This window comes from Balaenoptera borealis, assembly GCF_965194805.1.
Source record: "Balaenoptera borealis genome assembly, chromosome: 2".
Lineage (NCBI taxonomy): Eukaryota > Metazoa > Chordata > Mammalia > Artiodactyla > Balaenopteridae > Balaenoptera > Balaenoptera borealis.
Genome location: NC_138867.1, coordinates 178368032 through 178637960, shown reverse-complemented (window position 1 = coordinate 178637960; position 269929 = coordinate 178368032). Strand labels below are relative to the sequence as shown.

At 47.1% G+C, this 269929-nt stretch overlaps 7 protein-coding genes and 3 long non-coding RNA genes across 26 annotated transcripts; 4 read left to right on the top strand and 6 right to left on the bottom strand.

The window, feature by feature from the left end:
• Window positions 1-6996: 6996 nt before the first annotated feature.
• On the bottom strand, window positions 6997-47287 carry LOC309623395. 3 transcript variants are annotated; one of them, XR_014241350.1, is made up of 5 exons: window positions 47179-47287; window positions 44248-44864; window positions 42635-42718; window positions 10341-18188; window positions 6997-8009 (listed from the first exon to the last, which is right to left on the bottom strand). It is a non-coding gene; the product is annotated as an uncharacterized lncRNA (long non-coding RNA). The 3 variants fall into 3 exon arrangements; XR_014241351.1 differs by having other exon boundaries at window positions 44248-44917; window positions 47179-47244; XR_014241352.1 differs by lacking the exon at window positions 47179-47287 and having other exon boundaries at window positions 44248-44475; window positions 44769-44838.
• A 416-nt stretch (window positions 47288-47703) lies between these two features.
• LOC309623396 lies at window positions 47704-59210 on the top strand. The gene is made up of 2 exons (XR_014241353.1): window positions 47704-47795; window positions 50042-59210. It is a non-coding gene; the product is annotated as an uncharacterized lncRNA (long non-coding RNA).
• A 1784-nt stretch (window positions 59211-60994) lies between these two features.
• On the bottom strand, window positions 60995-92006 carry LOC309623391 (uncharacterized protein). Of its 4 annotated transcripts, none has more exons than XM_082380295.1 (7): window positions 91693-92006; window positions 85202-85310; window positions 72987-73075; window positions 72326-72452; window positions 71435-71518; window positions 70138-70220; window positions 60995-69644 (listed from the first exon to the last, which is right to left on the bottom strand). In XM_082380295.1, the coding sequence occupies exons 3-7, from the start codon at window positions 73032-73034 to the stop codon at window positions 69027-69029; spliced, it is 960 nt and encodes a 319-aa protein (XP_082236421.1). In that variant the 5' UTR covers window positions 73035-73075; window positions 85202-85310; window positions 91693-92006; the 3' UTR covers window positions 60995-69026. The 4 variants fall into 4 exon arrangements, with proteins under 4 accessions (XP_082236421.1, XP_082236422.1, XP_082236423.1 ...); XM_082380296.1 differs by lacking the exon at window positions 91693-92006 and adding an exon at window positions 87870-91685; XM_082380297.1 differs by lacking the exon at window positions 91693-92006 and adding an exon at window positions 85854-87839.
• A 12861-nt stretch (window positions 92007-104867) lies between these two features.
• On the bottom strand, window positions 104868-109292 carry FBXL12 (F-box and leucine rich repeat protein 12). Of its 2 annotated transcripts, XM_082380293.1 has the most exons (3): window positions 108904-109052; window positions 108721-108793; window positions 104868-106270 (listed from the first exon to the last, which is right to left on the bottom strand). In XM_082380293.1, exons 1-3 carry the CDS (start codon window positions 108987-108989, stop codon window positions 105449-105451), a joined length of 981 nt encoding a protein of 326 aa, XP_082236419.1. In that variant the 5' UTR covers window positions 108990-109052; the 3' UTR covers window positions 104868-105448. The 2 variants fall into 2 exon arrangements, with proteins under 2 accessions (XP_082236419.1, XP_082236420.1); XM_082380294.1 differs by lacking the exon at window positions 108721-108793 and having other exon boundaries at window positions 108904-109292.
• Window positions 109293-111109: 1817 nt separating this feature from the next.
• Window positions 111110-114318, bottom strand: LOC309623394. Of its 2 annotated transcripts, XR_014241349.1 has the most exons (3): window positions 113617-114318; window positions 112495-112539; window positions 111110-111464 (listed from the first exon to the last, which is right to left on the bottom strand). It is a non-coding gene; the product is annotated as an uncharacterized lncRNA (long non-coding RNA). The 2 variants fall into 2 exon arrangements; XR_014241348.1 differs by having other exon boundaries at window positions 112495-114318.
• Window positions 114319-114456: 138 nt separating this feature from the next.
• UBL5 (ubiquitin like 5) lies at window positions 114457-116047 on the top strand. 2 transcript variants are annotated; one of them, XM_082380300.1, is made up of 5 exons: window positions 114457-114568; window positions 114897-114963; window positions 115177-115260; window positions 115422-115459; window positions 115898-116047. In XM_082380300.1, the coding sequence occupies exons 2-5, from the start codon at window positions 114908-114910 to the stop codon at window positions 115939-115941; spliced, it is 222 nt and encodes a 73-aa protein (XP_082236426.1). In that variant the 5' UTR covers window positions 114457-114568; window positions 114897-114907; the 3' UTR covers window positions 115942-116047. The 2 variants fall into 2 exon arrangements, with proteins under 2 accessions (XP_082236426.1, XP_082236427.1); XM_082380301.1 differs by having other exon boundaries at window positions 114482-114649.
• A 5992-nt stretch (window positions 116048-122039) lies between these two features.
• On the top strand, window positions 122040-133839 carry PIN1 (peptidylprolyl cis/trans isomerase, NIMA-interacting 1). The gene is made up of 4 exons (XM_082380299.1): window positions 122040-122191; window positions 124202-124414; window positions 132188-132298; window positions 133223-133839. The coding sequence occupies exons 1-4, from the start codon at window positions 122134-122136 to the stop codon at window positions 133330-133332; spliced, it is 492 nt and encodes a 163-aa protein (XP_082236425.1). The 5' UTR covers window positions 122040-122133; the 3' UTR covers window positions 133333-133839.
• Window positions 133840-137667: 3828 nt separating this feature from the next.
• Window positions 137668-203039, bottom strand: OLFM2 (olfactomedin 2). 3 transcript variants are annotated; one of them, XM_082380291.1, is made up of 6 exons: window positions 202830-203039; window positions 142966-143115; window positions 141046-141192; window positions 140583-140802; window positions 140149-140255; window positions 137668-138844 (listed from the first exon to the last, which is right to left on the bottom strand). In XM_082380291.1, the coding sequence occupies exons 1-6, from the start codon at window positions 202908-202910 to the stop codon at window positions 138167-138169; spliced, it is 1383 nt and encodes a 460-aa protein (XP_082236417.1). In that variant the 5' UTR covers window positions 202911-203039; the 3' UTR covers window positions 137668-138166. The 3 variants fall into 3 exon arrangements, with proteins under 3 accessions (XP_082236417.1, XP_082236416.1, XP_082236418.1); XM_082380290.1 differs by lacking the exon at window positions 202830-203039 and adding an exon at window positions 187972-188249; XM_082380292.1 differs by lacking the exon at window positions 202830-203039 and having other exon boundaries at window positions 141046-141199; window positions 142966-143085.
• A 15124-nt stretch (window positions 203040-218163) lies between these two features.
• COL5A3 (collagen type V alpha 3 chain) lies at window positions 218164-255814 on the bottom strand. 7 transcript variants are annotated; one of them, XM_082379995.1, is made up of 68 exons: window positions 255603-255814; window positions 251576-251734; window positions 251297-251486; window positions 251059-251215; window positions 250261-250365; window positions 249781-249933; window positions 247848-247961; window positions 247597-247743; window positions 246297-246344; window positions 246183-246224; window positions 245801-245863; window positions 245135-245209; window positions 244952-245035; window positions 244754-244810; window positions 244602-244655; window positions 244398-244451; window positions 243413-243466; window positions 243048-243101; window positions 242809-242862; window positions 242403-242447; window positions 242242-242295; window positions 242015-242059; window positions 241811-241864; window positions 241623-241667; window positions 240614-240667; window positions 240463-240507; window positions 240263-240316; window positions 238616-238660; window positions 238455-238508; window positions 238218-238325; window positions 237738-237791; window positions 235426-235479; window positions 234456-234500; window positions 234233-234286; window positions 234065-234109; window positions 233617-233670; window positions 233470-233523; window positions 233326-233379; window positions 233088-233195; window positions 232825-232914; window positions 232538-232591; window positions 231567-231674; window positions 231346-231453; window positions 231203-231256; window positions 230702-230755; window positions 229948-230055; window positions 229818-229871; window positions 229581-229634; window positions 229417-229470; window positions 229242-229295; window positions 228604-228711; window positions 227874-227927; window positions 227637-227690; window positions 227192-227245; window positions 226981-227034; window positions 226667-226774; window positions 226433-226486; window positions 225887-225940; window positions 225583-225690; window positions 225240-225293; window positions 225124-225159; window positions 224619-224672; window positions 223823-224030; window positions 223630-223742; window positions 221793-221861; window positions 219241-219480; window positions 219038-219150; window positions 218164-218555 (listed from the first exon to the last, which is right to left on the bottom strand). In XM_082379995.1, the coding sequence occupies exons 1-68, from the start codon at window positions 255688-255690 to the stop codon at window positions 218456-218458; spliced, it is 5304 nt and encodes a 1767-aa protein (XP_082236121.1). In that variant the 5' UTR covers window positions 255691-255814; the 3' UTR covers window positions 218164-218455. The 7 variants fall into 7 exon arrangements, with proteins under 7 accessions (XP_082236121.1, XP_082236118.1, XP_082236120.1 ...); XM_082379992.1 differs by lacking the exon at window positions 255603-255814 and adding an exon at window positions 251896-251962; XM_082379994.1 differs by having other exon boundaries at window positions 246183-246344; window positions 251576-251737.
• Window positions 255815-256922: 1108 nt separating this feature from the next.
• On the top strand, window positions 256923-266636 carry RDH8 (retinol dehydrogenase 8). The gene is made up of 6 exons (XM_082378894.1): window positions 256923-257560; window positions 259837-259998; window positions 260638-260817; window positions 261821-261914; window positions 262126-262309; window positions 262419-266636. The coding sequence occupies exons 1-6, from the start codon at window positions 257458-257460 to the stop codon at window positions 262632-262634; spliced, it is 939 nt and encodes a 312-aa protein (XP_082235020.1). The 5' UTR covers window positions 256923-257457; the 3' UTR covers window positions 262635-266636.
• The last annotated feature ends 3293 nt before the right edge of the window (window positions 266637-269929 follow it).

The window sequence follows — 269929 nt, the reverse complement described above, 5'->3', positions numbered from 1 at the left end:
GCAAATCAAAACTACAATGAGGTATCACCTCACACCAGTTAAAATGGGCATCATCAGAAAATCTACAAACAACAAATGCTGGAGAGGATGTGGAGAAAAGGGAACCCTCTTGCACTGTTGGTGGGAATGTAAATTGATACAGCCACTATGGAGAACAGTATGGAGGTTCCTTAAAAAACTAAAAATAGAATTGCCATATGACCCAGCAATCCCACTACTGGGCATATACCCAGAGAAAACCATAATTCAAAAAGACACATGCACCCCAATGTTCATTGCAGCACTATTTACAATAGCCAGGTCATGGAAGCAACCTAAATGCCCATCGACAGACGAATGGATAAAGAAGATGTGGTACATATATACAATGGAATATTACTCAGCCATAAAAAGGAACGAAATTGGGTCATTTGTAGAGATGTGGATGGATCTAGAGACTGTCATACAGAGTGAAGTAAGTCAGAAAGAGAAAAACAAATATCGTATATTAATGCATATATGTGGAACCTAGAAAAATGGTACAGATGAGCCTGTTTGCAGGGCAGAAATAGAGACACAGATGTAGAGAACAAACGTATGGACACCAAGGGAGGAAAGTGGCAGGGCGGGTGGTGGTGGTGGGATGAATTGGGAGATTGGGATTGACATGTATACACTAATATGCATAAAATAGATAACTAATAAGAACCTGCTGTATAAAAAATAAATTAAATTAAATTTAAAAAAATTTTTTTAATCTACAAACAATAAACGCTGGAGAAGGTGTGGAGAAAGGGAAACTTCCCACACTGTTGATGGGAATGTAAATTGGTACAGCCACTATGTAGAAAAGTATGGGGGTTCCTTAAAAAACTAAAAATAGAACTACCATATGATCCAGCAATCCCATTCCTGGGCATATATCCAGAGAAAACCATAATTCGAAAAGATACATGCACCCCAATGTTCATTGCAGCACTATTTACAATAGCCAGGACATGAAAGCAACCTAAATGTCCATTGACAGATGAATGGATAAAGAAGATGTGGTACATATATACAGTGAAATATTACTCAGCCATAAAGAAGAATGAAATAATGTCATTTGCAGCAACATGGATGAACCTAGAGACTGTCATACTGAGTGAAGTAAGTCAGACAGAGAAAGACAAATATCATATCATATGATATCGCTTATATGTGGAATCTAAAAAAATGGTACAAGTGAACTTATTTACAAAACAGAAATAGAGTCACAGATGTAGAAAACAAACTATGGTTACCAAGGGGGAAGTGGGGAAGAGATAAATTGGGAGATTGGAATTGACATATACACACTACTATATATAAAATAGCTAACTAATAAGGACCTACTATATAGCACAGGGAAGTCTACTCAATACTCTGTAATGACCTATATGGGAAAAGAATCTAAAAAAGAGTGGATATATGTATAGGAATAACTGATTCACTTTGCTGTAGAGCAGAAACGAACACAACATTGTAAATCAACTATACTCCAATAAAAATTAATTTAAAAATAAAATAAACTCAATCACAGTCTTTAATAAATAAAATACAGAAGAGCAGCCTAAATGGTCATCTCCACAATAGTATTCGAATGACAAAGGCAGAAAGTTCCAATTTTTATCCAAGAACCAAACCTACCATCTCGATAACCTCAGAAATGAGAAGCCTGAAGCCTGAAACCATATACATCAAGTCTATGTTGTCTGGCATTAGGATCTGCTTTCTTGTGGAGAGATTTTGCATGTCCTAGGCAGCATCATATGTCTTTTGTTTACCAATTTTTTTTGTTGTTAACCCTGAAGTAACATAGGGTCACAGCTAAAAACCAGCTATCTATTTCCTAGTAGAGATTCTACTTAATGCCACATTCCTCAAACTAGGAAACCTTGTACTGCACAGGCCCAGAGACCTCTTTTCCTGATGACTGCATAGGATGTTTACATTTTTTTCCCACTGAGATACAATTAGTGTACAATGAAATGTACACGTAAGCATTCTGGGAATGACTTCTGAAAATTGCATATACTTGCGTAATCACCAGAGGAAGCAAGGTATAGAACATAAGTATCTTCCCCCAAAGCCCTCCTGCCTGTTCTAGTCCACCCCCTCACCTTCATCCCCAGACAAGCACTTTCCGATATCTAACAGTTACTAGAGACAGTATTCGGTACACAGATATTAGGCATTTACTCATTGTTTTCATATGTATGTCCTGTTTTTCCTCTATTGTTTGGAGAAACATTCTGGGAGAAAGATTTTAAGTCCCCTCGTGGAACTGTGTACTATCCCTTCATCCTTTTATTTCTCTCAAACATTCCTTTATATATTTTACAAAAATATTTAGTGGAGACACATCTCAACTTTTCCTATTTTGAAGAACTGGAATCTTTTATCTGATTAACTCTATCTTTAGAAATGCTTCAAAGTCTACATTGTCTTGGGAATTCCCTGGCCATCCAGTGGTTAGGACTGAGAGCTTTCACTGCTGAGGGCCCAGGTTCAATCCCTGGTTGGGGAACTAAGATCCCACAAGCCACACAGTGTGGTCAAAAATTCAAAAAACAGAAAAAAGGAGTCTACATCATCTGGCATTAGGATCTACTTTCTTTTGGAGAGTTTTTGCACATTATGGGCTTTTTTTGTGTCTTTTGGTTACCAATGACATAGTACCTTGCATAGAGCCTTGTTCACTGAGGGAACCCAGGGACTTGTGACTAACACACAACTGAGATTCTTCTCAAGATTGGTAAAGGAGACCTAGATATAGCAAAATCACTGGCTCTTAGGTTGCTTGATGTAATACACAGTCCACCATGGGATATAATAAATACCCATCTAGAGGCGAATGCAGAAAACAAAAACATACAGTGCTCTAGTGCTCTAGACGCTCTTACACTACATCTTTACACACAACTGACAGAATTTCTATATGTCAAAAGCTCCCATTTTGTACTTTTTCCAAATATCTCTATGAATAACATACCTGCCAAGATAAGGTAGGATTTAAAAGTGAACGAGGATACATAGAGACCTAGTGTAGTATCCAGCAATTTCCTGAGTTTCACCCAGAATTGAAAGAACTTGGTAGTTCTATCCACATTCATTTTCACAGCAGCATTATTCACAGTAGCCAAAAGATGGAAGCCCCCGAAGTGTCCATTAATGGATGACTGGATAAACAAAATGTGGTATATATATCCAATGGAGTATTATTTAGCCTTAAAAAGAAATATTCTGTCACATGCAACACCATGGATGAAACTTGAAGGTATTCTACTATGTGAAATAAGCAAAATACAAAAAGCCAAATACAGCCATCCATCAGTATCCACAGGGGACTACTTCCAGGACCTGCTGGGGACAACAAAATCTAGGAATGTTCAAGTCCCAGAGTCAGGCATCTGAATCCGTGGTTCTGCAACCACAGATTCAACCAACCGTGGATCATGTAATACCATACTATTTATTGAGGAAACATCCAAGTATAAGTGGACCTGCGCATTTCAAACCCATGCTGTTCAAGGGACAATTGTAGTATATGGTTTCACATACATAAGGTAACCAGAGGAGTCTATTTCATAGAGTCCAAGATAGAAAGTACAGTGGTGGTTACCAGGACTAGAGCAAGGGGCAACAGGAAGTTATTGATTAATAAGTACCAAGTATCAATTTGGGATGATGAAAAACATCTGGAGATGGATGGTGGCAATGGCTGCATAACAATAAGAGTGTGCTTAATGCCACTGAACTGCACACTTATAATAGTTTAGTAAATTTTACATGATGTGTATTTTAGGGCAGTAGAAGATTGTGAGTGCAGGATTAGTAGTAGAAATATTTAATGGATCCTCCAAAAACCACAGATCTGGGGGAAAAGAAATTTAAAACCAGTTTGATTGGCAGTGCCTCTCTTAGAGACCCAGCTGTGTAAGATACCTACCCAAAGAGAAAATATTTGCAAACGAAACAACTGACAAAGGATTAATCTCCAAAATATACAAGCAACTCATACAGCTCAATATCAAAAAAAACAAACAATCCAATCCAAAAATGGACAAAAGACCTAAATAGACATTTCTCCAAAGAAGATATACAGATTGCAAACAAACACATGAAAGGATGCTCAACATCACTAATCATTAGAGAAATGCAAATCAAAACTACAATGAGGTATCACCTCACAGCGGTCAGAATGGCCATCATCAAAGAATCTACAAACAACAAATGCTGGAGAGGGTGTGGAGAAAAGGGAACCCTCTTGCACTGTTGGTGGGAATGTAAATTGATACAGCCACTATGGAGAACAGTATGGAGGCTCCTTAAAAAAACTAAAAATAGAACTACCATATGACCCAGCAATCCCACTACTGGGCATATACCCTGAGAAAACCATAATTCAAAAAGAGTCATGTACCACAATGTTCATTGCAGCTCTGTTTACGATAGCCAGGATATGGAAGCAAACTAAGCGTCCATCGACAGATGAATGGATAAAAAAGATGTGGTACATATATACAATGGAATATTACTCAGTCATAAAAAGAAACGAAACTGAGTTACTTGTAGTGAGGTGGATGGACCTAGATTCTGTCATACAGAGTGAAGTAAGTCAGGAAGAGAAAAACAAATACCGTATGCTAGCAAATATATATGTAATCTAAAAAAAATGAAATGGTTCTGAAGAACCTAGGGGCAGGACAGGAATAAAGACGCAGACGTAGAGAGTGGACTTAAGGACATGGGGAGGGGGAAGGGTAAGCTGGGACGAAGTGAGATAGTAGCACTGACATATATACACTACCAAATGTAAGATAGATAGCTAGTGGGAAGCAGCTGCATAGCACAGGGAGATCAGCTTGGTGCTTTGTGACCTCCTAGAGGGGTGGGATAGGCAGGGTAGGTGGGAGACACAAGAGGGAGGAGATATGGGGATATATGTATATGAATAGTTGATTCACTTTGTTATACAGCAGCAACTAACACAACAACGTAAAGCAATTATACTCCAATAAAGATGTTAAAAAATAATAATAAAATAAAAGGTGTGAAGAGTGAAAAAAAAAAAGAAAAAGATACCTGCCCATAAAAGAACGACCTTAAAGTGCTGGAGGTTCCTTTATAATATTAAACTTATGTATCTGAGTTGTTTATTTAAAATGGACACTTTAAATCAATTTGCAAATCAAAAGTCAGATTTTTTTTAAAAGGCTAGGTTTGTTTTTAACTACTATATTCAGACCCTAAATGGAGAAATGCAGAGTGTAAAAAAGTGAATATAAAAAAAAAACTGTTTAGCTGGCATTTCAAAGACTAAAACACTGAACAAAACACCTACCACAAAACAGTATTTTTAAATGTCCACATGCAGGGTCACTCCTGCAGGCGGTCAGCACAGGGAGGTCAGTAGCCTCACAAGTACAGCTGCCTCAGCCATTCAGAAACAGGAACGCCCTGTTCCCAGGCAGGCACCAGAGGGTGGGCCAAATGCAGTGGGTCATGCAGGGAGAGCATCGGACACACATCACTGAGAGCCGGTGGTTGGGGAAGGAAGGTGGGTTTTGACACAAATCAGCCACCAAGAAGTCTTCAAGGAAGAAGCCCACACAATAGAGTGTTCTGTATTCCCAGCTGAGGGGAGCCCAGTACCTCCTGGAGCTGCCCTTGTAGATATTTGGGCTCCAATCTGCCTGGCTGCTGAGGCACCACATGGCCTTCCAGGCCAGCGCAGGGGCCTGGTGCCCCCAGAGTCACCATGGGCTGAACGGTGTACCTGTCTAAACATGTTCCGTGACCAAGAACTCTGGGCTTTGCTCTAGAGACAAGACGTGATAGATTCAGGCGGAAGGATATCCCCAACCTGTCCCTTAACTTTTCCATTAACATTGAGATAAGAATGATGAAATTGATTCCACTGACGAAAAGTGATTCGTAGTGGTGAAAGGCGCTGTGTTCCAACGGGTCACAAGTGAACTGGTTCAGAAGCTCAGGGTGCAGCTCTCTCCTCCCCTCATGGAGCACGAACACAAGCTGACCCTGTTCCGCCCTTCACTCTGATGAATAATCTTCCCCACTCCTCGCCTCAAAGCTCCTGTACTAAAGAGATGCCTTTCTGCTGTTATGTGGAAAGACATACTGCTCAGGGGCAATAACGTCTTATATAATGTCCCCATCACCAGGGACCCACAAGCCACCCTTTATGTGACAAGTGACAGGGCAGTCAGAGGGAGAGAAGGAGACAGGAAGACAGCTGCCTGTGAGAGCGGCAGGTCAGGGTAAAGAGTGAAGAAAGGACCAGAGCTGCATTGACTGCAGGGTCCCAGAAAGGCCAGGGGACAAAGCCAATCGGAAACCCAACGGATGCACCACTGGGGGCTGAGGGAGACAGCCAGCTCCAAAGTCGTCTGGGATAGAAAAGGCCAACGTGAAACCTTCATGACCCAGGAAAGCTGGGGACCAGTCACAGCCGTTTCCATCGTCATTACTGTTATGTCCACAGCGGGGCAATCATGCAGTCTCCACAGCTGTACCCCTATGGAGGAGGCCAATTTACCTCACAAAGGTGCATTCATTTCACTGTTTCTGATGATACTGAGCACTTCCCTACAGGGGTATCCAAGTCCCTGTCAGATGTAACCTCTTCCAATAAGGTGGGGCTCTGCCACTTCTCAAGGGGGAGTTGGTTCTTTTTCCCACCTGGGCCTGTTTAGTGGCTCTTCTAACTATGGACTGATTTCTGGGTCTCTGGGTCAGTGTGCTGCTGAGGAGTTGACAATGGGCATTGTTGTATTCACAAGTCCCAGTACACTTTGTACGAGGGAAAAGGTATTAAGACTTCAGTGAAAGACATTAATTTAAAACGTTTCAGGGTAAAAACTAATACAAAATTAGTGGAGCATATAAATTTCAATCATCGACAGTAAAATTATTTACATGAAAATACACTAACAATGCAGAGAAAGATGAAAAATGAGATAAATATGGAAAAAATAAGATGTTAGACACAAACCCAAATTTATTAGTAATTACATTATATTATAGAGTAAATACACCAAGGGGGAAAAAAAGGATTTTAAGATTGCATTTCAAATACCTGGGCATCTTAAAACTCCATATAATATCTATATCAAAAGAGACATTTAAAAAGTAATGCTACAATGGTGTGGTGAATTGGGCGATTGGGATTGACATGTATACACTGATGTGTGTAAAACTGATGACTAATAGGAACCTGCAGTATAAAAAAACAAACAAACAAAAAAAAACAACTAATACTAAACTTTCTTTGGGTTATTTGTATGGAAATATGTTAATATAAATGTTTCAGACATTACATGAAATTTCTAAAAATCTTATATGTTCTGGTATAATGTTATAAGTCATAATTCTAGTTATTACTTTAAAATGTATATCTCAGAAATAACTAAATTTCCTTGTCAATTGCATTATTATGAACTTTCATCAAATCTTTGACCGTGGTCATTTAAAAAAAAAAGTAATGCTACAGTAAGATTAAGAAATTAAGGAAAAGGAAACTGATATAATTACTGATACACTTACTGTTGAGGCTCATTACGAAGTAGGACAGCAGGGATCCCTGTTCCCTCTTCTTGCCCCAAACATGGGCAAATGTCTGGGGAAGAGCTTTCATTACTGGATTCCAGATGCTTTTCTGTCTTTCCACCCAGCCTGGCCACTACTGTTCTGCCTCTTCCAGGAAGTCACGTCTCCATCACCAAAACAGTTGGATCTACAACTTGATTATTCCCTTCCTCCAAGGAAAGTTAGCCTGTTTGTACTGGTTCCCTTTGTCCCTGAGTCTCTCAGGGGTGACACAGAGGGCCCACGTGGAGTCTGCACATACATTGGGTTGTCTTACAGGAGAGGAATGCTGAGGTTGTGGAATTTATTTCAGTTTCTCTGAAGCAGGAACCAAGCCTGCTTGTTGTCTCAATGGGAGAGATGATCTCGTCTTTCCAAGCTCCTCACTGCATTTCTCAATTCTGAGGAAAAAAAGGGGTCAGGGACTTGTATTCACATGTACAACATGATGAGCAGAAGCAAGAGTGATGCACGGAGGAGGGTCTTCAATAAGCTGCTCCTGGTTGACATGTCAACTTGGCTTATGGAGAATGTTCACATGAAAATGACATCTGGTCAGCCACTGAAGAACAAGAGCTGGGATGAAGTCTGCTTCATGGATCTCAGTGAGCACTTGTTGATGACACTATCACTAGGAGTCGAAGCAGCAGAATGAGGCCAACCCGCATATAAACCTCTAACCTGACCCATGAGGTCTCAGACTCAGGCAACTGCATCAAATTCTGCTGGACCCATAGGTCTTATTTCAGAAAATCAGACTGCCATCCAGGGCTAATGTAATGCATCCATTACACTGCATTCAGGGCAGTTAAGACTAATCTGCTGATAATTCAGTGTCACTGGCAGTAATTAAAGAGGTCAACAGATAGGTCACAATATGCATACACAAAAAAGAACCACAACATGACACATTACTTCACACATACAAACATGTAAATGAAGGTTCACAGGTAATGCCAGTCCAGGCTTTGTTTTAAGCTTGATTTGGATTATCATTACAATGGTTTGATTAGCCTCAAGAAAGTGTCATCAAGAAAGTGTCATGCACCCTGATGGCCATACATGATGTAACCCAAGGCTGCTCGAACATAAGAACTGTGTAACTTTTTATCAGAGGCTGAAATGAGGTTTTTATTAGACAGAGTCCTAGGAAGGCAAGATGGGCAACATATTCGGGTTAACAAGTTCTGGCTAGCTGACACCTTGCATGATGTGGGGTGTGGGAAGCTTAAAACTGGGGAGGGTGCAGAGGTTAGGCATACCTGCTGGTAAATGCATCAGACTGGTAATGCAGTAGCTGGGTTCACTGGTGGCACATAAATGAGGGACTGGTTAGTTCTGGTGGCAATAATGGTGCGGTTGGTACACCTGTACCGAGGACGTTACTGACAGCTGGTAGACTTGAGCCAATAAAAAGTCCAGACAGATCCTGTTCAATTTCTGTAATTCCCAGTGGTGACAAAGATGGGGGAGTAACAGGACATCTGAACCTCCATAAACCCATCTTTAAGAGGAGTAATAGGTGTACTGGTCATTTGTCTGTCTCTGCACCCGAAGCCCACCTTCAGGAACTGCCAGTCACGGCATCAAGCAGCACATATTAACAGGAGCAGCCAGAGTCACATGAGTTTTTCACTTTTCAAGCACTTGGATGGGATGACAAACCCAGAGGGAGACCATGTCACCAACAGCAGAGGTTGCTTGACCCAGACACATGATATGATTGTTACCCATGGGTTTGGAGCTGGATATAGGGGTGAAACAGAACATTCATTGCTTTTACCCTCTTCCTGCAATGCCTGAGGTTGAATGCCTTCCACAGGTGTCAGGGTGTTGTTTTCCTGCAAAGGTCAGGAAATTGGGGTGTCTCACATCAGTAGATGAAATCTCACTTTTTCTCCATTCATCCCATGCTTAATCCTGACCCTGAAAGGATCAGGACTGTGAGAGGACAAGGCCATCTTTACAAAGATGTACTATATTCTCCACTTCGGCCATTGGGACTTGATGAGCACCATACACAGTCAAGCAGTCCCTGTCTTCACAACGTCTTAACCAGGTCCACCCAACAAGGAGAAACCAGGGGTCCAAAGAGGATTAACTGTGAATCCTGCAGGCCCACTTTTGGCCAGGCTGTGGCCTGTAAGATGTAGCAACTAGACTGGCCTGGCTTGACGATGAGGAGAAAGAAAGACGTACCACTGCCCAGGAAAGGTCAGGGCCAGATGACAAACGTTCAAAATAGATCTTTGGGACCAACCGGAACACTATCCTTTTACAGAAACCCTAAGATTTCAGACTCAGGGTAGTATTTCCCATATTTCCTACATTTCATTTCTCTTAATTGTGAATCACCCCATGTCCAATGGATGAATAACATTCCTTTTTCTTTTTTCTCTTTTTCTTTTGGCCACACTGCATGGGTTGCAGGATCTCAGTTCCCTGACCAGGGATCACATCTGGGCCCCGGCAGTGAAAGCTCTGAGTCCTAACCACCGAACTGCCAGGAAATTCCTGATGAGTAACATTCTAATGGAAAAAAAAAAGATGACTCTACAATATTTCTTACATCCATAATGTTCTTCTCCACAGTGTGATCTCAAGTCAACATCAAAGTATTCAGGAGAAGTACAGTTTTCCACAAATCTTACCTTAGTAGCGTTCCTCTGCATTGCAAGATCTCCCATATTTAAGGAATATATATTTCCCTGAGGAAACAGTAAAGTGCTTACCATGTTTCACAGTAGTATGGCTTCACTGTGAGCCCTAACAGGCTGGGTTGTGAGATGGATGACTTTCCCACATTCCTCATGCTTGAAGACCATCTCTCCAGTGTGCTCTTTTCACGTCAAGTGAATAAGGACTACTGAGGGCTTTCCTACATGCCTGACATTGATAGGACAAGGTGATTTCTTTCAAGACAAAAGGAATAGAGAGAATTAAAGGCTTTCCTACATATTATTCATTTATAGGATTTTTCTAGAGGGTAAGTTTTTCATGTATCTAAAAGGAATTGGAATAACTGAAGGATTTCTCATGTTGTTTACATCCTTAGGTTTTCTCCATTGTGAGTTTGTACATGTCTAGAAAGGCCTGCATTCCAAATGAAGGCTTTCCCACATTCCTCCTATTTGTAGGGTTTTATTCCAGTGTGAACGTGAATGTGAATTTTAAGGTCGGAGGAACTTCTAAAGGATTTTCCACATTCTTCACATGGGAAGGGCTTCTCTCCACTATGAGATTTTGCATGTTTCCTAAGTGGACTAGAACTAATGAAGGCCGTCTCACATTCCCTGTGTTTATACGGTGTTGCTGCAGTGTGAAGAAGAATGTATTTTTTAAAGTATGGGAATATCTATAGGACATTCCACATTCCTTACATATAAAGGGCTCCTCTCCAGTATGAGACTTTATATGCAAAGTAAGTTGAGAAGCTCTAATGAAGGCTTTCCCACATTCCTTACACATAAAGGGCCTCTCTCCAGTATGAGATTTTATATGCCTCATAAGCCAATAAGCACTAACAAAGTCTTTCCCATGTTCTTTACATTTATAGGGTTTCTCTCCAGTGTGGGTTCCCATGTGAATTTTAATGGATGTATGAATATTTACAGACTTTCCCACACTGCTTTCACCCATAACCTTTTTTTGCGGTGTGATTTCGTACACGTATACCACAGCTTGTGGAGTGAACAGAAGCTCTCGCATGTTCCTTCTGTTCACAGGGTTTTTCCCCATTCTGAGTTACCACTTGTGCCTGAAGGGAAAGCTGATTCACACAGGCTTCCTCACCATCACTACATTCCAAGGCTTTCTCTCCAATGCTGGTTTTCCTGTCCACAATATCTGGAGTCAGGATGATGGATTTTCCACACTGATTAAACACAGAATACTTCTCAACAGTAGAGGTTTTCTTCTGTGGAGTAAGGAAGCTTTTTCCATACTCATTATGCTCGTTAAGTGTTGCCTCCATTTTGAGTTCTCCAGTGTTCACTGAAGTCTTTCCTATGTTGCTCACAGTCATAGAGTTCCCATCCATTGTGGATTCTTGCCTGTGGATGGATAGATGAATGATGATGCAAAGATTGTTCAGACTCATTAATTGATCCTACTCATGTCAAACTTGAAACATCATTACAACGATGATGATGACTTTTACCATTTCTATTACATTCATACACCTCTGACCTGTTGGTTTCTTTCAAGCTAAATGATGGAATCCTTATGCCAGAATGATGTTCCATCTACTCCAACCTTCAAATAATCCTATACAGCTTCATGGACTGTTGTAAAATCTCAATGCCTAGTTATATATGTGGAAAGCAGGACTTCCAGGAACTCTGAAGGACTAAGTTTCAAGGTAGGTTCAGGATGTCCCCAAATTCATCATATTCAGAATACAGTAAGTCCCCTACATATAAATGAGTTCTGCTCCGAGAGCACATTCATAAGTCCAACAAAGTTAGCCTAGGTACCCAACTAACACAATCGGTTGTATAGTACTGTACTGTAATAGGCTTATAATACTTTTTACATAAATAATACATAAAAAACAAACACAAAAAATAAAACATTTTTAATCTTACAGTACAGTACCTTGAAAAGTACAGTAGTACAGTACAACAGCTGGCATACAGGGGCTGGCATCAAGTGAACAGGCAAGAAGAATTACTGACTGGAGGAGGGAGGGGAGGTGGGAGATGGTAGAGTTGAAGAATCATCAGCAATAGGAGATGGAGGGCAAGCTGCAATTTCACTCATGCCTGATGCTGATGGCACAGGTTCTGGTTCCTTGCTGGATTCAATTCTATCTATCCTCTTGAAAAAGTGATCCAGTGATGTCTGGGTAAATAGCTCTTTTTCCCTCATCATAGATGACATAGTAGCACTGGACTGCATTCTGCACAGCTGCAGCAGCCTTCGTGTACCATTCTACATTCGGGTCCTGTGCCTCAAAATCTAACAGTGCCTCCACAAATAAGAAAATCCCCTTGCCATTTCCTGCATGGTGAATCTCTTCAGTCCTTCAGTTACTTCTTCTTCCTCTTGTCTCTCTTCAACCTTTCTCTGGGCCTCCAATTCCATCATTAGTCTTCATTAGTAAACTCCTCATGTTGCATAGCAAGGAGTTCAATAAAGTTGTCCTCTTGCACATCTAGCTCCAGATTCTTCCTGAGGGTCACTAAGTTGCTGAAGACCTCTTTGGGCTACTCATCACCTTCTCAAATCCATGAAAATCATGAACAAACTTCAGGCAAAGGTTCTTCCAAACCCCATTCATGGTGATGGCCATAACCTCATTCCAAGCAAAGTCAATGATTTTTATGGCCTTGTAGATGTTACAGTCCTTCCAAAATTATCACACGATTGTTCCTGATTGTCACTTGCCTTTACTGCCTGACAAAAAGTGTGATATAAATAACATTTCTTGAAAGTCACTTTAACTCCCTGGTCCATAGGTTGGATGAGCGATGTAGTATTCAGTGGCAGATGCACTACTGTGACGTTGGGATGAAAGCCGTCCATGAATCAGGGGTGGCACAGAGCACTGTCAAGCAGCAAAAGAATGTTAAATGGGGCATCCTTCTCCAAGCAGTATTTCTCTACCTCCGGGATAAAGTGGTGGAGAAACCAGTCCTGGAAAATGGCCTGTGTAACACAAGCTTTGGGGTTACTCTTCCACACAACAGAAAGAAAGCCCTTGGCTATGTTTTTAAGGGCTCTTGGGTTCTCTGAATGATAAACTAAGAGAGGCTTCAGCTTCATATCCCTGGAAGCACTGCCACCAAACAAGAGTTAGCTTACCTTTTTGGGTTTTTTAATACATTTATTTATTTATTTATTTATTTATTTATTTTTGGCTGCATTGGGTCTTCATTGCTGCGCACGAGCTTTCTCTAGTTGCAGCGAGTGGGGGCTACTCTTCATTGCGGTGTGCGGGCATATCATCGCAGTGGCTTCTCTTGTTGCGGAGCACAGGCCCTAGGCGTGTGGGCTCAGTAGTTGTGGCTCACGGGGTTAGTTGCTCTGCGGCATGTGGGATCTTCCCGGACCAGGGATCGAACCCATGTCCCCTGCATTGGCAGGTGGCTTCTTAACCACTGCACCACCAGGGAAGTCCTAGCCTACCTTTTGCTGCTTTCTAGCCTGGCATCAACTTTTCCTCCTTACTGATGTAACTTCAGTCTGGCATCCTCTTCCAGTACCGTCCTGTCTCATCCACATTAAAAACCTGCTCAGGGGACTTCCCTGGTGCGAAGAATCATGGCCCTCTGATTCTTCACCATGTTACTTCTTCAAGTCTTCATAAAGGCTTTTAGCTTTCTCTTGAATCAGCATTAAGCTGAGCAGGACTCAACGCTGATGCTGATCCTGCATCCACACCCTGAGAAGTTTCTCCATCTCCTCCATCACTTTTCCACATTTCTTCGATATTATTGTTGACATCATTGGCACAGCAGACTTCACATGATCCATGATCTTGTCCTTGTTCTTTAGAATCATGCCAATGGTTGAATGATTCATGTTGTAAGAACGAGTGACATCTACCATCTTTTCACCTCGCTCCGCTCTCTCAGTTATTTTCACTTTTATGTTTCCATTGTTAACACTTGGCACTTCTTAGAAGTACCAGCTATATCACCACTGCTTTTATGCTTCCTTCCAGACATCCTGGGCTTGAAATAAAGATACTGTACTACTGTACTCTATACAGTACTGTACAGTACACAAAAGCACAACCACTTATAGAGGATGCACGCATATGACAATATATGCCAGACACGTGAACTAACTTACGTGATTGGACATGCGAACGCACTTTCGCATCTTTGAAAGTTCACAACTTGAAGGTTCATATGTAGGGGACTTACTGTATTCAGAATATCTCGCCAGAGACATGGCTCTCCCCTGGGAGAATGCCACTTATCACAAACATCTATCACCTGTGCTCATGCCATAACTAATAAAATTCCCATTCTTTTCTAAATGTGGAAAAATGATATGATGTTTCAAACTTACCAGTGTTACTGTTACCATCCCAACAGATGTTTTCCCCCCCAGAATATCCTGCTGAATTGTTGAGTCTTTGATTTTAAGTTGCATTTCCCATAAAAAAAAAGAATAACAAATATAAGAGTTTCCAGAAACAAAGAGTACGTTGAAGAAGTTAAAAATAATATCGTTTTTATTTACTTCCAAATTAAAGATACTAAAAAAAAACACATAACAGATTTGAGGAGTTTGGGTTTGCCAAATGTTTAAGAATGCTAGGCATGCAGAGTCAAAATACAGTAGCGAATTTAAAAGATATGATGGGGAAAAAAGACTAAATATTATCAGTAAAGGAAAGGAGGAATGTTTGGAAAAATAGCATACATAAAAATGATAAACTTAAAAAAAGAAACAGAACAAGCCATTTTGTGAACTCAGAGGAAATTTTGAGTAAATGTGAAGTAAGTACGTATGACAATTTGAATATATCCTAAAACATCAGAGACCAATGACCTCAGCCTGCTGAGAGAAAGCACATCTTGAAATGTTTCTTTTTTTTTTTTTTACCATCTTTATTGGAGTATAATTGCTTTACAATGGTGTGTTAGTTTCTGCTTTATAACAAAGTGAATCAGTTATACATATACATATGTCCCCATATCTCTTCCCTCTTGCATCTCCCTCCCTCCCACCCTCCCTATCCCACCCCTCTAGGTGGTCACAAAGCACCGAGCTGATCTCCCTGTGCTATGCGGCTGCTTCCCACTAGCTATCTATTTTATGTTTGGTAGTGTATATATGTCCATGCCACTCTCTCACTTTGTCACAGCTTCCCCTTCCCCTTCCCCATATCCTCAAGTCCATTCTCTAGTAAGTATGCATCTTTATTCCCGTCTTGCCCCTAGGTTCTTCATGACCATTCTTTTTTTTTTTTTTTTAGATTCCATATCTGTGTGTTAGCATACGGTATTTGTTTTTCTCTTTCTGACTTACTTCACTATGTATGACAGACTCTAACTCCATCCACCTCACTACAAATAACTCAGTTTCGTTCCTTTTTATGGCTGAGATATTCCATTGTATATATGTGCCACATCTTCTTTATCCATTCATCCAATGATGGACACTTAGGTTGCTTCCATGTCCTGGCTATTGTAAATAGAGCTGCAATGAACATTTTGGTACATGACTCTTTTTGAATTATGGTTTTCTCAGGGTATACGCCCAGTAGTGGGATTGCTGGGTCATATGGTAGTTCTATTTTTAGTTTTTTAAGGAAAGTCAATACTGTTCTCCATAGTGGCTGTATCAATTTACATTCCCACCAACAGTGCAAGAGGGTTCCCTTTTCTCCACACCCTCTCCAGCATTTATTGTTTGTAGATTCTTTGATGATGGCCATTCTGACTGGTGTGAGATGATATCTCATTGTAGTTTTGATTTGCATTTCTCTAATGATTAATGATGTTGAGCATTCTTTCATGTGTCTGTTAGCAATCTGTATATCTTCTATGGAGAAATGTCTATTTAGGTCTTCTGCCCATTTTTGGATTGGGTTGTTTGTTTTTTTTTAATATTAGGCTGCATGAGCTGCTTGTAAATTTTGGAGATTAATCCTTTGTCAGTTGCTTCATTTGCAAATATTTTCTCCCATTCTGAGGGTTGTCTTTTCGTAACACTTCATGTTTCCTTATTATAATTCCAAAGACACAGAAATTTTCATTGACCAGGGAATCACTCACCTTGGAGGACTCCTATTCTCTCCACTGTCCTCAAATCTTCTTGTTCCAACCAAGAGATCAGAGAGAGTTTGAACAATTGATACCCTGCTCATGAGCAAAGATATATTAATGGAAAAAGATCCTGCAAAATATGAGAAACTGTCCAATGAATCAGGTCCTATATTTCCAAAAAAGTGGTAAAATTATTTCAGAAGAGATAAAAATGAAAATTCACCTCTTTCTGTTCTCCAAAAAGATAGTTTCTCTCTGGCCCCTGAAGCCCATGTTCAGATTGCTATAGACAATTACAAAGCTTAAGACTTTTTTGAAATGGGAAATGAAGTAAGCGCAAAAAGAGATGTTTGGCTCAATAACAAAAAAACAAACAACCCAATCCAAAAATGGGCAGAAGACCTAAATAGACATTTCTCCAAAGAAGATATACAGATTGCCAACAGACACATGAAAGAATGCTCAACATCATTAATCATTAGAGAAATGCAAATCAAAACTACAATGAGATATCATCTCACACCGGTCAGAATGGCCATCATCAAAAAATCTAGAAACAATAAATGCTGGAGAGGATGTGGAGAAAAGGGAACCCTCTTGCACTGTTGGTGGGAATGTAAATTGATACAGCCACTATGGAGAACAGTATGGAGGTTCCTTAAAAGACTAAAAATAGAACTACCATACGACCCAGCAATCCCACTACTGGGCATATACCCTGAGAAAACCATAATTCAAAAAGAGTCATGTACCAAAATGTTCATTGCAGCTCTATTTACAATAGCCAGGACATGGAAGCAACCTAAGTGTCCATCATTGGATGAATGGATAAAGAAGATGTGGCACATATATACAATGGAATATTACTCAGCCATAAAAAGAAATGAAATGGAGGTATTTGTAGTGAGGTGGATGGAGTTAGAGTCTGTCATACAGAGTGAAGTAAGTCAGAAAGAGAAAAACAAATACAGTATGCTAACACATATATATGGAATCTAAGGGGAAAAGAAAAGGTCATGAAGAACCTAGTGGCAAGACGGGAATAAAGACACAGACCTACTAGAGAATGGACTTGAGGATATGGGGAGGGGGAGGGGTAAGATGTGACAGGGTGAGAGAGTGGCATGGACATATATACACTACCAAATGTAAAATAGATAGCTAGTGGGAAGCAGCCGCATAGCACAGGGAGATCAGCTCGGTGCTTTGTGACCACCTAGAGGGGTGGGATAGGGAGGGTGGGAGGGAGGGAGATGCAAGAGGGAAGAGATATGGGAACATATGTATATGTATAACTGATTCACTTTGTTATAAAGCAGAAACTAACACACCATTGTAAAGCAATTATACTCCAATAAAGATGTTTAAAAAAAAAAAAAAAGAGATGTTCGTTCACATGGGGAAATCAATACACCAGCGACTGTCAACATCTCCTATCCAAGAGAATCAAGTCCAGTGTTTATTACAACATAGATGACTGGGCCCCAAGGCCAGAGTTTGATTCAATAAGTGGAGAAAGAGAAGGCACATTTCTAAGACTGATGGTGATGCTGCTAGTCCTAGAACCACATTTTTACACAAGCCACCCAAATTGAAAACCATTCATGTAGAGACCAGTGTCTGTTACTTTCCACTGTATTCAGATTTAACATCACCCACCATGCAACACAGAAGGTGCATCATATACATCTGTTCCCTAAGAGGCTACAAGAATGGTGGCAGCTGTACCTGCTGTGGTCAGGTTCCTGTAGTTCTCCAGCATCACATCTCTGTAAGCTTTCTCTGAAAGGGGTCCAGTACAGTCCACTCTTCCTGGGTGAAGTCCACAGCTACATCAGCGAAGGTCACTGAATCCTAAACCATCACACACATACTAGCTTTAGTAAGGTAAGACCTCCACCAATGTTCAGTGGGGAATGGAGACCGGTGACCCATGGCAACAGAGGGATTCAAGGTCTCTCATCACCTCCCCCAGGACACACTGGTCATAGGTTCTCTTCTATCTACACTCACTCATGATTGATATCCTTCAGCTACAGTTCTAAAGGAACATGTAACACATGAACTTATCTCAATAGAATGAGCCTAAAAGCAGTTTATTTCCTTCTTGCAGCACAGACCTAAGCCAATTGGAGACACTTCTAAATGCTGATGAATGAATACATTCTTTGAGAAATGCAGTCATCTTCCTTACTATGTAAGAACACCAAGCAAAATTAAAAATATGCAGTCACCATCATGAGAGGCAATATTAGGAGGTAATTACTGAAATACTGAGATTATTCAGGGTAATCTGTCACCAGTAGGAGCCTCCAGTTTCAGAGGGAATTCATCAGGGATTCAGTCTTGCAATGACTTTATTTCTTTAAGAAGCTCTGGACACAGGTCTACCAAAACAAAATGTGTCCATCTGGTGGACTGCATCCACCAGACTGCAGTAGGTCATTTTGTAGAAGAATAGACTTTCTTCTTACCCACACTGTCTCCTTAACTGAGAACAATTTCTCAAACACTCAGCCATCATCCTTTCTGCCTCTATCTTTTCCTCAGAAATGCAGAAACGATCCTTAGAAAGAACACCTAGAAGAAAAGAAAGGAGGCATGAGCACCCAGAGATAATCATAATTCTCTCAGCCACTGCCTGGAAGTCATTCCACTCTAGCTCGAAATTCCCGAATATCCCTGCACACTCAAGAAATCTCACATAAATACACACTACTGTTGTGAAAAGCCAGAGTAGCCCTGTCTCACCTGCAGCCAGAAAAGGGGGTGGTGAGCCAAGCTGCACATCAGGAAGCAAGTAATGGGTTCATTTCACATGAAGGGAAGGAAAAGGATGCCATTACAGCCTGTTTCTCCATATGCCAGCCCCTGCTTATGCGGGCTCCGGGAAGCATGCCCCAATCACCGCCTCAGGGGTTCCCGCTCCCCAGCCACTAGTGGGTTGCCCGCTCACAGAGGTGAGGCTGAAACCACAGCTGAGCCCCAGGGACTGTGCGACTTGGGAAGCAGGGATGAAATCTCTCCCCTTGGCAGCATGAGCTGCAGATTTACACCTCCACCACCGGCTTTGTAAATTCAGTGTCTGCAGGACATCCGAGTGTACAAGTGCTCCTGCAGCTGGGACAGGACTGGCCTTAGAAGCTGTGGGCTTTGTGGACACGTGCACGCAGGGGCTGGGCCAAGCCAGGGTCTGAGCTGTCTCCATAGCTCCCACAGTAGGTCCAGGTGCATGACTATTGCAGTCCTGGGACCTGACTTCAGTGGATCTGTGCTGGTGGCCTTGTGAAAACAATGCCTGAGGGACACCAGGGCTAACTGCCAGCATTCCCAAGGTTGACACGGGGCTGAGGGCAGTGCCAACAACAGTGTACTTTGTGAGCCCGCACAACAGATGACAGGTGACACAACAGAGCACACTCACCAGAGAACACCTCTGGCAGAGGTATATTCAGTGGCTTCTCTCCCAGTGGGAGGGCTCCAATCCCATCTACCTCACACCGCAGATCAGAAATGTAACTCAGAAATGGATCTAGGGGTTTCTATTCAACAACTAGGGAATAGGCCCCTGACATGGCAGTGACAACCACAGAGCAAAGAGGAGGCCCCACTCAATATCCAGTGCAGGCTCTGGTCACCACAACACCAGTTACTCCTCCTATCAAAGGGATAATGGCCAGCATACACTGAGGAAAGAGGCAGCAGGCATCCACACTGAAAACAGCTCTCACACCAAAAAAATATTAAACCCACACAGGCTATACAGGGATGCCACCACATAAAAATAGCCCTCCAAGACCACAGTAAATAATTGTTTCTCCTAAACTCATAGATCAAGAAAAATATAAGTGAAATGAAGCAGAGGAACCACTCTCAATTAAAAGATCAAGAGAATTCCCCTGAAAGAACAAACAATGCAACAGACCTCTTCAGTCTAACAGACACTGAGTTCAAAAAGGAGATAAAATATTGAAGGAATTGAGGACTATTGATAGAAATGCAGATTATTGTAAAAAGGAACTAGAAACTATAAGCAGGAGCCAAGAAAAATTAGAAAATTCATTCACCAAGACGAAAGCTGAGCTAAAGACAATGAATAAGCAGAATGAATAATGCAGAAGAATGAATAAGTGATCTGGAAGATAAAATAATGGAAATCTCCCAATCAGAACAGCCAGCAGAAAGCCAAATGAAAACACTATAAGAGAACTATGGCATAATATAAAGCATGCCAATCTATGCACAATAGGGATCCCACAAGGAGAAGAAAGAAGAAAAGGGGATTGAAAATGTATTTGAAGAAATTATGGCTGAAAAGTTCCCAAACCTAAAGGAAATAGATATCTATGCACAGGAAGAACAAAGAGTCCCAAACAAGATAAACCCAAACAGACCCACACCAAGACATATTATAATAAAAAATGGCAAAAGTTAAAGAGAGGATTGTAAAGGCAGCAAAAGAAAAACAAAGAGTTAATTACAAGAGAATCCCCATAAGGATATCAGCTGATTTCTCTACAGAAACGTTGCAGGCCAGAAGGGAGTGGAAAGATATATTCAAAGTCCAGAAAGGGAAAAATCTGCAACCTAGGATACTCTACCCAGCAAGATTATCACTTAGAATAGGAGGAGAGATAAAGAATTCCCCAGACAAGCAAAAACTAAACAAGTACAGCAATACTAAATCTATCCTAAAGGAAATATTTAAAGGTCTTCTCTAAATGGAAAAGAAGTAAGAATCTATAGGAAAGAGAAAATCAAAATTGGAAAGTAAATCACTTAAATAAGCCAGTACACAGATTAAAAAAAAAAATCAAAAACTTTATGTGAAAGCGATGATACCCACAATGAACAGCAAAGGATAAACATGAAGATGTAAAAGAGGGCATCAAAATCATAAAATGTAGGGGAGGAGAATAAGAAAATGTAGATTTTTTTTTCTAGAATGTTGGAGCCTATATGATTACCTGTCTAAGGCAAGTAGATATAGGAAAGTGTTAACATACTTGAAAAGCAGGGTAACCATGAATCAAAAATATACAATAGATTCACACACACAAAAAAATAACATAAGCATAATACAAAAGAAAATCATCAAACCACAAAAGGAAAAGAAAAAGAAAAAGGAACAAAGAAGAAATATAAAATCAATAAGAAAACAATGTTTAAAATGGCAATAAATACATACCTATCAATAATTACATTTAATGTCAATGGACTAAATGCTCCAATCAAAAGACACAGAGTGGCAGATTGGATTAAAAAAAAAAAAAACAAGAGCCTACAATATGCTGCCTACAAGAGACCCACTTTAGGGCAAAGTATACACATAGATTGAAAGTGAGGGGATGGAAAAAGATATTTCATGCAAACAGAAATGACAAGAAAGTGAGGGTCACAATACTCATATCAGACAAAATACACTTTAAAACAAAGGCTATAAAGAAAGATAAAGAACACTATCCAATGATAAAAGGATTGACACAAGGAGAGGATATTACACTCGTCAATGAATATGGGAGCACTCAAATACATAAACAAATACTAACAGACATAAAGGGAGAAATTGATGGGAGTATAATAATAATAGGAGAGTTTAACACCCCACTCGCATCAATGGACAGATCTTCAAGACGGAAAATCAGTAAGACAACAGAGATCCTAAATGATACGAAAGAACAGTTAGACTTAAATGATATTTTCAGGACATTACGTCCAAAAAAGACAGAATACACATTCTTTTCAAGTGTACATGGAACATTCTCTAGGATTGACCACATACTAGGGCAGAAAACAAGCCTCAACAAATTTAAGAGTATAGAAATTATTTCAAGAATCTTTTTTGACCACAGTGACACGAACCTAGAAATCAACCACAGAAGAAGAAGCAAGAAGAAATCAATTATATGGAGACTAAACAACATGCTACTAAAAAACCAATGGGTCAATGATGAAATCAAAGAAGAAATTTAAAAATACCTTGAGGCAAATGACAATGAAAACACCATACAATATCTATGGGATGCAGCAAAAGCAGTTCTTAGAGGTAAGTTCACAGTGATACAGACCTTCTTTAAGAAACAAGAAAAATCTCAAATAAACAACCTAAGCCACCACCTAAAAGAATTAGAAAAAGAAGAAAAAACAAAACCTAAAGTTAGCAGAAGGAAGGAGATAATAAAGATCAGAGAAGAAATAAATAAAATACAGATTAAAAAACAATAGAAAAAAATTAATAAAACTAAGAGCTGGTTCTTTGAAAAGGTAAACAAAATTGACAAACCTCTGGCCAAGCTCACCAAGAAGAAAAGAGAGAAGACACAAATAAACAAAATAAAAATGAAAGAGAAATCACAACTGATATCACAGAAATACAAAAAAAAAAAGAATACTATGAACAATTATATGCCAACAGATTTGACAACCTAGAAGAAATGGACAACTTTCTAGAAACATACAGCCCACCAAAACTGAATCAAGAAGAAATACATAACTTGAAGAGACCAATCACTAGAAGTGAAGTAGAATCTGTAATTTAAAAACAAACAAACAAACAAACAAAACTCTCTACAAACAAAAGTCCAGGGCCAGATGGCTTCACAAGAGAATTCTACTAAACACAGAAGAATTTATACTGATCCTTCTCAAACTCTTCCAAAAGACTGAAGACAAAGGAACACTCCCAAAGACATTCTATGAAGCCACCATCACCCTGATACCAAAACCAGACAAAGACAATACCCAAAAAGAAAATTACAGGCCAATATCTTTTATACTGATGCAAAAATTCTCAACAAAATATTAGCAAACTGAATCCAACAACACATAAAAAAGACCATATACCTTGACCAAGTCAGATTCATCCCAGGGTCACAAGGATGGTTTAACATACACAAATCAATCAACGTGATACACCACATCAACAAAAGACAGAAACCACATGATCATCTCAATAGATGAAGAAAAAACATTCAATAAAATTCAACATCCATTCATGACAAAAACTCTTACTAAAGTGGGTATAGAGGGAACATATCTCAACATAATAAAAGCTTTTTATGACAAACCCACAGCCAATATAATAAAAGCTGAAAGCCTTCCCAGTAAAATGTGAAACAAGACAAGGATACCCACTCTCACCACTTCTCTTCAACATGGTATTGGAAGTCCTAGCCACAGCAATCAGACAGGAGAAAGAGATAAAAGGTATGCAAATTGGTAGGGAAGAGGTAAAATTGTCATTTATATGCAGATGACATGATACTATATATAGAAAACCCTAAAGACTCCACACAAAAACTACTAGAATTGATAAATGAATTCAGCAAGGTAGCAGGATACAAGATTAACATACAGAAATCAGTAGCATTTCTTTATGTTAACAATGAAATATCAGAAAGGGAATGTAAGCAAACAATCCCTTTTAAAATCACATCCAAAAAAAATACTTAGGAATAAACCTCACCAAGGAGGTGAAAGACTTACATGCTGAGAACTAAAAAAACATTAATAAAGCATATAGAAGATGCTTCAAAGAAATGGAAAGATATCCCATGCTCTTGGATTGGAAGAATTAATATTGTTTAAATGGCCATACTACCCAAAGCAATACAGATTTAATGTAATCCCTATCAAATTGCCCATGACATTTTTCACAGAACTAGATCAAATAATCCTAAAATTTATATGGAACCATAAAAGACCCAGAATTGCCAAAGCAAACCTGAGAAAAAAGAACAAAGCAGAAAGCATAACCCTCCCAGACTTCAGACAAAACTAAAAGCTACAGTAATCAAAACAGCATGGTATTGGCACAAAAACAGACAAACGGATCAATGGAGCAGAATAAAGAGCCAAGAAATAAACCTACACACCTTTGACAAAGGAGGCAAGAATATACAATGAGGAAAAGATAGTCTACTCAGCAAGTGGTGTTGGAAAGGTTGGACAGAAGCGTGTAAAATCAATGAAGTTAGAACACACCCTCACACCATACACAAAAATAACCTCAAAATGGCTTAAAGACTTAAATATAAGACATGACACCATAAAACTCCTAGAAGAGAACACAGGCAAAACATTTTCTGACATAAATATTACCAATGTTTTCTTAGGTCAGTTTCCCAAAGCAATAGAAATAAAAGCAAAAATAAACAAACAGGACCTAATCAAACTTATAAGCTTTTGCACAGCAAAGGAAACTATAAACAAAATGAAAAGACAACCTATGGACTGGGAGAAATTATTTGCAAATGATGCAACCAACAAGTGCTTAATTTCCAAAATATGCAAACAGCTCATACAACTCAATAACAAAAAACAAACAACCCAATCGAAAAATGGGCAGAAGACCTAAATAGACATTTCTCCAAAGTAGACATACAGATGGCCAACAGGCACATGAAAAGATGCTCATCATCACTAATTATTAGAGAAATGCAAATCAAAACAACATGAGGTACCACTTCACACCTGTCAGAATGGCCATCATTATAAAGTCTACAAATAATAAATGTTGGAGAGGGCGTGGAGAAAAGGGAACCCTCTTACACTGTTGGTGGGAATGTAATTTGGTGCAGCCATTATGGAAAATAGTATGGAGGTTCCTCAAAAACTAAAAATAGAGTTGCCATATGATCCAGCAATCCCACTCCTGGGTATATATCCAGACAAACTATAATTCAAAAAGATACATGCACCGCTTTGTTTGTAGCAGCACTATTTACAATAGCCAAGACATGGAAACAACCTAAATGTCCATTGACAGATGAATGGATAAAGAAGATATGGTATATACATACAATGGAATATTACTCAGCCATAAAAATAATGTCATTTGCAGCAAAGTAAGTCAGAAAGAGAAAGACACATACTATATGATATCACTTATCTGTGGAATCTAAAATACAACACAAAGGAACATATCTACAAAAAAAAAAAACAGAGAGAACAGACTTGTGGTTGCCAAGGGGGGAAGGGGGGTGGGGGAGGGAAGGATTGAGAGTTTGGGATTACCAGATGCAAACTAGTAGGATGTATGAACAACAAGGTCCTACGCACAGGGAATTATATTCAATATCCTGTGATAAACCATAACGGAAAAGTATATGGAGAAAGTGTGTGTGTGTGTGTGTGTGTGTATATATATATATATATATATATATATATATACACACACACACACACACACATACATATGTAACTGAGTCACTTTGCTGTACAGGAGAAATTAACATTGTAGATCAACTATACTTCAATAAATTTTTTTAAAAACTGAAGTGGATAGGATATTCTTTTTGAAAACAAGTGTCTTGAAGTTAAAACTAAAATTTGTTACACTTAAAAGGAAATCTTAACCAGAGCCAAGCAACTGTCATCACTACTATTAAATATTTGTTGATTCCACTGTTCCTCTTCCCTGTTATTAGATACTGGATACTACATAATTTTCATGTTTTAGGTGTGATGGATTCTCCACCAAGAAACTTAGAGGTATCCATTATTTCTGATAATGAACCATAATAAAATGGATAAATTTTTTTAAAAAACTAAAATTTGTTCCTTATGTTTCTCCATAATAAATTTTAGATATATTTTTTTTAAAGTTGATCAGAAACTACAAAATGGCACAAGATCTATGGAAGGGAGTTTGTAATAGCCAACAAAAGTAAATGTATACTTGCCTTTGACCTAGAAAAACACCCTAGAAACTTATTTACTGCAGGTTATTAACAGATACTAAAACAATTGCTAGGGGGAAAAAGATTCTGAGTATCAAAATATCACCCCACATATGATGCTTTTATTCTTATGGAAAAGTCTATTTTTAAAATAGAGAGCTCTGGTGATTACTATCTTAAGCAAGTAATCAAACTTAGCACACTAACCAAGGGATGTCATAAGTTTATATCTTCCCAATGAAATGCAACTTGATGTACACAACATCACCTTCAAAATATTTTGAAATGACCTTTTGAAGCTTATACACCAGGTGGTGGCACACTTTGGTCACAGGCATGTTTTTGTAAATAGTTTCTTGGGATCACAGCTATGCCCATTTGTTTCCTTAGGTCTTTGGCTGTTCTCCCACTACAAAGGCAGAGCTGAGTGATTCCATACCTTACAGCCCACAAAGCATCAAGAACTTACTATCTGGACCTGTTCATACCAAAAGCTTGCCAACTTCTCCTCTGAACCCATTTACTAACTGACAGGAAATACAAGACATGAAGGAAAGCTTAAACATACTGTGAAAATAGAAGCAGGAATATCAAAATGTGTGACTTTCTAAAAGAATGCATGTGACTCTTCAAAGAGTCAATATAATGAATATAATAGACAAACAACAGCAAGTGATCTAAGTTAAAACAGACTAAAAGGCATAAACAATTATCATATATAAACCCTGATTGGGTTGTAGATCCCAAAACTACCCAAAACATATTTTGGAACAACGTGGAGAAGTTAACCTTTTAGAGTAGATATTAGAAGACATTGTTATTTTTACTTTCCTTGTATGAAATAATGATATTATGATTTTACTAGGATAATACCCATATCTTTAGGAGAAGCATTACCAAGTTCTTAAAAGTCAAGTAGCATGTATACAATTTATTTTCAACTTACGCTCAAACACCTCACTATACAATGTATTCATAAATCTATGAGAGAACAAATCTGCACAATGCTAAAAATAAGTGAATCTACTACAACAAACATTCATTGTACTGGATGTTAACATTTTCTTGAGGTTTACGATTTTACCAAAAAAAAAAAAAAAGTGGGTAAAAAACACACTTAGTCCGAACTACACTCCTACTAGGACGAGAAGAAGACAACAACAGAAGTAGACAGCTAGCCCAAGATACTGGGCCTGACTCGTATGATCATTTATAATGTTTTCTTGACTTCTTGAACCACTGCATATGAATCAAATGTTTTTCTATCATGGGCATGATCCTATGCTAGTTTTAAAAATCAATCCAGTTGTTGGGTTTGTGACCAATTATCTGTGTCTAGTACTTCTGGATTACCTTGGTGGATTTCTCCACTCCAAGGCTCTAATTGGTTGGCCCTTAGGAAATATATTCTAAAAGAAAGAAATTATAGTCCTGTTCAAGCCACTATTGGTATACTAGGTGGGATCCTCTCACCTAGCCAATTAATAATACCTGCTCTGACCCTGGCCATAAAAATGAATTTTCCTCTAAAGTTACTCAAGCTCAGTTAGAGCAACAAGCAAAATTTCAGCCAAGGAATAAAACCTCCCACAATTATGGTATGGATTTATGTGGTTAACACCAGGCTATGGTCATTTAAGTTTTAAGACCCACCTTTATCTTGGGAACAATTAAATGATACTAAGGATAACCAGCCTAGTAACAGTAGGAAGTTGGGCTGGGAGCCTTATGGACAGTACCAATACATAATTTCCCTGAAAGATAAGGATTGGTACAGAACAGACTACGTCAGATGACCTGGGAATATACTGGGCCACACCTAATGGAAGTTCTTGGCTTAATTCTTACTTATGACTTTAATAATACTGCTAGCTATGTTATTTGTATTTTGCCTGTTTAACAAGATTATTGTTTCTTGTATTTCCAAATGTGTGACTGAGCCTCCAACAAAAATAATGATGACTAGGCAACTTGAAGCAGTTGATCAAGTATATAATTCTGTATGGGATCAATGATTGTAATAGTGTAACTCTAGATATGGGAAGATGCAATAAGAGGGATTTTTTTTTCTTGGAACAGACTAGTAAGATAGGTGGTCCAGAGACCTTTGGCTATTGTTAATAAGACCTAGTCCAGTAATAGCACATTGAGTGGCCTATCAGCAAAATCTTTGCCAAACTTAGGAATGAGCCTTCCTAGCACCGTGGGACAAAATGGTCATGAAATGCCTCCCAAAGCATGGTCGAATTTATGACCATGAGGGGGCCCTGTCAACTACAAATTGGCACTTGCCACCTACCTCTACAAGGATTAAATCATGAACTGCTGCAGCTGCTGACTTTCAACACCCCCTGAAAGGCATTCAGGGTGGAGAGCAGAAATGAGGCACTCTGTGCTCTGGGAAAAACTGGCAGAACAGGTCTTTAGATAGTTAGATATTTTCAGGAACCGATTTTATGAGCCCAGTTCTTGTATCTCCTCATATCTAGAAAAGCACTAAAATCTTTCATGGTGACTCTGCTCCTCGTGACTACCAGTAACCTTCACAAGACTAGCAGAAACCTTCTGCAAAATATTTGTGCTTGAAAAAAAAAAATATGTGCTTGATTGCATGTACTCCCCCTATACCAAAATCACATATATACTAACCTTCCCCCCCTACCTCTCTGGAGCAGTTTCTCAGAGCTATCTGAGATGCTGTCTCTCGGGCCCCAAATAAAACTTAACTCACAACTCTCACATTGTGCATTTTTTTTAAGTTAGCACATGTACAATGCTAAAAATAAGTGAATCTACTACGAAGAACATTCATTGTACTGGATGTTCACATTTTCTTGAGGTTTAAGGTTTTACCAAAAAAAAAAAAAAAGTGGGGAAAAAACACGCTTAGTCCGAACACCCTGTTTATGGTCCCTCATTCTGGAACTAGTATCATAAAGCCTCCACCACATCTCCTGGAGGCCCGTTTTCACTCTGTGGGCATGTACAGCCCCAGGAAGCTCAGATGACGAGAAGACTAAGTACTCTTGCTTTTTATTAGAAGAAAGATCTGTGATCTACATCCGTTTACATTTATATACAGAAATATGCACACCCTTGACACCTGAGAAAGTATTTTATCTACCTCTATGTAATATTCAAAAATAAAGAACACGGGAAGACAAACCCAAATTCTCAGATGAAACATTCTTTTTTCATACAAAAAGAACCGGCCCTTTAAACCAACTTTCCCTAATACTCAGAGCAACACGGCAGGATCGCCAGGTTCGTGACACCCGGAGGAGGTGGGAGCTGAAGCTGACTGTTGACCGGAACAGCGGAAATTCTTTTCTTCGGGGAGGAAAGTCACAAAAAACAGAGTGGAGGCTTTCGAATAGGGAAGCACAGTGAATGACAACACGCCGCAGAAGCGCCCTTACCGCACGTCCCACCGGCTAAACGCGGTGGCTCAGGTTCCGAAGGACGCAAGCGGAGGGACCAGGTCTTTCTAAGGCAGCGCCGTGGTGGCCTAGTCCAAACCTGTCCTTTATCGCCCTCCTCGCATCCCAGAGCTCTCCCTTGACGCGAGCCTCACAAAGGACACGCTGAATCACACGACGACTAGAGCGACTTGCTCCACCAGAAACTGGGCCACGAGGCAGAAGACCGCCACCGACCAGCGACGCTACTTCCGCTTCCTGCCTCGGCCGTAGGGGGCGGGGCCCCGGGACTCTGGCTGCCAATCAAGTTCAACCATTGCTGGCAGGGAATTGTAGTTGGTGCTGGAGGTCTTGAAGTTGGCTCAGCCTGGGTTCTGGAAGCAGAAACAGGCCCAACGAGCCAAACTTAGGCTAGAACTAGGCCTGTGGGCGGGGCTGTGAGGAGAGGGCGGTCCCATACCCGGAAGTGGTGTTGGTGCAGGAGGAGGCCCAGTGCTGGCTTAGGAATCAGAAAGGAGAGGTTGGGGGTGGATACTCACCCACCAGGTCACTCCTCAAAAGCTTATCTACCTGCCTGTCCTCAACATCCTGGAGCCTTTAGAATGAGTCTCCCATATTAATAAGCCTGCCAATCCATGAGATAGGCTATCTATGAAACTGAGCGGGAGGGCCCGCGGCATGGAGGTCTCTTTTTTTTGTCCCCCATTTCTTGTAGGCAAGACTCCAGACTCTATGATCTTCCCAAGAGCAGATTCAAACAGTTGCCAATCAAGGGAGGAGCAGCCAAGAAACCACCTGAGGCAAGATTAAAGGGACCAGAGAAGCTCATCAAGATTGGGAGACTACCTGAGTCCCTGCACACATCCTAATCTTGTCAGCAACCCGACCCTTGGGAAGTATTGTTATAAAACTCGTTATCAAATCCTCCTGGGAGGGGACACATAGTTTTTCGAGGCAGGAGCCACTGTGTCCCCCTTTGCCTGGCAAAGCAATAAAACTATCCTTTTCTATTGATACTTCACCCAAAACGCCTATCTCTGAGATTTGATTCGGTAGCTCTGTACAGAGAAGCTGAGCTTTCAGCATTATCTCCATTCAATCAATCCTTTATTTAACCTTTATTTCCCCTTATTTTTTTAAATTTATATTGGACACCGTGCTAAACTCTAATCATTGATTTCTTTGTGTATTCAAAGTAGTGACATTTTTCTGTTACCTATGTGTTTTTCTTCCTTGAGTATTTATTCTGTTTTTTATTTTTCCCATGGCAGATACTCCAAGATGAAGAAAATAGCAGGAGAAGTATAGGAGAGGCTGAACCCTGCACAAATAAAAGATAAAGACCGTGCTTGTAGGCAGCATTAAGTTAACTTCTCCCATATTTCTCATTCTCAAGGTCAAGGAGACCTTCCCAACTGTACATGTGCAGAAAGTCTCCTTGGAGGTCAAAAAGCGAGTGATGTCAACCTATCCATAGGCCTCTTCACTGGAATCCATCTCAGCTAAGAGATGCCCTCGCACACATGGGAGGGCCCTAAGATAAACCAAATACGGGCTCAGAACCAGGCAAAGCAAGATGATTGGCCAAAGGAAACTCAGAAGAAATGCTCCATATACGTGATTCAAACCACCATGAGGGCACGACTCTCTGAGTCCGCCCATGTGTCTATCCACACGTACTCTTTTTCCTCCTAATAAACACTTTACTTCTTTCACTACTCTTTGTCTCTTCGTGGAAATTTATTTCTACAAAGCTGATGGGCTAGGGCCTTATCACTGGCCATTGGTCTAGCGGCTCGGATTCAGTGCTCTCACTGCCACAGCCTGACCTCAATCTCTGGCCAGGGAACCAAAACTCCTGCTTCAAGCCGCTGCAGGCAGAGGCCATCTGAGATCAGGTAGTGAGGAGTTTTATAGTAATGGTTCAAAGAGGAGGGCGTGATCAGCTCGTGGACATTCTTCTGATTGGCTGGTGGTGAGGCAATTAATGCCGAAAGCTCTGCTTCTCTGTACACTGGTGCCGAATCGAACCTCAGAGACAGAGTTTTGGGTGAAGTAGAAAAGGATAGCTTTACTGCTTTGCCAGGCAAAGGGGGACACAGCGGGCTCCTGCCTTGAAAAACTATGTGTCCCAACCCAGGAGGATTTGATGAGGAGTTTTACAGCAATAGTTCAAGGGTGGGGTTGCGGACAAGATTAGGGTGTGGGCAGGTAGTCTCCTAATCTTGATGAGCTTCTCTGGTCCCTTTAATCTTGCCTCAAATGGTTTCTTGGCTGCTCCTCCCTTGATTAGCAACTGTTTGAATCTGCCCTTTGGAACTCAGGGAAGGTCACAGAGACTGGAGTCTTGCTTACAAGAAACAGGGGACAAAAAGGCTTTCATGCCCAAGAGCCCCACAGGGTCCTTCTCAGTTTCATAATTGGGAGTCAGCATCACCAACCTTCTGGTTCCAACTGGTCTGGGGTCTCTGTGCTTGTGGGCAGCATACAGTTAACTTCTCCCACCTGGTGGAGGTTTCAGTATCTGCAAAACAGCTCCAAGATATTGTTATGTATATCCCTTGGGGGGGGGGGACCAGGACCCTGCCCCAAGGCTGCATTATTGTTTCTTGACTGCCCCTCCCTTGTCTCCACATCCCCTCCTTTCCCTGATTAGCAAATGTTTGAACCTGCCCTTTGGAACTCAGGAAAGGTCATGGAGGCTGAATGAAGCCTATTTCCCGCAAACAAGAAACGGGGGACACAGAAAGCCTTTTGTGCCCAGGAGCCCCACGGTTTCAAATTCAGTGAGAGACAAATGATAGGTAAGAAGTGGATTTATTTAGAGAGATACACATTCCATAGGCAGAATGCAGCCTGTCTCCAAAGGCGAGCGCGGTCCCGAAATATGGGATGGTTAGTTTTTATGGGCTGAGTAATTTCATAGGCTAACGAATGGGAGGATTATTCCAACTATTTTGGGGAAGGGGTGGGATTTCCAGAAATTGGGCCACCGCCCATTTTTTGGCCTTTTATGGCTGGCCTCAGATCTGTCATGGCACCTGTGGGTGTGTTATTTAGCATGCTAATGCATTACAATGAACGTATAATGAGGCTCTAGTTCCACTGGAAATCGAATCTTCCACCATCTTGAGCCTAGTCGGTTCTAACCAGTTTATGTCATATCCACAACAACTATGTCATTCTTTTAAAGATTGTGCCTTGCCCCTTTCCCTCCTGTTTCAATAATAGAATCCATAATATCAAAGAAAGAAAAGCAAAAATGTCCTGAGTCCAATTTATACCTTAGGTGAGTGAGTCCAAAGGTGTGGTGAATTGGGTGAAGTCTTCTCCAGGGCAGGCAGTAAAGTCATCTCCAATAGCAAGATTTGGGGCTGGGGTAATGTCATCTGAAGCAATGTCATCACCCCAATGAGCTTCTGGGCCAGGGCAATGTCATCTAGGAAGTGGGACTGGGGTATCCTTTCTCAGATGATATCCACTCATGTTGATGTGGGTCGCAGCATTGACCTACATATGTTTGATTGAAACAGTGACATATGTGGAGGATTTGGACCTCTAGATTGTAAATCAATGAAAGAACCCAGACTAGTAGTAGTAAGAGCAACAGACAACAGAATGGTGTGCAGCTGTGCTTAACATGTTTTCGGTTTTGTTTTTCAGTAGAAGTTTAGCCTCAAATTGGTCCCCTATCAGATGAGCAGCTGCCTGGCCTGTGGGACAATATATCTTCGATGTCCCAGGAGAGTATGCATCCTCCATCTGGCCTCCAACTCTTATGGAATTAAAAATTTATAAAGATAGGTGTGAAATGAAATTCATATTTTATAGCAAGACAAGAAAATAAAGTTTTTTAAACTGTCCTATTTTTATTTTTATAAATTTATTTATTTTTGGCTGTGTTGAGTCTTCATCGCTGTGCACGGGCTTTCTCTCGTTGCAGTGAGCGGGGCTACTCTTCGTTGTGGTGCGCAGGCTTTTCATTGCGGTGGCTTCTCTTGTTACGGAGCACAGGCTCTAGGTGCAAGGGCTTCAGTAGTTGTGGTATGCGGGCTCAGTAGTTGTGGCTCATGGGCTCTAGAGCACAGGCACAGTAGTTGTGGCACACGGGCTTAGTTGTTCTGTGGCAAGTGGGATCTTCCTGGACCAGGGCTCGAACCCGTGTCCCCTGCATTGGCAGGTGGATTCTCAACCACTGTGCCACCAGGGAAGCCCAAGAAAAAATTTTTTTAAATTATTTATTTATTTATTTGGCTGTGTCGGGTCTTAGTTGCAGCATGCAAGCTCTTCGTTGTGGCGTGCAGGCTCCAGAGCACATGGGCTCAGTAGTTGTGGCACGTGGGCTTAGTCACCCCACGGCATGTGGGATCTTAGTTCCCTGACCAGGGATTGAACCCGCGTCCCCTGCATTGAAAGGCGGATTCTTAACCACTGGACCACCAGGGAAGTCCAAAGAAAAATTTAAACATAAAAATTCTTCTCTGCCCTTTGGCCTCCTCTCTCCTCCCACTGTGCATTGTGTATCTGCATTACGCATCAACAAGACCTCCCCCATCAGCAGGAATACCTGCTCAACCATAAAGAGCAACATTCTCCTAGCAGCAACAACTCCTTAAAAGATAACATAACTTCTTGATCTTTTTAAGGGTCACATGACCCACCATGATGATTCTTAGATCTGGATTATGTAAATTGTCAGTAATACGTCATTTGATGTACAGCTCTCTGTCTCAGTAAATTTATATAACTGTGCCTTGACTTCTAACAGGCAGAACAGTTATCAGACCTTTCTGAGATGCTCTTCCTAGGTTATAATCCTCAAATTTGGTTGAATAAAAATTTCCGTTTCTTTCTTAGATCAAGTGATTAATTTTTCATCGACGTAGGTTATGGCTCAGGACAAGATAGAGATCCACTTAGTGGTTCATTGGTCAGATTGGAATTTTTTTAATTAATTAATTAATTTATTTTTGGCTGCATTGGGTCTTCAGTGCTGCATGCGGGCTTTCTCTAGTTGCAGTGAGCAGGGGCTACTCTTCGTTGCGGTGCATGGGCTTCTCACTGCAGTGTCTTCTCTTGTTGCGGAGCATGGGCTCTAGGCACGTGGGCTTCAGTAGTTGTGGCTTGCGGGCTTTAGAGTGTTGGCTCAGCAGTTGTGGTGCATGGGCTTAACTGCTCCGCGGCATGTGGGATCTTCCCGGACCAGGGCTCGAACCCGTGTCCCCTGCATTGGCAGGCAGATTCTTAATCACTGTGCCACCAGGGAAATCCCCAGATTGGAATTTTAAAGAAATTGTTTGAGGAGATCATTATGTCTTCCAGTTAAACTGGCTGTCTGGGATCAGAGCCATGAAACTTTTATTGAATGCATTCTCCAGGAGCCTAGTGTTGTGTATTTTGAGAAGTGAAATGTGTCCCTTTGTTACTATGAGTAACATCTATAACTCCAAAGGGAAAATGGAGTGTCTTGACAAGGCCTTATGTTGTGGCCTCAGTATATGTAGAGATACGTGTGATTTTGACTGACAATCTGGGTATCTGTGAAGCAAGAGATTCCCAGAGTTCTTGATCCTGAATGGACAATTTTTAGGGAATATCCCATAATGTGAAGATGAAACATTTGTTGGCCAGAACATCCAGAGCCAAGATACCTGCATGAAGTTTGGCCAAGTGTATTTTTTGTTGTTGTTGTTTTTTTGGGGGGTCCTGTTTTTCATTAGGACATCCTGGTTAAGAGATGGAAAGCAGGAACATTCCACTGTGTTCCATCACATATGGTTAGGAGTGCAATTTAATAGTCCATGAACTCTGCTATTTACTCAGTTAATCCCAAGGGTTCCCAAGGTAGCCAAGGGATGGATTCTTTCCCCTTTCTTTTCCTTTCCTTTTCTTTCTTTCTTCCTTCCTTCCTCCCTTCCTTTTTTCTTTCCTTCTTTCTTTCTTTTTCAAGAACATGCAAAACTGGGTTATTAAATGGAGTGAAGATAATCACCTCTTTATTAACTAGGTTTGTATAATACGTTTTAAACCTTGAAGGCCCTGTTTTAACTCACAATGGGACATATTATTTTAAGTAGGGTTTTGGTGGAGGCGTCCCATCTTATCAAAACAATTCATGTCAAAGACTTAACTTAAACTTATTATTGTGTCAGGGCATCTATGTCCAAAATAGGATATTTTAGGGCAATAGGTACTATGACTATGGGAAATTTAGGCAAGGCTACAATTAAAGTGAGGCACACCTATTTTTCCTCTACTACTATTAGTTACTTTTTATAATTGTAGATGAGTATAATGTTTAAATTTAATGGGATCCCCAGGTATGCCTGTAATTTAACTGAGTGCCAGCACTAAGTCTATAAAGATTTGTCAATTAGTACATTTTACCAAATGTTAAAGTAAATTCAGAAGCTATGTTGTAGAGGTACAAAAGCCCATCAGTGCACTTTTAATCTTTTCGTTATATACATTTTTTAGTATATAAAGTTTACTACAAATCTCTTGTATGTCTTAATTACATGTAACTTATTATTATATATAAGTTATTTTGAATCTCCAGTTTGGTCAAATCATGGATCTCTAATTTCCAACTTATGCACAATTTATATAATTTATTATGCATCTATACTAAATTATACATATATACATTATATAAACAAACATATATAGAATTTATGTAGTTAATCTTTACTTTCTTCCCCAGTATCTAGGGGTTTATTTTTCTTTGTTGCTTTTAAATCAGTAAGTAATATGAGACTACCACTATGTTTGCTAGACCTGACATTTTCTCCATACCTAAAGATTTCAAATAATGGAGTGTAACTGATAAAAATATTGAGTCACTATGTTGCACATCTGAAATGAATATAATATTGTAAATAAACTATAATTTTTTTAATTTCAAGTTTTAGTTTTCGGAGGGAGGGGTGCCTGTAGCCACCTAAATCTGCAGCTTTTTCACTTTTTTTTCTTTTTTTTTTTTTAATAAATTTATTTATTTATTTATTTATTTTTGGCTGTGTTGGGTCTTCGTTTCTGTGCGAGGGCTTTCTCTAGCTGCGGCGAGCGGGGGCCACCCCCCATCGCGGTGCGCGGGCCTCCCACTGCCGCGGCCTCTCTTCTTGCGGAGCACAGGCTCCAGACGCGCAGGCTCAGTAGTTGTGGCTCACGGGCCCAGCTGCTCCGCGGCATGTGGGATCCTCCCAGACCAGGGCTTGAACCCGTGTCCCCTGCATTGGCAGGCAGACTCCCAACCACTGCGCCACCAGGGAAGCCCCTTCACATTTTTTTCTTTTTTGTCTCCTGGCTGATCCTGAGACAACTGTTTGTTGATTGATTGATTGTATTTATCTGATAAGCTGCTGGTGGTCCTAACTGACCCCTGCTGTGAGTGGTGGCTCACCTTTCCAGGGTGTCTCTATCAACCTCAGAGGGGCTGGGGGTTATCTCCAAGAGAACAATGGTGGCAGAACCCTGATTTTGTGATAATTTGGTTTTCAGGAGGATTTTCTTAGCATGTTGACAGACAGCAGCACTCAAGAGTGCCCAAGTATACTGACCAGGCAATTTACAACTTCACAAATGAGCTAAGAGCCCCCTTCATGTGTCTTGGGGGTAGCAAGAACAAAATGTGCCTTCCCCTCTTCCTTTTCCATTAAACATTGAGCCAACGTCTCTATGGATACCATCTCTTCTATCCCACTATGTCGCGGTGAATTTTGACAATAGCAAAGCAAGCAACACAGAGATTTGCCTTTAAAGCATCATTTAAACTTTTCAGGAGCCATGGTTTTCCAAGTGGGACCCTACACCTAGCTACCGACAACTGAGAAGTGTAGTTCTTCCTGTATCATTTACATTCATAGGAGTTTATGCCGAAGTCTCACGTGGATATTAAGGCCTTAACACTAAGTAAAAGTTTTACCACATTCCTTACATATATATGGTTTTCCCCCAGTGTGAGTTATCATGTGCTTCTTAAAGCATGTGAAACATTTTAAGGCTGTATCTCATTCTTACCTTCACATGGCTTTTACAGTAATTTCAGGTATATAAAATTAACGTTAGAAAAACAACAAAAAGGTTTGCCTACATGCCTTATGACCAGAAAGTTTTTCTCTCAAGTGTGAGTTCTTATACATCCTGTAAGGTGTGAACAATTACTGCTCTCCCATGTACCTTCTATGAATTCGAATTCTGCCCCATGTAAGTTCCCAAATATCACGTAAGGATGAAAACTGAGTAAAGCTTTTTCACATTCTTTACTTTCATGAGGTCTTTATCCAGATGAGTTTATTTTTTAAAATTTTTTTTTAAATTAATTTTTTATTTATTTTGGCTGCATTGGGTCTTCGTTGCTGCACACAGGCTTTCTCTAGTTGTGGCGAGCGGGGGCTACTCTTTGTTGTGGTGCATGGGCTTCTCATTGCAGTGGCTTCTCTTGTTGCGGAGCACGGGCTCTAGGTGCGTGGGCTTCAGTAGTTGTGGCACGCGGGCTCAGTAGTCGTGGCTCGTGGGCTCTAGAGCGCAGTCTCAGTAGTTGTGGTCTACGGGCTTAGTTGCTCCGCGGCATGTGGGATCTTCCCAGGCCAGGGCTCTAACCTGTGTCCCCTGCATTGGCAGGTGGATTCTTAACCACTGCGCCACCAGGGAAGCCCCCTCCAGATGAGTTTAGATGTGAATACTAAGGTCTGAGGAACATTTACAGGTTTTTTCACATGTCTTAGTTCTTAGATGTTTAGCAAGTGCTTAAGACTGAGTGAAGGTTTTCCAACATTCCCTACATTCATATGGTTTCTCTCCGGTGTGAGTTTGCATGTGCATATTCAGGCGTGTGGAGTGTCTAAAGGCTTTCCCACATTCTTTACATTTGTACGGCTTTTCTCCCGTGTGCGTTCGCATGTGCATAACAAGATTTGTGGACCGAGCAAAGGCTTTCCCATATTCTTTACATGCACAGGCCTTCTCTCCAGTGTGTGTTCTTAAGTGTGTAGTAAGGCCTGACGACGGAGTGAAGGTTTTCCCACACTGCTTGCATTCATATGGCTTCTCTCCAGTGTGTGTCCTTATATGTTAAGCATTGAGGAATTATTGAAGGCTTTCCTACATTCCTTACACACATAGGGGTTTTTGTCAGTGTGCGTTCGCATATGTAAGACAAGACCTGAGGAACAAGTAAAAGTTTTCCCACACCCTTTACATAAATATGGCTTCTCTCCACTGTGAATTCTTACATGTTTTTTAAGGTAGGAGGAATGAATAAAAGCTTTTCCGCACTCCTTACATTCAAAGGGTTTTTCTCCAGTGTGAATACGTATGTGTAAAATAAGTCCTGTGGATCGAGTAAAGGCTTTCCCACATTCCATACATACATAGGGCTTTTTGCCAGTGTGAATTCCTATATGATCTGGAAGGTATGAGGGATCAGTGAAAGCTTTCCCATGTTCTTTATACACATAGGGCTTTTCTCCAGCGTGATATCTCCTATGTAACTTAAGCGATGACTGATTCACAAAAGTTCTCCAACAGTCTTTGTGTTCACACGACTTCCCTTGTGTCTGAGTTTTTTTGAGATTTGAAAGCTGCCTCGAGACTTTTTCATGTTGAATACACTCAGAAGTTTTCTCCCCAGCACTGATTTCCTTGAGCAAAGTATGAATAAAGTTCTTTTTGAAGGCTTTTCGACTCTGATTACCCTTAGAAGTTTTCTGTCTAACGTGAGTTCTCGTGTGTGTCATAAGAAATGAGTGTTCACCAAACACTTTTCCACACAGGTTAGAGCCATATTATTCCTCTCCAGGATTGCTTCTCTCCTGTTGATTAAGGTATAAATAATAACTAAGGACTTTTTCACATTAATTATAATAATAGAATTTCTCCCCCCTCACAATGATTATGCATTGGAAACATTATCATAGTTAATTTTCCCCCATTTCCATTAAGTGTGCAGAGTTCCTCCTCTGTTTCTGAGTTATTTTAAGTTGAATAAGCTATGAGGCCAGGACCCTGAATTACATTCTCTATTTTCACAGAGCATCTTAGAGAGTTTTTCTGATAATTATTTAGGGTACATTGTGTTTCAAAAACTGGATATCAGAGTTACATATAATATGGATGTTTACATGTGAGACCTCTAAGGAGAAGTAGGTTTGAAGTAAGTTTAGAGTACTTCTCAAATTCTTGATATTCAGAGAATCTCTTCATAGACTCTGCTTTCTCTAGGTAAATGACATTTACCTCATATAATTCTCATGGATTTTGTGCTTCTGGCCCTGATATGGAGGAGAAAAATTGTTTCTTGGAGATCTTACCAATTATATTCCATTTGATGCTTTTTCCACAGAAATATCTTGAAGAGGTGTGGGACCTTTGGTTTTAAGTTGCAAATCCAATTCCGAAATAAAGTGGAAAAATTCAAGTTTGAGGAAAAATTGTGGGATAAAGTTATTTCAAAGCATAAGGAACAAAGAATGACATCACAAAATGCGTTAGATTCTGGTGGCTCCTTCCCATGGTAAGAAAACTAACAAGCTTACAAAAACTACCAGAACCAACTCTTGCAGAATTCAGAATCTAGCAAAAAATATACAACCACCAAGCAAATGGTAAAAAGAAAGAAGCAGCTGTATTTCCCTGAGAGAGTGCTGTGGCATTTTAACCTCCCACCTACCATCCACACTCTCCAGATCAGCTGCAGCCATGGAGATGGCAGGATGCACCTCTTGAACAAGCTGCTAGTGCCAAAAGGAGCAACATGGACCTTGTTCTCAAAGAACTGCCATTGTGTGTTTCAATCTGTCTGGCAGCTTCCTTGAGTATCGGTGCATGAGCTTGCCTTTATTTCACCCAACTCAGAGAGTTCCCAGGAGTGAGGCAGCTTCTGCTGAAAGTGTCTACCGGTGAAGTATTGGCTGCAGCAGCTTGAGGAAAGGGAAAATGGTTGGGACAAATAGTAGACAGACTGAAAAGCCTTGGGAGGAACAAGTTGGGAATGTTATATGCGGGTGAATAGGGGCATATAAAAACTCGAACGTTTACCAGAGAGTTAAGAAGTCTGCAAGCATGCGCAGGGCCGGATGCAAGGTCAGAAAGGCCAGAGAGGACCGAAAGCCTTCACCTCTGGCTGACCCTCAAGATGCATTCAAGCAGGAAGGGAAGGCTAAGGAAGAGTTGTAAACAGCCTGGCAAGGCACTAAAAGAGAATTGTTAATTTTCTTTTCATGGCTTCAGGCATTTAAGGAATTTCTGTCATTCTAAGGTGACCACTAGGCTAGTAGAACACAGATTTCAAGGGCTGCACTAGAAAGAATGTAGAACAAAAATAATTAAGGGACTTCCCTGATGGCACACTGGTTAAGAGTCCGCCTGCCAATGCAGGGGACATGGGTTTGAGCCCTGGTCCGGGAAGATCTCCCATGCCGCGGAGCAACTAAGCCCATGTGCCACAACTACTGAGCCTGTGCTCTAGAGCCCGTGAGCCACAACTACTGAAGCCTGCGCACCTAGAGCCTGTGCTCTGCAACAAGAGAAGCCACCACAGTGAGAAGACCGCATACCACAACAAAGAGTAGCCCCCGCTCACTGCAACTAGAGAAACCCCGCATGCAGCAACGAAGACCCAATGCAGCCAAAAATAAATAAATTAAATAAATAAATTTTTAAAAAAAGATATCATTTTATACCTGCTAAAATGGTTAGTATTAAAAAAAAGGAAATAAGAAGTGTTGGCAAGGATATGAAATAACTGGAACTCTTCTACATTGCTGGTGAGACTGTAATATGGTACAGCCTCTGTATAAAATAGTTTGGTAATCCTTAACAAGTTAAACATAAAATGACCATATGCCCCTGCGATTCTATGTTTAGGTATGTACCCAAAAGAGTTAAAAACAGGTATTCAAATATATGTACAGAAATGTTAACAGGAGTATTCACAATTGCTAAACGTGGGGGAAAAATGTCCATCAGCATACAACTGGATAAACAAAATGTAAATCGACATGAAATTGACTATTATTCACCCATAAAAAGGAATGAAGTACTGATACATACTACAACATGGATGAACATAGATGAAAACACTGTGCAACTGAAAGAAGCCTATCACATTTTGTATGATTCCAGTTATATGATATATAGAGAATAGGTAAAATCATAAAGAAAGCAGATTAGTGGTTGCAGGGATTGGGGGTAGGAGATGAATGTAAAATGACTGCTTAACGGATACTGGGTGTCCTTTTGAAATGTACTCAATAACAATAATTTACATTCACTAAAATGGTTAATTTATATGCATTTTACCTCAAAAAAAAAAGCATATGGCACATGTGTCTTTCTTAATATGAATGAAACATAATAAAAATGATGAAACAAAAGGGAAGATGGACCACAAAGTTTGGTTGTGTTAGGAGTTTGACAACGATAAGGGTATGGTTTAAAAATTGTGGATAATTTACCAAGTTATAACACTCTGGAAAAGAAAGGCTGATGGTAAACAAAAAGACGATAGAATCAGGAAAACAATATAAGAAGGTATGGTGAGGGAATTCCTGGGCAGTCCAGTGGTTAGGACTCTGCACTTCCACTGCAGGGGGCATGGGTTCGATCCCTGGTTGGGGAACTAAAAACTCACATGCCGTGTGGTGCAGCCAATAAATAAATAAATAAGAAGGTATGGTGAAAACAGCTACCTGTAAATAATGAAATTTTCAAATGAGATGGACAGATCTTTCTGAGGTTGAGAAGATCAATGGAATTTAAAGGTAAACAGGAGTTGAAGGTTCCTGAAGAAACTCAGAAGCCAAATGGCCTTAGTCTTCTCAGAAAAGAGAGTACACCTTTAAGTTTGCAGAGTGACATTTCCAAAGGCACCGCCCCTTTCCCAGACTCTCACTGCTCTTCATAAAACCCTATCTGGGGCTTCCCTGGTTAAGAACCCTGGGGCAGTGGTTAAGAATCATTCTGCCAATGCAGGGGACACGGGTTTGAGCCCTGGTCCAGGAAGATCCAACATGCCACGGAGCAACTAAGCCCGTGAGCCACAACTACTGAGCCTGTGCTCTAGAGCCCATGCTCCACAACAAGAGAAGCCACCGCAATGAGAAGCCCACGCACCGCAATGAAGACCCAACACAGCCAAAAATAAAAACAAATAAATAAACAAATTTATTTTTTTTAAAAACCCTATCTGCCATGAACTCACCCTGCAGAACTCCTCTTGCTCCTGTCCTCAGCTCTTCTGCTCCTTCCAAAGGAGAGTTGAGATGCGGTTTGCATGATTTGTACCCTGCTTAAAGGAAAAACACATAAAGAGGACCTTGCAAGACATGAAAAACATGTCCTTGAGTCGGGAACCAACACTTTAGCCTTCGGGGTTTCTGAAGACAGTGAAGTTTAACTTAAAAACAGCAAAATAGGGCTTCCCTGGTGGCGCAGTGGTTGAGAGTCTGCCTGCCGATGCGGGGGACGCGGGTTCGAGCCCTGGTCTGGGAGGATCCCACATGCTGCGGAGCGGCTGGGCCCGTGAGCCATAATTGCTGAGCCTGCGCGTCTGGAGCCTGTGCTCTGCAACGGGAGAGGCCGCTATAGTGAGAGGCCCGCGCACCGCGATGAAGAGTGGCCCCCACTTGCCACAGCTAGAGAAAGCCCTCGCACAGAAACGAGGACCCAGCACAGCCATAAGTAAATAAATAAATAAATTAAAAAAAAAAAAACAGCAAAATAATCATGCAAAATCTCAAACAAGTAAAACTTCTTTAAAGGATCAAAAATCCAAACACATTCTCTCTCTGTGCCCTCAAGTGACTGGAGATCTCTAAGACCTAAAAACTATGTTCAACCTCATACACATTTAAAGTCTTAAGATTTTTTAGTCCCTAAAGGAAATAAAGATCATTTTCATGGTGGAATCCTCTAGACAGTAAGGCTCATGAGGCCAGGGACCAGGTTTGTCTTGTTTACCACGGTATTCCCATTTGACAGCAAATGTACTTGAGAAACACTCATTTCCTAAAGAGCTCAGTGAAGAAATGATGCCAGCCTCACCTATCGTAATGAGATTCTGGTAGTTCTCCCACATCACATCTCTGTAGAGATCTCTCTGCGTTTGAGCCAACAAAGTCCACTCTTCCTGGGTAAAGTTCACGACCACATCCTCGGAGGTCACTAAGTGCTAAACTATCAAACACATGCTGGCTTCAGCTAAAAACCATCTTCTTTGATGTTCTCAGAGAGATGCATGAGGGATTGAGGAGGGTAGACCAGAAGCCTACGGTACTCCTGGGCCCAGACCTCTTCTTTCTAGCTATATACACTGTCTGATCACATCCAGTCACGTGGATTTACCAGCATCACTGACACGTGATTAAACTTTTCTTAAAAACAGCTTTACTGTGGGCTCTTCTTGCTTTATTCCTCTATTTATAAGTTGTAGTTAGCACTGAACACAATGCACCACTGTAAAATCTAATAACAAATGAATTATTTCCACAGTGACACACAAATTCTGTGAGATTAGATCTTAGATACTTTCACATACTTTCCTTAAGATCTGTCATAACACTCAGCAAAACAATAAGCCAACAAACATGACTGAGGATCAGAAAGAATTAATAAATATTGAGATAAAAGAATCATATCCCCTGTAAGCCCTGTATATTCTGAGATGGCATGGTCCGGGAGAAATTCACTTGGGACTCATTCCCTAAGCAGGGCCATTAATTGCTTTAAAAAGCTTGGGGACATTACAAGGAGACATGGCTACCTGATGGAAACAAGCATGACAACATTTTGAAGAAAGGTCCTCTTTTCACTTGCCTGAGAAGAATCCATCAGTAACCGAGCCACCATCCGTGTCTCCTTGGTTTTTCTCTCGTAAAGACAGGAAGGGTCCCCAGAAAGATGACCTCAGAGAGAAGAAGCATGGCGTATACTCTGAAGCCAATCCAATCCCAACAATCGCAGGCCTATAAACTCTTCCACACCATGCACAGAATACACCACAAACACACTAACTCCATGGTATGACAAAGCACCATGAGTTACCTGGAGCAAGAAAATGGTTTTCTGAATCTTGCTACCTATGAAGACAGGTTTAAAAATCCATCTTAGAGTTATACAAATCAAAGTACAAAGAGGCAGAGTTGTGTGACAGACACAATAAAGTTCATGAACATTTTATCCACCCCAAAAGCACACACACCTTCTTGCATCCCAAATCCCAGAAACGTGAACTGTGGCCATTCCAATCCCTTTTGTATGGCCCAGTGCATGATCTCTCAGCCCACTGCAACTACATGAAGTAAACGATTTGAAAAGAAGCATCAACAAAGACTCACCACATCTCTGAGTCAGATCAAGGGCTGCCATCCTGTGAATCTGATAGTGAGAGTTTCCAAAACATTCCATTTCTTGCTCAGATCACTCCAGAGAAGCTTTTGAGTAAATTAAGAGGTTGAGTTCAATTTCTCTTTGAACACTAGAAAGTCTGGGTAAATGGTTTGCAACATCAATCATTAAGCAACTGACATTTTTCCTCAATCATCAAACATCTCTCTGCAGACGAAACATGTGACAGCCACTAAAAACCATCTAATACAATACCACACAAATATTAACAGTAAGAATTGCCATTTACTGAGCACCTATTAGTAGTTCTACATACATAAACTCCTTTAGTCGTCAACAACCACCCCCCCAGATTCGGTATTAAACTGTCATTTAATAACCAAGAAAGTTGAGGTTCACACAGGATTAGGAACTGGCCCCAAATCACCAGTTAGGAAATGAGAGCCCAGAGTAGATACGGGTTAGTGTGTCAAGAGCCTGATCTCCTGTGGTTGTTGTTATTCCTAACACGACCAGAATTCAGTCCAGACCCTCTACTAGGCATAATAGAGAGGAGAAGTACAAAAGAGTTTATGAAATCAGAAGTCTCCCTGAGTACCCCCTGCTAGAGCTTGGTTAGGCTTGGAACCTTTGTCTCCCTCTGTCTCTTATCCCTTCATTCAGTTAACAAATATTTATTAAGGGCCTTCCTTATGCCAAGCCAGGTACTAGGCAACGAGGAGGGGACACTTCTTCAGGACCTCACAGTTCAGTCGGGCAATGAAAATAATTATGTTGGTGATGAGCAGTATAGTTAAAGAAAGAATCCATCCCATTAAAGTATAAGGAGTACCACATATACACAAATATATTCGAGATACATAGACAAGACTGGTTAAGTGTAAGATAAACGCAGAATAGGGCAATAACCACTTCAGAGGACTGTGGTAATTGATACTTCATTTACTTAAAAAGTAAGTGTTCCAATACTGACCCAAAGACATCCAAACTTGAATATCATGATTTTAGAAAAAAATCAAAATACATTTTTAATGCTGGCCACTCCAACAGGGTCTGAATCATGTCATTGTTTTTCTTTTATGTTGAAATTGAAGTCTTTCCATATTATCTCACAGTTAACTCCAAAGACTATTATATAAATATATTTTTCATCTTTTCACCTTTTCATAATACTGATCAGTTCTACTTTTTTTCCAGTAAGTACTGGTTTTATTTTTATTCATCCTTTCAGTACATTTTGTTCTACTTCTGCATATCTCATTCAACTTTAGGAGGTAGAACACTTAGTTCCATTTCTTGAACTTTTTTTAATTGAATTACAGCATACATATAACTAAGGGAGGCAATCATGAATAAAAATCTCAATGAACTATCAAGAAATGACCAGCCCCAGGTAACCACCATTCAGATCAAGAAACAGAATGTCCCAATATCCAGCATCTCAGACATATTCCTTGTCTCTCTTTTCCAAATCACTAATTCCATGCTTCTAAATCCAAACCCCTATCCTGACATTTAACATTCTAGGCTATTCTGCCTATTTTTGAATTTTAAAGAAACACTATTAAACAGCATGCATTATTTCGTGTCTGGATTCCTTGATTCAACATTACGTTTGTGAGGTTCATCCAAGTTGTTGCATCTATCTACCTGTGATTTGGCCCTTCTCTTTGCTGAAGAGTATGCCACACAAAATATATTCCACACTTCATCCATTCTGTTAATCCCCTTTGGGTTATTTCCAATTTAGGGATATTTCAAATGATGCTACGAATAGTGCTTATGTTCAACTGGTGGACATGTGCCTGCATTACTGTCGTGTTATCAACAGATCATATTTAGTTGGTATCTTTAAAAATGTGTGTCCATTAGCCCTGTATACACATCTCAACCAACAACTGGCACTGTCACTCTTTTTAGTTTTACTTTTGACTAGTCAGTGTAATACTATCATATTGTGGTTTTAATTTGCATTTTCCTGGTTGCTAATCATATCAAGCACCTTTTCATGTATTTGTCGTCTCTTCGTATTTTTTTTATTGTTTATTTTTTAAATTTTATTTCTTTGTTTTGTATATTTTATTTATTAAAGATCCTATCGAAACCTCTTGATCATTATCCTATTGAGTTTTCACTTGGGGTATTAATCTGTAGGAGTTATACGAGGCATCTATGAGGCAATAAACCAAGTATCAAAGGTCAAATATCATGCCTGCAAATTATTTCAATCTCCTTACTCTCAGAGTTTACCGTAAACATTTAACTATGCACATGAAGACAGATGTAGAGACACTAGATATGTAAAACATGAACAAATAGTTCACAAGGTAACACCTGAATAATTTATCAAACTCCCAACAACGGATGATCACAGCCAGAGCATTTCTGTCCAGTGCTCACCGGAATGCGCTGCAATCGCCAGGTCGGTGAGTAGAAGAGGGCGCTGGGGCAGTTTTCCAAAACGTAAATGCTTTTCCTTCACGAGAAACGACACAAAGGTTGCTCTGGCAGTTTTTGAACAGAGGAGCACAGCGGATGGAGAAAAGGCCCCGCCTGCACCGGGGAGCCAGAGCCACCACCGACACCCGCCCGGGCGGAGCGGCCAGAGGCTCTTGGAGGGACCGAGGCGGGAAGCCTTGGGCGCGGGGTACTGGCAGGAGGAGGTGCCGCTACTTCTAGCCGGCCGGCTAGGCTTGAGAGGCCGGGGCTGAGCGCCGAAACCAGATGCCAACAGAGGAGAAAACCAACCTCAGACACAGCGAGGAACGCGAAATGAGCCATAAACCGGAAGCAGTTTCGCTTCCGGAACCGCACCGCGTGCAGCACGAGGGGCGGAGCCTCGGGCGCTCCAGGATCCTGAAGAGTTGCGGCGGAGATAGGGGAGGATGGGGGCGACGGCTGCTTCTTCTAGACGCTAGGGAATGCAGCTGGACCGGGATCCAAAGCAGGCTCTCCTTGTCGACCAGGCCTGGAGGACAATGCCTGGCCGGAGGACCGAGCGGAGCGCAGAAGGCCGGGTTAGAAGCGGGACAGACGCGGAGGGCGGGGTTTGTCTACTGCCTGTCCCCGGAGGGTGGGACCCCGGGCGGAGTCAGATCCAAGGCTTGGTGCACAGGCGCAGCAGGGTCATCAAATGCTTTCCTACAGGCCTTTTTTTTTTTTTTTTTTTTTTTTTTTTTCCCCCCCTTCAGGAATTCTTGTTTCTTTAGCCCAATGCAAACGATGTACATATATTTCCAAAGATAAGCCTGCTGGTCCATAAAATGGTCTATCCTCCTAATTAATTCAGTCCTCTTTTAGTTTTATTTGTTTGAGATGTAATGCTCATAGCACACAGTCTATTTGAAGTATACCATTCACTGGCTTTTTTTTTTAAGTTTTAAATTTGTTTTTATTATTGAAGTATAGTTGATTTACAATGTTGTGTTAGTTTCAGGTGTAGCAAAGTGATTCAGATACACACACACACACATATTCTTTTTCAGATTCTTTTTCTGTATAGGTTATTACAAAATATTGAGTATAGTTCCCTGTGATATACAGTAGGTCCTTGTTGTTTATCTATTTAATATATAGTAGTGTGTATATGTTACTCCCAAATTCCTAATTTATCCCTCCCCCCTCACCCCCCCCCCCGCCACCTTTCCCCTTTGATAACCATAAGTTTGTTACAAAGTCTGTGAGTCTGTTTCTGTTTTGTAAATAAATTCATTTGTGTCATTTTTTTAGATTCCACATATAAGTGATATCATATAGTATTTGTCTTTCTCTGGCTTACTTGACTTAATATGATAATCTCTAGGTCCATCCATGTTGCTGCAAATGACATTATTTCATTCTTTTTTATGGCTGAGTAATATTCCATTGTATATATGTACCACATCTTCTTTATCCATTCATCTGTTGATGGACATTTTGGTTGCTTCCATGTCTCGGCTGTTGTAAATAGTGCTGCAGTGAACTTTGGGTTGCACGTATCTTTTCAAGTTATGGGCTTCTCTGGATATATGCAGAGGATTGGGATTGCAGGATCGTATGGTAGCTCTATTTTTAGCGTTTTAAGGAACCTCTGTACTGTTCTCCATAGTGGCTTTACCAATTTACATTTTCTCATTGGCTTTTAGTATATTCACAGTTGTGCATCTATCATCACAATTAATTTTAGTACATTTTCATAATCACAAAAAAAATCCAGTGCCCTCTTGGCCATAATCTCCTACTCCACTCCTGAGCCTGAGGCAACAGCTAATCTACTTTTTGCCCCTGTGGATTTGCCTATTCTCCACATTTCATATAAATGGAATATTATGATACTGTTGTCTTTGTGTGTGGCTTCTCTGAGTTACATGTTTTCAAGGTCCATCCATGTTGTAGCATGTACCTGTACTTCATTTCTTTTTCTTATTGAATAATATTCTATTGTATGGATGTATCATAATTTATCCATTCATCAGTTGATGGATATTGGGTTGTTTCCACTTTTTTGACTATTATAAATAATATGGAATACCTTTTAAGCAGTGATCAGAGGAAAAGTCATCCTAAACACTTTTATCCTTAAAAGTGAGATAATAATTTTTTTAAACGAGATAATAAAAAACAAATTCCAAACTCAAAAAAAACCCCCAAAAACCTAGAAATAGAATATCAATGCAAACCAATATGGATAAATTTTATAGGAGCTTACACTACAAAAGAGCATCAAGCCCAGATGAATTGGATTTTGGCTTGGGGGATGGGGTTTTGGTAATAACTTTATTGAGACATAATTCACATACCATACAATTCACCCATTTAAAGTGTACATTCAGTGGTTCTTATATTCACAAAGTTCTGAAACCATTACCACAATCAATTTTAGAACAGTTTCATCACCCCCAATACCCCATCCCATCCCCAACCGTAAGCATCCACTAATCTATTGTCTCTATAGATTTGCCTATTCTGACAATTTCATATAAGTTTTTAAAAAATACCATATGACTTTTTGTGACTGATTTCTTTCACGTAGCATAAACTTTTCAAGGTTCATCTATGCTGTAACATTTATCAATATTTTATTTTTTTAAGTGATGAATAATATTCCTGTTAGTTGATGGACATTTGGTTTGTTTCCACTCTTTGGCCATTGTGAGTAATGCTACAAAATATTGTTTTACAAGTTTTTGTGTGGACATGTTTTCATTTCTTTTGGGTATATGCTTAGGAGTGGAATTGCTGGGTCATATTGTAATAGTATGTTTACCCTATTTGTCACCTGCAGTGTATGGGGGTTCCAGATTCTCCTCATCCATGCCAACACGTGGATTGTCTTTTTTAAAAAGTATTATTATAGCCATCCTAGTTGCTATGAAGTGATATTTCATTGTAGTTTTGATTTTTTTTTTTTTTTTGAGGCTACAGCAGGACTGGTTTATTCTGCCTTGGGAGAGCAATCTTGAGAGCGGCAGGTGCCACCCTGTCCCTAGTGGAGGAAGGGCCCATCATTGTAGTTATTATTTTAATTTCACCAATGACTTGTGGGTATTGAGCAGTTTTGTATGTGTTTGTCAGCAATTTTTATGTATTATTTGGAGAAATGTCTATTCAGATCCTTTGATTGTGTTAGTTTTTTATTATTGGATTCTAAGAGTTCTTTATATATTTTAGATGCCAGTCCCTTACTAGATATATAATTTCCAAACGTTTTCTCCCATTCAGTAGGTTGTCTTTTCACTTCTTTGTGATATCCTCCGAAGTACAGCAAATTTTAATTTTGATGAAGTCCAACTTGTCTATTTTTTTTTTGGTTGCTTATGCTTTTGCTGTCAAATTTAAGAAACATTGTCAAATCCAAGATCACTAAAGATTTACCCACTGTTTTCTTCTAAGAGTTTTATATTTTTAGCTCTTACATTTATTCTTTTTGTTTGTTTTAGCTCTTGCATTTAGTTCTTTGACCCACTTTAAATTAGTTTTTGTATGTGGTGTGAGGTAGTCATCCAGCTTCATTCTTTTGCATGTAGATATCCAGTTGTCCCAGCACCATTTGTTGAAAAAACTATTTGTTCCCTTATTGAATTGTTTTGGCACCCTTGTCAAGCATCAGTAGACTGTAAATGAGAGCCCAGATATTTTGATAGGGAAATTATACCAAATCTTCAAAGTTCAGATACATATTCTCATACTCCGTAAGTTCTTTAAGAGCAATGAGAGTAAAGAAAAACTTCCTAATTCTTTTTATGAAGCAAGACAACATTCATATAAAACCTGATAGAATACAAAAATAGAAAATTAAAGAGCCATGTCACTTACGAATCTTGATTCAAATGAGCTATGTTAAATATTAGCAAATAGAATACAAAACCACATTAAGAAAATAATAAACCTTGACCAAGTGGAATTTACTCTAGGAATTCAAGGTTTGTTCAGTTATTAGGAAATCTATTAAATAACATACCATATCAATACATCTAAGAAGATAAATCATATGATTATCTTCATAGATGCTGATGAAACCTTTGACAAAATTCAACAGCTGTTACTGATATAGGTACTCAAGAAAATAGAAATTGATGAATACTTTCTTAAGATGACTATATGTATAGCTATGTGTGTGTCTGTGTCTGTACTGGTGACATTAGCTAATGCAGTTAGATAAGAGAAATTAATTGCAAACTTAAGAATTGGAAGGGAAGTAAAACTATCTCTTTTTGCACATGATATGATATTATACATGTAAAGCTTTAGAGAATCAATGATAAAATTGATGTAGACAATGAAAGAGTTCAGTATCTTAGCAGGATATGGAATTGCCATATTGAAATCAAAAGCCTCCATCTACTAAACCAATAAGCAGTAAGGTGATAGAGAAAAACTCAATTACAATAGCAAAAAAAAGAAACTTTGGATTAAACTCAACAAGAAATGTATAAAACCCACATGGGGGACTTTAAAACACTCTTGAAAGATACAAAATAGACTTAAACAAAAGGAAAAACATCCTTTGTTCTTCAATAAAATTCATTAATATCATAAAGATATCAATTTTCCCCAGGTTAATTCAGAAATGTAACATAATCCTAATAAAAATTCCAACAAGCTTTTTTTTTTAATAGTGTTAGGCAAATTGATGCTAAAGTGTATATGGAAGAACAAACATCTGATGATACCCAAGGAAGCACTGAAAAACAAGCAATGATGCCCTACTGATGTTAAAACATAGCACAAAGCCACTGTAGTTAAACCTGTGGTACTGGCACATGAATAGGAATCAAATGGGAATATCTCAAAACAGGCCCAAGAACATACAGAATTTTAGTTCATAAAGGTGGTATTTCAGATCACTGGGGCAAAAATAGAGTTTTTAATGAAAAGTGCTAAAACAACTAACTGGTTAGCCATCTGGGAAAAGATAAAATTACATATGTACCTCACACCACCCACAAAAATAAACTCCAAATGGATTAGGGATCTAAATGTGTGTGTCTTGGGGGAGGTGGGGAGCCATACATGTAAGTAGGGTATTCAAGTGATTTCTGGACTGATTAAGGAAAAAGATATGACCATGAGGTGGCAGTAGAACAAACTTCGACAGGTTTGCCTATGGGAAAAGGCCCTCATGGTATGAGGAAATACCAAAGCTATAGCATGGGGGCTGCTACTCCGAAGGGGAGTATGCAAACTCCTATTCCAGGAGGAGAAGGCAATTGCAGAGGGGGGTTTATGTATCTAGGTGATGGTGCTCAGAAGCCTGGTGGGGAGTCTCTGGGTCAGAAAGCTCTGAAGGGCAGCAACACTTGGGGTCTTTATAGCCCCAGAATTTACCTTCTCTGTGGCTAGCAGATTTTAGACATCATTTTGGGGATATGCAAAGCAGGCATGCTCTAAATGGCTGAAAATCTCCTTGTTTGGGCTATGTTTAAAACAATTGAATTTATATATGTATAACTGAATCACTTTGTTGTATACCTGAAACTAACACAATATTGTTAATCAATTATACTCCAATATTTAAAAAAACTTATATAAGGAAAGAGTAAAAATAAAAACTCAAAAAAGTTGAATTTGTAAATTTTTGAGTTTGACATTGGTGGGCTACTGTGAATAATGCTGCTGTGAATATTGCCATGCAAATATTTGAGTCCCTGCCTTCAGTTCTTTTGGATTGATACCCAGAAGAGGAATATGGTAATTCTCTGTTTAATAATTTGAGGAACTTCCAGACTGATTTCCACAGCAGTTGCATCATTTCACATTCCCACCCACGTTCCCTGCATTGGCAGGCGGATTCTTAACGACTGCGCCACTGGGGAAGTCCTGCTGCCTGTGCTTTTAATGTTGTATCCAAGAAATCATTGCCAAACCAACGTCATGAAGCTTTTCCCTTATGTTTTCTTCTAAGAGTTCTGTAGTTTTAGCTTTTTTTTTTTTTTTTTGGCCAAGCCGTGGGGCATACAGGATCTTACTTCCCCAACCAGGGATCAGACCCGTGCCCCCTGCAGTGGGAGCATGGTGTTTTAATCACTGGACCTCCAGGGAAGTCCCTGAACATAAATTTCGTGGAGGATCCACTTTCACATATAGCTGGCTAATCCTAAGCCTGTTTACTCTGCCTTGCCCATTCCGTCCCATGAAAACCACAGTAAAGGTGCTTGCCCACAGTTCTCCTCCCTTCCTCTGCCTTGTGACTAACCCCAGTGCTTACACTGAGTGGCCCTCCATGAAGTGCTGTCTTTTCCCTGAGGAACTGCAAATGTAACAAAAGTATAAAACTCTTTCTGGTTTCTCTCTCAGTCTGCATGTGGCTTCATGATACTTCACCCAAGGTAATATGAGTAAAACAAATGGGACAGTGAGGAGGACTGTTTGCCCCAAATGAGAAAGAGATGCCACTAGACTGCTCTTGGCTTACTAACTGGATTCACTAGATGGCAGGCTGAGGCGCCCTGGCAGACACCATTGCCTGCTGGTGTGATGGCACTTTGACCTCTGCTACTATGTGCTGTTTGACCTTGGTATCCAGATAAGGCTGGCCTCATAACATGAATTTGGAAGCATTCCCTCTTCAATTTTTTCGAAGAGTTTGAAAAGAACTGGTGTTAATTCTTCTTTAAATGTTTGGTAGAATTCACCTGTGAAGCTATCGGGTCCTTGGCTTTTCTTTGTTGAGAGATTCTCAATTACCGACTCAATCTGCTTATTCATAATTGGTCTATTCAGAATTTCTTTCTTCATGATTCAGTCTTGATAGGTTGTATGTTTGTTTCGTTTTTTTTGGCCACACCGCACAGCTTGTGTGGGATCTTAGTTCCCCGACCAGGGAGGGATTAAACCCAGGCCCTCAGCAGTGAGAGTGTGGAGTCTTAGCCACTGGATCGCCAGGCAATTCCCTACGTTGTATGTTTCTAAGAGTTTAACATTTTCTTCTAGGTTGTCCAGTTTGTTGGCATATAATTGTTCATATTAATCTCTTCCAATCCTTTTTATTTCTGTGACATCAATTGTAATGTCTCCTCTTTCATGTATAATTTTATTTATTTGAATCGTGTCTCTTTTTCTTGGTAAGTCTAGCTAAAGGTTTGTCAATATTATCTTTTAAAAAAAACAACTCTTGGAATTCCCTGGTGGTCCAGTGGTTAAGACTCTGCGCTCTCACTGCTGAGGGCCCAGGTTCAATCCCTCCCTGGTCGGGAAACTAAGATCCCATGCAAGCCCTGCGGTACGGCCAAAAAAAAAAAAAAAAACCCTTAGTTTCATTGATATTTTCTATTGTTTTCCTGTTCTCCATTTATTTATTTCTGCTCTGATCTTTGTTATCTCCTTCCTTCTCTTAACTTTGGGCTTAGTTTGTTATTCCTTTTCTAGTACCTTGAGGTGCAAGTTAGGTTTTTTGTGAGAATTGTTCCATTTGTAGATGTAACCTTTTTTTTTTTTGATGTGGACCATTTTTAAAGTCTTTATTGAATATGTTACAATGTTGCTTCTGTTTTATGTTTGGGGTTTTTTGTTTTTTTTTTTTTTGGCCCCAAGGCAAGTGGGATCTTAGCTCCCTGACCAGGGATCGAACCCACACCGCCTGCATTGGAAGGCAAAGTCTTAACCACCGGACCACCAGGGAAGTTCCTATAGATGTATTCTTTTTTTTTTTTTAATTTTTGGCTGCGTTGGGTCTTCATTGCTGCATGTGGGCTTTTCTCTAGTTGCGGCGAGCAGGGGCTACTCTTCGTTGTGGTGCACAGGCTTCCCATTGTGGTGGCTTCTCTTGTTGGGAGCACAGGCTCTAGCGCGGGCTTCAGTAGTTGTGGCACACGGGCTCAGTAGTTGTGGCTCACGGGCTCTAGAGCGCAGGCTCAGTAGTTGTGGCGCACGGGCTTAGTTGCTCCGCGGCATGTGGGATCTTCCCGGACCAGGGCTCAAACCCATGTCTCCTGCATTGGCAGGTGGATTCTTAATCACTGCATCATCAGGGAAGCCCTGTAGATGTATTCTTTTTTCATATATATATAAATTTATTTATTTATTTTTGTCTGTGTTGGGTCTTCATTGCTGTGCACGGGCTTTCTCTAGTTGTGGCGAGCAGGGACTACTCTTCGTTGCAGTGCACGGGCTTCTCATTGCCGTGGCTTCTCTTGTTGCAGAGCAAAGCCTCTAGGCATGAGGGCTTCAGTAGTTGTGGCACGCAGGCTCAGTAGTTGTGGTGCATGGGCTTAGTTGCTCTGCGGCATGTGGGATCTTCCTGGACCAGGGCTCGGACCTGTGTCCCCTGCACTGGCAGGTGGATTCTCAGCCACTGTGCCACCAGTGAAGTCCCTGTAGATGTATTCTTGATGTACTTGTTAGAAGTAACAAATTCTGCATCCTCCTATTCTGCCATCTTGACTCCTCCCTGTAAAATTTTTTTTTTCAAAGTTAGGTTTTTGATTTGAGATCTTTTTTTCTTAATATAGGTATTCATTGCTATAAACTTCTTCTTATAACTGCTTTGCTGCATCTCATAAGTTTTGGTATGTTGTGTTTCGATTTTTGTTTATTTCAAGATTTTTTTACATACTGTAATGTTAGGGTTTGTTATTACCAGGTCTTATACATCAAGTAAGAAGTAAGAAAATCCTAAAATGTGAATATCTTTGGTTCAGCAATGCCACTTAAATAAAGGTATTTATCTTATGGAAAAGATACAATAGACTTGTAAAAGATTTAACTACAAGGATATTCATTATAGTATTGTATCAGTAGCAAGAAAGATTGGAAACAAGTCTCTAACAACAGGGCATTGCTTTAAATATAGTTTATTCATGTGAAGAAATACAATGCAACCACTAAAATGATGTCCTGAAAAAAATATTTAAATACGTGGACAGCTGATTGAGTTTAAAAAGCAGATTACAAAACATTATAATGTGGTCTTATTTTATTACAAAATATGTGCATAGGAAAATGATTAATTGTGGTTTATGTAGTTGATGGAATTGTGGGTTATTTCTCTTTTTGCTTGTCTTTGTTTTCTACAATAAACATATACTGATTACCAAAAAAAATATTTTTTAATTTCCCTTTTAATTTCTTCTTTGACTCATTGATTGTTCCACATATTTTGCAAATTTTCCAGCTTTCCTCTTGTTTATATCTAGTTTCATACCATTGAGTTCAGAAAAGATACCTGGTATGATTTCAAAAGTCTTCTTGAATTTGCTAAGACTTATTTTGTGACCTAATATGTGATCTATCCTGGAGAATGTTGCATGTGCACTTGAGAAGAATGTGTATTCTGCTGCTGGTTGGATGAAGTGATCTTTATATATCTGCTAAGGCCATTTGGTCTGAAATGTATTTGAGGTCAATATTTTCGGTCTGGAAATACTGATCTTTTTCCTCTGGATGATCTGTCCATTTTTGTTTGTTTTTTTGTTTTTGTTTGTTTTTGGCTGCACTGTGCAGCTCGAACCTGGGCCCCCATGGTGAAAGCACTGAGTCCTAACCACTGGACGACCAGGGAATTCCCCATCCATTGTTGAAAGTGGGGTATTGGAGTCCCTTACTGTTATTGATTTGCTGTCTATTTCTCCCTTCAAATCTGTTAGTATTTGCTAAATATATTTAGGTGCTCTGATGCTGAGTGCATATATATTTACAATTGTTATATCCCCTTTATCATTATATAATGATCTTCTTTGTCTCTTGTTACATTTGTTGACTTAAAGCCTATTTTTTCTGATATAAGTATAGCTCCCTGCAGTCTTTTGGTTTCCATTTGCATCTTTTTCCATTCCTTCACTTTGAGCCTCTGTGTGTCCATAAAGCTGAGGTGAGTCTCTTGTAAACTATACTGTAAAATATAGTTGGGTCTTGTTTTTTATCTATTCAGCCACCCTGTGCCTTTGGATTGGAGAATTTAACCCATTTACCTGTATGGTAAGGACTTACTAATGCCATATTCCTGTTTTCTGGCTGTTTTACATAGTTTCTTTGTTCCTTATTTCATCTCTTCCTGTCATGAAAAGATGTTTACCCTGAATCTGATTAAACCTGCAAACCTATGCTGTCCAATAAGCTAGCCACCAGCCACATGTGACTATTTACTTTAAATTAGTCAAAATGGAAAATTCAGTTTCTCAGTCACACTAGCCACATTTAAAGTGCTGAATAGCCACATGTGGCTCTAGGATATGATATTGAACAGTGCAGATATAGAACATTTCCATCATCACAGACAGTGGTGCTCTAGACCAGGGTTTCTCAACTTCAGCTCTATTGACATTTAGGGCCAGCCAGTTCTTCATTTTGGGAGGTGTCCTGTGTATTGTAGAAAATTTCACCACATCCCTGACCTCTGTACACTAAATGCCAGAAGCACCCCCAGTTTTGAAAACCAAAAACATCTCCAGACATTGCCAAATGTCCCCTGGGAGCAAAATCACCCCCATTGAGAACCACCACTCTAGAGGTAATTTCCAACTTATGGGAAATGCAGGTAATAAAAAAACAAGCTAAAAGAAACCATGAGAAAACAATGAGACATCCATAATGTGGGATATTCCACAAGGAACTGACATGGATTCTTCAAAATAATGTCATGGAGGGAAAAAAAAAACGGCAAAGGTACTGTTCTATATTAAAAGGGTGTACAGAGACAATAAAAACCAATGTAATATGTAAACCTTGATTGGGCCCTGGACTAAATAAATAACCAGCTCTGTAAGAATATGGCCTGTGTATTAGATGATATAACTGAACTATTTTTAATTTTTGTAGGTGAAGTAACAATATTGTACCTAAGTAGAAGAATGCCCTTCTTCCTAGAAGATGCATACCAAAGCATTTAAGTGTCTGTCATAACGTCTTCAACTTACTGTAGTTTTAAATGGTTAAGCAGTGGGGAAAAAGGATAATGGTTGGGGGCAGTTTGTGGCAAAGGGTTAACAATTGATGGTTCCAGGTTGAGTGTATTCAATTCAGTATATTCTTTCAACTTCACGGCAAGTTTAAACTATTTAAAAATAAGAAATTGAGGGAATTCCCTGGCGGTCCAGTGGTTATGACTCCGCACTTTCACAGCTGAGGGCTCAGGTTCAGTCCCTGGTTGGGGAACTAAGATCCTGCAAGCTGCGTGGTACAGCCACAAAAAAAAAAAAAAAAAAGTTGGTAGGAAGGGGGGCATAAGGGGAATCCACTTTTGGTCAAAAAAATATTTCATGTTATGTTAAAATAAATTCTAAATTTTTGAATAATATTATTTTTTCAAAGAAACTAGCATGGCTTTGTAGTGACCATGGCAAGCTACAGCTGAATGAAATGTTACAACACTATTGAGTCTAAAATTATTTCAAAATAAAAAGTTTTTCTAAATTCTATGATGGTTAATTTGGGGTACTGTTTAATCCTTGGAGTGTGCTCAAAATGCCTGCTTGAAAGCTCCACTGCTGTGTGTGATGGTCATGTTAATTTTGAGATGCCCAAAACTGATTCACGATTTTCCCCAAAATTTGTTCCTGCTCCATCTTACCGCATTTCAATAAATGACAGTTCCATTATTGCAGTTGCACAAGCCAAATTCCTTGGAAGTCATCTTTTATTCCTTTTTTTATTCTCAGAGTGCACACGTAATCTGCAAAATCCTGTCAGTTCTACAGTCAAAATATATAAAGAATACAGAAAATATATTTATAATTCATCCACATATCACCATCTTTAATGCTACCACTGGACTTCAGGGCTTATCTGTTTCAGCAGCCGGAGTTTCCTTAACTAATATGATTGATTGAATGATTGATAGGAAGAAAGAAAGAAGAGAGATAATGTTAGGTAATAGAAAAAGCATTTTGTATTTTTATATAGTATTCTTCTAGTTATTTTGTGAATTTTAATATTTTTCAGTTGATTCTTAGACATACAATCTTCCTTTGATCTCTTTACCCGTTCTTTTGAAATAAGTGTCTTTCATTTCTATAAAACGTCATAAGGCTCTGCTAAAATCATTTTAAACAGTGTTAAACTTCAAGAATGATGTTAAAACTGAGCTTTTAAAAATATTATTACCCATCTGGGGGCTTCCCTGGTGGCGCAGTGGTTGAGAATCTGCCTGCCAATGCAGGGGACATGGGTCGAGCCCTGGTCTGGGAAGATCCCACATGCCGCGGAGCAACTGGGCCCGTGAGCCACAATTACTGAGCCTGCACGTCTGGAGCCTGTGCTCTGCAACAAGAGAGGCCGCGATAGTGAGAGGCCTGCGCACTGCGATGAAGAGTGGCCCCCACTTGCCACAACTAGAGAAAGCCCTCGCACAGAAACGAAGACCCAACACAGCCATAAAAAAAAAAAAAAAAAATTATTACCCATCTGTTAAAAATAACAATAATAAGCCATTACATGTAAACATAAATATCTTTATTTTTTTTGAAGTATATTTTCCAAAACAAAAAATTTAGAGGGAAGAGTAGCATTAGTATATCTCTTTTTTTAAGGAAAATTTTAATTTTGTGATCATTTTTTAGATTGGCAGACAAGTTGCAAAGATGGTACAAGAATCCTCGTTTACTCTTTTTTTTTTTTTTGGCCACGCCACACAGCATGTGGGATCTTAGTTCCCTGACCGGAGCGAACCTGGCCCCCTGCGGTGGAAGCACACAGTCTTAACTACTAGACAGGCAGGGAAGTCCTTTTCATATCTCTTTAATGTCTACTTAACAGTAACAGCTGGATTCTCCTATCTCCTTTTACAATCAATGTGTTGTGATATGTTGTTTTGATTGAAGTATTTAAAGAACTTCAGCTATACATAGATACGTAGATGGAAAAGGGATGAGTATTTTTACAGCCTCTTCAGATAATTGTGAATATTCGTCTTTGATACTGTACCAAAATTAACAAGCAGTCATTTATTTCTTAAAGATTAGTTGCACTGTGGAATCTGAAACCATTATCAATAAACTTGTCATACTTTGTCATACTCTGTCACAAGCAAAAATCAATTTCAGGTTGACTGAGAATTTAAACGTGAAACCAAACGTCAAAAGCTGAAGAAGACAATGAAGCTGAACATATTTAGAATCGGAGTTTGGGGAAGGATTTCTTAAATGAGACACAAAAAGAAAGACTAACACATTAAACTAAACTAAAATTCAGAATCACTGTTCATCAAGACAGCATAAAGAGAGAGGGACATCTACAACAAAAAAAGAATTGGTATCAGAGATATCACACTTCTAAATATCACAGGGAAATGACAAAGATACAGAGAAAAATCAGCAAAAACATGTAAAGGTAATTCCCAAATGGAAACTCAAAAGAGCCAATAAATATAAAAAGATGCCCATTCTCATTAGTAATCAGCAAAGTACAAATTAAAACGAGATACATTTCACATAGAATACAAAACAAACTTGAATATAAAGATTCTACACTCAGCGAATTCATTTTTAGAGTAACTCATATATACGTGCAATGGGAGGTGTGCAAGAATGTCTACAGCAACATTATTCATAATGGATAAAAGCTGCAAACAACCCAAGGAGGTAGAGCAATCTTCCATCTCTTGGCTTGGTTGATGGGTACAAGTTTATTGTGTTTTTTTTAACTGTACTCATACGTTTTCATCAAATCTTCTCTATTTCCCATTTTTTAAAAGAAAAATGCAGAATAGAAATCATAACTATTAAGGTGGTAGAAATTAATCCAGTATGTTAGGAATCACAATAAAAAAACTGGATGGGTTTACAGATTGAAAGACATTTTCAGATTGGATTGGGGTGGGGGTGGGATACAGCTACATCCTCTTTACAAGAGATACATCTAAGTGCACAGAAGGTTCAAATGAGAAGGATGGAGAACTATCTAACAGACAGAAAACTGGCATGGCTTTATTAATAACACCAAACAAAACAGACCTAAAAAATCTTTCTCCTTACTGTCTCCAGTTTTTCTCCTAGTTTCTTCTGAACCCATTTCAATCAGGTTTTTGTGGACAGTAGATCACAGCATCAGCTTTGACAGTGACTCTCACTGATATTTTGATATCTGTTGTCAAATCCAGTCAGAAGGAAGGGAGAAGGGCCGAGGAAGGCTGGGTCCGAAGAGTCTTGGACAGAGGCGCAGTCTAGCCAAGTTAGGGCCAGACCAGTGGGGGGTTCTTGAACCATGCCCATCAGTGGAAGAGCCCTACAACCCACAAATGGGCTTGTACTATATTACTCCTGCCAGGCTTAGTCGCTGCTAGGAACAGTCTTAGCACAACCCCAGAGGTGGTTTCTGGGAGGGTCAGCAACCAGGGCCACCAGCAAACTCAGCCCCCTAGTTGGATACCCAAGGGGTGGGTTCTCTTGACTACCGCACCAGCACAAACTACTCAGCTGGGAGTAATAAACATTTCCTGAGCGTAATAAAAAAAAAATTCCTGATAGCTCCCCCACCATGAAACTACAATGAAGACTTTTTTTAAAAAGAATATTTCTTTTTCTCACGTACCATGAGTCTAGAAATAAGCAGTTCAGGGTCGGTACAGACACTCAGAGAAACCACTGAGAAGCAAAGAGCCTCGTGTTCTGGCTGCGCCATCTTCGCCTGTGGCTTCTGCCTACTGGTCACCTCCTTCCAACCCCAGGCATTGTATTTACTTTCCAGGCAGAAAGAAGGAGGAAGGACCAAGGACAAAGAGTGAAGATAACAAGCATGGGACTGTCCCATTTTCAATGGCTTTCCCAGAAGCCACACCAGTGGCTCTGCCTGTCTACCAAGGCTGTGGGACATTCCTTCAAGAAAGACTAAGAGAGAGAGCTGGGTTTTTCTGTTTTTTGTTTTATAGTAAACATTTAACAAGTTGAGCAAAATCCAGGTTCTGAGAGTCAGAAGAAGGGGCAGAGTGGACACAGAGGCAGCAAGCAGTGTCTGCTACACTGGGCCATAAAGTCCCAACAGATGCCAGAGAATCCACACTCTACAGGTCACTGACTCTGACCACAAACAACTAGAATGGAAATGAAAAACAAGGCGACTAAGAACCCCTGGCACTGCATCTGGAAAACATATTCCTGAATAACCCGTAAGTCTAAGAGGTTGTCAAAATGGAAATAAGACAGTATTTAGAACTGAGCCATAATAAGTAAAAAGATTACCTATCACAACTTTTTCAATAACTTAGAGGGCATTTAGAGGGATTTGTGTGGTATTGAGTATTTATATTATGAAAGGAAACGCAAAGAAATTAATGAGCTAGGGGTCCATATTAAGAATGCAGCATAGGGAACTATACTCAATATTTTGTAATAGCCTATAAGGGAAAAGAATCTGAAAAAAAAAACCAACCCAGATATATATGTATGTATAACTGAATTACTTTGCTGTACACCTGAAATTAACACAACATTCTGTAAATCAACTATACTTCAATAAAAATAAATTTAAAAAAGAAAAAAAGGATGCAGCATAAAGGCAAACCCACATTCACAACATTGGCATGGCCTCTCTCAGAACGAGTTCTCTGGTGAATAGTAAGTGAAGGTCCACCCCTGAAAGCCCATCCATAGTCATTATACTAACAGGACCGTCCTCCATGTGTCCTCACGTGTCATACAAGGATGAGTGCTTCTGAAGGCTTTCACAACTTTTTCTGTGAAAAAAAAAATATGACGGTTTTCCGTGCAGGCATACTTCCTGTCCTATCTGATTCTTTTGAGTCGAATAAAGTGACTTTTGTCAGAAGGCTCTATTTAAGTGTCTACTTTCCCAGGGCTTCTTACATAAGATTTTTTAAAAATAATTTTTAAAACTAAATTATATTTCGAATCCTCAAGAAAGGATATTTATGGGAAGAAATTTGATTATAGGTTGTGAGCTGATAACATTTTATCCATGTTAAATTTCATAAGTGTGTTAATGATATTTTGATTATAGAGGAAAATGTCGGAAGACAGTTCTCCACAGGTAGCTCACGTTTCCACGTGTCTTACTCTGTTCTGGACTATGTCTCGGAGCACAGGGCAGGTTTGTTTGCTGTCCAGTGTAATAAAGTTAAGGTCTCCCTCCGGGGCAAAGATTGGGCAGGTTTATTTGCAGCTCATTAGAAAAGCTTGGGGTTCCTCAGCTGTGACACAAACTCACTGCATGTGTAGCAGCCGCCTGGTCCACTTCACGTCACCCCTGTGGGACTTGGGAGTCGAGGGGAATTGACAGGAATGTGAAGCATCTGCTGCCTGCTGTGCTGTAATAAAGCCCTTGGTCTCTGACCAAGAAGTCTGGTGTCTTGGCCAACATCCATTAAACTGTGGCAGACTAACTAGTTAGCTTGAAAGTAGGGATAATCCTCAGATCTTTCCGTTCTCGACAATGTCCCTGTTCTTGGGGATAAATGCTAAAGAAGTCTGATGTCTAATGGCTCCCCCATTAAAGAAAGTTACACACAAGCAAAGAAAGATACAAAACAATTGTCAAAAAAATGTTGATAACTGGTGAATCTAGGCGAAGGCATGGACTTTGGGGGAATTTCCCCAACTAATTTTATGGGGCCAGCATATCCCAACAACAAAAGAACAGCATGACAAAAGGAAAATTTGCAGGCTGGTCTCACTCAAAGATGCAAAAATCTTAGCTAGCAAACTGGGAACGATGATGTGTAATAAATGTGAGGGTCAAGTTACCCAGGAATGCAAAGTTAATAGCACAGTGGAAAAATGAGTTCAAGTAATTTACCACCCAAACATGTTAAAAAAAAGAGAAGTTACCTATATTCATTCATTCTTTCATTCAACAAATACTTATTGAGTGCCTACTATGGGTTCTACCATTGTTCTAGGGGTTTTGAAATACATCAGTGAACAAATATTATCATCTGAGGAGATGCAGAACAGACATTTGATAAAAATGCAACATCTGTTCATGAGAAAGAACACTAACATCCTAGGAAGAGAAGGGAACTGTCTTATCCTGATAAAGTTATGTACAAAAATGTTACAGCAGACACCACACTTAAAAGATAAAATAGGAAAAGAATGCCCTTTAAGATCAGGAAAAAGACACGGACGCATAAGACCACTCCTAGTCATAATGGTTCAAGCCCCAGCCAGAGACAGGCAATAAAAGCCTAAGAAAGTTGTAAGGATTAAAAAGGAGCAAAGGAAATCTGTCTGTATTTATAGATATGATTATCTATAGAAATCCACAAAAGATCTATGCATCAGTTATTAGATAGAAGTGTAGTAACTTTGCTACAGTCAAACTCAACACACAAAGAAAATTCTCTATGAGGACCAGCAAGAGACATATACCTCTAGGCCTTCTCCAGAAACCTTAAACCCTGATATAGTTTAAAGTATTCAGAGCCTAGGAAAGGAAACCATTCCACGTCTCACAAAATGTCCAAACAGACTTCTAAAGAACACAAGGAAAAGAACCAAATTAAAAAGTGCAGCATGGAAACTACGGAGTAAAAAGAGGAAGGCCCTGAAAGAGAAGATGACATTGCCGAGATAAATAAATACCCCACCTGAACCCCCAATAAATGAGTTAAAGAGTGTCACGCTCTTTAGATCATTCAGTCCAAAAAGGATTCATTAACTGGATGCTAGCTTTTGAGAAAACAGACTGAGACTGGCATCTATGAGGAACGCCACAATTCCAAGGATGACTTCAAAACTGAGTATTATGGGTATATCCTGCCACAATGGAGACTGTGGCTAGATTTATCAAAAAGAATGCATAATGGAAGCACCTTTTATAACAGCTTTAGTGAGATATAACTTACATACCATAAAACTCACCCATTTGAAATGTACAGTTCAAATGATTTTTAGTTGACATATAGCGTTGTGCAAGTATCAACATGAACCGGTTGTAGAACATTTCCATCAACCCAATAAGATCCCTTATGCCTGCTTAGTTAATCGGGTTCCCCCACCAGAAACAATAACCTACTTTCTGTTTCTATGGCTTTGCCTATTCTGCATATGTCACAAATGGGATCATACGGTCTGTGGGCCTTTGTGACTGGTTGCATTCACTGAGCATCATGTTTTGCAAGGTTCATCCACGTTGCAGCGTGTATCAGGACTTCATTTCTTTTTATCGCCAAATAATATTTCACTGTATGGATAACTACATTTTGTTTATCCATTCTCCAGTTCCCAAAAGGGAAACTTTTGGGGTTTCCCTGTTTGGCTATTATGAAACATGTTATGAACATTTGTGTGCAACTCTTTGTGTGGACATATCTTTTTATTTCTCTTGGGGTCAAATGGTTTTTCATTATGACCACATCATTTTACGTTCCCAGCAGCAATGTATGTTTCCTGAATTTTGGAAGCTGCATTTCCCTGGTTCCCCTTTTCCCTCAAGATCCATGTTTGTCAATAGAAATTATTATTTTTTAGATTTTTTTTTTCCTTTTGGCTGTGCTGCTGCAGCTTGTGGGATCTTAGTTCCCCAACCAAGGCCCCTGCAGTGAGAGCACCAAGTCCTAACAACTGGACGGCCAAGGAATTCCAGATTTTTTAAATATTGAGGATCCAGTGTCCATACTTCAAAGTTGTACATGTGTTTAAAAAAAAAAAAAAAAAAGCCAATAAGGTGAAGTGCTTTTGGAAAACATGAGCCTCCTTTCTCCACTTATTTATTTATTTATTCAGTTGTGCTGGGTCTTAGTTGCGCCTTGCCAACTCCTTAGTTGCGGCACATGGGCTCCTTAGTTGTGGCATGCGAACTCTTAGTTGCGGCATGCACGTGGGATCGAACCTGGGCCACCTGAATTGGGAGCACAGAGTTTTAATCACTGCGCCACCAGGGAAGTCCCTCTCCACTTTCTTAATGCAAACTCTTTGCCTTAAAAGAAGGATCGGCCAGCGTGTCTTCTGTTTCTGTAAATACAATTATGTTGGTGTACAGCCACACCCATTTATTTATGTATTTTCTGTGGCCACTTTTGTGCCACACGGCAGAGCTGAGTAGTTGCAACAGAGACCATCTGGCCCACCAAGCCTAAATACTTACTATCTCTCCGTTTATCGAAAAAGCTTGCAGACCCGTCTTAAATATTAAGTTTAAAAATCTGCACAAAATACAGAGTTAAACTACTGTTTTGGAGGGCTAAGAAAAGTATATCAGGCTGACCTGACCTAGAAGAGTAAATCTGCCCTGCAAATTAACCCCCAATGCAACTGCTTTAAGGTGTTTAGAGTTCTGTACAAAGCTCTTGATTGGAGCACTGGGAAGGAAACTGGCCTACCAGATCATGTGATGTGGGCATGCGTGAAGAGGGAAAACAGCTTACATGCCTACTAGGCTGTTTGCTAGGGTTAAACTGCCCAGGCTTAATGTCAGGTTGGTTTTGTTTTGTTTTGTTTTGTTTTTTGGCCGCTAGGCGGCTTGCAGGATGTTAGTTCCCAGACCAGGGATGGAACCTGGGCCCCCTGCAGTGGAAGCTAGGAGTCCTAACCACTGGACTGCCAGGGAATCCCCTCACCCCACCACCTTCTTTTCTCCTGTCAAATTGCTGCTTCTATTCTGGAAGACAAAAGCATTTCCATTTCCACAGTTTACAGCTTTGTTAATGTTGGGCAAAATCAGTATGTTATGCTTTCTGGGGTGATGGAAATATTTTATATCCTGATTGGGGTAGTGATTATAGGGGTGTATACAATGGTCAAAGCTCACCAACCCATACATTTCAAATGGTGCATTTTATGTGGAAAGTAAGTTATGTGACAGAATTATAAAACTAAACATCGTTTTTAAGAGAGATTCAAAGAAACGATTGCCTACATGAAAACTGTATTTAAAGATTTCTTTTTTGTTCATGGAAATAGGGTATATAAAAAGAACAAAGATATTTAACTATAAAATACTGTGATTCATCAACCAGCACACACTTCCATTTCCTGGAGTTCATCTACTGACTTTGAACATAAATTACGTGGTTAAAGATGTAAAGATTTGGAACTAACATTGATTCACATTGTGTTCTCTTACTGTATTTTGGCTTTTCAAAGTACTGCCCGTTGAAAAGGAAAGTACTATGTTTACAAGTCTATTCGGAAATGTTCAACAAAATTTAGTAGAATTCTTAATAAACATTTATCTCTAGCATTCAAAAACATTAAGAATATATGTTTACAAAGAAAAATTACGTTTTTAATATATTAGCATTTAGAATGATAAAATGTGATAAAATATGAAGTGCCTAGGAAGACATCTGACACTACATGTGCCAGACTTTCATAGGAAAATATATAAAACTTTAGTAAAAGATACTAAAGAATGCCTCAATAAATGCAGATACTGAGTTCATGGCCTGAAAGATTTAATAACATAAAGATGTTGATTCCACCAGTACTGATTCAATGCAATTCCAGGCATGATACCAATGTGATTTTTTTGTGAAATTCTCCAAGCTTATACGGAGACATAAAAGGCACAGAAGAGACATGCCACTCTTGAAGAAGAACAAGTTGTAGGAACCTGCCTCTCAGATATTAAAAAAAATTAGGCATAACGTTATTAAAGATGGTGCTATATTGATGCAGGACTAATAACCTGACCAGAACTGCATGAAAGGCCCAGAAACACAAAAACACACACGCAAACAACTTATGGGACCTGGCTTTCTGATTAGAGTTCTAGGAAAATCAGTTCTGCAGGGGAAAAATTAAATTGGGCCCCTCCTGACACCACATATAAAAACCAATAATGGAGAGGAAAATATTTTAGAAGACCTTTTAGAAGGATATTTTAGAAACATTTTACAAGATGAGAGACCTGTAGTATTTACGAGTACAGGTTACTGTCCCAACACAATCAGCCAAAGACCACCAGGGACAAAACCTATAGTCTGACAAAGTCAGGTTTACCGGCTTGTTGCAACCAGGTAGACCACATACGTGAGGAACCTCGGGGTGTCCCACCAAACCAAGGAAGACACATGGATATTATAGGATTTGGGGGAAGGGGAGAGTTTGGGTGAAATTCAAATGAAGTAGCATCTTGACAGGCTTAAAAAGTAACGTGACACTGTGAGTTAAAATAGATCTAACAGAGATATCAGATGATATTTAGAACTAAACCAAAATTTTAAAAACCTTAGCTCGGGGCTTCCCTGGTGGCGCAGTGGTTAGGAGTCCGCCTGCCAATGCGGGGGACGCGGGTTCAATCCCTGGTCCGGGAGGATCCCACATGCCGCGGAGCAACTAAACCCGTGCCCCGAGACCCCGCGAGCCACGACTACTGAGCCCACGCGCCGCATCTGCTGAGGCCCGCGTGCTCTAGAGCCTGTGCTCGGCAACAAGAGAAGCCCGTGCACCGCAACGAGGAGTAGCCCCCGCTCGCCGCAACTAGAGAAAGCCCACGCACAGCAACGAGGACCCAACGCAGCCAAAATAATAAATAAATAAATTAAAAAAAAAAAAACAAAAAAAACCTTAGCTCAAAACTCATGTAATATAGCCAAATGGGGTAGGTAGAGGGATATCTATGGCCTTAAATGCTTATATTCAAAAACACAGACTGAAAATTAATGAGCTAGATTTCCAACCTCAGGATAAGGCCCTGATAAAAGCAATCCCACTTTCTTCACATTTATACGGTTTCTCTGCCACTCTGAATTTCCTTGTGCAGTAGTTTAAGTCCCAGCAGAAGACTTCCCCATACTGAAGATATTCACAGAGTTGCTGTCATGTGAGATGGATGAGGCTTTCCCTGCTTGCACTCCTACACTTGTCTTTACTGTGCGTTCTCACATGTTTCCTATGTGATGAGTGACTACTGGAAAGTTCCCCACAGTCGTTGCACTGCTACATCTTCCCCCCTGTGTGTACCCTCTTGTGGGCAGTCGCTTTACAACTCCTATCGAAGGCTTTTCCGCAGTCACTGAATTGGCGGGGCTTCACCCCAGTATGGGTTCTCATGTGCACCGTCAGATGGAACTTCCTGCTAAAGGTTTTGCTGCAGTCACTGCACAGATGGCGTTTCTCCCCGGTGTGTAGTCTCTTATGCATAGTCAGGTCACTGCTCCTGATGAAGGCCTTCCCACAGTCACTGCATTCATATGGTTTCTCCCAAGTGTGCATCCTCTTGTGTATGGCGAGGCTCGAGCCGGATCTCAAGAATTTCCCACACTGGGTACACTTACATGGTTTCTCTCCATTGTGAGTTTGCTCGTGTGTCCTAAGAGACGAGCAGCGACTGAAAGCTTTCCCACACTGAGAACATTCGTAGGGTTTCTCACCAGCGTGAGATCGCATGTGGATCCCAAGGGATGAAGGATAACTAAACGCTTTCCCATGTTCTTTACGTTCGCTGCGTTTCATTCCTGTGTAATTCCTCTTGGGCAAAATAAGGTCAGGATTCCTTCTGATGGCTTTTCCACACAGACTCTGTTCATGGGGTTTCTCTCCAGGTTGAGTTGGTGCCTGTTGATTAAGGGATAAGTGGTAACTAAAGGTTTTCTCACTTTCATTGCACTCGTGGGAATTCTCCCCCATAGAAAGTGTGTACAGTAAAGAAAGCAGATTCCTACCTTAGAAGTTGCTACCACTTTCAGAGCACACAAATTGAGTAGAGGGAATACTCGACCACAAGGTTCCATCATGGCCACATTCATAAGGCTTCTTAGGTACAGAATTTTTTTTTCTGGTAGTTGTTTAAAACAAAAACTGAATTCTGCGTCAATTCTAAGTCTTATTTATGGACCTGCTTACTTGTGGGACCTCTCCATGAATCAATATGGAAATCAGTTTAGAATGTTCCCCAAATTCATGACACCCCAAGACTCTCTCCTGAGACACGACTTCTCTTGGGTGAAGGCCACTGACTGGCCCTATGTCTTGCCAGGTTGTTGTGCTGTTCTATCTCATGGCAATTCCCTCCTGCAGAGAACCAGCAATGAGCCCTCATGAGCCTTACCGCTTTCCTGCTGGTAAATGGTTTTTCCCAAACTTTATTCTGCTTGGCAGTGGTCTCTTTGGTTTTAAGCTGAGAATTCTGGTCTGAAATGAATCGGAGGAAAAAACACTTAAGTTCTTGGAGAAATAAATGGTGAGATAAAGGTGATTTAAAACAAAAAAAAAAAAGCCAGGTCCACATAGATTCTTTTCATATACTGACCCTAAACATGAGAAGGCAATGTGACGGGAAAGAATGCATCAGCAGTTAAAGACAGACTCCAAGGATTTCAGCAATGTGTAGAATTTGACAAGGATGTGAACAAGGGGTGGAAATGGCAAAGTGTCTGGCTAAGAAACAATTTTGTTAAAAATGAGACGGCTGCCAATAGTCTGAGAGAGGGCACTATATCATGCAAGCAAAGTGTGAAGACAGTGGGAAAATGGGCAAGTAGCACACCTGGAAATGTTCTGGAAAGAGGAAGCAGTACTCAGTACTCTGTAATGACCTATATGGGAAAAGAATCTAAAAAAGAGTGGATAGGGGTTTCCCTGGTGGCGCAGTGGTTGGGAGTCTGCCTGCCAATGCAGGGGACACGGGTTCGAGCCCTGGTCTGGGAAGATCCCACATGCCGCGGAGAGGCTGGGCCCGTGAGCCACAACTACTGAGCCTGCGCGTCTGGAGCTTGTGCTCCGCAACAAGAGAAGCCGCGACAGTGAGAGGCCCGCGCACTGCGATGAGGAGTGGACCCCGCTCGCCGCAACTGGAGAAAGCCCTCGCACAGAAACGAAGACCCAACACAGCCAAAAATAAATAAATTAATTAAAAAAAAAAGGAGTGGATATATGTATATGTATAACTGATTCACTTTGCTGTACAACAGAAACCAACACAACATTGTAAATCAACTATACCCCAATAAAAATTAATTAAAAAAAAAAAAGAAAGCAGAACAGAGCTTTTTCTAAGAGCAAACGTGGGAGAAACAAGGATTCACTGCACAGCACAGGGAACTATATTCAGCATCTTGTAATAACCTATAATGGAAAAGAATTGAAACACAAAAAAGAATATAGATATATACATATATGTATAACCAAATCACTTTGCTGTACACCTGAAACTAATACAATATTGTGAATCAACTATACTTTAATTTAAAAAAAAGGTGGGAAGAAAGAAAAGAGAGAAGGAAAGGAAAGGAAGGGAAGCAGAAGCTTTGAGGGGAAACTAACCCCAAGTGGCCGGAGATAATTTCTTAGACAAAGATGACATTTGAGAAACTCCCTAAAAAGGGCTCCTCTTGCCCAGGGCTCACCTGCACAGGTGTCTTGGAGAACTCTCCTCTTCTTGGTCCTCAGCTCCTCCTGGGTGAGCAGGCTGGGTTTACGGAGATGATACCCTGGCACGTGGGGAAAGACACATGAGGTGGGGGCAGTGCAGGGATGAAAACAGGAGCTCCCCCCCACCCCCAGAGTAGGGCCGACACTTTCGGCAAATGGGCATGTGTGAACCCACAAGCAGTAACATGATGGTACCCAGGACCCCAAACTCTAAACTACCCATCATGCCCTACAGGGATCAGGGATCCTCGGACCCAACCTCAGAGACACACTTCAGGAGCATGGAAGCTTCCAATCATGAAGAAAACTAAGTCAGTGTAATGGATGAATATTCACTCTCAAGAGGGAGACACTAGACTAGGGGCTGGTGACTAAAGCCCAGGGGTTAACCACCTGCTTCTGAAAGTCAAATTTTATTGGAACACACTCCGCAGATGGTACATCTGTTTATGTACCATCTGCGGTGGCTTCGGCACTACAGCGGAAGCATTGAGAAGTTGCAAGAGACCCGAGGGTCCACTAAGCTGAAAATATTTCCTCTCTGGCCCCTTAAGGAAAAGTGTGCTCACCCCCACTCTACAACGTCACTGCTTTTTTTGGGGGCTGGGGGACCGTGTCATGAGGCTTCCAGGATCTTAGTTCCCCGACCAGGGATCAAACCCAGGCCCTTGGCAGTGAAAGCGCAGAGTCCTAAGCACTGGACCGCCAGGGAATTCCCTACAGTGTCACTTCTTAAGGGTGGGCCACATCTCCTTCTGTGTCACTCTCTTCCCAAGAGCAAGAACAGTTCCTGCAACATAGCAGATGCCGGAGAAAGGTTTGCAGCAAAAACCAATAAATGAAGAGATGAGGCCAACCTCACTCACCCACAGAGGCCAGGTTCCTGTAGTTCTCCAGCATCACGTCTCGGTACAGGATTTTCTGAGCGGGGGCCAGCAGGGCCCACTCCTCCTGCGAGAAGTCCACCGCTACTTCCTGGAAGGTCACCGGGTCCTGAAACATCACACATTCGGGCTCAGCTAAGGCTCATCTCCAACAGTGTCCCAAGAGGGCAGGGTGTGAGGAGGACATTGCCTGGGGACTGACGCTTGGGAAGTTCAGACAGGAAGGCGAGCTCGCCCTCAGCAATCCCATCCAGCCCCATAGGTGTATTAGTTCTTCAGTGAACAGTTGAACTTTCCAACTAGACTGTGAACCCATCCAGCCTGGGTCCCCTCACTCAGGCGCCACACAGCACTGAGCTCCCAGCGGCCTGGGAGGAATACTTAGTAAATGAATGAGTGATGTTCCCAAGAGTTCCTGAGACAAAGTGGTCTCATAGCCTTTCTTGGTTTTCTGTCACAGCCCACAAGTGAGTATACTGAAAAAAATTCATAAATACTGAGGCAATGAGAGCATTCTCTGGGAAGTCCCTTAGCCACAATTAGAGGAAGCATGGGGACAAGTCCCGGTGGGGTTTGAGGCTCCAGGCCACCCACACTCAGGGAAGGGAGATGCCACGTTGGACATAGGGGGATATCTGGTTACCTGTGACCAGGTGGTCAGCAGCTCTGGAGCCACCCCTTCCTCCTCCATGTTCCCCTCCTGGCGACAGGTGGGGTCTTGAGCAGGCACAGCTAGAGGACAAGAGAGGGGCCATGAGAGATGGGCCATGCCTAGATTCCACCCCGCACAAACCTGGATGCTGCTTCACAAGACCCTGCAAGAAGCAAAGCACAAGCCCACCCACCTGCAGGCAGATTTCCTGAAAGGCCAGGGAGGTCCTGTCTCTCTCACAATCGGAAAAGAGGCCTGTGGGCCTTGCTGCCCATGGGGAAGGCTAGTAAACTCCTGTGACTGTTGAGGGTACTCAAGCTTCAGAACAGTTTTGCAAGTCATATAAGTCGAAAACAAGGAGGGGAATTCCCTGGTGGTCCTGTGGTTAGGACTCTGCGCTTTTACTGCCAAGGGCCCGGGTTCAACCCCTGGTCGGGGAACTAAGATACCACAAGCTGTGCAGCCTGGCAAAAAAAGACAGAAAGAAAGGGAGGAAGGGAGGAAGAAAGAGAGAGAAAGAGAGAGAGGAAGGGAGGGTGGGAGGGAGGGAGGAAACAAGGAATAATGCAATATTATCCCCCAAGTATCTCAAACCCTAAAAGGCACCGACCCTGACACAAGCAGACTCAGGGGCTCCTAGGACTCACTCCCACCTTGTCCTGGCCTTTGGAAGCCCTGGAGGAAGAGGGTCTCAGGAAAATAGTGGCCAGGGCATGATCTACCTCCAGGAGGGGGCTCAAGGGGGAAGAAGGCCCATGTGGGAGAGGGCAGACAGCAGAAGCAAGAAGAACTACAATTCTGCAGCCTGTGGAACAAAAACCACATTCACAGAAAGACAGACAAGATGAAAAGGCAGAGGGCTATGTACCAGATGAAGGAACAAGATAAAACCCCAGAAAAACTAAATGAAGTGGAAATAGGCAACCTCCCAGAAAAAGAATTCAGAATAATGATAGTGAAGATGATACAGGACCTCGGGAAAAGAATGGAGGCAAAGATTGAGAAGATGCAAGAAATGTTTAACAAAGACCTAGAAGAATTAAAGAACAAACAAACAGAGATGAACAATACAATAACTGAAATGAAAAATACACTAGAAGGAATCAATTGCAGAATAACTGAGGCAGAAGAACGGATAAGTGACCTGGAAGACAGAATGGTGGAATTCACTGCCATGGAACAGAATAAAGAAAAAAGAATGAAAAGAAATGAAGACAGCCTACGAGACCTCTGGGACAACATTAAACACAACAACATTCTCATTATAGGGGTCCCAGAGGGAGAAGAGAGAGAGAAAGGACCCGAGAAAATATTTGAAAAGAGTATAGTCGAAAACCTCCCTAACATGGGAAAGGAAATAGCCACCCAAGTCCAGGAAGCACAGAAAGTCCCAGGTAGAATAAACCCAAGGAGAAACACACCAAGACACATAGTAATAAAACTGACAAAAATTAAAGACAAAGAAAAATTATTGAAAGCAACAAGGGAAAAATGACAAATAACATACAAGGGAACTCCCATAAGGTTAACAGCTGATTTCTCAGCAGAAATTCTACAAGCAAGAAGGGAGTGGCATGATATATTTAAAGTGATGAAAAGGAAGAACCTACAACCAAGATTACTCTATCTACCCAGCAAGGATCTCATTCAGATTTTTTTTAAATTTATTTATTTATTTATGGCTGTATTGGGTCTTCGTTTCTGTGCGAGGGCTTTCTCTAGTTGCAGCAAGCGGGGGCCACTCTTCATCGCGGTGCGCGGGCCTCTCATTATCGTGGCCTCTCTTGCTGCGGAGCACAGGCTCCAGACGCGCAGGCTCAGTAATTGTGGCTCACGGGCCCAGCCGCTCCGCGGCATGTGGGATCCTCCCAGACCAGGGCTCGAACCCGTGTCCCCTGCATTAGCAGGCAGATTCTCAACCACTGCGCCACCAGGGAAGCCCTCGCATTCAGATTTGACAGAGAAATCAAAAGCTTTACAGACAAGCAAAAGCTAAGAGAATTCAGCATCACCAAACCAGCTCTACAACAAATGCTAAAGGAACTTCTCTAAGTGGGAAACACAAGAAAAGGACCTACAAAAACAAACCCATAACAATGGTAATAGGAACATACATATTGATAATTGCCTTAAATGTGAATGGATTAAATGGTCCAACCAAAAGACACAGGCTCGCTGAATAGATACAAAAACAAGACCCACATATATGCTGTCTACAAGAGACCCACTTCAGACCTAGGGACACATCCAGACTGAAAGTGAGGGGATGGAAAAAGATAATCCATGCAGATGGAAATCAAAAGAAAGCTGGAGTAGCAATACTCATATCAGATAAAATAGACTTTAAAATAAAGAATGTTAAGAGACAAGGAAGGACACTACATAATGATCAAGGGGTCAATCCAAGAAGATGTAACAATTATAAATATATATGCACCCAACATAGGAGCACCTCAATACATAAGGCAACTGCTAACAGCTATAAAAGAGGAAATCGACAGTAACACAATAATAGTGGGGGACCTTAACACCTCACTTACACCAATGGACAGGTCATCCAAACAGAAAATTAACAAGGAAACACAAGCTTTAAATGACACAATAGACCAGATAGATTTAATTGATATTTATAGGACATTCCATCCAAAAACAGCAGATTACACTTTCTTCTCAAGTGCGCATGGAACATTCTCCAGGATAGATCACATCTTGGGTCACAAATCAAGCCTCAGTAAATTTAAGAAAATTGAAATCATATCAAGCATCTTTTCTGACCACAATGCTATGAGATTAGAAATCAATTCCCGGGAAAAAAACGTATAAAACACCAACACATGGATGCTAAACAATACGTTACTAAATAACCAAGACATCACTGAAGAAATCAAAGAGGAAATCAAAAAATACCTAGAGACAAATGAAAACGAAAGGATGAATCCAAAACCTATGGGACACAGCAAAAGCAGTTCTAAGAGGGAAGTTTATAGCAATACAAGCCTACCTCAAGAAACAAGAAAAATCTCAAATAAACAATCTAACCTTACACCTAAAGGAACTAGAGAAAGAAGAACAAACAAAACCCAAAGTTAGCAGAAGGAAAGAAATCATAAAGATCAGAGCAGAAATAAATAGAAACGAAAAAATAAAAAGAAGGCCCACGTGGGAGTGGGTAGAGCTTGCTGACTGGGGTGTCCGGGGAGGAAAGTGGGGGGGGAAGGGGGGCAGAGGGACCAGAAACTGAGTCAAGATGAGGGCAAAGGAGCATATGGATTTACACCTCATGACTAGCTTATCGGAAGTTTTGCACGAAGAGTGTTCTGTTCCTATTTGTATTTTTTTAAGATCATTTTGGCTGCTGTTCACAGGACAGAACTGGGGAGGGCAAGGATAGAAGCAGGCGGCTGGTGAAGGGCAGCGGCAGGGCCCAGGACACCTTGGAAGAGGCCAGGAGCAGCAGAGAGATTCTAAGTGATTAGTATGGTATACATATCAGAGGAAACATCAAAGGATTTGCTAGGGAATTAGACTGGGGTGGAAGGGGACATGGGGGAAACCCAAAGCCAATAACAGAAGGTAGAGAAACCATGGAGGATCACTGGATCCTTTATACTGACAATGTTGAACTTTTTTTTTTTTTTTGCGGGCGGAGAGGGCCACACCAAATGGCTTGCGGGATCTTAGTTCCCTGACCCGGGATTGAACCCAGGCCCATGGCAGTGAAAGTGCTGAGTTCTAACTACTGGACCACCAGGGAATTTCTGACAGTGTTGAACTTTATACCTGAGCCCTGTGGTCCTAGAAAACAGCAATGGGACTTCCCTGGTGGTCCAGTGGTTAAGACTCTATGTTCCCAATGCAGGGGGCATGGGTTCAATCCCTGGTCAGGGACCTAAGATCCCACATGTCACACAGCACAGCCAAAAAAATAAATAAAATAAATATACTTAAAAAAAAAAAAAGAAGAAGAAAAAGAAAACAGCAGTGGGTAAGAAATCCCCCCAACCCTTTGTGTCCTGCAATGAAACACCCTTCCCCACACAACTTAGGTAAGACCCAAGGATGACCCCTTTGTTTACCTATGACAAGACCAGGCAGAGACTGTCCAAATTCCCCATATCTGTCTCATGAATGAGTAGCTAAACCGTCTGTCCCCGCCCCCCCAACAACCTGGACAAAACTTCACCAAAATTCAATCAGGCTTCTCCCCACCCACCCACCTCCCACCATGCCCCTGGGCCACTGAACTCTGGCCCACCCTTGAGCCTGGAAAACAGCTGTCCTTCCGGATCTCACTTCCCAGCCTTGTTTACTCTTTCTGATCAAAGAAAAGCCTGACCCTGGGGCGGGAGTGTTGGGTCATTAGCAAGTCTCTCCTTACAATACTAATAAACTGGGTAAATAATGGCCATTGCTTGAGAGGGAAAGATTAAGGAGGGGCAGGTTTGTTCAAGGTGAGGTGTGGCAGAGACAAAAAAGTATATATTTTGTATAACCTGAAAATTAATAATGATGTATATATCATATAGACTCTACACATATATATTTAACAAATAGCAAATATTTTCCCATCAAACTAAAAGGGGTACACGCCATGAAACCTCAGGCACTAGGGAACTCAGGAGCTCCGAGGGTGTGGGCATCTATCCCTCTGACCACCCTTTCCCCACTCCTTGGCAAAAGACGAGGGGGCTGCCAGCTGGAGGTTTCAGGAAGGAAAGGAAATTTCCTCGTGGAGCAGGGCCACTCCCACAAGGCACACTCCCTCAGAAAGAGGTTTGATAGAGCAGAGGCTTTTTTTGCAAGAAGGATATATCAAGGCCTATTCTTAGGCTCGTGGGAACGAGGGGGATTGGGGGGAATAACTTCAAAATGTGGTGGACCAGCAGGCTGAGAGAGGGCTTCCAGGGATGTCTTATCTGGGCTCCAGGTTCGGGCAGCCATCTGCCCTCAGCACCCGGTAGACAAACTGTAGAGCCACAGGTGACAAAAGATGACCAGGGGCCCGTGGCAGCTGGGGCTGTGCTGGAGATATTTGGAATTTATGTGTATAAAATTTTTAAATATCCCTATGCCTTCAAACCAGCAACTTGTAGGACTGTAAACAAGAGGAACCCTGGCACCTGTGGCGATATAGACAGATGAAATAGATGTGTGTCTGTATTCAAGCTTGTTTACTACAAACTGTTTATAATGGGTAAAAACTAGAACCAACTAAAACATCCCGTTACAGTATAGCAAGGGGCTAAAGAATTATCAGATATTTGTATATGGGATATGATTACAGTGTTTAAAACAAAACCAAACAACTGACACAGATCTGAAGACAAAGTATAAATACATTTACATAATTTATAAAATATATATGTGTATTGAAAATGACTGCGAGGTGAAGGCTTTTTTTTTAAATATAAATTTATTTATTTATTTTTGGCTGTGTTGGGTCTTCGTTGCTGCGTGCGGGCTTTCTTTAGTGGCGGCGAGTGGGGGCTACTCTTCCTTGCGGTGCACAGGCTCTAGGCGCTCGAGCTTCGGTAGTTGTGGCACGCAGGCTCAGTAGTTGTGGCTCACGGGCTCTAGAGCACAGGTTCAGTAGTTGTGGCGCACGGGCTTAGTTGCTCAGCGGCATGTGGGATCGTCCCGGACCAGGGCTCGAACCTGGGTCCCCTACATTGGCAGGCAGATTCTTAACCACTGCGCCACCAGGGAAGCCCCAAGGCGAAGGCTTTGAATAAACATTTCTCCAAAGATAATATATAAATGGCCAATAAGCACACAAAAAGATGCTCAACATCAGTAATCATTAGGAAAATGCAAATCAGAACCATCATGAGATACCACTTCATACCCGTTAGGATGGCGTGAGGGAGGAAGGGAGGGAGGGAGGGAAAGAGGAAGGGGGAAAGAGGGAAAGAGAGAAAGGAGAAATGAAATAACAAGTGTTGGAGAGGAAGTGGAGAAACTGGAACCCTTGTGGGAATGTGAAATGATGCAGCCACTGTAGAAAAGTGTGGCGGTTCCTCAAAACCCTTAACCAGAGTTACCTTAACAGAGATCCAGCAATTCTATTTCTGGGTATACACACCCAAAAGAATTGAAAACAAAGCCGAACAGATATTTGCACACTAATATTCATAGCAGCATTATTCACAATAGATGAAAGATAGAAACAGCCCAAATGTCCATCAACAGATGAATGGATAAACAAAATGTGTATACTTACAATGGAATATTATTCACCTTATAAAGGAATGAAATTCTGACACATGCTACAACGTGGAAGAATTTTGAATACATTATGTTAAGTGAAATAAGCTGGACACAAAAGGACAAATGTTGTATGATTCCACTTATCTGAGGTATGTAGGTAACAGTCAACTTCATAGAGAAAGAAAGTAAAACAGAGGGTGCCAGGGACTGGGAGTTACGGTTCTGGGGAGTTATTGTTTAATGGGGACAGTTTCAGTTTGGGAAAATGAAAAAGTTCTGGAGATGGATGGCGGTGATGACCGCACAACAATGTATTATGTACTTAGTGCTACTGAAAAGTACCCTCAAAAAAGGTTAAAAGGTAAATTTTATGTTACATATAGTTTACTACAATTAAAAAAAAAAACTGCAAAGACATACCTACATTGGTAACACTGGGGCCCTCTGGAGAAGAACATGACACTGTTTCATGTGCACTTGGCAGGGGAAACATGAAGGGAAATGTTGACATTTTTACTCTACAGTTTCCTGAATTATTTTAATGTTAAACAACATATCCACACATTACCTGTGTAACTGAGAAAAATTAAACTGTCAAGTACAAACAAAAATGATGTATGGGGACTTCCCTGGTGGTCCAGTGGGTAAGACTCCATGCTCCCAATGCAGGGGGCCAGGGTTCGATCCCTAGTCCAGGAACTAGATCCTGCGTGCATGCCGCAACTAAGAGTCAGCATGCTGAAACTAAGAGTTCGCAGGCTGCAACTAAGAAGTCCACATGCTGCAACTAAGTCTGCATGCCGCAACTAAAGATCCCACGTGCCACAACTAAGACCCAGCGCAGCTAAAATAAATAAATATTTTTTAAAAAATGATGTATGTAGCTGAAGCATCACCCCTGCACATGGCTAATCTCATGGATCAAAGGAACTTTTGCTCTCTCACCTACAGGCACACACCAAGTGCCTTCCACTTGGAGCCTTGGCAACCAAAAGAAGAGTCTTTTTTAAAAAAAATTTATTTTATTGAAGTATAGTTGATTTACATTGTTGTGTTCATTTCTGCTGTACAGCAAAGTGATTCAGTTGTACATGTACGTATTCTTTTTTATATTCTTTTCCATTATGGTTTATCACAGGATATTGAATATAGTTCCCTGTGCTATACAGCAGGACCTTGTTGTTCATCCATTCTATATATACTAGTTTGCATCTGCTAACCCCAAACTCCCAATCCATCCCTCCCTCCTCCCCCTCCCCCTTGGCAACCACAAGCCTGTTCTCTATGTCTGTTTCTGTTTCGTAGATAGGTTCATTTGTGTCATATTTTAGATTCCACATATACGTGATGTCATATGGTATCTGTCTTTCTGGAAGAGCCTTTTAAATCAAACAACTATTTAGCTTCATGAAATGCATCCTTTTACATTATTTTATCGTTAGAAATAGTGTGAAGCAAACATTATTGTGCACTGTAAGACAACATTATTGTAAGTTGCATGTAATGTGCCCAAGTTGTGACCTGTAGCATGTCCCACCTGGAAGATTCCAATGTTTTCCAGACTGGTTCCTCTGCCCCCTTTTATCTCTATGTCTTAAGAGTTAACAGTGCTCCATGAAGTCGACAGAATTCTCTTATGGAGGAAAAAGCCCACAGATCTGATTATGCCCCTTCCCTTAAGGACTTAAGAACTTCTAGAATACCTCCTCCAATCACAACAGGGAAGACCCTCCCACATCTGGCTCCAAGCAGCCTTCCACACACCTACCCAGCCCTCCCCGGCATGAATGCTTGCTGAAGAATGACTGGGGGGCAGACCAGGGTCCTTCTGGTCTCGGTGCTGGGTTTTGGGGGCAAAACTCTCTCCTGAGAATCTGCAAACACAAGTCCACTTCCCGTGGGTATCAGGCCAAATTCACAATACCTCTGTGGTCCAAAACATCTCCAGCAGGGAACTGGCATGAGCATATGAACGTTACTTTCGGAAAAATTCAGCTCCCACCAGGTCATAAAAGAGTCCTATCCATGGATTCCCCAAACCCACGCTGACACTGAAAAGTTCCATAAGTCAAGGATACACCAGATAATAATAAGGAGCCCATCTCATTCATGAGCATAAATGCAAACAGCAGAGAGAAGGTATCAGCACACTGAATGTACCTTAGTAAAATGTATAAATGAAAAACTTATAAATAAGTATAAAATATAAAGAATGTAAAATACATTTATAAATAATAAATAATACAAATAAAAAATGTATAGATAAAATGTGTAAATAAACGTAACATGTAAAAAAAGTTTAAAATGTATAAATGAAAATAAAAATAAAGGGAATTCTCTGGTGGTTCAGTGGTTAGGACTCTGTGCTTCCACTGCAGGGGGCATGGGTTCAATCCCTGGTCAGGGAACTAAGATCCCACAAGCCACGTGGTGTCAATAAATAAATAAATAAATAAATAAATAAATAAAAAAAAAAAAAAAAAAAAGATAATCTACCACAACCACAAAGGGATCCAAGTCAGGTTTAACATTTTAAAAAAAACCAACTCATGGAATTTATAACATTAATAGACTGAAGGAGAAAAACCGTATGATCATCTCAATAGATTCAGAAAACATTTTTTTAAATTAATTAATTAATTAATTAAATTTTTGGCTGCGTTGGGTCTTTGTTGCTGTGCACGGGGCTTCTCTAGTTGTGGTGAGGGGGGCCTACTCTTCGTTGCGGTGCACAGACTTCTCATTGCTGTGGCTTCTTATTGCGGAGCACGGGCTCTAGGCACGCGGGCTTCAGTAGTTGTGGCGCATGGGTTTAGTTGCTCTGTGGCATGTGGGGTCTTCCCGGCCCAGGGCTCAAACCCATGTTGGCAGGCAGATTCTTTTTTTTTTTTTTTAACGTTATTTATTTATTTATTTATTTATTTATTTATTTATTTATTTATTTATTTTTGGCTGTGTTGGGTCTTCGTTTCTGGGCGAGGGCTTTCTCTAGTTGTGGCAAGCGGGGGCCACTCTTCATCGCGGTGCGCGGGCCTCTCACTATCGCGGCCTCTCCTGTTGCGGAGCACAGGCTCCAGACACGCAGGCTCAGTAGTTGTGGCTCACGGGCCTAGTTGCTCCGCGGCATGTGGGATCTTCCCAGACCAGGGCTCGAACCCGTGTCCCCTGCATTAGCAGGCAGATTCTCAACCACTGCGCCACCAGGGAAGCCCCGGCAGGCAGATTCTTAACCACTGCACCGCCAGGGAAGCCCCCAGTAAACATATTTGATAAAATCACTATCTATTCAATGACAAAAAAAGAAAAGTCAGGACCTCCCTGGTGGTCCAGTGGTTAAGATCCCTCGCTTCCACTGCAGGGTTCTATCCTAGTCGGGAAACTAAGATCCCACAGGCCAAGCAGAGCACCAAAAAAAAAAAGTTAACAAATAAGAAAAGGGGAACTTCCCTGGCAGTCCAGTGGTTAAGACTCTGCGCTCCCAATGCAGGGGCCTGGGTTCCATCCCTGGTCAGGGAACTAGATCCCGCATGCTGCCAAATAAGAGCCCGTGTGCCGCAACTAAAAAAAAAAAAGATCCCACATGCTGCAACAAAGATCTTGCACGCAGCAATGAAGATCCCACGTGCCACATCGAAGACCCGGCGCAGCCAAATAAATAAATATTAAAAAAAAAATTAAAAAGGAGGTAACAGGCTCATCGGAAAAGTTTTCTAAAAACCTACACCTTGAGCTCAATATCAAAAAAACAAACAACCCAATTAAAAAATGGGTGGAAGACCTAAATAGACATTTCACCAAAGAAAACATACAGATGACCAAGAGGCACATGAAAAGATGCTCAACATCACTAATTATTAGAGAAATGCAAATCAAACTACAGTGAGGTATCACTGACTCAATAATCAGAATGCCATCATCAAAAAATCTGCAAACAATAAATGCTGGAGAGGGTGTGGAGAAAAGGGAACCCTCTTGCACTGTTGGTGGGAATGTAAATTGATACAGCTACTATGGAGAACAGTATGGAGGTTCCTTAAAAGACTAAAAATAGAACTACCATATGACCCAGCAATCCCACTACTGGGCATCTACCCTGAGATAACCATAATTCAGAAGGACACATGTACCCCAATGTTCATTGCAGCACTATTTACAATAGCCAGGACATGGAAACAACCTAAATGTCCAACAGATGAATGGATAAAGAAGATGTGGTACATATATAAAATAGAATATTAGCCATAAAAAGGAACGAAATTGGGTCATTTGTAAAGATGTGGATGGACCTAGAATCTGTCATACAGAGTGAAGTAAGCCAGAAAGAGAAAAACAAATATCATATATTAATGCATATATATGGAATCTAAAAAGAAGGGTACAGATGAACCTATATGCAGGGCAGGAATAGAGACACAGACATACAGAATGGACATGTGGACACAGCGGGGGAAGGGGAGGGTGGGACAAATTGGGAGATTAGGTTTGATATAAATACACTACCATGTGTAAAATAGATAGCTAGTGGGGACCTGCTCTATAGCACAGGGAGCTCAGCTCAGTGCTCTGTGACTACCTAGATGGGTGGGATGGGGGGTGGGGTGGGAGGGAGGTCCAAGAGGGAGGGGATATAGATATACATATAGCTGATTCCCTTTATTGTACAGCAGAAACTAACACAACATTATAAAGCAATTATACTTCAATAAAAAAAATTAAAAGGGCTTCCCTGGTGGCGCAGTGGTTAAGAATCCGCCTGCCAATGCAGGGGACACGGGTTCAATCTCTGGTCCGGGAAGATCCCACATGCCACGGAGCAACTAAGCCCGTGCGCCGCAACTACTGAGGCTGCGTGCTGCAGCTACTGAAGCCCACACACCTAGAGCCCTGTGCTCCGCAACAAGAGAAACCACTGCAATGAGAAGGCTGAGCACCGCAAGGAAGAGTAGCCCCTGCTCGCTGCAACTATAGAAAGCCCGCGCACAGCTCAACGAAGACCCAATGCAGCCAAAAATAAATAAATAAAAAATAAATTATTTTTTTAAATTAATAAATAAATAAAAATTTAAAAATAAAAAAATAAATTATTTATATTATAGTTTATAGAAGTTATAATTTATATGATTTAAATTATATTATCAATCATGCTATTACTTAGCATCTTTAGTCCTATTATCAAGTATATTATTAATTATAGTTTATCATTTTGTATTATACAATATTATATTATTAATAATATAACAGTATTTCATATGATACATTATTAATAATATAAATGTAATTATGTTATAATTAATATATAATTCTATTTCAGTTATATAATTCCATCAGTTTATGTAATTTCAATTATATACAGTTCCAGGACATGAAAAAATAATGTCTGGTGATAGGAATCACAAAGTAGCAGCTCTTAGAGTTGGAGACTGTCTGGGAAAGGGCACCCGGAACTTTCTGGGGTGATGGGAAACTCATATCCTTGATTGGGATGTTAGTTATTCAGATGTACATATTTGGCAAACCTCTTGAAATTGTTCACTTAAGATCTGTGTATTTCATTTTTGGTAAACTTTGCCTCAATTTTTAAAAGCCGTTTTTAAAATTTGGGGGAAAACAAACAAATAAAGAAAGAAATGGGCAGGGGTCCTCTAAAAAAATAATAATAAAATTAAATTTAAAAATTAAAAAATAAATAAAAACCTACACCTTCCAGAATGTGGTAACTGAACTGAGGTTACAAAAGAGAATGTTTTTAAGAGACACATGCTGAGATCTTTAGAGGTGAAGGGTTATTTCTGCAACTTACTCTCAAATGGTTCAAAAAAGATAGTGTTGACAATTATTACATGTATAGAGAGAGAGAAAAAAAAATGTGGCAAAATGTTAACAAATGCTGAATCTAGACAAAGAGCAAATGAGATTTCACTGTCCTGTTCTTACAATTTTTTATTCTGTAAGCTTAAAATGTTTTCCAAATGAAAACAAAAAAAGGAGCCATAACTTACTGGTGAAAAGTTGAAAAATTTCCCTTTGAAGTCCGAAGAAAGACAAGGATGGCAGCTGTCACCACTTTATGTCATGATGGTACTGGAGGTCCCCATCAGGGCAGTAAAGCTGAAAAAGCAAAGAAAAGAATACTTTGAGGACTGGAAAGGGAAAAACACATCCATCATATTCACAGATGAATGCAGTATGCATAAAAAATCCAAAAGCATATACAGGTCAATTATCCCACTTAAATAGCTTTTTTTTTTTAAATTAATTAATTAATTTATTTATGGCTGTGTTGGGTCTTCGTTTCTGGGCGAGGGCTTTCTCTAGTTGTGGCAAGCGGGGGCCACTCTTCATCGCGGTGCGCGGGCCTTTCACTATGGCGGCCTCTCTTGTTGCGGAGCACAGGCTCCAGACGCGCAGGCTCAGTAATTGTGGCTCACGGGCCCTGTTGCTCCGCGGCATGTGGGATCTTCCCAGACCAGTGCTCGAACCCGTGTCCCCTGCATTGGCAGGCAGATTCTCAACCACTGCGCCACCAGGGAAGCCCCTAAATAGCTTTTTTAATTTAAAAAATTTTTATAGGATACAAAACATACAAAAGTTACAAAAACCAATTGTAATGTTATATGTGACATTTTTAATAAGTATTTCAATGCCACTCACAAGTCTATCTTGTCCCCTGAAGTGGGCGCTGTGCCAGGTTCAAAGTGACCAACAGAGGTTTGTCCCTGTGTAAATAAATATGTAAATAAATAAAGTGGTGCCGGCAGAGGGAAGCCCACGTGCCCCAGGTGGGACTAGAGCGAGATGCCTGGGAGTCCGCAGGTGTGTGGGTGTCCTCCTAGCCACAGTGACAAGCAGCTGCCTCTGGAGTCCGCCAGCACAGCCCAGCTGTTGCCACTTGGGGGGCAGGGGGGGAATGGGCCCCGTGCCCCCAGTTCATTAGGCCCTCCTCCCATGGAGACAGTGGAGGGGAATGTTTGTGGCACAGGTGATCATGCATACTCTCCTTGTTCAAATTCTATACAATGAACACTCAAAACTTTCACAGACAGACACAAACACACAAACTCTATTTAGATCTATTACATACATAATATATATACATCCAAATATCTATCCATTTTGGATTGAAGATAAGAGCCATTTTTCACCTTTTCCCCATTAGAGGTAAGGAAACCTCATTGCTTCCATAGCACCCCAAAGCCATGCGCTACTCCAAAGGCTACTCCATCGGTATAAATGTTTGCGGTTTTGCCTTCAGATAAAGTACAAGCCAGAGCAAAAGCATATAATTCAGGCTGGTGGGCCAAAGTAGCCATAGATATAGGTGCTGTCTCAAGGATATCAAAAGGAGTTGCAATATTTACCCAGCACAATATTTACCATTTTCTCCCTTTAAATAAGAACCATGGGTAAACCTTGAAAAATCTGCATTGGTTGGAGGAGTCTCCTGTAAATTATTATGCAGAGTCAAAAGGTGATATGTCAGGGTTAGGCAGTTGTGAGGGATTTCGTCAGTGAAGGAGGGGAGAAGAGCAGCAGGGTTGAGGTGAGTACAATGTGAGAGTTATGTGAGGAGCAATTAGCAAAAGGATTTCATAAGAGGTGAGGCGGCTGATTGGAAAGTGCTGAGGTGTGACAAGAAATTAAGAGGGCTTTGACTGCATGGGGTACAAAGATGGTTAAAGGGGATCCCATGATCATCTATTCAGTGGCTTTAGCCAGAAGGGCAGTGGCAGGAATGGCTCTCATGCAAGGGGACTAGCCCATGCCAGAGTCCAGCTGCTGGCTATAATACCCCATGGTCAGTGATGGTCCCCATTGTTTTGGGTGAGTACTCCAAGGGCATTCCCTTCCTTCTCACATACAAAGAGGAAAAAAGGAAGCTGATGATTAGGATGTCCAAGCTTTTCTTTAAGGCTTCAAAAGCTGGGTCATCTTGATCTCCCCAGTTAATGGGGTCAGGTTTGCAGGTTTTCAATAAAGCGTTATAGGGGCTGAGCCATAAGAGAAATTTGGAATCCAAATTTCGACAGTAGCCGGCTGGCCCGAGAAAACCTCCTAACTGGCTCTTAGTCTTAGGTTTCGGGAAGTTCAGGATGCCACGAAGCCTATCTGCATCCAAATGTAGTCCTTCTTCCGAGATCGGGAGCCCTAAATATCAAACCTGAGTTTGAGCAAACTGCAATTTTTCTTTGGAGACTTTATATCCCTTTAAGGCCAAAAGTTTTAGCAGGTGGATGCTATTTTCCTGGGAGGAAGCCCTACTCTTGCCCGCCACCTTGGCTATTATTAAGATGCTGGGCATTCCAAGTTTGGCTCCCTAGAGGCTAAAGGAAACCACCTCATTTCTATTTCCTCCCAAAACACTGCTCTCAAAGGAACCAATGGCCAAACCTCAGTCACGGTCCAAAGGGACACTCCCCAAGATAACAATTTAGAAAAATTGACTAGAAATGCCCAACAACTGGCTCCAGAAAAGGAAAAAATATATATATATTGACCTAGTAACTGTTGGTTCAATAAAAGGAAAGAACTCCGGTTTGAGCCAAGTAACTGGTCCTACTAGAAATTCTAAGATTCGCATTCCTGTCGTTTTGGTCCACTGACAAAATGAGAGCATTCAAGAACCATTATTGGTGGGGAAATAGTAAGAAGCCTACAAAGACCACCTACCTTGCGTGCCCCTCCTGTCCAAAGTACAATGCAGGGAAACCTGTTCACGCTGTTCCTGGACATTTTGAATTGCCTGATGGGTCATTTGAGGTTTAGCAAGTGGATTTCATGCAGCTGCCCCCATCTCACGGCTATAAATACGTTTTAGTCATGGTCTGTATGTTTTCTCACTGGACCAAAGCTTTCCCCTGTAGACAGGTCACTGCTGCTTCTGTGGCTAAAATTTTGTTGGAAAAGATTGTTCCAGGACTTCCCTGGTGGCGCAGTGGTTAAGAATCCGCCTGCCAATGCAGGGGACACGGGTTCGAACCCTGGTCTGGGAAGATCCCACACGCCACGGAGCAACTAAGCCCGTGCACCACAACTACTGAGCCCGCGCTCTAGAGCCCGCGAGCCACAACTACTGAAGCCTGCGCACCTAGAGCCTGTGCTCCGCAACAAGAGAAGCCACCATAGTGAGAGGTCCGCGCACCGCAACGAAGAGTAGCCCCTGCGCGCAGCAACGAAGACCCAACGCAGCCAAAAATAAATAAATTGATTAATTAAAGAAACATAAGGAATCAATTAATTAATTGATTAATTAAAGAAAAAAAGATTATCCCTCCCTGGGGAACCTCTCTCAAACTTCATAATAGTGATCAAGGAACCCAGCTCACTGGTTAGGCACTTTGGCAAGTCTATGCTGTTTGGCCAGTTTTACATTTTCACTGTGCTTACCATCCTCAAACCTCAGGGTTATTTAAACATAAGACCCTCCAAATACCCTGGCCCAAAGCACTGCCATTGGTCCTTCTAAATCTCAGATCCACCCCTAAGCTATCTGCTGGCGATGTAGAACTTCCACTCCCCCCCCCCCACCCCCGGCCTTTCCAAGCAGGAAATGACCTCCAGCCCGCAACACCTTCCCCTCCAACCTCCACGCCCCTTCCCTCCATCCCCAGGTGTCCCTGATCCCAGCCTGCAAGGTTTTCTGCCAACACCCTCTCTCGGAAAGCCTTCTGCGACAGCCTCTGAGCCACCTGACCTCCATCCAAAAATTTTCTCCTTTCCCTCCATGAGGGACCCAATTTGCATCATTAGGTATCATTAGGGAGAGTCCAGCCCCCAAGGAGAGGTGGACGGAGGCTGGAGCCCAGAGGAAAAGAAAGAAGGGATCCTGGCTCTCCTCAGGCCTGAGGGCCAAATTACGTTGGGTGGAGGTTCCCCACATCAGCAATGGAGAAGAATCTCACAGGACCAGTCCGTCTGGACAGGACCTCCTTTGGTGCGCTGGGTAGGGGCGGCCGCACTGGCTGGCTGAGTGTTCAGGAGAGGCCCTGGGGTGGCTGCAGGATGGACCACAGACCTTCTGGTCTTTTGTTTATAAACACACATGCTGGAGATATAACACTGATACATTTCCTGGGAGGAATCTTCATGGGGAACTTATTTTTCGTAGCTCGGCCATCAAATCTCTTTAATTCCTCCACTGGTTTTCTATGCAGTGCAATTTCAACAGCTGTCAGTTTTTCTCAATCTCCCTTGTAATTATGAGAACAGTACTGTATATTTTATTCATGTACGTGTTTGTTGCTTGGACTCCATCCACGATTCTAGCACAAGCACATAGTAAGTGTTCTTCTTCCTTTCGTAAATAAATGACTGAGTAAATGAAGGAGCGACCCAATCCTCTAATGCCACTTCCTACACTTCTTTCAAATCCTTTTGCTTCTTTTCCATCCCTAGACTTATTCTCTTGCCACCATGCCTTCGCTAGTGTTTCCTGAAGTCTATTCCCAATCCGGGAGCTAGAATGTTCTAGCTAAATCACAAACGGAATCACATCACATCCCTGCTTCAAACTCTTCAATAAATTCCAATTTCCTTAAAGTCCCAACTAGTCCTGCTGTAAGCAGATAGGGTGGGGGAAAGGGGGTGTCCCCAGAGAGACAGAGAACCAGGAATGGCATTCTTGACATAAGCTTGCCCTTGAACAGGTCTCAGTAATTAATGATCTTAAGGGAAGTGAGGGAATGCAAGAACAAAGGAAAGGTAGTCAAGAAATAATAGTTCAGCTATAAAACGGAGTCCTAGTTCCTCCTCAAGGGATATACATAACAATCACCTAGGTAACTACATACTGAGACCTCAGACAGGTCGGAACCGAAGGAAAGTCGATGTTGACCTTTTCTGACCCCCGTGACTTCAATCAACTAAAGCTTGGATTCTGGCAACCTTTGACCCAATTCTATGCTGAATTCTCTTCTGCTCGAGCCCCTTCATGAGTATGCATGTACCCTTAGCTTAAAACTTCCCCAATTTTGCTGTTCAAGGAAACACTGCATTGAGAAAGATCGCAGTGTACTCCTTACTTCTTGCAAGTAATATATCCTTCCCTCTCTTGCTCTTTGGCTTGGTTGTGTCTTTTGGCTCGATACCCACCAAGAGGTGAACCCAGATTTCAGGTAACACTGCCTCCCTCTCTCATCATTCTCTACTTCCCAGGTCAGGTCTCTCTTTCCTCCATTCAGGCAACACACCAGGCTCTGTCCTGCTTCTGGGATTCTGCACTGTCTATGCGGAGGGGGAGGGGTAAGATGTGACAGGGTGAGAGAGTGGCATGGACATATATACACTACCAAATGTAAAATAGATAGCTAGTGGAAAGCAGCCGCATAGCACAGGGAGATCAGCTCGGTGCTTTGTGACCACCTAGAGGGGTGGGATAGGGAGGGTGGGAGGGAGGGAGACGCAAGAGGGAAGAGATATGGGAACATATGTATATGTATAACTGATTCACTTTGTTATAAAGCAGAAACTAACACACCATTGTAAACCAATTATACTCCAATAAAGATGTTATAAAAATAAATAAATAAATAAATCATTAAACATTAAAAAAAAAAAACCCCTCCTTCCACAGCCTCTGCCTAGCTCTGTCCTACTTACCTTTCAGTTCTTAAAGTTCTTCTGTTACAGGCCCCCAAGTCAGTTTTCAATGTTTCTGCTCTAAATAGCCTACTCTGTGGGGACAGCACCAGTGCATTTTTTATTGTCCCTGTGCCCACGCATCGATCTAGGTCTGGTTCATATCTGGCACCCAATGAGTTTTGCTGAGTGCCCTGGAAAATGTTCAGTTATAGCTAGATTGAGAAGGTGCACACATCCACTAGAGATACAATACAAACATTAACACAGGAATTAACTTAAATGCCTGTCCACAATATAAACCACCCGTGTTATTTCTGAAACTTTTAAGAAAAATTCTCATGAAAAAGGTAAGGTGTGAGAAACATTTTCAGAAACAAGGAGCCTATGTTGCTGAATTTCCTCCAGAGTTATTTTTCCTCCAATTTCTCACCCATGAGTTTTTAACTTCCCTGAAAAAACCCCACTTGGTCAAACCACATCTCGTTTAAGGTTAGTAAATTCGATTTTCTGCGACTAATATTAGGAAAGCTGCTTCCTCCCTTTTTCTGGAGAGTCCTTATGTTTTTAAGAAATGCAATCTCACGTATTTCACTTATACTTTGGATTCCTATCACGCTTTAACTACAAATATATGGCACCAAAATCCCTTTTAATAATATCAATATAAGAGATCCCTATATTTTTAAACTCTGCGGGGGTCACAGCCTCTGGAGGAGAGCTGGAGTTGACTTAAGAGCTGAATAATCTTATTTTAATTGTAAGACCTGTTATTTACGTTTTCACTTCTCCTCTTTCGTTTTATTTTCTTTATTACACTTGCTTATTTACACTCACCCTAGAATCCCGAAAGTATTTTCCCAAACGAATTTGTCAAACATAAATAACTGAAAAACAGTTTATCTTAAAACCTCACCTCAATGCCGCTCAAAAAAGCAAAAGTCACAGGTAAAATTCTCTTGTACAAGGAGGGCAGAAAAGGACCTCCTTGATTAAATCTCACCGGCGCCTCTCACCCGAAAAACCGACGAAATGCCCAGGTTAAGAGAACGAAAGGACACGAGGACGGAAGGTCAACGCCATCTCGACTCCCAGTCGCTTGAAACCCCGCCTCCAGAGGTCCAGGGCCGCGCACTCGCTCAGACCCCGCCCCTTGGAGCTCCACGCCCCTCTCCCTCGCCTACGTACCGCCTCCCAGAGCCCGGTCTCCCCACCCTCTCCGGGACCCCGCCATCCCGAGCTCCGTCGCCCCGCCCTCACCAAGACCCCGCCCCCGGAGCACCTTCTCCCAACCCTCGCCGAGACCCCGCCCCCCAAGAGGCGGGGCCGCACGCGGACCTGCTCGTCAGTGCCAGAGGCAGATTGCGAGGGAAACAGTGGCGCAGTTTTGGAAAAGATAGCAGCTCTGGGGGCGCCCTCTCCACTTTTTGGAAGGTGGAAGGCTCCAGGGCCCGACCTAGGAGCGCTTGAGGCAGCAGGAGCGGCGACCATTGCATTCGCCAGCCTCGAGGCCGAGAAGTCCTAGTATTCTCTCACAGGAGCCGTTGGGCCCCGCCGGGCGGGCTCCGTTAGGGATCTTGGGGGCGGGGCCAGGCGGGAGGACGGGGCACGGGGCGGGACCAGGGCCGCTGAAGTCTATTGGGCGGGTCCTCGCGCCTACCCCAGAGCAGCCAGGTGGCGGGAGGCTCGAAGAATGCTTTTCTTTGAGCTCTTGCAACGCGGTAAAGGAGGTACAAAGTTTCCAGGTGGTTTGTTATGCAGCAATGGATAACTGACACATCCCTCTTCACTATTCTTTATTTCTAAACTTTACTGTCCCTTCTCAGAAGTTTTTCTATATTATCTTTGAACTTGTCTTACATTTGCATGTTAATCTTGGGACTGTTAACTTTACTTAAATCTATCCAGTTTTATAAGATAAATATTAATGGATTTTTAGACATTCTACAGGTATGTACATGTTTATATCGTTTATATATTTATAATTTGTTGGTTTTATGTGGTTACCATCATTTCCCTTAATACTTTTCCTTTCATTCATTCATATAGGGAATATTTGAGTCATGTCTTCACAGAAATTTTATTTCAGTTGCGGAGGAGGACAGATGGTAGAATAAATATATACAAGAAAACATATGTCAATGCCACATTGGAATGTTTCTACTACATTTCCAAGTTACATTGGGTGGAGGTTCATCCAATCATTTTTTTTTAAACCTTTTTTTAAAAATGAGAAATACAACACCAAAAAGGAAAAAACAAATTTATACTGTGATGAATACTTTTTAAATGAAAATCCCCACGACCTTAGAAATCTCATGTGTCCCTTCTTAATCACAAACCCCTAGCTCCCCACCTCAAAGGCAGCAATATCCCTGGATTTTATGTTAATCACTTCCTTGCCTTTCTTTATACTTTTACTACCCGAGTATTCATTCCTAATACTGCAGTTTTATTTTGCATATTTTCGAGTATTAGAGAAATGGAACCATACAACATTTAAAAATTTTTAGTTTCTTTCACTTACCGTGAGATTCGTACATATTATTGTGTATACTTGAGTTCATTCTTGATAATTAATGTATGGTATTCCGTTGTATTGAATACACCACAATTTATTTACCCATATCAGTGATGATGGACCTTAAATTGTTTCTAGTGTGGGGCTATTTCAAATACTGCATATATGAATATTTTTGTACATAGCTCTTGGTGGTCATGTGCAAGCATGCCTGTTATATACATTCCAAAGAGTGGAATTACAGGGTCCTTGGGCATGCATATCTTTTACCATAATAGGTCTGTTTTCCAAATGGATTGTATTAATTTTCTATGCTGTGTAACAAATTACCATAAGCTTATTGGCTTACACAACACATATTATCTCAGGTTCTGTAGGTTAGCTGGGTTCTCTGTTTTAGGGTTTCACAAGGCTGCAATTCAGATGTCACCCAGGGGTGGATCTTGACCAGAGACTCATCTGCAAAAGAATCTGTTCCTAAGCTCCATCAGGTCATTGGCAGAATTATCCTCTTGGCTGTATGATTCATGAGAGCTTGCTTCTTCAATGCCAGCAACAGAGGAAGATTAGGAAAAGTCTGCTGCCAAGTTTTATACAATACAATGCATTGTATAAAACAGGAGCGGCATCCCTTCACCTCTGCCATATTGTATCACATATTGCATATAACCAAATTCTGTTGGTTAGAAGGAATATGATTGTAAAAATTTACACTCCCACATAGTCTATGAGCATTCCTGGTGCTCCACATCCCTACCGATACTTGATATTGTCAGCCTTTAAATTTCGACACTGTGTTGGGTGTATACTAGCATCTCAGCATGATTTTATATCCATTTCACTGATCACTGAAACTGAGCATCTTTTCATTTGTTTGTTTTTTGGTTTGGGTTTTGGTTTTGTTTTGTTTTGTTTTTTGCCACACCACACAACATGAGGGACCTTAGTTCCCTAACCAGGGATCAAACCCGTGCCCCCTTCAGCAGAAGCGTGGAGTCTTAACCACTGGGCTGCCACGGAAGTCCTTTCATGTGTTTATTGATTGTTTGGAAATCTTTCATGAACTGCCTACTCAAGGCTCTTGCCCATTTTTCTTCAGACCTTTGTCTTTTTCTTATGATTTGCAAACTTTATTCACTTATTCTGTTACTTTTCAGATATATATGTTGCAAATATCCTATCCCTTATTATAGCTTACTTTTCCCTTTCTGAATGATGTCTTTTTAATAAGGAGAGTTCTTTAGTGTTGTCTGTGAAAAGAAATAAACCTCATTTTATTTATTTATTTTAAAAAAATTTATTTTATTTATTTTTGGCTGCATTGGGTCTTCGTTGCTGCAAGTGGGCTTTCTCTAGTTGCGGCGAGCAGGGGCTACTCTTCGTTGCAGTGCACAGGCTTCTCATTACAGTGGCTTCTCTTGTTGCAGAGCACGGGCTCTAGGCGCATGGGCTTCAGTAGTTGTAGCAATGTGGGCTCGGTTGTTGTGGCTCGCGGGCTTTAGAGCGCAGGCTCAGCAGTTGTGGCACACGGGCTTAGCTGCTCCGCGGCATGTGGGATCTTCCCAGACCAGGGTTCGAACCCGTGTCCCCTGCATGGGCAGGCAGATTCTTAACCACTGCGCCACCAGGGAAGCCCTAAACCTCATTTTAAACGGAGTCCATTTTAAGTGAGGTTTTATTTATTAATTTTCACAGCTTCTTTCACAAAGCATATTTTTTGCCATCATCCATGCCCATGTTGTTTTGAAAGTTCTCATTTAAAGAAGCATTTTCGCATCCCACCATACCTTTGGGTTATAACATCTGCCTTGTGCCTGTGGGCGGGAGGGTGGACAACAGTTTGAAAGATGAGAAAACTGAGGCCCAGCGTCACCTGAACGTAATTCCACTTCAGCTCTTCCCCGACCCCAGTGGGTCGGGAAAAAAGCACTACTGGGGTGGGACTGAACCTACCCAGTGACCCTGACCAACCCCCCAACCCGGCAGTCCGTACCTCTGCTGAGTGACCTTGACGCCCGCTGCGGCTGCAGGCCCGCTGATCCCCACTTCCGCTTCCAGTTTTGTGAGCCGGAAAGGGGCGGGGCTGTAAGGAGGAGCCTAAAGAAGCCAAAGGGGCGGGCACGTTCCTGAAATCGCTGCAGCCTGGCGCCACTTACCAGGGTAAGTGGACGGAGCTAGAGGGGAGAAAGATTCTTGGAGGGCGTGGCCTGGGCGGAGATAAGGCCTGGGGGCGTGACCAGGGCTGAAGACCAATCCTAGAAGGCGAGGCTGGGCGTAGGTACAGGATCTGGTGGGCGGGGCTAAGCCGGGCTCCAGGCTCCGGGTCCGACCTGGGGGAGGGGTTCAGGTGTGAGGGCGGGGCTTGGGCGGGGCCTCGCTTCTAGTTGGCCAGTCCTCAGGATATCCAATACAGGCTTTTCTTGCTCCTTTTCTCTACCATTCGGAGACCCTTATACAACAGAACACCAGGTTTAGGAAGGTATCTGTCCACAAAGGGATCATCCTGTTTACCCTGTTCCTTCTTCAGGGTGTTAAAGTTTAAATTTTTCTTCTTCAGTGGGTTGTATCTTTCTATTAGGTTAGCTCCTAGACACTGTACATACATACATCTAAATTTTCGTTTCATTTCCCATTTGATTATTTTTGGGGAGTTCTGAGAGATGAAGGATGTGCTCTGATTTAAATCATAGGTATAAATCAGAGGATCCTGCTGATAAAGTGGATATTCAACAAATACGAATTCCTTTCATTTTTCCCCTTATGAAGGGTGAAGAGGAATACAAATGTTAGCAGCTTCTCTTAATTCCTGTGTTATGAAGTTATAATATTTTTCAAATAAGTTTATTTATTTTTGGCTGCGTTGGGTATTCGTTGCTGCTCACAGGCTTTCTCTAGTTGCGGAGAGCAGGGGCTACTCTTCTTTGCAGTGTGCAGGCTTCTCATTGCGGTGGCTTCTCTTGTTGCGGAGTATGGGCTCTAGGCTCATGGGCTTCAATAGTTGTGGCATGGGCTTCAATAGTTGTGGCATGAAGGCTCAGTAGTTGTGGCTCACAGGCTCTAGAGCGCAGGCTCAGCAGTTGTGGTGCACGGGCTTAGTTGCTCCGCAGCATGTGGGATCTTTCCGGACCAGGACTGGAACCCGTGTCCCCTGCACTGGCAGGCGGATTCTTAACCAGTGCGCCACCAGCGAAGTCCCATGAAGTTATAGTGAATAATTTACATGGCAAATCTGGTGATGTGCTGCCATCTGCTGGGAATCAAGGGTGTTAGATTCTATCTCAACTGGCTACTTTTGAAATCAACCATAAAACTTTCCTTTCCGTATTGGAAAGTTCTCATTTTAAGAAAGCATTTTTCAAGACTATACTTTCAGGGATCATTTCTATAGGTCGTTTCTAGAGAAGTTTCTCTGAATGTGTAGAGCACCTGAAACCACGAGGAGGAGGTGTAGTGTTCTGTCCTGAGCATGAAGCTCATTCTTGGTGTTGCTTCTGCAGCTGCCATTAGCCATTGATGATCGTTCTTCTCTTCCTTTGCGAGAGTGAGAGGGAGAGAATGCCATCTGAGTAAAAAATAAAATAAAAGTAATAAAAATAATAAAAATTTTTTAACTAAAAAAAGAAAAAAGAAAAGAATAAACAAAAAGAGGAAAAAACAAAACAAAAAAAAAGAGAAAAAAGATTTTTAAAAAAAAGCATTTTTCCTTACCACTATACCTTTGGGTTCTAGCAGTGCTTAGTGCTTGGGCTTGCGGCGGGGAAGAGCGACGGCTTGGCAAATGGGAAAACTAAGGCCCAGAGTTATCTAGACACAGTATTTCCACATTACCCCCAGCAATCAGGCTGAAGGAATTTGGGGACTGTGAGAATTTCTGGAGGAAGAATGAACAGCAAGTGCAAAGGTCCTGAGGCAGAAAACGTTTGGCCTCTTTGACCAACGGCAGAAGCTCAATACCTAAAATGGTTGAAGTGAATTGTGAAGGTTGGAGGCCAGCAGGAGATAAAATCAGAGAAGTAACAGAGTCAGATCATATGGGGCCATCTGGGCAACTGTAAGAATTTTGGGTTTTACTCTGAGTGCGGTGGGGAGCCCGTGAAGGGTTTTGAGCTACATTATCTGATGTATATTTTTAAAAGATCTCTGTCTTGTGTGTGACTACATGGAAGCAAATATAGAATTGGGGAGGACAATTAGAAAGTTAAGGCAATAATCCCGATGACAGATGGAGATGTCTGGACAAAGGTGGCAGGGGAGGATGGAAGGAGTGGGACAGTGCTCTGATGCTAGAAATAAGGCAGAGCCGATGACTGTCTGCTGATGGATTTGATGTGTAGTTTGGGGGCAAGGAGTCAAGAATGACTCTGAGGGACTTCCCTGGTGGCGCAGTGGTTAAGACTCCGCGATCCCAATGCAGGGGGCCCAGGTTTGATCCCTGGTCAGGGAATTAGGTCCCACATGCATGCTGCAACTAAGAGTTCACATGCCACAACTAAGGAGCCCGCCTGCCACAACTAAGACCCGGAGCAACCAAATAAATAAATAATAAAATAAATATATAGATATTTTTTAAAATGAGGATTTTTGTTTGTTTGTTCTGCATTGTCAAATAAAAATAATTCTGGACATTGGTAAAGAGAGACTTCATTCAAAATGATTATTGCAAGAGGGAGAACACTCCGACGAGATCTGCAAGCATCTTAACAAGTTAGGCAGAAAAAGGCTCTTCTTTTGTTGGGGGAGTTTCTCCCTGAGAAGCTCAGGGAATATCTTTGCATTTAAGGAGGTGCAGTGTACATGGCTGACATTAGCTTTTGATTGCTGAGGCATCTATTTCAAAGACATCCATTTCAGATAAATCTATTACCAGTTGCATAACACAGTTACTAGCTACACAACCAGATAGAAACAAGGCTGCCCCATCCATGAAGGTCCTCTTTTAGCGATCCCTGGGCAACCTAGATAACTGATTATTCAAGTGCTCCCATTTTTCTCTTCCTGCTCTCTAGTTCCTGCTCTTATGTTTTAAATTCACCAATACAGAGTGAAACCTTAAAATACTTGTCACCCCACCCTCGACCCCAAGAAAGACAGAACCCAGGTCTGTGCTTCCTATCTCCTTCTATCTGAGACCTTAGGCATGCCCTCGTACCTTTTAGGACCTGTGACTAATAAACCTTGTTTTTTCAAGTTCCCTGTTGATTGTTGCTGAGGTGCTTCTTGGAATTGTCAGTGGAAAAAAAAAATTAGTAGTCAATCTAATAAAGAAATAGAGAATTTTATTCTAGCCAACCTGAGGATTATAACCTGGGAGACAGTCTTTCAGAAAGCTCTGAGGACTTTTCCACCAGTTACAGGTCAAAGCAGAGTTATATACATTTTTTTGAGAAAAAGGTTATACGTCAAAGTGACATGCTGAGAGTTCACAAAGTACAGATCTGCACGTACAAGGCAAAGAGTCAGTCATTGTGACCTTTTACAAGATTAAGAAAGGAATGTTATCTCCCAAGGAGTTACCTTGCTGGTGCCAGGAGAAAATTGCTCTTTACAGTTAGGCAGGTATTCTTGTGTCTTCTAAGGAGGTGTGGTTAATGTATAATGCAGATGCACATTGTACAAAAGGGAGAGGAGGTAGTGGCCCAAATGGGCAGAGAGAGAATCTTATGTTTAAATTTTTTCTTGTCCAGCCTTAAAATAAATTTATTTCATCACAATCATAATAAGAAACCATAAGGGCCAGTCCAGCCACACAGCAGTGGCTCAGGTTGGGGAAATATCTGTGGAGGCTCGCTGCGTTAAGTCTGGGCCCAGGTGAGTGCTCCAGGCACCCCTAGCTGATAGCATCCTTGTCGATAGGCTGAGATAGACACAAAACAGGTATGGGGACTTCCCTGGTGGCGCAGTGGTTAAGAATCCGCCTGCCAATGCAGGGGACACGGGTTCCAGCCCTGGTCCGGGAAGATCCCACATGATGCGGAGCACCTAAGCCCTCGAGCCACAACTACTGAGCCCACGTGCCACAACTACTAAAGCCCACGCGCCTAGAGCCCGTGCTCCGCAACAAGAGAAGCCACCGCAGTGAGAAGCCCGTGCACCACAACAAAGAGTAGCCCCTGCTCGCCGCAACTAGAGAAAGCCCGCGTGCAGCAACGAAGATCCAACACAGCCAAAAATACATAAGTAAATAAATTTATTTTTTTAAAAATCAAAAAAAAAATTTTTTTAAACAGGTATGCATCTACTTTAGTCTGAGTTAGGGCAGAAACTCCATTCCTCTGGCTCCCTGGGTCTGAGTAGGGGGAATTTCAGCTGAAGCGACTGGTCCTGATCCCTCTCTGCACATACACATGCACACACTTTATCTGAATAGTGGGTTTGGAAGAAGGAGCTGAGTTCGAACGGTTCACACCCTTTCTGTCTGCCTTTTGGAGTCTTCTGGGCCCCAGACAGAGGGTATTTTGATCAGGCTGGGGTCATGCAGTAAGCATCTAGAGGAGCCTTGTGGTTGACCAGCTCTGCCATGCCCGAGTAGGTTTGGCAAATTTAGGGGTGAAATATCAGAAAACCCACCAGGCTGCGTAGTGGAGCCACGTGTTTCAGTCCTGCTTTTATGGGCCATGCAGCTGATGTTTTCATTGCTGAGTCCTGTGACTGGTCTCAAACTCAGGAAGGAAATGAAGAGATGCCCGTGATTGTTTTTTGCCCAAAGTCACAATAATAGACTGCCAACTAAAAATTGTCACTTGCCTTCTGGTTCTACAAGAATGAAGTCACTAGCCACTGCAGTGGCTGACCTTCAACACACCCTGAAAGGAGCTCAGGGTGGAGATCAGGAATGAGGCACTCTGTGCTCTGGGAAAAACTGGCAGAACAGGTCTTCCGATAGGTAGATTTTTCAGAAGATTTTATCAGTCTAGTTTCTTCCATCTTCTCATATTTAGAAAAGCACTAAAATTATTAACGGAGACATCTGCTCCTTGCGACTAGCAGCAACTTTCTACCAAACGTGTGCTTGATTGCACGTATCCCCCTTCGTTAAAGTCATATGTATACTGACCTCCTGCCCCACCTCTTGGGAGCAGTACCTCAGAGCTATCTGAGAGGCTGTCTCCTGGGCTATAGTCCTCATTTTGTCCCTAATAAAACTTAACTCACAACTCTCACATTGTGCGTTTTTTTTTCAGTCAACAAGACAAAGAAAGTTTTAGAAGACGATAAGCCGAACTTTTTCCAATGAATCCCTGTGGGACCAGGGATTAGAAATAGATTCAATTTCTGTAATGTTAAAATTATTTACAAGCAGGTATTATTTTCAACATCAGGAAAATTTCTTGTTATCCAGAAATTATATGTTTTTTAAGGCTCTTTTTTTTTTTTTAAATTTATTTATTTATTTATGGCTGTGTTGGGTCTTCATTTCTGTGCGAGAGCTTTCTCTAGTTGTGGCAAGTGGGGGCCACTCTTCATCACGGTGCGCGGGCCTCTCACTATCACGGCCTCTCTTGTTGCGGAGCACAGGCTCCAGACGCGCAGGCTCAGTAGTCGTGGCTCACGGGCCTAGTTGCTCCGTGGCATGTGGGATCTTCCCAGACCAGGGCTCGAACCCGTGTCCCCTGCATTGGCAGGCAGATTCTCAACCACTGTGCCACCAGGGAAGCCCCCTTTAAGGCTCTTTTAAAAAAATATTTACTTATTTATTTATTTGGCTGCACCGGGTCTTAGTTGCAGCATGTGAGATCTTTAGTTCCCTGACCAGGGATCAAACGCGGGCCCCCTGCATTGGGACTGCGGAGTCTTAACCACTGGACCACCAGGGAAGTCCCAAGGCTTATTTTATACTTTACTTTTTTAATTGAAGTATAGTTGATTTACAATGTTGTGTTAATTTCTGCTCAAGAATTATATGTTTAAATGCAAATAACCATCCACAGGTGAATGGATAACAAATTGTCTCTAGCCATATGATGGAATACTACTCAGGAACACATTTTTTTCTTAAGTTTTTTGTTTTTTATTTTTTTGGCCACGCTGCAGGGCATGCGGGATCTTAGTTTCCCCGACCACCAGGGATCAAACCGGGGCCCCCTACAGTGGAAGCACGGAGTCCTAACCACTGGACTGCCAGGGAATTCCTGGGAACAAATTTTTGATCCCTGCAACAGTCTGGATAAATCTCAAAATTAGTATGCTGGGTGAAAGAAACAGGACCCCTCCCACACACACACAGAAAATAACACACTATATGATTCCATTTATATAATATCCTAGGAAAAGCAAAATAATCTATAGTGACAGAAAGATCAGTGGTTGCCTGGGGACAGGAACGGAGGGAGGGTTATGAGGGGCCGCAAGGAAACTTTTGGGGGTGATGGAAATGTTTGTTATTTTGATTGTAGTGATGGTTTTACGAGTGTACACATGTCAAAAGTCATCAAATTACTTAAACATGTGGTTTGTTATACATTAATTATGCCTCAATAAACTAAAAAAATTTTTTTGTCTAACTGAGCACAGTTACTGGGCCATCCTTTCACATAATGTTCCATGTCAACAGAGCAAATTCACATAATGGTTAAGATCTTGGAATAAGATTACTCAAGTTTTGCTACTTCATTAGCTGTGTGGCTTTGGGCAACTTAACTTCTCTGTGCCTCAGTTTCCTCCTCTGTGCCTTTCTCCCTGGGCTGCTGATAGGAGTCTGTACATGAAGGACTGAGCAGAGTACCTGACATGCAATAAGCAAGCACTCGATAAATGATACCTTACCTTCATGGGATGGTGTATTTTTTGTTTTGTTTTGTTTTTTGGGGTTTATTTTGGCCATGCTGCGTGGCTTGTGGGATTTTAGTTCCCCGACCAGGGATTGAACCCCGGACCCTTGGCAGTGAGAGCTCGGATCCTAACCACTGGACAGCCAGGGAATTCCCATGGGAGGGTGTATTAATCATGTTTTTTATTTTCTACATTTTATGATGCTTTGACATCTTAGGTCTTGCAAACCTGGGGAAAGACCGCCCCTCCCAGGGTTAGCTAGTTCCTAGAGATAGCAAACCACATGCCTGGGAGCCCACTTCTCATATGCAAACCAGCCAATCCAATCACCTCCTTTATCTAACCCTGGGACCCTAAACCAATATTCCCCCTGCCCTAAATCATCCCAGGACCATGTAACATGCAACTAGGGACCACCCCTAGAGCCTAGAACCCACTGAAATTATTTATTATTTATTTAAATGCCTTTTAAAACATATTTATTTATTTATATATTTATTTAATTGTTGGCTGCGTTGGGTCTTAGTTGCAGCACGCAGGATCTTCCTTGCAGCATGCGGGATCTTTTGTTGTGGCGCATGGGCTTCTCTCCCTAGTTTCAGCCTGCCGGCGCAGTTGTGATCCCACGGCATGTGGGATCTTAGTTCCCCAACCAGGGATCAAACCCACGTCCCCTGCACTGGAAGGCGGATTCTTAACCACTGGACCACCAGGGAAGTCCCCCACTGAAATTATTTAAACCATCCAATTCTTAGCTTGCTCTGCTGGCCTCCCCTGCCTCTCCCATTCCTTCCAGCAAAAACCATAACAAAGGCTCTGGCCCATGCTTTTCCCTCACTCCTTCTGACCAGTCCTGGCGCCCCCCTCCCGTGTGGCCGTGCATAGCATGGCTTGCCCCTCCTCTTGGGAATTGTAGTAATAAGCCCTTCTTTAAAGGACAGTTGTTGGAGGATGGAGAGAATGAAAAGAGACCACCGAAATGAGAAGGCATCTTGAGACCGAAAAACAAGGCAGGCAGCTCCATATAATCAATGGATCCGTTTATTAGAGGGTAACTTGCTCACAGGGTGGGATCAGTTGGACAGCGACCCAGAAGCATTCACAGACTCACTCCACACCCCCCAGGGGCCATGTGGACAATTTATAGTTAACCTAGGGTATGGGGGAAGGTGCTTGGAAACAGGATGTGCATTCCTAAATCAAGATTTATAAATGGGTAACTAGTCACATGGGTGCCGGGAATACATCAGCAGTGAAAGTTTTCATCATTGTTTGGGGCCTAACAGAGCATAGAGGCCACCTGAACCTAATGATTATGAAACAGTATCTATTAACTACAAAGCCCTTGACGACAGAGAAGTGATTTACTGTACAGTACAGTCCTGCATAGGGTCAGTGGGAGGACAGGAGGAACAGGACCCAAGATGGTGTCAGTTATGCTAATGGCCATACAACTGCTGTCTCCACGTCTGTCACCTTACTATACGTGATTGAAACAAGTTCCAGGTACATTCTGTTTTGTTTTATTTTTATTTTGGGGTGGGGGTAAATTAGAAAAAAAATAGCTTTATTGCTTTGCCAGGCAAAGGGGGCCACAGCAGGCTAATGTCCTCAAAACTGTGTGTCCCGACCTGGAGTGGGGTTAGTGAGCAGTTTTATAGCAATGGTTCAAAGAGGAGGGCGTGATCAGCTCGTGGACATTCTTCTGATTTGTTGGTGATGAGGTAAGTGGGAATCAGCATCATTAACCTTCTGGTTCTAACCGGTCTGGGGTCTAAATGCTTGTGGGCACCATACCGTTACTTCTCCCACCTGGTGGAGGTTTCAGTATCTGCAAAACAGCTTGAAGATATTGTTATGTATATCCCTTGGGGGGGGGGGTACCAGGACCCTGCCCCAAGGCTGCACTATTGTCCAGGCACGTTTTAAAACAGATGACAGGGACTTCCCTGGAGGTCCAGTGGTGGAGACTCCACGCTTCCACTGCAGGGGGCACAGGTTTGATCCCTGGCTGGGGAACTAAGATCCCGCATGCTGTGCGGCGTGGCCAAAAAAAAAAAAAAAAAAATGTATATACATATACATATGTATAACTGAGTCACGAGTCACTTTGCTGTACGGCAGAAATTAACACAACATTGTAAATCAACTATACTTCAAAACAAAAAAAAAGTAACGCTCATTTCATGGGTGGGCACTTAGGATCACTATCAGTCTGCCACCTGCATCTTTCAAGTGCTTCAGACTCAAAGGTCAGGAAAAGGAGTTGCTACCTTTTGAACCCCTAAAACCAAAGCCACCTGTGAGGCCCTTCCAACCTCTCCCCATCATCTGACTTCACTTTTGATTGCTCACCCCTTGTTCCCTCGGCCACTTGGACCTTCTTCCCATCCCTGGAAATTGCCAAGCTCACGCCCATCTCAAGTCTTTGCCTTTTCTGTCTTCCCCAGCACTTCCCGGGGCTGGTTCCTCACCTCTCAGCTCTCGGCTCAGAGAGGCCCACCCTGCCCACTCAACCAAACACGTGTGCCTCCATCACGTGGCCCTGGTTTATTGTCTCAGAGTCTCTGAAACTGTTCCGTGCATGTGTTCACCTGTTTATCATCCTGCCTTCTTCCTTGTGTGTTTTGTTCACTGCTGTGGTCCCAGTGCCTAGAACCATGCTTGCAAAAGAGCGGAGGCTGAAGACACATTTGTTGAATGAATAAACCAAGTGCTTTTTTGAAAAACATGATGATTTTTCTTTAATAGCAAAATAATATATATTGTGGAAAACTTGGAAAATACAGAATACAAAATACTGAAAGGACAACTGAGAACCTTTATTAACATTTCGATCATCAAAGCATGAGTTGTATCTGCCCTTCTCTCCGTGTCTCCTGCGTGCATGTAGGACTATCAATGGTGTGTCGGCGTGTCAGTGGTGTGTCGGCATGTCAATGATGTGTCAGTGTGCTGGTGCACGTGCGTTGACAGCCCTTCTAGGCTTCCTAAGGGGCCTTGGCCCCTCAGGTCTCCCTAACTCCTAACCCACCCTTCCACATCTGTCCTGTTCCTGAGAATGGCTCTTCATCGAGGACCTTCTCGGACCTCAGGGCTGGTAGTAAAGAGTAAGGCTTTGCAACATAACCGAGAGGTAGCTATGGTCTTCCTCATTTCTGGAGGTGAGGACAGGGCCTCCGAGAGGCTGGCTGATGTCACAGAGGCCACACAGCTGGCAAACCATGATTCCAATGATCTGAAGGAGCCAAGGCTTGGGTTCTCCCTACCTGTGGCCTTCATACCTCTCCAGCCTGATTACCTGCCCGTGGTAAGGTGCTGCTCAGAGGGTCTGGGACTCATTAATAAACGCTGAGAGGGGTCTCAGGGTCGGCTGGCACGGTCACATCCACCAGTCCATGGACTCTTTGGGGCAGGCCCTGACAATGACCATACAGTGGGGTAGCCCCTTAGACAGGATCCTCTCCGCCTCCTGACCCTCCCAGCCCAGCCCCTGCAGCTCAAGGACCCTGAGCTTGGGCATGGTGAGGCAGGAGGAGAGGATTTCATGCGGGGAAGGCATTTCTGGGGTGATGAGCGGCCCCAGCAGGCAGAGACTCTCCAGGGCCGGCATGCCCTCCAGGACCGACAGGCCAGGGGCCGAGAGGCCCCTCACGGTCAGCCGGATCTTCCGCACATCTCGGAGGTGGCGGCTGACGGCCAGGAGGGTGCTGTCGGCCGAGAGGGTGCAGCCCAGCACCTCCAGCCTCTGCAGGTAGCTCAGCTCCTGCAGGCCCATATCCAGCCCGGTCTCGGTCACCCGGTAGGTGCCGCCCAGCACCAGCGAGCGCAGCGCGCGGAAGCGCGTCAGGCCCTGCAGGTGCTCGTCGCGGAAGGCGGGGACGCGGTCCAGCACGATGCACTCGAGCAGGGGCAGCACGGTGGGGTCCTGCTCTTTGAGGAGCCAGGCCATGGAGATCTCACAGCTGTGCAGCTCCAGGGTCCTCAGGGTGCAGGGGAGGCTGGTGATGGGCACCATGCTCAGGTTGGCCACGTGCAGGCAGAGGCGCTTGAGGTTGGGGCACTTCTGGCCCAGGGCCCTCATCAGGGCGGGGGACAGCTGGGGAGCCTGGGAGCCCGAGAACAGGTAGCCACCCATCCGCAGGGAATGGAGCCGGGATGCCATGTACCGGCGAAGGAGGTGCCACATGACTTTAGGCCGCATCTGTAAGAACCAGAAACGGGGTGCGGGGGGGGGCTGTGACTGGGGCAGAGATGTGGGGCATCTCCCAAGGCCCCCACCTGCCTGGAGACAGGCAGGCCCCAGCTGGGGCTCTGATGTTCCCTGGGAATTCTGTCCTTCCCTCACCAGCCTCACACAACCAGATACCTCCCCAGGGGCAACAGGATGATTTAATCTGTTTTGACCTCTAGGTTGGAACAAAAGCAATGGCGATAAGAGACCATAACAGATCTGTCTCTAGCAAGAGAGTGGATTCTCATTATCTTCTGCAGTAAGCAAGAAAGTGAATCCACCCGGCAATATTTTTATCCCTTTCTTAATGACTACCTCCTCATAGAAATAAGCAATACAAAACAAAACGGAAAAAGGCTAAAACTGCCCAGGGTAAATTAGATCTAGGTTAAAAGAAAAAAATACAAATCACAGCTTGGTAATAGCAAAAGCTGCAAAAATTAACCCTGGGAACTTAGACTTAGTAGAAAACAAACAAACAAACTATAACTAACTGGTACCCTGTGCATTTCATTATATGTACATTTTAGCTTTAAAAAAAAAGGACAGAAAAAAGAAATTGTAGGGACTTCCCTGGTGGCGCAGTGGTTAAGAATCCGCCTGCCAATGCAGGGGACAAGGGTTCGAGCCCTGGTCCGGGAAGATCCCACATGCCGCAGAGCAACTAAGCCTGTGCGCCACAACTACTGAGCCTACACTCTAGAGCCCACAAGCCACACTGAGCCTGCGTGCCACAACTACTGAAGCCCACGTGCCTAGAGCCCGTGCTCTGCAACAAGAGAAGCCACCGCAATGAGAAGCCCACGCACCGCAACGAAGAGTAGCCCCCGCTCTCCACAACTACAACGAAGACCCAACGCAACCAAAATTAATTAATTAATTAATTAAATTAAAAAGAAATTGCATACCATAAAATCTGTTGACGACTTGTTTTTTGTAAATATGACTTTTTTATTAGCAAAATCCATGACCAGGCAAGAGGATATTTTGCTACCTCTCAGTTACACCTTTTCCGTTGGGTTCTTGGTATCCCTAATCCTTTTATTCCTAAATTCTGTTTTAAATTTTTTTATTGAAATATAGTTGATTTGGGCTTCCCTGGTGGCGCAGTGGTTGAGAATCTGCCTGCCAATGCAGGGGACACGGGTTCGAGCCCTGGCCTGGGAAGATCCCACATGCCGCGGAGCAACTGGGCCCGTTAAGTCACAATTACTGAGCCTGCGCATCTGGAGCCTGTGCTCCGCAACAAGAGAGGCCGCGATGGTGAGAGGCCCGCGCACCGCGATGAAGAGTGGCCCCTGCTTGCCGCAACTAGAGAAAGCCGTCGCACAGAAACGAAGACCCAACACAGCCATAAATAAATAAATAAATAAAAATTAAAAAAAAAAGAAATATAGTTGATTTACTATCTTGTGTTAGTTTCAATGTACAGCAAAGTGATTCAGATTCAGAATATATATATATATTCTTTTTTTACACTGTCTTCCATTTTAGGTTATTACAAGATATTTAGTATAGTTCCCTGTGCTATACAGTAGGTCCTTGTTGGTTATCTATTTTATATACAGTAGTGTGTATATTTTAATCCCAAACTCCTAATTTATCCCTGCCCCCTGTTGACTACTCTTGACAGAGGAATCAAATCTTCCTGATAAAATTTGGACCTGCAAGTTTGGGCCGAGGGAAAGGAACTCACTAGAAATATTGCCCACTAAAAGGTAACTCACAAAAGTAGAAGCGACCGTTGGCAAAATTTTAAATGGCCACGAAGCCAGAGGTTGAATCCCTTTTACTTGTAAAAGGACAAAATGAGAAAATCCTTTAAGTTTCATAATATCAAACACTGGCCAGGATGTGGAGAAGCAGTTCTCAGGTCCTGCTGGTGGGACTTGGTCTGGCTACTTTGGAAGGCGATCTGGTGGTTTTTACTGAAATGTAAAATGTGGACACCCACTGGCACCTGTTTTGTTTTTAAGAATATGGGAGCAGGAGTTCCCTAGCGGTCCAGTGGTTAGGACTCCGCACTTTCACTGCCAAGGGCCCGGGTTTGATACCTGGTCAGGGAACTAAGGTATCTACATATATTTGAAATAGTTCATAATAAAAAGAAAAAAATGCAAATGGGAGAAAGTGGAAATGGTTTGCCTGCACCACTCAGGAGATTAATTCTGGAAATAAGTTGACTATGGAAAATGATTTCTCCATGAAAACTCATCAATAAGCCCTTTCCTTGCACGACTTTGGTAACACCCATTCTGGAGGTGGGGAAACTGAGGCCTGGAGGTCACAGTGGAGCAAATAATTGACGCGGCCGGGATGCACCCGGGACAGCCTCGCTCGAAACACAGGGTTGGAGGCGTGGTCCTCGAGGTCGGGCCAACCCGACCTTGGCCCAGACCTGCCCGGCCAGCCCCGCATACCGTGTAGAGCGTCAGGTCGACATGTCGCCACAGCCACCGGTCGTCCACCAGCCTCTTCCAGCGGTGACAGACCCTGGGGAAGGGGACCCGCCGTTAGAACGTCCCGGCCCCGCGGGGACTAGATGTCCATCTCCTGGTGCACCCCCCCGCCCGGCCCTTCCCTCGCGCGGGGCGGGGCCGCACCTGGAGATGCGGATCCTGTCCCGAACCGGGAGGTAAGAGAAGATCTCCAACAGGACAGAGTCCGGCAAGTCCGCAAACGTCGCCATGATCCCGCCGACACGCACTTCCGCTTCCGGCGAAAGGGACTCCGTGACTCGCCTTGGAAGCCCCTAAGAGACGGCGGGAAGTGAGGGTGCCGGCAGGGAGGTGGTCGTGGCTCCCGGTAGCCGGCAGAGTTCTGGCTTTCCTCTTGCGGGGACGTGGTTGGGACCTGGAGCCAGGCCAGCACGGGATCTGAACGCGGCACCGAGGGTGGGGGTAGGGACTAGGACCAAGCCCGGAAGGCGTGGCTAGGGCGAAGACGAGGCCCGGGGGCGGGGCTAAGGGCGGGAACGAGACTCGGGGGACGTGCCTGGGGACTAGGACCAAGCCCGGAAGGCGTGGCTAGAGCGGTGACGAGGCTCGGGGGCGGGGTTAAGGTGGGAACGAGACTGGGGGGTGGGGGGCTTGGACCAAGCCGGGAAAGCGTGGCTGCGGCGGTCACGAGCCCTAAAAGGCGGGATTGAGGGCGGAACCAAGAGCGGAGGCCAAGGCGGAGAGTTCGAGAATAAATTTGTAGAAGTGAAATAGCTTGTTAAAAGACGTGTTGAATTTTTCGCTTTTATTGATGGCGCCAAATTGTTCTCCACAGAGCCTGAATTGACACTCCCTCCAGATATATATCACTCTTTTTTTTTCTAAATATATCACTCACTTTTAAAGTTGCAATTCATAAGGGCAGTGAAATTTATTCAAACATTCCCGTATTGATGAGTATTCACGTTGCTTCCAGTTCTATCACCGCAATATCGGCGCTAAACATTCTCTTTATATATGTATGTACATGCATATATGTGTGTGTGTGTGTGTGTGTATATATATATATATATATATATATATATATACACACACACACACACACACACACACACACACACAATATATACCTCCCATGTTTTTATTTCTATAGGATAAATAACCAGGAGTTGGGTTGATGGGTCAAAGGACATGTGAAGTTTAATTCTGAATAGGTTTTGCCAAATCACACTCCGAAGAGCTAATAATGGCAATACATGGTTTTGGGTTGTTTGTTTTTGTTTTGTTTTTTGGTTTTGTTTTGTTTTGCTTTTGCCGCGCTGTGCGGCTTGCAGGATCTTAGTTCCTCGACCAGAGATTGAACCCGGTCAGGGCAGTGAAAGCACCGGGTCCTAACCACTGGACCGCCAGGAAATTCCCTGGCAATACATGTTTTTAATACACACACAGAGAAGAAATTGGAGACGTTGAAAACTGTTTTAAAAGGAAATGCAAACTGGGGCTTCCCTGGCGGTCCAGTGGTTAAGACTCTGTGCTTCCACTGCAGGGGGTGCAGCCTCGTTCCCTGGTGGGGGAATTAAGATCCCGCAAGACGGGCAGCCCGGCCCAAAAAAAAAAAAAAAAAAGCAAACTCATTAAGATGTATATTTTAAATGTGTGCAATTTTGTATACCAACTATATCTGAATAAAGCTTAAAAATCTGTATGCTTTCACTTATCCATAAATAAATAAAAAGTAAAACACTGTGGTATTCACCTATCAGATTAAGATGAGGAAGCCAGAAAATACCCACACTAGCCTTGGTGTGAGGAAATAGACCTTCTCAACCACTGCAGATGGGGCAGAATTGATGCAAAATCTTTGAAGACAGTTTGGCAATATCAGATTCCAGCCCCTGTAGGGCCCAATAATCCCACTTCTAGGATCTCAAATTGTCAGAAAGAATGAGGTAGGTCTTTCTGTGCTGTTTGGAACAATCGCTAGGATATTGTTTGCTTTTAAAAGCAAAAGGTGTAGAGAACAGTGTATATAGTTTGATCTCATTGGATATATATACATATTTATTGTGTTTCATTTTATACATAAAGGCCTGTATGAAAACTAAGTCATTCATTTCTGCCCTTTGACACAACTTAAAATATTGTATGTTACTTGAAAATACAAAGTCCCTATCTCTATTGAAACGCGTTATTAACATCTGAGAGGTTTCATCATTTTCTTGGGAGGCTCTGTATCACACGTTTGAAGACACAGAGATGAAATGAAAACTTTTAACTGTAGTTGTCCCTGGGGAGGGCCTGGGGTCTGGAGGATGAGGAAACTTTATGCTGCCGTATATAATACTTTTGTACTGCTTGAATTTTTACCGTGTGCAAGAAAGTTCCAAATGTTTATTAATAAATCCAACCCCTTTGATATTTTTCCTCAAACAAGAGCACAGAAAAAATGCTTCATGCTCTGGCAACCATTTTACGACTGTGGAAGGAAAGACCAAAAGAATCACACAGAGGTCAAGTCGCTTGCCAGGGCCACAAGCCCAGATTTTTCTGATGCCAGAGTGTGGGCCTCTATCACAGTGCTCTCCGATTCCCTCTGGAAAGCCCATGTCAGCCTGCAGGGGCAATGACTCCTCTGCTCCCAGTGCCTTGGGCTTCCCCTTCACAGCACCTGTCACACTGTATTGCAAGGACCTCTTCACTTGCCTTCTTCTTTACTTGTCTTCCTCCTGTATCAGACTGAATTCTGGGGTGGCAGGTCAGCCTTGGACACTGCTGCATCTCCAAGGCCTGCTGACGGGCTGAGATGTTGGGGGGAAGGGACCTCCTGAGCAACTCTCTCCACCTCTAAGATTATTTCCCCTCTGGTGAACCTTTAAGTTCAGCAGAACGCAGGTGTCCCTGACCCCAGCTCAGTTACAGGGGTTTCCTAAGGACCATCTCCTCCCCATCAAGCATACAGGAGTGGAGGGGTGGGAATCCCCCCGTATAAGCTCCTTCCTCTGGGTCAGAAACTTAGGCGACAAGGGGCAGAGGGGCCCTGCCCAGCTTGCTCCTTGAGTTCTGACCCAGAACTCTCCATCCTGGGAAGCATCTACCTCCCCACAAGAGCAGCTCTGACAGCAGGTCCTTTGGCTACCTATAGACGGGAGGATGGGGCTGTCCTGGCCCCTCAATGGGCAGGCACTGAGTCCCTTCATGGGAAGCTCCGAATGATATTTACCAGGATGTGGAGAGAGGTCTCTAAGGTGAGGTGTCCTGTCTCCTGAGGCCTTTCCCCCTCCCACCTGGCTCTGGAGGAGGCAGTCCATGCAGCAGTGGCAGCACAGTCCTGGGACTTCCCATTGCCCATCCCCTCCACTTCCTCAGGATGCCTTAGCCTAGTTGGGGCTGGCAGCCCCCCACTAGATCCCCACTACTGCCCATGGAGCCCAAGCCCCCAACAATCCCAGACTTTATATTCCTCCCCTTTCAGCAGCACCCCTCACCCCTTTCCAATCTCCCCCAGCCCATAACTCAGCATCACCATCCTGTGCCTTAGCTCCCCTTTTTTATTTTTTTAATTTTTAAAAAAATTTGGGGTTTTTTTTTTGGCTGCGCCACACAGCTTCTGGGATCTTAGTTCCCTGGGCAGGGATTGAACCCGGGCCCAGTGAGAGCGCAGAGTCCTAACCACTGGACCGCCAGGGAATTCCCTAGCTACCTTTGAATCAAACATCGAAAAAATAGAACTTCTTGTTTTAAAAAAATAACATTTACTTTTTCTTCTGATTACAAAAGTAACATATGTTCATTGTAGGTAATCTGGGAAAACACCAAAAGCACCAAAAAGAGGAACATGAGACACAGCAACTCCACCGTCTAGTGGTAAACACCATCAACATCTGGTGTGTCCTAGTATTTCTATGTGAATGCAAAGATGTGCTCCTTCCAAACTTCCTGGGGCACATTACTCCCCTCAAACTCACCCTTGACCTTCCCATCTCCCCCTCTTGCCCCATTTGTTCTTCTGCAAGAGGACTGTCAGGGGCTGGTCCAAGACCGATTCTTACTACAATCCTAGGGTGGGGATTGCTCTCCCCTTTCATAGATGAGGAAGATGAGAGTCAGAGAGGGGAAGAGTTGAGATCACACAGCTTAATATCAAGGGGTTTTGACTCATCTGTTTGGATCCAAAGCCTGTGTCTCCAACCTGAATAAGCTTTCCATTCAGATTCCCTGCCCTCTCAAGCCCACTCAGAGGGATTCTGCAGGGGTCGGAGAAATAACGGATCAAAGTCCTGAGGCAGGAAGGCCCCTGAGTCTAGTGTTTGAGGTGGGAAACCTTGGGCCAGTTCCCTAAGGCAGGACAGCCCCAACAGGGTCACAGGGCATCCTCCCTTTCCCCAGGAAAGCATCTCATGTCTTCCACCTAATCTCATATCCTAGTCTGAGAAGGTGGATTGGGTGAATCAGAAGTGATGGCCCCGCGGCTTCCCTGGTGGCGCAGTGGTTGAGAATCCGCCTGCCAATGCAGGGGACACGGGTTCGAGCCCTGGTCCGGGAAGATCCCACATGCCGCGGAGCAGCTAAGCCTGTGTACCACAACTAGTGAGCCTGCGCTCTAGAGCCCGCGAGCCACAACTACTGAGCCCACGTGCCACAGCTACTGAAGCCTGCGCACCTAGAGCCCCCGTAATGCGAAGCCCACTCACTGCAACAATATAAGCAACCACAATGAGAAGCCCACGCACCACAATGAAGAGTGGCCCCTGCTCGGAGCAACTAGAGAAAGCCCACGCGCAGCAACGAAGACCCAACGCAGCCAAAAATAAATAAATAAAAATTAAAAAAAAAAAAGAAGTGGTGGCCCCTTTTCAGAGTGAATCCTTTTAGGCTCACCAAACTAGGAGAATCCCATCTGCTGAGAGGGAACAGTTCAAGAGTCAGTTCCATTGGCAGGTTGGACTTAGGGAGGGGTGTTCTCTGTCCCACCAGCTCTGGGGAACCAGACCAGTTCAGGGGCTGCTTTGGCGCTGAAAGGCAAGGCTGGGAACTGGTACACAGTGCCCCCTGTAGGGCGGGAGCGACCTTCCTTGAAGATACAGACCTGGGAGATTTTGCAGTTGTGCAGTTTCCAGCTTCCTCGTCAGTGTTGCAGGTAGACGTGCAACGTCAGAACTGGGTACTGAGAATATAGTGACGACCAGAACTCAGAACTCCATTCTGGTAAGTGCTGGTATCCAGGCCAGGATCAGGAGGCTCCTTCACTTATTGACTGTAGTCTGCACCCAAGATGTCCCTGGGGGCAGGCGAGATAAGCAGAGGGGAGGGGTGAGCAAAAAGCTTCCGAGGCCCAGCCCTGAATGAAGGCAGGGGGGCGGACGGGATGCCCGCAGGACTTGACCCAGGCTCCCCAAAGCCCTAAAGCTGCAGTTAGAGGCTCCGTCAGGCTCAGGAACGAGAGGTCATCCCCGCCCCCCGAGATGCCACACCAGACGGCGTCTCGGCACAGCGAAAAGCCTTCAACTAACTGCATCCAAACGGCTGGGCGCCGGTCCATGACCTCTGACTCTCCACGCCCCTCCCCAGCCGGGACCCTCATTCGGCTCCACGCTCCGTCCACATGTGTCCCTCTACTCAGGCTCTGGACCCCAAAGCTGCTCCTGGGAACCGCAAGCCCACATCCTGCCCGGGGCTGCGAACTCCGCGGGGCGTTGACAGGCACTGGGAGGAGCGGAGGGAGGAGCTTTCGGTTGCGCACTTCCGCTTCCGGTTCTTAGCGTCCGCGCTGGCTGGGGCTCTGCATTCGAGCGAGCTTGGTGTGGCGTCTGCTGGTTCCGGGAGATTCGAGGTGAGGGGGCCAGGTGGAGAGGTCCGGAGTAGGGGAAAGTTGATGGGGCCCGGCCGTCGAGGATCCGCCCGCCTGCGAGAGGCGAGGCGAGGCCTTCAGGCTACCTGAAGTGGGACTGGGCCGGGACGGGGGGTGGGGCGCGCGGCTGCCTGGGGTCCGCGGTCGCCGTGGGGTCCGAGGTCCTGGGACACGGGACTTGGGGCCCAGGAAGACTCCGATATGGGGGATTGAGGGAGGCGTGAACATTAAGTCTCAATAACCGGGTGCCTTGGGGCCTGAGGCACCCCTGAAGTCCTGATTCTTTTGCCTTTATCCCTGCCCTGTGTAGCTCCAGCCAGGATGATCGAGGTTGTTTGCAACGACCGTCTGGGGAAGAAGGTCCGCGTTAAATGCAAGTATCCACTGGCGGCCGAGAGGCGGTGGCTTCCGGAGGGTGCTTGACATGAATGAGGCAGGCAACTCAGTCTATGTTGTAGGGTGATTTTAGTTAAACCCGGGGGCAGGGGTGGGGGCGGGAATGGGGTCCTGGCAGAGTGCATTCACTCCTGGAAATGTCCTCGTCGCGTTCTATCTCCCCCTTCCATTTTCCTTAATTCCTCTGCGCCCAGTACTGATGACACCATAGGGGACCTTAAGAAGCTGATTGCAGCCCAAACTGGCACCCGTTGGAACAAGATCGTATTGAAGAAGTGGTGAGTACAGGGGTAGAGCTGGGGGCTGGACAGGAGCAGGCCAGAAGTTTTTGGTTGGGGGAGGGCTGCAACCAGCCCTTTGCTTAGGCAGAACTTCCTGAGCTTGCCTCCAGGCTGAAGAGCCTCCTTAGGCTTTTTCCTGAAAAGTTTTTATCCCGCAGGTACACGATTTTTAAGGACCACGTATCTCTGGGGGACTGTATCCTTTGACTTCTTGAGGAAGGGTCTACATACCCAGACTTGGTTCTCTTTGTTCAGTACTGGAGTCTATATGAGATTATGCACATAATGTGTTTAACTTAATATGTGGCACATGCTAAGTATTTAGAAAATGGGAGCCATATAATTATTTTGTTGGGGGAGGAGGGTGGTTGGTGAAATATTTTGATTTGACTCGGCTTATAAGACTTTGACACTTTCCAGTCAAAGTATTTATTACTGAGCTCCACTTGAGTTGGGTACAGGAGGTCAGAGTGGAGGGAGACTCGGGCATGTTTGTTGTGCAAAAGGAACATGAACTTTTTTAAAAGTTTGGATTCTTTTCAAATTAAAATGTGGCCACCCTGACCCAGCTGTGACAGATGGGAGGGGTGGGGATGGAGCCCACAGTGAGGATCCCTTAACACCTGTACTTCAGATGAAATCCACGATGGGATGAACCTGGAGCTTTATTACCAATAGAGCAGAATTCCTTCTACCTGTCCTTCCCTCTTCCCCCACCCTCGCCCCCCACACTAATATGGATGCTTGTTTTTGAAAACTCATGTTAATAAAGACTTAGAGGTTGCTTCACTGTTGTCATCTTTGAGTGAGGGCTATCTCTTGAGGGGAGGGTTGGCATTTGGTCGTCACTATATTCTCAGTACCCAGCTGCTCAATAAGAGTTCAAGATTGGATCAATGAGGGAGCCAGAATGGAAGACCAGAGCTCTGGGGCTAGCCGTGTGTCTCTGAAGGTCAAGAGATCCTGGGATTATTGTCATCCTAATAGACCTAATAGACCAACAATAATCCTGGGATTATAGACCAACAATAATCCTGGGATTACTGTCATCCTAATAGACCTAATTATTGTCATCTGGGTAACGACAGTAGATGTAGTAGTTAGGAATACAGGTTTAGATTCAGAGAGACTATGGGTGGAATCCCAGCTCTGCCACCAACTGTGACCCTGGGCAAGTTACTTAATCTCCCTTAACCTTCATTTCCTTATCCAAACTGGAACCGACAGTGTTTATTTCAGTGCTGTGTCGTGAAGTGGAGACGAGATAAAGCATGATTAAGCAGCCACAGTTCTTAGCACTTATGAAATCCTTGTGGACAGAGTGAAACAGTGTGGCATAGGCTACAAGAAGAACCCAGCCTCAAGAGTCAGACCAACTGGGTTTGAATTTTGATCATTAGCAGTGGAATTTGGAGGAGTCAGCCTCTCTGATCCTCAGTTTCTTCCTCTAAAAAGGGGAACCATGATGACAGTCACATTTCCATGAGATAATGATGAGATAATGGAGTTAAAACAGCAGGATGCCTGGCATTATTAGCCGTCTCCTGCCTTCTTCCCTCAGGTTTGAGTAGACAGGACCCCAAACACTCCATTTCTGTTCCCCTGGCCACAGATCCTGGGCTCAACCTTGGCCCTGTCCTTTCCCAGAGCCACATTCTGGAGCTGCTTTGAGAGTTTTCACCTAGACCCTTGCTCCATCCCTTCTCCCCTCTCTGTGTATTGACTTGGCTGATCCTCTCAGGACATAACCATGTTCAAGTCTAGCCCACTGCTCCACCCAGGCTTCTGCCTGCCTTTTGCCACCAAGCTTCTTGGGATGCAGACCTGCCAGCTGCCTGGGGTGATGGTCTCACCTCGGTCTCCATTGGCCACCTCCCTACCTGCTCCCTTGGCTTCCCTCCTGTCCCTAGGACTCCACTTCCTCCTGACAAGTTAGAAATCTCTGTTTTCTGGTACCCCTGCTCTTCCTGCTCTTATAGGTCAGTATCCTCCTTACCTGTCTGCTTAAAAAACAAACCCCCGGGCTTCCCTGGTGGCGCAGTGGTTGAGAATCTGCCTGCCAATGCAGGGGACACGGGTTCGATCCCTGGTCTGGGAAGATCCCACATGCCGCGGAGTAACTGGGCCCATGAGCCACAATTACTGAGCCTGCGCGTCTGGAGCCTGTGCTCCGCAACAGGAGAGGCCGCGATAGTGAGAGGCCCGCGCACCGCGATGAAGAGTGGCCCCCACTTGCTGCAACTAGAGAAAGCCCTCGCACAGAAACGAAGACCCAACACAGCCATAAATAAATAAATAAAACCCAAAAGTTAAAAAAAAACAATTTTTTTTTTAATTTCATGACAACCTTGACAAGGTGAGTCCTTGTTTTCAAATCAGCATAGAAAAGTACAGGCTAAAAGTAAGACCCCACTCCTGGCCCCATTCTCTCTCCTGAGGTCAGACCTTTATCAATGCATTTATATAAACTTCAGTTTTATTTTTAAAAAGACTGTGCCAATAACTGCTTGTAAAAAAAATTCAAATGTTTTGTTAAAAATTGTTTCTTATTTTTATAATATCCCCACCGACAGTGGCAATAATTAACATTTGAGTGAATCCAGAAATTTTCTGAAATACAACCTATAGTTTTTATACAATTGGAATAATTATATATTCTGTAATATTTGCATACCATTCAGCGGTTTGCTTTTTTATGCTTTACTTTTCTTCTTTCTATATAAATTATCCGTTTCATTCTTTTTAATTAGTATTTTTATTGATTTTTGTTTGCTTTTTTTTTTTTTTTTACATAGAAGGGCAGTATGCAGGGATTTCTGTGGTGATGGAACTGCTATGTCTGGAACTGTAGTGGTGGATGCAGGACTCAGCATTTGCCAACGAGGATATAGGGAGAAAGATGGAATGCAGGCTGTCAAATAAATCTGCCTGTATTACAAATGAATCACATGACCCCACCAAAGGGGTTAGGGGAGAAAGGAGCTGACCTAAATAACCTTGAAAAAGTAATTTGATTTAATACTGTAAGGATAAAGAAAAAAGAATTATACACAAACACTGTACTTTAGTTGGTAACTATGTTCCTCACAGTGGTATGATTTAGCAAATCTGAAACTAGTTTTGTACATGTATACACACACAGGGTTGGATAATATATTGTATATAATTAGAGCCAGTTTTCTTGCTGCTGGAGAAAGAAGTTACAAATAAAACCAGGAGAGGGTACAGTGGAAGGGGGTGGGTAGAATGAACCCTGTGGGGCTGGATTAGACTTGGGAGTTATCAGTGTGGACTCATGGTTTTTGTTTAATATGTTTACAGACACATGTAGAAATACAGACATGTGCATATGTACATATATTTCCTTTACCCACTTAGAGGGACCAGAAGCTGTGACACCCCAGTATTAGTGAGCACACCCAGCAGCCAGATCTTGGTTTCTAAATAATATTCTCCAATAAAAGGAACCAGGGCTTCTGGGAGAAGTAATTTGGGGTGGGGGTGGGGGGGGAGGAGAAGTAATTGATTCCAGAGCTAGGGCAGGGAAAATACAAGCTGAGCCTGTATTTTCCTGCTCTTATAGGTCAGTATCCTCTTTACCTGTTTGCTTAAAAAACAAACCCCCAAAATTTGTGTACCAGAAGGTAAGAAGTACTCAAATAAAAAGGATGGAAGCACGTTGAAAGGGCACAGAGGCCAACCTGTGAAAAAGCTCTCAGTGGCCAAATTTGGAACAACTTGAGCAACAAAATAACGATAGTATTGGATTATAACCCAAAGAATTAAATATCCTTGAGCCCATGCTCGTATAAATAAATAACTGAATATGTAAATGAGTGGGCGAGAAGGGACAAGTCTTCATTACAAAAGGATTTCAATTAGTTGTAGAAGGAAAGAGAGAAATAAGAAATCACCCACCCTTGCATCACCGTAGTAACAATTGCTGTAGGCAAGATGCACTAATAGATGCTAAAATTGGTGGGCAAAAGTTTAAGCAGAAGTAGGGTATTTGCACAGTCTCAAAAGTATCTCTCCCAAAAGTAGTTATTCATTACAAAGGGGAAAATAGTTCAGATACTGCCCTAACCAAGTGATCAAAAACATCACAACTGTGAGAGGCAGCTTCTAAGATGGCCCCTAATGATCTCATGCAGTCATACCCTTGTGTGATCCCCTCCTCTTGAGTATAGGGTAGATCTAACTTCTGACAAACAGAATATGGCATAAGTGATGGTATATCACTTCTGAGATTGGATTGTGAAGAGACTGGTTTCTGTCTTGCTTGCTCTCTTGCTCATTGATGAAAGCCAGATGCCAGGTTGTGAGCTGCCTTACTGGCCCCCAGCCAATAGCCAGTGAAGAACTTGTGGTCCTCAGTCCAGTATCCTGTTAGCAACTGAATCGTGCTAGCAACCATATGAGGGAGCTTGGAAGCAGATCCTATCCAGTTAAGCCTTCAGATAAGACCACAGACGCCCTTGCTGACACCAGCTAAACTGTACTGGAAACTGAGATGGCAAATGTTAATCCACTAAATTGTGGGGTAATTTGTTATGCAGCAGTTGAAACCCTAATACTACCAGTAATACATTGCAACATCATTGATCACCCAGTATGATGCACTGAGAAGGGCATATCATCTCTGTGGTATCCCTCCCAATAATGCATAACCTCAATCTAATCATGAGAAAATACCAGACAAACCCCATCATGACCAAACATCAGAATGAGAGACATTCTACTCTACAAAAGTATCAAGAGCATGAAAGACAACGAAAGACCTAGAAATTGACATATATTGGAGGAGACTAAGGAGACATGACAATGTAGATCCTGGAACATACAAAGGATATTAGTGGGAAAACTGGGGAAATTCTTTTAAAGTCTAGTTTAGTTAATAGTATTGTACCAATGTTGATTTCTTAGTTTTGATCATTATTCTGTGGCAGAATTTCTCAGTTTTGGCACTGTTGACGTTTTGGGTGGATAATTGTGCATTGTAGGATGTTCAGTAACATACGCAGCCTCTACCCACTAAATGCGAGTAGCATCTCCTTTCCTCCATTTGTGACAATCAAAAATGTCTTAAAACATTGCCAAATGTCCCTTGGGGAACAAAATCACCCCTAGCTGAGAGCCTCTGTTCTATTATGTAAGATGCTAATATAAGGGAAGGCTGGGTGAAGGACATAGAAAACTATACTACTTTTGCAGCTCTGCCCTAAGTCTAAAATTATCTTTTAAAAAGTATTATTACTACTGTGCTCATATATGCTTGTAAAAAAGAATCAAAATGTTATATTAGAACTTAAGTTCCCATCTCTTCCTTCACCTGAATCACCAGTGTTACTCATTAACATATTTGAATAAATCCAGAAATTTTCTGTGATATAAAGCTATAGTTTTTACACAATTGAGATAATTATACATACTCTAATAATACACATAATTAATTTTTGTTGATTTTTTTTTTCATTTTGTTATGCTTTCATACATACTATAATTGCTACACTGTACTGTGACTTGCTTTTTTTTTCACCCAGCAACACATATCCTTGCTATGGACCAGACATTGTTTTTGAGTGCTTTATATAGATTAACTCATTTAATCTTTACATCAAAGGTATTTATGAGATATGTATTTTTCTTACCCTCATTTTGCAGATGGAGAAGCTGAAGTGCAGAAGTTAAGTAATTTGTTCAAGGTCATAGCAAATGGTAGAGCCAGGCTTTGAACCCAAAGCAATCTGGCTCCTGAGTGCTGTTAACCTTCAACCCCCATCCTGCCTCTATAATTTGTCATAGACATGTTTCCCTGTGTTTCATGTCATTGCACCTCATTCTTTTTAACGGTTATGTAAGGGTCTATGCTATAGATGAACTGTAGTTGAACTCTTCCCTGTTGGTGTCTTGACTCCCATGTCTATCTCTAGCCCTAGGTCTCCAACCACCTCCCCAGTGTCCCACGAGTGCCACAGACTTAATTTTAAATTGACTCATTCAACTATACTTAAATAAAAAATAAATTAAAAAAATAAATTGACTCAAACTGAGCTCATCATCCTCCCACCCGCGCCTCCCATGTTGTCCCATCTGAATGGCAATGCCAACACCCACTGGTCACCCAGGACGGAGGCAGAAGCCAGACTGGGAGGGAATAGGTGAAGTAAAGTAGACTCCAACGGAAGTGTAAGGTGTTTGGGTCAGTAGCATAGGGAAAGAGACTTGCACAAAAAATTAAAAGGAGGTGGGCTAGCTTTGGACATCTGGAGGAAACAGGTGGGAAGAGGGAGAATGGAGGAGCCAAATTTAGGCTTCGGGGTTCCTAGCTGTTCATCACCAAGGTAACTGCGTTGCTATGGCAACAGCAAAGGCAGCGCAGCCTCTGCCAAGAACCTTCCCTGGTGCAGTTACCTCCGCACAAACCAGACACTTCCGCATGGGGAGCTGCGGCCCTCCGGGTACGGCTTAGGAAGGCGGGAATTGCTGCTGCAGTAGCCAATCGGATGAGCTCTGCGGCGAAGGACGCAAAGGAGAGGTGAGGACTTCTTTGAAGCTCGGCAAAGGGCGTTGACAAGGAGGGCTCGTGTCCCTTTCCCACCACTTAGGGGCCGAGGAAAGGAGGAGGGCGGGGCCTGGGTGAGGCCGACCGGGGGCGGGGCCCAGGTAAAACCGTGGGAGGTCCCGCCCACCCCCGCTTCTGCTCAATAGGAAGCCAGAGAGCCCGTCCGGACAGTTGGGGTGCCCAATGAGTGTCGTCGCCAGACCCCGGTGCGGGGCGGGCCCAGCCAATCGGCAGCAGCGGTGGGCAGGCGCGGGTGGCAGAGGCGGTGCGGCGGAGGCGGAGCGGGCTCTGCGGCAGGAGGGAAGATGGCGGACGAGGAGAAGCTGCCGCCCGGCTGGGAGAAGCGCATGAGCCGCAGCTCAGGTGCCGTAGGGGTCGGGGCTGGGGCGGGGCCGCGAGGGCCCGCGGAAGCAGGGCTCGAGCTCGCCCCTTGGGCGCGGCGCCGCCGCTCGATTGCCGTGGGGTCTTGGCTCCTCCGCGTAGTCCCAGGGTGACGGCCCGGCTCACCCCGTGAGGGCTGCGAGCCTGAGAAGTGGGGAACCCTGAGGAAACTGAGGCAAGGGGCGGGGCCGGAGAGGCCCCTCGCACTGTCGGGGTGGTAGGGGGACGATGATCCCTCCGCACTCCCTCAGGGATGTCCCTGGCCCTGCCGATCTGACTGACACCTTTCGTTCGGCCTAATGCACTTGACGTCCGGGGAGAAGGTCTTTGCACCCCGCTGGGCCCAGGGGGCACCCCTGGGGGAGGACACCCCAACCCCATGCTCAGGGCGGGGCCCCAGGGTTGCTCGGCCTCGGGTCCACAACCTCCTACTGCTAACATGCCTGCTGCCATCCATACCTAATTCTGAGTTTGCGATATCCGCCCGGTGGTATTTTGCCTGAGAACATCCCCCCGTGCTCCGGGACCCGATTTAAGGTTTTTCCCCCAATAATAATGTCAATAATAGGGCACGTTTATCTCAGTGCCAAGCATTGTGCCAAGCGTTTTAGGTGTTTTCTTTCTCTGAATGGCTGCAATTCTGGAAGGTAGGTAGTTATTACTCCCATTTTGCAGGTCAGGAAACTGAGGCCAGAAAACTGAAGGAACTCGCTCAAGGTCATTCATTTCAGGGGGTGGGGGCTGGGTTAGAATCCAGTCAGTCTGACTCCACAGCCCCCTGCCCTTGTTACTGCAAACCACTGAGATACACTGAGGTCCAGTGTTTCACTCCGCCGGACCAGAGCTCACAGTAATCACAGTCGCAGTAAGAATTCCGATTTATTGAACGTCAGGAGCTCTGGTGAGCACTTTGCATACATCATCATCAGCTCTCCACATTAACCCCATGAGGTTTGATGTCCTTATTCTCTCACCTCACCCCCACTTTTCAGGTGAGAAAACTGAGGTTCAGGGAGATGGAGCCCATTGCCAAGGTTTTATAGGCAGTCAGTGGCTCAGCTGTCACCCACCCTGCTGCAGCCCTGGCCTGTGGCTGTGACCTGCAGCATAAAGCTGATGCTCTCTGCCCAATTCTGGGCCCCCACTCCCTCCATTTCTTCCCAGTTCAACCCTAACAGTGTTCCCCATGGGTGACATCCAGCCCTTCACAATGGTGGGCACAAGTCCTCCACGTAACCCAGGCAAACTCTCCGCCCCTGGAATGACACCCTATCTCTACTGGGTCCTACTTTAAGCTTCTTGTTTGCGGCCCTCACTCCATGCTCCTTAGTCTCTGGGTAACATCTGGCCCCAGTAATGCTGGCCCCCAGTTCTGCAGCAGAGTACCCTGGGTAGGGGAAAAGAGCAGAGCTTTTGTGTCTGACGCACATGGGTACAGTTCCTGCCTCCCCCATATGTGCCTGGAGCAGAGTAAACACCCAGGAAATGTTGCTTAGTTTTGTGGTCTATAAAATGGACATAATAGTTGCTACCACACTCCTAATGTGTGCCAGGTGCTATCCTAAGCACGTTACAGATATGAACTCATACAGCCCTTACAGCAACCCTTCAGGCAGGTATTGCTGTTATCTCCATTTTACAGGTGAGAAAACCGAGGCCCAGGGAAGGTTGATCATACAGTGAGTGAGTGGCAGAGTGGCAGATTTGAACAAGCGGTCTGGCTGCTGAGTGCACGCTTGGAACCTTTCTTCCTCACCTGGGGTTATTTTCCCCCTTGAAGTTATGAATGACTGAAGTTATAACGTGGTCTTATTGCTTGTTTGGTGTCTGTCTGCCCCCACCTAGTATGTTAGCTCCCTAAGGCCTGGTGGCACTGGTGGACAGCAGTGGGCTGGCTGAATGGAGGCATCTCATTGGCCAGTCCCTTATCACGGCCTCACGGTGGTGTCCTTTGAGCAGGTCGCAGCTGAATTCCACTCCCCCCTCTTCCAGGCCGGGTGTACTACTTCAATCACATCACTAACGCCAGCCAGTGGGAGCGGCCGAGTGGCAATAGCACTGGCGGCGGCAAAAATGGACAAGGGGAGCCTGCCAGGGTCCGCTGCTCACACCTGCTGGTCAAGCACAGCCAGTCACGGCGGCCCTCGTCCTGGCGGCAGGAGAAGATCACCCGGACCAAGGAGGAGGCTCTGGAGCTGATCAATGGTGAGCACAGGTGGAGACAGGGTCTGGGGCGGGGGCAGGTCCCTCTCCCCAGGGGCCAGACTGGGCTTGTAGAAATCATGCCAGACCCTCTACCCCACCTTGCTCAGCTGTCAGCTGTGGCCTTGACAGACCTGGAAGTGCCTGTACATGACACGAGCCTGCCTCTCACGGCTGCCTCTCCTTTTCCTCTCCAGCTGGTATTTGAGGGTGAGCCAGGGTAGGTGGGGAGGACCCAACCTTGGGGCTGGCAGACCTGGGATCAGACGGTAGCCATGCCACTATAAGCTCCTTGACTTTGGGGCATTCACATCACTTCCTTGAGACTCAGTTTTCACCTCTGTAAAATGGGCATCATATACCTGCCTCCAAGGGCCATCGTGAAAACTCAGTGAGATGAGAAAGTGCGTGGCACACAGTGGGTCCTCGTTCAGTGGGAGCTATCCTTGATAGTAGTATCATCAAGCAGGGTCCTGGGGCACATGTATGGATGGGTCAGGAGGGAGGTTGGAAAGGTAGAATCGGTGAATTAATTCTGCCCTGAAGGAGAAGGCTGTTCCTCGTTCTGTTCTGTGTTTCCTCCACAGTCTAGAGCAGCAGTCGGTAGGCAAACTTTTTCTGAAAAGGCCAGATGGTAAATATTTTAGGTTTTGTGGACCATACAGTCTCTGTCAGCTCTGCTTGGTAACTCCATAGCAGCTATAGATGACATGTAAACAGATGGGCGTGGCTGTGTGCCAATAAAACTTTATTTACAAAAACAGCAGGATTTGACCCGTGGGACATAGTTCGCAGCACCCTGGTCTAGAGCTGTCCAGTGTGGCCACCACCACCTACATGTGGTTATTTCCATTTAAATTAATTAAATTTAAGTCATATTAAAGATTGGGTCCTCAGTCACACTGGCCACACTGTTCAGTAGCCATATGTGGCTAGTGGCTGCCATCTCGGACAGCACAGATAGAGAATGTTTCCATCCTTGCAGGAAGTTCTGTTGGACAGTGCTGGTCTGGATCACACGTATGGTTTCATCATCCACTCAGCCTCTCTCACCAGAGATCCCAGACCCCTCCCGGGCCCTCCAACCCCACATAACCCATCTCTCTCCCATGCCCAAATAGCCTGAGTGCCCATCCAGCTCTGCCAGGTCCTGGCTGTGTGACCTTGAGCATGTTACTTAACATCTCAGAGCCTCAATCTTTTCACTTGTAAAATTAGCGTTATGATAATAGGACCCACTGCATAGGGTAGCTGAGAAGATTCTGACCTAATGCAGTAAAGCATGAATAACAGCCTTGGCATCTAGTAAATGTTCTGTAATTGCTGGTGGCTATTATGATGGGTGTTATTAGCACAGCCCTGGCATAATCAGTCCATATTGGCTGTTGTTTTGCTATGACATCACTGGTCCGGTACTTGGCCGGTGGGATTTTTTTTTTTTTTTTTTTTAGTTAGTTATTTATTTCTGGTTGCGTTGGGTCTTCATTGCTGCACGCGGGCTTTCTCTAGTTGCAGCGAGCGGAGGCTACTCTTCCTTGCGGTGCGCGGGCTTCTCATTGTGGTGGCTTCTCTTGTTGTGGAGCACGGGCTCTAGGTGCGTGGGCTTCAGTAGTTGTGGCACACGGGCTCAGTAGTTGTGGTACACGGGCTCAGTAGTTGTGGTACACGGGCTTAGTTGCTCTGCGGCACGTGGGGATCTTCCCAGACCAGGGATCAAACCCGTGTCCCCTGCATTGGCAGGTGGATTCTTAACCACTGCGCCACCAGGGAAGTCCCTGGCCCGTGGGATATTACTTAAACACACCTACACCCCCCATACAGTGTCTGGCACCTGCTAAATGGCACCTCTTAGCCTCCTACCTCCCAGCCTTGTAGAGCAGAGCCAAGTTCTTGCACAGAATCTTGAAGGCAGATTCAAAAAGCTCACCTCCTGAGCTACACCTACACCTACATCCCCCATATAGTGTCTGGCACCTGCTAAATGGCACCTCTTAGCCTCCTACCTCCCAGCCTTGTAGAGCAGAGCCAAGTTCTTGCACAGAATCTTGAAGGCAGATTCAAAGAGCTCACCTCCTGGACTCCATGAGGGCAGGGACTGGATCTGTCTCTTTCCCCACTGTATTCCTGCCACCCAACACAAAGCCTGGCCCACGGCAGCGCCCGCAGCCTGGTCTCCTGGATCAGGAGGAAGCAAGAAGGATCCCTGGCAGAGGAAGCGGCAGAAATGAAGGCCTGTGGCTCGGCTGTAGGTAGGACTCGGGGGGAGGCCGTGGAGGGGACTGAAGAGGGATGAGACCCCTCAAGGGCAGGTCCCAGCCAGGTGGAGGACGGCCCAGAGTGAGGCCAAGAGTTCGGGTCCTTTCCCAGAGACAGCAGGAAACACATGGCCACGTGTGACTGGGAGGGGGGCCCTGTGGCGCTGGCTTTTAGGAGAGAGCCGTGTGGCTGGAGGGTGACAGGCCAAGAAAGCCAGAAGGCCCAGGGCCCAGGCTGGCTGGACCAGCGGTGAGCTGTGAGCAATGAGCGGGGTCTGGCGGCCCCAGGGGAAGAGGACGTGGCAGGAAACCCAGAGGAATCACGAGATGACCTCTTGGGTCCTCCTAGCTCCTAGAGGGGTCCCTGTTCTGAGGCTTCCGAACCACATGAGACTGAGCAAGGGGTGATGGGCACTTGGAGACTGAGCAGCTGGAGGCGCCATCACTGGTTGAGGGGATTGGGAAGAGGCACAGTCTGGGGAGGGACTCACTAAGTCTGAGGGTCTGAGGAAGAGACGTTGGCAAGGCAACCGTGAGAGGACCTGGATTCCGCAGAGCAGCAGGCCAGAGACAGAAGCCCTTGCGACAGTCCTGGCCAGAGACGGCAGGTGGACATGGGGATGTCTGAGCATCACGTGGAAGGAAAGCTGTTGGGCCCTGGGGACTGCCTGTGGGTGGCAGGTGAGGGTGCCCCCCAACCCAGCTCTAGGATGGACGGGGATGTGTCTGGTGGAGCTCACACTGCAGTGGGAGCCTGGGGGTGCTGAGGTCAGCCTGGGTCTTGGGAAGGGGTGTCTGGGGGTGTGCCCAGTAAGCAGCTGGGCCCTGGGGCCTGGCCTTAAGTCAGTGCACACTCGGGAGTGTTAGCAGGGGTCCGACATGCCTGCCTGTGCCAGAGGGCCTGGTGGAAGCTGTGGGAGGAATCGCAACTAGAAACACTGTGACTTGAACTTGGGGCAGGTAGGAAGCAGGTAGAGTAGATTCTAGAGAGATTTAGGAGGCAGAATCGGGAGGACGGGGTGATGGATTAGAGGGGCAGGGGTGGGGTAAGGTCAGAACCAGTGTGGCCCAGCCCTGGAGTCACACAGAGATGGATCTCGGTGCCAGCGGCGTAGCTTCCAGCAAGTGTCTTTACTCTCAGAGCCTCAGTTGCCTCATCTGTAGGATGGGGACCGGGTGGCCGTGAAGGTCCAGGGGCCACAGCCAGCAGCTGAACGCTCAGCAGAGCAGTGGGCTCAGTGCCGGCCGCTTGCTCTCTACACAGCAGAGCCTCGACCCCAGTCATTTAGGAGTGTGTGCTGGGGACCATGGTCTGGACAAGGCTTCCGCCTACCAAGAGCTCCCTGCTGCTTCCCCATGGCCCATGGGTGGAGCTCTGGGCCAGGACGCGGGAGGCCTGGTGGGTTTAGTGTGCAGACCCTCCAGTGACCTTGGCCCGTGGTTTTATTCAGTGTCCTGAGATGGGGCTGAGGCAGGCCCCCTCGGGGGTCCTGACGAGGGTGCAGTGAGATGGCCCGGGCCATGGTGCGCTCGGTAACCAGACACTCGTGTGCCACATCAGCAAGCTTTGGGCGCCTGGGCTTGGTTTTCTCTTTTGTGAAAGTGGATGTTGTTCCCCCCTCCCCTGTTCTTGTCATGGGCTTGTTCCACGTGATAGAGATCAGGATTTGGGCGGCACACTCTGCAGCCGGCAGCCTGGGTCCATCAGTTCGCTTTTAGGTCCTGTGCTCCCCGGTTGCCCCGAGGGGACAGGCTGCCGGCAGTGTGTCCACATTTTCTGCTGAGGCTCCTTTTCCCAGTGCTGGCCCCTCTGCAGCTGCTGGGCTGCGGCCACAGGCTTGTCAGGGATCTGGGGACCAGCTGCCTGTCATGGCCAGTGTCCTTGTGTAAGGAAGCCAGGCCATGGAGAAGCCCTCCCTGCCTACTCCCATCCCTCCATCCCCACATGCCCAGGGCCTGAGGGTCCCAGGGAGGCCCTGATGTGAGCAGCAGTCCCCCTACATGTAACTGTCACATTGGAGGGTTAGGGCTTCAATATATGAATTCTGGAGGGACATAAACATTCAACCCGTATTATTTATGGACTGACAGCTAGTAATTGTCAGGGGCTCACTCTGCACCAGGCACTGTTCTGGCAGTAATTCCTTTACCCTTCACAGCAGCCCTCCAAGGTCAGAGCTGATAATTAGCCCATTTTACAGACCAGGCAAGTGAAGCTCCAAGAGACGAAGTCACGTACCAGGGTCACAGAGCTCAGGATCGGTAGAGTTGGCATCCGAACACAGTAGTTGGGGTCCACAAGCCACCCTGCTCTGCCTCAGCTGCCCCGTTGGGTGAGGGTTAGATGGACGCTGTCTGGGTAGGGGGTGTTGCTGGTCGGGTGAGGCAGGGCATTGCTGGGAACAGTCCGGGGTGTCTGGTTTGCACTTCCTTTCTTGCCTCCTCTGCAGCATTTGAGCCTGAGGTTCATAGAAAAAAGGCATGAGATTCCAGCATTTCCGTCTACAGAGCCCAGTGGTGGATCCCTCTCTCTCCTTCCCCGTGGCCTGTTTCTGTCTCATTTATTCACGAATTCCTTCAACATTAGTGAACACCTGTTCAGTGCACAGCACGGGGAGCTGGGGACACAGCAGTGAGCAAGGCCGACCTGGTCCCTCTCCTCTCCGTATGAGGCGGCAACAGACGCACAAACAGGAAAGGGGTAAATGCAGGGCCCAGGGAGGCATCTCGCCTAGTGGGGCCTTGGGAGACTCCTGGGTGAGACCAGAGGACAGCAGATGAGCTTCGGGTGGGAAGAGACGATTAAACAAAGTTTAAGCAAAGGCTGAGAGGTGGGGGTGTGTGGGGGGGGGCAAGACCGGGCAGGACACCATGGGGCGTGTAAGACTGAGCTGAGGGGACACAGGGGGTTCTGAATGTAGCCTTGCATCTTGACTTGTGGCCAGACCCCTGAAGGTCAGCTTTTGAAAGGGAAGCTCAGGAAGGAAGCGTTGTTTCTTTAAACAAAATCATTTCAGGTTCCCATCCAAGCAGAATATTTTCTGAGAGAGTTGGCTGGTCAGAGGAAGATTTGGGTGCTATGAACTATGGGGGACACGGGAATTCTTTGGCATTCCAGTGGTTAGGACTCCGCTTTCACTGCCGAGGGCCTAGTGAACTAAGATCCCACAAGCCATGTGGCTGGCCAAAAAAAAAAACCCCAAAAAAACAAACAAACAAAAAACTATGGGGGGGCAAAAGCTTGGCTTTTATTCAGTCTTTAGGCTGCTGTTGCTTGCACACATACACTGTGTGCGCGCCTTGGCCAGGCCGCCTAGTCTCGGGGGTTCCCTGCCACTGTGCCCACAGCTCCAGCTGCTGGAGGATGCAGCAGGGGGGTGCTTGTACCGGGCTCAGGGCTGGGCCCGACTCCCCAAGTGCTGGGCGTGTGCAGCAGCGCCCCCCACGGTACCTGGAGGCGGGCAGGTGCACTGGGGGGCACTGTGCACTCAGGATCCCCTGGCCGCTGTTACTGAGGTCCAGACAGAAGAGAGAGGAGATATCTTGGTGCCGCCCGGGTGAGGCTGAGGACACAACCAGAATCCAGGGAGAGGAGGAGGTAGAGGCAGGGTATCCTAGTGACATCCGGTTCAGATCGCAGTCACCCATGAATGCGTCTGGCACAGGAGGACCGCCTACCTGGCAGCCCCAGGGCGGCGTCGGGAGCACAGCAGAGCATTACGGCAGAAGCCGCTGCAGCATGCGAGCCGTCCACAGAGGGTGGGGCTTGTGGCGCATCCGACGGAGAGCCTGCCTGACCAGGCAGCGCATCACGGTGACGGCCGGCGCAGACTGCGAGGTGCAGGCGAGGAGGACCGGGGTGCGCAGGTCAAAGAGAAGTAGGGGCAGCCTCGTCACCGGCTGGCACAGCCCACGTGGAAGGGGGGACAGAACGGTGACAGCAAGTGCCATTTGTCAAGGTGTCTGTCTGTGCTGGGCGCTGTGCTGCGGGTCACTGTGGCCTGCTGGCAGTGACTGACAGTTGAGGCTCAGAAGCAAAGGGACGGTCAGGACAGGGTGAGAGTGACAGGGACACGGGGGAGGCAGGGGCTACCGGGACAGCCGTGGAAGCAGCCGAGCAGGTCAGATACCGGGACACGCAGTTGCTGCTGTGACATGCAGTGAGACGGGGGTGGGCCGGGAGTGATAGGTGTGCTGTCACCGTCGTTCCAGGGAGATAGATGGATAACAGTGACATTGAGGTCGGACGGGAGTCGGCGGCCCATGGGCCGAGGGGAGGTTTGCACCAGCCGAGCATTAGGCAGATGGCCTGGCTGCGTGTCTGGGCCTCAGAGCACCAGGTAGATTAATCCGCAGTGTCCCTGCGGTGCTCAGACAGGTACCAGGCGTGTCACAGCCTCGTTTAGGTCAGACAGGAGCAACGGCTAGAGGTGTCACCATGGAGTTCAGAAACCCACCAGTGGGTGTGACGGGGTACCCCTCACATCCAGCGTGGGCTGGTGTCCCATCGCTAAGCTGGGGGGGGGTGCATGGTCCCAGGTCCCCCCAGGGGCCTCAGGGATAATGCCCCCCAGGAGAGTGGCTGTCAGGGAAGCCGTGTAGGCCTGGCTCGAGGCAAGGGGCTGTCCGGTGGTGGTCTGGGGAGGACAGGATGGGTTCTCGCTCCAAGGGCTCCTGCCTGGACTCAGGAGGGTGGGTGGCGGCCCTTCCCTACCCCACACACGCAGGGTCTGTGAGAGTCACACAGCTGCTCGGTGCTGCCCCCTGGCGCCCTCTGCTGGGAGCCCTGCCCCTCAGTCATCCTTTTCCTGCCCTCCCATCAGCCCGGCCTCCCTGTCCCTCCGGGGAGAATTGGTACCCAATGGGGACACTTTGGGCTGCACAGAGGGTGAATCTGGTGCGCTACCAGCACACCCTGCTGTCTCTGGGGCGCAGTCTGTGGGAATGACGCGTGTCCCTTCCTGAGCCCTAGCTAGGCCGCCGCTAGGTCTCCACAAAGCCCCAGTAAGCGGCCCTGGCCTTCCTCACACTTTGAACAGATGAGACAACTGAGGCCCATGGGCTGAGGACCCAGCCGTCTCCTGTGGCAGAGTTGGGCTGGTGCCCTGGCCTCCTGCCTTTCTCCTAGAAGCCTGTAGAAAACTTTCCACTGGGGCTTCCACCACTGCCCTGGGGCTTTTGGGGAACCCCTGGGTCCCAGTGTCGCTTTTTAACTTCTGTCCTGTCTTCTGCTGTCCTCCCCAACAGGGCCTGGGGGGTAGATTTTCTCTCAGAGTATGTGTGAGGGTAGGAAGAGGCCATGCTCTGTTCGTTGTATGTTGCTGAGTGTGTGTCGGGTGGGGAGTGACAGAGCGGGCGGTATAGGGATGGAACGTGAGGCCAGCTGGCTGTTGCGGTCACCACAGGGTCACGGTGTGCATGCACGTGAAAGGCGCTTTCTGAGTGGAGTGCCGCCCTCCCTGGAGCCCTCTGCCCCGCCCCAGCCCTGACGGGGAGGTCTCCCTGTGTGTCCCCCTCGCAGGCTACATCCAGAAGATTAAGTCGGGAGAAGAGGACTTTGAATCTCTGGCCTCACAGTTCAGCGACTGCAGCTCCGCCAAGGCCAGGGGAGACCTGGGTGCCTTCAGCAGAGGTGCGCGAGGAACGGGCACCACCAAACCCCGGCAGGACCCTCTGACCCACCAACGCCCGCCCACCACCTAGAGATCGGGAGGGGTAACGCCTGCCGCATGGGCCTTTGGAGTCCACCAGGTGGCAGCAAAGTCCCTCCCTCAGGCTTCAGAGGCCGCCCTGCTGGGGGTGGTGGCCGCAGAGCCTTCTCCCCAGTGACATTCTCTTTTGGGGTGGGGAGTCCATCCGTGTGTCTCTCTGCTCAGTTGTCCCCATCACGGACCCCCCAAGGTGGGTACTTGCTGCCATTTTCCTCTCCTCCTGTTGGAGGTGTAAGGCTGGGGCCCCTTAGAGCCCCAGGGCATGTCCCCCAGCATCCCCTGCCCCGCCCTCGTGGGTGGGGAAACCAGGGGTGAGGGGAGGAGGGGGTCAGATCAGCAACCCCGAGTTCAGGCCTCTCCAGCTGGGGCTGCGGAAAAGGGAGGAGCGGAGGGAGCCAGGCCTCCGCCTCCTTCCCACTCCATCCCTACAGAGCATCAGGGAGGGGCCCAGGACGGGGCGAGGGGTGTCGGGGAGCCAGCAAGGGTCTGTGGACCGCCTGCCCACCCCAGGAGGCAGGGGAGACAGACAGTGTGGCAGGGGCTGGGGACCGGCGCAGGGAGACCAGTTCATGCCTAGAACGCGTCTTTACGTGCACGGCAGAGACCGCAGCTCTGCCCTCATCCCTCACGCTGTCCTCAGCCTTCCCGGGGCCTCGCTAATTGCCCTGCCGCCCTCAGCTGGGCCCCACTCGCCGCTGTGACCGGGCCATAAACCACGTGACGGATGAGTCCAAATGAGTGCCCGGGGGTGCAGGTGGGAGCCCCATCTGCCCGCCCTGCCTGGTCCTGGCCTGCAGCCCGGGTCTTGACCCCCCACCTGCCATCCCTCATGCTTCCTTCCCCAGGTCAGATGCAGAAGCCATTTGAAGACGCCTCCTTTGCACTGCGGGCAGGGGAGATGAGCGGGCCCGTGTTCACGGATTCTGGCATCCACATCATCCTGCGCACGGAGTGAGGGGTGTGGACGGCCCAGGCCTGCCACGCACGCCCCCCGCCCGCCCGGGCTGGGTGCGGGAGAGGGTGGCTGGGTGCGCACGCGCCGCTCCCTGCTGCCGCTGACCAGTGCGTTCCCCTCCCTGCTCGTGTCACACAGTATTTATTGATCCCAAAATGGCTGGGAGGGGGGCTCTTCACCACCGGGGGCTCCCTGCCAGACTCCCCTCCCCTTTAGGAATTGACTTCAGAAGGGCGCAGGGTGGAGAGGCTCACAGGACTTCCAGATCCAAGGGCTGGGGGTGACCTGTCCCAAAGAGAAGGCCTGGTTAGCTGAGCCGCCCCCTGTGTCCCTCCAGGTCCAGGACGGGGGCAGGAGGGCCTTGAGTTGTTTCTGGTGTTGCCACCTGCCTGTATTCAGTTGCAAAAAGCAAATGCTCCGCCTGGGGCCCAGGCTGCTGCTGCTTGGGGGCCCTCTCTAAGCAGCAGTGCAGCCCCGTCCCCAGCCTCGATTAAACCTGGAACCACTGTTCTGCTGTCCCTGTCTCTCATTTCCTCCCTGCGGAGGTGAGTGGGGCGCGGTTGGGGGAGCGATCATCCCCCACCATCCCCGGCGTCCAGGTGTCCAGGCCGCCTCTCCTCGCGGAGGAGCCGCTCCTCTTGCTGGGCTTGGGGGTATCCTAGCAGCAGCCGGGCTCTCGGGGACGTGGAGCCGTGCTCAGCGCCAGCGGCCCTCACACCTGGGTGTTCAAGAACGTCCTGGCACACGAGGGCCCTGACCCCCCAGCTCTGGATTCAGCAGGTCGGGTGGAGCAGGGCATCCTCGGGGAGCCAGATTGAAGCCCCCGTGCCCTGGGTGCTCTCGCCGCCCCCCTCCCACCAACTCCCTCCACGCACGCGGGCCACTTGAGTTAGAATGAGCTACGCCCAGCACCCTGAGGCCTGCTTCCCTGTCACCACGAGCGCTCTGGCAGATTGTGCTTGGGTCCTGCGGCCTCTGCAGACGCTGTTACCATGGCAGCAGGGGGCCAGCCTGGTGGGGGGGCCCTGCCAGGCGCCTCTGAGAGCAGGGGTCCTGCCCCGCCGTCTGGGGGAGGGGCTGTCGTGGAGCAGAGGGAATCCTGTGGCACATGGGGTCCGGGGGCGGGTACTCTTCCTCCTCTTCAGGTGGGGGGCTGGGGTGCGGCCCACCTCTTGTCCATCACCTCCTCGTAGCTGCCCTGGGGCCAGGGCCTGGGCTGGGGGCTCAGGTCGGTCAGGAGGTTTGCGGAGCTGCTGAGAGGCGGTTAGGCCTGGTCTGCCCGCCTACTTCACGGGGACCAGCCCGGGGCGGGGGCGGGTGGCCGGCTAGCGGGGCTTGGGCACCTGAGGAAAATAAAGCCCTGCCTGGCCTGACGCCAGGGAACACCCTGCCCCCCGCCCCCCGTCCCCGCCGAAGCCGAGTCTCTGATAAAAGCCCGAGTCTCAAGCAGCCACCTGGGCCGGCTCCCATCTGGCCAGCTTCTGAAGCCATCGCTCTCTGCCTGCCGCCTGCCAGAGCGTTTGTCATTAGGAAGGTTTAATGAATTTCCTCTCAGCTCCGGAGGGCTGGGGAGAGCCGGCTGGGCGGCTGCGCCTCCAGGCAGAATCCTCTGCCACCACCCGTGGAGGCCACAAGGCAGGCAGCAACCCTGCCGTCTGCGCCAACCGTTCTGCGGTGTCGGGGGAGCCATTGCACCCCTCCAGGTCCAAAGGAGCCTCTGGGAAGGATCGGAAACGAGCACTTGGGGGCGGAAGGGTTTTCAGGGTCCTGCTCCACGGCACCACCTGAGGATGGGCCTGTGCCTCGCTCTCGGCACCAAAGGCCCGGGGAAGGTCTCCCTGGGGTCCCAGGCATCTGAGATGCTGCCGGGGAAGGGAGGGTGCGGGGTGTGTGTGTGTGTGTGTGTGTGCATTTTCCTGTGTGGGGCTGGCAGGGAAATTTTCCTTTTCTTTTGGCCAAGCCGCACAGTTTGGGGGATCTTAGGTCCCTGACCAGGGATCGAACCTGTGCCCCCTGCAGTGGAAGCACAGAGTCCCAACCAATGGACCACCAAGGAAGTCCCAGGGAAATTTTCTCTGTGTCACTCCCTGTCACTTTGGGCATCCGTGTGTGTGTGTGTGTGTGTGCGCCCAAGCCTGCATGTGCCCATGTGACTAGTTGGCCTTAGGTGTGTGTCTGTCCTGTGTGACCCGGGGGTCCCCCCATCTGGACGTGACCACCTGCCTCCACGGACCTCCCTCTCCCTTTGTCTAGCTGTGCAGCGGCCAAAACCCAACACAAAAGAACATTGCTCTTTGGTAAACATGCCCCCAGAGCCCACTCAGCATGCATGATTCAGGAGCTGTGGCTTCTGTCACCTGCTCCACACCCCTCCTGCCCAGAAGTGAGGCCCTAAATCCCAGGCCTTCAGCATGGTGAGAGTATAGTCTTTGTCACTGGTCTGGCACCTCCCGGCCCAAACTCTACCCAGGGGGCTGGTGTCCACTCTTTTGCCGTTTTCACCAGCTCAGGCTTCTGTGGCCACAGAGCAGGGCTAGAGCCAGTTGCTTCCACTCGGGGTAACATGGGTACTGCCACGGGATGGGCTACAAAGCTTCCCCGATGTAGCCAGATACACATCCACAAAAGGGGAAGTCAGGGTAAGCAGTAGGCAGCCTAGGACACACGCAGATGACACGCAACCCTCGCCTGGGTCCAGGGGCAGGGGGTTATTACTCCTTCCCAACCTTGGTTGGAACAAAAGCCACCAACCCAAAAGTATAAGGAGGGCTGGGCCTGCCTCTGTGTGTGTGTGTGTTTGTGTGTGTGTGAAAGAGAAGGGGCACCTGTGGGCATCTGTGTGTGTGTGTGTGTGTGTGAGAAAGAGAGAAGGGGCGCCTGTGGGCATCTGTCTGATGCCCAATACAGATTGGAGGGTTGGGGTGCAGATGTTCTAGGTGCCCCCGCCCTGTGCCTGTTTTTTGTTTGTGTGTTTGTTTGTTGTTTTTTTGTGTGTGTGTGTGTTTGTTTTTTAAAAGCAGGTACAGAGCGAAGTGCCTCTCAAGGTGCTTATCCAGGAATCGATTCTCTTCAATGTCGAACTTGTTAATTTAAATGGAAATTAATTGCATTTCTTGAAGATTTCTTTAAAAATTGGTTTTAAATGAGTGCATTAGGCAGTTGCATTTATTATTCATTGGTTTCATCGGCAATGCGGCCCCAGCGTCCCGAGTTCCGGGAGATGCCAGCACGGAGCGGAGATGATTTAATCAGGCCATTAATTAGAGACGGGGAGACAGGGAGGGAGGGTTCCTCCCAGAGGAGCAAGTTTGGCCTCCGTGGCCTCAGCGGGGGTGGGCGGGGTGGTTGTCTGGGCCGGTGGGGCTGTTTGCGCAATGTTTCTGCTGGAGATTTCGGGGGGGGGCATGTGTTGGGGCCAACGCGGGGGTGGGGAGTGGTCAGCACTACCTTTGTTCCCAGCCACAGCTTCAGAGGCGACTGTCTCCCCCGTCTCCTTGCAGTGTGTCACCCAGGCTACCAAAGATCTGGTTAAAATAAAGCCTTCATTTTGTTTTTCCCCTTCTGTGACCCCCTCCCACCCCACCGTAGTCACACTGCCGAGGTTCCTGAGGACTTGGCCTGTGCTTACTTCAGTCTTTTCCCCACGCGCTCACACACCCCTTCCCTTCCTATCTCTGATACTTGCTAGCTTTGCCCGTCCTTCCCCTCCAGGAGCTCCGGTCCCCATGTTGGTCCCCACGTCAGGGACTATCCCTGCCCAAGCCCAGGCACGGGGCCTGGGTGTGTCCAGCAGAAGGGCCCCATGCGCTTTCAGACTTGCTATCTTTTTTTATCAGCTAACTCAGAACAGGTGCAACTCATACAAAATGATTTTGATGTTACAAAGCAAAAAGAGAAGAAAAAGGAAAAATTCTGTGTGCTACCCTCTCATACCCATATTCTTAAAAGCAGCCAGATTGTTAAAAAAAACCCATTTTAAAAGTTGCCAGGTGGGTCAATGATTCACCTGTGTGATCAGTGAGTGAAAAAAAAAAAAAAACAGGACAAAGAATATTCATTTGAGGCCAGTCTTCATCGTTGTGATAGAGTTCTTGGTTATTTGGATCATGTTGTTTGGATCAATTGAAACAACTTTGGATTGGGTATCCTCGCCTGTCTTCCCAAAGGGCTCGCCCTGCCATGGCCCTCGCCCACCCACCCCCCGGGCTGGGCTTACCTGCCCCTGTTCACAAAGCTTGTGGCCTGGGACAAGGGGACCCAGCTGGGATGGGCCTCCAGGCTCACCCTCCCCCTTGCCTCTTCTGCCCCTTCCAGACACACACAGCAGCTGAAGCATCAAATGTCAAAGGTCCCGTTTATTCCAGCAACCCGGAAAGAAAAAGTGTAAATAAAAAAAGAAGCATCCGTGCACTCAACTCCTCGGGTCGGGAGGCGGGGACGTGGAGCGAGGAGGAGGAGGAGGAGGAGGAGGAGGAGGGGGTGGGACGCGAAGAGGGAAGGGAGGGAGGGAAGAGAGACAGGCAGAGATAGAGAGCTGGAGAGTCAGATCGATCAAAAGATAGAGGCCTCAATAAAAAGAAAGAGCGAAGTATCAAAATCAGAGATCAGTAAAGAAGAGACAATACTGAGAAAACGCACTGACAGAAATACAGAAGCGGAGAATGAAAGCTGGGCGCAAAGGTGGAGAGAGAAAAAACAGTACAGGAGGGGAGAGGGAGGGAGAGAGAGAGAGAGAGAGAGCAGGACAGAGACAGAAAGATAAACTTGGAGGGACACAGGCGGAGGAGAAAGGGCTCCCGTGGCCCTCGCGTGGCTGCGTGAGCGATGGCGGCCCCTAGGGGCCCCCAGCGGTGCTGATGACGTGGAAGAGGGTGACATTGTAGAGCACCTGGTGGCCATTGTTCCAGGTGTAGAGGGCCCGTTCGCGGGGGTTGTAATCCAGCATGGAGATGTGGGAGTACTGGTTGTGGAAGGGCACGTCTGTGTACTCATAGCTGGACGTGTTGGTGAAGTAGGCGAAGTAGACCTTGGCCCCGGCCAGGTGGGAGTTGGTCACGTAGAGCACGCCACAGATCATGAAGGCCTCGCCGGCGCTGCGCTTGGGGTAGCCGGTGTCCCAGGACCGCACGACCTCGAGGGTGTGCGGGTCCAGCCGGCTGACCACGATGTTGCCTGCATTCTGGTTGGTGGTGTACACGGCCCAGAGCCCGCTCTCATCCACCATGAAGTCCATGTCTGAGAAGCCACCCCAGGAGTAGGGGAAGGTGTTATTGTAGCCGGCCCCAGGGAGACTCCTCTGCACCAGCACAGAACGCGAGCGGAAGTGGTACTTGACCACCACGTTGCTCTGGTACTTGTTGTAGAACAGGGAGCCGTTGTACACCACGTGGCCCGTGCCTGCCCACGGCTGGGGCAGCAGGTGCTGGATAAAGTTCTGGCCTTTGATGAAGTCTCCCAGAGTGTGGAACTCCAGGACCCGCCGGCCCTTGTAATAGCCATCCATGTACCAGACCTGCAAGAGAGCTGCTGGTCACTGGTGGACCACCACCGATGACCCAAAGGTCCCAGCAGCCACTCAGGAATCATATGGTCACTAGGGATCAACAGTCACTAAGTGGTCATTACTCAGTCATGGGATGTCCAGTGACCTTTCATGACCTCCCAGTGACTGGGATCATTTGGTCAGGGAGTGCTATTGGTCTCAGACACTCAGAGGACAGTGCTTGATCCCCAAGAATCGGGGAAATTGCAGTCCCCGGTGACTCACTGGGCCTAGGAGTGCACTGGTCATTGGATATGGGATGGCTACTGGTCATTAGGCTGCCCTTGGGCGGTAAGAGGTCACGTGCATCCATTGCCCGTGGGTAGTTCCTGTAACCACGAGGTGACCGGCATGAACGCAGCATCCTCTCCGTCAACATCTTTCGCTGTCACCATGGTATTAGCATTTGTGAGTGCCCTTACTCGTGCTGGTTATTGGGCAAAGCATCCTAAAAACTGTAACGCTGATGTTATCATAACCGTTTTGAAGATAAGGAAAATTGAGGCTCAGAGACATTAAGGAACCTGCCCAAGTTTCCCAGCTAAGAATTGGTGGAAGCGGGATATAACTCCAAATCTGATTTCTTTTTTTTTTTTTTTGGTGTCTCGTGGCTTGCAGGATCTTAGTTCCCCGACCAGGGACTGAACCCATGGCCCAGCAGTGGAAGCACCAATCCTAACCACTGGACCACCAGGGAATTTCCCCCAAACCTAAGCTCTTAACCCCTTGGTTGAACCACCAGGATGTCTGGGAGACCAGTGATCACAGTGGGGCAGTGGCTATTTGCTGCCTCTAATCTGTGACACTCAGTGGCTGCCCAGTGACCAACATCCGTCACTAGGATAGTCACTAGGCAGTTCATAGATGGTTCCTGTGGATCAGAGGTGATAGGCAATTGTGACCATGGTGGCCACCGGAAGTTTAAAGGTCACTGAGTGGTGCTGGTAGGTCCTAGTCCTTGGGAAGGCACTGGTCACTGGTGGTTATTTTGAGCTCAGTGGTCACTGGGAGCTGGTCATTAGTACTAATAAGCATTAGTCTCTATACAGTCATTGGAGGTCAGCTGACTTATGGATTCACAGGGCTGGAAAGTTCTTGGTCACTTGGTGGTCGCTAGACAGTCAGGGGGAGGTCCAAGGGCCCTGGAGACCCTAGGACACTCCGCCCTACAAGATAATCATCGATGTGGAATCGCTTGGCACCTAGGGCCAGCCACAGGCTATGTCTCCTCCCCAGTATAGGTTCTGACCCCTGGCGTGGGCACAGTCACTCACCCGGCTATCCGCACTGGGGGCCATCGTGTCAGTCATCCAGGAGCCGAAGCGGGACCCCATGGCCCGAACGGTGATGGGGTTACTGACCCCCGTCAGCTTCCCACAGCCTGGGAGGCAGGAACAGGGGGGGATGAGAGCGGAGGATGGGAAGAGCGCAAGGGAGGCAGGGCAAGGATGAGGCAGTGTGAGCAAACTGAAGAGCTGGGAACAGGGCTGAGGAAGGATCCAGAAATCTGGTCCCAAGGTGGAGTTAGGTTGGGGGTGAGGGACTGAAAGTGTAGGGTCAGGAGCATTTCCAGCTTCTGGGTCTATTTTTGGCCTTGAGTAGGGAGGTCAAGGGTCAAAGTTAGAGGTCAAAACCATGTCCTGGGCACACAGAGGGTTTGGGGGTTGGGTGTGGAGGCCAGGGGTCAAGATCAAGCAGCAAGGCATACCCAGCTTCTGGGCACAGGCGTGGAGCCGGGCCTCCAGTGCCATCACCCGCTGCTGCAGGTCCTCATATCCGTAGGCGCCCATCTCCTCCTGGATGGCTGCGAGGCTGCCGGAGAGATTCCTCACCTCCTCCCGCAGGCGCACAATGGTCCTCATGTCTGCCTTGTACTGCTCCAGGACCGAGCTCAGGGGCAACAGCTCCGTCATCCTGCCCTTCAGCTCCTGCTCCCAAGGTGGAACCATTGCTGATCCCAACCCCTGACCAGTGACCCAGACCTGAGCCCGACCTTCAACCCACAACTTCACCCCTTATCTCTGATGCACACCTGACCCAGCCCACAGTGGTCCCTAGATCTGGGCCAGCCAACACTCGGTCCTTCCCAGATGTGACCCCCACTCTGGGAGCTAATGGGCACCGATCCCAATTCTTCTCTTGACCTCTGACCTGAACCCAGAAGGACCCACCTGGAAGCTCTTGGCCGAGAGGGACCCGTCGGCCGCCCGGAGCCTCGCATCCAGGCTCCGCATGAGGGTCTCCATGCTTCGCACGTACTGGAGGTCACGGTACGTCCGCAACTCAAGGACCTCCATGGACTGGGAGACGTTCTGAACCTAGGAACTGGGAGGGTTAGGGAGAGCCACTCTCCTGTCCCCGTCCCCGGGATGCCACACACAAGACCTGGAGGGGCCAGAGGCCAGACAAACACCCCACCAACCTTCTCCTCCCAACCTTACCAGCAACCTGAGCTCCCAATGGCATGCCCAATCCATCCATTGGCTACTAGTCTGGCCACCACCACCTCCCACCTCTCCCCTCCTCCCTGCTCTCCCTGCCTCCACTCTCGTCCCCAGCAGTCAAGTCTCCACAGAGCAGCCAGACAGAGCTTTTTCTTTTTTCTTTTTTTTTTTGGCCACACTGCGAGGCGTGTGGGATCTTAGTTCCCCGACCAGGGATCGAACCCGGGCCCCCTGCAGTGGAAGCGTGGAGTCTTAACTGCTGGACCACCAGGGAAGTCCCGAGAGGGAGTTTTTCAAAAGGAAGATTGGATCACCTTCCCCTGCAGACCCTGCGAGCTGGTCCTGCCCCTTTGCCTGCCTACTCGCCGTGTTCATCCACCGCGACCACCAGCCTGACTTCGCTCACATAGATTTGAAGCTTCTTCCCTCCTCAGGGCCTTTGCACTTGCTGATCTCTCTACCTGGAGCGCTGTTCCCTTTGTCTTTGCCGCTGTCTCCTCCTCATCCTTCACATCTCAACTCCAGCATCACCTCCTCAGAGTGGCCTTCCCTGATCACCCTGCCTTAAGCAGCCACTCACCCTCTCCCCCTTATGTGGTTATTTTCTTTCCAGCTATGACTACTATCTGGAACATTCTTATTCATCTGTCTCCTTTAGGTGGGATCCTCAGAGGCAGACCCAGTGTCTGGCTTGTCCACAGCTGAATGTTCAGTAAATACTAGATGCTCAATAAATACCTTTAGGCTAAATGAGGGAACTGAACTTCCCCTTGCCCTGACCTCTCCTAATCCAGACCGACGGCCCCCTAGCTCCCACCTCCACTTGGCTAAGTTGAGTTCCTCCCGGCCAAGGTGAACTCAAAGGCAACGCTGGATGCTTGTTGAAATACACAGACTTTCCTGAACCATCGTTCACGTGACACTTGGAAGTTCTCAGAAAGCCAAGAGCCTGATACCCATCCTGGATGCCACAAAACATTTTTACGGTCATGGTCAACAATCAGGGGACACCACATGGCCATACTGCACTGTTGGGGAAAGCAGTTCCGGTGTCACGGGCAGGGTAGGATCCTACAGAGTTAATGGGTGGAAGACTCCAGTGCCAACAAGGGTCTCTTCTGTCCTCAGCTTCCTCCTCTACAGGATGGCGGTGAGAAGTTGCTAGTCCCTTTCAACACTGACATCAGAGGTGACTAATGGGCAATTCAGCTGGGTAGTGGCAAGGGACAGCAGTCGGCCTCTAAAGGGCACCGAAATATCCTTGGGAATGTATTGAATGGGGACCAGTTTATATCAACCACAATCAGAAGGGGAAGGCATCTTTACGTAAGTCTCTTGGGATGGAGGGTGAGACCCTTCTTAGCAGGTGAGTCTGGCTGAGTGCGTGGTGGGGCCAGAGCTCACGCACCGAAGACTCAGATGCTGCCACTGGGGTTCTCCTTCCCTGTCCCCATACAGCGCTCAGCTTCTCCTCCAAAGAAAGCACTAAACAGATACTGACCGAAATATCCACCTGGAGGGGAGCCTGGTCATTCACCAGTTCTGAATAATCTGCATGGCTAGATCTGGCCCCGGCTGACCTGGATGGGGGCAGAGGGCAGGGTGGGAATTGGGAGATTTTCACAAGGGAACCTGGAAGGTTCTTACCTTCTCCATCAGCTGCCGCAGCTCCCGGCTCCGGCCATCGCGGGAGCAGGTGCTCTGCGCGGGGATCACGGCCGTGCAGATGCATTTTCCGTCGGGAGCCTGGGCCGAGGTGTACAGCTGCCAGCCTTCCTCTGGGCTTTGGAAGAGGGTCTGCGGGGAGGTCGGGGTCAGAGAGTGGGAATCCAATGGGGGAATCACCCCATCACTCCTGGGAGAGAAAGGGGGCCCCGGAGAGATGACAGACGTCTTTTGCTGGACCCTCGGAATGTGCCAGACCATGTGCTAAGTGCCAGACGTGTGTGATCTCAATCCCTCCTCCGGGAGACCCATTTTACAGATGGTAAGACTGAGGTATGAGGGGTGAAGGAACATGGCAAGGAATTGTGGGATTTGAGCCCTTCCAAAGAGGGGAATTCATTCTCTCAAACGCATGCAACAATGCCTCCATAACCACCATTAGAACATAGACCCAGACTCCTACCGACCCTCAAACCTGAAACTTCCTCTCTGCTTCTCAACCCACAGTGACAGATGGGCTCTGGATATATCTTGGGGGCCACTAAGCACAACTCTACTATTGTCATTCCCCCTTCCCCCAACCCCTGTTCTTGAGAAGAAGAAGGGTGATGGCCAAAGGGTGACAGATTCCTTGCAGAGACCTCCAAGCCCTTGACTAGAAGGCGTCACTTTTAGACTCCTCCTAAACTAAACTTCAAGTCAGTTGATGCTGCTCAGATAATTCAGGGATCAATTATGGCCGTGCTTCCCAAACCATGCTCCTTGGAACCCTGGCAATCTTACCAGGCATGCTGGGAAGAGGGTACTCTGAGGTCAAATATGTTTGTCCATTGCTGAGTGAAATGAGTTTCTTTCTTTTTTTTTTTTTTTTTTTTTGGCCATGCTACACGGCTTGAGGGCTCTTAGTTCCCCGATCAGGGATTAAACCCGGGTCCTCAGCAGTGAAAGCACAGAGCCCCAACCACTGGACCACCAGGGAGTTCCTGAAACGAGTTTCTTTAATGCAGGACTTATCAGAACCTTTGAAATGCTCATGTTCATCAGGGAACTGACGCTGGTTGTTCAAGTTTTTAAGGGATGCGTGTGTCCTATGGCTCATGTTCATCAGACCCATAATTTTCCAGAATTATTAGAAAATATCTAGTGAGTGCCTATTCTACGCCAGGCATGGGTCCGGGATAGGGACTAGGAAGAGAGAGACGAAGAAAGCATATCGATTGTTGCCCATGGATGTGGAGGAGACAGACATGAATTATGGAATCCTGCCATTACTTCTAGAACTATATGCTGCAATGAATGCTACAAAGAAAGTACAGAGAGTAACAGACCCTCCCAGGCTGAGGGTCTCAGAGGAGGTGCCCCAGGGAAGGGACAAGTAAGCTGAACTTGAGGGATGAGTGAGCCAGGAGAAGGGGAGAGAGGAAGGGACACTTTTGGCACACAAATTCTGACCAATATCTGGAGGGATTGGAGAAACATTGTTCAAAAAGCATTGAATCCTCACTGGATGGAACGTGTTGGGCCCCCAGATCAGGCCCCCTTGAGCTTCCCCAGAATGTACTGGAATCAGTCACAAGTCCCAGTCTTTTTGTTTTTTTGTTTTTTTTGTTTGTTTGTTTTTTTATATATATAATAGACTACTACTATGCAGGCTTTGGAATTCATAGACGTAAGGAAGATCTTTTTTTTTTTTTTTAATTTATTTATTTATTTTGGCTGTGTTGGGTCTTCATTTCTGTGCAAGGGCTTTCTCTAGTTGTGGCAAGCGGGGGCCACTCCTCATCGCGGTGCGCGGGCCTCTCACTATCGCGGCCTCTCTTGTTGCGGAGCACAGGCTCCAGACGCGCAGGCTCAGTAGTTGTGGCTCACGGGCCCAGCCGCTCCGCGGCATGTGGGATCTTCCCATACCAGGGCTCGAACCCGTGTCCCCTGCATTGGCAGGCAGATTCTCAACCACTGCGCCACCAGGGAAGCCCCAGTCTTTTTGTTTTTAATCAGGGCATGGTGGTCTCATTTGTTCAACAAATATTTGTTAAGCTTCTACTGTGTGTCAGGCTCTGTTCTGGATATTGAAAACATAGTAAACAAAACACAAACACAAAAGCTCCTCTAGGAGTTACATTAAAGTGGAGAGCAACAGAAATAAACAAATAAGTTAACACCAAGTATTTAAAGGGTGATGAGTGCCATAGAGAGAAGTAAAGCAGGGAAGAAATGATGGAGGATGCTAGGGTTGGGGGGTGGTTAGGGATTGCAATTTTAGGGGCCCTGGGAAGGGCTTAATGAGAAGGTGTCATTTGAGTAAAGACCTGAAGGAGGTGAGGGAGGAGCCATGAGGATATCTGGGGAAAGATGTTCCAGGCAGAGAAAACAGCAAGTGCAAAGGCCCTGAGGCCGGACCATGCCTGGTATGTTTGGGAAACATGGAGGAGGCTAGTGCGTCTAGAACAGAGTCACCAAGGGGGAGATTGTGCGGGGGGTGGGGGAGATGAGGACAGGGATGGGACAGGACAGCATGTGCAGGGCCTTGTGGACCATGGGGAGGACATTGATTTTTACTCTGAGTGAGGTAGGAGCCAAGGAGGGTTCTGTGCAGAGGATGGACAGGACCTGACTCAGGTGTTCACAAGCGCCCCCTGGCGGCTGTGGGGGGAACAGACTGTGGGTGTGGGGTGGCAAGGGTGGGAAACCAGGGCAGAGGTGACTGCAAGAGTCCAGGCAAGCGATGATGGGTGGAAACTGAGGAGATGGGAAGTAGAAGATGCTGGTCCTATCCAGAATGCATTCCTAAGACAGGGAAGAAAGTCTGATAAAACCCCAAGTGTTTTACAGAGAAACAAAGCTTCACCATCATGGATCATTTGTACAGCCGCTACTTATCACCCCGCAGAGGCTGTTCCCATGAGCTGTAGCAGAGATAAGCCAGGCTGTGAGTTATGAGCAATCCCAGAGACTCCAGCTGTTAGCCCACCTTTTTCTCTCCCACTCAATAAAGCCTTTTTTTTTTTTTTAAGCTTATTGGAATGTGAGCAAGTGATATCACTGTACAGATGAGCTTGACTCCTCCGCTAATTTATAAGAAAATAAATAAATAAACCATTCATAGATACCATCTGAAACTATTGTAATTAGTCATTCTTTGAGCCTTATGTACACACTTCGGAGGTTGAGGGAACCCCCTCTTTACGAGTCCATGTTTCCCCGGCGGAAGAATGAAGTCACTCACCTTCCCAGGCTCCCTTGCACGCAGGCATGGTCCAGGTGGAGCCCACACTCCAGCCTTACTGCAGAGCGCCCAGGATCCCCAGTGCCAAGGGCTTCCTCGTGTGGTCGGAGCCCACCCCGCCTTTGCACTGGGCAGGCAGAAGCACCTCCCACCCGGAAGTCCCCACGGAGTTCGTGATAAATACCAGCCCTCTCGCCTCTCCAGTGGGAGAACTCTGGGGTGCCTGCTGCCTGCAGTTTCCCAGAGGATCCCATGGGAATCTGTGCTCCAGGTGCCCACAGTGGCACCCTTAGATTGCCCTGCCTGGGTTTCCTTCACTTCCCATCTCCCTTTCGCCACTGGTTCCTCCTGGGATCGCCTCCCAGCTAAGTATTTGCACTTAACTCCTCTCATCCAGCTCTGCTCCTGAAGAAGCCTGACCAAAACCAAGAAGGACGGCCTAAGACAAAAAGGGTGACCCAGAGGGGGAGGGATAAATTAGGAGGTTGGGATTAACGTACACATACTATTCTATATAAAATAGATAATCAATAAGATCCGACTGTATAGCACAGGGAACTCTATTCAATATTCTGTAATAACCTGTATGGGAAAAGAATCTGAAAAAGAATAGATATATGTATATGTATAACTGAATCACTTTGCTGTACACCTGAAACTAACACTACATTGTAAATCAACTATACTCCAGTATAAGATAAAACTTTAAAAAAAAAAAAGTGATTCAGGAGTGCCTTCCCCTTTGGTTCTAGGAGAATGCAGAACTAGCTTCACCTTTTTTCATGACAAATACAGTTCTTAAAAAACAAAAACAAAAAAGACAAAACCATGAACTTGAGTCCAAACATCTCCATCTGTGCTCCCCTGGCTCTGATCCCCAAGCAATTTGGATAGAACCCCCCCCCGAAGGTTCTCATTTGTGCAGAGACAAAGCAGCCCGGTTCAACATAATTAACATCCCCTTCCTACATTCTGTAGCGTGTCCTTTGAAGCAAACAAGCCATTTTCTCTCAACACACGAAATATTGAATTGTAAAAGAGAAGCAAGATTTAAGTGGCGCAGAGAGAAGGCCTCCACGGCTTTCCTAAAATAATTGTCTGCGTTGGACGCACCTCGCTGGAGTGTTCTCTGCAGCAGCGTAATTAAATGCTCGGGGTTTGGCTGCCAAATCTCAGCAGGGCCAAGAGCCTGAGTTTCGCCCATCGGGTTCAAGTTCAAATACACAGTCAATTCATGTCCTTGGGAACCCATTGGAATGTCCTGGAAGGCTCCGTGTTTGACAGTCCAAAGGCCAGCTCTCTCAGACTGGGTTTAGCTTCAAACCAAAGTCACGAGTTCTCAGAGGTCACAGTCCTAGGGATAGAGAATGCCTATAACTAAGGGAAATGTTTATAACAGCAGGTGTGAGAGCTGCGGAGCTCTCCCGGTACAGACACTTCTGATCTGGTGGCCTGTCTCACCTCACAAGTGGCAAATGCAATGGGGAAGCCAGCTGCCCTCTTGGCTGAGTTGCTGGTTTCAAGTTCAATATTCTTGCTAATGGGCTCTAAGCAGGTAAACAATGCATTCAAGTATCTCTTCCTCATATTGCCTTTTCTGGCTGGGATTTTTCAAATGCTTTCACCCAGGCTGCTGCCCCGATTAAGCAGCAGTCTCTGTAACAGGTCCAGGATTGACTGAGTACAAGACACGCAGGAAAAGTTTTTCTAGCTCTCGCGTCCGGGATCATCAGCTCAGCCTACAGCTCCGTCACCTACGTCTTGGTTCAAAAAACAATTCTTGGTTCTTCCAGCGGCCGAGGGATTGCTACAGGATCCCAGGGGCAGCCAACCATTGAGCACTGGCTATTGGGGATTAGCAAACAGGAAAAGAGCAAGCAGCTGCCTCTTAATAAGTCAAGGATATTATTGCGTTTGAGGCTGGATAATTTAATCAGGAAGCAGAAGTGGCTTGGGGCTCATATATTTATTTGTTGGCTGCCTTGTTCCAGAGAGGACTGCAAGTGGTTTACAAGGATATGTAAAATACCACACGATAGCTCCAATTAAATAGGAGAACAGGAATTAGATATTTCTGGAGGGCGGTCTGCCAATCCAGAGCCAAAGCCTTAAGGTTTCTGCATTTGTATTTAACCCAGCCAATCTGAGACTAAGAATTTAGCCCAGGGAAATCATGTGACAAGCACTCAATTGCTACAAGAATGCTCATTAAAGTGCTGTCTAAAATTGGACAACTGGAATTTTTTCCCCTCCAGTCGTTTGCCAGTAGGGGCATTGATTTTAAAACTCTACAAGAGGGAATACTATGCAGCCATTAAAATCGGGGACAAGCAGGGATTTTTATCCCCATCTTCAAATTTACCTTCTAAGTTTTCTACAATAAACACATATTGTTCTTCTGAAGTTGTTTTTCAGTCCGTTTAAAGTTTTGTGGTTTTTTTTTTTTTTTTTTTTTTTGCAAGGAAGAGAGAGAAAAAGTGGGGACATAGAGCCAGAAGTGAGGCTAAGAAAAACCCATCCCTTAAAAACTTGAACAACCAGCATATGGTTGGGCCATAAATTTGGCTTCAAGCTCCTTAGCAGCCAACTCAAAAAGGGAAAGCTGGTCATTTATGCGGCTCCCAGTGTCCTGAAACAAAAACACACCAGATGCTCAGAGAAAACTTAACTATTTTTAGTACCAAGAACAGGCAAGGATCTCTCCCACGGTCCTCCCAAAAAGGAGTCCGTGTGATGTCACCAGCATCTTTCCAGACAACATCCTTACAATGGAAATGACTCGTTTCTTCTGGATATTCCTTCTTCCTACTCAGCTGGTAGAGTAGAGCCAGGTGGTTAAGAGCAGGGTCTGAGGGTCGGTTGCCTGGGTTGATGTCCTGGCTTGGCCACTCACTTGCCGTGTGAGTTGTTTAACCTCCCCGTGCCTCCGTGTCCTCATCTGTAAATTGGACACGATAATTTGTACCTACCTCACAGCGTTGCTGGGAAGCTTGGATGAGTCAATACCATACGTGTGAGAGGGGACTTCCCTGGTGGTCAAGTGGTCAAGATTCCACGTTCCCAATGCAGGGGGCACGGGTTCAAACCCTGGGTGGGGAATTAAGATCCTGCATGCCGCATGGCGTGGCCAAAAAAAAAAAAAAATACTATACTTGTGAGCAATTAGAACAGTCATCAGCATGTAGTAAGTGCTACAGAAGCGTTTGCTATTGTTATTATTATAATCCTCATGATGCTCTAAAGCCAATTTGGTAACTTCCTGAAGTCAAAATGGTTTGAATTTGATGCGGGCACTGAACTGAGATGATCTGGAAGAATGGGTGAAAGTCCATTGGATCTGGGGCTGAGAATGCAAGATGATGAGAAGTCACAGCCAGATGGCAGCGAGAGAGAGAAAGAGAGACAGGGTGTCGAGTCCTACCAAAGACAGACAGAGACACTGCTCCGTCCTACTCGCCACGTGACTTGGCCAGTTCGGTTTCTGGTCCTAGTTACATCTCCCTGATATAATTTGGTGGAGGGGAGTCCTGTTTCAGTGTAACAGGCAATCAACAAAGCTCATGGGACTTCCCTGGCGGTCCAGTGGTTAAGACTCCACACTTCCACTGCAGGGGGCGCGGGTTCAGTCCCGTAGGGGAACTAAGATCCCACATGCCATGCGGTCCAGTCAAAACAAAACAAAACAAAAAACAACAACAACGAAAAACAACAACAAAACCCCAGGCTCACACGGCCGTGTTCTCTATAGTCCACCCTCCAGGCATTCTCCTCTTCCTGGAACACACCATGCTTTTTCCCACCTTCAGGTCTTTGCACTGGTTGGTCCCTCTGCCATCAAAACTCTTGCCCCTTCTCATGGCTGGGCTAACTCTTCCCCATTTCTAGGGCTCAAGCATAAACGTCTCTTCCAAAAGCAGCCTCCACTGTCCCCTCCCCATGTTACCCACTTCTCAAGGCATCCTGTGCTTTTTGCCCCGAATACTTATATTTCTTACTGTATGTCAAGCCTTGTTCTAAGCACTTTGCATGCTTTAACTGATGGAATTCTCACTATGGCACTAGGAGGCAGGCACTGTCATTATCTACCTTTGAGAGGTGAAGAAAACTAGGGGAGAGAGGGCTCAAATCTCTTGCCCAGAGCTTCACAGTCTATAAGTGGTGGAGCTGGGATTTGAACACAGGCCACATAGCTCCACAGTCTACACCACCATGCTGCACCTCCCCTGTTCTCCTTCAAGCCCTGATCACAATGGCCATTGGGACCTCTTGGGTGTGACCACTGGCTCAAAGCCTGCCTCCGCCCCCTAGACGGAAAAGAGCATGGGGAAGGGGAGTTCTGTCTGCTTTGCTCATTGCTGAATCCCCCAGGCATGATGAATGTTTGTTGAATGATTAGATGCTGATGGGCAAACAGCCCATCACGGATTCACCATGCATTTTCCCCTCCACCACCAAATCGGTTTCCGTCTCTCCCAGGGAGGGACTTGCTGAGATCAAGTTGCAGATCATCTGAGGCAGGCACAGAGGCGGCGGCGGCTTCCCTCTGACTGCAGGGACGGCAGAAAGGCCATGATGAATGATCAGGGACATACCTATCTGCCACGTCTCAGCCGTGATGGGGCCTGAGTCCCTTTGGAGGGCTTGAGATAATAGCAGGCTGCCCCTGTCAAACCTAGCAGTATGGGGCAAATCCCCGCTGAGTGATAAGCTTGACAGGCTTTAAAGAAGATATCAGCTCACCGGTGCCGAGATGGAGAACCAGAACTTCCCTCAGTCTGAGCAGCTGGGGATTGGCCTGTGAGAGTCCGTGGCCGGGGGAGGGGCTGGGATGGGATGAGAGGGGTGACTGTGAGTTCATTCATTCATGCATTCTTTTTTTTTTTTTTTTTCGGCCACGCCCTGCGGCTTGCAGGATCCTAGTTCCCCCACCAGGGATTGAACCCAAGTCCTTGGCAGTGAAAGCACTGAGTCCCAACCACTGGACCGCCAGGGAATTCCCAATTCATTTATTCATTCGTTCCCTTCCAATGCAGATAACCCATCTTGCCCTGAGAGGCTATTCAGGCTGGCACACATCACCTCTCACCCTCCGAAGCCAGCCAAGCCATGGCAGAAGACCCCCATTGCCCCTTGGGCCCCGGTCCAGACATACATTCCAGGATGTCTTAGGTTCTGCCATTACAGTGCCAACGTGGACCAAAATGAATGAAATAGACTTCCTTGGGAAAGGTGGGAAGAGACACAGGTCTCTGAGTTTGACTGACTGCCCTCCCTGGGATCCTTCTCCCTGGAGAAGGCTTGCCTTGTGCAAGAATTTACAAACGCAGTCCATTCCCTTGCAGTGTGGCCCAGACTGTCGGAAACACCGTGGATGCCCGCAGACAGCCCTAAGGGTAGGGTTTATGGACAGAGGTCTGCATCCAGGCTACAACACGAGGGCCCCAATTTGCTTTGAGAAAGGACAAGTTCCTCCCCGTCCCCAGCACTCAATAACACCCCATTTGAGGAGACCCCTCAGGGAAGAAACAAACCCTCACTCGAGTCTCCTGAATCTCACCAGCCTACATTCAGATTCCCAATGACTCCTGAGCTCTTTATCACCCCAGGGCCTTTGAACGTGCTGTTCACCCCCACAGTCATCCAGGTGAGCCATGATGAGGGCTTGCACCAGGGTAGATGGAATGGGGACAGCAAATGGGTAGATTCCTATGTTTTAAAGGCAGAGACCGGGACTTCCCTGGCGGTCCAGTGATTAAGACTCCGTGCTGCCACTGCAGGGGGCACAGGTTTGATCCTTGGTTGGGGATCTAAGATCCCACATGCCTCGAGGCACAGCTAAATAAATATAAAGGCAGAGCCCACAGGATTTGAGGGACTAGATGTGGGGTGGAAGGGAAAGAGGGGAGTTGAGGATGAGTCCAACTTTTGGGGCCCAAGCAATGGAGTGCATGGATGGGGGGTACCATTTACTGAGCTGAAAAAGGCTGGAGGAGGAGCCCATGTGGAGTGGGGTGGGGATGAAAATCAAGAGTCCAGCCTGAAGGCATGTTCCATTTATGCTGCTTGTGACCACCTCCAAGTGGAAATATCAAGTAGGTAGCTGGGGAGAGGAGGAGAGAGGGTTTGGGTAGAGATACATATTTGGGTGCTCTCAGCAGAGAGATGGGATTAAAAGCCATGAGAAGCCTCTCCTACTGGTTTTTGTCTGTAAAGCTTTTGATTTCTCCATCAAATCTAAATGAGATCCTTGCTGGGTAGAGTAATGTTGGTTGTAGGTTCTTCCCTTCCATCTCTTTAAGTATATCATGCCACTCCCTTCTGGCTTGTAGAGTTTCTGCTGAGAAATCAGCTGTTAACCTTATGGGAGTTCCCTTGTATGTTATTTGTCGTTTTTCCCTTGCTGCTTTCAGCAATTTTTCTTTGTCTTTAATTTTTGCCACTTTGATTACTATGTGTCTCGGCGTGTTTCTCCTTGGGTTTCTCCTGTATGGGACTCTCTGCGCTTCCTGGACTTGGGTGGCTATTTCCTTTCCCATGTTAGGGAAGTTTTCGACTATAATCTCTTCAAATATTTTCTCGGGTCCTTTCTCTCTCTCTTCTCCTTCTGGGACCCCTATAATGCGAATGTTGTTGCGTTTAATGTTGTCCCAGAGGTCTCTTAGGCTGTCTTCATTTCTTTTCATTCTTTTTTCTTTAGTCTGTTCCGCAGCAGTGAATTCCACCGTTCTGTCTTCCAGGTCACTTATCCGTTCTTCTGCCTCAGTTATTCTACTATTGATTCCTTCTAGTGTAGTTTTCATTTCAGTTATTGTATTGGTCATCTCTGTTTGTTTGTTCTTTAATTCTTCTAGGTCTTTGTTAATCATTTCTTGCATCTTCTCAATCTTTGCCTCCATTCTTATTCCGAGGTCCTGGATCATCTTCACTATCATTATTCTGAATACTTTTTCTGGAAGGTTGCCTATCTCCACTTCATTTAGTTGTTTTTCTGGGGTTTTTTCTTGTTCCTTCATCTGGTATATAGCCCTCTGCCTTTTCACCTTGTCTATCTAAATGTGGTTTCTGTCCCACAGGCTGCAGGACTGTAGTTTTTCTTGCTTCTCTCCTACTGGTTTTTTATTTTATCTAACACTTATAGAGTGCTCTTTGCTATAGACTGTTTCTGTCTCCCCAGAATTCATATGTTGAAAACTAATCCCCAATGTGATGGTATTTTGGGGTGGGGTCTTTGGGAGTCGGATTAGTGCCCTTATAAGACACCCCAGGGAGCTCCCTGAACTCTTCTGCCATGTGAGAATACAGCGAAAAGACACCATCTATGAACAAGGAATCTGGTTCTCACCGGGCACTGAATCTACCAGGACCTTGATCTTGGACTTCCCAGCCTCCAGAACTGTGAGAAATAAATTTTGTTGTTTAAGCCACCCCGTCTACAGTATTTTTGTTATAGCAGCCTGAACGAACTAAGATGCTCTTCTAAGCTGCTTTACAAATTTTAAATCCTTGTAGGCTCCCCTCCCCCAATGAGGTACGTACTAACATTAGCTCCATTTTACGGATGGAAAAACTGAGGCAGAGAGAGGAAAGTTAGTTGCCCAAACTCTCAGAGCAAGTGTCTGAGCTGAAATTTGGACCCCAGCCTGTGAGACTCTCAAGTCCTCACTCTTAGCCGCTATGCTCATGGGAGAAGACTCTCTCTCTCTCCATGGAAGCTTGGCTTCAAGCCTTGCATCCACTGATCCAGTCTCCCCAGAGAAGCCAGAGCCAGCTTTCAAAGTGTCATCCCCGGGCTTCCCTGATGGCACAGTGGTTAAGAATCCGCCTGCCAATGCAGGGGACATGGGTTCGAGCCCTGGTCCAGGAAGATCCCACATGCCACGGAGCAACTAAGCCTGTGCGCCACAACTACTGAGCCCGTGTGCTGCAACTACTGAAGCCCGCGCGCCTAGAGCCCGTGCTCCGCAACGAAGAGTAGCCCCTGCTTGCCGCAACTAGAGAAAACAGTGCACAGCAACGAAGAACCAAAGCAGCCAAAAATAAATAAATTTACAAAGTGTCACCCCCCACATCGGACCCTTCATGGCCCCCAGTGCCCTCAGTATAAAGCCCAAATGCCACCTGGATGCACCCACCAGTCCTGCCCACTTGGGTATGGCTGAATTCTCAGCCTCACTGTTTACTTGTCTTCACCCACATACAGCTGTTTCAGTTCCCCTTTCTGCCTCTGGATCTTTGTCCGTGTTGTGTTCTTTGCTTAGGACACTCTCCCTCTCCTCCTTCACACGGGGAAAATCTGCTCAGGTCTCAGCAGAGTGGGGTGTTCTGGTTCCAGGATGGACCCCTCCCTTAAATGGTCCCCATCCCCACCCCCTCACACACACACCCATACACACCCAGAGTCCTGTGACAGTGGGATACAGCAGTTCTATGCAAAGGAAGGTCCTTTAGCATCATAAAAATGACAGTAGTTGTAAAAGTAATTATTATTATCCTCCTCCTCATCAATAACAATTAACATTTATGGAGCATATCTTGTAAGCCAGGCTCTATTCTAAGGGCTTTGCAGCTCATTTCTCACCAATCCTCAGAAGAACCCTACGAGGTTGAACCCATAATACATGTCCAAATCCTGGATCTGCCACTTACTCTTTGTGAGTTTCTAAGCAGATCACTTTGCCTCTTTCACTTGTAAAATGGGAACCAAAACCATCCCTTCCCCTTCCTGCCTAGTCCCCCCCATGCACACACACACTTAAGTGTAAGCTGCCTGATGGTTGAATTTTCATCCTTTCCTTCCCCTGCTCTGCTCCATATGGTTGAGAACTACATCTCTCACACTCCTTTGCTTTCAGAAAGGTTCAGCCAATGGGAGGCATACATGGAGGATATGAGGGCAGGACAAGGGGAGAAGCAGCGGTATTTCCCTGCTTTCCCTGACTCCTGTGCTCCAGCATTGGTTCCATGGCTTCAGCCCCCACTGATAGTCCCACACCTGGACTCTGTTTATACCACCTCTTCTATCCAACGCCCCACCACCACCCGTCCTAGGGGAATAAATGCTCTGGGCTGTTGCTAATCTCTGGTTTTCGTTTCCATCTCTGTTTAGTTTTTCATCTCTTCCATCATCTTTGTAACCAACTCCCTGAACTAAAATCCCCGAAAGCCCTAGAAGAGTTGTTTCTCTAGTCAGCCTCTGAAGGGTATAGTAACTAACTGCTCAGTAAATACTGTGCCAGCTGTAGACCTTATCACACAGGCTGCTTCAGTCCAAATTCTGATCTACTCCTTCCTGTGTGACCTTGGGCAAGTAGCTTAACCCCTCTGTGCCTTTCTTAACCTCTCTGTTTCCTCATCTAAAAGTTGGGATAATAACGGCCAGGCTTCACAAGGTTCTTGTGAAAATGATGAATTGGTACATGTCAAGAGTCAGTCACGGTGCCTGGTATATTGTGACTGCCCAGTCAGTGGGAGCTCTTATATCAATTCATGGAACCAGCACTGTTCTAGAACTGTTCCATGTCCCCTGCTGACTTTTTTTTAAATAAACTTTTTATATTGGAAGTATTTTATATTTTATCTTTTTAATTATTTTTTTTTAATAGATCCTTTTTAATTTTATTTTTTGGCTGCGCTGCAGGGCACGCGGGATCTTAGTTCCCCAACCAGCAACTGAACCCGCGTTCCCCTGCATTGGAAGCGCGGAGTCTTAACCACTGGACCGCCAGGGACGTCCCAGAAGGATTTTAGATTTACAGGAAAATTGTAAAGATAGGACAGAGAGCTTCCATACGCCCCTCACCCGATTTCCTTTGTTGTTAACATCTTACATATCCATGGCACATTTGTCACAACTAAGAAACCAGCATTGGTTCATCACTCTTACTAAACTCCAGACTTTATTGGGATTCCTCCAGTTTTTCCACTCATGTCTTTTCTGGTTCAGAATCCCATCTAGGATTCCACATTGCATTTAGTTGTCACATCTCCTTAATCTCCTCTGGTCTGTAATAGTTTCTTCATCTTTCCTTGCTCTTCATGACCTTGGCAGTTTTGAGGACTACTGGTCAGAGACTTTGTAGAATGCCCCACCAGCTTTGAAGGGCGGGAAGCAGGTCCTAATTTCTCCCTGAGGTTTCCCTGGCTCACAGCCCAATGCCTGGCATGCAGTAGCTTCTTCACAGACACTTCCTGAATGAATGAATGAATGAATACAAGAATGGCAGTCATTTATTTCTTTATCCTCCCGCACTCCGTGTTATGCAGGCATCCCTGCCAGAGTCTAGATCTAGAAAAGTTCACAGTGAAATAAAAGCTCTTCTCCTTTCAGAAAGTTTCATTTTTGATCCTTTCTTTGTAGACATCAAGGATTCATTTCTTTAATATTTAGGGGCTTTTGTACCAAAGGGAAGCAGCTACATTTGTATCAGACGTCTCATTTTTCAAGGCAAGTGAGAGAGATTTTTTTCTAACAAGATGGGGATTCTTCCTTCCCAAAGCTATCATTTGATTTCTGTTTCTTCCTTCCTGGCCTTCGGGCAGGCGGCAGAGTTGGGGTGAGGGGCTACGGAATTATCCACATTTAAAAAAAAATCTTTTGGCCTCGCTGTGCGGCATGTGGGATCTTAGTTCCCTGACCTGGGATTGAACCTGCAACCCCTTCAGTGGAAATGCAGAGTCTTAACCACTGGATGACCAGGGAAGTCCCATCCCATTACCCACATTTTTATGTCCTCTCTGTCATAGCACAGGGAAGATTAATTAGAACCTTGCAAAGTTGCCGAGACTGAATCGGCCTCAGGACCTGGTGCAGGAAGTGGCCTGGCTGTCATGTGATGGAGATGAATTAGAAGCTTTATTTCCCATCCCTCTGAATGGCTCAATATTTGCCACAGGGACCAAGAGACTTGCCTTTAGGTACACAGAGCTTGCCCCTTTTTAACATTAGCTGGTCAGAAATGGGAATTCCCTTTAACCACACAGGCCTGTGGGTCCGGCTGCTTTTTATTTCTCAGCTCTGGGAGGCCAAGGTGAAGCCAGGGAATGTAAGGAAAATACCCACGTCAAGGTCATTTCCCTGCCACCACAGTCCCTGCTGCTGGAAGACACTGGCCCAGGTTTAATCTCTCTCCTGAAGTTTGTCAGAAGTAAAAAGGAGCCTGGGTGAGCTTTTCTGACAATTCTCTCGACCTATAGGAATTCAATTTCTGGCTTGGGCATAAATTCGCAGCCATCAGTGCCTGCGGTAGGGGATGGGCACATTGGCTGGAGTTGGATCTCTGAAATCAATCCGTCGGTGCACGGAAAAGGTCGTCACGGGGGAAGATGACCTTCTGTGGCTGGCTCAGGAATCTCACGCCGGGAGCCAGGGACGCCCCTGCACAAAATGGAGGTGTTTGCTATGAGGCTCCCAGGTGGGGGATGGAGGGAGGGAGGCCTTGAAGGCTGGATAGTGTGGCCAGGAGGTGACAGGGGTCCGATCTGCTGGCTAATAACTCACAGGGACAGCCAGGCATCAGCACTGCCTGCAAAACTGACTTCCATGGGCTCTGTGTGTGCCGCTGGGGGTGGCAAGTTAATTTGGGGTCCAAACCTTTTATCCTTTGGCTACACCTTGGACTCACATTCAGGATTTCAAAGACAGGCATTCAATTCCCCCAGCCAAGGTGAGGCAACAGAGCGTGATCATTTAGGGCACCGAATCTGGAGCCAGGTCGCCTGGGTTCCGATCTCAGCTCTGCTGTGTGACCTTGGGCGAGTGACTTAGCCACCCTGGGCCTCCGTTTCCCCACTAGTAATATGGAGCTAAGAATAGTACTGATGTCACTGAGGTTGTTGTTAGTGTATTCGAATAGCTTAACATCAGCAATGTAATATACACGTGAGTGCAATAAAATTGATTATGGCATGAAAATAAGCAAATAGAGGGAATTTCCTGGCTTCCCAGTGATTAGAGCTCGGTGCTTTCACTGCCAGGGTTCAATCCCTGGTCGGGGAACTAAGATCCCGCAAGCTGTGCAGCTCAGCCAAAAAAAAAAAAAAGGCAAATAGGTGCTGACAGGGAATCCAAAAAGGCAGCCCAGTATCTGGGGCTCAGACAGTCTGCATTTAAATCCTGGCTCTGGGTTACCTTGGGCGAGTTACTCTCTCTGCGCCTCAATTTCCTCAAAGCGGAGAAGAGTGATGACAATGTTGGTTTTTGAGGGTTAAGGGAGCTAAGATATTTGAAAGACAAAGAGGCGATTATAAAACAGCGCAACAAAGCCGTGATGGAGCGAGCACAAGTAAGAGCAGAGGATGGCTACGGGGCCTGGTTACAAGGGTTCCAGGCAAAGGGAACAGCATGCGCAAAGGCATCCCACAAACATTGATTGAGCACCTACTCTGTGCCAGGTACTGGAGACACAGCAGCAAACAGGATAGGCAAAGATCCCTGTTCTCGCAAAGATTCTACTCCAGTAGGGAGAAGATGGTGCACGATTTGAAGCTCAAATCGGGAGGCCTGGAGATGAGCTGGATATTTTGTTTGCCCCTCCAGGTCCTCCCTCCCCACTTCTCCATCCACTCTGTGTTCCGGGAGGCTGACCCCTGCAGCCTCCACCTCCCAGAAGCCCCCGCCTTCCAGCTTCCAGCGACGTCTGGCCAGTGAGTGTGACCACAGGAGACAGGGGTGGGGGGCAGGCAGAGGAAAGAGTCTGGGGTATTGAATTCCCTGGTTCCCTTCCTGCCAAGCAATGGTTTCACGGTTGCAATGTTCATTTCCTGACACTGGTGGCTCCTCTGGGAATCCCCCCAGGATGTCAAGCCCAGGATATCCGGAAGCAAGCATAAAAGCAGTGGTGATGTAGCTGGTACTGTACTGTACTTTTCAAGGTAGTGTACTGTACGATTAAAAATGTTTTCTTTATTTTTCGTGTTTGTTTGTTTTTTATGTATTATTTGTGTGAAAAGTATTATACACCTATTACAGTACAGTACACAATAGCTGATTGTGTTAGTTGGGTACCTAGGCTAACTTTGTTGGACTTACGAACATGATCTCAGAACAGAACTCATTTGTATAGAGGGGGACTTAACTGTACAGTCATATTCTGAGGTCCTGAGGGTGCGGACTTCAACATATGAATTTGTGGGGTGGCGAGGGGACATCGTTCAGCCCATAACCATGTGTGAGCAGAGAAAAGATCTGGTCAGGAAGATCATTGAGGGTGGGCTGGTTAGAGCAACACAGAGAGGCAGAGAAATCCACCAGCAAGATTCAGGTGAGCACATTGGGGGGCTGACTCGGCCCATCCTTTGAAGTTTTCCAGAGCTTTCAAAGAAATGGATCTCAAAGAAAACAGCTCCGGCCACGAGGCACATCCTCCGCTCGGAGGGCAGGAGGCGGTGATGGCCACCTGGGTCACCGGAGCTCTTTGTTAGTGTGAACGGCCCACTTGAAGGGAAATCGATCCTGGCTAAGCACAGAGCAGCTGCTCCCAGCCAAAGCTGCTGTAGAGAGGCCCTTTGCCCCTGTCCTCCAGGGCTGGGACAGGAGCCAGCAGGAGCCCGAGGACTGTTCTACCAGGTCGTGGGTTCCAGAAGGGCCTTCAACCAGCATGCACTGCGACTGCCGGCTCCTGCATTGGTCCAAGGTGGAGTTTCAGCATCACCTCCAGTCTTGGCACTCACCAGAGACCAGCTCCACATGTAATGATTATCATTATCACCAGCCTTGCCGACTGCCGTCCGTGTGCCAGGCACTATGCAGGCATGTGCGTGCGTGAAGGACTTCCTAGTGCCACCTCCCAGCCATGTGACCTTGGGCAAGTGACTTGAACCTCACTGTGCCTCGGTTTCCCATATATAAAACAGGGCTGGGACTTCCCTGGTGGCTCAGTGGTTAAGAATCTGCCTGCCAATGCAGGGGACACGGGTTCGATGCCTGGTCCGGGAAGATCCCACACGCCGCGAAGCAACTAAGCCCGTGCGCCACAACTACTAAGCCTGCGCTCTAGAGCCCGCACGTCACAACTACTGAGCCTGCATGCCACAACTACTGAAGCCCGCACACCTAGAGCCCGTGCTCTGAGACAAGAGAAGCCACCACAATGAGAAGCCCTCGCACCACAACGAAGAGTAGCCCCCACTCGCCACAACTAGAGAAAGCCCATGCGCAGCAACGAAGACAAAACAAACAAACAAAACAACAGGGCTAATAGCAGCACCCACCTCTTAGGATTGTGGTGGAGGTAAATGAGTGCCTGAGCACATAGAGCTTCAAACCATACGTAGTAAGAACTGTGGAAGGTCAGCTCCTGATAGGTTCACCTCCATTCACCTCCCAACAGTTGTGGGATGTAGGGGGTGTCCTCAGCTGAAGGTCAGGGAGGAAAGGCAAGGGGAAGAGCCTACCATGCCATCAGTCTGTTGAGGGACAGAAGCCATACTAGATGGTTCCATGGAGGGAATTTAATATGGGGAGTGTGGTGCTGAGGAGCCATAAGGGCTGGATGGGGTAGGTGGGGAAGGTGAAGTGATCAAAAGAATAGCAACTGTAAGAAGCTGCAGGGTTGGGAAATTCCCTGGCGGTCCAGTGGTTAAGACTCTGTGCTTCCACTGAAGGGGGCACGGGTTCCATCCCTCGTCGGGGAACTAAGATCCCACATGCCACGCGTCGTGACCAAAAAAGAAAAAAAAAGAAGCTGCTGCAGGGTGGCAGGGCAAAGGGGGTTAGTGGAGCTGGACCCAAGGAGGGGACAACAAGGCCACTGCCTGCAGCAAAGAAACAGGGGGAGAAATACCCTGACTTCTCTCTTCCTCCCGCCTCCAACTCCCACCACGGTTTCCCATTGGCCAAATCTAACAGGAAGCCAGTGAGCAAAGGAACCTGGGAAATGTAGTTTTCAGGGGTCAACCCCCCTCTGATACCAAAAACAAGGGGAGGGCAAGGAATGAATCTGAGGGACACCATGTAAATGACCAGTCCACAGGACTCAGGGCCCAGCCTGCCTCTCTCTAAAGTTGTCTTAACCACCAAGCTACACACTTAGGGAGCATCTGTTTCAGTCAACTGTCCCATTGCATGCCTCACAATAAGTCTTTGAAGGAACAGTGATAATGCTGGATACTTCTTATCCATAGTTAAGAGTCACCTAAGTTTATGAGAATTCCCTGGTGGTCCAGTGGTTAGGACTTGGCGTTTTCACTGCAGGGACCCGGGTTCGATCCCTGGTCGGGGAACTAGGATCCCGAAATCCATGCAGCATGGCCAAAAAAAAAAAAAAAAAAAAAAAGAAGAAGAAGAAGAAAGAAATAAAGAAAAGAAAAAAAAAGAGTCACCTAAGTTTAAAAGTCACCTCCTCAAGAAGCCTTCCCTGATTACCTCCTTAAAGAAGATCTTCTCAGCCCAGGACCAGATGGCTTCACAGGTGAATTCTATCAAACATTTAGAGAAGAGCTAACACCTATCCTTCTCAAACTCTTCCAAAATATTGCAGAGGGAGGAACACTCCCAAACTCATTCGACGAGGCCACCATCACCCTGATACCAAAACCAGACAAAGATGTCACAAAGAAAGAAAACTACAGGCCAATATCACTGATGAACATAGATGCAAAAATCCTCAACAAAATACTCGCAAACAGAATCCAACAGCACATTAAAAGGATCATACACCATGATCAAGTGGGGTTTATCCCAGGAATGCAAGGATTCTTCAATATACGCAAATCAATCAATGTGATACACCATATTAACAAATTGAAGGAGAAAAACCATATGATCATCTCAATAGATGCAGAGAAAGCTTTCGACAAAATTCAACACCCATTTATGATAAAAGCCCTGCAGAAAGTAGGCATAGAGGGAACTTTCCTCAACATAATAAAGGCCATATATGACAAACCCACAGCCAACATTGTCCTCAATGGTGAAAAACTGAAACCATTTCCACTAAGATCAGGAACAAGACAAGGTTGCCCACTCTCACCACTATTATTCAACATAGTTTTGGAAGTGTTAGCCACAGCAATCAGAGAAGACAAAGAAATAAAAGGAATCCAAATCGGAAAAGAAGAAGTAAAGCTGTCACTATTTGCAGATGACATGATACTATACATAGAGAATCCTAAAGAGGCTACCAGAAAACTCCTAGAGCTAATCAATGAATTTGGTAAAGTAGCAGGATACAAAATTAATGCACAGAAATCGCTTGCATTTCTATACACTAATGACGAAAAATCTGAAAGTGAAATTAAGAAAACACTCCCGTTTACCATTGCAACAAAAAGAATAAGATATCTAGGAATAAACCTACCTAAGGAGACAAAAGACCTCTATGCAGAAAATTATAAGACACTGATGAAAGAAATTAAAGATGATACAAATAGATGGAGAGATATACCATGTTCCTGGATTGGAAGAATCAACATTGTGAAAATGACTCTACTACCCAAAGCAATCTACAGATTCAATGCAATCCCTATCAAACTACCACTGGCATTTTTCACAGAACTAGAACAAAAAATTTCACAATTTGTATGGAAACACAAAAGACCCCGAATAGCCAAAGCAATCTTGAGAACGAAAAATGGAGCTGGGGGAATCAGGCTCCCTGACTTCAGACTATACTACAAAGCTTCAGTAATCAAGACAGTTTGGTACTGGCACAAAAACAGAAATATAGACCAATGGAACAGGATAGAAAGCCCAGAGATAAACCCACACACATATGGTCACCTTATCTTTGATAAAGGAGGCAAGCATATACAGTGGAGAAAAGACAGCCTCTTCAATAAGTGGTGCTGGGAAAATTGGACAGGTACATGTAAAAGTATGAAATTAGAACACTCCCTGACACCATGCACAAAAATAAACTCCAAATGGATTAAAGACCTAAGTGTAAGGCCAGACACTATCAAACTCTTAGAGGAAAACATAGGCAGAACACTCTATGACATACATCACAGCAAGATTCTTTTTGACCCAGCTCCCAGAGAAATGGAAATAAGAACACAAATAAACAAATGGGACCTAATGAAACGTAAAAGCTTTTGCACAGCAAAGGAAACCATAAACAAGACCAAAAGACAACCCTTAGAATGGGAGAAAATATTTGCAAATGAAGCAACTGACAAAGGATTAATCTCCAAGATTTACAAGCAGCTCATGCAGCTCAATAACAAAAAAACGAACAACCCAATCCAAAAATGGGCAGAAGACCTAAATAGACATTTCTCCAAAGAAGATATACAGATGGCCTACAGACACATGAAAGAATGCTCAACATCATTAATCATTAGAGAAATGCAAATCAAAACTACAATGAGATATCATCTCACACCGGTCAGAATGGCCATCATCAAAAAATCTAGAAACAATAAATGCTGCAGAGGATGTGGAGGAAAGGGAACACTCTTGCACTGTTGGTGGGAATGTAAATTGATACAGCCACTATGGAGAACAGTATGGAGGTTCCTTAAAAAACTACAAATAGAACTACCATACGACCCAGCAATCCCACTACTGGGCATATACCCTGAGAAAACCATAGGTCAAAAAGTGTCATGTACCACAATGTTCATTGCAGCTCTATTTACAATAGCCAGGACCTGGAAGCAACCTAAATGTCCATCGACAGATGAATGGATAAAGAAGATGTGGCACATATATACAATGGAATATTACTCAGCCATAAAAAGAAATGAAATGGAGGTATTTGTAATGAGGTGGATGGAGTTAGAGTCTGTCATACAGAGTGAAGTAAGTCAGAAAGAGAAAAACAAATACAGTATGCTAACACATATATACGGAATCTAAGGAAAAAAAAAAAAAAAAAAGGCCATGAAGAACCTAGTGGCAAGACGGGAATAAAGACACAGACCTACTAGAGAATGGACTTGAGGATATGGGGAGGGGGTGGGGTGAGATGTGACAGGGTAAGAGAGTGTCATGGACATATATACACTACCAAATGTAAAATAGATAGCTAGTGGGAAGCAGCCGCATAGCACAGGGAGATCAGCTCGGTGCTTTGTGACCACCTAGAGGGGTGGGATGGGGAGGGTGGGAGGGAGGGAGATGCAAGAGGGAAGAGAAATGGGAACATATTGTATATGTATAACTGATTCACTTTGTTATAAAGCAGAAGCTAACACACTATTGTAAGGCAATTATACTTCAATAAAGATGTTTAAAAAAAAAAAAAAAAAAAAAAAAAAAAGAAGATCTTCTCAGTCCCCATCTCCCTGCCTGGCACTTGTCATGGAAGAAATCATACTATATACATTTGTTGGCTGGGGTAGTGTATGAGAAGTGTACAAATACAAGGACCTTATGTCTTGGTCACTACCATGTTCCCAATGCCTAGAACAGCACTTGGCACATAGTAAGTGTTCAATAAGTATTTGTACAATATTTTTTAAACCCTGAGGTGGTGCTGCTTGCTCTGTATATTAAATAGTAGAGCTAGAATTACAAACCCAGTTCTGTGGTGCTGTAGAGATGCTGGTGTTTCTACTCTGTCATCCTCCTGCCAACTACCCCAGGGCTGTCCAAACTCTCTGCATCCTTCAGGGTTCAGAGTAAACATTACCACTTCTGAAAAGCCTCCCCCATCCCTGCAGACAGGTCAGAATCCCCTCTGTGTGTGTCTCCAAAGTCCCTACCCCTTCCCTCTTACAAGGTTCTTACATGATGAATGAACAATGAACAAATGAATGAATGAATGAGTGCCTCCTGCCCACTCCAAGTCCTCCAGGTGACCTCTTTCTCCCCCACCCTTCACATATTCTCTGTTCTATTCTCTCAGGGTTTCCTCCCCTCTTCCCACTCCTCTCAGGGTGGATACAGGGGCTTTGGGTTTTGAAGGGGGTGTGGGGTCTAAGGCAGTTGAATGTAGCTCAGAAGCACATAGACCCCAGATCCTAACGACTTGAGTTCAAACCCTGGCTCCTCTGGTTTCTAGCTGTGTGACCTTGGCAAGTGATTTAACTTCTCTGTGCATCCGTCTCCACATCTGCAAAATGGGCATGACGGCAGTGCCCTCCTACAGGACCATGGGAGAATGAAATGAGCTTTTCGGATCTGTTTCAGGGCTGCATCTCTTCCTCACAGCTCCCTTCTCCAATTCCCAGGCAAGTCTGAGCAGCAGAGAGCTGAGTCTCCAGCAGTTAATGAATCCGGAAAGGATCTCAGCTGTGTGAGGGGAGCCCCAGTGCCAAGTTGGCCTGATTTTCATCCTGAGAGAGCTGAGAACAGGTTCTGGTGTCAGACATCTGCGCTCTGATTGGCATGAATGCCTGGTGCTCCCATGACCCTCTTTGTTGGAGCCTGGGGGTGTAGGCAATGCTCTTGGGGCTCTGCCTAGATCTTCTTATAATGGGGCACACCCACCCCACAGCTGCTGAGAGTGGAGGCTCACAGCTAGCATTGGTGACCTTCTCTGGAGACCTGCCCTTGGCCCTGGGGAGCTACCACACACTGGAGATGCTTCGGAGACATCCCCCACCCCCAGGAGCAGCCAATGATTGATTGATGCAGGGGTCCAAAAGCCCACCCCTCTGCAGTACAATTTACGTTCCAGAGCTCCCCCCATCCCTGTGGATCAGGCCAAGCCTGGAATGTACCCGAGTCCCCTTCCCTGGTCCCACTTCCCTTACCCTGCACTCACAATTAGTCATGTGCTCCAAATCCCTGTCTTGGGTTCTGCTTCTCAGGAACCCAACCTAAGATGGGGGGAAACAATGAACATTCAACAGAAGAGGGTATTTATGTGGGTGTCCCTTCAAAGCTCATCTTCACACCCAGGCACCAGGTTCTGTCATTTCCACCTACATACGCCATCTATCATCCAATCCTGAGAACAGCTCTCACGTCAAAATGTATCCCCAATTCTGCCCAGCCCACCCAACCTACAATGTGCAGCCCCTATCACTCCCCAAGGCTTGCCGCTCTGCTGCGTTTTATTGCATAAAATGTACTGTCCCTTGACCCTATATTAAAATTTATCTTGCTTCCTCTGTCTGCCCCATGATGCTGTCAGCATTCCAATGGCAGCATCCAAGGGATGTTTACTGCTTTGCTCATTGCTGTGTCCTCAAGCCAGAATGGTGCCTGGCACCCAGTAGGTGCTCAGTAAACATTTCTGGAAATAAAGAATGAATCCTTTAAATGCATTCATTTGGAGACAGCTTTAACTGTCTCCTTCTCTTACCTCTTTACAATCGGGATCTATGCACTTTTCCCGCTCTGGACGGGTATCTTCCTGGTGCAGTCGTCTCTGCCCTGGTACCCTGGATCCCACCCTCGCCGCCCACAGTATGTTCCCCCTGCAGCAGCCAGAGGGCGCCTGTGAGCACAAGTCAGATCATATTCTTCCTCTGCTCAGAAGCCTCTATGACTCCCACCTCACTTGTAAAAGCCAAAGTCCTCTTGCAGCCCACAAGGCTCTGCACAATCTGTCCCTGTCACCTCCCTGCCCTCGCCTCCTCCATGCTCCCCCCCACTCACTGCTCCAGCCACACAGGCCTCCTCGCTGTTCCTACAACACCCCGAGCACGCTTCTATATGAGGTTTTGCACCCGTTATTCCCCCTGCCTGGAATGTCCTTCCAACTCCTTTATTTAATGTCGTTGTTTCAAGAGGCCTCCTTGACACCCCTCCTGCTTCAGTCAGAACTACCAGTGTCTCAGCACCACCTGTCACCTTCTTTTCTTTATCAGTTTCCAACACACTACATCATTTATGCATTAATTTTTTGTTATCTTTCTTCCCCTCCAGAATGTCAGGCAGGGATCTTCATCTGTTTTTGTTCACTGCTGTTTCACCAGTACCTAGAATAGTACCTTGCACACAACAGGTATCCATTTTTTACTTTAAAAACTTCTCACAACTCCCGGGACTTCCCTGGTGGCGCAGTGGTTAAGAGTCTGCCTGCCAATGCAGGGGACACATGTTTGATCCCTGGTCTGGAAAGATCCCACGTGCCGCAGAGCAACTAAGCCCGTGTGCCACAACTACTGAGCCCGCGTGCCACAACTACTGAGCCCATGCACTGCAACTACTGAAGCCCAGTGCCTAGAGCCCGTGCTCTGCAACAAGAGAGGCCACCGCAATGAGAAGCCCGCGCACCTCAACGATGGGTAGCCCCCGCTAGACACAACTAGAGAAAGCTCGCGCGCAGCAACGAAGACCCAATGCAGCCAAAAATAAATTAATTAATTTAATTAAAAAATTTTTTAAAAATTTCTCACAACTCCCTATGGGGCAGGGACTCTGAGTGTCCCCCTAGATAAGGACACCGAGGCCCACTGAGGGGAAACGCCACGCTTGGCTTGGGGGTCAGGGAGTGGTCCACAGGCATCTCTTTGGGTGTGTGTGATTGTGTGCGACTCTGTGTTGTGTGTGCGGGTCTGAGCCTAAATGCCTGTGTCTGTCTGAACGTGGACACAGGAGGAGGCTGCCTGGACGTGTTCAGGCCGATTTTGCACGTGCGTGTCTGTGTGTGGAAAGGAGGCAGTGGGCCAGATCCCAGGCAGGTGCGAATGTGTATCTGTGTGCTCAGCTGTGTGGGAATGTGTGTGTGTGTGTGTGTGTGTGTGTGTGACAGTGCACCGGACGATGGGGATTCATGTATCCACAGCCAAGCTGTGTGTGGCGGGGGGATGAGGAGGGGTAGCTCTGGGAGGCTTGGATGGGGCTGGAGCTGAAGTCGAAGGAATGTGGTGGGTGAGGGAAGAGCCCCGCCAGCCACGGGCCTGTTATTTATAGACGGATCCTGGTTCATAGATTCCAAATTTTTTTTTTTTTTTAATCTCCCTCACTGCCAGGCCCTTATAAATATTCATGAGTTTCCAGCCTTGGAATATTTAAGTAGTCAGAGGAGGAGTGGGGTGGGCCGTGAGAGGGGAAGGAGAGGGTCCTGGCGGCGAAGGGAGGACGCGTGGATGGAGAGGAGTGGGGTCTCTCTGGAATCGCCTTCTCCCCTCGGGGTTCCTCTTCCAAGCTGCAGTTGGCAAGATGGGGAAGGTTCTCGGCCAATACGGAGATCCCCCAATGCCTATTATTATTCTTCCCCGGGGGGAAGAGAAGGTATGTATGCTGTTTTCTCAGCTCTGACTATAGCACGGGCTTGGAAACTTGTTACCCTGAGACCCCCGCAGCTCAGGAGGGAGAAGGAGACCCCTCAGATGTACCATGAAACAAAGGAGCTCTGGAGGCAAACTATGGGGAGGGCGTGTGTGGCCTCCTGCCTCGACCCATGGAGAAGAACAGGTGCCAAAGACTAGTCCATATGGGAAGAAATAAAATGTGCATGTATGGGCCTGCATCTGTGAATGTCTAACTCTTTGAATGTGTAAGAGACTGTGGCAGCTGATAGAACTGTTCACAAAATTTCCAGTTCTCTCTTGGGCACATGATAGGACTGTACTTCCCCAGTGTGGCCCTGGGACTTCCTTTAGCCAATGCCATGTGAGTGGGAGTGACCTCCGGCTAAGAGCTCTAACAGCCAGCGCGTGATTTGCCATATTCTTGCCTCAGGAATTGCAGAAGTGTGTGTTGATGAGAAGCCTCCAGCAGCTGGCCACGCAAGGCAGAGACACCTGCCAGCCCTCATGCAGCATGAGCAGTTGCTCATTTGGTCATGCTAATCCACTGAGACTTGGGGACTGTGTGTTATGCGGCACAGCCTCGCCTACGCTGACTAGCACAGAGCCTGAGAGTGCGTGAGATGGACGAGTGGCACGTCTGTGTCCGTGTGGCCAAGAACACACGTGAGTGTGTAGCCATGTACAGGCTTAAGTGTGAAAGCATCAGCAACTGTATGAAACTGCACATATCAGTGTATAAAACAGGGACTGGGTAAGTCTGTGTAAGACTCTGCAGGTGGGTAAGAAAATGTGAATGTGAATGGCGAGGCACTGCATGCACAACTCCTGGGGGCACTGTTCTCAGAGAACACCACGCCCCCTAGAGTCGTGCCACTGTTGTAAATATGAAAGTGTTATGACTATGGTGTGGGAGGCTAGGTCTGAATGCACTGCCTTGGCTGGCTGGCAGTGTATTTGTGATGCGGTCTGTGCTTGTGTGTGTGTGTGTGTGTGTGTGTGTGTGTGAGGATTTGTATATGGCAGCTGTATCAATGTGCGTGTTTGTGCAGAGCGTGTTGCTGTGTGTCTGAGGCACATGCATGGGTGTGTGTGCTGTGTGTGTGTATCTGTTGCAGTGTGAATGCATGCGCCCCTGTGTGTGATAAGCCTGTGTGAAGTGTAAGCATCACTCTAGTCTCCATCAGAGTGGTCACAGTCAATACGGAAGGAGGGGAATTCCTTGGCTGTTCAGTGGTTACGACTCCAGTGGTTTCACTACCAGGGCCCAGGTTTGATCCCTGGTCAGGGAACTAAGATCCTGCAAGATGTGTGGCACGGCCAAAAAACCCCGAAAAACAAAAACAAAAACAAACAAACAAACAAAAAACATGGAGGGAAGGGAGGCTTGGCTACCCTGGGCATTCCCAAGCTGTCAGCTCTGCCGAGCGTGTTTCTGGGCCTATGGGCCTGAGCTGGCTCCGACCTGGGTCCTAGGATGACCTGGCATCGGCAAATAAAATTCACTTCCCCTCATTAGTCCTGGGACATGCCGTGTCATTTACAATGGACATTAATCAAAGAGGTACTCAACAGTTAGAGCAAGATGGATCAACAGGTTGGGAGATTCCCCCGAGGGCAAGCCTGCTCTCCCCAGCTTTCCCAAGAGAAGCCCATTTTCTGTCTGTATCTTCATAAGCTCTGCTCTGGTCTCTCTAAGGATATGGGTTCAGCACTGGACCATCTCAGGACTCAGGTTCAACTCTTGTCTATCCCAGGACCAGGGTTTGGCCTTGTCTCTCTCAAACTCATACTGTAGCCCTGACTCACCCAGGACTTGGATTCATTCCTGGGCTCCTAGGTCTCCTAGGACCAGGTTTATCTTTGGTCTATCCCTGAACCCAAGTTCAGTCTTTGTCCGTCCAGGGCTTGGGCTTGACCCTGGTGTGTCTCAGGGTCAACCACGGAGTATCTTAAGACCTCAGGGGTGTATCTCTGCTCTGCCCCAGGACTTGCATTAATCTCCAGTCTCAGGACCTGAGCTGAGCGTGATCTATCTCAGAACCCAGCTTCCCCCAGGTCTATCTTAGTATCTGAGCCCACCTTGCCCTAGCTCAGCTTTCAACAATAGGTGGGAAATCAACAGCTGAAGTTTCCTCTTCCTGGGCATCTCCCCACTCATGGATCACTTCCGCCACAAGTGCTCAGGCCTCTTGAATGAACGTCCACTGCAAATGATTGGTGTGTTCCAGGATTAACAAGGGTAGGGGGATTTGATTTTTCCAATGCCATTATCTAAAATTCACTAGAGTGGATTTTACGGGTCTTTCAAGGATTATTACAAGGCTTTCTTGATAAGTTATTACAAACAGCATTAATCTTCAAGAGTTGGGGACTTTACGAGAACCCATCATGAGTCTTACCTCATAAATATTGGAGTTGGACACCCCACTCCCCATCTGATCTCTCTCTAGGCTCAGGTGCCAAACCTCAGGACAGGAGTTCAGTAGGGGACGTGGAAGAGGGCTTTCTTCATGGGTGTGTACCATGGGGAAGGCCTGCACACCATCACGGGCAATTCCAGCTACATTGGAAGGTTCAAACCATTCTCCGTTCTCCTTCAACGTTCCCTGACCTCCCAGGGAAAATAACAGCCATAAAATGGAACCCCCTCTTCTCCCCTGACATAATTTACAAACGTTTGCCCCATCCCAGCCCCTCCCTCCCGTTACAGTGCAGGAGTTGCCCTTCATCGTTTAAGGATCATGCAGCTTTTCTTGCTTTGGTCCTCTTCTGCCTTCTTATACAATGTATTGCATTTATCTGTCTCTTGTCTATACTTATCTATCATATTACTTGTCTTTATCTTACATATTTAATCTCTCCCTCTCAAGCAGAATTTTCTTTTTCAAGTATTTTATTTTATTTTATTTTATTTATTTATGGCTGCATTGGGTCTTCGTTGCTGCACGCGGGCTTTCTCCAGTTGCGGCGGGCAGGGCCTACTCTTCGTTGCGGTGCACAGGCTTCTCATTGCGGTGGCTTCTTTTCTTGCTGAGCATGGGCTCTAGGTGCTCAGGCTTCAGTAATTATGGCACGTGGGCTCAGTAGTTGTGGCTTGCGAGCTCTAGAGTGCAGGCTTAGTAGTTGTGGCTCACGGGCCCAGTTGCTCCGCGGCATGTGGGATCTTCCCAGACCAGGGCTCGAACCCGTGTCCCCTGCATTGGCAGGGGGATTCTTAACCACTGCACCACAAGGGAAGCCCTCTCATTGGTTTTTAAATAAACTCAAGTCTCTCCTATGAAAAAACAAAATGCCTTACTTGACTCCCCCTTCCATCTGTCTACTGTTCCTCTCCTCCTCTTCCTAGTTGCCTACACTAACTGCCTCCATTTCCTCACTTCCTGAACTCGCACCTCCACTGCTCCTATCTAGTTTCTGACCCCATCATACGACCAACATAGTTCTTGCAAAGTCCACCCATGGCTTCTACGTTTCTAAATCCAATGGATGCTTTTCAGCACACCATCTCTCTTGACCTCTCAGCAGGGTTCAACTCTGTTGACTTTTCTCTCTTTCTTGATTTATTTCCTTCTCTTGGCTGCCATCACATATGTTTGCATGGTTCCTTCCTACCCCAGTGCATCTGTTTTGCAGACTCATCTTCCTCTACCTGGCCATTAAATGTTACTCTAGATCAGGGTAACTCGACCTAAGCACGATTGACGTTTTGGCCAGATAACAATTCTGTGCATTGTAGGATGTTCAGAAGCATTTCTGGCTTCTACCCACTAGACACCGGTAGTATCCCCTCTCAGTTGTGACAACAAAATGTCTCCAGACATTGCCAAGTATCTCCCTGGGTGCAAAATCATCTCTGGGTTGAGAACCACTGCTCTAGACTCAGCCTTAGGCTCTCTCTTTACGTCAATCTTTCTCTAAGGATGCTTCCTCTTACCAAATCTTATGTCATCACTTGTATGCATTAACGTCCTTAGAACTCCAAATCCATATATACATCTGACTCCTTGATCCCCTCTGCCCAACACCTTTGGACATCTCAAAAGCACCTCAATTTCAACATTCTCAAAATGAAATGCAAGATCTTCTCTCCTGAGCCCAGTTCTCATCCAATACTCCCTATGTCACCTTCTCCATCCCCCGAGGCCAGTGGTTCAGATGCCCAGGCATTATCCCCACCCCCATTTCCACTCCCTCGCCAAGTCTGGTTGACTTTAACTCCTAGATATTTTTACAACTCATGCAGGGTTCTCCACTCTCTATCACCACTCAATAGTCCAAGCCGCCCTCACAATCCAGAAAGTCTATCTGGTCTACCTTGATCTACCCTTCCTCTTACCAGTCCGCTGCACACATGGGAGCCTCAGGGAACTTTTTTTCCTCATATTTCTTTCCATCATGGTTTATTACAGGATACTGAATATTGTTCCCTGTGCTATACAGTAGGACACTGTTGTTTATCCATTCTATATATAAGTTTGCATCTGCTAATCCCAAACTCCCAATCCATCCCTCCCCAACCCCCACCTCCTTGGCAACCACAGGTCTGTTCTCTATACCTGTGAATCTCTTTCTGTTTCATAGATAAGTTCATTTGTGTCATATTTTAGATTCCACATGTAAGTGAGACCATATGATATTTGTCCTTCTCTGTCTGACTTACTTCACTTAGTATGATAGCCTCTAGGTCCATCCATGTTGCTGCAAGTGGCATTATTTCATCCTTTTTTACGGCTGAGTAGTATTCTATTGTATGCATATACCACATCTTCTTTATCCATTCATCTGTTGATGGACATTTAGGTTGTTTCCATGTCTTGGCTATTGTAAACAGTGCTGCTATGAACATAAGGGTGCATTATCTTTTTGAACTATAGTTTTGTCTGGATATATGTCTTAGGAGTGTGATTGCTCGATCATATGGAAACTCTATCTTTAGTTTTTTGAGGAACCTCCATACTGTTTTCCATAGTGGCTGCACCAACTTACATTCCCAGCAACAGTGTAGGAGGGTAGGGAAATTTTATAAGGCACATCTGATGATATCATTCTCCCAACCAAAACCTCATTGGTAGACTCCTTTTATTCTTAGGATACAGATAAAACTCCTTAACAAAGTCACAAGGCCCTGCAGGTTTGCCCTTTATTTACCTCTCTGCTTTCATCCTACACCTTCTTTCCCCTCCAAAGCCTTCTTTGGTCTGTCATACTGCCTACACTTTCCCTCACCCCAGAGCCTTTGCATAAGCAATTCTCTCTGCCTGGAATACCTTTTGTTCTCTGCTTCAGATCTCAGCTCTTGCTTCCTCTGACCTTCCAGATTAGATCAAATCCCCTTATTAGAATCTCCTATAACACCAAGAATCTTTTCCTCAAGCTGTTATCACAGTTGCCACTTATATTTCTTTGTGAATATTTGATCATTACCTGTCTCCCTGTTTCGCAGGAGGCTCCATGCACTGTTTGGCTCATCATCTTATCTCCCAGGAAGGGCACACAGTAGGTCCTCAAAAGTACTTGTTGAATAAATTAATGATTGGATAAATGGCCCCAATGCTATCAGGATTAAGTTTGAGTGACCTGCCCTGGCATTTGAGGTTCTCCATGACCTCAAGGACTGAGCTCTCAGTCCAGATAAAGGTCAGAGCAGAGACCAAAAGACACAAGACACCAAGTGAAGAATAATAATTGCATAGAAGCAGGAAGTCAGAGGCAGGGATGACCAAGAGAATATAGGCCCTCCCGGGGGTGGGGGAATCTTGGGGAATAAATGGCCTTCCATGGATCTTAGAAGGGGATTCAGGCCATTATATCTTCCTGGTTATTAAGAGGCAGAGTGACCCAGCTGGTATCTGGTCTGCTCTGGTCCCCCCGGGGTCTTTTAGAAATGCTTCCTAGGTCTCTGGTTCTCTCTAAACATCACCCCATTTCTCTGTTCCTCACTTTTTCTTACCCCTAACATCTGATCCATCAGCAAGTCCTGATGGCTCTACTTTAAGACATGCGCCAAATCTGCCCACTGTTCACCATCCCGGGTGCTTCGATCCCGGCCCAGCCACCACTGGCTTTTGCTTGGACCATTGCAGTCACCTCCTCCTTGATCTCCCTGCTTCCATGCTCACTCCCTGGAATCCATTCCCCATCACAGAAGTTAGAGGGATCTTTACACAATGTGAATCAGATCATGGCTCCCATCTCCACTGCAACTTGTCAAGTGGCTTCTCACTGTATTTAGAATAAAACCCAACAACTCACTTTGGTCTGTGAGGCTCTGCATGCAGTGTCCCCTGCCAAGCTATAAGACCTTATCCTCTCCTCCACTAGATCCACCTGGTCCTCCTTCCAGAAGGCAAGAAGCTCCTTCCCATGTCAGAGCATTTGCACTGTGGTTCCCTCTCCCAGAATGCTCTTCCCTCTCCCAGAATGCTCTTCTCCCAGTCATTTCCCTCTCCCAGAATTCTCTCCTCCCAGAATGCTCTTCCCTCTCCCAGAATGCTCTTCCCTCTCCCAGAATGCCCCTCTTCCAGTTCTTTCCACCACTGACTCCTTCTCATCTGTGTTCACATGTCACCTCTTCAAAGTTCTAACTATAAGATGGATAAGTTCTGGGGATATTATGTATAGCATGGTGACTCTAGTTACCAACACTGTATTATATACTTGAAAGTTGCTAAGAGAAAAATCTTAAATGTTCTCACCTCACACACAAAAATGGTAATTATGTGAGGTGATGGAGGTGTTAACTAATCCTACGGTGATAATTATTTTGTGATACTTACATGTATCAGAACATCTTGTTATACACCTTAAAGTTACACAATGTTATATGTCAATTATATCTCGATAAAGCTGGGAAAAAAGCCACCTTCCCAGAGAGGCTACCCCAGTGTCCTGACAAAATGAGGTTCCCCAGTCACATTACTTTACTTCTTGTTATTTTTATTACAGCGCTTATCTATCCAAAATGAACTTGTTTATGTATTTGCTTACATGTTTGTTGTGTCTCCATATAATATACACATCACAAGACTGAGGTAGACCCATCATATTCACAGCTGTGTCTCAGCACCTACAACATTTCCTGAGACTCTAGGCACTCAGTCAGAGTTTGTGGAGTAAATGAATGAATGAGTGACGATGTCTAGCATTGCTTCCCCTCCCAGTGACCCTTCCAAGAGAAAGCTCCTGCCCGTAAATCCCTGCTGAGTGGGAGACCTCCATAACCACATGTTCCCAAGTGCCCAAGGTGTCTGGCAAATGGGACAACAAGTGGATTCCTGATACAAGTTGAAAGAGACAAATTCTCCAGTCCAGGGAAATGGAATTGGAACATGGAAGTCAAAGCAATTAAAAGGTATGGAGCCAGTGGGGCCCTGGAGCTGAAGGTGCATGGGGGATTGGGGGCTGCAGAAACCAGAACCATGGGCAGGCTGGAGTGAGGGGTGCAGAAATGAAGGGCCCCCAGAGTGGAGGGGAGGACAGGAAAGTGGGGATTTTCTCCTGAATCCAGAGTAGCCCCACCTCCACCACATCCCTCACCCTGGTTTAAAGTCTGCACAGAGCTCTTCCTGGGTGATAATTTCTCATTGTGTGTAACTGGTCTCTTCCCACTAAAATGTCAGCTCCACGAGAGCAAGCACCCTGTCTATCTCGTCCACCTGGTTCCTAGTAGGTGGGTAATAAATATTTGCTAACTGAATTGCTAAATGAGTACGTGAATGACGGCCTTCCAAGTCCCTAAAGCCCCAGCTATTGGGTTTTCTGAGACTCCCTCCATTCTTTATCTAAAGCTCCTATTTCACCTGCCCATTTTAGGGGGCTCTATATTCCAAACAGACTCTCTAACACCCACCCACCCCCAGGCAGACAGACTGGAACTGTGATGCTTGGAGGCAAATGAGAATGAAGAGAGATGTCAGGGAAGAGTGCACAGTGGGAGATGAAACCTCGGCTTTAATGGACTGACTGACTCTCTCAAACGAGAGCAGGAGAGAAACAGATGAAGCTGAAACGCTGGAGGGACATTGCGGTGGATGCCAGGACTGAAATGCAGAGGACCAGGATCTCTCTGCATTTCAGGAGAATATTCACAATGGTAATAACGTGTCTACTCAATGGTAATAATGCTCCTTAACACGCACTAGGCTCTTCCTTGTGCTGGGCGCTACTCTAAGCCACTTCTGTGCACTGGCTGCCATAATTGGCCCTGATGCAAGGGGGGGTGTCAAACAGGTGAGAATCGCAGCTAAGACAGCCTGAGAGAGGCTGGCTCAGGGCTCTGTGTTCCTGGATGGCGTTGCCGGGTCACCCAGGCACTCATGTGACTTGAGACATCCCTTCCGTGGTCCTCCAAAAAGGGTCTGGGGGCAGTTCCAAGGTCACTCTTGTTGCTTTGAGATCTCACTTTGCCAGGAATCTGGGGAATTTGCGAGGGAGTTGGTCATTTGCATCCCAAAATGGTAGCATGTGGGTCCTGGGGTACACAGGGGCTCTGTGACTGTCTGTGGGCATCCATGTTTACCCACAGGCACCTGTGAGCATCTACGTTCCGGACACATATGGAACATCTGGATACATCAGTGACTAGCTATGTGCATAGGTGCACATTTGTGTAAATTCAAGCGAATGCCGGTGTGCATCAGTGAGCAAGTGCAAGTATACATGCCTCTTGCACTGTTGTCCATAGCCATGTACATTCCCTTCATTTAGACGTGTTCGCAAGCATTCTATTCCCATATACTCTGTGCACAATTTGTGAGCCCACGAGTCAGTCTGCATAAGGACTCTTTATATATATATAAAGAGTAGCCACATATGTAAATGCACATTGCCTAAACCCACAAACAGCTCTGCCACAGTGTGCCCAACACACAGGGGAATGCCCCCCTCTAAATACCCACGACCCTCTGTGTGCTATTCTGGACAGCCATGTACATACGTGTATGTCTATCCAGAAGCCACAAACATGTTACACATCTGTGTCCTTTCAAGAACCCCCGCACCCTTCCTTGTATAATCCTCCAGGTCCATTCGTGTCCATCCTATAGCCTTGAACATTCCTACACTCTTCTCAATGGGAACTGACATCTGTATACATTCTGTCAGTTGCTCTCTTAGGTCTCCCCGACTAACTCATTAGCATTGCAGTCAGTCCTGAAATATTCCTGAAGAATTTATGCTTTACTAATAAGCCTGGTGTCCTGCTGAGGTCACATGGCACTTAACAAGGGCTAATGGAGCCAGCTTCGGCCAGCAGGTCTGGGGAATCCTTGTTTCCTGGAATAGCAAGAGAATGTATTCACCAGAATGAGCAAATTTCTCTTCCTTCTCACTGCACCAAATGTCCCAGCCAGTGCCTGTCTGCAGAACTGAAGTCAGATTTCAAGATATGTTTATGGCCCCGACACTGCCCTGGCATCACACTAAGGGCTGTATCTCCAGATTTGTCATTATATCTTAGGCTGCATCACTCTGATGGGAACTACACTGAGGGTTGCATCAACAGACTGTGTGGGGTGGGAAGGGGCAGGCAGAGGTGAGAAGTAATCCCAAGGGACCTGGTAGGACTGTAGCAATGGGGGAAATGGAGACCCTGATGCCATGCACTGGGGGAGGGAAACTACAGAGGACAGAGGAGCAAATAGTGCATCGAGAGTTAGAACTCGGGGACTCCCTGGCGGTCCAGTGGTTAGGACTCCACGCTTCCACTGCAGGGGACACGGGTTCGATCCCTGGTCAGGGAACTAAGATCCCACATCACACGTGGTGCAGCAAAAAAAAAGAGCTGGAACTCAACTCTCCTGACCCACCAGTGCTGAAGGGGATGGGGAAACTCAGAGTGCATAGCTGCAGGAGTGGCAGCGGGTGGGGGTGACCAGTTCCTCCTGGAAGTTGTAGATATTGTTATGGCTCTGTTATCCCTGCCGGGGGGGGGTCCTGCAAGACATAGTTTGCCTTGCACTTGAGGATAAATGCTTAACCTGCAAGTGCAGACCTTCACAGCATGGCATAGGAGCCATTCTGTGCCCTGTGCCCTGCCACGTGCCACATCCTCTATTGGGGTGCTCTCATGCTCAGGCATTCCCCACATGAGAGACACGCTCTGACCTGCTCCAACATGTCCCGTGTGCTCAGATACGCCTGGTGGCCATCGGACTCTCCTTACACGAAGGGCCATGTTTGCCATGAAGACATACCCCAACATGTTCAAACATGCCACAACACGCCCTGAAATGCAGGGCAAGCTCCAACATATGCACACATGCCTTTGCATGCTCTGGGGGACCAGCAGGTCTCCAGCCTCTGCCTGAGTCTACGCGCCTGAGGCCACCTTGCCCTTCCGGATGGATTGATAGGGCAGCAAGGAGAAGGCTGTTATAAATTAAACATTGAGACACCATCTGAGCACCAGACTGCCATCCACTCCTTGGCTGGTTTTCTCCCAGGAGGCTGCGGGACCTCAGGGTTGGGGAGAGGGCAGGGGAAGTGACTTGCTTAGTTAATTAGTCCTAATTGAGATATCTTTGTAAATATCCCTTTATGGAAGGACACGATCCCGTCATTTCCTGGGAATTTGCCATCTCTATTTGCCTCCAACCCCTGAGTATCGCAGAAATGACAACAACAAAAAAAGAGCAGTCCGAAGGGCTGCTGGAGACTTAGCCGTGCTTCTGATAATGAAGGCAACACCGAGGGGCAGGCGAGGAGGCTCAGAGATACACAGAGATCCAGGCGGAGTGGCAGGCAGAGAGACAGGGAGATACAGGCAGGGAGAGATGGGGAAACTGAAATACAGGGCAGGAGGTGTCACAACAAGAAACACAGAGTCTGAGTGACACAGGCAGCGTCAGAGATGCAGGCTCTGAAATACAGGCAGAGGGAGAGCGAGCCAGAGACACTTCACACCAGGGAGGACCAGAAGTGGGGACAGATGGACCACGCGTGGGCCGACAGACCTCCCTCTGCCTTTTCCTGCCTCACCCAGTCTCCCCATCTCCTGGGCAAACTACCCGCTGCAGCAGCAGCAACAATCAAGCCTGATTCCTCTTTGGCCCTTGCAACCCTCCCCTTCTCTCACCCTCCCCCACTCACTCCTGCAATCATCTCCCTTGTTCAAAATGAGCTTCTGCAGCTGCAGCCCAGACAGCTGTTCCATCTTGGAGCCAGCGCTGGGACCTGGTGGCTGGGTCCTAGAGGGATGCCCTCCTGGGCAGCAGAGGGGAGTGGGAATGGGGGATGGAGGGCACAGGGTCACCTAGAGCTTGGGCACCCACCCACCCTTTACCCCGGGCTGAAATCAAAGCTTGGCCCCCATTCCCAGCATCTCCAGGGGTACAAACGTCTCCTCCCTTGTCCCCCCCCAGGGCCTTCAAGGGCTGATGCTCGTCTGGCTCATCCTGTCCCACTCACTGAATCCTGCCCAACACCCAACATACGTTCTGGCCCTGTCCTGTCTCAGGAGCCCTCTTAGGTCTGAGAATTTGAGTCTCTCCCCCACTCCCTGTCAGGGTCCTAGACTGTGATACGGTAACTATGGTGATATGGAAACAGAATCCTAGAGAGAGAGAAACAGAATCCTGACAGACAGACATAGACTGAGAGACAGAGATGGAAGAGATATAGTGACAGAGACACAAGGAGGCAGAGATGGCAGAACCAGAGACAAAAGAGACACATAGAGATAGAGACACACAGAAAGGATGAAACAGACTTAGAGACAGAGATAGAGACAAGACAGAGATGGAGAGAAAACAGAGAGCAGGATAGAGACAAAGAGACGCAGACATGAGACACAGGCAGACAGAGATAACAATCAATATTCACTCAACAAACATTTATTGAAAGTCTATCATATGTTGTAGATATATAGTGAAGACAGAGAGGAATAAAGACAGCTAATGAGACAGAGATATGTGAGAGAGAGACACACACACACAGAGACAGACTCAAAATAACAAAGTTTAAAAATAGAGAAGCATCAAGGCTGAGACAGAGGGAGACAAGGACTGAGAACCAGCTTGGTCCCTCAGATCTCCCAGTGGCAACTTCTTCACTCCCACACACAAACACACCCAACCCCACACCAAACTCTCTCAAAGCGCCTGAGCCTCCCCCAGAAGCCTGCGTTTTCCTCGCCCAGCTTTGCGGTTGCTCCTCTCTGGAGCTTCACAAAGAGGCACCAGCCGCCCAAGGGCAGGAGGTGAGAAGGATGGTGGGGGCATGAAGACACCAAGAGGCAGAAACCAGAGCTTCCCTCTGGAAGAGGAGGAAGCCAGTTTTAACTACACTCAAGCAGCCCCAAAGCACAGACCACCCTTCCTTGGTAGCTGTCTATGGTGCTGTTGTTGGTGCCGACTGTATGGGCAAAGGCAGCATCTCAAGCCATTTCTATATGTTGCGTCAAGCTTGGGGTCTAGAGTGGTAGTCAGGTATCTGCCTATCTCGCCAGATCCTCAAACACACCACCTGCCATCCCATCCCAACACCTTCACACACCCTGTTCTCTTGGCCTCTCTCCCTCCATGTTACCAGCTGTGTCTTTGCCCAACTCTTACTCATGCTTCGTGTCTCAGGGCAAACATCACCTCCTCAGGGAAGCCTTCCTTGATCAACCCTTCCCAACTTCCTGCCCTCACGGCCCCCACCAATCTTTAATTATATAGCCATTTGCACAATTCCAGGTTCACTGTGTCTCCCTATGAAGCTTCGTGAGGGAAGAGATCAAGTCTCTCTTGTTCACCGCTGTATCCCCAGCCCCCAACACAGGACTTGGCACACAGAAGAGCTCAGTGACTGCTAGTCAGGGATGACTCTGCTCTCTGGTGGCAAGATCACTCCATACCCTTATGTGAGAAAGTGGCAATGTGCACATTTGTTGGACATCCATTCAAACAGAGAAGGGTTGAGAAACAAAGACACGAGAAAAAAAGCTATAAGAAACAGACACTTCTGAGCCATGGAAGAAGACTAAGTGGTTACAGGAACACTCATCAAGGCTCAGAAGTTTCACTGGGAGGATAAAGGGGCAATGGTCTCATGGGGCAGAACTGAGACCACTCAGGAAATACCTATGGCCCCAAATGAGAAAATCCCAGTAATAAACAAGAGGGACAAAGTTTTCACTCAGATGGCACTTCCATTCTGTGGGTGGTAAACAAACAATTACCAAGATGATTTCAGATCATTATGAGTACTGAGAAGATAATAGAACAGGTTCAAATAATAAAGTGGGGACACTGTAGCTGGGGTGGTCAGGGGAGCTCTCTCTGAGGAGGTGACGTTTGAGCTGGAACAGGACAGGTGAGAAGGAGCTGGCTAGAGGAAGGACTGGAGGAAGGGTGTTCCCAGAGGATGGGAACAAGTGAAAAGTTCCAGAGGCAGGAACAAGAAAAGCAGCAAGGGATGGAAGAGTGATCCAAGATCTGAGACTCAGGCAGGGGTCTTGTGATAATAATAGTGATAATAATAATAGCACACCTTATAGGCACCTTCCACATGCCAGGCACATGGCTGAACACAATGCTATATGGTACAATCTACTATTATCCCCATTTTATGGATGAAGAAACTGAGGCTTACCAAGTTGGGCCAGGGTAAGGAGTTTAGATTTGGTGCAAGTGAGACAGGAAAATGTTAAAATTAGATAAATGTCATACTCACAATCTAGAAGGATTTTCTAACAATCAGGTCTTTTGAAAAATGCAACTGACAGCCTCATATTCCTTTCCTGCTCCAAACCCCTCCAAGTCTCCCATCCTTTGACAGTCAGAATGAAGTACAGACACCTCAGTCCAAATCCCTTTGTGACATGGACCCCTCTGGCCACTCAGGCCACCTCCACACTCTTCCCAACCTGGCACATTGTCTTCAGCAACTCCGAACAGCTTGCCGTGTCCCTGTCCTCAACAGGATGTTCCTCACTTCTGAGCCTTTGTCCATGCTATTCTTTCTGTCTGGAATGCCCTTGCTCTGTTTTTACCTGGCCAGTTACTTTTCCACTTTAAGACTCAGTTAGACATCACCACCTCCAAGAAACCTCCATTGCAACCTGGCTGATTTCAGTGCCCCTCTTCTGTACCACGACAGCACTCCAGAAATATCTCTGTCTCTACACATACCATGTCGTGTCACAAGTACTGTTGATGAGACAGCGATCTGATTGAAGTCGGGGCATTATTCATCTCTGTATTCTATAGTCTAGGACCCTTCCCAGTACAAAGTAGGTGCTCAATAAATATTTCCTGACATATTGAGGTGTTTGAGCAAAAGCCATAAGTCCACAGTTAGGAGCAGGTGAATAGGCAGGTGTGGGTCAAATCCACAATATGCCTACTTTTCTCTCTACCTCCTTGGTCCCTACCCTGGTCCAGCCCCCATCATCACTCACCTGGACCAGTGCTGTGGCCGCCTCTCCAGTCTCCCAGCTCCCACCCTCACCTCCTACAGTCTGTCCTCCCCACAGGGGCCAGAGAAAAACTGTGAACACCTGAGTTAAGTCCCATCCCTCCTTTGCTCAGCACCATCCCTGGCATCCCATTTATTCACTTAACAAGTATTTATTGAACACCAACTATGTGCTAGACCCAGTGCCAGGCACTGGGACTCTGTCAACAAAAATGGATTGTGAAAAAAATCTCTGCCCTCATGGAGCTGACATTACAGTGGGGGAGCATCAGACAACAAAATAAATGTCAGCTACGCCGTGAATGTTAGAAGGTTAAAAGTGCATGTTGAAAAGGAAAGCGTGAAAGGAGGAGAGGGAATGCATGAGAAGTTGCAAGTTAAATCTAAAATCCCTGCAAGTCCCTCTCCCCCGCACATGATGTGGCTCCCACCACCTCCCTGCCCTCACCTCTTCTCACTTTCCCCCCCCTCACTCACTTTGCTTCAGCCACACTGGTTTCCTCAATGACTCTCCAAAATTTCAGGCATATTCCCACCTCAGGGCCTTTGCACTTGCTGTTCCCTCCGCTTACTTCCTTCAGATCTCTGCTCAAATGTTGCCTACTCAATCTAAAATAGTCCCCCCCAGCACTCTCCACTCCCCTTATATTGCTCTATGCTTCTTCATAGCACATGTATCACCATGTATTATAAATTTATCTGTATACTTATTTCTCCCCTACCCTGCCCTAGAATGTCAGTTCCACAAGGACAAGGATTTCTGTCTGTTTTGTTCACTATCATATCCCTGGCACTTAGAATAGCGCCTGGCACATAGTAGGTGCTCAATAAATATTTGTTGAATAAATGAATGAGTGAATGAATGAATGGAGATACCCTCCAAGAAAACTCTTATTGTAGAATAAGAGGAAGAGGGATCAGTAGTGTATTTAGTGTTGTTCATAAATATTTGGCCACTCCTCTCTGTCCAGGTCATAGTAGGACCACACTTTTCACCCTCTTTGAGGTTAAGCATGCCATGTGACTTGTGTTGGCCAATGAAATGTGAGCAGAAGTAACGTGTCACTTCTAGGGAAGAGCTTCAGGAGCCAGTGGGCGCTATGCTGTACCTTCCTTTCCCTGCGTCAACGATCATGTCACCATAGAGCCTCCATCATTCCAGGTCCATGACGACCATGGACAGAGCTCTCCAGCCAACATGGATACATAGTTCAAGCACAAAATAAACCTGTGCAGTATTAAACCACCGAGATGTGAGGCCACTTGTTATGGCAGCGTTACCTTGCCTCTCTTGGCTGATACTGAGTATTGGGGTCCTTCCCCCCAACCCCCCGCACAGAAAACTGTCAAGAAAACACATAGATTCTGAACTTTGGTTCTTACTGGGAAGTCCTCAAAGAGCCTCTTGCTGATAGCTGCTCAGACCCTCCCTGTTCCTCCCATGAGGAAAACGGTCCTCCCCAAACAGAATATCCCTCTTCCATCTCCCCTTCCTTCCCTCCATCCCTCAAGGAGGAGGGGATGGACAAGGGCATAACATATAGGATGCAGGTAACTCACTTCAGGCCCCGTAATGACGGCAGCTGCTGGCAACAGGGCTGACAGCTCTTAGTCTGGTTCTGAATTTATGACCCCCAGGTGAGAAGCCATTCCGCTGAAGGCTCCCATCCCACAGGGATGGTTTATGGCTGGGAGATGGCCAAAGGTTGTAGCAGTGGCAGCTTCTCCCTCCCCCCGCCCCCCCTTTCAGAGATGATCTGTAACACCATCTCTCAGAATCTCTTAGAATGCTAAACTGTTTCTCTGGATCAGATCGGGGAGGGGAAACCAGAGACAAGAATGGCCTGAGGGTCTGGGCTCACCCCTACCTCACAGAGGTCGTTTTTTAAGTCAAGACCAGCATCCAACTGGCTGCCTCATGACTGGGAATTCTCACTACCTGGGTTCCGGAACCCCTCAGCTTACCCACGTTGGTGCTCTGTAGCTTCGTACAACTCCTCCTTACTGAGCATCTACTCTGTGCCTCCTCACTTCCATTTGTTCTCCCCCATCCTTAGGAAGGTGGATTAGTGATTTAGACACTTGACAAATATTTATTCCATGCCTATTATGTGCTTGGCTACAATGTCAAACAGAGCAAACTCTCCTTACTGAACACCTACTATGCACCCAGCCATCTCTCCATTTGAAGATGGAATCCTTATGAAGATGTGATTGTTGATTCAGCCACTTGACAAATATTTATTGTAGACCTACTCTGCATCAGGGCTTAGGGTTCAATAGTGAGTAAAACACAGATGTTTTCATGGATCCTATGGCTTAATGGGGACTCTGAACTCCCCTTGACTAATGAGGATATTGGAGTTTAGAGAGATTAAATAATTTCCCCAAGGTCATACCACTAGTAGATTGCAGGACCAGAATTCAACCCCAGATTCATCTGACTCAGAGTCCTGTCACTAACTGAGCATTTACTATGTCAGGCACTGAGCTGGGATTTTCAAGCATATACACACTTGACATAGAGGAGGTACTCAATTATTTTGTTGAATAAACAAAATGGGTGGATGGATAGAGAGATGGATGGATGGAAGGATGGATGTATGGAAGAATCGATGGAGAGACAGATGATGGATAATGGGTGGATGGAAAGATAGATTGGTGGAGAGCTGGATGGAGAGATGGATGGAAGGATGAAGAGATAGATGGGTGGGTGGATGGTTGGATGGATGGATGGGTAAATGGATGGATAGGTGAGTGGACGGATGGATGGGTGGATGAAAGGATGAGTGGAAAGATGGATGGATGGAGAGATAGATGGAAGGATGGATGGATGAAGGGCTGGATGGTGGACCTCTTACCCACAACAGTTCTGTGAGGTAGGAATTGTCATTCCCATTTCATAGATGGGAAACCGCAGCTCAGAACGGTGATGTCACTGGGCCAGAGTGCAAGTTGTGGAGCAAGTTAAGGGAAAGTCTGGATTTCAGCCTACGTCTATCAGACTCCCAAGGCACTTTCCTGAGCACCCTCATGTCACAGTCCCCTCCGAGGTCCTACCCTGAGTTCCTTGGTATCTCACTCCATAGAGCTCTTCTGGCAAGGCTTAGTGAGACTGAGAGATGGGGTGGGGATCAGGAATGGGAGAACTATTAGCTTTCAGCAGATGATTTCATGGAAGCATTGAATCAAGGTCCTGTTAGCTACAGATGGGCTAGAGTGAAGACCAGGTCAGTTTGGGTACACACACACACTCACACTTACAGAAAAATCATGAGACACACAGGAATCCACCCACATGCATACAAACTAAGCACACACACCATTCATAGACCATAGATACACACTTGAACATATATGCACACACTTCTAATGACATACATGTCCACATTTATATGCACAAAACATGTACTTGTACATATTTGCAAAGACACATATACACACACAAAATCATAACTCAGAGACATGCTCTTATACACTATGTACACGTTCCCCAGACATACATGCTCTCATTTACCCATATGCTATACATAATACATGAACACATTTACACTGACTCAAACTTTTTAGATGGTAGGGGAGGGAAATCTGGCTCCTGATTTCAATGAGACACCATCTCTCCCCCCCCTCAGAAGGCAATAGCAAGAAGTCTGTCTCAGACTCATGTATATAAACTTATGTGCACACATGCAATTACATACATGCAAACCCATAGTTAGGGACATACAACTGCAGACACATCCACACCCAGACACAGTGAGTACTCAGGGACACACCCACACTCGTTCTGGGATGCACGCTCAAATACAGGCAGACACACTTGTGCCCTCATGCTAGCAAAGCACCTAAACTTTCTCACACCCTCCACTCACACACACATCCATACACACACCATGCATAGATAGATACACCAGGACATATTCAAATATTGCTTGATGTGACAGACACACAGATAAACACTGTTTCACACATTGGCTTCAATTCTGAGGATTTAAACTGCAAGCCCTCACCTGGGCCAAGCCCGGTGACAATTCCCTCCAGGAGCTGGACAAAGCCTGAGCACAGGGCACCCCCCTCTCCACTTGCCCAAAACCCTTGGGAGCAAAGACCTCTTATCTTTCAGTGTGGTGGCAGTTGGAGGCTAAACTGGGGGACTGATGAAGTTGGCAGAACATCAAGCAAGAGAGGGAGCCCCCATGAATCCCAGTTCCAGGTATTGGGAGGAGCACCGAAACCAGATTGAAGAGGGTAAGGAATGGGAGGGAAGGGGCATATCTGGAGGAGGCTGAGGGAAGTTTGCAGTGGAGGATGTCTCCTCCCCTCTCCCCAGGACCACCATTATTAACCCCGAGGGAGTGCCCCCCAACACACACATCCTGCGCCCCCTCACCCTCCAGCCAAACTCTGTGGCTTGGGAAGCTGGAGGAGGAAGGTGATAGAAGAGGATAGGATGGGACGGGGGAGGGGGCAATCCTGCAGTTTCTGGGGGCAGCATGAGACCCAGCCCCTGCTCCCACCCCGGTATGAGACCGGGCCTCCGACGGAGGGTCAGTTATGGGAATAAATATTCAGCACGTGGTGAGGCAGGTAATGAGGAGGGAGATGCAGGGGGTGGGGTGTTGTGCAGGGGAGAGAAAAGGAGAGACACAAAAAAAGATACAAAGTCGGAGACAGCGCGACAGAGACAGACAGACAGAGAGGAAAATAGAGAAGCAAACCAGAGGAAAAAGAATAGAGTGAGACAGAGACAGAAAGAGAGAGACATAGAGACAGAGATGGGGAGAGACAGAGACAGAGAAGAGAGGGAGAGACAGACAGACAGACAAGGGGCTACTCAGAGACACCGAGACACAAACAGGGAGAGGTGCTGAAGGTGGAGACCCTCGGAGACCCCGAGACTTCCCTATTCGGAGGCAGGGTTCCAACCAGCCGCCCGAATCTACCCTCCAGCTCCGCCCCACTCAGCCCGGACCAGGCTGAATTCCGCAGCCCTTCCGCCTGCGCCCCGGAGCCAGAACGAGCCTAGTACATTGCTGGCGCTCGGACACTGCACACTAATAATAAGAAATAATAATAATAACAATAATAAAAGGCGCGGAGGTGGCTGTGGGTCCTAGGGCTCCTCCGCCTCCGCGTCCAGCCCCCAGCCCCGGGAGGGCGCTCCCCGGCCGAGCGCGCCGGGAAGCTGGGGGGCGGGGGCCCCCGGGGGCTGCTGCGGCGGCGGCGCGGGCACCACGCCCCCCGGGAGCGCCCCCTGCGCGGCGGCCACTCACGATTTTCTCGGAGGCGCCCGCGCGGGACACGGTGCCGTTGAGCCCCACGAGCGAGGGCAGCGTCTGCGACATCCAGTTGGTGACCATGGCCATGGTGCTCAGCACGGCCCCGATCTTGAGCAGCGGCACCGACATCGCGCCCCCGCCTCATGCCCCGCGGCCGCCCGCCGCGCGTCCCTTCTCCGGCCCGCCGCCTGGTGCTCGGTCCCTTGCCACCCAGCCGCCCAGGGGGCGCGAGCGCGAGCTGGGGGGCCGGGGCCGGCCGGGGGGCTCGGGGACGCGGGCTGCGGCTCGGCGCGCCCGGCGGGCTCCGCTTATAAAGCGCCGCCTCGGCCCCCCCCACCCCCTCCCGCGCCTCCCACGGCCTCCGCGCCGGGCACTTCCAGCCGCTGTGACGTCACGGCTCCGGCCCGGAGCCCGGAGGGGGGCGGGCGGCGCCCCGGCTGTCCCCACCCCTCTCCCCCGGCCTTGCAACCCCCTCGGTCCGGGATCGCCCCACCCCGCAAGGGGCCCCCTCCGGCGGCATTCCCCAGCTGCCCCCCCCCACGCCGCGGCATTCCCAGCCCCGCCCCCCGAAGCGAAGTATTCCCGGGTCACCCTCCGCTCACAGCCCCTTTCAGAGCCCCGGGCGCTCGCCCTGCGTTTAAATGGGCAGCCGCCCCACCCCGTGCACCCAAAGCTGGCAGGGGGTCGGAGTCGCAAGACCCCACCCACCTACTGTTAGGACACCGACCCCGGCTCCCTAAAACCCGGGAGAGCAGGTATAGGGCGGGGGTCCTCCGGTGCGCTCCCTTGAATCGGGTGGTCAAGGGTTTCCTTTTCCTTGGGGAAGGGGCTTCCCTGGTACCAGGACCACTTTGGGGACCACTTGGTTGTTTCCGAACGAGGGAAGCCCAGAGTGGCGGGTCCGAAACCAACAGGCGATTACTGGGATGCGGAGTGGAGTCACTTCTGCATCTGCAGCAGGAGGACCCCCATGACTCCAAGGGGCGGCATTATAACCCCGGACCGCCGAGACGGGAGCTAGCCTTTTGCCGGCAAGTCCCAGCTGGGTCTCCACTCACAACTTGGACTTGGGGTGGGGGCGGGGAACTGATACTTCGGACCTTCCTCCAGACCCCAGGGACCAGCTCCGGGGCCCGCCCCTTCGAAGGAAGGGGGAGTACAGTGCCCCCAGCTTTGCACCCACGCACCAGCCGGCGGCGGGGCGGCGAGGCCGCCAGGAGGAGAGCCCGGCTGGTTTTAATTTCCTCTGTTTTCCCTGCACTCACGCCCCCTCGTGGCGTCCCCGCATCACCTCGCGCTGCCGCCGCGGCCGCTGCAGTCGCCCTCAGTTCGCGGCCGCGGCCGCCGCCGTATGGAGGCGGCGATGACTCAGGCCTTTCCCTGGGCCGTGGCAGCTCACCGAGGGCTCGCCTCGGGGAGAAGCGCTGAACATGGGGGTAGGGATGGTGGGGGTCTTGAACTATCCTTTTTTTCCCCTTTTTTTTAAGCTTAACAGCAGGGAGAGGCAGGTTCTGCCCCTATGTGACCTCCAGCAATGACCTCTCTCTGCCTCAGTTTCCTCATCTGCAAAGTGGGTGGTTGTAAGGACCCATGGACCTAATACGTGTAAATGGCTCCTGTGTCCTGAGAATCAAGTGAAAGCTTTATTGAACATCTACTATGTCCCAAGCACCGTAAACAACAGATTAAAAAAATGCCTGCCTGGGACTTCCTTGGTGGCACAGTGGTTGGGAATCTGCCTGCCAATGCAGGGGACACGGGTTGGAGCCCTGGTCCGCGAGGATCCCACATGCCGTGGAGCAACTAAGCCCCAGCGTGGCAGCTACTGAGCCCGTGCTCTGGAGCCAGCGAGCCACAACTGCTGAGCCCCTGCACCAGAACTACTGAAGCCCACGCGCCTAGAGCCCGTGCTCCACAACGAGAGGCCACCGCAATGAGAAGTCGGTGCTCCACAACGAAGAGTAGCCCCTGCTCGCCGCAACTAGAGAAAGCCTGTGCGCAACAAAGGCCCAGTGCAGCCAAAAATTAATTAATTAATTAATTAATTTTTAAAAAAAATGCTTGCCTATGTGGAGATGAACATTCTATGGGATAAGACAGACAACAAACGGGGGTGGGGTGGGGAGTAAAATACCTAGGGTATCAGGAGGAAGGGGCATATGGACTAAGTAGGGGAGTAAAACTTTAATCGAGGTGGTTGGGGAATGTGACATTTGATCAGAGACCTGAAGAAGGTGAGGGAGGGAGCCATTTGGATATCTGAAGGAAGAGCTCCAGGCACCAAGAACAGCAAGTGCAAAGGCCCTGGGGCAGGAGAATAAGTGTTCAAGGAACAGGAACGAGGCCAGTGTGGTTGCAGCAGAGTGAGCTGGGGCAGACTGGGGAGAGGTGATGCTTGTAAAGCATCTGGAACATGGTGTTTCATAAACAGTAGCTGACATTGTAATTATTTGCAACTGACAATGAGCTTTTAAAAATGAGATGTCTCCTTGCCTACTTGTACTACAGCTTGCATTTATGAGTGCTGAACACTTTGCAAATACACTTGCTGAGTACTGGATGCAACCTCCCATGAACAGTACAGCAACTTCCCTATTTACAAGGGAGGGAACTAGGCTCAGAGAGGAGAGGGAACCAGCTCAAGGTGACCCAGCACATAAATGGGAGCCCAGGATTTGGACCTAGGTGGGTCTGATTTCAGACCCCAAAACCACTGGGCTCCAAGCCCTCCCTGTTTAGATAATCTGGAACCCAATGATACTCTCTCACTCTCTCACCATTGGTGATGTAGGAAACTCCCCTGCCTCCTCCCAGCCAAACTCCTCCAAGGAGTGGTCTACACTCACATCTGCACTTGCTGTCTCTGCTTCCTTACCTCCCATCTCTTGTATGCTTCCAAAACTCCTCTCACTAACGGCACCAGTGACCTTACGATTTGCTGGTCCCACAGCCTCACACAAGCCCTCATTTAGTCCCTCTCACAGGTAAGTCTTCATGAATCATTCCCTCCTTTTTGAAAGTCATTTGTCCCTTGACTTCAAGGCTGCACTATCACTGTCTCCTGCCTTCTCCCCAAATGTCTCCCATGGCTTTGTTCTAGGTCCCTAGCCCCTGTCATTCTGTATACTGTGCCTGGACCATCCATCACACTCACATGCAGGGTTTTGGTTCCATTTGGCACACTCCCACCTCAGGACCTTTGCACTTGCTGTCTGCTCTACCCAGAGCACTATTACCACAGATACACATGTGGTTTGTTCCTTTACTTCATTTATATTTCTGAGCTATCATTGTGCAAGTCAGAGCAATGCCCTAACCTTCTCCAGAAAACTACATTTCCCAGGTTCCCTGGCACACTGGCTTCCTGTTAGTCTCACCCAATGAGAGGCACTGGAGGGAGACGGGAGGGTCGGGAGGAAGGGAGAGGCCAGGGTATTTCTTCTCTCTCTTTCTGCTTAGGGTGAGGGTGTGTATTCTGACAGTGGCTATACCTACTCCATGGTCCCATGATCCCAGCTCCCACACAAGAACCTTTTCTTCATTACACCACCCTTTTGTCATGTCCCGCCAGTAGCTTTTTGTGCTGTGGTTTATTCCGGATCATCCCATCAGTTTGGCTTCTCAACTCTTCCGTCTCACACTTAACCAATTCTCTATATTAAATTTCCTCTCTTTGAAACACCTAGACTGGTTTGTTTCCCTGATTGGACTCTGAGTGATCTGGCTATTGTATCCTGAAAGACATCCCCTGGCCACCTCATCTACAATAGCAACCCCTCTGCCCCTGTCCCCTACTCTGCTCTATTTTTTTGAACATTTATCACCATGTGACATTATATTGTACTTTTATTTGTTTATGGTTTGTCTCCTCCACTAGACTTTCAGTTCCACAAGGGCTCCTACATGTCTGTGTTTTTTACAGCCTCATCCCTAGGGCTTAGCACAGTGACTGGCCATAATAGGTGCTCAAGAAATTGTTTTTTGACTGACTAAATGAATCTACAGCTGAGGCTCCCAAAAGCATTTCTGCAGCCCAGATCTCCATCTAGAGCTCAAACTCCTATGCCCACCTGCTTCTTGGACATCTCCACTTGTGTGTTTCACAGGACTAATAGCACATGACACCCACCAGAACAACCTCAATCAAAAAGACAGGCAGTACCAAGTATCGGTGATGAAGTGGAGAAACCTAAACCGCTTTCTAGTGGGAACATAAAATGCTGCAACTACTTTAAGAAACAATTTAGCGGTTTCTTAAAATGTTAAACAGAAATTTACCATAAGACCCAACAATTCCATCCACCCAAGAGAAATGAAAGCATATGTCCATGGAAAGACTTGCATGTGAATATTCATAACAGCATTGTTCCTAATGAATGAAACAATTCAAATGCTCATCAACTGGTGAATGGATAAACAAACTGTGGTACATGCATACAATGGAATGTCGTTCAACAATAAAAAGGAACGAACTACTGATACATGCTACAGAATGGATGAACCTCAAAAATATTTTGCTAAGTGAAAGAAGTCAGACACAAAAGGCCACATTTTGTATGATTCGTTTACACAAAATGTCCAGAGAAAGCAAATATATAGAGACAGAAATTAGATCAGTGATTGCCTGGAACTGGGAATGGGGTGGGGATGGCATGAGGGATCTTTTGCGGGTGATGGAAATGTTCTAAAACTGGATTGGGGTGATGTTTGTACAACTCTGCAAATTTACTAGAAGTCATTGAGTAGCACATTTAAACGGGTGGATTTAATGGTATATAAATTATATCTCAATAAAACTGTTTAAAAGGGAGAATATCCCTAAACTTTCCCTGCAAGTTCCCTCCCCCCAGGAGCCCTGCACTGACATGAGAATGAGTCCTTCCTTAAATTTTGCACCCTAGATTTCTTGCTTGCCTCACCCTGGTCCTGGCCCAAATGTACCCACAGTTAGAAACTACAGATAGTGCCCCTCTCACCTTCCTTCTCTTTCCCTACTCCTCCATTCAAATTATCACCAATGCCAGCTGAAATTGATGTAGAAACATCTCCAGAAAGAATCCCTTTCTCACTGTCACCATCATTACTCTAAACATCATGTTGGGGAGTGCTACAGATTGAATGCCTGTATCCCCCCCCAAATTCATATGTTGAAAGCTAATCCCCAGTGTGATAGTATTTGGAGATGAAGTCTCTGGGAGGTGATTAGTTCAAGAGGGTGGAGCCCTCATGTATGGGATTAGTGCCCTTATACAGAGACCCCAGAGAGCTCCCTCTCCCTTCCATCATATGAGAACACAGTGAGAAGACACCAAGAAACTGGTCCTCACCAGACACCAAACCTGACAGCACTTTCACTTTGATCCTGGACTTCCCTAACTCCAGAACTGTGAGAAATAGATTTCTGTTGTTTATAAGCCACCTAGTCTATGGTATTCTATTATAGCAACCTGAACACACTAAGGCCAGGTGCCATGAAAAGAAATCTTTTTTCCCTGACCTGAAAATTATCAGGAGGAAAAAAGTTCATAACTCTCAGAAACAATAACAATAATTGCTAAGGTTTATTGAGTACTTATCATGAGCTTGGCACCATTTGCAACAATGTACATGTAATAACTCATTTAACCCTCAGAATACCACTATGAAGTAGATAGGGTTAAATTCCAATTTTTTTTAAATGAGGAAACAGTGGCACAGAGATGCTAAGAAACGTTTCCCAGCCCCCAGAAATCTATCCCAGACAGTCAGGCTCCAGAGTCTGGAGCCTGTTCCTGGGTCATTTGGCCCTATTCAAAGGGGAAAGAATAAATGTTGATCCCTACCTCAAGCCACATACAAAAGTCAATTCCATGTAAATTTTATATCTAAATGTGAGAGATAATAAATCTTTTAGAAGTAAATATAGAAGAATATCTTCATTACTCTGGGGTAGGCAAAGATTTCTAAAACAGGACACTAACAAGCACTAATCTTGAAGGAAAAACAGTTATTATTTAAACTACATTCAAATTAAGAAATTCTATCTATCAAAGACATCACTAAGAGAATGAAAAGACAAGCTACATAGTAGGATAAGATATTTGCAATCCTATGTCCAACAAATAACTGATATCCTAATTTTTAATTTATGTAAAAGAGAGAGAAACACAGATATAAAATTTGGATGTACAAAAACACATATTCTTACAAATTAATAAGAAAAAGGCAGACAACCTAATAGAGAAATAGGCAAAAGACTTGAGCAGGCATTTCACAAAAGGGGATACTCAAGTGGTCAATAAGCATGTGAAAAGGTATTTAAATATTATTAGTCATCAGGAAATGTAAATTAAATACAAAATGTGATACCACTAAACACCCATCAGAATGTCTAAAGTGAAACAGAAAGACAACACCAAGTGTTGGTGATGATGTAGAGCAACTCGAATGCCCAGACACTACTAGTGGGAGAGTAAATTGGTAAACTCTGATGAGTCTTTGGAACTTTCGAAGACTGTTCAGCGGTTATCTCCTAAAGTTCAATATATTCCTCCCCTATGACTCAGCAATTCTACTCCTAGGTATATACACTTGAGTCTCACTATTTGTGGGTTCCATATTGTCAAACTCGCCTACTCACTACAATTTATTTATAACCCCCAAATCAGTCCTCATGGGGCTTTTGTGATGATTCATGGACATTCACAGGGTAGCGAAAAATTGAGTCACTGACACACAGTTTCCCAATGGAGATCCACCACAGCCATGCTCTGGCCTTGTTTTAGCTCTCATAACTGTAATCAAGTGTCTTTTTCACAGTCTACTTAGTGCCAAAATTTTCACATTCTCGTGCTTTTTATTGGTGATCTCGCTATTTTAAGTGGCCCCATGCACAGCGCTAAGTTCTGTCTAGTGTTGTAGGCGCAAGAAGGTTGTAACGTGACTTCCAGAGAAAATACAACTTGTCGATAAGCTTCACTCAAGCATGAGTTACAGTGTCTTTGGCAGTGAGTTTGATGCCAATGAATCAACAATGTATATTAAATAAGGTGTTTGTAAACAGAAACATTCATAAAAGGAGGTTGCATATTGTTTGGTCAACAAAAATGTCGTGACCAGAAGCTTGCAAGAATCTAACCCCACAATGATTCAGTATTCACTAATTCAGTATTCACTAATTCTTTATAGAACATAATTACTGCGAATAGAGAATCTACTGTACATATATACCAAACAGAAATGTGAACAAGCATTCACTAAAGACGCGTCAGAGTGTTTATTTCAGCACTGTTTGTCTCAGCCACAAACTTCACCAACCCAAATGCCAAGAAACAGTAGCATGGATATACCACATGCGATATATTCACACAATGGAACACCACAAAGCAACAAAAACAAGGAATCAATCACAAAACAATAATATGGAGGAATCTTACAAACATTATGTGGAGCAAAAGAAGCTGGGCACCAAAAACTACATGCTTCATGACTTCATTAAGTTAAAAAGCAGGTCAAACCAGTGCATAGTGAAAGACATCAGCTTAGCTGTTACTCTTGAGGGGGCAGGTGGCAACTAGAAAGAGCATGAGGGGGTTTCTGGATTCTTGCAAAGTTCTGTTTCTTGACCTAGTACTGGTAACATTATGTCACTTCGAGACAATTTATCAAGCTGCACCTTTATGATTTGCATACTTCTTTGTAGATATGTTTTATGTCAAGAAGGAAGTTTACTGAAAAATATGAATTAAGGTATCAAGTATAAAACATAAGGGTCATTTCTGTTTGATGTGCAGCAGGTAAAAATGCTAGAAGTTCCAGTAGAAAAGCTAGAAAACATAAACCAAGCAAAACTCACTGTCCTTTGTAAGAAGCCAAGTGGTCTCTGTCAACCAACTCTGCCATCTTGGTCTCCATGGTATTTCATTCACACAGAGGAAAGGCATGAATTTACGTCTGCACATACACAGCTTTGCATCCCTTGGAACACAAATGGTGTTAATCTTCTAGCCTATGCCTGCTTTTAGTTTTTTCCTTGGTTACAGCAAATGTTTGGAAATGGTGTTGAATTCTCCCTGGAATTCTCTCTCTTGCCATCTCTGCTTTCCTGCCTGCTTCAGAATTCCAAGAGGAGATTCCAAAGGAGACAGTAGTCCTGGCTGAGGACCTTGGACACCAGACAATGAGAGGTACATTCCCCCTGTCCTCCCCCAAATATTAGTCCTACTATGCCTCTGGCTGTCACCAATTTGCCTCAGGTCTTGTTAGCTCCTGAAATAATTCTGTCTTCACACCTTTACTGTCCCTACTCTAGTTTCAGCCAAAGGATCTGTCCCTCGCACAAATCCAACCATGTCCCATTCCTGGCTTTAAAACCTTCTATTTAAACAACAAAAAAGCAAACATCCCAGTTTTGAAAAGGAACAGAGGACTTGACTAGATATTTCTCCAAAGAAGATACACAAATGGCCAATGAACACATGAAGAGATGCTCAGCATCACTAACTCTTAATAAAATGCAAATCAAAGCCACGATGAAGAACCACCTTACACCCCTTAGGATGAGCTAGAATCAAAAAGTCAAATACTAACATGTGTTGGTGAGGATGTGGAGAAAATGGAACCCTTGTGCACTGTTGGTGGGAGTGGAAAACGGTCCAGCCACTATGGAAAATGGTATGCATGTTCCTCAGAAAGTTAAACACATTATTATCATACAATCCAGAAGACCCACCTCTGGGTATACACCCAAGAGTTAGAAGCAAGGTCTTGAAGAGATATTAGCACACTCATGCTTATAGCAGCATTATTCACAATAGCCAAAGGTGGAAGCAGCCTAAATGTCTATTGAAGGATAAATGGATAAACAAAATGTGTTCCAACCATACAATGGAACATTATTCAGCCTTAAAAAGGAAGGAAATTCTGACACCTGCTACAACATGGATGAACCTTGAGGACATTATGCTCAGTGAAATAAGCCAGAAAGACAAACACTGCATGATTCCACCCATGTGAGGTCCCTAGAGGAGTCAAATTCATACAGACAGAAAGGAGAATGAAGATTGCCAGGGGCTGGGGGTAGAGGATGGGGAGTTGTTGTTTAGTGGGTAGAATTTCAGTTTTGCAAGATGAAAAGAGTTCTGGAGATGGATGGTGGTGATGCTTGCACCACAATGCAAATGTACTTAATGCGACTGAATTGTACACTTAAAAATGGTTAAGATGGTAAATTTTATATTCTGTGTATTTTGCCACAATTTAAAAAATGCTTTCATTTAAACACACACACACACACACACACACCCTTACTTGGCCCTGAGAACGATTCCACAGTGGGCTGTGTCGCACCCCCCAACTTCCCCAGTACCTCGTTCGGTGTCATTCACATACAAATTACTAGAGAAATTAGGACTAGAAAGAATCTGGCTCATCATGTGCTCCCCGTGTATTTTTCTTGGGAATAACCAGGATCCTCTCAGCACCTAAAAGGTAAGAAGCTATCTGCCATTTCACTCAATGGCTTCAACCGACTTTGCCTCTTGGTTTCTTTCTTCTCACGCTGCGACTCCCTGTCTTCTCATCTGTTAAGCAGGGCTTAGATGCTAACAGGCACTGAGACCCTCCTGGGTTTCCCAGAAGCAACACAAGTCAGTTTCTGCACACAGACTTCATGGAACCTATTCTGACTCCTCTCTGTTCCTCTGGTTTCTCCTTGATTTGTGGCTCAGCTCTGGATGGATGAGGCTGTGAGACAGACCAGGCTTCCGCTCTGGGAGTGAAGATATGTCAATGTTCTTGCACAAGAGTTCCTGAAAAATGGGAACAAAATCTCCTGCCCTTGTCACAACTCCCTTCTCCCCAGCACAGCCAGGCTCAACTTTAGAGAAGTTAAATCTTCCATCCCAGTCCTTGAGAGCTCAAGCAGTCACCCAGCCTTGGTGTCCAGCATAAGGCTCAAAACACAGAAGGCTCACAATGGATGCTTTCTAAATGAATACATGAATGCATGAATACATGAAAATAGCAAGTTACTGCCTCCCAGGCACTGACACTGAATTCTGGAGACACAGAGTCATTGCCAACACCAATTGCTGGGATTATCAGAAATCCACACACACCCACATGGTCAACCTGTATGGACACAGAGTCCCTGTGCCCACACACCCACAAACATGATTATGGCACACACATGTCCCTGTGTCCAGTTTGGCCAATGCCAAGTACACTGTCCCTAAACATACACACACACACACCCATGGACACTACAGACACACTCCTATAGGGCCAGAGTTACAGTGAGGTGAGTCATGCAAGAGCAGAGGTGGATCCTGCCTTTATTTAAATTTTGATATTTTGTTCATCATGGATTTTTTGCATTAATTTTGATTTTCTTAAAATATTGCATTAAAATAGTATTTATCTTGGTCTCTGAGGCTTTTGGCACTCCCTTCCATCTTGCACCCAAGGCGAGTGCCTCGTTTGCTTCACACCCTGGTCAGGACCCTGGCTGACACACATACCCAGGGGCATCTGCCCACATGTCTTCCCCAGAGTCACAGGGACACACACAGTCTCTGCACAAACCTCATTCTACCACTAGGTGTCGCCCCAGCTCCTTGATCTTAGGCTCAGCATCAACACCGCCATTCCTTAGGAAGAAAATGTCCAGTTCACTTATCATCTGGGAGTCCTCAAGATTTCCTTTTACTTCCATCCACCCGGGACATTTGCATTTTCTAAAGGCGCCCTGGGGGAAACAGCATCCTAACCCCAAATAGTGGTGCCCTGCAATGGAATTTTAGGCACAGATGAAGAAGATGGGTTTTCCTGATGCCTCGGATCCAGGAGCTGTGGTCGACTTGAAATGGGTATGGGATAGCCCAAGGGGAGGGTTGTTCCCCCGACCCTCCCTTGGCACAAGAGTTCCACTGTTTGAGAACGAAAGAGACTCTGTGGGAGGAGGAGGGGGATTCATCCACTCATTCAACAGATATTCATTGAGAACCTACTATGTGCCAGGCTCTGCTGTAGGCACTGATGATACAACAGAGACCACTGGACCCTGATGAGCTGCCCCTCTAAGGGAAGACAGACAATAGGTGAAGAAACAAATCCTGGAAATGTAGTGACAAAGCCTATGAAGAAAAATAACACAGAGTAAGAGCTCAGAAACTGGCAGTGGGAGGTTATTTTTGATGGCCTCTCAGAGGAGGTGACATTTAAGCAGAAAGAGAGGGAGGAAGTTGAGTAGCTACCTGGGGGATCAGTGTCCCAGGCAGAGGAAATGGCAGGTGCAAAGGCCTTGAGGCATGCGTTGTAAACTGAGCTACTCCTCTTGTCCCATCCTGTGGGGACCCCAGGAAAGAGGTGACCCCAAACCCAGGTAGTACCAAAGATGTAGCTACATCTTTTTATATATATATAAATTTATTTATTTTATTTATTTATTTTTGGCTGCATTGGGTCTTCATTGCTAAGCGTGGGCTTTCTCTAGTTGTGGCGAGCGGGGGCTACTCTTCATTGCAGTGCACGGGCTTCTCATTGCAGTGGCTTCTCTTGTTGCAGAGCACAGGTGCTAGGCACGTGGGCTTCAGTAGTTGTGGTACGCAAGCTCAGTAGTTGTGGCTCGAGGGCTCTAGAGCGCAGGCTCAGTAGGTGTGGCACACAGGCTTAGTTGCGCCACGGCATGTGGGGTCTTCCTGGACCAGGGCTCAAACCTGTGTCCCCTGCATTGGCAGGCGGATTCTTAACCACTGTGCCACCAGGGAAGTCCTGTAGCTAGATCTTAAGGAGGACTTCCCAGTGGTCAGGAAGGGGGCATCTTTCCCACGGGTAAGATGGTGGGCCTTGGACCTGTCAAGCTCTCTGGTAGCTCCAGACCCTGGAGGGATGGACAACTCCTCTGACAGGTCCTACTCCCCTGTTCTCAGGGTCAAATCCAAACTGCTGTCCACGGCCCACAGGTTCCCACTTGGTCGGTCCCTCCTGGCTTCCCTGGCCTCATCTCCCCCCAACTTCCCCTTCACTCACACCTATACAGCCACACCAGCCTCTCTGTTGCTCCCCAAACATACCATGCTTGTTCCCACTTTCAGGGCCTTTGCAATTGCTATTCCTGCTTTGAATGCTCTTCTCCTGGATACAGAAGGCATCCTTCTCTCACTTCCTTCAAGTGTCGCCTCAAATACCACCTCCTTAGAGACACCGCCTCTACCACACCTGCTAAAATAGCCCCCCACTCCACCACCATCACACTTTAATCCCCTTCACCCTGTTTATTATTCTTCATGCCACTTGCATGGTATTATATATTGATTTAGCTGTTGACATTGTATTATATATTTATTCGATTCCTGTCTGTCTCTCCTGCAACAAGGCCAGCTCCAGGAGGGCAGGGATTTGATGACCTGGTTCATGGCTATATCGCCAATGCTTCATCATATCTGTTGATTGAATGGACAAATGAATGATTTCTAGAAAGGACCCCTGGTGGAGACCAGGGCCCATCAAGGACCGAGGAGGGGGTTCTGGGAAGCGATGGAGGGGACGGAGATGGGACAGAGCATCCATTCTCCAGACCTCTTCCTTCCCTGGGGTGCCAGGCTGGGTGGGCAAGCTGGGGCACACAACACTGTAGTGCCCATGGCCGCCTTGAGGCACTGTAGTTGGTGGCAGGACCCTACCACCCTCACCCCAACTGATTACCCCAGCTTAGCTCCGCCCCACTGGCCATTTAGCCCCACCTCCACTGAACACAGTTTAGTCCCTCCCCCCAAAGAGCCTGGTATAGCTCTCATGCGTCTTCATGTTAGCCCTGCCCCCAAGCATCTCCCATCCTCCTCTGGGGTCACCCAACATCACCTCTCACTGCACTCTCCCACACCCTTAGGCAATCTTGGTGAAGAAACAGGAAATCTAGAGTTTCCTAGGGGCCAGCAGGGGTGGAGGACAATCCCCAGGTGGTGGTTCCAAGGATCCTTCTTGGAAACCCAATTCAACTTCACTCCTGGTGCATTTTTAGGCACCATTCTCTCAAGCGTATACCTCTTTCGGTCTCTCGTCTCTCGCTCAGCTGACTCTCTTTACTTCTTTGGGGCTCACATATCAGTTGCGCACCCAGTGTGTGTGGCCTGATGCTTGGTCCTGAGCACACTTCCCATCCCCGCCAGTATGTGGGTCCTGAGACGGGGAAACAGAGGAGTGAGGGAGGGGACCTCACGAGGTCTCCCTGTAGCCTGGAAATCTTTCTATCTAGAGTCTGATCTCCATCCCTCCCAATAGCCCCCCTCAGGGTGGGTACAAGGGTGTGATTCTTCTCTTGACCAGGAAAGAGAAGATGCCAGGACTGTTTTTCCTCTGAGCTTCTACCTAGAAACCCTCCTAGTGTTTACACAGGCACTGTTCACACCCATGGAGTGGATTATTTAACAAGAGGGTAAATGTGTGGGCTCAGGAGCCGGACTGCCTTGGTTCAGTCTTAGCTCTGCCACTCCCAAGCTGTCTGAGCTTGAGCAAGTGACCTAACTTTTCTGTGCCTCGGCCCCCCCACCTGTAAAATGAAGGTAACAATAGCACCCGCTAGTAAGCTGCTCAGAGGATTAAATGTCTTAGCTCATTCGGTGTGCTTGAAACAGTGCCCAGCATATAATAAGCACTTAATAAGTGTTAGCTGTTATTATAATTATTTTATTATTTGGGATTCCAGCTTCCCTCTGAGTGAGATCCTGAAGATCTGAGAACTTAGGGGGCTCCCACCCCCAAGATGGAGGAGGAAAGAGGTGTGCCAATAGCATTAGAAAGCTGGGACCACCCCCCCCAGCATTTTGAAAAGCCCCCCAAGCTTGCCCAAGAGATGAGGTACCACGGAGAGGGAGACGTGCTCCTGTGAAAGCATGTAGTGTGCAAGGCACCAGCACACACACACGGAGGTACACGTTCGCACACACAGCCCTTGCCCCGCACACCCCCTTTTGGAGTGACTTAGGCACAGAGTGACACATGGTTACCCAAAGCTCCCACACAGCCACACACCTGGTCACCCACATTTTGTACACACCCGGGCAGACGGGCCAGAGTCACGGGGACACTGACACACACCGTCCTTTATACACAGCCACAGCTGCCCACGTACCGCTGGGATTAATACAGTCCTCACGTGCTGCCACACAGCCAGTCACACACAGATACACAACTCCCGGTCTCAGGCTCACAAGCCTTCCACTGTCACATCGGCCCTCCAAGTCACAGCCTCCCACTGTCACACACAGACTCTGCCTCAGGTACAAACACCCTCCCCCAGTCATGCCCCAAGTCATGCACGGTTGGGCACACCTGCACAGCCATACACGCAAACTCTCAGTCACACCCAGCTGTGACACAAAGGCACACACGTTTACCCAGCACCCTCCAGCACTTCACACACGTCCCCGTCAGTCACTCACACGGGAGTCCCGCCCCCTTGCCCACCTTGGGGGTGCGGGCGAGGAGTGGGGGGCTATAAAAGCCGGGCACCGCCTGCCATGATGGGGGAAGTGAAGGATAAGCGACACACAAGGCCCCCTGAAGTCCCCCCACGACCCCACTTAGCTCGAGCGAGATGGCGGGTGTGGGCTCCGGGTCACCGAGAGGTTGAGAACCCCAAAGCTGGGATCAGGTTGTCCCCCAAACCATCCCAGCTCTGAGGCCGGATCTGAAGCTCCCCTTCCCATTCCCAAAGCCAGGGTGGACGTCCCGGCCCCTCCCTCGCTGTGACGCCCCCTCCCTCGCAGCCCCGGGGGGGCTCATGGAGCCCCCAGTCCCGTTTCTGCGGGGCCCCCTGAGCCCCCGGCCCTTCTGGAGCCCTCTGCGCCCGCACCTGCCTGCCGGGCCCCTACCTGTCCGGCGAGGCCTGAACACAGCAGTAGCAGCAGCGGCAGCGGCGGCGGCGGCGGCGGCGGGACCGTGAGCGGCCACATGACGTGCCCCCGGCCCGGCGTCCCGTCCCCCGCCCGCACTAGCGAAGCCTCGGCACGGGCACCGCCACCATGCGCTACCCCGCCCGCCGGGCCGGGCGACCCTATGCCGCCGCCTCCCCCGCCTCGCCGGCGGCTGGGATTCCGCCCCACCCCCGCCCCTCGCTCGCTGCGAGTCTTTGTTGCGGGCTCCGCCCCCCCCGCCCCGCCCCCAGCTCATCTTCGGGCGCCGACGGAGCGGGGTCTGGGGTCGGCGAAGCGGGGGGCGGATGTGTGTGTGTGTGTGTGTGTGTGTGTGTGTGTGTGTGTGTGTGTGTGTGGAAGCCGGCCCCCGAGAGGGTAGCTGGGGTCGCGACCCAGAACCCCAAGGCCAATATGGGGGTGGCTCATGGAGATGGGGAGTGTGAGGGGGGTTCCTTCACGTGGTAGTCAAGTTCACCCTCCCTGGACATTTCCTACGTTATAAATGGGGTTGGGAGAGGGATCAAGGGGCAGGGGGAGTAGGAGGGAGGCCTGGTAGCAAAGAAGAGAAATTGAGAGGCCTCCTCTTTAAAAAGCTCAGGAGTCAACAGAGAAACTGAGGCAGAGTCTGTGAAATTAGACTTCGAGGGAGTTCGACCCTGGTTCTGTCACTTCTTGGCCATGTGACCCCAGGCAAAGAGCTTTCCTTCTCTTAGGAGGCCTGTTTCCTCTTGAGGTGTTGGGGACTTCTGTGACTTATGAGTGAACGGAGCACCTAGCCAGCGCCCAATCCCCAGAGGGCATTACTACAATGAAGCGTGGGGTTGAGGACACTGGCCATGGGATGTGGGACACAAAACAGAATCTGAGCCAGGAAAGGCCTCTCATCATCCCTCTCCCTCTTTTTCCCAGATGGGAGATGATCTTTTGCTGACTCCTCAGGCCAAGCCTGCATTAGGCATGGGATAGGAGAGGGGTATTGGTTGTTGGAACCCACAAGCTCTTGACGAAGAGTGGGCTGTGGTCAGCTCGGGTGGAGGAGGGCCCTGCTTGTCCCTGCCCCTTTCCTTGCCCTTGTTAGTGCTGTGTTTCAGAACCACGGACAATGTCCTCCTTGGGATTGGTCATGGAGGAGGTCACTGTATGGTCAAGCTATGGCCTGTGTTGTGTGGTTGACATGGGTCAACAGGCCCTTAGGTCCATTCCTCCCCCTTCCCCTGCTCTGTATCGGGAGAGATGGCCCCTGAAAACTACATTTCCCAGGTTCCCTTGATCCCTACAAACTACATTTCCCAGGCTGGGCTCAGGCAATGGGAAGCCTGGAGAGAGATTGGAGGACCGGAGAAAAAAGAAGCCAGGGTATTTCTCCCTCTCTCTCCAGTTTGGGTGTTTCTGGCAGTGGCTGTTGTCTCAGCCTCTGTGGTCTCAGCCCCTTTGAGGGTCCCCAACATGGTTCATTCAGCTCCTGCCAGGTGGCCGTAACTCTGGTAAACACTTCCTCCCTTTTGCTGCTTCAGCCCTTGGAAGGTGGTGGCTTGCTATTCTAGAGTAGATTCACTGTCCCCTATTTGCTCTTAAAGCTTAACTAACACCTCTGTAACTAAATCCCCATATTAAATTCTTGCTATTGAACTATCTGGTGTGAGCTTTGTTTTTCTGACTAGACCCTGGCCAATACATTCAGTGCTGTAGACATAACCACAGCTGTGGTCAGTGGCACCGCCAGTGTCCTGATCATGCTGTAGTCAATGTTCTATTAAACTGTGATCTGCGCTGCCCTCAGCATCCTGGTTCTACTGGGGTCAGCACTGTGGTCTCCACTGGTCATTCTTGACTGTGCTGTGGTCAGTGTGGTGGTCACCTTCCTGGCTGTGTTGTGGCTCAGAGTCACAATCACTGCCCTGGTCATGCTGTGGTCAGAAATATTATCGTGTTGTACTGTGGTCAGGGTCATACTCAGTGTCCTGGTTGTACAGTTTGTCAGCTTCAAGATCAGCACCATGGTCAGTGCTACGATGAGCATGATGTCTGCCTTGTGCACCGTCCTTGAAGAGAGATCAGCTTCTCTAGGACCTTGTACGACAAAACTGATGGACCAGGTGGCTTGGGGTCTGGTAGTGGGCAGTCTGCTCTCCACCATGTGCAGAGGCAGGGGAGAAGGGCAGTGGATCCCTGCCAACTCTCACCAGCTGGCCATTGGGTTTTCTTAATTGATGCTTGGGCAGCCATTGGCTTTACTCACCTGTGACCCCTCAATGTGTCCAGCCAGAGGAAGAAACAGTCCAGGCCTTTGTTTTCCCATACTCTGCACAAGGGCCTGACATGGAGAAGATGATCAAGAAGAATTTAATGAGTAGATGAATCTAGGCCGTTCATGTCTACCCATACATTTGCTCTTGCTGATCCCTCCATATATTACTCAGGGCTCCTTTGATAGCAAGTAGCAGAAAGGCAACTTGAACTGTCTTAAACAAAAAAGAATATCTATTAGCTCACATAACTGAAAAAAAAAATCCAGAGGTAATGGAATTCAGGCATGGCTGGATCCAGGGGTTCTGTTATATCATCAGAATTCTGTCTCTCTCCATTTATCATCTCTACTATTCTCTACAAGGGATCCCTTTTAGCCAGGAGGTGTTAAAGATAATTCCCAGAAGCTTTTATCTGCCAAGCTCAGCAACTTCAGCAAAAAGAGAGCTTGCAAAATAATGTCTCTCATTGGTCCATCCCAAGTCATGTGCCCATCCCTGAGCCAATCATGGTTTCAGAGGAATTGATTATGTGGCCTGACCAGACCTGGCTCATAGTTCACCCCTCTGGAGCCAGAAAGTGGAGTTAGCCTCATTCAATCGATACTGGATGGAAAACAAGGGAACGAAGGTTGGGGGTGGGGGGAGATATGGAACTTTTACCATTGAAAGAGGGAAAAAATCCTGTGTAAGCAAAACCAAAAGACAATGAATTGACTCTCAGCACCATCCCAACCTCCTAGTGTGCATTCCTACACTACAGAGGCTGCAAAGCTAAAAACTATGTTTTCCAGGCTCCCTTGCAGCCAGATTTCTGTACGGCAATGAGATTCTATCAATTGGAAGATTGAGATGTGGGTGGGGAAAGTGGATGGAGGTCATCTTTCTATTGTGCTGCAGTGGTGTCTAGCAAGCGCAGTTGTGGAGACACTGGGTTTTCCTGCAGAGATGTTACTGTCTTCAGTCACCAGTGTCACTAGCTTTTGTTGAGAGGCAGTTGCAAGTGACAATGATGGTAGCTTCCAAATCTCTAAATTGCAACCATGGAGATGTGTTTTTTAAAAAAAACAGTTTTATCAAGATATAATTCACGTACCATACAATTCACCCTTTAGTGTACACTTCAATGGCGTTTGGTATATTACATTATTAATTTTTAAGTTGTAGTAAAATATAAGTATCATAATATTTGCCATTTAAACTATCTTTCTTTCTTTTTTAAAAATATTTTATTTATTAATTTATTTGGTTGCACTGGGTCTTAGTTGCGGAAGGCAGGCTCCTTAGTTGTGGCTCGCCAACTCTTTATTTGTAGCATGTGAACTCTTAGTTGCGGCATGCATGTGGGATCTAGTTCCCTGACAAGGGATCGAACCCGGGCCCCCTGCATTGGGAGCTCAGAGTCCTAACCACTGTGCAACCAGGGAAGTTCTGTCTTCCTTCCTTTCTTCCTTCCTTCCTCTTTCTTCTTTCTTTTTTTCTTTCTTTCTTTCTTTCTTTCTCTCTCTTCCTTTCTTTCTCCCTTTCTTTCTTTCTTCCTTTCTTTCTCCCTTTCTTTCTTTCTTTCTTTATTTCTTCCTTCCTTCCTTCCTTCCTTCCTGCCACACTGTGTGGCTTGTGGGATCTTAGTTCCCCAATCCAGGGATCAAACCCAGGCCCTCAGCAGTGAAAGCACAAAGTCCTAACCACTGGACCACCAGGGAATTCCCTAAACCATTTTTAAGTGTACAATTCAGTGGTATTAATTACCTGTTCAGTGTTGTGAAACCATCAACACTATCTGTTTTCAGAACTTTTTCATCTCCCCAAAACTCTGTAACCATTAAGCAATAACTCCTCTTTTTTCCCATCCCCAGTCCCTGGAACCTCTAATCTACTTCCTGTCTCAATGAATTTGCCTATCTAAGATATTTCATATAAATGGGAGTCACACAATATTTGTTCTTTTGTGTCTGGCTTCTTTCACTTAGCATAACGTTTTTGAGGTTTATCAAAACCTCATGGTATGGCATGTATCAGAACTTTATTCCTTTTTATACCTGAATAATATTCCATTGTATGGCTGGACCAGATTTTGCTTATGCATTATGGTGATGTATTTTTTTTATTTTATTGGCATATAGTTGATTTACAATGTTGTGTTAATTTCAGGTGTACAGCAAAGTGATTCAGTTACACATATACATGTATTCATTCTTGTTATGATGATGTATTCTTGAAGTCAGTGGTTCCAAATGTGTTATTCCCCACCTTCCTATGTGAATAACAGAGGCAGAAGCTCCTGGAAGGGTCAATTCAGAAGTCATGTTCTATAGTAAGTCATCCAATAGGCTTAGCCCAGAGCCCCATCCTTCCGCCTTCCAACAGTTTTGTAAGCACCAGCTTCCCTGATTTTGGTCCTTATTTCCTATAGCTAAACCCTGATTGATATGTTCTTGGAATATTCATTCCCCTTACCTGTTTGGAGAAAACCTTGTCATTCATGAAGTCCTAATACCCCAGGCTATGTGTGACTACCAACTTAGGGCTGCATCTCTCTCTCTCTCTCTCTCTCACACACACACACTTTTTTTTTTTTTTTTTTGGCTGTGCTGCATGGCTTGAGGGATCTTAGTTCCCAAACCAGGGATCAAACCCATGCCCACTGCCGTCGAAGTGCAGAGTCCTAACCACTGGACCACCAGGGAATTCCCTACAACTCTTTAATAACAACCACCCACACTCATCGAGCTCCCACTAAGGACTCAACACCAGGCGAAATCCTCTCCATGCATTATTTCATTTAATTCTTCTTTTTTTTTAGTTGTGGCACACGGGATCTTTGTTGCAGCATGCGGGATCTACTTCCCCGACCAGGGATTGAACCTGGGCCCCTTGCACTGGGAGCATGGAGGCTTAGCCACTGGACCACCAGGGAAGTCCCTATTTCCTTGACTTCTTACAACAACCCTATGATGTAGGAATTATTATCCCCAATTTAAGAATGAAAAGTCTGTGGCTCAGAGAGGTTAGCTAACTTGACCAAGGCCACCCAGCTACAAACAGCAGACATGGGCTTCAAACCCAGTTCTGTCTGACTCAAAGACAACCTATTGACCTCTGTAGCATTATACTGGGTTATTTATTCTGCATCTTTCCTTTCCTATCAAATCCACATAGACAACTGAGGGTCAGTCCTCCTGGAGACCCCTTGGAGAGAGCGTAGATGCTGCCCTTCATAGCTGTCCCACCAGAGAGTGAGGGAAGCAGGTTTTTGTTCTCCAAGTCCCACGTGTCACTGTGGGAGGCCTGCTCCCAGGGGCGTCAGCTCCTCAGCCTTTCTGGTTTGGCCAGAATATGAGTTGAGAAAGCCCTGAGTCTAAAGTGTGCACAGGAACCCATGAGGGCAAAGGGGGATACAGGCAGGACACCGACATCATCTGCCTCGGTCCCACTTTTCAGATGGAGGAATTGAGGCTCAGAGAAATTAAGACACTTGAGCAAGGCCACAGAGAGGGTGTACAGCAGAGCTAAGACCATAGTTTGGTTCGTGTCGGATTCCGGACACGAGGCGTTTTATGCTGTGGTTGCAGCAGTTGTTCACTCAGAAGGAGCCCAGCTGTCCTTCCATGTCCTAGGAGAGGCTCCCAAGTTCAGCCCTTGAGCCTGGGGGTTCCCCACAGACTGTCCCCACTGTTCAGCCCCATTCTTTCCTTCTCTTGGGCATTTCTCACCATGAAACTGCAGCCACCACAGGAACTCCCTCCCCTCCAGGCATCACACACACCCACACACACACACACACACACAATGACCATGTGAAAATGAGAATTTGTCCCCCAGTTGCACAGGCCTGGCCTCAAGTGAACTGACACACAAGCACACAACATGGACGTACAGTCACCCAGGGACACTGCACCCTGATAAGTGGTCCAGGCACAATGCCATGCTCAGAGGGAACAGTGTCACCCAGAACCAGCACATACAACCACACGTGACACACAGCCAGATACACGTTCCAGGCAGAAGAGCCCACAGAAACCCACACACACACCCATCAAATGGTGGAAGGATGTCAGAGGTGAAGCAACCACAGTTACCCAAGAGCCAGCGCTCACAAATACAGGTGATCCAACACACGCACAGACCCCCGACACAAAAAACACCCAAACCCCACGGTTCAGACGCACGGCTCACACACACAGATTCACGTATGTGCAGATCTATAAGACAGACATAGCGTTCATACAGTAACATGCACAAACTCACAAGACAGTCACACAAAACAGGGCAGGTAGTTTAAGCACAACACACAGACCCACAGAAGAGGCACACCGTTTGTATAAAACCCACCCACAGACCCACAGTTCAGACACAATCACACACACAAACACACAGTACAGGCAGACAGTTCACACACACCCACAGGGACCCATGACACAACACAGACACCCACGACACGCGAACCCCAGGCCGGAGCAGTGTGGGAATGAGGTTGTGAGGAGCGGGGGAGGGGGAGGGGGCCCAGATGACTCAGGAGGCCTCTCTGGGGGAGGAGACGGAGGCGGGAGGGCGGGTGGGCCGGCAGGCGTCCAGCGCATATGGCTCCCATTAAAGGCCTGGGAATTGAGGAATGAGCTGGCGGGACACGGAGACCTAACATCACTTCCCAGCCCTGCCAAGCCAGGAAGGAGCGAAGCCCTAATCCAAGGTTATGGGGCCGGAACTTGGCTCAGAACCACAGCAGCTCCTACCAAGAGTGGTCTACCCTGAGCCAGACCTGGCTGGGGCTCATTTCAACCCCTGCGACAGCCCTGGGAAGGGTTTCCCAGGAGAGGAAAGTGAGGGGCTCAAAGGGGTTAAGCCACTTGCCTGAGGTCACACAGCTAGCAAGTGGTAGAACTGGGATAGGAGCCCAGGTCTCTGTGCAGCTGCCACCCTAGCCCCAAGGCAGATGCACAGACTCCTCCATCTATCCGCAAGCAGAGACCGGGCACTCAATCCAGGCCCAGCCTGCACTGGCTTTGAGGCAGCCCCGTTTTCAAGTAATTGAGAGTTAGGAGTGGGGTGCCTGCACAGATGGGCAGGTTTCACTGAGTGTGACTGGGGGGCCCAGATCTAGCCTGAGGGGTCAGCATCAGGGAGTGACACCAGAGTTGCAATCCGAGGGATGAGTAAGAGCTGGCAGGGCATGGTGGGCAGAAAGAAGAGCAGGTGCAAAGGCCCTAAGGCCACAGGGTGCAGGAGGCTAGGTCTCCTGATGAGGTATGGTGACAAGTGAGGCCAGAACCGCAGGTAGAAGGACTTGGACTTTGTCTTAGGGCCAAAAGGGAGTCTGGGGAGAGTGGTGATCTGAAAGGTACCTAGTGAGGTTTGGGCAACCAGCATGAAGATCATACTCAGGATAGATGAAAATGCACCTTCTCCCTAACCCAGAATTTCCTAACTTCTTATATACTTATACACCCTGGAGATACTTACCATGTGCAACACATGCCCAGATGTTTGAAGAGGAACAAAATGGGAAACACCTAAAAGTTTATGAGTAGGAGAACAGCTAACTCTGCTGAGGTGAGCATTTTCAAAGCAATTAAAAAAGACAAGACTAGAAATACTTGTGCCTACATGGAGAAGATGAAAAAAATCTCTGGCTGAACTAACAAGGCAAGTCGCAAAAGAACATGTTCAATATTGTACCAGCGCGAGATAGTTTAGCAACTTGCAAAATCATGTTGTACATCATCCCTGGATATAGCTTCCTGTAAGCAGTAAACATGGAGAAATAAACTGAGGTCAAAAATTCCCACAACCTAGGGAAAGGAAAAAATAGGGAGTTAGGGTTTCATGGGGACAGAGTTTCAGTTGGGGAAGATGAAAAAGTTCTGGAGGTGGATGGTGGGAATGGTTGCCCAACAATGTGGATGTATTTCATGTCACTGAACTGGACACTTAAAAATGGGTAAATGGTTTACATTTTATTTTATGTATTTTTTTTTGGCCGCGCTGCACGGCTCGCAGGATCTTAGTTCCCCAACCAGGGATCGAACCCCCAACCCCTGCAGTGGAAGCGCGGAGTCTTAACCACTGGACCGCCAAGGAAGTCCCTAAACCCATGTTTTTAATTCTCCATATTCATCTACCCTTGCTGGGGAAGGGAGAGGAATGCAATGGCAGAAATGTATACAGGAGGCATCAATTGTGGGTATGATGCTTTATTTCTTAGGTTGGGTGGTGGGCACATGAGGGTTCATCATAAAGTTTCTCTCTCTCTCTCCCTCTCTCTCTCTCCCCATGTATTTATATGTATGTTGCATTTTAAGTGTTGCATATGTATGCATATTTTTATATATGCAACACTTAAAATGCAACACTTTTGTAGCACTTACCACATGGCAGACATTGTTCTAAGTATGTGATCTATTTTAACTACTTTAATCCTCACACAATCTGACGCTGTAGGTGCTATTACTCACCCCACTTTACAGCTCTGGAGACTGAGGTTCAGAGGGGTGAAGGTCACATCTGTTATAGCAAAGGAGCTGAAACTTGGACCAGGTGGCTTGGCTCTAACCACTACACCACACCACCTCCATACACCTTCCATATTTCATTCATCAGTTTTGCCACACTTGGAATGGATCCGAGAAGAGGGTGTGTCTCCGGGGGTGGGGTGGGGGCACGGGAAAGGGCATCAGGATTTTCTGGGTGCTAGAAACAGTCTACATCATGTTTAGGGTGTGTAGACAATTGTCAAAACTCCTCCAACAGAACACTTACGATCAGTGCATTTTATTGTACATAATGTGTGCCTGGATGAAAACAATTTCTAAAAAAGAAATAATACTCAATCTAGCAATTCCACTTTTGGAGATAGATCCACAAGAATCAAAAGCAGGGTCTCAAAGAGATACTTGCACTTTCATATTCATAGCAGCATTATTCACAGTAGCCAAGAGCTGGAAGCAACCCAAGTGTCCATCAGTGGATGACTGGATATACAAAATGTGGTCCATCCATCCAATGGAATATCATTCACCCTTAAAAAGGAAGGAAATTCTGATACCTGCTACAACATGGGTGAACCTTGAGGATATGATGCTGAGTGAAATAAGCCAGTCACAAAAAGACAAATACTGCATGATTCCCCTCATGTGAGGTCCCTAGAGGAGTCAGATCCATAGAGACAGAAAGTAGAAGGTGGGCGCCAGGGGCTGAGGTGGGAGGGCATGGAGAGTTGTTTAATGCGTACAGAGTTTCGGTTTTGCAAGATGAAAAAGTTGTAGAGATCTGTTGCCCAGCAACGTGAATATACTTAACACTACTGAACTGTACACTTAAAAATGGTAGATGGTAAATTTTATGTTATGCAGTTTTTCACCACAAAAATAAAATAAAATAAGAAATTTACCAAGGAGGAAAAAGCGTGCATAAAGGAGATTAGACTAGCATCGTGGAAAGACAGGACAACCTCTTGGTGTCCATCTGGGTCTTCCGTCTGCTCAGCCGCCTGTCTTTCCAGTGCTGCACTGTCACCTTCAGGGTCCAGGACCGTCCTCTCGAAAGGAAGCCCTGGTGTCTGGGGCACTCAGCACAGGAGGCCACACGTCTGCCCTTGTGGGGTCAGGACCTCTTTGCATGGCCAGATGTGGATCGGTGCAGTTCTGCATGGGTCAGTGCCTCTGGGCCTGGCTGTGTGAGATGTCACATGGCTCCCTCCCTCTCTCTCTGTATGAGCCACCACTTCAGGGATGGCTCCTCCAGGAAGCCTTCCTTGACTACTCTGTCTCAAGGAACACCCCTCTATTCCTCCTCCCTGCCTTATTTTTCTTCATAGCACCACCTGACATATCATATATGTATTTGCTTACTGCCTGTCAGCCCCACTAGAGTGTTAACTCCACGAGGGCAGGGATCTTTGTTTTGTCCACAGCTGGGTCCCCAGAGCCTAGAATAGTGCCTGGCACATGGTAGGTGCTTAACAAAGATTGGTTGATTGATTGAATGAATGAATGAATGTGTGGGCAGAGGGAGGGTTATCTCTGAACCACCCATGATGGAGTTTACCTGGGCCCACATCTGTGGCTTGTGTGCTGGTGGCATGTCTCTGTGTGGGGCTGCGTGTTCCTCTGTGTGCCTAGCATGTGCCAGGCCCCAGGATACAGTATTTCTATGTGTGACAATGGGGATCTCCCTCCAGATGTGGCTCCATCTCTGAGGGTGGGTTTGTGAACACGGTTGTTTTTGCAGGGCAGCTCTAGGTGTATGTCCAGACACAACTGGGTGTGTGCAACTGTCTGTGTGGCCTTTGTGTGTCAGTGTATCTGGATCTGGCTGAGGGTGTAGGGGAGTGTGTGATGCGGGTCTGCCTCTCTGAGTCTGTGGGTCCGGGAAGTGACTTGCAGCTGTGGTAGCAACGGGGGATGGAAGGAGGTGACAAGATGAGGGTCCAATTCCATGAGCCCTTGGTCTACGTATGTCATTGTTTGTATCTCCGACAATGTTGTGAGTGTGTATGTGTAACATCCCCTGCTCCACCCACCCCCTACAACCCTGTCTGAATCTGCAGGCGGTCCCGCACGCTGGCCGCCCTGCCCCACCCCCAGCTCGGGAGTAATTGCTCCTGAAGCACAAGCAGTGTGATTAATTACGGCTGCTGAATATGCAAATCAGCTGGGAGTTTCCCAGCAGCCGCCAGGGTGCAGGTGCTGATGCTGGGTAAATACACAGAGCTGAGCGTGCAAGGCCTAAAATTCCCTCCTTACACCTTTGTCAATTACCCTTTAATTTAGCAGGGCCGAGTTTCTAATTCTTTAATGAGCTTTTACCTAATTAAAGAGTCCTCATTACACTATTAATTGTTCCTCCCCTCCAAAATACCTGTACCAGCGTGGGATTGGAGTTGCAGAAGGGCATGCCAGCTGACCTGCATTCAAACCCTGGGCTGTTATTGGATGTAATTTTTAAAATTACGTTGGAAATAATTCCCTTTAGGGAGAAGATGGCTTTTTTGTTCAGCAAAATCTTCAGCTCTAGTCTCTCGGCAAGTTACTCTCTACTTCTCTGTTTCTCAGTTTCCTTATCTGCAAAATCAGGGTAGTGACAGAATCTTCCTCAAAGGTTGTGATGAGGAATAAATAAATTCATTCGGGAAAACATTCGATGAACGGTGTCTGGCATGCAGACAATCAATTGAACTAATCATGGATCATGTGGGCGTGAAGCCAGGGTCTGTAAGAAGGGTTGAGGGGGTGGTTCTTCATAAGAAAGTGAGATAAATTTGATCTAGGAGCAGAAAGCCTTTGGGACTTCCCTGGCGGTCCAGTGGTTAGGACTCTGAGCTTCCACTGCAGGGCGTCCGGATTCGATCCCTGGTCGGGGAACTAGGATCCCACAAGCCATGCAGCTTGGCCAAAAATTAAAAAAAAAAAAAGAGCAGAAAGGCTTAGAGGAAGGGAGTGACGAGGGTAGGCAAGAAGAGGTGTCAGGGAGGGAAAGATGGGAGAGGACAGCAGAATGGTAGGAAACTTGGACTTGGGAAGAGCACACCTCCAGTGACAATTTCACAGCGGTGGGCACTTTTGAGGATAAGGATATTCAATAGTAAATTTTAACATGTTGATTTTCCTGCAATGAGACATCCTGGTTCTCACACACGCTTACATGCTGACCTTCAGTAAAAGTTGGATTTGTTCACTGTATTAGTCAGGATAATTAATGACAGCTGCTGTAATAAGCAATTCTTTAAACTCTCAAGGGCTTAAAACAATTAAGTTATTTCTTGGTCATGTTTAATGAAGGTCTTCTTGACAGTGTTCTTCCAAGTCCAGCTGACCCTTGAACAACATGGGCTTGAACTGTGCAAGTCCATTTCTTTGTGGATTTTTTTCAATAAATATGTACATTACTACATGATCCGGGGTTGGTTGAACTCACAGATTTGTAACCACGGATACAGAGGGCTGACTGTAAAGTTATGTGCAGATTTTTGATTGTGTGGGGCTTGGCTCCCCTAACCCCAGCATTGTTCAAGGGTCAACTGCAGTAACTCATGGAAGCAGGCCCCTTACTAGTTCCATGTATGACATGTTCATCTTACACACGTGATCTCCAAGGTCTTCATGGAATAGAGAGAAAGAGCAGGGAGGGCTATGCGGGAGGTTTTATGGCTACTCATATCCCACTGGCCAAGACCCAGTCACATGTCCCCAACATAACTGCAAGGGAAGCTGGGAGATGTGATCTCAATCACGTGTACCCAGGAGGAGGAAAATAATGCACAGCACTGGTGTTACCATATGCATTCTTGAGTTAAAGATGTTTGAGAGAGGAACTAAAAGGAAGGCAGGCGCAGGTCTACATTTGGGTTGATAGACGTCAACCCAAGGTGAAGAAATCAGCAAAAGCAACACATCTGGAGAAGAGATGACCAGGAGAAACACCACCCCCTCAAGAGCCCTCATTGGTATTTGAGGGTTTCTGGGTTCTTCAATGTGTGTCGGATACTTCCTCAAGACTCTATGTGGGGAGTTCCCTGGTGGCCTAATGGTTAGGATTCTGGGCTTTCACCGCTGTGTGCTGTGGCCTGGGTTCAATCCCTGGTCAGGGAACTGAGATCCCTCAAGCCGCTCGGCCAAAAAAAAGACTCCACATGTTTCTTCCCTCACATCCTTCAGGTCTCTGTTAAAACACCAGTTCCTCAGCAAAGCCTCTTCTGACCAACCTATTTCAAATAAGCCCCCGACTCCATCACTCTCCATGTAACTTGTTTGATTTTCCTTCACAACAATTAATACTACCTGAAGTCACATTACATAGAGATTTGTGTATAATCTGTTTTCCTCAGGAGTAAGATACTGAGGGGCAGATACGGCATCTTTCTTCTAACCCCAGCATCTTGAGCAATGCCTAGTGCTGAGTACACACTCAATAGAGCTAAACAAATGAATAAGTGAATAAAGGGATGAACTCATTGATTAACCTCTGGGCACCAATATTCTTCATAGAGTTAGCACTCTTAGTAACATTTATGGAATGAATAAAGGAATCCAGAGCAAGTATTCAGGTGGCCTTAGAGGGCTGCTGGCAGGAATAGCAGAGTAAGCTCTGGTTTTTGGGGTTTTTGAATAAATTTATTTATTTATTTTTGGCTACATTGGGTCTTTTTTGCTGCGCACGGGCTTTCTCTAGTTGCGGCAGGCGGGGGCTACTCTTCGTTGCGGTGCGCGGGCTTCTCATTGCAGTGGCTTCTCTTGTTGCGGAGCACAGGCTCTAGGCGCACAGGCTTCAGTAGTTGTGGCTCGCGGGCTCCAGAGCGCAGGCTCAGTAGTTGTGGCACATGGGCTTAGTTGCTCCGCTGCATGTGGGATCTTCTGGGACCAGGGCTCAAACCCATGTCCCCTGCATTGGCAGGTGGATTCTTAACCACTGCGCCGCCAGGGAAGTCCCAAGCTCTGGGTTTGAGGGAGGCAATTCACTCCAACCTGCTACCTCTACCCACACAATCCCACCTGATCCAACTTAACTCACATCAGCCCTCCATCACTCCTAACTCAACAATGTCTATCAAGTGCTGAATGGAAAAACAAAATGCAGTAAATTATTATTCAACAATAACAAGGAATAAAGTTCTGATGCATTCTGCAACATAAACTGTGACATTATTATGCTAAATGAAAGAAGCCAGACATAAAGGACCACATATTGTATGATTCCATTTATATGAAATGTGGAGAATAGGCAAATCCACAGAGACAGAAAGATTAGTGGTTTCCTACCACCAAGAGGTTTGGAGGAGATGATGGGTGACTGCTAATGGATATGGGATTTCTTTCTGAGGTGATGAAAATGTTCCAAATTGATTGTGGTTATGGTTGCACAAGTCTGTGAATACCTTAAAAACCATTTAATTATATACTTTAAATGGGTGAATTATATGGTATGTGAATTATATCTCAATAAATCTGTTTTTTAAAGCCTTCAACCCAACATCTAACCCCAAATTCAAGTCACCCCAAACCCAACTCTCATCTTAACTGATCACAACTTACCAAACTGGCAATCCCTACCCCATATTCATAGTAACCCCTACTTACCTCTACTCAGTTCATTCTACTTCTTAAATCAACCCTAATTCAATTCAACCCAATATCCAATTCCAAACCGTTAATGCAATCCACTCATCATTCCAACCCCCAATTCAACAGATCCCCAAACTGACTCAACACATTTCAAACCACCCTCCAACTCCACTTATCTTCAACCCACTTCAATGTAATTTACCCTACCCTTAACCCCTAACCTCCAACTCACCACAAGGGTCAACTCATAATTCAATTCTCTTCACTCCCAACTCACTCCCTTGACCTGCCACCCAAACCTTTGACCCCTAGTCATTTTATCTCAAACCAAAACCACATTCCATGTCACCTCTTGATACATCCCCTCAGCTCAGCCAGTGATTCCAGGACCAATCAACCTCCTAATAGGTTCACAATTTTTTTTAGGGTATTCACAGACTTATGCAACCATAACCACAATCAATTTGGAACATTTTCATCACCTCAGAAAGAAATCCCATATCCATTAGCAATCAAGGTCAACATGGAGATCTGACTATTTTCTTTTTTAAAGTTTAGATGTCTTCCTAATAGGTTCACAATTTTTCCCAGCTTTATTGAGATATAATAGACATATAGCATTGTGGATGTTTAAAGTGTATATAACATGTTGATTTGATACACTTATATATGGCAAAAAGATTACCACCATAGCATTAGCTAACACCTCCATCACGTCACATATTTACCATTTCTTTTTTGTCCTGAGAACATTTAAGATCTGCTCTCTTAGAGATCTGGCTATTTTTTCAACTTTTCCTCTAGCAACCTAAGTTAATAAACAGGTCTGTCACTTCCAGTGAATCCCATTATAATTAGGTTCCCCAACCCCAAAGCTACCTCTACCAAAAGACTCAATTATTAAGACAAGTGGTGGCAGATTCCTCAGGTGAGACAAGAGCCTGACCCTAAGAGAGATACGGCCAGCGTCAGACGAAAGACAGACAGGGACACAGTTCACTGGTTTATTCTCAGACTTGAGATGCCAATTATGCCCTATGGCCTGGGGCGGTGGGGTGGGGGGGGCAGGGGGATCATGCTAGAATCTCTCTCATCATATCCCAGCCTTCTCTAAGGAGGAAGCAGATTAAATATACAACAGAGGTGGTTTTCCCTTTTAATACAGACCCAGGTATAAATAGGGCAGCACCATTAGGATCCTGATTTACCCCCCACCATCTTGGTCCCCAAACCATCTGGCATGGCAAGGTGCATTTGGGGAGATATGGGGGGGAAGCAGTATTCAGAGCTGGGCCGAGGCAGCAGAAGGGGCACACAGCTCAGTCCAGGGAAGTCCCACTTCCCTCTGGAGTCTGACTTCGGTCCCTTCACTGTGAACCCACCTGAAAATAGGAATGAGTGATGGGGTCCCAGCCTGGGATCAGGAGACATCCAGTGCTTAACTATGGGGAAGGTAGCACCAAAGGGTGTTGAGAGCACTGATTGAGGGGTGGGAGGCAGGCACGGGGGGGCATTCATCAGCTCTGAGTTAGAAGTTCATTGCATGGGGGTCGGGGGAGGGAGCTGAGCATCGGGTGAGCATGAAGGGGACAAACAGCCAGACTACAGTTATGCCAGCTGGGGTGCAGTGCAGGGAAAGTGGACTCATGGGCCAGGGGAGTCCAGCCTCCAGACCTCCGGAACGGAGAAGGAATATTGTTTGACCGTAACGAGCAGACTCTCCCCTGGCCCCACAGTCCCAGGAGACGATAAATATGATGGCTTCAAAGCCTCAGCACCAAATGTGCCCCATCCGGGGCTCCCTCACTGTCTCTCCCACCCCTGAAGCTCTCAGCTGCTAAAGCAGACGGGGCCCAGTTCAAACCCAAACTTCTGGTTCGTCTGGCCAAAGTCAGCGGACGCCACGTCCCATAAGGGCAGAAATCCCACTCGGGAAGAGCTGAACTGGAAGAGGGTCTTCGTCTGTCCCTTCCGGAGCTGACCATGGGAAGACACGGATGCCGAGTCAGGGGGAGGGCAGCCGCAGCCTCCCGCCCTGCTCTGGCCAGCCCCTCACCCCTCCCTTACCCTGCAGCCGTCATAGGGGACAGTGACGGTGGCTGCTGCCGTCTGGTTGAAGGACAGCTCTTCCCCGTTGGACCCAAGGAAACTGACGGAGCGGCCATGGTCTCCTGCAGCTTCATCCAGCCAGGCGGCCGAGTTCTGGCAGGAGTATGTGAAGCTCTGGCGGGCTGTGGCACTCAGCAACTTCAGGAAGGTCAACTGTACCACACTCACCGGGGCTCCGTCAGCATCCACGTAGGAGAACTGGAGGTGGGACAAAGAGGAGGTGAGGGTACTCCATTCGCCTCTACTCTTTCTGAGGTACCCACCTCCCAGGATCTCCACTCACCGCAGACCTGCCCCCCCCCCGCCATGTCCTCATCTATATCAGCCCCACCAGCCATCCGGCCATCCACGGTTCTCTTGCAAGCCCCTAGGCACGTGTGGCTATTGAGCCCTTGAAATGCAGCCGGTGAGACCGAGAAACTTTTCAAAATTTTATTTAAATTTTAATTTTTTTCTTTTGGCACCCATTTTTAAAAAACTGAAGTATAGTTGATTTACGATGTCGTGTTATTTTCAGACTTACAGTGAAAAGATTTAGTTATTTGTGTATATATATGTGTGTATGTGTGTGTATATATATATACATATACTCATATATATATTATTTTTCAGATTCTTTTCCATTATAGGTTATTACAAGATATTGAATATATAGTTCCCTGTGCTATACAGTAGGACCTCATTGTTCATCTATTTTATATATAGCAGTATGTATCTGTTAATCTCAAACTCCTAATTTATCCCTCCCTCCCCTTTCCCCTTTGGGAACTGTAAGTTTGTTTTCTATGTCTGTAAGTCTATTTCTGTTTTGTAAATAAGTTCATTTGTATCATTCTTTTTAGATTCCACATGTAAGTGATATCACATATTTGTCTTTCTCTGTCTGACCTACTACACTTACTATGATCATCTCTAGGTCCATCCATTTAAATTTTAATTTTTTATTTAATTATTTAATTTAAAAATTGTAACTTTAATTTATAACTAATAACTGAGCTTCAATCCATTTATCAGAAAACTGAGGTTTGGAACAACTTGAGGATGTGAATCTACTTTTGCAACTGCAGGTTTTATGCAATCTAAGTACTTCCAAGGAAAGTTAGTGTCCAAATTACGATGTGCTATAAATATAAAATATGCATCAGCCTCTGAAGAACTCAGAGGGGAAAAGTTTAAAATGCCTCAATAGTCTTTATATTGATATGACAACATTTTGGATATACTGGGTTACATAAAATATATTACTAACTTATAACTGGCTTGAGATAACTGGCTTGGTAACGCGTCCTGGCTTCCTTCTCTTCCCTGTACCATTTCATGTTCCACAACTGATGTTTTCTGGAATCACGTCCCAGATAAACCCCTTGCAATTGAGTCTTTGCCTCAGGGTCTGTTTCAGGGGAACCCAAACCAAGGTACCCCCTGACATTATATTATAGCTTTGTTTCTTTGGTTATTGTCTGTCTGCTTCCTTGGTCATATTCCCAGTAGAATATCAACTTCATGAAGTCAGGAACTGTGTTTTCTTTGCTGCTATGTTCCCAATGTTTAGCATACACATATATGTTACATAAACAAATCCCAAATGAACCCAGGATTCCACTCCATCCCGTAAACCTGACCTTCTTCCCATTTACATATCTTAGAACCTCACTAGACATCAGTCCCGCAAACCAGGAACCTGGGTGTCATCCCGACCTCTTCCATCCCCTCCATCTCATCAATTACTCATCTCATCAATTACTCACCTCATCAATTACTATTGATAGGTCCTATTCACGTGCCATCTCATCAGTTACTAGGTCCTATTGACTTATCATCTCATCAATTACTAGGTGGTACTGACTTGCCCTCTTAGAGGTTGTTCTAAGCCATGCCCTCCTCTCCATCCCCATAGCACCAGCTCCAGCATGGTCCCTTCCTTGCTCTCTTGGACCAACACATCAGTCTTCTGGGTCTCCCAGCCTCCAATTTCCCCATCACCACCACCACCAGCTCAGAGGCATTTTTCTATCACAGAGATTTAATCTCGGTCCCCCTCTCACTTAAAAACATTCCATGGCTCCCTACTGCTCATAGATCTTTCTGAGGAAGTGGGCCTAGCTCACACCCACCTCCCCAGCCTCTTCTCCTACCACATTCCCCCTCACACTCTCTAAAGCAGAGCAAGTCACCTTTTCTTTAAATTTACCAGGCCCTCTCTTGACTCTGGGCCTTCGTATATCCTGTTCCATCTGCCTGGAACACTATTCCTTGTCCTCCCAAACTTGCAACCCAACTTATTCCTTAGACCTCAGCTGAGCTGTGACTTCTACCAGGAAGCCTTCAGGTCCTTCCAGCACTGCCTCTGGATCGCCACCATGACCTGTGCTTGCCCTATCATACATCTGATGCTGTGATCATCAGGAAGGCAAAGTGAGTCTATCCTGTTCATCTCACCTCCTCCAATTCCCATGCTAGTTCCCACCAATTTTTATACCATCCCCACCTTGGCCTCCAGGGCAACTCACCTTCTTCCCTCGACGGAATGTGCTATACCAGCTTCCCAGCTTTTCTCTGGACCAGGAGGCCAGTTTCACCTGGGGGATGGAGGGGAGGGTGTAGCAGGTGCCCCAGGGGGCCACCGTGTCCTTTCTGCATTTACCTCCCCACAATGAAAGCTACTGACTGTAAATATCAGGGACTCTGAGTCTGTTCTCTGACTGTTGGACTGGGCTTGGCTGGTGCACAGGACAGACCCAAGAGGCTGGGTGGTCCTGCCTTCTGAGGCAGCCTCCACCAATGATTGACGAGAGTTGGTGGATAAATGCCCCAGCTCCCTCTCCCCGAGGTGGGGGACAGCTCCCAGGAGCCTACCCTACACTGTCTCCCGGAAGTCCCCAGTGGAACTGAGCCCTGGGTGTCCAATGGTGATGTTTTAACAGCACACCCCTTATTGGCTGCCTCCCCTGGCCCCTCTCACTTACCCTTCCTGGGATCACCTCCTAAATAAATGACTTGCCCTTGTCAAACCCTCATCTCAGGGTCTGTGTCTGGGGAACCCAAACCAAGAATGTTCCTCACTCCCTGCCCCAGCCTCTCTCTGGGCAGAAGGAAGATGAAATGGTGAGAGATCAGGCCTCAGGTTTCAGCAACTGTTTAGAGATCAAGCTCCGCCCTCAAGCCCCCATAAATTGGGTGGGGGTGAGCTCGTCTAAATTTGCATCCACTAAGGTATCTGAGTTCCCACTAAACCAAGGCTCTGACCAGTAAAAAATAAGAATAAATAAGAAGAACATTATTGGGCACTTTTGCAGGCCCTGCGCTTACAACGTGTTTTACCTGCAGTAGAGGTATTAACACAGCGACACACATAGTCAGTGTTCAATCAGTGTCCCCGATACGTTCATTGGCACCTCAATTGCACAACCACCCTATGAGGTAGATACTTTCTTGAACCCCACTTTACAGATGAAAAAACTGAGGTGACAGATCTGGATTCCAGTCCGAGCAGTCCAGGGTCCAGAAGCTCACTGCTCACCCACTGCCCTCTAGAGCTAAGCCTGGTGCTTGGTGTCAGAGGCTGTTAGGCTCAGGGCTCCCTGATGGAGAACCCCAGGATTTCTGGGGGACCAGGTAGAGGGCAGTGAGCCCATGGGGCCTATAATACAGCAGGTTAGGAGGCAGAATAGAGCATGGTTAAGGGCTGGGACAAGAGCCAGACTGTCGTGGGTAATCTTGTCCCTCTCTGTGCCTCAGTTTCCCTGTCTGGGGGATGATAACAGAATTTTATTTTTTTAATTGGAGTATAGTTGATTTACAATGTTGTGTTAGTTTCAGGTTACAGAAAAGTGATTCAGTTATACATGCATACATATCTATTTCTTTCAGATTCTTTCCCCTTATAGGTTATTACAAAATATTGAGTATAGTTCCGTGTGCTACACAGTAGGTTCTTGTTGGTTATCTATTTTAGGAATGATAACAGAATGGCCACATTGGTGGTTGTTAATGCAGCCAAGCGCTTAGGGCTGGCACACATACCTGCTATTTCAAGGTTCTCCATCATTATTGATTTCTTTACTAGATTTTCTTATCCGTCTTTCCCCATAGAAAATGAGCTCCATAACAGCAAAGCAAAGAAGTTTGTTTTGTTTTGTTTTGTTTTGGATTCTCCGCTGTAACCCCAATATTTCAAGGAGTTGGCATACAGTAGGTGCTCAATAGATGTTGGTTGAAGGAAAAATAAAGTCCCAGTCAACGCCTGGTGTGTGTGTGTGGGCAGGGTATGAATGAAATGGTTTCCAGAGTCTTGTCCCTCCTTCCACCACCACCACCACCTCCCATTTCGCCCCCAGAGGTACTCACGGTCTCAAACTTCTTGTCTGGGTAAAGGCAGGTCTCTCCTCCCGCCGTGAAGTTGCAGAAAACCCTGAGCGCATCCCGCGCGCAGCCCTGATTGGGGTCAATCCAGTACTCCCCTGCCGCAGAGCCAGGTAAGGCGGATGAGCCGGGCGGACCTCAAGGCACCCCGCCCACCGGGGGAGGGACGGGACCTCACCGTCGGGCAAATGCGGGTGGTTGCGGTGCAACTCGCCGCACACGAGGCCCGGACTCTCAGCCGTGCCCGGAGGGCGTCGCAGCTGCTCCAGCTCGAAGCTCAGCGACGTGATCGAGGCCAGCACCTCCTCCAGGCCGCCCTCCGGGACTCCCAGGCCCGGGACCGAGCGCCGGCGCCGGCGCAGCCCGTGCAGCTCCGCAAATGGACCCTGGGCGGAGGTGGGGATGGAGGAGAGGAGGAGATCAGAGACGCAGGAGGAAGAGACAGGGAGAGAGACGGGCAGAAATGAAAGACATGGGGGACAGAAAGACACAGGGGTAGGGGGAGAGGAGAAAGGGGAGGGAGAGATAGAGACAGGGACAGGGGGAGATAGACAGTCAGAAACAGAGGGAGACACGGGAAGGAGAGAGACAGAAAGGCTCAGAGATGGGGAGAGGCCGAAGTGGAGAGACGATAAAAAGAGACAGAACCACAAAGTCAGGCAAAGGAGAGAGAGAGACAAGGACAGAGAGAGACAGAGAGAGGGTGCGCCCGGAAGAGAGAAACAAAGATAAAAATAGTAAACAAGTGTTTGAGATAGAGACAGAGAAAGGCCAGGAGAGATGGACATACGAGATACGGTCAGAGCCCCCATGGATGTCCCCCCCAACGCCCTACACACAGCCCAGTTCCTCCTTCAGCTTTTGGGCCACCTCCCACCCCACCTGCACCCCCTGAACACCTGGTGTTCCGCCCATTTCTGGGCACTGAGGGACCCAAGGGGGACACACTCCAACATAGTCCCTGGGTAACTCACCTGGGGGCCGGGGGGACCTGGGGGGCCAGTGTCTCCGCGGGGACCTTGGGATCCCTGTAGGGAGAAGTCATTTGGGTGTGAACTCTGTCTATGGAGAGCGCTGCCTGCCAACACACACACACACACACACACACACACACACACACACACACAGAGCACTGGGGGTAAGGACATGCAATTTTCAGCACCAAGCATAAACTGCAAATTTTCTTCCTATATGTGAACATCTCTGAAGTCATCGTCTTAACATCTGTGACAAGTCATAGTTTACTTGGCAGAACCGTTTTCTTCCGTAGCAGTTTATAAAATAATGGCTCATCTTACAATGGATGGCATCTTAGATTTGATAAAATACAATGGTAGGTGTTGAAGAAATACTTGTTGAATGCCTGACTGACTGACTGAATAAATAAATGAATGAATGCAAAGGCCCTGAGGGTTCTGGCGCCGTGAAGGGGGCTGGGAAGCTGGGATGTGGGAGCCCAAGGGAACAGTGAGTACTCACCAGGGACCCCTTTGAGCCTTTCTGTCCTGGAGGACCCTGTTGGGTAGAGACAGGGAGAGCCGGAGTCCTGGCTGGCCCAACAAGGTGACCCCACCCCACAAACCCCTCATACTCACCACCACACCTCGGGGCCCAGGGTGGCCCAGAGAGCCGATGGGACCAGGGGAACCCTGGAGAAAGGACATCAGAGTCATCATTGATAGGGTTCATCCCTATGGTCCAGACACATCCCCCAGACAGGCTTCCAATTCCCTCCAAAGAAGACCCCAAACCCCAGATGCAGACTTCAACCTTCAAGTCCCCAGAGAGAGCCCCCCATTTTCTCCAGACACAACCCCTATTATTCTAGACCCAGGCTTCCCAAATCCCCACACCCACAGTCTCCAAACAAGCCCCACTTCTGCCTTCCCACCACCCTCTGAACACAATCTTCCCACTCGAGGCAGGACACACACTCACAGGTTCTCCCTGGAGGCCAGGGGGGCCTTGCACTCCTGGCAAACCCTGATCCCCTTTCTCACCAGCCTCCCCAGGGGGACCAACGAGACCAATTAATCCGATGTGGCCCTGGAGGATAAAAGAGGCACATGTTGGGGAAGAAGTGAGGGTGGGGGATTGGGAGACTTTTCTCCTAGAGCCTTGGTGTAGTGAGCTTGGAGCAGAGGAGACCCCAATCTCCTAGCCCTCTGGCTACAGAGGGAGGTAAAGGTGGAGGAGAGGGAGGTAAGTGGCGGAGGAGAATAATGGAAGGAGGTATCCTTACCTTTTCCCCCTTGAAGCCAGCATCTCCCTTCAGCCCTGGGAGGCCAGGGGGCCCCTGGAAGGAGAGTTAGGGTCAGTTGGTGAGTCTCAAACAGAAAGCCTCAAGGTCCATGTGAGTGATTGGGGGATGGTCAAACGGGAAATTACCCAGGTTTCAAATGGAATTACCAGGGAAGTGGTCATGGGGATGCTGGTCAAGAAAGAGGAGGGATGATGAGAGATGAATGAAGGGGTTTGTTGGAGGATGGCCAACTTGGATGGTCAGTGGTCAACATCAATGTAGATGGTCAGTGTAGGCTATTAAGATAGGTGGTCTGTTTGGTCAATGTAGACCATCAAGATAGAGGGTCAGTGTGGATAGCCAGTGTAGATCATTGAGATGAGTGATCAGAAGAGATGGTTAGTATAGATGGTTAAGGGTGGACCATCAGATGGATGGTCAATGAGAGGTCAGTCTGCAGCATCAGCACCCATGGTCACTAGATGGTCACTGGATGCCCAGTGTGGTTCCCAGTGCTGGGACCTCAGGGACAAAGGAGTCTCTTACCAGGGGGCCAGGAGGGCCCAACTGTCCAGGAGGTCCCAGGAGGCCTGGTTCACCCTAGGGCAAAGCAGAACATGGGGGGCTGAACTCTGCCAGAACTCAATGTGGATGCCCCACTGCCCATCAGGGTCAGCTCCTGCTAACTATGGTGAGAAATTACAAGACGGGAGCACCTAAGGAAGGCAGGACCCCACCCCCACCCCCACCCCGCCCTGTCCCTCTTCCCACCCCACTCACCACAGGGCCGGGGATCCCTCGAAGACCCTCAGGCCCGACACGCCCAGGGGGCCCTCGACTCCCCACTGGGCCTGTCCTCCCTGGGGGCCCGTCAGGACCTGGTTCCCCCTGAAAAGGACAGGGGCAAGGGAGGGGGCAGAGAGAGTCAGGGGGTGGTTGCCTCCCCACCCGCCAGCCAAGAACCAGCAGGGAGGGGGGCGGAATTGGAGCACCCGTGGTGTCCCAGGCCTCTCCCCATTCTGATGGCCCAACTGTTGGCTGACAGGTCAGGATAAGGACCCCCCACCACCACCACCTTGGCAGGGGGCACTCACCTTGGTACCTTTCTCCCCTTCTCTGCCTTCTCGACCCATGTGACCAGAAGGACCCTTAGGGGAGAAAGTGTGAGTGGGGGGCTGTGAGGTGAGTGGGTGCTCTGGGGATGAGTGGGGGGGTTGTAGGGGGGAGCGGGGGGCTGTGAGAGTGAATGGAACAAAGTTGGAGCCAGGGCAGCCAGGAGGTGGTGGTGGGGTGGTCAACACTCACCCTTTTGCCAGGGGGCCCAGGGGGCCCGGGTTCCCCAGAAGCACCAGGCCGACCCTGTGGAGATTAGAACCAGCAGGGTAGTTGAGGATGACGGTTTCAGGATGCCTTTTTTTTTTTAACATCTTTATTGGAGTATAATTGCTTTACAAGGGTGTGTTAGTTTCTGCTTTATAACAAAGTGGATCAGTTATACGTATACATATGTCCCCATCAGGATGCCTTTGATGCGAAGACAGCCTTCCCCACATATCACCCAGCACCAGCCATCTCCCGCCTCCACCCTCAAGCTGCTCGCATTCAAGGTGAGGCCCCAGAGAGGCAAAGCAGGTGCATCTACAAGGGCCCTGGGTACCTCATTGACCCACTCTCCTGACCCCCCAATTCACCCACCCACCAGCCCCGACCCCCCCTCTTCATGCACCACATCCTCTGTCCCCCTACTCACCAGTCCCCCCACATCTCCAGGGTCTCCCTTCTCCCCTGGGGGGCCGTCTTGACCCTGTGGTGGGAGGAACAAAGTCGGAAGGGGTCATGGGGGCACATGAGAATTTAGGGGTGAGGTTTGGAGGAAAGTGAAGGTTATTTTCTCCATCGACCTTGCCCAGGTCTGTGGGGGGCTTGTGGAGAGGGGGACAGAATAGGGAATATGCTGGGCTTTCGAGTAAGGAGGGGTCACACTCACCGAAACCCCAGGGTCTCCGGGGGGGCCTAGGTCTCCTGGGAGCCCTGTGGGGCCCTGGAACACAGAATGATGGATAATTATATCTCTGAACGATGGAGCATTCATTCATTCATTCATTTAACTGTGCCCAGGCACAGTTCTGGTTGCTGGGATACAATGGTGAACAAAACACAAAATCCCAGCCCTGGTAGAAGGAACACTCTCGTGTTTAATGTGAGCTAAGAATGTTCCATGCATCATCTCACTGTATCCTCTAGGCTTGGGATTCACAGATAGAACTGACCTCAGAGAAAGGACTCGGCAAGCGGTGGGGTGGTGAGATTCAAATCAAGGTCCCTCAGACTCCGAAGCTCCTTGCTGCTCTCCCTCCCAAGCCCGAGCCCCATCGCCATGGTGGGAGGGGCTCAACCGCTGCCCTGATGGCAAATCCTTCATCAGCCAACTCTGACCCAGCATGAGTCTCAACCTTGACCTTGCCAGCATTGTTAGAACAACTCAGTGTGGAATCAAGTTTCCCCTACTGCAATGACATATAACCACTCCATTTTTATATTGATTCATTCTTTCATTCAGTCATTCATTCATTCAGCCATGTTCCGGGTTGCTTGTGGAATCAGCACACTGGAGGATGGGACACCCCCCCCCCCCCGGCTGGAAGTTGGGTAGCAGGTCCAAGGTGACACATGTGCTCCTCCCCCGAGTCTCTGCCTCCATGTCCCCCAGGACTCACCACGTTTCCTTTCGCTCCATCCTCTCCGGGGGGGCCTTTCTTGCCCGGGGGTCCAGCTGCCCCAGATGGGCCTGCGTCCCCCTTTTCACCAATTTCTCCCTTGGGCCCCTTTGCAGAAACAGAGTTCAGAGGCGCCTGGACTCTCCAGGGGTCAAGGGTTAGCATACCTGGACTCAGGAATCTGGGTGGCCTGGGGCTTTCCTGGGGTTAGGGGTCAGAGTAGCCTAGACTGCCCAAGGGTCAGAGGTCAGAGGAATCTAGGATTTATAGGAATCAGGGGTCAGGATGGTCCAGTTGCCCAGAGGTCATGGGCAAATTTGGGCTAGCCCATGTGCCACCCTGGAGTGAATCAGAAAAGGGATCCCCTCTGGGCGACTCATCCCCAAGCCAGGGCTTGTGGTTTAGATCTGAGCCCCACCTGCCTCCTCAGCCCTACACCCTTGTGCAGTATACAACCTAGAGAACTTTATGTAGCAACCCTGATACCTTTCAGGGCTCTGTCATCAAGATAACGGGGGATGCCTGTAGGTCCTGGGTCAGTGGGTGACCTAGGGCTGCAGAGGTCATGGTGGCCCTAGATGCCCAGGGGTCAGGGATTCCCTGAGATGGGTGCAGCGACACTGGACAAAGTTACTCACAAGGATGCCTGGGATTCCTGGGGGTCCCGGGTCTCCAGGCTCCCCTGGCTCACCCTGCAGGAGGCAAAGTGAAGGTGAGGAGAGTTCCCATCCTGGCAGCCAGAACAGCCACCCCCAGGCAGGACTGGCTGTGCCTCCCCGCCCCGGGCAGACTCCTGTTCTCTCTCTCTCTCACCTTCTCGCCCACTGCTCCAGGCTGACCAACTCCCCCAGGCAACCCTGGAGGACCCTGGAGAGACAGCAAGGGGTACAGCTGGGACTGTGCGATCCCAACAGCCCCTTCCTGGGAAAGCCGTGTCCTCACCTCTGAGGCATCCTGCCCTCCCCCAGAGTCCTCACCTCTGATCTGCTGGGGCCCTGGGGACCCCGAGGGCCTGGAGCTCCATGGGGACCCTGTGGGACAGTCAGAAGAGCATCCAGTGACCCCATGGCCCTTCAAAACTCCACTAATCACAAACACCACCCTTGGTGCTGGTGACCCACAGGATCCTTAAAATGACAATGTGCCCCCCCCAAATCGGTTTAATGGCCACCCCTGCCCTACCACCCCCCCCCATTTGCCCCCATTGTCCATACCATGGACCCTACATCTCCAACTTCCCCCTTTTCTCCAGGAGGGCCTGGCATCCCCTGTGGAACAAAGAAGCAAAATTGGGGCACAAAGTGGGAAGGACCAGAGGCTGTACCCCCAAACTCAGACACCTACCTGCAGGCCAGGGGGGCCAATCACCCCCGTGAAGCCTCTCACTCCATCATCTCCTTTCTGCCCAAAGAGGCCTGGAGGTCCCCGGTGTCCCTGAGCCCCATCTGCCCCCTGGGAGGAGGACAGGGCAGGGCACAGTTAGGGTCTGTGTCAAGGGTTGGAGAGAAGCTCAAGGTCAAAGTCAGGACTGAGGTTCAGGGTTGGGATTAAGTTTGGAGAGGGTCAGGACCGGGTCTGAAGTTGGGGATGCAGGTTAAGCGTCAGAGATTAGGAATGAAGTCAAGGGTTGAGTCAAAGTTTTTCTAAAAACTTTGCCTTGGGTGGTGAGTCAGGGTCAAGTTGAGGTCAGTTAAGGTGGTGAGGGGAAGGTCCAGATGGGGTTGAGATGTAGGGTAGGGTTTGAGGTTAGGGCCAAGGTAGAATCAGAGTTTGAGCCCGGGTTTGGGGTCTGCCTTGGAGGGTGGGTCAGGACTGGGGTTAAGGGTAAGACGGGGTCAGGTTCGGCTAATGTTGGATGTGCAGATCAGGTGTGAGTTGGGATTGAGGTTAAGGTCACAAGCAGTGTTGAGATTAGGGCTGTGATGGGGTTCAGGGGTTGAGGTCAGGGTTGAGTCAGATTCTGGGGTGAGCTCATATTGAGCATTGGCATGGAGGGGTAGGTCAAGGTCAGGGCTGAGTTTGGGCCCGAGTCACCATGGAGAACACTGTCCCTTCCCACTGGGGATCCAGGGATGGCCACAAAGCTGGGAGCACTCACCGGGGAGCCTGGGTGTCCTACAAGACCCCGTATCCCTGTCGGTCCAGGTGGGCCCTGGAGGAGGGAACAGAGTCAAAAACCCCTCAGGTTCAAGATTGGTGGGAGGAAACACTAGAGATGTCAATCACTGCACCCCTGTCCACTCCCCCCACCAAGAAGCTGCATTTCCCTCCCCCAACCCTGTCTTACTAGCTACCAACTCATGGGACCAGACAGAGCATCTGTCCTAAGTTTAGCCCATCAGGACGTTTGCCCAAAAGTCCCACCAGGACCCAGGGACTGAGCTGGCCCCCTGATGCTGGGGGCTGAGGCTGAACTTCCGGAGGGAAGCTGGGGGTGCAATTAACCCCTTTATTCCAGGTAGCTTGAGTGGCTTCTGTTACTTGCAGGTGTCAAGATGGGTCTCATGAAGGCAGGAAGCTCTGTGGCCTCCCCCCGTCCACCCTCCACATCCCTCTCCCCTCCCCGAGGACCACCCCCCTCACTGGGGACCCCACTCACCGCATCCCCCTTATCGCCTTTGCTGCCCTTGTGACCCGGGGCTCCTACTTCTCCCTGCAGAGGAAACAGGATGAGGGAGAACCAAGCCTCCCTCTGTCCCCATCCTCCCCCCAGCCCCTCCCCTTCCATGAGCTCTCTCTCACCTTGTCCCCTTCCTCGCCAGAAGGCCCCACAGCTCCAGGGGATCCAGGAAGCCCCAGGGGCCCTGGGATCCCGTCTTTGCCAGTGGGGCCAGGGGGGCCGCGTTCACCCTGATGGGCGGAGTGGAAAGGGGTATGTCGGGGCCAGGAGGGCAGAAATGAGCTCCTGATATGTAGAGGGCTGGGTCTTGGGGATGCCTGGGGGATGGGGGGCAGGCACTTACCGGGGACCCCTTCTCGCCTGCAGGACCAACAGGGCCTTGGCCTCCACTTTGGCCAGGAAGCCCAATGCCCCCTGCTGGGCCTACAGGACCGCGCTCCCCAGGGGAGCCCTGAAAACAGGGGTGAAGGGTCAGGGATAACAGCAGTAGTAGTGGTAATTCTCATTTATTGGAGGGTTTTCAAGCAGTCAGGCCCTGAGTTAGGTGGTTATCAGCACATCCAATCTATTCCCCAGACAGCAGCCAGAGGGCGCTGTGAACACCTGAGTCTGAGCACGTGCCTCCCCGCCCACATCCCTCTGTGGCTCCCACCTCACTTGATGAAAAAAAGGTTTTCCTGGCAGCCCACAAGGTCCTGTACGACCATGCTCTCACCTCCTCCCACTCACCCTAGGCTCACTCCCCCTCCAGCCACACGGGCCTCCTCACTGTTTCCTCCAGCCTCAGGACTTTGCACATGCCGTTCCCTCTGCCTGGCACACTCTTCCCCACCCCCAGACACCCACATGGCTCCTCCCTCACCGCCTTCAGGTCTCAGCTCAAATGTCACCTTCTCAGGAGGCCTTCCCTGGCCTGCCTATTTCAACGGCTCTCCCCTTCTCCCCTTTACTCTGCGCTATTTTGCCTTGTGGCATTCATCACGGCTGATCCCTTATCTCCCTGGCTAGATCGTAGTAAACTCCAGGAGAAAGAAGGTTTTTAAACGCTGATGTCTGACACGCAGGTAAGTATGTGTCCAACGGATCATCTCATTGAGATTTACGATCATCTAGGAGATGGGACTATTTTACAGACAAGGAAACTGAGGCTCGCGCAGTGACACGACTGCCCGGCCAGTGAGCGGCAGAGTTGGCCGTGACCCCGACCTGTTTGGCTCCCCAAATAGCAGACTTGATGAGGCCAATACCCAGCGTCCCAGAAACCCTGAGACCTCTGCACCCTGCCCCCCACACAGCAGACGGGTTTACACTTACGTTAGCCCCGACGGGGCCCGGGGGGCCCTTGTCACCCTTCAAACCAGTAGGTCCCTGAGGAGGAGATGATTCACAGTCAAGAGACTCCCAGAGGTGCCCCCGGGTCCTGTCTTCACTCTGGGGGGCTCAGAGTTCCCACCCGCTTCCCGGGCACTGAGGTTCAGGGATCTGTCCCTCCTGCAGCCATTATTTTACTATCACATTTGCCCCTCCCCTGGGCCGCCCTTTCCTTCTCTGCTTCACAGCCCAGCCAGGCACATGCAGGAGGGGCTCCAAACGATACTCACTGGGTCCCCGGGGGCTCCTTGGGGACCAGGGAAGCCCCTGCGTCCAGGTGGCCCTTCCTTCCCAAAGGGTCCCAGTGGTCCCAGGTCCCCCTGGAGGAGTGCAGAAGAGGGAGGTCAGACTCCAGAGAAGACGGCGTCTCCCCTCAATCTGTGAGTCTGGGCCCCCTGCCCCATGGGGTTGATTCTGAGCCTGGAGGTACCGTGGGGCCGTTGAGGGACCTTTGGGGTCACTTGATGAGATCTCCCGCGGGGCAGGGTCTCACCTTGGCCCCCTCTCTGCCTTCCAGGCCCGGAAGACCTTGTTCACCAGGAGATCCAGGGGGGCCTGGGGGCCCCCTCTCACCCAGAGGCCCTGCTTCTCCTGTCTTTCCCTGGAGAGGAAGAAGGCTCATCTTGAATGGAGGTGGCCCAGGGTGGGGGTCTGCCTGAGATCACCTCCCCCTCCCCCAAATATCCCCGAACTGGTGCAAAACCGGGGAGACCTGTGGGGTCCACTCTGACCTGAGGACCCACGACACCAGCTGGTCCAGGTGGGCCTGTCTGACCTTGGAAGCCCTGAGGAGAAACATTAAAAGGAGGTGTCATGGAGGGGAAGAAATGGAGAGCCTAATGGGGTCATGGGTCAGAGGTCAAAGGGCTTCTCACCAATTCTCCTCTATGTCCAGGGTGCCCAGGTTGCCCGTCTTTCCCTTGGGGGCCCTGAGGGACAAGGTGGGAGAGAGTTGAGGCACAAACAAGGAGTCCCCCCACTGCCTGGCACCCCCTCCCCCCCAGCAGGGTGAGCTCACTTACAGGGGGACCCCTTGGTCCAGAGAACCCAGGAGGGCCTTGCAGACCTGGGAGGCCCTGAAATGGAAGCAGAAATCATTCACTCATCCCTCCCGCCTGCCCCTGAGTCCCACATAATGACAACAGCATGTTGGGTGCTTCCTGCAGGCCAGGCATGGGGTCAAGCATTCTATGCGCAGGAAGTCATTTCATTCACCACCGCAGCCCTTTGGGATGGGGACTGTGGTTATTCCCATTTGATAGAGTTGGAAACTGAGGCACAGAGAGGTTAAGTGACTCACCCAAGGTCACACAGCAGGTGAATGGCAGAGCTAAGACTTGAACTCACAGCTCTCTGACTTCAGAGGCTGTGCTTTTTCTGCATTCTGCATTATAATGTCTCCTCACCTTCTGGGCTTGTCTCCTACCCAGAATCACACCCACACACACACACACACACTCACTCACTCACCTTTTCTCCAGGGAACCCAGGGGCTCCGTCCTGGCCCACATCACCCTAGGATAGAATGAATGAGACTCAGGCTGCAGAACAAACTCAACAGGGAGGTATTGGGTGGGACTTGGTGAGCCTGGGGCAGAGGGCCTGCTTGGGGGGCCTGACCACCCACCCACCCCATACCTTGGGGCCTGGTTGCCCTGTGGCACCTGGTTGCCCCCTCTCTCCACGGGAGCCCTGAATAGAAAAGAAGCAAAGATTGGAAGTAAGAGGGTGGGGGAGCCTAGGAGATGAGGATGAGTCCTCTGGGTCCCCCCACCATGACTACCTGAAGTAACCCAAACCCTCTTCCCGCCCACTTCTCCTCTCGCAGCCCCTCCTTCCAGCCCTGCCCCCATTTTCTTACTGGTGGTCCCCGCTCTCCTTCCAGGCCTGGCTGCCCAGCCTTCCCCTGGAACGTAAATTAGATGAGGGGGAAGCAGAAGAGGGTGATGGTGCAAATACATGACACAAACACACAAATGCACCGAGCCAGAGACGCCTGCCCCACATTCATTTGCAAGCCTTTCACTCACACACACGCGTAAGTACAGCTTACACATGCAACTACGCAAAGATCACAGGCACCCAATTATATTATGATTGCACCTACAGGGTCCACACATACAAGCACATTTGCTCACACAGACACCTATTTATCACAGCTGCATGGTATGCACACATGACCGCATGCCGTCGCAGCATGCAAGGGGTGACCGCAGCTTCGAGATGACACTCGGAGCCTGTCATGTAATATGTCCCTTGCACACGTGTCTATCCAGTGTACACACGTATGTGCATGGATTCATGTGCGGACACGGTCCTGATAAACACAGCAGTATACAAACCCTCATGTGCATATACACAATGTCCATTTACACAGCTACAGTGCACACATAGCGAAACAACGCATGCATGTACACACAATCCCCCAGGTGCGCGGAAACACACACATATGTGTATTTCCCTATTCTTTCACACACTTCGACATACGCCCTCACACATGTACACCCATAGTCACACAACGTACGTGCAGCTGGTGCCCTTGTTCACCCAGTCACAGGTCCCTAGGCTGCAGCACCCAGATCCCATCTAATCTGCGCTGAAAGGCACACGGGATGCACATGCATACACAGACACGCAGGCACGTTTGCTGTAATGCCAGGTGGGATCACCTACATGTGCCCTGCATTGCACATGGCAATATGTGTGCACACAAGTGCTTCCAGGCATGGACACAGCCACCTAGGGCCCCACGCGCTATCACGCACAACCATACAGTCTGTTTGTCTCATGCAAGCCCTTCCCTCTCCCCTGACCCCTGGATTGCGACTCACCCGCTTCCCTTTTTCTCCTAATGGTGCCAGGGGCCCGGGAAAGCCAATAGATCCCTGAGTAAAGAGAATGAGAGAGAAGACGTGGGTGTGAGGAGTGGGTGACGTTAGCCCCTCACCCCATTCAGCCACCCCATCTTTTCAGGCATTTCCAGGCCAGTGATTACAGAAAGTTCTTTGGCCCCTCCAGCCCCAGTGAGCAGCCCCTCCCTTGCTCACTCCATTCCAGCCTCACTGGTCTCTTTAATGCTACTCAAATACCAGTACATTCCTGCCTCAGGGCCTTTGCACTGGCTGCCTTTGCCTAAAATGCTCTTCTCTCAGATCCCCACAAAGCCAGCTACTCCTCATCATTTAAATCTCATTCAGACATCACCTCCATAGAGAAGCCTTCCGCCATCATCCTGACCACCACATCCTCAAGTCATGCTCTGTTTATCACGTCCTATTTTGTTTCCCCTATAATATTTGTATTGAAATGACCTTGCTCATCTGTTTACTTATTCAATGACTAGGACATAATGCTCTGGTCTTATTCCCTACTGCCTGGCACATGGTGGTGGCTTACTCAATACTTGTTAATTAACTGCCTCCAGTACTTGCTTTCCTGCCCATCGTCCCTTGACCTGGGGGAAAACATCATATGCTCTGATATCCCCTCTCACCCCTCACTGTGTTTTGAATCCTAGATCCATCACTAAATTAGCTGTGTGGGCCTGGACAAATGGATTGACCCCTCTGAGCATCAGTCTTCTTTGTAGCCTAGGGATACCAGCAATACCTCCTTCACAAGGTTTTCGTTAGGATTAAATGGGATATGTAGAGAAAATGGGATTTTTTTTTTAAAGGTGCTTGGCACATAGTATGTGCTCAAGAAATATTAGCTGTCTTTGTTATTCATGCTGATTATTAGTAACTGCTATGGACTGAATGTTTGTGTCCTCCCAAAATTCATATGCTGAAGCCTCAGTCCCTAGTGTGATAATATTTGGAAGTTGGGCCTTTGGGAAGTAAGTAGGTCATGAGGGTGGGGCCCTCGTGAATGGGATTAGTGTCTTTATAAGAAGAAGAGGAGACTAGATCTCTCTCTCTCTCTCTTTCTCTCTCTCTCTCTCTTTCTCCTTCTCCCCTATGTGAGGACAAAGACAGAAAATGTTCATCTACAAACCAGGAGAAAAGCCCTCACCAGAATCCAACTATGCTGGCACTCTGATCTCAGACTTCTGGCCTGCAGAACAAATTTCTTTGTTTAAATCACCCAGTCTAAGGTATTTTTATTCTAGCAACCCAAGCTGAATAAGACACTGACCTCAACTAAACCAACATATCAGGCCTCCTGTAAAGTATTCATTGCTTCTTGCCCAAGATGCACTGATCAGTCTTGGCTAGGAGGCTTTGTTCTAACTCCCATGAATTTCTGTTCCAACAGACTGAGTTCTGCTCTTAGTTTTGATACCTTGAGTTAATCCCAAACCTGTTTATGCCAGTTGCCCTTGCTATTGGGGTCATGTGACTTAATGAAACCTTACAAAAACTGATGAAATGTAGAAAGGGAAAAGAAAGATATCTGTAAAATCTAGGTTAAATGGAAAAGACTCAATGTAAAGGGAAGTCACTTAAAAAAAAACACTGTCAAATTAGGCATGGGCAAGATAACTGCCAGATCGAGATACCAAAAGTGTGGAACTCAAGAAGGATTCTGTACTCAGATTTCTTCCCAAGTGTCTTTGCATTTCTGCTCCACTTTATGTAACAAAAAACTATAAATCATCAGTGATGTAATATGGGTGTGGTTTAGGCAGAAAGACATGTCTTACCAATAGCATCATTCATCAAAACATTGGCAGCCAAATGTACAGTTTTACATAAGTACATTCTAAGTTATAATTAATTCAAGATATGTAAAACATGTATTTTTTATGATTCTCCTCCTTACTGACTTTTTGTTTGAGCCAACCTCAATCATACCAAATAAGAAGGATCCTACAGTTTTATTATCACCAAAATCATCAATATTATCATAACCAAAGTGATGAGGTAGATACTACTGGTATCTCCCTTTTGCAACTGAGAAAATGGGTTCAATAGACTTGTTCAAGATCATTTAGCAGGTAAGGTGTGACTTACTCAAGGTCACTTAGCAGATAAGGCTGGGTATTTGAGCCTAAGTTTGTCTGATGCCAAAGCCCACATCTTACACTTTCAATGCCCCATGGGGTGGACAGTTCACACCCTCAGACCACAGCCTGGACCCCCAGATGTTAATTAGTCTCTGAACCCTGCCCTTGCCCACCACCCTCCTGCTAGCTTCTGACCTTAGGGCCTGGACGTCCTGGGTAACCTGGGAGACCCGGCACCCCAAGCTTGCCCTGCAGAGAGAATATGGGACAAAGGTCAGAGACTGCAACTTGGAGGTCAGTGGGGGAGGGGTAGGAAGGCTGGGGCATGGTTGCAGGGGTAGGAGGGGGGGATTCAGGGAAACATGGGTTCAAGTCCTGGCCCCTGCCTGCTAGGGGCATGTCCTTGGGCAACTCATTCAACCATTCCAAATCTCAGTTTCCTTGTCTGTAAAATGGGGGTAAAAATATCTGTTGCCTGTGGTGGTTATGGGGATAAAAATAAGATAATGTGCATGGAATTGCTCTGTAACGCTGAGCTGGGGAATTGAAGGAGCTGAGAGCCTCCTGAAGTTGGAGACAAAAGCCCAGAGGGCAGGAGGCAAAGGGCCAGGGAACACCTTGCCTGCAGGTGAGAAGCTGGGGTATAGACTGGAGGGGGTGACCAGGTCCACTCACCTTCTCCCCAGCTGAGCCTGGGGGCCCCTCTTCACCAGCAAGCCCCACCTGCCCCTTCAGCCCTTCAGGACCATCCTCTCCCCGAGGACCTGGGGGTCCGGTTTGCCCCTGGAATAGAAAAGGAGAAGCCCTGACATCAGTCCCTTTGTCATTCCTGTCTTTGCCCCAGTTCACCCCCTCCTTCTCTTTCCCAAGTCCCCCAGATCCACCAGACTCCTCCTCTGGAGGTTGTCTTACCCAATCGCCTTTAAGCCCCACATCACCCTTGAAGCCTGGGAAGCCATCCTCTCCCTGGGTGGAAGATAGTACAGAGATCAGATGTCAGAGCTTCAGGGAAGGGACACAGCCAGAGCCCAATTATTAGGGCTCCCCCCTCAAGGAATCCCCTCCCTTCTCACCTTCTCTCCTTTCTCCCCCTGGAGGCCCCGGTTGCCAGAGGTACCCTGAAAAATATAAAAGCTCTCAGGTCCCCCCTCCCCCCCACTTAAGAAGGGCCCCAGACTCAGTCCCCTGCCCTGAAACAGCCAGGAGAGTCCCAAGAGGATGTCAGACTGGAGGAAGGGGGGTGAGGGTCAGCCCCAGAGGAAATTATCTTTCCCCAGAGTCTGCTAGTATGGTGTGCAAGAGGCTGCCTCTACCCGGCCCCTTCCCACTGGCAGCCTCCCAAGGTCATCTGTGTGGGGGAGTGCAGGCAAGGCCAAATTTCCAAGTAATTGATTCCCATCTCCCGGGGACACTGTGTCCACAGTTCCTTCTGGCAAGAGAAAGAGGATGAACATTCCAGGCCCCGGCTGCATTCTAAAGGCAAAGGAATGTTTCCCATTGTGCTGGCTACAATGCGACTCTGTGCCTGGCAACAAGGGGAGTCTGTGCTTGGCTACAGCAAGACTGCTGGGTGCAAGCCCAGATGCTGCTCACACCAAATTCTGGGCTTGGGCCACAAGAAAAGCTGCACTTGGCTACAATGTAACTGAGCTCAGCCACTAAAATGAAATTGTACTTGGATACAATACAACTATGTTTTCACAATAGCATGACTGTTTCCAGCCACAGGGAGACACAATATAACCGAACTCAGTGACTACAACAAAATTATACTTGGATACAATATAACTATGTGTTTGGACAATAGCATGACTGTCTCTAGCCACAGGGCAATTCATTGACCACAATGTAACTGAGCTTGGTTACAATTGTTCTCTGGCCATGGCTACCATGTAACTAGACTCAACAACAACATAGCCTTCAACTATATATAGAAAACCAGGCCTGGCTACAATGGAACTCTTGAGTTTGGACACCCACAGGATTTTGTGGCCAGCTACAATATAACCACCTCCTTGGTTATAGTGTAACTAAGCTTGTCTATAATGCAAAAATATGAGGAGCCAGCTCTTGGCTACCATCAAACTCTGTTTCTAGACTACAGGTAATGGATACCTGTACTTGGCTACAATGTAACTGGACTCAGCTACCATATAGATGTGAATTCCAATGGCCCTGCACTTGGTCAACAGTGAATCTCTATTCAGTACAGCTCTCAGCTTGTCCTAGCATTTCTGGGCTTGCAGATTGTATGGCTCTGGGCTTGAGCTTTAAAACAACCCTCTGCTTGATTACAGTGTGCTGACCTGGACCTGGATGTGATGTGTGTGCCTACAGTGAAATGGGTTCAGCCTCTAATGGGTTTAACTATTCTCAACTGCAAGGTGACAACCATACCTTAATGTTACTCTTTGGCTTTTCAGCTCCAAAGTAGCACACACCCTACTATATATTGTCACTTCTACCACACCTTGCCTGGCAGACTGATTCCTCTCATCGCACATACAGAAGTTTCTGATCGAGCTGGCTCCCGGAAGTCAATGCTGATGAATCAACCCTATCTGCAGGGAATTGCCTGGCAGTCCAGTGGTTAGGGCTCCACACTTTCACTGCCGAGGGCCCAGGTTTGATGCCTGGTCGGGGAACTAAGGTTCCACAAGTCGCGCAACATGGCCAAAAAAAAAAAAAAGCTCTATCTGCAGGCCCCAAGTATCACTTACCTTCACACCCCGAGGTCCAGGATAGCCCGAAGGGCCTGCCGACCCTGCTGGACCCTGAGATGGACATAAGATGAGCGTCATCCTGCTCTTCCCCCTCCATGTTCCCAGTGCCCTCATCTCTCTTCTCATTAATAGCCCCTGACTCCTGGCCCTGCCTGCCAACCCTCATCCCCAAATCAGCCCCTCTCCAGGTCACTCACCTGGGCCCCTTTCTCTCCTGTTGGGCCCTCATGACCTGGGTGACCCTAGGAGATGGATAAACATTCTAAGTTGTCAGAGACCTGATATGCCATCCAAATTCCCAAGCCTCCCCACTTCTCCTTCCTCCTTCTCCCAGAATCTAGTTCTCACCAGAGGGCCATCAGATCCTGAGAGGCCTGGAATTCCTGGGTTCCCAGGGGGACCCTGAAAGAAGATGAATAGTAGGAGGAGACAGAGGGTCTCAGAGCCTGGCATTCCACCAGGAACGTCCCTACTCAGACATACAGCTACCTCAAGGTTAGAGAAAAACCAGATCCTACTGGCCAGGAAATCTATCCTCAGCTCTTGCAAACTTGCTGTGTGACCCTGGACAAGCTCTCTCCCCTCTCTGTGCCTCAGAAATCCTCTGCTTCTGGGAGGGCTGAGACAAGGGATGTAAAAACAGTGTGAGAGACATGCTGGGGTGGGGGACTCCCCAGCCGCACCTCTTCCTTTAGAAGCACCTCCATCCCACAGCTCCACCTGAAGAGGTGTGGCATGAGGTGACCCCCTATGTCCTGCAAACCATTGACAAGTCCAGAGGCGGGCACTTGGCCCAGATAAGCCAATCAGATTCTCTCCTGAAATTTTGAGGTAAGGGATATCTTGCCTCATAGAAACTAGGATCAGATGGATTTGGATAAAGAAACTGTAAGGTCATAAGGAACTGGGGACTGAACTAGTGACAGAGCAGCACAAGAGTGTGTAGAAACAGAAGCTGGGGTAAGAACAGGCTCAGATGTAAATAGAAAGAAGCCTGTCTTTCAGGGGAGATGGAAACAGATGTGCAGAGGAAGAAAGATGACGCCACAAGACCCGAGACAAAGGGATTTCCTGGCCCATGAGTCTTGGTAATATTTTCTATGACTGGCTTCTGCGGGTTCCCCTCTCTCCTGACAATATCCCCTTATGATCTAACCTTGGTGCAGTTCTGTTTCTGGCCATCAACCCTTTCCCAGCAATGACACTTGGTAACTCTGAGCTTATTTAGGGAATGTTGCAATTTATCATTATCCAGGGCTTACAAAAGGGGCCCTGGTGGGAAGATTTTCCTGCAGGCAGAGTTGAAGGGAAAAGATGTTGGGGGAGGGGAGGGGAGGGAGGGAGAGTTGTCACTCACCTTCTCCCCAGGAGTGCCAATGAGTCCCTGGGGGCCGGGGATTCCCTGGAACCATTTTTTTAAAAAGAGAGAAGGAAAGCATGAGAAAACAGCAGCAAGTGCAGAGCCTGGGGAAGCCAGGAGTGGTCTCTGACCTCGGCTGAGCACCGCTACAACCCGCCCCTTCTGTCAGCAAAGATAGCTCAAACCTGGGACCCGGGATTTCCCTGCTGTCCTGGGGGGCCTGGTTCTCCTGGAGGACCCTGGGGAGAAAGTGAGGGTTCTGTGAAGCTGAAAGGGGTTATGGTGTTGCGGTGTCAGGGAAGTTGAAATGGGGGATCATGGGAGTGGACAAGGATACGGGCGGTCCTAGGGTCAGAGTGTCAGAATGCATCAGGGATCAGAACACATACCACATTTCCTTTGGCACCTGGAGGACCATCACTTCCAACTACACCCTGGGGGAGGAGAGGGTGTGAGACCAGGGCAGACCCATGCGCAGGAGCCTGCGTCTGAGACACTGAGGGGCACAGGTGAAAAGCTGAGTGGGCAGAGAATCCAGGCAACAGAAATGGACATGCAGAGGAGACAAAGGTGAGAAAAAGACACACGGGATGTAGCAAGACAGTGACATTCTCACCGGGCGTCCCAGGGGGCCAGGGGAGCCTCTAGGGCCAATCAGTCCTCGGGGGCCCTGCAAGGAGGTAGGAGCGTTATTCCAGCATCACTGCTCTGAGGTCCTGTGAGTCCTGACTCCCTCCCCCGTGCCAGGCAAGGGGCCCAGGGGTCCCTGATACTCACCGGCTCCCCAGCCTGGCCGGTGGGCCCCGGAGGGCCCTCTGCTCCCTGTGGGAAAGCATATGACTTGGGGAGGGGGGACGTATAACCCTCAGAGAATCACCTTCTCTCACATCGGCAGCCCCTTCCAGGGGATCTCAGAGTCAGAGTGTGTGGCAGGATCCAGCCAACTGAGTATACGTGATTTGATTCAAGCCCCTGACCCCAATCCTGGACCTGCAATCCTGGGTTTAACCTCTTAACTCTAGTCCTAACCCCACAACTCTCAGCCTGTCTCTTTGAGCCCCACTGGGGTCTCCTGACTCTCCAGTGCAGACCTTCACCTCTCCCCCAGGCTCCTGAATGCTCTACTCCGTCCGTTCTGGCTTTCTAGCTTCCAAACCACCCCCTAACTCTCTTCCAAACTTACCTTCTCACCATCCTCTCCTGGGGGGCCAGGTTGCCCCACATGACCAAAGTCACCCTGGAGTGGGGAACACACAGGGCAGTTCAGAGTCAAAAAGTGGAGACCAGCCCCCAGGAAAGGAGATGGGGTATTAAGGGTGAGGACTCAGACCCAGGAATGGAGGCTCTGATATTGGGGGTGGGGAGGGTGTCATGAACATTGGGAGGGGGCTTGGATATGGGGGAGGGGTCTCACACACTCACCCTCTGGCCCTTCTCTCCAGGCAGCCCTGGCAAGCCATCAAAGCCCTGATCACCCTGCACAAAGAAACATCAGCTGAGGGACTTCCCTGGTGGTCCAGTGGGAGAGACTCCGTGCTCCCAATGCAGGGGGGCCCGGGTTCAATCCCTGGTCAGGGAACTAGATCCCACATGCGTGCTGCAACTAAGAGTTCGCATGCCGCAACTAAGACCCGGCACAGCCAAAATCAATAAATAAATAACAAATATTTAAAAATTAATTAATTAAAATAAATGGGAAGAAAAAAGAAAGAAAGAAACTCCAGCTGAGCTTGGAATCCTCTACCCTGACAGTCCCTCCAAGTCCCAGTCCTGGCCCCATCACCTACCTTAGGTCCTGTGTCCCCTGGGAGGCCTCGAGCCCCATCTGCTCCAGGGCGGCCCTATGCGGGAGGTGACATCATCAAGATATCTACTACCATGTATCGAGCACCTTCCTCATGCAGTGTCTTACGCTGGGGGCTTCTGTATGTACCAGTTTAACCTCTTAAATATATCTCAAACCCATCCATTATTCTTTAGCCCTAGTGCCCTTTCTCTAGTTCAAGTTACCATCACCACAAAAATTAAGAACACTCATCTTCAGTCTCCATTAATTTCCCTGCTGTATGTTCCTCATGGCACTTTAAAACTATCTGGAGGACTTCCCTGGTGGCGCAGTGGTGAAGAATCCACCTGCCAATGCAGGGGACACAGGTTCGGTGCCTGGTCCGGGAAGATCCCACCTGCCGTGGAGCAACTAAGCCCATGAGCCACAACTACTGAGCCTGTGCTCTAGAGCCAGCGAGCCACAACTACTGAGCCCGTGTGCTGCAACTACTGAAGCCCACACACCTAGAACCTGTGCTCCACAACAAGAGAAGCCACCACAATGAGAAGCCTGCACACCGCAACAAAGAGTAACCCCTGCTCACCACAACTAGAGAAAAGCCTGCACGCAGCAACAAAGACACAACGCAGCCAAAAAATAAATTTAAAAAAAAAACTATCTGGAATTATCTTGTTCATCATTTCCCCCAATGTGCCAGTCTTTTCTTTTGCATGTGCTGTTCTTTCTACTTGGAATGCCCTTCCTCTCCTTTTTCCCTGGTTATGCCTCAGATCTCAGTTCAAGCATCATTCCTCTGCAAGTCCCCCCAGACTCGGGGACCTGGCCAGATTCCTTTGTCACACCCTCAGTGTACTGTCATTCCCTGTCTTCAGTGCTCTTATCCCACCAATGACACCAGCAGACCCTGGGAGCACAGAGCTGAGGCTCCTGTTGGGTGTTGGGAGATGGATAAGGGATGACCTGAGGACCTACGAATCACTCACCATCTTTCCCTCTCTGCCAGGGGGTCCAAGAGGTCCCTGAAGTCCTCGGGGGCCCTAGAAGAGAAAGGAAAGGAGGAAGAAAAACGTCAGTAATTGCAAGGGTAACCCCAGCCCCTTTGCCATTTTCCCCAGCTAGTACTTTGTCCTGTAGCCCTGTGAGAAGACCCTTCCCATCAACCCTGTCCCCACCCCCACCAATCTCACCTGTGGCCCCATTTCTCCCATCTCTCCTTTCAGACCTGGATACCCAGGGAGACCCTTGGAGGAGGAAAGATAGGGTAATGCATTTAGCGGGAGTTTGAGTTAGAGTCATCTCCACTGATGTACTCCCCACTCCACTCAGCCGCCTTACTCACCATGGGGCCTGGGCGCCCAGTGAGCCCCACCAGGCCAGGGGGGCCTTTCATAGAGAGCTGAAGAGACAGGGGGAACAAAGCCATCATCAGAAGTTAAATAGCCACCTGTCTCCTGACTATTCACCATCTCCCATCTCTGTCATTCTCTCAATGTCCTCCCATCACCCCCTGACTGTCTCCCAATTATCCTCCACGCACCTGAGCCTGTTGCAGGACTGCCTGAGCCTGGGCCTGCTGGAAGGAGACTGGGGGTCCTTTGAGGGAGCCTCTTGCAAACTGGAACTAGGGGGCAACTAGGAGTGAGGGGAGACTCCAGGAGAAGCCCCCCTCCTTGGTCAGGATTCTACTCCCCAAGGCTGTGCCACCCTATCTCCCTCTTACCGGTATCATGATTACAGTGCCTGGTAGACCCCGGATCCCATCAATGCCAGGGATTCCTGGGAGGCCAGCGGGGCCCTGAGAGAGGGACAGAGACAGAGAGGGATGGAGGTAGAGAGATGGAGGAAAGGATGGAGGGAGGAGGGGACAGAGAGGGATGGAGGTAGAGAGATGGAGGAAAGGATGGAGGGAGGAGGGGACAGAGAGAAATGGGGGGGAGGGGAGAGAGATAGAGAGACGTGAAAGCAGAGAGATGGAGAGAGGAAAGGAGGGAGAGACAGAGAAAGATGGAGGCAGGGAGAGAGAGAGAGAAGAGACAGAAGGCGAGAGAAAGAGAAATGGAGGGAAGGAGAAAGAGTCATAAAAAGTGGAAGAGACAAAAACAGAAAGAGACAGACAGACAGACAAAAAAGAGACGAGGAAACAGGCACAGAGACATAGGGAGAAAGACAGAGATGAAAGACACTCAGGGATAGAGTCAGAAGGAGAAAGGCAGGGGATAGCCCCCCCCCCCACCCGCTCCCAGAGACAGAAGAGGAGCCAGAATGATAATTCCCAGAGCAGGAGGGGATCAGAGCCAGCTCCAAGACAATGTTCCCAGTCGCAGCCATGCTCCCAACTTGAAACCTCACTCCCCCAGGAGTTTACACCCCAGAGGAAGTCTCTTACCGGTAGACCAGGGTCCCCAGGGAATCCTGGGGGGCCAGGAGGGCCTGAGGGGCCAACCACCCCCTGTTGGGGACAGAGGAACAGGGGTCATGACAAATGCAAAGTTTGAGCCAGGCTGACTTCCAAACCCCCACTGACACTGACCCCATGCTGACCTTCCTACCCCATCACCGAGCCACCCCTGGCCCCTCAATACTATACTGACACATATAAACCCCCAACTTTACATCTCAGCCCCTATTTTTACATATCTTCTGAGCCTCAAATAGCCAATAGTCTTCAAATGATCTGGCAACATTACACCCCAACTCCCAACCCCAGAGGATCAAATACCCCAACTGGAAGTAAAAGACAAGAAGAGGGGAATGCAGCCATGACTCACTTGGGGTCCTGGGCTTCCTGGAAGTCCCTCAAACTGCTGTCCCTGGGGGAGAAATAAGTGTGACCCCCATTCTAGCACAGACCCCGCCACCTCCTCCAGCCCCAGGCCCCTCACCTGTTCAATCACGGCCGGTTCTCCTTTTTCTCCCTTCTCCCCAGCGCCCTGGGGCAGGGGATGGAAAGAGAAGAGGTGTGAGCCCTGGAACTCAGACATAGAACTCTCAGCTAACTCACCTCCCACTCATCACACACACACACACACACACACACACACACACACACACACACACACACACAGAGGCATGCATGCGTGCACAGAGCCCACCCTCTGAGCTGTCTCTGCCTGTCCTTTCTTCAACCAGTATGTTTTGAGCAGCTCATGCTCCAGTTTCAAGCTGGCCATGCTGCAGCAAGGTGAACATGAACCCTGGGGCATACTGTGGAGTCCTAATCCTGGAGCTGCCTCTCAATAGCTGAGCGATGTTGGGCAACTTATTCAACTCCTATGGCCTCACCTGCAAAGTGTGTGGGTGAATGCCGACTGTATATATCCCACGGGAAGATAAAGAAGCTAAAACAATGCTTAGCACATAACAGGCACTCAGAGTAAGATGGTTAGGATTATTCACCTTCTCCCCTGTCCAACACCAAAGCTAGAACCTAGACACCTTCTCTGTCTGCCTTATTTTCCTAGGCAATCTCATCCCTTGACTAAAGATAGCATCTCTCCGCTGATGAGTTCCAAGTCTTTATCTCCAGGCTAGACCATCTTCCTTGAACTCCAGAATTTCCTAACCAATCCCTCGCATCGACAATCAAACAAGGGTTGCCAGTTTAGCACATCCAAGATGAGATCCTTGACACTTTCCACCTGCTCCTTCTTCAGGCTTCCCCATCCTACTCAGCGGTGCCACCGTGCATCTACCCAGTCATTTTTGCAACGTTCTCCACATACAGCAGCGAGAGCAAAATGGGGGCATGTCCCCAGTCTGTCCAACTTTTCTCTATCCCCACCGCCACCGCTACAGCCTCCACCCTCATCCAGGTCACCACTCTGTTTTGCATTGACTACTGGTTTCCCTGCTGCCCCTCTGGTTCCCCCTACAGTCCACATGCTGTTCAGCAGCCAGACAGAGCTTTGAAAACTCCCAAGTCAGGACATATTCCATCTCAAGTGGCTTCTCATCATGCTTAGACTAAAAACCGAATGAATCACCCTACCCACAGAGCCATTCATTAGCACAATGCCTGTCACATTAGCATAGTATCTGTAGATAAATATTTGTCAGCTGCACTGGGGTGGTGGGAAGGCATTCTAGGCAAGATAAAAAGAAAGCAAAAAAGAGAATGCAGCTATGTGTGGCTCCAGGTCGGAGTCCCTCCCCCCTGCACCTAACCCAGCCACCCAGACGCACAGGAAAGATCTGGAACTCAGTCCTCCATGACTGTTCTGCTGCCCGGAAGTGGGGGCCCATGGTGGGACCACCTTCTCCTTCTTCTTCTCTGGCTAACTCAGTCTCCACGGTCCCCAGTTCAGTTCCATTGTCAGGGTCCAAGCTCTCCTGAGGACATGGGGACAGACCAAAGTTTACCCCTGACCTCTTCGTTGTCTGCCACCACCACTGTCCCAGGACCTTCCCTTCCAGCCTCGTCCACTTCCCACAACCTCTAGGACGGTGACGTTGCTGCCAATGGCCACAGTTGTGGTGATGACCAGAGGCGTGGGAGTCGGAGGCAGAGTTGGAGCTGGTGTCTCTGTCTTGGGGATGTCAGTGGAGGTCTGGAGGAAGGACAGAGAGGGTACCAGGTCTGCGGTCAGGACAATCAAGACAAAAGGGAGACGAAGGAGGAGACAGACTCTCTCTCCCAGAGCACCCAGTCTAGGGAGGGGGACAGAGGAGGATTCCAAAAAACACATCAGAGGGGTATGGGGCAGGGGGCTGGCCAGTGCAGGCGAAGGTGTGCTGGCTGAACAAGGACAGCCAGCAGGGGGAGCCCTTGTGTGTGGAGGAGGGGCAGGGCTGGCAGGGCTGGAAGGCCTGGAAGGCAGAGCGGGGCTGGCTCCAAAGCCCGGGGGTCAGGGTCAATGGCCACCACTCAGGGCCAGACTCCCGGAAGCCTATCCCGTACGTCCTCTCCCAAGGCAGATCTCAGCAGTCGGTCAGCCAGCCAGGCCGCAGTCAGAGAAGGAGTGGGAGCTCCTCCTGGCCTGGACAGCTGCAGAGGAACTGGGCCAAGGGCGCAAAGCAGGTGATGGGGGCCCAGGTGAAGGCTAAGGAAGGGGCTGAGAAAGGGTAGGCTACTCCTGGTGTCTCTGTTCTAGGCTGAAGTGATAACCCTCTTTCTCCCCACTGATGCGGCGAGCAGATGTAGTGCAACCAGTGACCCTCCAACCAAGGACCTCGACCAGTGGCCCACACCAGGGACACCTACCCAGTGACCCCCAATTATTCCTACAGCCGGTGACCCATTAATGACCCCCAATTAATGACCCATGACAAGTGATCCCCACTAAGGAACCTAACCAATGACCCATACACACCTACTAATAACTCGAATCATTGGCCTCCCACCCGTTATTTCTATAACCAGTGATCCATCAGTGGCCCCCTAATTAATGACCCCCATCAATGACTACAATCAGTTACTCTCCCATCCAGTGACCTCCCCAACAAATGACCCCACCCCACAATAAGTACTAACTAGTGACCCCCGATAAGCCCTACCAGTGACCCCTAACCAATCATTCCTCCTCACCAGTGATCCTCCAACAATGAACATCCACGAGTGAGCTCAACTAGCGCTCCCCGATCAACGACCCCCAAACAGTAATTCCACTAACCAGTGACCCATCAATGACTTCCCAACTAATTACCCATCAGGGACTCCCAAACTAACTATCTCATCCATGATCCCCTGAAAGGCACTCCCCCAACTACTGACCCCAACTGGTGACTCCACTAGTGCCTTCTAATCAGTGGCCCCCCACCGGTGACTTGCCCAACTAGCGATCCTCAGCAATGAGCCCCACACCATTAACCCTAAACTACAGACACCAATAACACCAACGGCGGCCTCCATCAATGACCTCTAACAGTGAACTCCAACTAGGAAACCCCCAAACATCAACCTCAGTCAGTATCTCTCTACAATGATCCCCCCTAACCAGCAATCTCTATCAGGGAGGCCAAATAGTGTCCCCCCAGTTAGCGACCCCCAATGAATAACCCTCACCCATGACCCCAACCAGTCAACCCCAAACAATGACACACTAACTAACGAACCCATCATTCACCCCAGCTAGTGGCTCCCCTTAAACAGTAGCCCTCATCAAGAGCCCCCTAATAATAAGGTACTCAACTGGGTGTGCCCCCTCTCTCTAGTCCCCGTGCAGAACTGGAAGTTGGGAGGGAGATATGAAAGAGTACCTAAGACAGGACCAGACCCCCCGACCGTGATCGGTCAGCTGAGAGAAGTCAAAGGTCAGTTATTGAAGACAAGAGGCAGAGACCTTGGACGAGGCACAAGGGATCAGTGGGGATTAGAGGTCAGAAGCAGGGCGGTCAAAGAACAGAGGGGAGAGATCGCAGACCCCTTACCTGGTTCTCCAGGGAGACAGGAGGTGGACTCAGGGCCAAAATTTCCTTGTTCTTCTTCTTCCTGCCCTTCCCCTTACGACCTCGCCCTTTCTTCTTCCCTTTTCCCTTCCCCTTCCGCCGAGGAGGAGGGGTTTCTGGCTCCCCCGGGGGTACCTGGGAAGAGGACTCCAGTCGGGTCCAGATTCCCTGAGTGGAGGCCCCATCACTCAGATCACCTGGGGTCATTCTGGCACATGGTCCATTGGTCCTATGTTTTAAAGCCAGGGGTCACTCAGCCCTGGGACCTGGGGTCAAGGTAAATCATATGATGAGGGGCCAAGGGTCAGTTATGTGACCTGAAGTCAAGGTCATTCACGCCTAAGAACAGTTTAAGGGTAGGGGTCACTCAGCCCCCTGGATAGGGCTCAGAATTCATTCATTCCTGAGACCTGGAGCTAGGGATGACTCAGCCAGCGACCTCAGGACAAGCCCCTTACTCACCCCTGTGGCTGTAGGAGCCAGGTCGTCACAGCCAGGAAGGTACTGCTCACAGGCTCGGAAGGCAGCCTGAGGGTCTGAGCTTATCAGCAGCTCCTGAATATCTCCCTGGGGAGAGAATGGGGGTCGGGGAAGGGGTCTGCAGGCTGACTCCGACCCCCATTCCAAGCATCAAGGTCTGGTGTTTTTCCACCCAAAGCATGCTAAGTATAGGGAGGGGTTAGCCCCACCATAGCCCCAGAAATCCTTCTGCCCCAAAAAACTGAGAGGAGGAAGATTCTATCAGGGTGACACCAAACCACAACCACAAGCCACACCCCACAACATCTGTCCCATCAGAGGCACATTTGTTCCTTCGCTCGTGGCACATGGTGACACCTACTGTGTGCCAGGTGCCCTTCAAGGTACTATAAGGAGGGAAACAAGATGATGAGGTCCCTGGACTGTCGTGGCACACATAACAACCACCACATCGAAAACACATCTGTCACAGAGCCACACGACTCCATGCCTTGCTGGCATCACACACCATCACAAGCAACAGCGCCGCCACACGTCACAACCTTATCCTCCCACCATGAGCCAAGTATGCACCATCGCAAATGATCAATTCACGGCTTTACAGTCTCACAGGCACACGCCACAAAGATGCACCAGGATGCCTCGCGCTCCCTTCCTCAGCTTCCTGGCGCTAAGTTGAAGCTGGATAGTTCCCTTCTCCGTTCTCTTCTCCAGATTCAGGCTGTGGACAAATCTCCCTCCTGCCTTCTGCCTCAGTTTCCCCCATCGCTGAAGCGCTACCTCAAAAGTCTCCTCCCCGAGGTCCTGGGTCCCCAGCACCGTAAGTCCAGCTGTGCTGATGAGTCGAGGTCCCTGGCTCAATACGGGGGGCTGAGGTTCACAGTCAGCCACCAGGGTCACCGTCCCACCATCCACACTGACCGCCACACGGTGCCACCTGCAAGGGGACAGTCTCAGTGGGGGCGTGCTCTCATCTCACCTCTCCTGGGACTCCCACTCTCCCCCCCCCCATATTCACCTGCCATCCGTGAGGTTGACCTGCTGGGGGAGGGGGCTGAAGGAGTCACCTAGGAGGTCCAGAGCCGGCCCCAACGCCAGGCCCAGCTGCCGGACACCACCCTCATTGTAGACGGATAGAAGGACAGAGTGGTTGGCTGGCCGGCCCCGCAGAGTGATCAGCACGGAGAAGTTCTCGGGAAAGTGCCCAGCTGGGAGGGCAGAGGGAAAGGGGCAGCTCAGACGGCCCGACTGACCCATGCTCCCGGGATGAACCACAGCCCCTCTCACCCTGACTCACCTTGAAAGAGCTCCCACGTGGGGACACCTAGCGCGCTGGCCTTGCCCACCCCGAATGCCCGGTCGCCCTGCGGGACCCTCTGGGGGCAGAGGCCGGGACCCTCGGGGAGCCCAGCCTGCCCCCCCCGCACGCCCAGGGCCTTCAGCACATCCACAGGGTCTGCTACGGAAAGAAGCCAGGGTGCGGGGCAGTTACAACAAGCCCAGCACTCTGCGTGAGTGGGTCGGGTTTGGGGGACTCAGCCCCCACCCCACCCCCCACCCCGGCTATGTTTGTGGCTCAGGGGGAAGCAGCAGTTCTGGGACACATACCCCCCTCACCACTCCACAGCTGTTCCAGCCTCATCAGCCTGTTGACTCCTGTTTTTTTCCCTTGGTTTTTGGTGAGAAAAAAAAAAGCTGACCTAGTTCTGGGATGAATCAAAGCTTCCTGGCCTGAGCCCCAGAGCCAAACTGTCCCCCTCTCCACACTCCCCCGCACCAGCTCCCTGGGGCTGCTTCCCAGGCCTGAAGCCCCCTTGCCAGGGGAAACCTGCTTAGAGAGGAGGGGCTCCTTGCGTGTGTTCTCCCCACCTCTTCCCTGGGCTCTCCTCCCTCTGACCTCCTCCTTGACCACCATCACCCATGACCTCCCTCTGACCACCACCTCCCCTGACTGCTTCCCTCTGACCTCCTCCTTGACCTTCATCACCCATGACCTCCTCCCTCTGACCACTACCCCTTTGCATTTCCTCCCTCTGACCATTCTTTCTCTGATCCCCACTGATTTCTTCTGGCCACCCCCTCTGACCTTCCTCTGCCTGACACTGACCACCTCCCTCTGACTACCACCTGACCTCTTCCCTCTTCCTATTGCAGTTTCTTCCATCTGACCTGTGGACCTCCCCATTTTATCACCCTCTCTGACCTTATCCTCTGATCACCTCTCTCTGATAACCTCCTGACCCCCTCCCTCTCATCCCAACAAAGGAAGGGACTGGTCCAGTCAGATCCTAACCCAGGCCGTCCTACCAGCCCCACCCGGTGCAGCCTGGCCAGTGTTAAGTGGAACCACATGGCTTGGGCAAGGGTGGGCGGGGTCTTCCCCTGAGCCCCAAACTCCTGCCTGATCTCCCCTCCCCCCAGCAGACTGTCCCACTGACCCCCTGACCCAGCCTCTTGGCAGGAGCCAGATTCTGCCATGACCTCACCCCGGGGGCGGCTCTACTGACTTCACCATTGGGATCCAGGGTGGGGGGCCAGACTTGTGGGAGACAGGGGTTTGGATGAGGGTTCCCCCATCCCAGCTCCTCCTGGGTCAGACCCCTCATTCTCCAAACTCTCCAGAGCCCTGTTCCAACCTCAGCTCTCTCTTGCCCCGAACCTCCTTTTGCTTTTTTTCTTCTCTCCCCCTCCCTGCCTTCTCTCTGTCCCACTTTCTGTGTCCAACTCTGAATCAGTCTTTCTCTCTCCCTCCCTCTCTTACTTCCCAGCTCTCTCTCACTCTCTAGCTCTCTGTCTCTGCCTCTTGGTATTTCCCTCGGTCTCACATCTGTTTCTCTCTGCATACCTCTATCTCTGTGCCTCTCTATATATATCTCTGTGTGTGGATTACTCCCTCCATCTCTCTCTCTCTCTCTCCCTCAGCACCCACCCCCCTAAGCCTGCTGCATCCACCGGCCCCATCTCTAATTGCCTGTTCTGTGGCTGGGCTGTTATTAAGAGGTATTTGGGTTACAGTCCCCTGGGGCTAAAATCTGGGCTCCCAGGCTCTGCTGACCACAAGGGTCACTCCCCCATGGAATGACCATCCCAGCTGCCCCCTCTCCGGGCGGGGGCCCAGGGGAGGGCTGAAATCCATGATTCCACCCCGTGTGGCTCTCCCAGGCTCTCCTTTCACCCAGACTCCACTTTCTATGCTGTGGGGAGGGGTCTCTCTTTGACCAACTGCTCATTAACATTTTAAAAGTCTTTCCCAGCATCTAACCCAAATGTCTCCTGCTTCAATCTGTGTTCCTTCTGTAAGGACCTTTCAGAAACCAACTGCCTTTTCTTTCCATGGCTGGCTTTGTGACAAGGAGACACACAAGAGGCATTGAGTCCTGCCTACAGGGCCAGGGGGGGCGGCAGTCTGTCAAGTAACCGGCTCGCCCTTCCCCCACAGATTCTCCCCTGTGCTGGTCAGGACCCCAGGGAGAGGCTAGGTGGGGTCTAGGATGTGGAAGAAGGCAGGCAGGGACCAGGCTGGGACATGGCTGGGACCCTCTCAGATGAGTAGGAGAGCCTAGGTGTGAGTGTCTGTGCAAACAGGTACGTGTGCGATTGTGTACATGCGTGAGACTGTGCAAGCACGTGTGTGACTGTATGGACCGGGGACTAGCTGAGCGTGTGCTTTGTAGCGTGTCAATGTCTGTGAGTGTTTGGCCTATGATGGAGGGATTAGGTGCAGTTCTTTGACTTGTCCTGGGGTCCTGGCAGTGAGCTCGAGGTCCTGCAGGTGATGAAGGGGAGTCTGTGATAGTAATAGCTCAGACTTGAGATGGAGGAGTGTGGTTATAGCGAGAGTGTGGCCAAGTCAGCGAGTGGGTGACTGGTTGAGAACGTCGACTGCATTGTATGGATGCCAGTGGAAGCATGTGTGAGAGTTTGAAAGTGTAGGTGGGTGACAAAAGCTGTGACCGTGTGGCGGGTGGCTGATGGGGTTGCCTTGGCCTGGGCACCAGGTGTTTAACGTTCTTCGTGTCCCAGGGGCCTTACATTCTGAGTGCATGCCTGAGGTCGCACGACCATGTGGATGTGTGACCGTGGGAGTGGGGCATAGGCCACTTTGGGATTATCCGCGTAAACAAACACCACACCGTAGCCACGCTACCTCTCTGGACTGCAGGGAAAAGGAGAAAGTGAGAAAGTGGGGGTGGGTGTGTTGGGGTCCTGAGTTCACCTTAGGGAGGGATTACGGGGAGGGCCTGACCTGGGGTATCTCAGACCAGGGAAGCCCCCCTCAATCACCACTTGAGGGACCACGACCTTCCCGAACCCCGGGGCGCCCCCGACCCAGAACCCTGCGGGGCGGGGCGCGGCGTCCAGCCAGATTCGTGCAGCTGGGCGTGCGTCAGCGCTGACTCACCCGTCCGGCGGCCCCCGGGACCCCTGGGGGGGCCCCTGAGAAATTCCTCAGAAAAAACACCCGAGGCTCGCATAGCTTGGGGGAGCAACTTCCACTCCCCCCGACCCCGCCCGTGCTCTGCCCCGCCCCGCCCCGCGCCCCGCCCCGCCTCGCCCCTCACCAAGGCCCTCCCGAGGCCCTGTCCATGGTGCTGATCCCGGCTCAGGGGAGCGCGGGGAGGGGGCAGGGGGGCAGAGATGGGGGGGAAAGGAGGTGGGCGCGCGCTAATTAGGGGCAGAGGAGAAAGAGGGGGAATAAGGCGAAGCTATCTGGGGAGACGCAAAGGGAGCTCTGAATCCCAGATCAACCCTCTCCCCTATTAGTCTCCGCTCACCATCCACCGTCCCCCTGAGAATCATCCTCATGGGCAAATATTTGGCCTCCCAGACCACAACCACAGCCCTCAGAGGGTCACCCAGAGACACACAATCACACGCATAACACACACACGGTTATTCTCAAAATCAGCCCCACACACAGACACACACTCCCCTACCCACAACTCAATCACATACTCGCCCAGGGGCCATCCCATCACCCAGATGCATACAATCATCGTCACCTCCCACACCCAGCACACACAGAGTTTCACTCCAAATGGCCGCATGCACATTGTTACACACATGTATACCTATAAATTGCATTCATTCCCACGCACCCACCAGGAAACAGGGTCACACGTTTCCCCGACTCCCCCCACCCCCAGCCAAACTGTCACACTCACAAACCGCCCAGAGTCAGACACTCGCCCCCCAATACCACACCGTAGCCACGCGCAACGTGCACGGCCCCCATGCACGCCCCCGACTCCCGACTCCACGCCGTCTTTGGGGACCTCGATGGATCCTGCACTCCGGGTCCTATTTTCTCCCTCCCGGCTCACCGGCCTGCGTCCGGGGGAGAAGCTGCAGAGACACCAGGAGCAGGCAGAGGCCGGCCCGCGGCTGGCCCAGGCCCCGGCGACTCCCCATTCCCGCGGGACCCACACTCAAGGCGGGGGGACCAGCCGGGGCGGCTGCGGGGCGCGGCGACTCCACGGGCTCGGGGCACTCTCGCGGCGGCCGGCTCCACTCGGGATCCACAGGAGACTGCCCGAGACCCCGCCCTGGCCTCGCCCTGCGCTCCAGCTCCGGGCCAGGCGGAGCTCGCGGAAGGGGGGGTAGCTGACAGCTGGTGGGTGGAATTGGGAAAGTTTGCGCTGAGCTCTGATTGCCCAGCTAGGGGTGGAGCCCTGGGCCGGGAGCTGGGCCCTTCTTGCCTCACCCCACAGGGTCGGAGGAGGGTCACTCCCACCCACCCTGAGAATCCGGGGTCCCAGCCTTAGCCCAAACCCTTTTCTCCTAACAGGCCCCGTCAAAGGAGATCTTAGTCCCATTCAAACTTTCAGCCTCCATCCAGGCCCCGGAATTAGGGGGTACAGCTTTATACCAGATCCTTTCTGTCTCAGCCAGGCCCCCAAATTCTGATGCCAAATTCTCACCCACCTGCCTGGTCCCACAATAAGAGGTACCGACCTCACTCCATACTTTCCCTGCAGGTCCCTAAATAAGGGATCTTCACCCCACCTCAAACTTCACCCCAGATTCCAAAATGGGGTTCCTAGCCCCACCCCCAAACCCTCACCACAGATTCCCAAACACAGTTCTCACAGTTCTTTCAACCCCCAAAGTCTTAGTCTTCAAATAAAGGCTCCCACCTCCATCCCCAGCCCTCTTCTCCCTGACTCAGGCCCCAGATGGATGCCCCAGCTCCATCCTCACACATGGCCCATTAAATCAGGGAGTATGGCCCCACCCTAAGCAGGGCGCTGCCACAGGGAGGGGTGGACCCCTGCCATTCCTGGGGTGAGGCAGAACCCCCCCCACCCCACTGGGACCCCCCCCACCCCCATGTGAGGATGCCCCAGCGGGTCAGGTCAGGTGGAGCTGTCTGTGCAATTGAACAAGCACAGACATGCAGGATCTGAAGGAGATTCTGCAAGGAGGAACCCAAGGGGCATATCCCGGGCCCTGAACTGCCCACTCCCCCCGCCCCAAGGCCAAGAGGGAGAAGCCGGCAGTGTCTCCCTCCCGGCCTCTGGCTCCTCAGACAAAGAGACTCTGTGTCCTTAGGGAGGAGGGGGTGGGGCCCCATCTGGCCTGAGGGGGAGAGGGGGGCCCTGAGTAGGGGGGAGGAGAGGGGATCTCCCCAAGCTGCTCCTCCTCCCTCTCCAGGGACATCAGAGACTAAGACTTTTCTAGCTAAAAGACTCATAAAGTTCCTGCCCTGCCTTGCTCTGTCGGGAAGTTCTTCCTAGAGTCTAATCCCACGTTCTGACATTTCTGCCCATTCTCTTTGAACGGACCCTTCTGGGACCACACTCTTGGTCACCTCTCTCCAATCACAGATTCTTTGCCCAGAGTAGAGACAGGAAGAGAACACCTCCACTTATTCCCCACACTCCCTGAAACTGCCCCCAGCCCTGGATAATTTATCATCATAACAAAAGCCCCCAGTTTTGAGTGTAGCAGCGAGAGGAAATTTTCGACAGATAAGAGGAAGGGACTATATTGAAGTTAAGGGATTCCCCCCAGCTGCCTGCCCAAAGTCAGTTCATAACTGGGGGCTCCCAGGGCCCCCTTCATCCTGCAGGGAGTCAGGTGGGGGGTGCTTAGGAGGGGACAGATGAGCAGATAGATGATGGGTGGCGGGAGTCAGGTGCTGGCCAGCAGAGGTCACGCGTCCAGGAAGGGATCAACATGGCCGACGCAGCCCGGACTGTACTGATCTCAGGATGCTCCTCGGGGATTGGCCTGGAGCTCGCAGTGCAACTGGCTCGTGACCCCAGGCAGCGCTACCAGGGTAAGGGGACCAGGCTGAGGCTGGGAAGGACAGGGATGGGCATGGCCTCCCAAGACCCTCAGCTCTCCCAGCACTGTTTCCACTGGTCCATGACTTCGACTGCATTTGTGGGCTTGGGGAGGACCCAGGACACACGGAGGCCCCCTTCCCACCTCTGCCTGTGAATCATCCCCTCATCCAAAGAATATTTCTAATGCACCTATTGGGTGCCAGAAACACAGCTGCGAACAAAATAGACAAAAATCTCTGTTCTAGGTAGTGATGTAGTGGGGGAGGCGAGGGAGAACAAACAACAAACAGATTTTTAAATTGTATTATGTTGCTGGTGCAGATAAGTGGTCAGAAGCAAAATAAAGCAAGTGGGGTGAGTGTGGGTGATATTTATTTTTAGAAGGGCTGGCTGGGGAGGGCTTCTCTGAGGTTTCACTTAGTCATTCCCTAAGAGTCCCCACCCCCACTCCTCCCCAGATTAACGCTCCAAGATAAGCCTCTTAAGTGACCCTGACCTTGAGGGTTTAAGGAGGAGAGGGCTCTAGGTCTAGAGACTTGGCCCCGTGCCACTCTGGAATCAATGGCCCCAATCTGCACCCCACCCATGGGAACCTCTGACCCAGAGCACACTGGAGTCGAAGTAAGCAAAGGGCCGTTACTTAAGAGGAGGATGCAGGGGTGAGGGCATTGCCCCAGTTGGCAGAGTTGCTTCTCCCAGCCCTCTGCCCTCTGTCTTAGAGACATGCACAGCTTTGGGTGTGACAGTCTGGGTACCAGTGTGCAGAGAGGTAATCGTGCAGTATGTGTCCCTGTGGGCTGGCAGATGAATGTCTAACACTGCTGAAGGATGATGCTTATTGACTGCTTGCAATGTGCCAGGCTTCCATCTAAGTGTTTTGCATATAGAAAGTCATTTAATCCCCACATCACCCCGATAAGGTGGACACTATCATTTGCTCCATCTTAGAAATGATGAAACTGAGGCACCGACTGCCAAAGGTCCTTGCCCAAACTTACATGCGCTCACAGACAACATGCAAATGTGTCTGTGATTGTGGGTGCAGGCGTTGGGGAGGGGGGGTACAAACATGTGTACAGGTGCATGAGCTCAGCACTCAGGCAAACCCAGGTTGAAATCTCAGTTCTCACACTTGCTAGGGGTGGACCAGGCAAGAAACTTCACTGTGTTGAGCCTCAGTGTGTTAATGGGGATAATAATATTACCTACGTGTTCTGATTACTATTGCTAAAAGCAAATCACCCCAAAATGTATGGCGTAAAACAGCTGCAATCATCTATCTCTCATGGCTTACAAAGGTCATGCATCTGGAAGGGCTCAGCTGGGCACTTCGGGCTCAGGGTCAAAGGCTCACAGAGGAGACTGGAACATGTCAGGTCTGGGCAGGCACCTCTCTCTCTTCCAGTAATCTCAGGGCTCCTGCATGTGGTCTTTCTATCTGGGCTAGCTTGGGCTTCTTCCCAGCATGGTGGCCTCAGGACAGCTGGGCTGCTATAGGGTGGCTGAAGCCTATAGTGAGTATTCCAGCAAGCAAAGCAGAAACTGCAACATCTTTTCCATCCTCATCTCAAAAGCCACACAGTGTTACCTTTACCATAGTCTATTGAGTCCCAACTAGCCACAAGATTCAAGGGGAGAGGAATCAGATTTCATGGGCTGATGGGTGAGCAGCTAGGTTCTAGAAGAGCATGTGTGATAAAAGATGTTGAGGCCATCTTTGGAAAATAAGTCAATGACCTAATCATAGGATTCTTGTAAGGATTAGAGTTAGTGTTTATAAATGTGTTTAGCATATTATCTGGCATATAGTAGGTGTTCAATAAATCGGAACCTATGTTGATGATGTAAATGGGGCTATTCATACTTGCATGTGCATATTTGCACATGTTGACTTTAGGTGTGCATGCGTTTCTTTTCTCAAGCCATCTGTTCTATATTTATTTTATCATCTTACCTACTGGTTTTGAATTCCATGAAGGCAGGGACTTTATCTTATTTCATGCAATAGCCTCAGCACCTAGAATAGTGCATAGGGTGTAGTAGATGCTCAATAAATGTTTGCTAGATGAGTGGATGGATGGATGGAAGTATATACAAATATCTGTACACAAGTATGCATTTGTGGTTGTATGGCGAATGTAGGTGTATAAATCTGTGGGTCTCCGTTCCTCTGTGACTACTCGTGTAAAATATCACAGGAATATGTAAGTCCACACACAGGGTAAAGGAACCTAGTGCCTGCTCCAACTCTGTTCTCTGTCCCCAGTGGTGGCCACCATGAGGGACCTGGGAAAGAAGGGGACACTGGAGGCAGCTGCTGGGGAGGCTCTGGGTCAGACCCTCACCGTGGCCCAGCTGGATGTGTGCAGTGATGAGTCAGTGGCCCAGTGTCTCAGCTGCATCCAGGGAGGGGAAGTGGACGTGTTGGGTGAGTCTGAGCATCCCCTGGGGTCACTCGCCCCCTCCCTGGCCCAAGCATAGATCCTTATCACAGCAAGTTCTTTCCAGTGTCTGGGCACTAGCTGTCTTCTTTCCCTAATAACCTCTGACCCTGGACAGAAGGGGTAGATCAGTTGGCTAAGAGCCCAGGATACCATTCAGTTTATTAGAGATACAAGAAATATACTGAGACCTGGGGATAGGGTGGATTTTATCGAATAGAAATTCTCACATATGGAGAAAACCATATGTGGTTGGGAAAATTAATTTGATGAGTCATTGTGGGAAAGGAGCATGATGAAGAAGCAACTCATGGTCCCTAAACGGTCTTCTAAGGAGGGTGTGGCTGTTTTGATGCAATTTGGGGTCAGAGCTGAATTGCTCATGCATTAAAGTGGAGGCTGTTCTCAGCAGCCCTCTTCCCCACCCATGGCTCAGAGTCCCCTATAGCAAATGCTGAACTATATTTAAAGATTATCAATGCTACACATTTGTCCACCCAGGATACCTTGGACTAGTCCTGAACTTGGAGTGGGGGAGGGGTGGGATAATTTAGGGAGTGTCCCTGGGGGAGTGACACTAGAAGGGTTGGGGGACTTCAAAGTAACCCTCAGCCCTACCCCCTTAGTGAATAATGCTGGAGTGGGCCTGGTGGGGCCCTTGGAGGGGCTCAGCCTAGCTGCCATGCAGAACGTCTTTGATACCAACTTTTTCGGGGCCGTCCGTCTGGTCAAAGCTGTACTTCCTGGCATGAAGAGGAGACGACAGGGCCACATCGTGGTGGTCAGCAGTGTCATGGGGCTGCAAGGTGAGCCCTGGGGATGCACCCCTGGGAATTCTCCCAGCTTCTGACCCTCCCCCGACTGAAAGGTTGGCAACTAGGTTTTAGCTCATATTCCCTAAATATGCCTGCATTGAGAAGCATTCTGCAGCTCAGGAGGAAAAAGTTCTGGGATAGATTAACTATGTCTACCATGGTACAGGAATAGACAGGGGTGGTATAGATGCTGCCAAAGGCCATCCACATCCATTATCAACCCCACTTCTGGAAACCTCCAAAAATTCCTTCCAACCATCCCACAAAACTCAAAGGAACCATCAGCACTCCTCCTGAGACTCCTTCTTGCCCAAACACCTCCCACCAGGCTCCAGAGATGTCTAGATTTGGGACCCTGAGGTTCTGCAGGAAAAAGAGCAGAGATCGACTAATGATGTCTGCTATGGGCCTACTATGGAGGCCATCTACTTGCCATCCTTTCTCCCGGTCCCTTCCTCCTTGAACCTCTCTAGACTCCCTTCCTTTCCCTGGAAATTTCCTCGGATCTGCCCCCCTCCCCAGCAGTCCCCTAAGGAATCCACCCTACTTGTTACCCTGTCATGGAAAAGCTGCATTTACTCAGCCCCATCCCTTCAGCCCCTCTTCCAGCTGAACCTCCTGATCTTGGAAGGGAGGGGGACACATTCACTGCTCAACAGGGACCAATAAAGACCTTGGTGAATGGCGCTTGCCCTTGGGGAACCTGGGTATCCCATGCCCAAGTGGCCCAAGGGTTTAGAGGATAGAGGGAAATAGGAGACTTCCCTGGGCTGAGGGTGGATGGAACACTGCCAGGAAAAGGTGGGACCTGGCACCCCAAGACAACCTCATCCTGACCCCATATGCTCCCATCACATACACCCATCAGGTAGGCCCCAGATATGCTCTGATCCCTAAATCCTCTTTGCTCTGTCTCCCAAGACCCCATCCCTCTGGACCCACAAAGCCCATCACCCAGACCCCCAAAGAGCCCACCTTCCTGTAATCCTCTCAGGTGTCGTGTTCAATGAAGTCTATGCGGCCTCCAAGTTCGCCATGGAGGGATTCTTCGAGAGTCTGGCTGTCCAGCTACTGCAGTTCAACATCTTGTGAGGCGGGCACTTGGACAGTGACAGGGGAATGAAGGCAGTGATGGGACAGACAAGGGGAGGGGCGTAGCGAGGAGATGGGGGAGCAAGGAGGCATGAAACAATGATGGGAGAAGCAGGGGAGTGAAGAGGAAAGATGGACGGTAATGGGCAAAATGGGGCAGCGAGCGTGTTGGGGCTCAAGACCCTCTCCCCCTACCCCTGTTCCCAGCATCTCCCTGGTGGAGCCGGGCCCGGTGGCCACCGAATTTGAAGGGAAGCTCCTGGAGCAGGTTTCCACAGCCGAGTTCCCAGGCACTGACGCTGACACCCTGAACTACTTTCGGAATTTGTACCTCCCAGCCTCCAGGGAGCTCTTTCACTCTGTGGGACAGAGCCCACAGGATGTGGCCAAGGTGAGTGGGGGGCCCAGAGCCCCAGGACATGGCTCAGGTATGTGAGGGGGCCCCTCCCGACAGAACCTCCCTCTCCTTGGGTCCCAAAGCTCAGGGCTCTACCCCACAGGTAATTGTCAAGGTCATCGGCTCAGCCAGACCACCCTTGCGCAGACAGACCAACACCCGCTACACTCCCCTGATCGCCCTCAAAGCCATGGACCCCTCCGGCAGCCTGTATGTGCAAACCTCCCATCGCCTACTCTTCCGCTGGCCACGCCTCCTCAACCTTGGCCTTCGATGTCTGGCCTGCAGCTGCTTCCGTACCCCAGTGTGGCCCCAGTGAGCAGAGCCTCACCCAACCCTCCTCACCCCTGAACAGCCAAGCCTCTTTGGTTCACATCCATCCCAGGCCATACAGACTCTTCACTCATTCATTCATTCAGCAAACTCTGCTTGACCCATTCTGTGCCTGGGCATTGCTGGGACCCCAGAGAGCCCTCAGCCTCTAGACACAGACCCCTCTGCGGTCAGGGCTGGGGCAGAGAGAGGGGACCCTGGGACTCTGGAACCCTGGGCTGAGGAGCCCAGATCAGAGAGCTGGAGTTGTGTCTGGGAAGGCAATGGAGGCTTCCTGGAGGAGGGGGCATTTTTGCTGGACCTTGAAGGATGAGACAGACTGCCTCAGTCAACCTCTGGACTTCGTTATCTTCGGTCTGTGGATTCTGGGATGATCCAAACATCCCCATCCCTCCTCCCCGCCTATACACACAGCCAAAGCTGGTTTGACTAAGGGGTCTCCAGACTTTTCTGGTCACATACTCCATCAGTAAAATCTGTTCGTGCATACACCGGCAATGTATGTATACTTTTTCACAAAATATATATTTGTAACCACTAGCAATCACTGTATTTAATAAAGTTCAATTTCTTACATCTAAATAAAAAATTAAAAAGCAATAGGGTCTATCTCACACCTATTAGCATGGCTACATCAAAAAAAAAATTGCCCAGAAAATAACAAATGTTCACAAGAATGTGGAGAAATTGGAACCCTGTGTACTGTTGGTGAGAATGTAAAACGCTCCAGCCACTATGGAAAACAGTATGGCAGTTCCTCAAACAGTGAAATAGAATTATCACATGACTCAGCAATTCCATTCCTGGGTATTACCTGAAAGAATTGAAAACAGGGTCTTGAAGAGATATTTGTGTACCCATGTTCAGAGCAGCCTTGTCCACAATAGGCAAAAGGTGGAAGCAACCCAAATGTCCATCAGCAGGTTACTGGATAAACAAAATGTGATCCACCCATACAATGGAATATTTATTCAGCCTTAAAAAGGAAGGAGATTCTGACACATGCTACAACATGGATGAATTTTGAGGACATTATGCTGAGCAAAAGAGGCCAGACACAAAAAGGACAAATACTGTATGATTCCACTTATATGATGTCCCTAGAGGAGTCAAATTCATAGAGGCAAAGTAGAATGGTGGGTGTCAGGGGCTGGGAGAGGGAGGAACAGGGAGTTAGTGTTGAATGGGGGCAGAGTATCAATTTTGCAAGATAAAGAGTTCTTGGAGATGGATGGTGGTGACAGTTACACAACAACGTGAAGGTACTTATCACTAATGAACTGTACACTTAAAAATGGTGAAGATGGTCAATTTTGTGTCATGTGTATTTTAGCCCAATTTTAAAAAATTTAAATCAATAGGGGTCTCATCTGAACCCCTGAGACAGTGTCCCCAAATTTCTTGGCCCTCCTCTTGAGAATTCGGAAGTGGATGGACTCTGGGCATAAATGCTGGCTCTTCCTCTCGTTCAGTGGGTGGCCCTGGGCAGGTGACTCCCCTGATGTCATCTTCTGCCAAGCAGGGTTAGCAATAACAGTGCTGAAATGAAAGTCCTCTGGACTGTTTCATTTCACTTGCAGTTTTTGTTGTGGTTTGTGTTCAAACCTTGGAATGCCAAGCTCTGGGCAAAGTGTTTAATTAATGTTTGCTCTGCAGTTTAATGAGATGAAGCCACTCAGAACGTCCCCATTTGCCAGGGGCAGAGGGGAAGGGGCAGGAATCGAGTCTGGGGCTGTCCAACTCAGTCTATGCTGCTCTTTAGGGGTCTCTCGTGATCTTTTCTAGGAAAAGGGAAACTGAGTCCGGGACCCTCAGAAGAGGTCTCTTTGAGTCATTGCAGAGATAATGGGGGCTATTTAATATTTTTTCAAATCAACTCCTCCCTTCCCCTCTCCCATACTGGACTTTTGAAGCAATGTTGGAATACCTGAAAAAGAATATGTGAAAGTAGAGAGTGGTGATGGTTGCACAAGTTTATGAATCCACCAAAAACCACTGAATTGTGCATTTAAACAGGGCAAATTTTATGGTATATGAATGACATCTCAATTTTTATTTTTTATTTTTTTGGAGTCTATCCCAGTAATTTTATTTCACATGACCTGAATATTGATTTTTTAATTAATTTTTATTGGAGTATAGTTGATTTACAACGTTGTGTTAGTTTCAGGTGTGCAGCAAAGTGATTCAGTTATGCATATACATATATCCACTCTTTTTTAGATTCTGTTCCCATATAGGTCATTACAGAGTATTGAGTAGAGCTCCCTGTGTCAATTTTTAAATTAAATTAATTTTTTAAAAGAATAGATGAAATGCACATGTGCAAGAGGTCTTTACCCAGGAGGCTCACCCCAGGATTACATCAATCAATTTCCACCACCTCTGGCTTCCGGTTATGTTGGGTTCTGCCAGTGGGAGGGGAAAGGCCACGGCGTTTGTCCCTCAAGCTCCTTCCATGCAGGTCACTGTGGATTTGCAGCATCCCTCTATCTCAGCCCCAGCTCAAGTTTCTGAGGACCACCCCCTCCTTTTGCCCCTTTCAGCTAAAGATGGTGATGGGACCCCACGGTCGCCAGCAGGGCGTCACGGCTCCTTACCCCCGACCCTTCCCTTAACCATCGTTCCTGTCCTCATCGCTTCCCAAATTACTCACTGTGAGTGTGCTGTCTCTTTCCATCCAAGATGCTGACTGATGTAACATATGCACTTGACAAAGCAGAGGAGCAAAATGCATACACACTAGCCCACCATCAGACTCTACCATTAGAACATTATCGATATTCACTGTCTGCCTCACCCCAAAGGTCTCCACTGTCCTGAATTTTATGTCCAGCATTCTCTTGCTTTAAAAAAAAAAAAAAAATCCTTTAGAACTCTACTCAATATTCTGTAATAACCTATATGGGAAAAGTATCTGAAAAGGAATAGATATATGCATATGTATAACTGAATCACTTTGTTATACACTTGAAACTAACACAACATTGTACATCAACTATACTCCAATAAAAAATAAAGATTAAATTTGAAAAATGTTTTTAAAATTCCTTTAAATAATTTATTTTAAAAGACACATTTATCTCCTTACCAAGAAGAAAAAGCCATCATACCCACCATGAGTGAAGCTGAACTCGATACTTATTTGCAGGTGGCGCGTACAGTATTCCAAACCCCCTACGTATAGACTCTTGGTGCAAGAAAACACCAGACCTTCTCTCCCAGCTTCTCTTGCAGCTAGAGGGTGAGCATGTGATCCTGATTCCACTCTGCAGGTGCACAGGATTTAGAATTGAGAGTTGGCCGCCCACAGAAGGGATCAGGAAGAAGAGAGATAGCAGAAGGGACAGGAGCGTGGCATTGCCAGTGTTGGCAGCAAAAGCCAGAGCCTCTGGTTGGTTTCAGGGGGATGATTTAAGCTGTGATCTTAGCTGCTGCCCTGCGCTGCCACTTTGTCCCTTTCAGTCTTACAAGGCTGGTGATTCCATGAGCCCTCAGGATCTACCCAAGAAATTCCTTTGCAGCTTAAATCACACTGAGTCAGTTTCTGTTGCATATAAGGAAGAATCATCATCAATCCAGATGGCAACTATAAAAACAAATGCAGTGCGGGGAGGGATGCTGTTATTAAATTCCAGGGGGATGCTATTGGTGACCAGCAGAGACTGGCCAAAGCTCAGGAGGTGATAATAACAAGCTAACCCTTGACTCTTTATTTCTACACTCATGCCCCCATCACCTCATCTTTACATCCTAGCTGCTCAAGCCAAAAATCTTGGCGTCGTCTCTATTTTCTCTCTTTCACATCTCACAGCTAATCTATCAGGAGATCCTGTTCACCTGACCTGCAAAGTATATTCAGAACCAACCACTTCAAAACACCTTCTTGGCCCCTAACCTACTCCAACCACCATGATTTCTCACCTGGAATATTGCACCAGCCTCCTCCTCTTCTGCGTTTTCCTCCCTGCATATAGATATAAAAATATCTTTCGGGCTTCCCTGGTGGCGCAGTGGTTGAGAGTCTGCCTGCCAATGCAGGGGACACGGGTTCGAGCCCTGGTCTGGGAAGATCCCACATGCCGCGGAGCAACTGGGCCCGTGAGCCACAATTACTGAGCCTGCGCATCTGGAGCCTGTGCTCCGCAACAAGAGAGGCCGCGATAGTGAGAGGCCCGCGCACCACGATGAGGAGTGGCCCACGCTTGCCACAACTAGGGAAGGCCCTTGCACAGAAACGAAGACCCAACACAGCCATAAATAAATTAATTAATTAATTAAAAAAAAAATCTTTCAAAGAGGTAAAACATTCACAGTGCTTTTAAAAATAAAAAATATATATGAAGAAATATTTTTTAAACAATTCTCTTACCCTCATCTTTCCTCAACTGCCCAATTCCTGATCCCCCACCACTGCCTGTTATAACTTGCATGAGTTATTTATCCAGGTTTTCTTTCTGATTATACAAAGGGGAAAAAAACCTGATGAATGGATAAACTGTGGTATATAGCCACAAAGGAATAGTAGTCAGCCTTAAAAAGGAAGGAAATTCTGACATGTGCTACAACATGGATGAACTTTGAAGACATTATGCCTAGCGATATAAGCCAGATATAAAAGGACAGATATATTGTGTGATTCCATTTATATTAGGTACCTAGAGTATGCAAATTCATAGACAGAAAGTAAAATAGTGGTTCAAAGAGGCTGGGAAGGGGGAATGGGGAGTTAGTGTTTAATGGGGACAGAATTTTAGCTTGGGAAGATAAAAAGAGTTCTGGAGATGGATGGTGGTGATGGTGGCACAACAATATGAATGTACTTAATGCCACGGAACTGTACACTCAAAAACGGTCAAAATGGTAAATTTTGTGTTGTGTATATTTTATCACAACTTTAAAAGTAAATATGGGGGCTTCCCTGGTGGTGCAGTGGTTGAGAATCTGCCTGCTAATGCAGGGGACATGGGTTCGAGCCCTGGTCCGGGAGGATCCCACATGCCGCGGAGCAACTAGGCCCGTGAGCCACAATTACTGAGCCTGCGCGTCTGGAGTCTGTGCTCCGCAACAGGAGAGGCCACGATGATGAGAGGCCCGCGCACCGCGATGAAGAGTGTCCCCCGCTTGCCGCAACTGGAGAAAGCCCTTGAACAGAAACGAAGACCCAACACAGCCATAAATAAATAAATAAATAAATAAATAAAATTTAAAAAAAAAAGTAAATATGGAGTATTTTAGTGGAAAAACATGAATATTCACTTTTTTTAAACTTTTTCACAAAAAGCAACATACTATACACATAAGTGTGAACTTTGGTTCTTTCCTTGAATAATACGTCTTAGGAGTTTCTCACATCAGCCCGAGAAGACTTCCTCATTCTTTGGTTCAGCTGCAATATATTCCACTGTGTAGATGGACAATAATTTATGCAACTGATCCTGTAGTGATGAATCTTTGGGCTCTCTTCAATCTTTGGCTATGATAGAAATGACTGCAATGAATAGCCTTGTGTTTATACATCGTTTCACACGTGTGCAAGCATTTCTGTCATGGGATTAATTGGCCAAAGAAACTAAGCATTTGTAATTTTTATGAACATCACCAATTTCACCTCTACTGGGGAGGACTGATGTCCACATGTTAACATGCTTACTTCCCCACAGCCTCACCATACTGGGCGTTATCGATCTTCCAAAGTTTTGCTGATCTAATGCATAAAAATTAGTATCTCACATTCCTCTTATTTTAACTTGCATTGCTCTTATCATGAGTGAGGCCCAGTGTCTTTTAGTGCGTTAAAGAATATTTGTGTTTTATTTTTTGTGGACATCCTGACTACAACTTTTGCTCAATTTTTTTTCCTATGGGATTGTTTATATTTTATTATTAATTCTTAGAAACTCTTTACATATTATGAACATCAAGGGGTCTATAGTAGGAAGTGCAGATACCTTTTCTCAGTTTTTTTTTAAACTTTTCTGTGGTGGTATTTGGTCTTATTTTTATGCTGTGGAATTATTCATCTTTGTCATCGTTGTTACTTTTGGACTTCGAGTCATAGGAACAAAGGACATCCCCAGACTAATTTTTTAACACAGAAAGAAAATGTCACTCCCCTTTTCAAAACTCTCCACTGGTTCTCTCTCTAACTTAGATTCAGATCCACAGCGATGTGGCCTCCTACACGATCTGATCCCTGAATATTCAGCTCAGATTATATCCCACTCTCTCCCTATCAGTCACTCCATTCCCAGAACATGGACCTCCTTGTTGTTTCTTAAACGCTCCACACACACTTCCACCTCAGGGCCTTTGCACTTGCTCTTCCCTCTGCCCAGAATAATTTTCCCAGATATCCACATGTCTCCCCCCTTCAACTCATATAGGGACTCAAATGTCACCTCCTCAGAGAGGCCCCCTCTCTATCCCCTGAACCTGCTTTTTTTTTTTTTTAATTTAATTTTATTTATTTTATTTTTGGCTGTGCTGGGTCTTCGTCGCTGTGCGCGGGCTTTCTCTAGTTGCGGTGAGCGGGGGCTACTCTTTGTTGCAGTGTGTGGGTTTCTCATTGTGTGGCTTCTCTTGTTGCGGAGCACAGGCTCTAGGCACGCGGGCTTCAGCAGTTGTGGCCTGCGGGCTCTAGAGTGCAGGCTCAGTAGTTGTGGCACATGGGCTTAGTTGCTCCGCGGCATGTGGGATCTTCCCGGGCCAGGGCTCAAACCCATGTCCCCTGCATTGGCAGGCAGATTCTTAACCACTGCGCCAACAGGGAAGTCCCATCCAATTATTCTTAATTTACTGAAACTTTTTTGGTCTCAGCCTAAATACCACTTCCTTCGGGAAGCCTTCCTTGACTCCCCAGGCTAGATGAGATAGCAGGCTCCTCTGGGCCCTTGCAGCTTCTTATTTATGGGTAGTTCTCCCTGGCCCGGCTGTGAGCTCTGTGGGGACACATATCATTGAAATTCCATGGTGCTTTCAGACCCAGTAATCAACCCCAAAGATGATTGCTAAATTATTCTTTCTCCCCTCTTAGCAATAAGCTTCTCTTGAAAACTCTCACTGCCTTCAGAAACCTCCTTTGACCAGCAGAGGAGGCATGCGATTCCCTTAGGGATCTGGAAGCAAAGCCAGTTCTTGAAGCCCTGAGGAAACCAAGAAATGACCCAAGGAGCCGTGGCTGGGACTGGAATTGACCAAACTGGGCACATCCCGGCATACCGTCCACGCTAAGACGCTCCTGACACCTCCTACCAGAGCGATCAACTCTACCTCTCTGAG

What these genes read in the sequence shown, in the direction of transcription:
- UBL5 (XM_082380300.1), top strand. Translation starts at nt 114,908, where the DNA reads ATGATCGAGGTTGTTTGCAACGACCGTCTGGGGAAGAAGGTCCGCGTT. An exon ending in AAGGTCCGCGTTAAATGCAA is followed by an intron (nt 114,964 to 115,176) that starts GTATCCACTGGC and finishes CTCTGCGCCCAG; the next exon opens with TACTGATGACACCATAGGGG. An exon ending in AAGATCGTATTGAAGAAGTG is followed by an intron (nt 115,261 to 115,421) that starts GTGAGTACAGGG and finishes TTTATCCCGCAG; the next exon opens with GTACACGATTTTTAAGGACC.
- PIN1 (XM_082380299.1), top strand. Translation starts at nt 122,134, where the DNA reads ATGGCGGACGAGGAGAAGCTGCCGCCCGGCTGGGAGAAGCGCATGAGC. An exon ending in GCGCATGAGCCGCAGCTCAG is followed by an intron (nt 122,192 to 124,201) that starts GTGCCGTAGGGG and finishes CCCCTCTTCCAG; the next exon opens with GCCGGGTGTACTACTTCAAT. An exon ending in CCTGGGTGCCTTCAGCAGAG is followed by an intron (nt 132,299 to 133,222) that starts GTGCGCGAGGAA and finishes TTCCTTCCCCAG; the next exon opens with GTCAGATGCAGAAGCCATTT.
- RDH8 (XM_082378894.1), top strand. Translation starts at nt 257,458, where the DNA reads ATGGCCGACGCAGCCCGGACTGTACTGATCTCAGGATGCTCCTCGGGG. An exon ending in CCCCAGGCAGCGCTACCAGG is followed by an intron (nt 257,561 to 259,836) that starts GTAAGGGGACCA and finishes CTCTGTCCCCAG; the next exon opens with TGGTGGCCACCATGAGGGAC. An exon ending in AGGGGAAGTGGACGTGTTGG is followed by an intron (nt 259,999 to 260,637) that starts GTGAGTCTGAGC and finishes CTACCCCCTTAG; the next exon opens with TGAATAATGCTGGAGTGGGC.
- COL5A3 (XM_082379994.1), bottom strand. Translation starts at nt 255,690, where the DNA reads ATGGGGAGTCGCCGGGGCCTGGGCCAGCCGCGGGCCGGCCTCTGCCTG. An exon ending in CAGGCTCAGCTGGGGAGAAG is followed by an intron (nt 237,792 to 238,217) that starts GTGAGTGGACCT and finishes TTCTCTCTGCAG; the next exon opens with GGCAAGCTTGGGGTGCCGGG. An exon ending in TAGGAGAAAAAGGGAAGCGG is followed by an intron (nt 234,501 to 235,425) that starts GTGAGTCGCAAT and finishes TTTACGTTCCAG; the next exon opens with GGGAAGGCTGGGCAGCCAGG.
- OLFM2 (XM_082380290.1), bottom strand. Translation starts at nt 188,106, where the DNA reads ATGTCGGTGCCGCTGCTCAAGATCGGGGCCGTGCTGAGCACCATGGCC. An exon ending in TCTCGGCCAAGAGCTTCCAG is followed by an intron (nt 140,803 to 141,045) that starts GTGGGTCCTTCT and finishes CCTTGGGAGCAG; the next exon opens with GAGCTGAAGGGCAGGATGAC. An exon ending in CCCCCAGTGCGGATAGCCGG is followed by an intron (nt 138,845 to 140,148) that starts GTGAGTGACTGT and finishes GCTCTCTTGCAG; the next exon opens with GTCTGGTACATGGATGGCTA.
- FBXL12 (XM_082380293.1), bottom strand. Translation starts at nt 108,989, where the DNA reads ATGGCGACGTTTGCGGACTTGCCGGACTCTGTCCTGTTGGAGATCTTC. An exon ending in GACAGGATCCGCATCTCCAG is followed by an intron (nt 108,794 to 108,903) that starts GTGCGGCCCCGC and finishes CCCCTTCCCCAG; the next exon opens with GGTCTGTCACCGCTGGAAGA. An exon ending in TCGACCTGACGCTCTACACG is followed by an intron (nt 106,271 to 108,720) that starts GTATGCGGGGCT and finishes TGGTTCTTACAG; the next exon opens with ATGCGGCCTAAAGTCATGTG.
- LOC309623391 (XM_082380295.1), bottom strand. Translation starts at nt 73,034, where the DNA reads ATGGAGGAGGAAGGGGTGGCTCCAGAGCTGCTGACCACCTGGTCACAG. An exon ending in TGCTGACCACCTGGTCACAG is followed by an intron (nt 72,453 to 72,986) that starts GTAACCAGATAT and finishes GTGATGTTTCAG; the next exon opens with GACCCGGTGACCTTCCAGGA. An exon ending in CATTTACCAGCAGGAAAGCG is followed by an intron (nt 69,645 to 70,137) that starts GTAAGGCTCATG and finishes CTTAATCAACAG; the next exon opens with GCACCAACTCAACCTGGAGA.